General features: G+C 30.8%; 23 protein-coding genes across 26 annotated transcripts; 13 read left to right on the top strand and 10 right to left on the bottom strand.

The window, feature by feature from the left end:
• Positions 1-4,851: 4,851 nt before the first annotated feature.
• On the top strand, positions 4,852-5,616 carry LOC128395137 (uncharacterized protein F54H12.2-like). Its single transcript, XM_053355538.1, has one exon. It carries the CDS (start codon positions 4,852-4,854, stop codon positions 5,614-5,616), a length of 765 nt encoding a protein of 254 aa, XP_053211513.1.
• Positions 5,617-13,464: 7,848 nt separating this feature from the next.
• Positions 13,465-32,117, bottom strand: LOC128395636 (uncharacterized). Its single transcript, XM_053356101.1, has 7 exons — positions 31,662-32,117; positions 23,121-23,241; positions 19,239-19,444; positions 18,537-18,672; positions 18,320-18,453; positions 16,802-17,054; positions 13,465-13,952 (listed from the first exon to the last, which is right to left on the bottom strand). Exons 2-7 carry the CDS (start codon positions 23,167-23,169, stop codon positions 13,828-13,830), a joined length of 903 nt encoding a protein of 300 aa, XP_053212076.1. The 5' UTR covers positions 23,170-23,241; positions 31,662-32,117; the 3' UTR covers positions 13,465-13,827.
• Positions 32,118-38,102: 5,985 nt separating this feature from the next.
• Positions 38,103-39,458, top strand: LOC128395136 (uncharacterized). The gene has a single exon (XM_053355537.1). The coding sequence runs from the start codon at positions 38,103-38,105 to the stop codon at positions 39,456-39,458; it is 1,356 nt and encodes a 451-aa protein (XP_053211512.1).
• Positions 39,459-44,461: 5,003 nt separating this feature from the next.
• LOC128395627 (COP9 signalosome complex subunit 2) lies at positions 44,462-47,301 on the top strand. Of its 3 annotated transcripts, none has more exons than XM_053356090.1 (9): positions 44,462-44,639; positions 44,933-45,127; positions 45,375-45,500; positions 45,681-45,983; positions 46,085-46,154; positions 46,273-46,602; positions 46,687-46,769; positions 46,871-46,929; positions 47,004-47,301. In XM_053356090.1, exons 1-9 carry the CDS (start codon positions 44,586-44,588, stop codon positions 47,146-47,148), a joined length of 1,365 nt encoding a protein of 454 aa, XP_053212065.1. In that variant the 5' UTR covers positions 44,462-44,585; the 3' UTR covers positions 47,149-47,301. The 3 variants fall into 3 exon arrangements, with proteins under 3 accessions (XP_053212065.1, XP_053212067.1, XP_053212066.1); XM_053356092.1 differs by having other exon boundaries at positions 45,375-45,501; positions 45,715-45,983; XM_053356091.1 differs by having other exon boundaries at positions 44,463-44,639; positions 45,711-45,983.
• A 588-nt stretch (positions 47,302-47,889) lies between these two features.
• LOC128395628 (28S ribosomal protein S29, mitochondrial-like) lies at positions 47,890-50,081 on the top strand. Its single transcript, XM_053356093.1, has 5 exons — positions 47,890-48,414; positions 48,479-48,708; positions 48,784-49,083; positions 49,147-49,242; positions 49,357-50,081. The coding sequence occupies exons 1-5, from the start codon at positions 48,060-48,062 to the stop codon at positions 49,555-49,557; spliced, it is 1,182 nt and encodes a 393-aa protein (XP_053212068.1). The 5' UTR covers positions 47,890-48,059; the 3' UTR covers positions 49,558-50,081.
• Positions 50,082-50,543: 462 nt separating this feature from the next.
• Positions 50,544-80,211, top strand: LOC128395618 (uncharacterized). Its single transcript, XM_053356077.1, has 13 exons — positions 50,544-51,590; positions 73,666-73,744; positions 75,162-75,251; positions 75,335-75,361; positions 75,427-75,579; positions 76,761-76,814; positions 77,077-77,130; positions 77,700-77,768; positions 77,851-78,006; positions 78,121-78,249; positions 78,345-78,632; positions 78,785-78,976; positions 79,199-80,211. Exons 1-13 carry the CDS (start codon positions 51,048-51,050, stop codon positions 80,005-80,007), a joined length of 2,643 nt encoding a protein of 880 aa, XP_053212052.1. The 5' UTR covers positions 50,544-51,047; the 3' UTR covers positions 80,008-80,211.
• A 2,670-nt stretch (positions 80,212-82,881) lies between these two features.
• Positions 82,882-84,284, bottom strand: LOC128395141 (uncharacterized). Its single transcript, XM_053355543.1, has 3 exons — positions 84,126-84,284; positions 83,804-83,975; positions 82,882-83,335 (listed from the first exon to the last, which is right to left on the bottom strand). The coding sequence occupies exons 1-3, from the start codon at positions 84,138-84,140 to the stop codon at positions 83,169-83,171; spliced, it is 354 nt and encodes a 117-aa protein (XP_053211518.1). The 5' UTR covers positions 84,141-84,284; the 3' UTR covers positions 82,882-83,168.
• A 5,083-nt stretch (positions 84,285-89,367) lies between these two features.
• LOC128395140 (endoplasmic reticulum resident protein 44-like) lies at positions 89,368-92,027 on the top strand. Its single transcript, XM_053355542.1, has 4 exons — positions 89,368-89,855; positions 90,053-90,800; positions 90,889-91,006; positions 91,119-92,027. The coding sequence occupies exons 1-4, from the start codon at positions 89,582-89,584 to the stop codon at positions 91,203-91,205; spliced, it is 1,227 nt and encodes a 408-aa protein (XP_053211517.1). The 5' UTR covers positions 89,368-89,581; the 3' UTR covers positions 91,206-92,027.
• Positions 92,028-93,941: 1,914 nt separating this feature from the next.
• LOC128395262 (scm-like with four MBT domains protein 1) lies at positions 93,942-98,527 on the top strand. Its single transcript, XM_053355667.1, is given in 6 exon segments — positions 93,942-94,161; positions 94,599-94,708; positions 95,274-96,033; positions 96,036-96,349; positions 96,445-98,052; positions 98,139-98,527. Coding segments are annotated over 6 exon segments (3,045 nt in total). The 5' UTR covers positions 93,942-94,133; the 3' UTR covers positions 98,364-98,527.
• Positions 98,528-98,657: 130 nt separating this feature from the next.
• LOC128395263 (uncharacterized) lies at positions 98,658-113,495 on the top strand. Its single transcript, XM_053355668.1, has 3 exons — positions 98,658-99,264; positions 103,208-104,253; positions 112,468-113,495. Exons 2-3 carry the CDS (start codon positions 103,798-103,800, stop codon positions 112,708-112,710), a joined length of 699 nt encoding a protein of 232 aa, XP_053211643.1. The 5' UTR covers positions 98,658-99,264; positions 103,208-103,797; the 3' UTR covers positions 112,711-113,495.
• A 3,513-nt stretch (positions 113,496-117,008) lies between these two features.
• LOC128395062 (thyrostimulin alpha-2 subunit-like) lies at positions 117,009-120,949 on the bottom strand. Its single transcript, XM_053355443.1, has 3 exons — positions 120,580-120,949; positions 120,309-120,484; positions 117,009-117,970 (listed from the first exon to the last, which is right to left on the bottom strand). The coding sequence occupies exons 1-3, from the start codon at positions 120,719-120,721 to the stop codon at positions 117,878-117,880; spliced, it is 411 nt and encodes a 136-aa protein (XP_053211418.1). The 5' UTR covers positions 120,722-120,949; the 3' UTR covers positions 117,009-117,877.
• A 457-nt stretch (positions 120,950-121,406) lies between these two features.
• Positions 121,407-169,861, top strand: LOC128395810 (IDLSRF-like peptide). The gene is made up of 4 exons (XM_053356294.1): positions 121,407-122,086; positions 160,009-160,149; positions 162,522-162,674; positions 169,432-169,861. Exons 1-4 carry the CDS (start codon positions 121,957-121,959, stop codon positions 169,623-169,625), a joined length of 618 nt encoding a protein of 205 aa, XP_053212269.1. The 5' UTR covers positions 121,407-121,956; the 3' UTR covers positions 169,626-169,861.
• Positions 169,862-171,015: 1,154 nt separating this feature from the next.
• LOC128395809 (RWD domain-containing protein 1-like) lies at positions 171,016-172,543 on the top strand. Its single transcript, XM_053356293.1, has 3 exons — positions 171,016-171,220; positions 171,372-171,440; positions 171,863-172,543. Exons 1-3 carry the CDS (start codon positions 171,151-171,153, stop codon positions 172,423-172,425), a joined length of 702 nt encoding a protein of 233 aa, XP_053212268.1. The 5' UTR covers positions 171,016-171,150; the 3' UTR covers positions 172,426-172,543.
• Positions 172,544-172,744: 201 nt separating this feature from the next.
• LOC128395811 (40S ribosomal protein S18) lies at positions 172,745-173,722 on the bottom strand. The gene is made up of 4 exons (XM_053356295.1): positions 173,566-173,722; positions 173,277-173,462; positions 172,992-173,185; positions 172,745-172,886 (listed from the first exon to the last, which is right to left on the bottom strand). Exons 1-4 carry the CDS (start codon positions 173,566-173,568, stop codon positions 172,808-172,810), a joined length of 462 nt encoding a protein of 153 aa, XP_053212270.1. The 5' UTR covers positions 173,569-173,722; the 3' UTR covers positions 172,745-172,807.
• Positions 173,723-173,942: 220 nt separating this feature from the next.
• Positions 173,943-175,970, bottom strand: LOC128395807 (uncharacterized). Its single transcript, XM_053356291.1, has 2 exons — positions 175,192-175,970; positions 173,943-175,053 (listed from the first exon to the last, which is right to left on the bottom strand). The coding sequence occupies exons 1-2, from the start codon at positions 175,679-175,681 to the stop codon at positions 174,278-174,280; spliced, it is 1,266 nt and encodes a 421-aa protein (XP_053212266.1). The 5' UTR covers positions 175,682-175,970; the 3' UTR covers positions 173,943-174,277.
• A 318-nt stretch (positions 175,971-176,288) lies between these two features.
• On the bottom strand, positions 176,289-177,457 carry LOC128395808 (uncharacterized). The gene is made up of 3 exons (XM_053356292.1): positions 177,321-177,457; positions 177,066-177,250; positions 176,289-176,964 (listed from the first exon to the last, which is right to left on the bottom strand). The coding sequence occupies exons 1-3, from the start codon at positions 177,347-177,349 to the stop codon at positions 176,372-176,374; spliced, it is 807 nt and encodes a 268-aa protein (XP_053212267.1). The 5' UTR covers positions 177,350-177,457; the 3' UTR covers positions 176,289-176,371.
• LOC128395134 (uncharacterized protein DDB_G0271670-like) lies at positions 177,440-181,464 on the bottom strand. The gene is made up of 5 exons (XM_053355535.1): positions 180,902-181,464; positions 179,174-179,400; positions 178,664-179,099; positions 178,342-178,581; positions 177,440-177,832 (listed from the first exon to the last, which is right to left on the bottom strand). The coding sequence occupies exons 1-5, from the start codon at positions 181,462-181,464 to the stop codon at positions 177,643-177,645; spliced, it is 1,656 nt and encodes a 551-aa protein (XP_053211510.1). The 3' UTR covers positions 177,440-177,642.
• A 1,492-nt stretch (positions 181,465-182,956) lies between these two features.
• On the bottom strand, positions 182,957-184,207 carry LOC128395324 (isochorismatase domain-containing protein 2-like). Its single transcript, XM_053355735.1, has 3 exons — positions 183,900-184,207; positions 183,538-183,744; positions 182,957-183,461 (listed from the first exon to the last, which is right to left on the bottom strand). The coding sequence occupies exons 1-3, from the start codon at positions 184,078-184,080 to the stop codon at positions 183,238-183,240; spliced, it is 612 nt and encodes a 203-aa protein (XP_053211710.1). The 5' UTR covers positions 184,081-184,207; the 3' UTR covers positions 182,957-183,237.
• Positions 184,208-184,244: 37 nt separating this feature from the next.
• Positions 184,245-185,145, top strand: LOC128395325 (COP9 signalosome complex subunit 8-like). The gene has a single exon (XM_053355736.1). The coding sequence runs from the start codon at positions 184,394-184,396 to the stop codon at positions 184,976-184,978; it is 585 nt and encodes a 194-aa protein (XP_053211711.1). The 5' UTR covers positions 184,245-184,393; the 3' UTR covers positions 184,979-185,145.
• Positions 185,146-185,313: 168 nt separating this feature from the next.
• LOC128395326 (actin-related protein 2/3 complex subunit 5-B-like) lies at positions 185,314-186,604 on the bottom strand. Of its 2 annotated transcripts, none has more exons than XM_053355737.1 (2): positions 186,447-186,604; positions 185,314-186,259 (listed from the first exon to the last, which is right to left on the bottom strand). In XM_053355737.1, the coding sequence occupies exon 2, from the start codon at positions 186,168-186,170 to the stop codon at positions 185,709-185,711; it is 462 nt and encodes a 153-aa protein (XP_053211712.1). In that variant the 5' UTR covers positions 186,171-186,259; positions 186,447-186,604; the 3' UTR covers positions 185,314-185,708. The 2 variants fall into 2 exon arrangements, with proteins under 2 accessions (XP_053211712.1, XP_053211713.1); XM_053355738.1 differs by having other exon boundaries at positions 186,436-186,460.
• A 6,326-nt stretch (positions 186,605-192,930) lies between these two features.
• LOC128395790 (adhesive plaque matrix protein-like) lies at positions 192,931-195,406 on the top strand. Its single transcript, XM_053356274.1, has 4 exons — positions 192,931-193,081; positions 193,405-193,833; positions 193,914-193,970; positions 194,332-195,406. Exons 1-4 carry the CDS (start codon positions 193,073-193,075, stop codon positions 195,067-195,069), a joined length of 1,233 nt encoding a protein of 410 aa, XP_053212249.1. The 5' UTR covers positions 192,931-193,072; the 3' UTR covers positions 195,070-195,406.
• Positions 195,407-196,129: 723 nt separating this feature from the next.
• On the top strand, positions 196,130-197,224 carry LOC128395791 (uncharacterized). The gene is made up of 4 exons (XM_053356275.1): positions 196,130-196,289; positions 196,404-196,548; positions 196,616-196,807; positions 196,872-197,224. The coding sequence occupies exons 1-4, from the start codon at positions 196,196-196,198 to the stop codon at positions 196,963-196,965; spliced, it is 525 nt and encodes a 174-aa protein (XP_053212250.1). The 5' UTR covers positions 196,130-196,195; the 3' UTR covers positions 196,966-197,224.
• Positions 197,225-198,671: 1,447 nt separating this feature from the next.
• LOC128395789 (ecdysone receptor-like) lies at positions 198,672-205,808 on the bottom strand. The gene is made up of 6 exons (XM_053356273.1): positions 205,115-205,808; positions 201,510-201,686; positions 200,117-200,532; positions 199,797-199,952; positions 199,470-199,692; positions 198,672-199,370 (listed from the first exon to the last, which is right to left on the bottom strand). Exons 1-6 carry the CDS (start codon positions 205,563-205,565, stop codon positions 199,129-199,131), a joined length of 1,665 nt encoding a protein of 554 aa, XP_053212248.1. The 5' UTR covers positions 205,566-205,808; the 3' UTR covers positions 198,672-199,128.
• Positions 205,809-208,427: the final 2,619 nt, after the last annotated feature.

Below are 208,427 nucleotides of genomic sequence, written 5' to 3'. Positions count from 1 at the left end.
TTCAAACAAAAATTCTTTAACTGGGTCATAGTATAAGTACTAAAGGTCAAGAATCAGATGATGAAAAAATTAAAGCAATTGAAAAATTCCTAACTCCAATAACACTAAAAGATGTACGGGCTTTTGTGACACTATGTTCATATTATCAGAAATTCTTCGAGGGTTTTGCTCGAATTGCTAGCTCTTTAACTCAGTTAACTCGTAAAGAACATCCGTTCAAAAGGGAGGAGGAACAAATTCGAGCATTCAATGAGTTAAAAGATAAATTAACTCATTCACCACTCCTGCGTCATTATGATCCATCAAGAGAAACACAACTAAAAACCGATTCATCTGACATGAGATTAGACACAATTTTTTTGCAAAAAGATGAAGGAAAATGGAATCCAATCGCTTATGCTTCCAGGCAAATCAGAGGAGCTTGAATTAACTACCCTAAAAAGAATGCTTGGCAATCATTCACGCAGTAGAAAAATTCAGGCACTATTTAGAAGGCATTGAGGTGGTAACTGACCACTGTGCTTTATGCTTTCTAAAAACAATAGCGAAATTACCTTCGCGCTTGATGCAATTACCATTCAATCATTTGATTTTATCATCACTTACAAATCAGGAAAAACTCATGCTGACGCCGATTGTTTAAGTCGATATCCAACAATTGATCCTGAACTTAATTCATTACAATTAGATGACATAGAACAAAGAGATGATATTTTTACACTATAGGTAACCTAATACAATCAGAGATTAAATGAACCATTAAACCATCAACGAAGCGATCCATTCATTCAATCAACTTTAAGACAAATTGAAAATATAAATAATTTAAATCTCAAACTTAAAAATCAGATTCAACAATTTAACCGAGTTTAGTAAAGAGTTCTTCAACGAAAAGTGATCACTCGTTCGGGCGAAAAATGGGTAGACGTTCTACCTAATTCTTTGATTCAATAGGTTTTGAAAAGTTACCAAGACGATGCCGTTTCCGGTCATTGTGGTCTATTCAAACTTATCAAATCTTGATGCTGAAATCAATGTAATATTCGCCAAGATTGATAAAAGACATAACCAAACATGTGAAAACTTGTATTAAATGTCAAACTAATGAAGCAGGAGAGAGTAATGCAAATCCACCATCGAAATCGAATTATGTTTCTCAACCCTTTGAAAAAATTGGAATTGATATTTTAGTTCCTTTTTCCGATCATCTGGAAATTATGAAATGAAAATGCAATGAAATATATCATTGAGGCAGTGAATACTTTATGCGGTGGGTAGAGTTGAAGGCGATTCGGAAAAGAGATGCTAAAACCACGGCAAAATTTTTAATCGAGAATGTATTAAGTCGGCATGTGAACTAAAGTATTTCTAGCACGCTCTATTGGCTAAAAATCGCAAAAAAATTAGTTACAGCGATCTTGACCAAAATGACCTTGACAATTATTTCGACCTTGAAAAATGGTCAAATTGCAAGTTGATCTGAGCAGTCTGTCATTACATATATACAAATAACAGTTTTGACTATTACTGACCTAGTCTAACAACCTCTATACCATCGGTGATGATTCTTTCTGTAAATTTTCTAAAGAATGATTTCCATGGTCGGAAAAAGTAAACATCAAGTGGTTGTAGAAATGATGTTGTTCCTGGGGGTAATGTACATAAAGAAACATGATGTGATTGTGTTATAAAGATTTTGGGATCTCTTTGAGTCGAGTAAGAATCAAGTATAAGACATGCATTAGAATAAACATTAGGAAACAAACAATTATCTCGCCATTGTATGAGTGTTTCTTTGTCAACCTTTCCGGATTTTGTGCAAGTGATGAAAACTCCTAATACTGTTGGTAAGCTTTCCTTAACACGAGGTCCAAAACTGCCGCTAGGTTCTTGAAGACAAATCAACAGGTTCTTGCATAGCTGCCCTGACATGGAAATAAGAGGTTGTATTATATATGAGTGAGTTACTGCATTAGAAGAGCCAATAGTACAAATTGTTTGATTTTCACCCCTGAAAGAGAGCGTTCGGTTTCCATGCATTTCATAGTTAAATCCACACTGGTCACTATTAAAGATTTGATCCACAGGTGTATTAGGTATTATTTCGTCAGACAATTTGAGATGAAATGCAACCCCGCTATTTTCAATTTCTATCTGATCTGAAGAATAGTTTTTTGTCACAAATTTGGTAACTTTCCTTGATACAATGTTATTCCTTTTTTTAAACGAATGTATCCAAGAACGAGAGGCTTTAAACTGTTCCATACCCAGTTCTCTTGCCTTCTCTAGTGCTCATCTTTTAAGAGTAACATCATGAATACTTGCACCTTTTTCTCGAGTTTCCTTGAACTTCTTGAAGCAATATTCACTTATTGTCCGGTATTTGGTTTTGTTTGTTCCAAACTTGTCCAAGTATTATCGAAAACGGCTAATATAATTGGGATAAAGAACACTCCTATACATATGATGCACAGAAGTGAATGAGTGATTTTTTGCATATTCAACAACTTTTGCCATATATTCCATGGTGAACTAATTTGTAGAAATGTCCAGAGGTTCCTCTGTTGGGACATAAATTTCATCTTCTTCAGAAGAATTGAACACCAATTCCTCAAAGCTTTCAAGCTCACAAGACTTGTTTCCATCCAAATTAACCATTAAATTGACAATGGTGTCGATTAACTCATTATCATCTTGAAAACGATCTTTTCGATTTCGAGGTAGTTTAGCACATACTTTTTGCAGAAAATCTTTAGCTGATATAGTAGTCGTTATAGAAAAGCAAAAACTTAAATTAATTGACAAAAAGAAACTAAAATGTAAGAATAACGCATTAAAAAAATAGAAACTAAAAAATTTTCTCAGAAACGGAAACGGAAGTGGCAGCTAATATATATTTTTTAGTTGTTGATACATCGAGATTTATCGATTACCACTATCGATATATCGATATCGAATTAACAGATCGTGGACATCCCTTGTAAGTACTGTTGCTAATATCGAATTCGGCTAAAAGTTGGTATATAAGATGTTCATAGTCAACTGTATATGCGAAAAATTTTTATCATCTAAGCCCATCCCACTTTCATGCAATTCTAATTTTCGCAAAGTTGAAATGTCCCATAGACTCCTTAAGGATTTTGAGTTTTTAAATGGCTATAACTCCGCCCACAGTAGTTTCCGTAAAAAATTTTTCACACATGCGTAGACCACTATGCAAGCTATACACAGAAAAATTTCGAGATGATTTGAAAGGGGGGTATAGTAAAGTCTTACCATATCACGGACCGGAATATGTAGTGGTAAACAAAACTGGAAAGAGAATTAGTACTATTGATGGAACTAAGATAGCACCGGATATAAAATTATACCCACCACCATTTACTACTTGTGACAAATATAATTTCAGGGGCCATATACATTGGAAGGCATATAACTGTGTTAAACTTTCAAGCTTCATCGCTGGTGATCCACAAATTAAAGTTGTGAATAATAAACTTTATATTTACTGTTTTGGTCATACGATTGAAATGTTCAACATAACCAAATCATGTCCAAATAAGATATTGAAGATACCAAGAGATTCTTAATTTTCAATTAATGGTCATATTTATGTAGCAGCTCAACTAATTCAATCGGATACTTCTTCTACTACTTCTTGAAACCTCAACTGGATGAAAGGTAGATACCCGCTAATAAAGCGATAGGATAGCCAGGCTAATAACAGATAATACCATCAGTATGAGCCAAGAAGCGTATTGGACCACTTTGGATCCATAAGTTTAGATGTATACATGTATAAAAAACCAAAAAAACCAAACTAATTTCGAAAAAACAAAAAATAATAGAATCATCCCATTGTAAATAAGCATATTCATTGTAAATATTCATTTGCCCCAAGAAAAGAATTTACCTTCCCGTGGTTTAGGGTGTTGCTACCGAAAAATTCTTACAATTTCTTGTTAGTCAGTGAACATAAGATCTTACTTGTGTTCTAGTCAATAGTTGATCGATCGTAATTTCAAGGTAATTTGAAAGTCAATCATAATATAAGGTGTTATACACCACTAAAATAATATGTTGAAATGAATCCATCAAATTACACACATATACACATTATTTGAAGTTCATTTGAAGGTCAATCAAATTAAGCGCCCGAAAATATCCTCGAAATATACAGGTTATCACTTTCTATTTTCTCTGTTTTAAGCAAAACTGGCCAGGTTTGGTACTACACACATGTGTGTAGAGTGTTTTTGTCGGTTCTCGCTGTGAGACATTTGATCTGTGCAAGTTTAGATTTAAGGAGTTGCTCGAGACAGGTCATCAGATTTTCTCCATATAAATTATGTATATATCATATGCATATCATCGAACCTCACAGACTATAGCAATTGATTTGATGCATGCTACTAGTCATAAGTTTTCATTTTCCTCCGTATACTAGTCTATCACTTTATCATTAGATTATATCGCAAGGTTTACACAACTCAAAGTGATTATGGCTAATTTCCTATTGAAAACTATCTGAGAACTTTACAGGTAAACAAACAGACCATAAACGATTGGATTCAAGATCAAACAGTTACCGGAATATGTAACAAATATAACTAAATGTCACCTTCAACTCTAAAAAAGTTTCACGGTCATTGAAGTCATTTCACGATAAACCTATCTAGAGGTCATTTGAAGGTTTTTTTTGAAAAGATGAACAAAAAGTTATTCCATGGGTGGATTTCCCTTCCAAAAAGATGACCATTAACCTCCTCAGCAGTTCCGTAACTTTTATTGCAATATCCACAGTCCATTGATTTCTTCCTAGGTACAGTTAATACATCACAAGCAAATAATATGTATCACTACACTTCTTACATTGAAGATCTACTCTTTCGTCATCCTACCAAAGCAGATATTAGTAGATATGATAAATCAGTTTACATAAAAAATAATATTGAGTTATATTTCAGATTACATTTACCAATGTTAACACAAGATAAGTTATTGATCAATGGAATGCCGCTAATGTTCATATTCACTAGAAGTCCCCGTAGTTTCCCAATAATCGCTGAAACTGGTTCATTTAGAATAAAGCTGACTAAACTTGCAACTCATATGAAACGAGTTAAACTTTTCCCTGACGCACAAACTGGAATAATATCAGCTTTGAATAATTCAAATGCAAATTATTTCATCATAAGAAATGAAGTCAAGAGCTTCTCACTAAGTAAAGGTCTCAGTTCAGCAACAATGGAAAATATCTTCACAGGGATTCTACCTCGTCGATTAATTATTGAATTTGTTGAAGAAAGTGCCTATTCTGGAGACATAAAGATGGATCCATATAAATTCAAAAATTTAAAGATAAAAAAAATTTCTCTTAATGTTGATGGAAACACAATACCAAGTATTCCACATCAACCTGATTTTCCTGACAATTGTATGAGGGAGTATGTAAATTTATTTCGTGTTCTAGGACAAGATGAGGGAATTCCTCAGATTGATTTATCTTACGAAGATTACAAAAGTAAAAAAACATTATTTGCCTTTGACATTGGTGGGGCTCTTGGTGGTGAGTCAGGGTCATTATCATTATTAAAAAGAGGTGCAATCAGATAAGCAATTCGATTCACGGCGGAAACAACAAAGCAATATAAGATAATTGTATTTGCTCAGTTTGATAATTTAATTTCGATAATAGAATAATTATCTAGATTACTAATGTTAACAACAATTGATATAACTAGATTACTTAGAAAAATAGCATATTTTGGTGGTGTTTATCCAATCAACCGTTTACCATTAGTTTTAAAAAGACCAAGGTCTCTGATAATTAATCTTGATCCTAGTTACAGACCTGGATCACATTGGGTTTCTGTGCACTTTTATTCTAATGGAACCGCCTTCTATTTTGATTCCTTTGGCAGACAGCCGGAGGGGGAAATTTTAACGTTAATTGAATGGTTTGCACCTCGAGGATATGACTTTTCAAGATTGATCTCCCCGTTCCCCAAGTTCCCCAAGTTAATCTGAATGGCCTCATAGTTGAGCCCATTTCACCGCCATCATCACCGCAGATCGTCACTGACGATTTGAATCATCTTTTTGATGATCAATATTGTGAAGAGGCTCGAAATCTAATGGATTTCGAGCCTTCGTCCAGTGATTTGGACGAGATTCTCATCCTGTTGGATGAGAATCAAAAATTTTTAACCTCATCATCATCACCAAAAAACTTTTCATCATCATCATCTAAATCATTACCATCACCATTATCTCCATCATCTAAATCATCTTCATCTTCATCTTCATCTTCATCTTCATCTTCATCTCCATCTCATGCAACATCATCAAATTCATCATCTTCATCTTCATCGTTTTCTTCATCTTCATCTTCATCTTAATCATCTTCGTCTCCATCATCACTACCATCACCATCGAGATCTTCATCTTCATCATCACCAAGATCATCTAAATCACCTTCATCTTTATCTTCATCTAAATCACCTTCATCTTTGTCTCCATCTTCATCTTCATCTAAATCATCACCATCAAGATCAATAACAAGATCGCAAACAAGATCGTTGTCATCAAAATCACCGCCATCAGAATCATCTCCATCTAAATCATCATCACAATCATCATCACAATCATCACCATCAATTGATGAGGATGAAATTTTAAATTTAAAAATTCATTTGGCTGAGGCCAGAAAGTTTATTGAAAATTTTGTCGACTTTGTCGACAAAATTGAGAAAAAGATTAAACTCCAATAAACCTTAAATTGTTCTGGCGAACTTTTGTTCGGGTTCGGGTTCTGGCTCTGGTTTTGGTTCTTTTTCTTTTTCTCTTTCTTTTCTCATTCTCTTTCTTTTTCTCTTTCTTCTCTTTCTTCTCTTTCTGTGCCAGAGCCTCCATTTTTCAACTACTCAGCCACCCTACACCACGTGGAGATGTTAACTTTGTAGGGCACCTGAAAAGAAACAAAAAATGAAAAATGATGAGTAATAGATAGTCATTTGAGAAGTGCTGTTTAATTTTGTCAATTTCGATAAAATGACCACAATGGTTACAAATTTCTGATGATTACAAATTTTTAATGATTAAAATTTATGCAAGTAAAAAGATAAAAAGTAAAATTATATGTATTACAATGAAAAAGAATGATTTGTATTAATCACCAATTATTTGAGGATTGGTGATTTTGTGATTTTTTGTAAAATACCGATTGAAATCACGCACAATCCTACGTGGTAACGGATCATCAAAACCATATATTGGATTGTTTATGATGATTCTCGCCCATGGTTCTCTGAGAGGAGTATTATGGATATCACGCGCCTCTAACTTGTCGGTTTCGATCCTTTTTGAGCAAACAGTTGCGAATCTATTTGAAGAATTGTTTCTTCCGAAAATGTGACGATCGAGAAGGTCAGCTCTACTTTTAGATGTGAAACAGTAGCCACATTCAAAAGCATAAGGGTATTTTTTTATATAATCATTATGAAATTTCTCCATTTGACTGACAAAAACAAGTTGTTTTTTCTCTTCTTCTGGAAGATCCTCATATTTTCTACGCTTTAACAATACATTGTTCCTCTCATCGTAATCGACTAAATCCTTTTGTTCGAAAAGAGGGTCTTTATAGCGACCTCTCCAATAAGGTTTGCCATCATATTCAATAATTTCAATAAGTTTACTTTCAGCATAGGATAGATTTTTGTACTTTACTATTTGAGTTGTCCGCTCCTAAATGATAAAATTTTCATATTATTGTCGATAAAGTAAGTGGATAGCAGTAAACTTACGTTTTGACCCGTTGGGTATCGCAAAACCAATTCGGCATGACCACCAACTTATTCTTCCTCGTTATTTTCATCTAAATCAGTAGCTGAAGTAGAGGGGGCCGAAGGTGTTGATGGCGGTGAAGATGGAATCGAATTGGTCGTAGCTGAGCGTAAATTATATCTAGTTTGACGGTTATCATTTTGTGTCTCAGTTGGATCACACGTGATGTCTTGTTGCAGAGGATCTGAAACAATGGCAAGAGGACCAGGGCTATCATCAGAGGTAGACGTGTTGTTTTCTTGAAATGAGAGTAAAAAAAATAATGAAATAAACTGAATTTGACATCCATATCATTTGTCGCTGACGACTTGAACATAATCTATTGTCAGTAGCTATTAACATAATGTTAAGTCCCAATAGGTTATAAAATCTAATCCCCGGATTCAAATTGATTGAAACTCATGTCGATTAATACTACTATTACTTCCTATCATTTGACACCTTAATCATTTGTCGCTGACGACTTGAACATAATCCATCGCACTTACCCAACATGAATAGGTAAAGGATAGGAAACCTTATCAATAACATTTTTATCAAGTTCGATTGGGCAAAAATTTAGCAAAAAACAACAAAAATATTTAGAAAATTACTTGAGAAAACTTAAAATGAAATCAAATGTTAAATGTAAACAAAAAATACCGGATCTGTGAAATTCAGATCTCGGATTCGTTTTTTCACCGATTCCGGGAAATTTGAGTTTTTTGTTGGAATATTTAATTCAGGGTAAAATTCTTCCATTTTCTCTTTTTTTCCCCCACTTCCGCTTCTGAGCCACTCAGAAGCGGAGGTTTTATTACTACTGTTCACAATGTCTTCCCAAGGTGGTTAAATCGCTAATCCATTAATGAGAGAATGAGATTATAAGATTTTTGTCTTCAATGAAAATGTATGATTGACAAATCTAATCAGTGAAAATGTTAATCACCAATACAATCGATTGACATGTATGATAGATGAACACATAGCCAATAGAACATTGAACATCCCGACTATTTATAATTCTAACTAAATGATTGTCAAAATGCGTTTTAATAATAATCAAGTTTGATCAATGAAAGAGAGAGGATGATAATGAACCATTTGGTTGCTAATTAACTAAATGTTCACCATAGTTCAGGACTCAAGATATTAACTGTTCAATCAATTAATCTTTAAATTAAACATCATAAGCTTTTAATCTCATTTCTCTTCGATTCTATTACCATTACAAACTCAAAGTCTCAAGAACAACAGAAAAAAACAACATCGGTCAACATGGTAAGTTCATTATTAATTCATTGTCCATAAAACATGAGATATAATGACTTAAGTAAACTTATTCATCTTGCCTGATTGTTGATAATAACAAGGAGGAAAAAAACTTCTATCAGGTACGGACTTTAATTAGCGATGATTAATGATATCAAGCTGAATTATTCATTTGAAACTGAGACATTTAATCAACCATCACTTTGAATATAAATAAATATCATGAGGATATTTAATCTGGGAGAAAAATAATGTAATCTCTTTGTGAATATTATAACAATTTAATCCAATGGATATGGAGATTATTTCAATTGTCACGCAAAAGTTGAATGAATTATCAGTTAATCAAAATGATTAAACATGAAAAAAGACAATAGTAAAAAGGATATCAGAGTTGTAGCATCTTGGGATTCCAAGTAACATCATGAATGATGGAATCGTTGAGTTTTCAGAACTTTTTTACGAAAAATATTCACCCCAAACATAATAACATAATAAGTGATTGCTCAAATTGACCATTCAACTTTTAATGATTTTCTTATAATAGTCAATAGTCATTGAACACTAATGATAAATCTAATATATATTTACCTTTTCACTTTGATTGTTATCATAATATTGACATTGAAACAAAAAGGTTTCTCAATAATTCAAGGGTTAAAGTATCATCATCATCAGCAGTAGCAACTCAAACAACATGAAAGCTAATCCAATTTTAGATGATGATTACCAATCAGATAGATAAATTTACCTTAACTGATCTCTTTTGTCCTCAACAATGTCCAGTTAGATTTGGCCTTTAATGAACCTTTTCGATGTCCATTAACTTATATTTTTCTTTACTGAATAAAGAAACACATACATCCGGAGGCCAGTTTTTCGCTTTTCAAGCTGAAAAGTTTTTCTCTATGGAAAATTTCAAACTCAGAGCTCAAAGAAAGTGTGAACGTCGAACTGTAAACCAAGCTCATCGTCGAAATGATCTCATAATTATGCAAAGTCAGAGCCCGAGTATTAGATGGTTATTTATTGGTTAATCATGTTGATAATCATTGAATATAATAATTATGAGTAAGTAAAATTATGACTAAAACATAAAAGATTTAACTTTAATAATGCTAATTATTGCACATGAGATAGTCTTTATGTTGTTAATCAAATTAATTGTGACAATAATCATCACTATTTAAGGTTTAAAATCTAATGATTGTCAATTCATCCTGTTCTAGTATGTCATCACTGTTTTGGACATTAATTCAATTGTGTACTCAGTAACCATGATGATAAGTCTAAACAGTTATCAAACTTTTTGCTTCCGTTTCCGAAGAAAAAGAGTAAACTTGATTTTAGAACAATGGTCAATGATGGAGAAATGAAAATTCTATTCCAATTATTAGTTCTAAAAAGGAAATGTTAATCACCCAGATGAATAACATTTCCTGAGAGCAAATTAGAATCAAATTGCTGGAACATTGCAATTTCACAATTTCATCCAAACCTAACTTTGGATTCTTTCATATCAGATTAAAGTTATATTCATGGTAACTGTTATCATGTTGATTGTTTTCTTGTCTATTGTTGAGCAGATATCAGTTGATTGCATAGATTATTAATTGGTTTCCATGTTCAGATCGTTATATCTGTGACTCAACAGATTTTATCTCTCTCTCTCTCTCTCTCTCTCTCTCTCTCTCTCTCTCTCTCTCTCTCTCTCTCTCTCTCTGTCCTATTCATATCATTATCATTTTCTGTTGATAGTTAATGATAACAGTGGTGCTGATGATGATATTTTAGAGATGGGTGGCTTTGAGAAGGTGAGGAAAGGTTAGGTGTGCATGTTAGAGCATCATTTCTCAACAGAGGAAAAAGCAAATTCTGAGAGATGAATTTTTCATCCTCATCCACTCCCATTTTTCCGCATCTCTTTCATGTTCATTATCTCGTATTATTTTTTTATATATACGTTTTTTTCTTGGTTCCTCTCTGTTCAAGGTAAAATTTATTTCCCATGAAAATAACATAAAAATGATGAACATTCAAAAAGCATGAGGATAACAAACGATATCAGAGTCATTATGATGTTTTCCTTTTTATTGTATCTTACATTAGAATCAGTTTTCATCCTCTTAGCCATTTTTTAGCCACATTCTCTCATCTTTTTTCTGTCTTAATCTTCATTTTTCTTCTTCTTCTTCTCCATCTTCTTTCATGATATAACATTTTCCTTGTTACGCATAATTCAGATTTAATCACGAATACGAGTTTACAACAAGGTTCACGCAAACATCATTCTCGATGCTGTTGTTGTTGTATCATAATCCGACTGATTAGATGACTTCATGTTTATCATTAAGGTAAAAATGAAAAGTACAACATATTACTGATATTAAGTTGATTCCTTTGTGAATATTATCATTCATGTTGATTGAATTAAGACCAAGATGAAAAACAAACCAAAAAAGGTAAACTGTGATTTCCATGTAATCAAATAAACTTTGATAATAACTTTGAGTAGAAACTGTTGCTTATTTGAATGGAAAGAATATCATTTCATGATTATCTCAATTCCATCTGCATAAAATATTCAGAGAAATATTGATCAATTTAATGAATAAAATGATTCGATAATTTTTCGTGATCTAAGTACAAGATTTTTGCACAGATAGACTATCTATTAAACGATTATCGTATTTAATACAAATCAATAGAATTATTTTTATCTGATTAGTCATGACATAACTTTGATTTAATGTTCTGATTAATTTATTCTATCTTAGAATAATAAATTTCATTAGAACAAAAATGCTTAATGATTATTAATTATAAACAATTAAGTCGTTTTAGTTAAAATTTCTGATCAAATTTTCTATGAGTTTTATGCTAAGAATATAAAACATTGCTCTGTTCAAACTTCGATATTTCATTCGTAAATCATTCGGATAAATTTTCATAAGAACTATGATTTGTCTTACAAATCCAAAGTTAATCGATGATTGGTTCTCAAATCATTCAAATCGTTCTATTTTATTCATACGTTAGTAAAAAAAGATCTCTATTGGTTTATCAAGAAACTCACGAAGTTATCTAAAGTTATGAAATTCTGATAAGCTGATAATTCATTATATGGATTGAACTTTTTTCTCTAGTTATCTTATATAAAAGTAACTAAACAGATCGACTCAAATATAAGTTTTCTCTGTGTTAATTTCTATTCAATTTCATGGGTTTTATCAATTTATGGGTTTTCTTTCAGCCGAGTAATCATTATTATCCACCAATAGAAATATTATTATGGGAACATTTGGAATCGTATTGACATTGGATGAGAGAAACAAGATAATAGTAACATAATTAATTTTCTCATCATTTTTCTATCATCATGAAGATCATCATGAGAGACTCACACAGATGATTAGCTTCAATTCGTGTTGAAAATCATTTTCACCTTCAATGATGAAACCTAAAAGAGAACGAGGAGAAAGAAAAAGAAATCTCTTCTTCTCCTCGAAAACGATAAATAGAATCGAAATCATGAAAGAAGAGAAAAAGTCATCATCCAATAATAGTTATCATCATTATCCTCAAGTTCACTATCAAACTCGAAACTTAGAATCAGAGAGGAAAAGTGATTAAATTTAAATTCCAAATCAATCAAGATGAAATTTTTTCTTCCAAAGAAAAATAATATTTACCTGATTATCTTAATCATCTTGTCCAGGGGAAACATTTTCCATGACAAATTTCAAGTTAAATACGAAAATAAGATATCATTTTTTTATCAATAATTCCATTGGTAGGAGGAGGATAAAGGAGGCAGTCGAAATGCTAGAAAGAAGAAGAAGAAGAAGAAGAAAGTTCTAACCACACCCAAGTATCTACTGTAAAAACGCCTTCGATAATAAGTAACAACAATCATCCAGAACTTCAAGATAGACTTTATCATGATTATTAGGATACAATTAACCTCCCACTTTGTGTTGATCATCATGATGATTAGTCCCAACCCAAAGTCTCATCAAATTACCTGGAAAAAAATGTAATCAACTCCACCCACAGTATTCACCTTGATAATACCTTTTAATTAGATTGTCATACTATCCTGAACATTAGTTTAATCAAGATAAACATGATCATCATTTAATCATCATCATTATCATCAATGATTCCCAATTGCAACCTGAGATTATCATTAACTTATTATCAAATGTATTCACAATCATCACAATTGTTCAGGTTGATTATGATTATCCAATGAGAAAGGTAAACAAATTGTCCTAATCAAGTTGTAATCATGATAAAGTGATTAGTGTTTAAATGATTAGTTAATCAATCAATAACAATTTGAAAGAATTAGAAATGAAAATTGAAACAATTTAATTGCTCTTTTATTATCATTTACATATTATTGCTCATTAATTGTTTGCTTAATTTTTCATCAATAATTTAAATTGTCTTGAAAACGAAACAAAATTTACAAAATGAAAAGTTTTTTTTAATAGTAACTATTGTTTTAATCAGTTTCCTTGATTGTTATTCATTGATTTAGTTGGAAAACAAATTTGTCAACTTTAATTGTTGTCGTTAATTTATTATATACATGTTAGGATAAAATTGATTTCAAGTATTAATAGTTAATCCAGTAATGTTGATGGAAATCGGAAACAATTAAATGATTGATGATGGTGAAAGTTAATTGTAATAAATTATCAAAATCCATTGAGGTGAAACAATTTATGTAACCATTGATAAGATTATATTTAAATTGTTTGTCGTAATTAAATTAATCAATATAAACAGTAATACAATTAGACCGAAATGGTTACTCATGTTAATCCTTGGATTTGAAAAATCACCAACTGTAAATGGGAAAAGAAAAAGTAAATTAGTTAATCACAATTAGTTTAAATTGTTTCAATTTTCAATTCACAATCAATGGCGATGAAAATACAAAAACAACAATCTCAATGAAATCAAATGTAACAATCAACTAAAATCATCATCGTAATCATTTCCATTACGAGAATAATTAGTTTCATTGGATTAACATACAATCATGATGATAATCATCATCATCATGCTAATCATTGTCATTAAAAGGGTAACAATTAAAAAGTATTTAAAAAATACATGATAACTCATCAGGGATTTCAATTGATTTCTTACAAAGAAACAGAAACTGATTGAACTTTTTTTCCCCTGCTACTGATTATCATTAATTTAAATCATTTTTTGGGTTTACAGTTACAAATGTATAACAATTAAGGACAGGATAATAATTATAACATGACAATAAAAGGTAACAGTTTTGATATGTTAATGTAATTGCGTGACAATGAGTAACCATATCATGAATGTCCACTCGAATGTCCAGAAAAATTAACATTCTGTCCCTGAAAATGAGTTGACATCAAGTTGATTCTCAAAAAGTTTTATTCCCTTTATGTTTTCTGATTCAAATTCGTGAATTAATAACAAAGTGAATCAAGAAAAAGTGAAATAAAAATAATAAAAAAACAACTTGAATAATCATTATGTTGATTAACGATTAACATGACGATTAACATGATCACCATGAACACTCACTTATAATTTAAGGTGTAAAAAAAAAGTTCAATCTCTCTGATCTTTGAACGACAACATTGTTAACCTTTCCATTTCCACATTGAAACCTCATGCTGAGTATTCACATGTTATCCATCCCAGTCAATGATATTCCATTCGTGACAATAATCCAGTCGGGATTTCTCATCATCCTGATCCTCTCTCTCAAATTCTCATCATCATCTTCACTTGCCTCATGTCTCTCTGACTATATATCAACTTATATTCTTACGATTTGGATGAGGTTTCATTTGTTTTATTCTTGTCTCATATTCATCTGATTAAGAGTGTAAAGTTAATGCAAATTCTGTGCACACACTTGAAATACCTTCATGAATATCGTGATAGCGGAAAAGATGAAGACAAAAAATTCATAATCTTTTTTCTTGTAGCATCTCTAGTATTTTATCCTCTCTTTATTCAATATGAACCAAAATGATAACAAATAACATTTAGAATTACGTAAAGGAAGCACTTCCAATCTCATGGTATATAATTCAGCAAGATGAGATAACATGGCAACATTTGTAAGTCTTGAATTTTTTATGCAGGAAAACAAAAGTGACTCAAATCTCAAATATGATTCACTTTGAAATTTCAATCAGATTCATTCATGAACTTTACCCTGTTTTGCTAATTAGAGAGGCACATCAATAAGATAATAGATTTTCCAATCATTGATTATCGAAAATGAAACTAATCAGTTGAAATCATTAGTTGATGAAAATTTTCAACATATTGGATAATAAAAAAATAATCTAGAAGAGAGAGAGAAAAGTTTCAACTATTAAATTGTTTGTGTGTGTATCAATTTCATTGTATCATTAATGTTTTATCTTCATTTTGATATTTGTCAACAAATTGCGAAAAAAGGATATTCGAGAATCTATCGAGTTCTTAAGAGAGAAGAAAACTTTCTTCGAGATAAATTGTTAAGAAGAGGAAAACGAGATATTAGTACTATTACATTGTTCTTGTCAGCATTTTTCTCATCTCACTTTCACTTTCTCTCTCAACTATTGTCCACTGAATGTACCTCTGTCCATCTCTTGTTATTTTCTAGATGATATTGTTTGTTGAACAAAAATGTTTCTAGTTCAACAATTTCACATGAATCTGTGGATAGGGGATTGATGATTGTTTTCTCTATGTATTTTTCCCACTGCCCAGTGTCCACCCTGTCTCTCTCTCTCTCTGTCTCTCTCTCTGTCTCTCTCTCTTTCTTTCTTGCTAGTCTTTGGTAGGTAAAAATCCTTCGCTCATTAAATTGGCCTGAAATTGATTGTTTTTATTTTCTCCCTCGTAATATAATCCCTCCCACTTTGTCCCTTATTCCCAATTTCCCTTTAACTGACCATCATCATCATCATCTTCATAATCATCATCATCTTCATCTAAGAAGCAAAAAAGAGAACGAGAGAAGTGTAATTTAGCTTGACCCTCTCTCTCTCTCTCTTTCTCATTCTTACAGCTTAACTAGCCAACTGACCATTCCCTGAAGCCATATCAGGTGAAATCTAGAAATCATTTCAAGCTGACTTTCAATGTTATCATACTAATGATACTGATAACTCAATGAATTCAATTGTGTGATAAAAATTGAGACAAAAAGAAGAAACTGAAAAAAATTCATCATGACAATTGATTCAAAAGATGGGATAAAATTCATGATAAAATAACCTAATGATGATAATGATGATGATACAACAACAGCAATCACACACAACAGGGAGTAAATATAAATTGAATCCATTCACAGGGTGGGAAAAGTAAAGGATGACCATTGAATTCTGGGGACATTAAACAAACTAATCAACCCGCTTCCAGCTTACTCTCCCTCCTCTGTCTCATCATCATTAAATGGACACTACCAATTAACAGGAAAATAACATGACACTAACAACTTATTTCCTGCTAATTTAAATCAACGAGAGAAACAAATCAACTTGTACATTGATCCATAATAATCAATTATTTTCAATCCAATTTTGGTATCATCATCAATAAACAACGATAATATTTCATTCCAATTGCATCCATCAATTATCATCATGAAAGAAAAAGTTCTAATCAGTTATACAAGTTCGATATTTTCGTTTCTTACCTTGGCTTAAATTTTCACTGAGCGAATCTCGTTGAAGATTATCTTGTTTACTCTTTGAACTGGTTGTCCGGTACAAAGTGACCTGAGCTTTACTGGTCTTTTGGACTGCATGTATTTGCGATGTACACTTGAGTATGATAGTATCTTTAATAAAATGTTGCTCTTTTATCACAAAGTTTAAGCTTATAAATGATGATTCTAGGCCATCATTATATAAGGTCGTTGAAAAGCCAACTTTATATTCTGATCCAATCTGTAGGGAAAACAACCGGAAAAGGAAACAGATTAAAACATCACATTGAATAAAGATTAACTGTTTAATTTTATAGTGTTCGTATACTGTTGACAATTAAGTCTGATATTCAGCTAACAATCAAATTATTTACAGAGAAAAGTTAATTTTGATAAAATCATTTGTTAAACAGTTGAAATCATTTTGTTAACCATTAAAGTTACATCATCCTAATTCAATTAGACTATGATAATCTTGATAAGGTCTAAATTAACTAGAGTAAATCAACTTGATAATTACTGCAAAAATAGCGGAAATGGTCAGTTGCTATGAACGAAAGTTTTGTGCTGAACAAAGTTCTTGATTTTTGGAAAGTTAATCAAACGAAATTGAAACAATTAATGGTCAGATAAAATGATCGTCATGAGTGAGCACGAACTTCGTGTCAAGAATTTTTATTTTTCTTCTAGACTTTTGTCCGAGTTTCGAATTGAAATTTTCCAAATCTGAACTCATCATGGAATTTATCTCGATACAAACATCGTTTACTTCATCTACATATAAGTTTATAGTTGTTCATATATATTGACCATTTACTGACCAATAACCTCGAGATACTTGAAACTTAAGATTGAAGGAAAAAGCAAATGATACCTTTTCCTGTTCACCATGGTGAAAGTTCATGATATTCAATGATTATTATTATTTCACGAATCATTAATTTCAATCAAGACGCTATCAGATGATATAAATTTGATCATCAAGATCATGTCTTTTCATGATAATCAAACGATTAATCAAATGGTAAGGAAAAAAAATTAAATATCAGCAATATCATATTGTTACAATTCTGGAAATTGATTTGATTATTGTTATCATAATTTGTTATCCAATTCAAATCATCGATGATAATTATGTTCTAACCCCTTTTCCCATTCTCATGATTATCAAATGATTTATCAGCACTGATTAAAGAGTAATGAATTAGTCAATTAATCAATGAAATGTTGATATAATTTATATTGAATCTTATGCTTATCATGTTACTAATCAATCAGTTGATCAAGCAAAGAAAAGTAAAACTAAATTAAGTTGATGATAATAATCAACTTAATCGGTTATCAATCATTACTGTCAAGAGGAAATTAAAAAAAAACCTGAACCATTCACTCAAATATTGGGAGTGAAAACCAACAATCAACAACATAGTAATTAGATGAGCGGATTCTGATTGTGGTCATGTTTCATTCCAAGGGGGTTAAGGTTCAGTTAGTGGCTGAATTTACCTTGACATTGTTGATAAACCATGTTAACGATGCTGAAGGCTTTGATTTCGGGGAGGTACAATTGGCGATCGCCTCCTCGTTTGGATTATATTTGAATTTTCCTATGCTTATTTGTGGATCTTCAATTGGTAGATCTGTTGATTATGGAGAAAAGAAGCATTAGAAAGTAGAAAATTTAGAAAAATTTTTACTGTTATTATTTGTTGATTGTTCTTACGATAAATTTCCATATCTTTCTCTGCTGCTGCAGTGTTGAATGAAGGAGCTTCGGCTGATATCTCACAACGATATTTACCCGCCGAGTTAAGGTCAACATAACGAAGATAAACTGTGGTACTCGCTGATCTGGATGTCTAAATCGAGAATGTCAAGAGGAAAGTTCAAGAAATTCAATAAAAATCATTAACACAAATGACACTCAACAATAATCCATCATAATAACTCATTAATCCTTTAAGTTTATTGTAATGTATAAAATAAACTCACAAACTTATGATTAGAGGATTAGTTTAAATCCATAGTCTAAACCAGTTAAAACAATTAGCAAACCTAAAGTATTAGTCCATTAATTCATAGTCTACAATTGATATTGAAAGTTGATCCAATAAAATCAATTTCTTCAGTTGAACTAACATTGTTATTGATACAAATGACCGTTAGAAACTTTCAAATTTTTTAATCTAATCCCTTATGGTTATCCTAGCTAATCGACTACAAGATTGTACATCAAGAAGATATTTAATCTAAGGTAATGAGATAATCAAGTTAATGAGAGATAATATCCTTTGAAAGGTGATCATTTAATCCTAATCAGGATTAACTAACACGAGATCCTTTAAGAAGGTGGGAAAAGGATTGACATTAAAAGGATCAATAAGATTAATGAGGATAAGAAAAAAAAGAGAGATAAAAATCTTACATCAACTCTGATACCTTCCATAGGTAATACCTGAGCATGAGGCCAGTCTTTAGGCACGTAACGGTAAAATTCAGATCCATCTTTGTACCATTTAACGGAATACAATTTATCATCTTCTAAATCATAGCTACAGGTTAATTCAACTGATTCACCGGCAATGGTTGGTGAAGGAACTCTTAGATCAACAATACGTAGGCAGTAAAGTCCTTGATAGAAAAAGAAGAAGGAAAAAAAATACAGTAAGTTCAAAGATTTTAGAGAATCCATGAGATGAAGAATAGAATAGAATATAAAAAAAAATTCGAAAAAAAATTTCAAGGTGAATAATCTAAATGTAAACCGATCATCATTATGTATGTGTTTGTGTATGTATTTCCATGTAGTCTATTTGTATAAGGAAAAAGCAATTTGTTAGAGTCGTTTCCTTTTCCTCTCTTCTCATCCTCATCCTCATCTTCCTTTTCCTTGTGATATCATGAAGTTCATGGTGAATGTTCATTTTATAAAAAGAAAATGATAAACATAAAAAGATAAAAGAGAAAATCTTTTCTAATGGTTTTCTTATACTCCCGAACAAAACTACTCTCCATCTTATTGACCATTCAAATGACCATTCAAATAATTCTCTCTCTCTCTCTTTCCAATCATCATCATCACTCTAATCATATTTTTTTCTTCTCTATCTCTCTCTCTCATTCTCTCTACTTTTCATCACACTCCAATTTTATCCTTCTCTTCCTAATCATCATTATCCTCTCCCTTCCCTAACCAGTCATTTGTATATTCATTTATTAAACAACTTGATCCATAGAGTACACAAACTAATGGTATTTGAATTGATAAATATTACATTTCAAATGTTACTCTTTCCCATTGTAATGTACACACACTTCACTTTCTCAACCACCGCCATAACTTTCATCACCCACCATGTACATGGTGATGTCAGGGTAACAATGAGATTGAAATGAAAGTAGACACAAAAAAACCTTGTCATTGAAATTATATGTTTCAAGAAAAAAAAACAAGCAAATTCTGAATGAAATTTATCATAAACATTTATGTTCATTCAAAAGATTAACTAAAATTTGATATTATTCTGTCATTTTCAGCACATTTCACTCATTGTACTTCCGGATGTTTCCAATGACACAAAATTGTCTGTCAATGTCGAAATTATCACTCAGAAAATCAAAGGTGAAAAAAATTGTAAACGAATTGAACTTTTTCTTGTTACATTCAATTAGTGAACATTATTTTTTCATGCCCCATGTATATCTTAATCTCACCTTTACACTTGTACCTCAGGGAGTGAGATTTAGTTCGCAATGTTCAAAAGGTAACCTAAGTAACCTGAAGAGTCTGAACCATCACACGATGAATAATTAATATCATTTGTTTGTCGATCGATTTCATTCATTGGAACAGATTAGTTTCAATGTAACTCTATTTTTCTTTACTTTTCTGCGAACATGATAATTTATCTTTCTCCATCTTCATCCATCTTCAACCTATTATTTCAATTCGTCGATGATGCTGATAATCTTATCATCTTTATCTTCCTCTTCAAATCGAACAATGAACATTTCAAATTGAATGTCGAAGAAGAAGAAAAAACAAGGAAACTCCAATTCTATTAGTCAATACCTCCAACTTTTCATCAACTTCCAGAAAAACAATGACCACAACTGACCCTTCAATCAATCAAAGGCCCAAAATTGAGCAAAAAAAGTTCATCATGAAACAATAGAAACAAAAATATTTACATATTAATACATAGTAGTTAAATGAACCATTCAAGGTAATCAATGATTAGTAATCAAATTAATCATTCATGAAACAAAAAGCTATTAATTGATCAGAAATTGATTTAAAGCTTTCCAATAAACCTATCATGAAAATCAAAAGCTAATCAAAATAAGTGAAAGTTAATAACTAATCTCCCCTGAAAATTATTACTACTCAGACCGAGAGAGAGAGAGAGAGACCTGAAAACTAATCATAATGATACAAGAATTGGTAAAAATTGATATCTACAAAAACCAGGCAATGTAACAGTTTATCAAAGCTTAATCATCCAGAGTCCATGGTTAAATCAGCTTATATACCTATGGACTAATTTCACCCTGTTACATGATGGTCATCTTGTTGTTTCTTTTCAGAGTTTTCTTATTAATAGAATAATGTTTTTTTTTGTTTTTCTCTTTTCCCCTTTCTCTATGTACATGGTATTCATTACAGAAAATCAGATCGATTTCCAATAAAATGACCTCTCTCTCTTTTCTCTCCCTTCCTCAATTCTTTCAATGATTAACTGTATCACTAATAGTAATAAGTAATTACGATTAATACAAAATCCATCAACGCCCCAGGTAACCATAAATAATGCATGTTATTATCAATACTAATGATAACTTTTAATGTATTTTATTTCTGGTTATGGTAAGAAATTAGTTTACTAATCAACAGCCATCAATAATATATTGTGTATAAATATATTATCGATAAGTTGGACATTCGAGGAAAGTTCAAAATTGTGATTTTCTTTTTTCTTCTGTTTCCTCTTCTAATAAAATATATGTTTGGTTAGTTTCTATTTCTTATTAAAATCTCACCACAGTTTAAATGTGTAACCATATTGAAAAAGATTCTCCCTTTAGATTAGTAAAGAAAAACAAAAGTTCTAAGATGATCTGTTTGGTTCTTTCATTTTATCGAATTAAATTTTCATATCATATTGAATTCTATCTGAAAGTAAATAAAGTGGATGAGTATATAATAGAGGGTGGAAAATATAAGATTCACCCTTGAAAAAAGAGATCAACTATTTGTTTTCCATTCTTATGAATCATTTAAAATGCTCTAAGCAAATAGTAGATAAAAAAGTTTACTACAACTTTTTTCAGTTCGATATTTTGTCTGAACTTTTCTCTAACAATCAATATCAATATCTAAAAATTTGATAAAATTATGATAACAATGTGATCGCACTAGAAACATGGGAATATAAGAATTGATGAAGTAAAAGTTTTTTCATTTTCGATTAAATTGAAAGTTCTAGTTTTCCATGATGGTCAATCAGATATGCTATTGAAACTTTCGGGTATATTATTAGCATTAATTAACCTTTTTAATGGACAATCAAAGTAACTTAATTATCCAATGGACCGAATCTAATAATGGTAATCATAAAATTGGAACAATTTAGATTCGTAAGCCTATAACTATGTTCATGTCTGAACTATATTCATGGGGAAAAGATTGAACTTTCTGTGGGAATTTCAAGATTCAGAATAGAAAATTGATATTGTATTGCTTTCCCTGGTGTAATTCAGGGAAAATCAGTAAGTTCATTGAATTCTTTTAATTGTCTAATAATTTGGTTGATTATTTTTAGATTTCTGAAAAGTTCAATACAATTTCTTTCACTTGTGGGTCAGTTTATTTTTGTATGGTCAGTGTTGAGTAAATAATATCTTCATGAATAGGGGAAAGTTAATTTAATCTGTGAGTAATATAAACATTGTATCAATGACAATTACATCAGAATCAAATGTTAACCATTCTCTTCAAACATAATCATGATTCAATTTCAATCTCCAGGTAAATATTGGCTAACATTTTCATGGATCTAAATGAAAAACTAACTAACTGTCCAGAGATTATATGAATCTAGTAGCTGTCAATATTTGCCATCCACAATTCATGACGATAGTCTGTCCATGGTTAACCTAAAGGTCATGAATTTCAACTGAATTGTCTAAACTTTCATCAACTTTTCAGTCAACAATTAACAATCAAAGTTGCAAGGACTAATCACCAACAAGTTACACAATATCGGCAATACACTGATCAGTTAATCTGAAGATTAAGATTACTTACCTTGTATTAGTATTAACAGTAAATTGAGTGTGATAACTTTTGGATACATTTTGAACTGACCACTTGATGTGAAGTGATTGAAGATCAACTTGACCAGTCCAGTTTTGATTGATTATCGAATCTGAGAAAAAGCAAATTTAGAACAGAAAATTTGATTAGTTGAATGTTTTCTTTTGAAACAAATATCGATTAATTTTTCCATAAAACGGATAATCTTGATTCTAGCAAAAAGTTAAATCATGATGATGATATTTCAGAGATAATTATCATGATGATGAGAATGAATTTCAAGGTTAGTTTACTTTTGATTGACAGGTATAAGGTTATCATATGTACTTTTTTTTCATCCCAATGTTGGTCACAAGTCAATAACAGTTAACATTGGGCAAAGAGATGGAGAGGAAAAAAAAAGTTCTGTGTGGATAATGTTATTCATATTCATTGTGTTATTATCATGCTATGAATATGAAGAGATGGAACATTTTTTTTATTATTATTAGACTTTGAATCTTTCTCGTCATCATCATCAGGCCTGTTTTCCTGAAAGGGGAGAAGTGTATAATTCTGATGACAGGATATAATTGAGAAATGAAACACACCGTGAACATTAACAGGAAATTTCATATCATTCGACTCAATTCTCAGGGATAATACATGATGCTTTCTATTCACTGTCATTTCAATTCCATCAAGTTCATGTTACATATGAATAGAGATACGAGAAAAAATATACACTAAACATTTATCATGCTACGATTTTATTACCATGATTATCATTTCAAATCTTTAATTCTGATTGATACAATGTAATTTTAGTCTTATCGCCAATGTTACAAACATTTTAATCTGATTCTTGAAATATATTCAATTCAAATGGGCGATAAAATTATTCACTCCAAGCGATAATACCTGAACTTTTTCCGAATCCACCTCAATATTGTCAATTCATATGTAATATCAATATTAATATAAATGATTTTCTGTTCTAATTGTATCATGATAATCATCAGGTTCACTAATCAAATGCTACAAGTGAAAAGGAAATTCAGTTTGTATTCAGAAGGAAAAAAAGTTCATTATCATGATGAAAATGAATCAGATTCTATTAATATGAATGGTAACTATTAATATAACTCCTTGCGGACATTAGCAAAATATATAAACATTATAAAGAGATTCAAGAATCTTATTTTAATTACAATTAACACTTAGTAACTTGGCTTTAAGTTGTAAATAAAGTGTAAAGGGATGATATGAAGATGTGAAAGATGACCAAAGGAAATCAAAACGATGACCACTTGAGAGGGGAAAAGTGGAAAAGGAAAGTTATGAAAAAGGTAATAAAAAGTAACATTATCATGACTATTATTGGATATTACATCTTAGTGGTCATTTAACGGAATCAGAATGATAACATTTCTGTGTAACATTATCTGTTTGTTATTAATACACAAATAAATATATTTCATGTCCAGTTATTTGGAGGGGGAAAACAATTGTTGACCAAAACCAACAACAACAAACCAAGAAAGCTGATTGAGAATGAATCAATTCAATAGTAATAATAACAATATCAAACATCATTAAATCATGATAAGTGTGATGATAAAAATACCGTTACTTTTGAAAGTAAAAGGTAACAAATATATATATATATGATTGTTATGGTAATTTTATCATCATGTTACAATTTCAACAACTGATTATGTTTATGATAATATCTGATTGAATTAAAGTTATTTTCATCATTAATTTACATACTCAAATCATGAGTTATCTCATTCAGTCATCCATTCAATTTTCATCATGATATTTTCAATTGAAATGATTACATGTTAATAGATTGATAACCAATAATCAGTCAATGATAAATACAGCCACAGGTCATGGTGGATAACAACTGAGTAACCATGAGAAAAGTTATATATATAAATAAGACAAGGGGAAAAACTATTATCATGATTTATATATATACATTACATATCATATATGGTGGTGGATTTTTCATCAATTCATTACTCTTGCCTTGAGGATGTCACCTTAGTCGGTGGGTTGTTATGCGTGTAGCTAAATTGTCTGGTCAAGAGGAAGAGGAATCATCATCATCATCATCGAGATTAGGATTTGGAATCGGGAGAGGAAAACATGAAGCTTGATCTACTCTATACAAAGCTCAAGATATTTACATGATATTGTGTGAGTAAGAAATATTAATATTGACACAAGAGGAGTTGGTTATTAATTATTGGACTATACTGATAGTTGGTCAGCTATTGACAACAAGTGAAAGTCAATTATGATAATCAAGATAATCTCAATGAACAACATTGACACAGAACATTCAAAGTTTCAGTTTTCTTTCATCCTCTCGAAGGTTAATCAATTTGACAATTGAGTATCGCTCAATCTCATACCATTCATTTCTTGAGTGTCTAGAACTTATATTTAACGATTAAATCGCAAAAAAAACATCGGCAATGAACAATATTCATTCATAAATCAGTTAGATTTTGTTTTTTTCTCACTCTCTTTCTCTCATGAAAATGAAAAAATATTGTTCAAGTTACTTCATCTTGTGTATTAGCATCATCATCATGAATTTACTGAATCATCTGAACTTTTATTCCACTTAATCTAAAGTTTAATCTTGCAAGAATAATGGTAACTATTATTGTTCATTATTATTGAATTAGTATGATGAGCGGAAAAATACTGTTGGTGGAGCACGAAAAGTTCAGGTAATTCAATAAGATGGAGAGAAAAAAGTTGTTAAGAATTTTATTTTTTTTTTTTTCGACGACTTCATGATGGTTTTTTTCATCTATGGAAATTTTCTTGTAAAAGAAATTTAGCTTTAATCAAATGCTGAGAACAATTTAAATTAACTCATCGGAATGAGATTCTCTGTAATAAGAACAGACAAAAACAACAACAATGGAATGAGAATCAAGGGAAGCAAAAGAAAAAAAGTTCTAAGGTAAGAAAAGAAAAGAAAAGAAGAAGAAAAAAAATAAAAATTCCATCATGATAATAGGTGTTGAAGCTCATTGGAATGACCATTGAATCCTATGGACTATTATTCACAGTAGGAGGACTGGAGAGGTTAAAGATCATGTAAGAGGGATGAGAAAATTTTCTCTCTGATAAATGGTCATCTCAATGGGATTACAATGATAAATGGTCCATTTAGAGGTCACTTCAATAGCAATTTCCATTGTTTACCAAACATCTTCAATCTTTCATCTTTCATCCCTTTAGCATCCTAATTATCATCAACATTAAAAACATGATAATAACATGATGATGATGATGATGATGATGTAAGATGATTATTTCTCATCTTTAAGATTAACCTTAATTCAAGAGGATTTAATGTAACATTCAATTGGCTGTTGACCATTAACACTAATCATTCAAGATAAAATTATCTCAACATGATGATAATGTTAATCATTTAGCATCCTAAAGATGAAAAGTTAACATCAAATGTAAAGATTAAATCTTGATTAGGTTTAAATCATAATCTTATTGATACATTTATTTTGTCACAATTTAGATTATCAAACTCCCAAATGCTATACTAGTGTGTATAAATTAACTATTAGTGACCATTAGCCAATCCTATTGACCATCATCAGATCAGCAGTACAGTTTTTTTTTACTATTGTTAATCTTATAATTAACTAAATTAGAAAGTTAATCTTTGAATAATCAAAATATCTGAGAGAATGATAATATATTTGATGATTAACAAAATGTCTGGAAAGATAATTAGTTAATTGGTGGAATCTAATACCTTGTGATGGTAATAATAGCCTGTAAACATGGATAAACTCGGAAAGGCATCAATGGTCATTGTCTGGGTGTTTGTGTGTCCAAAGTGTAAAAATAAACATAATCATCAGAATTGAAACTTATATTTGTAGTTACCAGATTTACGATATATTATTGTGACTATTATTAGTTTTTATTATTGCTCGTAAATGGATTTTATTATTATTATTGTGATGCTCATCAGAATCATCATCATCATTTATCCTGAGAAGATAAAGAGAGAGAGAGAGAGATTTTCTATCATCATTTATTGATGGATGAAACCGATATGGTCAAGAACTAAATGGTTACTATCGAGAAGGATAAACATTTATTAGGTTCTAGTCAAGTGGATGATATGTATCAATATTCAGTAATATACATGGGACATGATTCGAGAGATGAAATGATGATAATGTTCTGTGAGCTCGATTTGAACATTAAACTTGGTGCTTAGAACAATTTTCTTTCGACTATTTTTAAGATAAATAAAAAAGTTTTTATCCTTTAGATCTCGATTATGATATCGCTTTCTCTCTGTATGTTTGGATCAATGAGTTTCTCTTGGAACATTTTCGTTTTTCATATTCTACTCTCTGTAAATATCTTTCTTTCTATGGGAGAAAATTTTTCAGCTCAAAAATTTTCCAAATGAATACTAACTTATTCCACTAAGTTTATCCTCTTTCTCTCTTTCTCTCTCTCTCTTTTTCGTAATCCACCAATTCGAGTTTGGACATTCTTCTTTTCGAAATAATAACCTGGATTTTCACGAATTTTCTTTTACTTCTTTTTTTCTCTTGATTTGTTTTGATTCTTCTTCAGAAACTTGAGACTTAGATTATCTGATAAATATCATGGGAAATACTTTTACCCTGACCGATTATCTCACAGATTCATGGTAACATATTCATGGTGAACAGTTTGAATTGAACAATATTATTAGAAAGTTACTGTTTGTATGGGGAAAAAGGTGAAAATAGTTCCATGAAAGTGTTGGTATTACAGTTTCATGTCTCTGGTCAGAATATTTTTTCTTTCATTCTCTTCCCTCAGGGTATTTAGATATTTCGACTTATAAATAAACTCTTCTCGTGTTATCAAGCATCATGAAAGAATCAGAATCAGAAACAGAAAATCAACCTTAAAGTGAAAAGGAAAATCTTTTTCAAGAAAAGTTATCAATCTATTCAATTTGTTAATCGAATAAAAAGTTTCAATTAGATTAGAACGTGAAATTGTCTATTCGATCATTTTCTTCACAATCAAGTTTGACAATTTCGAAAGAGCACAAAATCTGCAAGAAAAGAAAAAATTCTACTCAACAGATTCTCTTTTGAACATTTCGAACAGTTATGAAAAAAGTTCGAAATGTAAAAATATTCTAATGGTAATATTATCATCTCGAACTTTTAATTGTTGGTAAAGTAGGAGTACTAATTACAATTAGAATGGTAATTATATGTAAATATTGTGTTAAACTTTATGATTGTTTGATTTAATTATTGTTGGAGAAAATTGTTTAATCATTTGTTTTGTATTTAAATTCAATAATTAATATAATATAAATTACAATTAATTTAAGCAAAAGATGTGATGAAAAATGTTTAATCAATTAAACGGCAACAAATTAAGTTTAATGATGCTACAAAAATCTAGTTGATTAAATTAGGTTTACATGTTGATTATCAAAATGAAATTAACTGTTGGCTTCCTGGTTTTTAAATTGAATTTAATCAAATGTAAATTCCCAGTAGTTTTTTTTGGTTCATGGGGAATCATCTGAATCTGAATCATGGTGATGATGATGCTTAATGCTTTGCAAGAAAAGGCTTACACATGGATCTCACCTGATGTAATGGTAATAATTTTTTTCCACCGGTGTGTAAGGAGATGAAGGGTTCATTCAGTAGACTGAGTGAGAGAGTGAGAGAGAGAGAGAGAGTTACCTTGATCTGAGGCTCTGATGTTAATGATGATTTATGTCAAGATTAGGATGATAAGGTGGATGATGGAGATCATGTAGAGTGTTTATCATCTCTTTATCTTCCTGATGATATTTTCTGCTAGAAGAGAAAGTATTTTCATTGTATCTCTCTCTCTCTCTCTCTCTCTCTCTCTCGTTCTCCATTTCTATTCATCTCCTTTTGTGGTGCTTTACCTGTTCATATTTTTATCTAAATGTTATCTTATATCATAGAATTGGATCAGAATTGGGGGCACTTTAAATTCTTAAGTATTGAACATGGTGGAAGAAGATGAGGATAAGAGCGAACTAGATGGAACGTGACTTTTTATCAAATATCGATGAATAGAAGAAGATAAAATTCTGAGTTAACATCATGAATAAAAATTCTTTTCTTCTTCATCTTACTCTAACATCTTCATTTTCTTCACCCTGATCATCTTCATCATGATGACTGAGTGAGAGAGTAACAAAGAAATTGAAACTTTTTGAAGAAAAAAAAACAACAATAAAAAAATAGCGAAACGAAAACTTAAAACTGTTCAGAAAAAAAATCTATTCTACCTTTTATTTTCTAACTTCCATAGTATCTTCTATCTTATTAAGTTTCCTATTGAAAAGCTACTTGAAACTCATGTTTTCCATGAAATCATCAGGATAATTTTCATGATATTCATGTTTCTAAATGAGACATTTATTTGCTTCATAGTATTACAGTATATAATACAAAGTATATATCTAAGGATAAAAAGAAAAGTTCATTGAGCTGAAACCAAAGTTTTCGATACAAATAGACTTCATGTTAAGTATCATGAGAAATCATAACTTACAAAGTTCCATGAAAGTTATATTGTCAAAATTTCAAATTCTCAATTCATAACATTGGAAAGATATTAAAAAAAAGCTCAATGATTGAATAAATCAGAATTGAAATGATTTCGAAAATGATTACAACTCTTTCATCCATGATTCTTTCCAGTGTTACCCGAAAATTTGAAACATTAATTGTTAATTGTTTCTCCAAATTATTCAATTTTAATCTTGGTAATTAGTTATTCTAATAGCCATTGGATGATTATATTTATATGCAAATGTATTCGGGATGACTAGGGTATGGGGAGGATTAAAGGTGAAGGGAGAGTTTGATTAATGTAATATTAAATGTTACTGGTCAACATTTTTGTTTTTCCTCTTTGTTGTCCATTTAATTGAATAATTATCTTTAAATGATAATCGCTAATCACTTTGACTCATCTTGTTGGCAAAATCGATACATAATCAATATCGATATCATTATTATTAAACAATAAACGAGAGGTCAACATAATGATAATCACTCTGTTCAATAGGTTCAAGAGGCTTTAACTGTTGAGAGGTTAATCATGGATTAGAATTGAAAATTTTAAGATTTTTTTTTCTGTTATTTTTTTTATCAATTGACTGGACAGGGAGGTTAAAGTTATCCTGATAATTACTATTATTACCTGGGTTCAAGGTGGAGTGAGGTGGAGGTGGAGGTGGAGGAGGGAAAGGTGGGAAACACGTAATTTTAATAGTCGTTAATTAATAATTTAACTGATTATGATTAGGATAAAAGCATCAACATCAACATGACTAAGTTACTTGAATAACAATCAGACAATAATAATAATATTAATGCTAGTACACAATTATGAAGCAAATGAAGATTGAAAACCCAATGGTCAAGTGGTCAGTTAGTGGAAGGTAGGAAGAGTGAGTGGAATCAAAATCATTAGCTAAAAATTTCCACCTCTGGCAACAATTATACACCTTGAATATCACAGGGAAAAGGTTAGATAGTAATCACCATGAACTTTTTTTCGCAATTCAAGAAAAAGTTATAATGAAAAAAAAAAGTTTCAAGTGAAAGAAAAACGATTCACTGTGAGGGTGATAATGATGATGATGGAAAGTTAATTTTAGATGGAGAGATTATCTCTCTCATCTTCATCATCATAATCGCTCATTATTATCATCATTGTGGTGAGAAAAGTTTGTTTCCTTTTCCTCTCTCTCTCTCTCTCTTTCTAGCTCTTTATTGTATCTTCATCTGTTCAACAATTTTCATTTCAAGTTCAGAGAAGTGTAAAAATAAGTAATTTACATGGGGAGAAAAGGGTGAATGGTTGAATGATGATCATGATGAAAAGGTAAAAATATGAATGAAAAAAAAGGTAACAGACAAAAGAGGAAAATAAAGAGAGAGAGAAGATGAAAAATTGATGATTTTCACCTTTGACATGATTCTACCTGTGGTAATATTAATAATAGTTATATTATTAACCTTTTATCACAATTATCTTCCCTCGGTGGTTGAATATTTATCTCACCACCTTCAGAATTGTTCAGGTGAATGAGAATTTTTTTATTCTTTTTAATTAAATCACGTGACTTTCTATTCACTCATTTAATTTTCATTCATCTGAAGAGTGGATACTTTTAATTGTTCACCATTAACTGAATCATTTTTTGCATCATGATAATATCATTAACATCGGTTGATTAGATTTTAAATTTTTCCCTCGCAATCAAAATACTAAAAAACTGTTATTCTAATCAAAAGATAATAACAAATCAACTTTTTTTTGCTCATCCTTTAATTGTTATCCCTTTGAAAGATTAAATTGTTTGTGATTAGATTCGCAATTAAGTTTAATCTTCAAGTGTATATTGATATTGAGACAAGATCACCCTGAAGGGCATACAATTTAAATGATTAAGCTAAAAGCATTTATAATTACCTTTGTTGTTGGGCAATTGTTGATTAGTTAACCAAAATGGTGAAAATGTCTTTAATTGTGTTGAAAATTGAAACTAAACAAAAGTATTACAGTTGATAATATTAACGGAATAACAATAACAGAGGTCAATTGTAGTGACAAATTTCATGATGTTGGTGATAAACAATATGAAACTTTTTCTTATCCATGATTTGAGTCAACAATTAAGATACACCAATGACAATTATAAGTGTCGTGATGAAACAAAAACAAACAATTTAAGGTTAATAACAATTGTAAAGTTGTTGGGTCTCCAAAATCAAAGATCTTATTTGAAGGTTACTATTGGACTTGATTGTCCATTTCTTTTGGTAAAACTTTTACAAAGAGAGAAATGCAAACACAACAATTAACTAGTTACAATTAAATTCAATCCAGTTGATACAATAACTAAATTGAAATGATAATCTAACTTGAATGTAACAAGAGGTGGGAACAATTTAGAGCGGGTATTTAATCATCGCCATCTAGTGTTACATTGATGAAAATTTTTCTTCTCTCTCTCACTTACTCTCTCTCTCTCTCTCAAATATAATACACTCTTCCCATGATTATCATGAAAGAATCATGAAAAAATTTGAATCACATGCGCAACAATTTATTCTTGATCATGATTATTAAGCTTTTCCATCTCGGAGATTACTCAATTTCAATGATAATAATAATAATAATATGATTTAGATTAACATTAATTGAATCATTTTCTATAATCAATTACAATTTAATTTACTTATTAACACAATCAGAGTATTTAACTGCAATCAAATAAGAAAAAAGCAACTATAGCAACAAATTAACTTGATAACTTTTTCTTCACCCTGAAATTGATTGATCAGTAACAATCAACTAGATAAAACTGATCAACAATCAACCAATTAATTGAATATTAAATTGAAATAAATATGATAAATTGATTTTCCAAAAAAAAATCACTTAGATTGATTAACTTTAAAGCTTTAAATTGTTGATCACCCAATCAACATTTTTGACTCAGAAATGACTCAGAAAAGGCACCGGTTGGGCCATTTTGAATCATTTATGAATCATGGACTTTATGAATAGTTTTGAATCAAAAATTTTGGATTCTAATCCAAGTTTCTCCGAAAATAGAAACCAGAGTAAAAAATCTGAGCTGGAAAGCTGAACATTTTCCAAGAGAAAGGAATTCCTTTCTCTTGGATAGATAAATCTATTAATTTAGATAAATATCTAAATTCAAGAAAAATATTGCTCGAAATTCAGAGCTAATCGAAATATATCAACAGAATGTTAGAATGTGTGAACGAATGTGTAGCGTTACTTTTGAATTCGCGAAAATAGAAATTTAGAATTTTATAATTATTCAGAAGTTGAGAATAAGTTTTTATTTCGCAAATAGAACAATTTCAAGCAGAAAAATCAAATGTTTCTGGATCCCAAATATCTACAGAAAAAGATCGAAGTTCTTTATCTTTATCTGTTTTTCTATTTGTCAGCAAATTTGGCGGAATAATATCATTTTCTTCATTTTCTGTTCGAATTTGTTCTTCATCCTGAGACATTTGATCTTCAGTTTCATTTTTCTTTAAGTTTCTTTCAAAAGCATTCATATTACAAAGTTCTTTCTGTATTCGATTTCTCAGTTCTTTTTCCTGAATTTCATTATATTCCATTATTCCGGATTTACGAAAGCAGTGATCTATGAAGAATTAGAAATAAAAATATTAGAAAATCGTTCGGAATTGATGCTTAGAGAAAAAGAAACTAAAGCTTACCGATGAAATCTTGTACTCTGGCAAGCCCAAGATCTAGATGAAGTTTTCCTTGAAGTGGTTCCTCGTATGGATCCTTGAATCCCCAAATAAAAGGTAACACGAATTTGCCTTTGTAATCTTTTCTTTCGATATCCATAGACTCAAGCTCATCAACAGAATAGATTTTTTTACCAAGCGTGACATTCTGATAATAAGATTTCGGGAAACAGTTCTTTATCAGGTTATAAGCAAAAGATAATGGATTCGATGGCTTTGCATTTTTTGAAGCGAATTTATATCTTTCTAGGTCCAAAGCTATAGTACCTTCGATATAGATAAGCTTTTTTTTCGAATCTTTACAAGTATCATCGTTAACTGGAACTTTTCTGATCGATTTTCGGCTTTCAGTTTCAGATTCACAAAGAAAATTATAAATTTCTGAAATTGCCTCGATTAAGTCAGAAATTATCATTTCCTTGACATCGAGTTGAGAAAGTAATAATTTACGTTCATTTAATCTTTCCTTCAAATTGATTAAGTTATCAAAAGCTTTTTCTCTTGATTTTTTTCCTCCTGAGCATGAACAAGAACCATCATCCAAAGAGACATTTTTCTCAGTTTTTTGAAGAAACACTTTTTGTAACCTCTTCTTGTGTCATCGAGTTTGCCACGGAGTTTTCTCAAACGTTTGCTAATTTTAGGCTCTATCGAAGAGTCATCCGAGCATCGTCTATCATCGACGTCTTTTTCATCTGAATCTTTCTCAATTAAAGTATCCAACCTTTTGAGTTTCTTGAAAGTGTTCAAGAAATCTAGAAATTTATTCTTTTCCATGAGATATTGTTCAGGCAAATCATATGAAGACTTCAATGGTTTATGCCTGATCCTACAGTCGAAGTCTAAATTTGTTAGCATCTTATTACAATTTCTCCAGTCTTTATTGTTTATAATATTACTTTTTACTGAGTCATGAAGGGATATCGGGTCAGCTAAAGAGAAGAATAAAAACAATTTCAGCTCTTTTCCTGATAAAATTCAATTCAGAAAATCAACTTACCTCCTGAAGCAATTATTTGTCCACATAAAGAAAATTTGTCTACAGTGATTTGGAAAGAGTTCCGGTAACTGTCAAAATAATCTTTGAACGGAAGATCAAGTCCAAATTGATTAGCTTTGACTCTTTACATTAACCACCAAAGGCTGTTTAATACGATTAAATCTTTCGTCTACCATGTTAGGGAGAAACATGATAAGCAGAGAGCCAGATTTCTTGACAAATTCACACTGAGATGATAAAGAACTTGTTGTTGGAACTTCAGAACTAAATTCTGGATTGTTAGAAAAGATATTTTTCTCAAAAGGAGAGGGCGTGTGGGCTCTTGAAGAAAAAGAGTCAGATTGTTTACTCAAATTAGACTGTGAGTTTTCACTGGAAGATTGTCTAGTCAGATTAGGCAAGCTTTTCCTTTAGAAAATTGTCTAATTAAACGAGGATCACGGTCAGAAAACATTTTTCAAAGCTCGAAAAAGAATTAGAAAATATACAATTCAACACACATTAGAAACACAGAAAACAATCAAACCAGGAAACGGAAATTATTCCAAATAATTTTTTATTGTGAATTGTAATCAAAATACCCAGTGGGAATAGAAAAAATTAACCGGTTTGATTAGAAAATAAATTGATTTCTGTTGTAATTTTTAAAGAGGTTTTGTAACGAGATCATTAGTCGTAGGTTAGTAAATATGGAATTTTTTCCAAGATAGAAAATGAATAAAAACTCTTCAATTTGAAATTTCATGACAAAATTAAAACGGACCAGTTTCTAGTAAATCTTATCAAGTCTGTTTCCACTAAAAGCTTTTGAAGGTTCACTTAAAATTGAATATATTCAATGCTTCACCTTTCGATGGCAATCTATTCATTTTCTACCTTTAGAAGTTTTGAAATATTAGAAAAATATCAATTTCTGGGTGTCAGAAAATCAGAAAATAAGAAAAAATATGAGTAATTTGTAAATATGTAAGAATTTTAACCTTTTCTTGAAGAATATTTTCAACCGATGATTCTTTTCAGAAGAATCTTTTTCTTTGGGTCAGATGCCAGTGCTTCTAATTTAGCAAGAAATTCGTCTGTTCCATCAGAAACATCGCCTTTGTCTTCCTTGTCCAGATTAGAGTCAACTCTTTCAGCAATAGCTGAAGTAGTTTGCAGATTAAGAACTTGCGATGATTGGGGAGAGTCACAATTCAAGCGACCTTCAACAGTTCCGAAGGTAGAAATTGTTTCCACTGGAATGGCTTGATCGTTTTCTTTTGTTCTTTGTTTCTTTGGAAAATAACTCGAAATCGTTCGTCGTGATCTTTTTCCAACAGAAAAACTTCCCGAAGAGCTAGTATCCATTGCAACTCCTGAATCATTTATCGAATCGGGAATATTATCACTGACAATTGTATCAGATCTTTCAAGATCAGTGTCCGCATCTTGTGTTGTTGAATCGTCAGTGGCTTGTTGATCTAGAACTTTCCAACTTGAATTTCTTTTTCTTGTTCAGTAATCAGTTGATTCTGAGGCTCTGAAGGCGGAATAGCTTCCTCATTAGCATCAGATTCGGGACGTATAACATGGGCAACATCATCACTTTTTGATGGCGGATTGCGAGTTGAATTTCCATCCTTATCCTCATCGTCATCCAGAACTATTTCTTTTTGAGAATCATCGTCTTCAGAATTAGGTTCATAAACACAGAAGTTTTTCAAATTAAGGTGAGAACTTTCGAGTGGCTCAGAAACTTTATCATCCACCATATTCTTTTCTACAATTTCATCAGGTACTTCTGATAAAACTTCGCCATCATCATCGTCATCATTGGTTTCATTTCCTGTTTCCACATCTTCAGTGTTGTATTCTTCATGATCTGATTCAGAAGAGGTGTAGATCTTTTTCTTACGTTTCTTTTCCAGAACTGTTTTATGATAATTGATGTATTTTGACATTGCAATAACCAAAGCTTTTTCTATCGATTTATCGTAGCTACACTTTTTACATTTCCTAAGAACATGATCTAATTCAAAGAAGAAATTCAATTAGTTAATTGAAAAAGATTCTTCAAGATTTCTTACCTAATAAAGCCAAAAGTCTTTTTTCACCAAGACCATTTTGGAAAACACCTTTACATGGATCCGATAATGGTTTTTCATAGTTCCAAATTGAGATCAAACATCTTTTTCCTCCAGAACCTCGGATAGTAGTATTTACAAGCCAATGGCGAGGGAAACAGTTCTTGATGATGTTGTTCAACAACATGGTAGGTTCTAGCTCTTCAACAGCACGGCCCATTTTGACTCTTTTAGCAATCGCTTGTTGATAGTTTCGAGATCTAACAGGAAGTATACCTTCGATGTATGTGATCTTATTCTGCTCGAATGTTTTATCTTTTGGAATAATTCTTATATTCTGGAAGCCATCTGAAACATCTAAGGGATATCCAGCCGGAATAGTATCTTCTTCTGGTTGTTGAACAATTGCTTCTAGAACTTTTTGAAGCTCAGCAGCATAGGCTTTCACACTAGTGTGTACAAGCTTCGAAGCAGCTATTGCCAGTGGTTGAAGATCAACTTTCGGTAGCATGGATGGGAAATTTATCTTTTTTCTTTTATTGGAATTTTGTCCACTAGGAATTGAATTTCTTTCTCCTTCCATAGATACAACAGTTACAATATTTTCAGAATGAGATGTTGAAGGCGCCGATTCATCTGTTCTTCCCTCGTAATCAGCAACTTTCCTTAAAGATTTAACCTTTTTCAAAATTTCTGTGAACTCTCCTGATTTTACAACTGGAAACTTTTTCAAAGCTAAAGGTTTTATTTGAACACCCTCAATATTTATCCATTTAGAAAGAGTTTTTTGAAAGTTTTTCAAATTGAAGCTCTTAACATTAGCTAGAAACGTCTTATAGACTTGAAATAAATCTCCAGAATCGTCTGAAAAGAAAAAGAAATTAATCAACTTGTATTAAAAAGACTAGAAAGAGACTTACCTGCTATGATGATTACCATTGCCGGAAACGGTTCACATTCTGGGACATAAACACTTATCAAGCTTTCAAAAGAAACATCTAAAGACTTTAGTGTTGATGGAATTTGATCTCCGTCCACTTTAAAACAAAAAGGAATCGTTTTCTCAACACCAGATTCATCTTTCACACGACAAATAGCAGCGATAATTTTTTCTCCCATTTTTAGGGTTAACATAGATCCAATTAGAGTTGTTTGATTCGTGAGCACTGAGCTTCTAGCACGGGAACTACTATTTTTGGCGATTTTAAAAGTATAACTTTTTCTTATGGGCTTTAAATCCATAAACTAATGCAAATAAAACAAAATTAAAAAAGGAAACGCTTGTAGATAAAAAATTATCTAGCTTTGTACTATCGAAAAAGGAAATTTGATTAAAAAGAACAAATTTCGTTCTCTCGTTTCTGATTGGCTAATGAGCGATTGTTGCTAAGCAACAATCGAATAAATTAAAATTCTCTTTAGAATGTAAACAAACACATGTGGTTTAAACTCTAAATCTATTTAGTGATTTTTTTTGTTTGTCTGTGAGTTTAAATGATTTATTTAATATTCTATTAAATATTTAATTAATTTATATGAAAAATAAACAATGGGTTCAATCAGAAATTTAAATCGTCGTCATCGACAACAACATGAAAATTTTCAATTGTTTTACATCAATAGTTTGCCAGATACTCAGAATCATGAGTTTGGTGTGCCAGATACGGAAAGTGAAGACTCAACAGAAATAATTAATTTTTTTCCTTCGGATTCAAGTGAAACCAGTTCAATGAATTTAGAAGATGATACTGAGAAAATAGTTCCAACAATAAGTGAATACTGTGAAACGCTTTTTGAAACTCTTATTTCTCACATTGGTTTGAATCTTTCTCAAGCAGACAACGTGTTTCAGCTTTTCAAGGATTTGAGTAAAAGATATTTTTCTTCGAATAATCATCTCCCGAGCTTGAGGTATTATTGGGATAAAAAAGCCCTGGAAACCAATATAAATATCTATATTTTATGTGAAAAAGATCATTCTCATGGTCCTTTAATCGGGGAACCTTCTAATTTGCAATCGTATGAATGTGAACAAGAACTTATTCAAGCTGTGCTGAAACCTGGAAAATTTTTTCTACATCTGCCTCTTCGTCAACAAATAGAAAAGTATATCCATAATTTACCAGATTACTTCTGGATAGAAGATGATCAACGGTTCGATGTTTCAAACTGTGCTGAAGCCAAGCGTGTTAAGGAAATGGGAAATCTTTCACAAGATAAACGATATACACTGACTTTACATGCAGACGAAGTGGCCACTGGAAAAAGTTCAAGTGAAAAAATATTTCCAATTTTCATAACAATCAACGAAATCAAACCGGAATTTAGGAAAAAGTTCTTTTTTTTGGTTGGAATATTTGTCGGCAGAAAAAAACCAGCAGTTGAATGTTATCTAGGTCCTGTTTGTGATGAATTACTAGAGTTATCAACATTTCCTACAAGAATAAGTTCTAATTCTAGAGCAACGTTTCATTTGGTTGGGTTAATTGCAGATGCTCCCATGCGTGCTTATCTCCGATGTGTCAGGCAATATAATCATCTAAATGGCTGTGACTGGTGCTTAGTCACAGCCTCGTCTGTTGGTGGAGCAAGAGTCTATCCGAATCTAACCAGCGAGGATCAATTGAATTTGATGAGAAAAAAAGATGATTTTCTTACATTCAGTCGAATCATTGAACAAGATCCAGATTCAGAAGTTCTTCAGAATCCCCGTTTTCGTGGTTTAAATGGAATCTCTCCACTTCTACGTCTAGTTGATTTTGATATTGTTCGAGGAATATGTGTGGAGCCAATGCACTGCATAAGCTTGGGAATATTTCGCAATCTTATAAGCAAAGGTCTAGTTGGAGCAGATTCCTTGAGACATTTAGAACGAGGATTTGATAGAAACTCTATGAGAAATTAAGTTCCGTTTAATCTCAATTGCAGTTCCATCAGAATTTACAAGGATTCAAGAGATTTGGACCAGTTAAAATTCTGGAAAAGTTGTGAATATGATGCTTTTTAAGTTACTTTTCCATTCGACAACTGTTGGTTTGTTTAAGCCTAAGTTTTACGCTACTTTAGTTGCCTTTCAAGGATCTATTACCTTTCCCATACAGGAAAAGCTGAATTTGTAACCGTGACTGAAATACAGAATTTAGTTAAAGAGTTTCAATTGGGATGTTCAGAAATATTTGGATCTTCTTTTCTAACATACAACCTTCATTTTATCTCATCTATCAGACTCTCTTCTGAATTTAGGACCAAATTCAATATGTCTTCTTACCCTTTAGAAGATTACATGGGGATCATAAAGGATAAAGTTCATCGATACTCAAACATCGGCCCATCACTTGTCAGATTTTTTATGAGTGATTTTCGCTATAAAGATTACAAGATCAATAGATTGGAAAAGTGGAATTTATCCCAATCAGAGAAAAAGAACTTTGGTTGTATTTCGGAAAAAGATAAATGTATTTTCATCAAAGAAAAAGGTACACGTCTTACTGAAATTGGAATCGCTGTAATTGCTCTGAAAGAACATCTTAATTTTCATCAAGTTTCGGAACAAGATATTGTTTTTTTCAAAACAATCAAAGTGCTTGGAAAAAGATATTCATGAAAGTTATTGTAGAAACAAAAGAAGAGACGATTCGAAAATATTGGATAAAAATAAGAATTTCTATCTGGTCAAATATATCGTTCAATATCAATCAAATCTATTTCTACTCTGTAATAATTATCGAGTTAAAGAAGTTGCTGTTTCATTTCAAGGAATCACTGGTTTTATTTCTTTCAATTTGGAAAATATTCAGGAGGTTATAACATTGCTCGATAAAATTATTTGTCTACCCATTGAAAGTGTTGCTGATAAATTCATCTACATCAAAACGTCAACTTTTCACTTCAAAAGCAAAAGAGATCATATCATTGAGCAATATTTATGGAACAAGTAGTTATTCCAAGAGGACAAGGTTTAAATTGAGAAAATTCAATTCAAAAACCAAAACATATGGTCGAATGATCTAAAGAGAAAAGAACTTTCTCAATTTAGCTTTTTCTTTTTAGAAAACAATCCAATCAGTCTTGTTCTGTGTTTATGTGACAACTTTCAGTTTTAATTTCATCTTAATCAATTTTTTTAGAATTTTGTTTATTTCTAATTGTGCTCCAACTGATTGTGTTTAAATTTCTTCTATTTCAAGTGATTCTAAAACAAAGAATAAAAATCAGGTAAGAAAAAAATCTAAGTCAATCTTTTTAGTTTTTGCGTTAGCTTTTTTCTAATTTTCTGTTTTTCTTTAAGCTTTATTTTCATATATGATTATGGGTAATTTTGTTCCAAAATCCATTGAAAAGGTTCCAATTCCCATGAATTACTATTGTCCAGAATCACCAATGGATGTGGACCAGAAAGAGAATTTTCAATATTTCCAAAGAAACAGTTCCATGGAGGAAAATAGCACTGAATTTGATAAATTTCCAACCCTCATGGATTATTCTCAAGAGCTTAAAGAAATGGAAATAGATTCTTTTTCACAAGAATCAGTGATGAACTATTCATTAGAAATTCCTCCAATGGATTTTGAACTCGAAGATGAGAATATTTACTAATTCTACATTCAAACCTTTTATTCAGAAATTGTTATTTTTCTAATATTCTATTTAGAAGTTACCTGAAAATTTTCTTTTTCCAATCACATATATTGTAGTACAAATTGTAAAAAATCATTGAATTTTATCTATTACCTCGTTGAATTTCTCACAATAACAAAATTCTTATGCTCAATTGAAATTAAAACACAGTTCAGTAGAAAACCATTTGTGTTTGTTTACATTTTGAAAAATTTTCTCGCGGAAAAATAACTAAATCATTTTAATCAACATTTTCGGCGCTCAAATCAAAAATGAAAAAAATTTTTTTTTCTAATTCTAATTTTTTTGAAAGAAAATGAATCCCAAAAAAGCTCTGATTCATGATAAATTCATAAGCTGATTCATAAATGATTCAAAAAAATTTCAATTTCATTCACAAAATTCTTGTATGTTGATTGGGCAAGGTGAAGACAATTTTGTTTTACAATAGTTTAGTAATGTTTCAATTATCGTTGATTGTTAAACTTTAATTATTCCAATGTAATATTTAGTTGATTGTTATTATTTATTGCGATTACGTGTTCAATGATATGATATATTTACCACAGGTATTCATGGCCTGGAACTCTGGAAATTAACTGAACTGAAAACAAAAACATATTATATTACAATTGAAACAAATTGAATCAACTAATGATAATCATGGTAATCATGTTAAGGTGACTTGTAATTGTGATTAATATACAATTTATATGACATTAAATTACAATAGCAAATTAATAATGAATATTATTCCAAGTTAATATGATAAGATTCAAATGTTCAAATTGGTACGAGCGTCGAATTTGTTATTTTATAAAAGTTCGAAGTGATCTTTAGAACTTTTTCTTTTTTTTCACTCGAAATTACAGAGGAAAGAGCAAAGTTAACAAGATTAACTGATTATCTCTCAGGTAAAAGTTTCAATTTAATCTCATGATTACTAAACAAATGATTTGGATGTGAAAAACTCTGAAAGTTGAGAAGCAAAAATTATTATTATTAATCATGAAATAAGAAAATGAACAATTTGAATGAATTAATCAATGGAAGGAAAAAAAACCTTAATAACATTTTCATCTTATATTTTGTTGATTAAATTCTGAAAGATCTGGGAATAACTCTGAAATGCTATAGGAGGGATCATGGTGATCATGAAGATGATGATGATGAAGTAAACAATCTTGATGTTGAAAATATGATGATAAATAAAAGGAATGAAACATTTTTCTAACTCTAATTATAAATCATGTCATAAACAGGAATTATTGGTTCGTTGACTTTCATTCTGTGACAATCAATTGTATCTGACCCTTGACCACAACAATCAAATATCATATCCAACAACAACAACATCATCATCATCATCATCACCATTATCATTGACATTACTTTCAACAATTCATTTTTTTTCTGTTCATCTTCTTGTTATTGTTACTTTTTGGTTTCATGATGAAGATGAAGATGAAGATGATAATTTTAATGGATTACAAATCATCTGATATCAAGGGGATAACCTTGTTATCCAATTTTTGTTTTACTCTTAATCTTCTTGATTATCTATCTAATCATCTTGATAATATTCAACCTTGAAACGTGTCAAAGGTGATAAAATGATGACCTAAAGATGATTATGATGATAAACTGGTAACAAATATATTAATAGGCTTAAGAGGTTGGTGAAGATGAGGAAATTTTTTTTTTCTTGGTGAAAATAATGCAACTTCAATACTTTTTAAGCCAAGTTATTAACCATTGATTCCTAATCTATGATCAATATGATGATGATAAAGATGAAGATGAAGATGATGATGATGATGATTATCAATATGGCTTCATTATTATCATCATCATCACGATGTTATTATGATGAAAAATATTTTTACTCTTCAACTTTCAATGAAAACTTTGTTTCGATAAACTTTTCTGTCTATTAGTTTGTTTCTCATTGATATTACATCAACAATTAAGATGATGATCAATATTTATTTGTGTATGTAGAAATGATTAAAATCAATTTGATTTAACTGTTGCTTGTTGATTGTTGTTGATTGAAGCCATTTGAGTTAATCATGATGATATTACTCAATGACAATAGTTATGATTTGATTAAATTCACATTATTCATGAAGTAATAAATTCAATGTTTAATCATTATGGTTAAATTGTTATCACATCAGATTAATCAGTTGACAAAATTTAATGATTAATAAATTGGCAGGGTAAAAGTTAATTGTAAAGGAAATAATTCAAATTAGATTATCAATTGAAATTTAATTCGACAACTTTTTTTCTCTATTGAATTAGATATACAGGGAAACCTTATCATGGATAATTATTCATTGGGAGTTAAAGGTGAATGAATTTTCTGATGGGTCAAAGGGCAATTAGGATGAAAAAGATTCCCTTGAGGGGTCACTCAGGTCACGAAAAAAAAACTGAATCAATTTCCGAGAAAAACTTGGATATTTTGATCTAAATGTAAATTGTATCATCATCATGATGGTCAACGGATGAACAATTTAACTATTATGATGATCAACTGATTGGTCAGTTTGATTATCTTTGAATTTTCAAACTGATTAACATTCGTGGACTATTTATTTTATTATTAAGTAGCGATTAATGTTAATCATTGACGATTAATTAACTAATTTTTTTTTCTGTATCTTCTCATGTTGGGGTTTAATTATAATCACAATTTGAATAAATTGTTTCATATTCTCATCTTCTCCTTTTTTTCATTATGAATTATATTTAATCACATCAACATTTCTGTCGAAACAATTTGCGTGCCAATCATCAATTAATCATTACAATTATCATCCTAATCTATTGTTTCCATTTGGTAGAACAAAAAGTATATATACAAAGTTAATTTCATAGTTTTCTCCACAATTAACATTAATTTCTCTTCATCAATTATCAGATCAAATTATCTTCAGATTGTCTTGATAATCAGGGAAGAAAAAATTTCCATTCATGATAATTCATTTTCAAGAATTAACTTTAATCACGTTTAGAACAACATTCGATTAATAGACGATCTATTATTATCTCTCTCACATTGGATCGAGAATCAATTTTCTAATTTAGTTTTAATTGTTACAATTTATTCTCTTGTAATTTTCTAATTAGTTAATTCAATTAATGGAACAGCAAAAAGTTGGAATTTTTTTTTCTTACGAATTTGAATTGCAAATTGAATTAACCGCTTTTCTTTTTGTTCGTTTCCTCTGCCATCTGGTGGTCACTTTCGAATTTCTTTTTGTTTGATTTATTTGTTTCTCTTTTTCTTATATTTTGAATAAGGATTAGAATCGGTTAATTGTTAATCTTTGATTGTGATCATTTTAATCGTTAATTTGTTGAATTAGTTTAATTAAACAATTGATTATAATCTTAACTTTGCAAAATGAGTGATGCCGATGATGATTTTATGGTTGATGATGATGAAGATTATGATTTGGTAAGTTAACTTGTGATGAGGTTTCTTTTTTTTCCCTTTCACTTTTGCCTTTATTTTTAAATTCATCTTTTAAATTACCTAATTGTTGTATCTTTAATATGGTAACTTGTGGTTACAATAATCAGCAATTAGTTTAATTAAGACTTGTCCATCATTCTGATTGCGATGATGTTACTATTTCTCTACTAACCAATGTTGTCTTTTTTTCTTCTATTCTCTTTCTCTCTCTCTCTTTCTTTCTTCCTCTTTCTTTCTCTCTTTCTCTCTTTGTATTTCTTTTTTTTCTCTTTTAGGAATATTCTGAGGACAGTAATTCAGAGCCTGATGTTGATCTAGAGAATCAATATTACAATTCCAAAGCTCTTAAGGAAGATGATCCTAAAGCGGCATTACAAAGTTTCCAAAAAGTTCTGGACCTTGAAAGTGATGAGAAAAATGAATGGGGATTTAAGGCTCTCAAACAGATGATTAAAATCAATTTTAGATTGGTAAACTTTCTCTCTCTCTCTCTCACCTAATCCCTATTACCTTTGACTCCAACATACACTCACATGTTGAATATAAGCTTCATCAAAGCAATGATATTTCAATTAATTCCTCTTCATAGCCACTAATCAACAATTTCTTTCATCAATCATCACATTTATGTTCCCAACCATCATCATGCACAGTTGACTAATTCTAATCCATATAATTTTCTTTTTTACTTTCTTCTTCTCCAAAATTCTAACTTAGGGTCAATATGAAGAGATGATGGCCAGATACAAACAATTATTAACTTATATTAAAAGTGCTGTCACAAGAAATTATTCAGAAAAATCTATCAACTCCATTCTAGATTATATTTCCACCAGCAAACAGGTAACTATTATGATCATTTTCTAGAAACAAAAAAAGGGTTAGACAATTTATCCATCAATTGATAGAGAAGAGGTTTTCCTTGTGTTAATCTTTTCCTTAACCAATTGGATTGTTAAATTGCTTGTTAATCCACATGTTAAGTATTTTATACTGTTAATCATACTTCTATTTGTTTATATGAATCAACCGAAAATCAAACCTTTGTCCAAGATGGAATTACTTCAAGAATTTTATGAGACCACTTTGGAAGCATTGAAAGATGCTAAAAATGATCGTCTTTGGTTTAAGACCAACACTAAATTGGGTAAATTGTATTATGATAGAGGTGAATTTAATAAATTAGCCAAGATATTAAAGCAGCTTCATCAATCTTGCCAAAATGATGATGGATCCGATGATTTGAAAAAAGGAACCCAATTATTAGAGATTTATGCATTAGAAATTCAAATGTATACAGCTCAAAAGAATAACAAAAAACTAAAGGTAATTCTAATCATTATCCATTCTAATTATTATCCATAGAAAAATTGTTAATCATTTTTTTTTCTAATATTTTTCTCTTATATTTTGTCTCCATCCTCTAGAAACTCTATGAACAATCCTTATGCATCAAATCCGCTATCCCTCATCCGTTAATCATGGGAGTGATTAGAGGTAACAATCAATTTCTTTAATTATATTGTACCATCCTGTAGTTTTCTAAATCAATTTGTTTCAATTTCAATATTAATGATTCGGTTTTTGTTTTGTCTTCTCTTCATCTTTCATCAAGAGTGTGGTGGTAAAATGCATCTACGTGAAGGTGAATATGAAAAGTCACATACCGATTTTTTTGAAGCCTTTAAAAATTACGACGAATCAGGAAGTCCAAGGCGAACAACTTGTCTCAAATATTTAGTTCTTGCCAATATGCTCATGAAATCGGGTATTAATCCGTTTGACTCTCAAGAAGCTAAACCTTACAAAAATGATCCGGAAATACTTGCAATGACCAACCTTGTCAGCGCTTATCAGAATAATGATATCCATGAATTTGAGAAGATTTTGAAAAACAATAGAAGAACCATTATGGATGATCCTTTCATCAAAGAACATATTGAAGGTATTCAATCGCTAATCTATTTATATAATTGAGCATAACCACAATTTAATCCATTTTTAATCGTAATTTATTTTCTTCCTCTAGATCTATTGAGAAACATACGAACTCAAGTTTTAATCAAACTTATTAAACCTTATACTAGAATACACATTCCTTTTATATCTCAGGTAAGTCTCACGAGAAAATTAACTCATTGTCTCTCTCTCTCTTTCTCTGCAATTAAAAATTTCTAATTGTTAATCAACTTGATTCTCTTTCCCATAATTAGGAGTTAAACATAGATGCATCGGAAGTTGAAAATCTACTTGTATCATGTATCCTGGATAAGTATGTTTCCTAATTTGATTGATTGTTGGTCTTATTGTTATTAATTATTGTTTCTTTTTTAATTGTTTATTTAGTACAATTCAAGGACGAATTGATCAAGTCAATCAAAATTTAGAATTAACTAAAAGTACTTTAACGGGTGCCAGGTATCGATCATTGGAAAAATGGACAAGTCAATTAACATCTTTACACTCAACAATAGTTAACAAAATGGCCTAAAAAACACTCGTATACACACACACACAAAGAATTGTTATTATCATGCTTGATCTTTTTTTTCTAGTTGTCTGAGCGAAGCGAAAATTTTACATGGAAATTTCCCAAATTCTGTGACTCGATAACTCGAGAAATAAAATTCTGATTTACACCAAATTTTCAGAATTGGTTCAAACGGTTACAATGATTTTCTGAGTGAATTCTTTTAGGAAGATTGGCCCACTGACTAAATTAGTTATTCCTCTTCACGCTAGAAAAGCGACTTTAATTGTTACCAACGACTTGCCGCTTCTTTTTAATTTGCGTGTTTCTTTTTCTCTCCTTAATCATGTATAATATTCTTATAATTTGAAGCAATTGAATCTTGAAAAAGAATGAGAGAAAGCAAAACGTTACCGAGAATTCATTATTCTCTAATTGTGAAACTATTAATCTCTCTCTCTCTCTCTCCTTAATCAAACAATTGAAACTTAAATCGTCCTTCATCAACAACAAATTGTAAATCAATGTAACTCGTTCAACTAATTTTGTTTAATACTTTCTTCAAGTTTGTAATTCATACCAAAACACGAGATTTGTCAGGTTTATTTCTTAAATAACATTCACATAAAGAAACTAAATCAACTTAATTTCTTAATCATTCATAAAGATTTCAAATCGAATTCAAAATAATTTTAATTTCCACCAAGTGGCGACATCTCTTGGAGACTTTTTCTATTCTCTCCACATGTTTCTACAAAATCAACAATTCCAATTGTTACAAACAATTAACTTTCCTTGTGATTTTTTTCTAATTGTTCAATCATGACTCTTAATGGTTTAATGATCAATCGTTAATTGTAGCTTTTCCTTTTCCACTGCCATTTGTTACCTGTGTTTGTATTAATTTAGCTGCTTAGTTAATCTGGATTAATATGTTACCCACAATCCGATTGTTTTCAAATCGGTCTTGTTTATTGAGACGATTTTTATGTTCATCGGGTCAATCATTAACTTCCGACAATCAAAAAATTGACCAACAAACAGCATCACCACCATCACCACCTCCTCCTCCCTCTTACCCTGAAAAAGCAATTGTTGGTACATTTCAACCGATACCAAGGGATGTCTATGAAAGATTATTTTCTGTCAATGGATTTGAACCATTTTCAAGTGATCTATTTGAGGTTCTTGATGATAAAAGTATTATGGTTCGTCAACCTTATTTACAAATATTAGATTATATTGAGAGAACTGATTTCAATCGTCCAGTTAATCGTTATGTCATCTGTAAGTATCTATGAATATGATTGAAAAGAATATGATGATTTTCATTGATTGTTATCGTTTTCAGGGGGACGTCATGGAGCTGGAAAGACTTTCACTCTCAACCATTTAGCTTTATGGGGTTATCTTAATGGCTACTGTTTGGTTCACTTTACTTCACCGAAAGATTGGATAGATGAACCTGCGGAAATTGAAGTGTCCGAATCTAGACCAGGTCGCCTTGATTTCCCACTGAACGCTGCTCTTGCCCTGAAACATTTTAAAAACCAAAACAGTGCGATTCTTGCAAAGTCAAATGTAAACAATTAACCCAAATTACTCCTCATCTTAAAGAACTAACTTAATCCTTGTCTATGTGTTTGCTTTTTTCAGTTAACTGTTAGTAAAAAATATATATGGAGTATGAGAGAATCAACTGAAAAAGGAGAACCATTAGTAAATGTTATCGATCATGGTTTAAGTAGGATGAAACATGCATCCGATTGTTACGCAGTTTTATTGAAAGAATTGAAAATCGCCGCGAACTCTGGTCAATTACGTCTTATGGTTTTGGTCAATGATGTTAACATTTTCTATGGTAAACCAAAGGTAAAACACCCGGACGGACAAGTAGCCAGTGTAGAGGATTTAACTCTGGTTCGAGCTTTGATGAAATTTTTCAAAACTGATTGGGTAAGAATCAGAAATTTCATACCTCATACAATTAAACTAATGAGAAATTTTCACTTTTTCTAGAAAAATGGTCTTGTAATCACGAGCACTTATGTTAAACAAACTGATTGGCAGAATCGGTTGACTCCTTATTATCCTAAATCACTACTAGGAGATAGGGTAAGTTAAATAATCGCTTTGAAAATTTGAATAGACATTGACAATTACGATTTGTCGATCAACAAAGAATTGAGAATTTTAATTTTCCACTTTTCCATTTCTCATAACTTTTAGGGTTGGGAAGAGTTTGATCCTTTCATACCAATTAAGGTCGATAACTATTCTGACATGGAAGCCGATAGTTGCCTGGACTATTATACGGATAGACAATTTATCCAAAGGCCACAAGCAAAGACACCCGAAGGTCGTTACGAGATCAAAATCATTAATGCACGGAATCCATTTGAGATGTACAAATTTTGTTCTAGTTTATAGTTAATCATCAATGAAGATCACTCTAGAAATCTCATTAAATTGTATACTAAAATATAGAGAAATTAATTGATTGTTCTCAGTTCATCTTCTACTACTAAAAGATTGACATGATGCTTCAAGAAAATGAGGTGATTATTTTGAGAAAAGAAAAGCCAATCAAAAGAATGGAAATTCATATATATATAAGTGGACATCATATTCCAATCAATCAAACCTCTGAACATCAGAAAGATACAGAACGAAAGATAAAGAGGAAGAGAATGATAAATCATCATGGTGGAAAAAAAAACTTTCCCAATAACTTATACACATAAAGAAAATATTTGTAGCCTGAATAATTGATTAACTATTGGAAACAAATCAAATTTACCAGAAAATAAGGCCCATTGGTAAAACCAGAGACAATTATGATTAAAGGGATAACCATTATCTTGTCGAGAATGATTTTCACTTGAAATATCATGATAACAACAAACCAACATGTTTAATAAGCAACATTAATAATAACTAATCAAAATCAATGATTCCAAGTCACGTGATGTTTATTAATGTAATAATAACTGTTAACATTGATAAATATAATGCTATCATTTTTGGTTATGCATTTCATGGTTAACTATAAATACAATAATGTTAATGATATAAATAATATTCAATTCGTGTTTAGAATAACCTAAACATGAAGAAAAATGGGAGAGAGAGAGAGAGAGATGATGAAGATGAGAAAGATGAGGAAGAGAAAAGGAAAACAAGGAAAAGATGAGGATGGAGAAGAAGATGTTGAAAGAGTTTCTCAAATTGTGGAGCAATTTATCTTCTCATTGGGTTTACATGTGATAAAATGTACATATGAGAGAAAGATGCTGATTCTTATGGTGAGATGATGATGAAGATGATGAGGGATGAGAAATCATCGTTGTCTCTCTCTATCTCATTACCTTTGCTCAATTGTTGGCTGAGTTTTGAGTCGAATCGAGAGAGAAGAGAAAATTTTTTTTCTTTTTCTTTCATTCTGTTGATTCTGATGAATTTGGATTAACCATTGAAAGGTTTCTCATGTTATAAACACTCTCACTCTTTTATCTTCATCATCATTGTCAGTTATCATCAATACTTGAAGGTTAGTTAAAGTTTCCTCATCTCCATGATTCTTGAATAATGTCCGCCGGTTAACATATGAATTATAAACAATTTTAAACCCTCCGAGTTGATTAACTTATGAGTTTTCACTCATCACTTTATCATTGACGTTAATCATGATGATGATTAAGATTAAGAAAAAAAAGTTTCCTTGAAAAAAAAAGTTGAAAGTTATTATCACAACTTCATCTTAATCTTTAGTTAACTTTCACCAACTAATCTGTTAAGATTACCAATCAACTAATTCAATTTCATCTAATCATGTTATTTAAATTGTGATTTGAAAGCTAATTTTAAGGTTAAACTGTCATTTTGATTTGTCTGTGTTAGTTTTTTAACCTTCAATCACAATGAACAAGTCAAATCATCAAAGTTGTTCATCTAATTGTCTTGGACGTTGGTTACAATTAACTTTATTTATCCTTCTTTATTGTGGATTAAGTTATAACTTTTATTTAACTTACAATTTAAGGAATCAAGTTAATTCACTTGGATCTAAATTGTTGACCATTACTCCAACAGAATCATCTGAATCACCAAAAATTGTTTCTGCAAATAATCAACATCATCTTGATAATAATAATGATAAAGTGAAACCTAATTTGTTAATCAAACATCAATACAAACGTAATGTTTATCCAAGTGATCAAAATTTCAATGATAACTTTCAATTCATCTCATCGATAAATGTTTCAAATGAATCATCATATCATGTTAAACATCAACATCAACATCGTCACCATCATAAGCACCGAGGTAAAAGGCGACCTGACCAAGGATCAGCTGATACAATTAAATCTGATTCAGGACCAGGGGTTGAGTTTTACCCAGAACCGCAAACACAGAAACCAAGTTCAGATTTCATTTGGTTAACATCCCACTCAAGGATCTCAGTAAGTTCCGATTCTCAATTCAGTTGAACTTTATCAGAATTTTCAAATGAAAATCACATGTTTGATTATCTCTCATGATGTTTGATCATAAATGTCAATTTGTTATTCACCATAAAAACGACAATTTCCCTGAAAGATAAGCATGATAAGCTTTACCTCTGAGATTGAAAACTCAAGTTTCTGAACTTTGAGAGAAAAAATTCCATTCTCTTTATAATATATTCCATTGATGATATTTTCTTCCCTGTTATCAATATAATATTTCACCTGGAGGAAAATTATCATAAGTAATAATATCAATGTAAATATCTTTCTCGTTCCAAATTTATTGGCCTGTTAATCTCACATAAACTCAGTGATTTCGTTCAATATCCGAATCGATGATTGAATTTTCAAGTGAAAAGTTATTCAAATTGTTGGAAAAACAATTTTGATATTATCTAATCAAATAATGAGATAATTTGAGATGATTGTATGGTTGTAATTCATTGCCAATTCCGTTGATATTTTATTATCTGATATTGAGAAATCACATGAACCATGAAATATGAAGCAAAAAGTTTTTGTTTCCTAATCATGAACACGATTCATTGATTCATTCATTGAAAGTTTCTTGTCGATTCAATTAAAAACTTCAAATATTTTATACTTGCTATCTTTTCCTCATGAAGAATACCCTGAAAATTGAATATTGATTTTCTTATGAAATCCTAACCAATTGATATTAAATATCAATGAAATGTTATTTTCTTGATTTAAATTGAAAAATTAAATGAACCATTTGAATGTAATTTGCATTTACACCGAGATTTAATTCAGTTGAACAAACAGAGATCACACAATTTAGAACCCTCATCATTATCATGTTATCTTCATCACTGAGTTCCGAGATGATGACGAAGACAATGTCATTCTAATAAGTGTCTAGATGATGTTTTCTTGAAAATTCTGATCATGCTTCATGGAAACATTGAATTCTTATAGCTTCCAATTCATTTTACAGATCAACAATTGATTCTCACAAAATCACATGATCAATGGTTGAATTTCTCATCTCTCTCTCTCTCTCTCTTCGATCACTTCATCTGTGTCATGGGATGAAAACGATTTAAAAAATCAAGAATTTTTCAAGAAAATTATGAAATTTTTTAGAAACTTCATGATTATTATCTTACATCGTTATCTTCATGATAGAATTGAAAGTAAATATAAAAAAGAGGCAAACGATTGAAAAGTAAATAAAGATTATATATCTTACTCTCTTTCTCTGAATGGATGAATATAAAAAGTGATGAGGATGAAGAAACAGAATCAGATCATAACAATATTTTCTTTTCGACTTTCCCCCTTTTTTTGAATACAACATAAAAAATAATTCTTTTTCGAAAATTTCAGAGAAAAAAAAGAATATAAAACTTTTTTCTATTATTATTATTATTCGCAACCATTATTATTGAAACCATTTTGATCCTTTCTTCAGAATAAGATAATATCAAGGGTGATAGCCATGAGTTCATAATTTTTATCATGAAAAGTTGAGTATATAACTTTACTTTTCTCATTCCTTGTTTCAATTTCCCAGAAGAAACTGTGAGGTGTGAAGAGAAAATGGCCTGAGGCATTTAAACATAGTTCTTGATGGTTAGTAAACAGGGAAACTTTTGAAATGAATTGCATTCTCATTACTATACTGATGTTTTTCATGATTCTCCATGAAATAAAATCAACCGGACAGTCAAAATTTGAGGAAATTTCTCTTCTCTCTCTATTGAATTATTCATAAAATTGAATTTAATCGTTTCCCATGTAATAATTTTCATCATGCTAGAAAAAACTAATCATGAGAATGAATTAAAGTGAAGGATGAATGTTAATTATAACAATTAAACCGTTGAAATAATAAGTTAATCCAATGAGTTGGAAAAAAATCTGATCCCTTTAAATAACTCTGATTAAATTTTGTTTCTAATTAACATTGAATAATGATAAAATTTACTTCATCTTCCGATTCCAACAAATCGAAGAAAAATTCCCAAGGAATACCCGGAACTTCATCATCTAAACAAAGCTCACCAAATAACAATCGTATCGATAACGAAACCCTGAAGAAGTATCTTCATCAAAGTGCTAGGGACTGAAGGGTAGAAAATCCTGAAATCATCAGTCTTCCGTTTCGATCACTATAGTGATTTGATGAACTTGTTTAGAATTTAATTCTATTTAATTTTCATTTAATTTTCTATTTAAATCCAATTTCCCTTCGTGACAATTAGTTAATTGCGCCCTTAAGCAATTGCTTTCCTTTTCTTTTCCTTTCTTTTCTAATTTTCTATTTTCTATTTAACAATTGAAATTTTCCTACAACTATAATTGTCATTTACCATTGTTACAATTAACCAATTGAATTGATTAATATCCTTAATCAAATTAATTTAATTGTTAACAAAATATATTATCCCAACTATTTAACCAATCATGTTAATCAATCTATATCTAAAGATATAATCATTTTAATTTTCTCAATGATTAATTTTGTTTAAAACAATTAACTAATTACCTGTAATTGTAACCCAAATCTCTCATCTTTAAGTTAACCTAAAAGTTGACCAAATAGTAAGAGACCCGATTTTCTCTTTCTTTCCCTCTTTCTTTTCTCTTTCTTTCATTTTTTAGATTTTGTATTGTAAAAGCCTAGAAGCTTAACCCCTTATCTTATCTTCATTTTGTTCAAGTTAACCATAAGTAACATTTGGTTTTCTTTTCTTTTGTTCATCTTTAACTTGTAACTCATCATTACTCTTATCACTATGATGATTTAGCTTAATTTGTTTTCCCCCTATTTAATCATCCAAATTTCTTTCCCCAGATTAATTTGTTTTTCCCCTCAAGTTAACCGTTCCTAAGGAACATCAATTCAAATTAATCTTCAGTTCTATTTCAACATTAGAATAGTGCTCATCTTAATTTTAATTGTTCCTAAAATTCAATTAATCAATCAATCCATCCATCCATCTTTAATCTCAATTTCAATTTAATAAAATTTCTCAGCAAAGTAAAATTGCTTCTCTCTCTTTAATTCAATTCATTAGAATTTGTGAGAACTCTTAGAGTTAAAACACAAAGTGAAGCAAGTGAAGTGTAGTGGTAATACTGTAAGAGGTGATCCTTACGAATCTTGTTCTTCGGTATTGTGGACCGAAAATCTTCTTTTCGAATTCAAATCCTTTCCAAGTCAATAGACTTTTCGAGTTACGGCAACTCAAAATTCATCTTTATTAAGATATCTTCCTCAATCTAAAAATCTACCCCACAAATTGGCGACCCAGGCAGGATCGTCTCTTTCTCAGTGTTACCTTGCTTTCTCTTTTTGTGAAATTTTGTGCTCTCTCTTTTCCCTCTCTCTCTCTCTTGTGAATTCTATTGAATTATTACCATGCCTCCTAAAAAATCCCGTGTTGCCGCGCTTACACGTGTAGCTAATGCTCGCGCTGCAAGAGCTGCTAAAGCCTCTCGTCGTCTTTTACCTACTCCTGATGAACTATCAGAGGACGACACCATTGTCCCTCCTTCTCAACCCGAGTTTACCACACCGGTCAACCCCCGACCACCCACCCGTGCATCTACTCTTATTGATCATGTTCGATCACCTAAATCTCTTAGAGATATTTCTTATGAAGAGATTCTCTCTTTGTTCGAGCTTTGGAATGCTCCTCTCCCTCTTCGATCTTTGGCTAATAAAAAGCTACTCGATATTGCATCAACCCATTTATTACTTCTTGGAGAAGTTGTAACTCATGACGATTTACAGAATGTCCGCATAGAAGAATTAAAACAACAAAAACTTCCTAATTGGCTGTTAGATTTCCGTGCACAAAAAGTTTCGGAATCTGAGATTCAATCGTTCATCAAAAATATTGGACGTGATGATGAGACAATTTTCAATTTGTCTCATTCAGAACTTTATTCTCTCCCTCTTTCTCTTGGCGTTTTGAATAAAATGAAAAACATTCTCAACTCCTATGGTGCCAACATAGTTGAACCATCTCCTCCATCTACCACTCCATCTAATTTCTCTGGTGACAATTTCTCTCCCTCAAATTTCTTAGAAATTGTTAAGCAATTAAAAGCTGATCCCCATGTCCCAGAATTCCGTTCAGGCGAAGATCAATATTCTTGGCTTGTTAAAACTCGTGATCGACTCGCAAAAGAAAATGTCGATGACCCAACCCGCCTCCGACTTTTACAGAAGTCAATGGCACATGAAATAAAAAATAGTGCTGCTGATCTTGATCATATTCAAGATTATCATGAGTATGTTTCTGCTCTTTTTGAAAATTTAAAAACTCCCGAATCACAATATAGTGCTGATTTTGAACTAAGGAATTGCCGATTCAATCCTGAGTTTCATCCTGAAAAATTTTTCGCTGACATGAAGCGATTGACCAACAAGGCGTATGGTCCAACTCCTGATAATATTTTTCTCTCTCGTTCTTCAACATATTCCTCGTTACATTCGTGATGACATCTATACCCTAGGTATCAATGATGATCGCACTCGCATCTATAATTTCCTCACTCGTAAACACTTCGATTATAAAACAATCAAGGTAAACCAAAAGAAAAAACTTTTTCATCTAAAAATAATAATGAAAAATCCTCAGACAAATCATCATTGTCGAAATTAATGAAATCAAATCATCCTCATTCAAATGATTACAGAAAGAAATCTGAATCATCCTCATCATCAACATCTAAAGATGTAAAATTTTGCAATTATTGCAAAGGTAATGATCATTCAATGGAAACTTGTGCAAAACTCGCATATCGAAAAGCACAAGAAGCTGCAGGAATTGTCCCTCCATATAAAAAGCCAGGTTATGTTAATAAATCATACCCTCAACCTCTTCAAACTAATTATGCAAATTTAGTTAACCCCGAGACTCAAACCCAACAGGTCAATCAAGTTAATACAATTGTCCCTGTTCCTCAAATTAATCCAATTCCGACAATAGTTAGACCCCCTACTCCTCCCGAACCAATTCAAGATGCTTACCGAAACAAAAATTTTGCTTTCGCGATATCTCAAGATATGAAACAAATATCTCAACTCGGTAATTGTGGAATTAAACACATGCCCCAAGTCAACTTTACCCTTTGTACTCCTGATAAAGTTAGGGTTAAAGAAGGAAAAGTTTTGGTTGACACTGGTGCTTCTGCTTGTGTCATTGATGCTAAATTAGCTTCTCAACTTCAAGCTCAGGTAACTAAGGTCAATCGAGCTCTCAAAGGTATTGCTTCCGGAATCTATGTAGATACCCTTGGATTTGCTTATGCTCTTGTCAAGCATAAAAGCATGGACGAAATTCGCATCCTTAAGTTTAGAATCTGTGAAGATTTTGAACCAGTTATTCTTCTTGGTAATGCTTTTGCTCATGTTTATTACATGAATATTAATTCGAATGGTAGTGAATATGATATTACTGTGAAAGAAAACCTTAATTCTCCAGAATTGTCCAATCCCGATTTTTACTTCAGATTTTGTACCCCTGAAGAACATGAATATATTCTTGAAACTTTTATTAAAGTAACTGGCGATGCTAATTCCGACTACATCTTGGACTCTGATTCTGTTTCCAACAATAATTCCAATCACAATCCCAATCTTGCAACAATTCCTAATTCCAAAGAATTCCCTCATACCGCCTTAATTGCTCGTTGCGAATTAGTTAGTGAAAACGAACTTCGTGAAATCAAAATACAACCTTTTATCGAAAAGATAAAATCGAGAATCAATCCAAACTTAACTGATTCTCAACAACAACAACTTCTTGAACTTTTTGAAAGTTATCAAGATATTTTCTCATCTCATAAACACGATCTTGGATTCGTGTCATCATCAATCTGTCCTGTCAAAATCGATCTTGAAGATCAACTCATCCCTTATCAAAAACCATACAATTGTAACATACATCGTCGTGGTGTTTTTAAAGAAATAATCAATGATATGATAAATCATGATTTAATTGAACCCTCAGATGCACTTGGAGGTGCACCTTCTCTCTTAGTTCCCCGCTCCGATGGAACTTATCGGATGGTTACCGATTACCGTCTACTCAATCGCCTCACTAAAATTCCGAGACACCCAATGCCTCGAATTGACGACTGTTTGGAAGTTGTCCGTGGAGGAAAATTCTTCAATCTTTTCGACTTAGCCCAAGGCTATCATCAAATCGAACTTCCACCATCTGAAAGGGAAAAAACCGCTTTCGTCACTCCCGATGGTAAGTACCAATACAAGCGGCTCCCTATGGGACTTGCTGGTGCTCCTTTTATCTTTCAGAGATTCATGAACAAAGTTCTGGAAGGACTTCAATATACTCATTGTATCGGATATTTCGACGATATCCCGGTCGTTGGTCAAACTTTTCACGATCTAATTACTAATACTCGACAAGTAATGGATCGACTCCGTCAATATAATTTAAAGGTTAAGCCCGAGAAATGCCACTTTGGTCAAACCGAAATTCTTCTTTTAGGTCACTTAGTTTCAGGCGACGGAATTCGTCCTGATCCTAAAAAGGTTCAAGCCTTAATCAACCTCCGTTATCCGAAAACGGTTCGAGAACTTCAATCCTTATTGGGATGTTATAATTATTTCTCCCGATACATAAAAAATTATTCAACGATAGCTGTCCCCCTGTATCGTTTAATTTCTAAAGAAAGAAAATTTAAAATTCTTCAAGCCGATAAAGATGCTCTCGATTCTCTAAAATCATCCCTAATCAATACAACATTATTGGTTCATTTTAATCCTAATCTCCGCCGAAAAATTTCTGTCGACGCATCTGATGTTGCTGTTGGTGGAATTCTCTTACAAGAAGATGATAAATCTGAAGATTTTAACCCTGAAACCCCAATTGAAAACGTAAGAGATTGGCTTCCCATTTCATTCTTTTCACAAAAACTCCTCAAGCACCAATTACATTATTCAGTTTCCGAGAAAGAATTACTTGCTATTCTCGTTGGTGTGTATAAATATAATCATTATCTCGATGGAGAACATTTTCTAATTGAGACAGATCATCACGCTCTCTGTCAACTAACCAAAATTAATTTCAAGAATTCACGACTTCAAAGATGGTCGATAATGCTTTCAGCATATAATTTCACCGTTATCTACAAAAAAGGTGTAACTCATCCTCCTGATTGTTTCTCCCGTTATCAATCAGAATGGGATCATCGAAAAACAATTGATCCTGAGGAAGAATTTTTAGACAAAATCTTTCTAACTGATTACGTTGAAGACATCACCCCTCATCGCTATAACGATATTGGCCTCAATCTAATCAACATCTCATTTGAATCACCTCTCTTTGATTACAATCAACTCAAAGATCCTCCATTAATTTTATTTTCCATCTCCACGGAAAATGCTCACATCAATCCAAATCCAAATTCATCCATCAAAGAGCTTTCTCTATGGAAGGAAAAAGTTCGAAAAAGTCAAGAAAACAATCCAGAAATTCAATCAATCATCACCCAGTTAAAAGATCAAAATTCGATCGCTGCTAAAAGATACACTCTCAAAGATAATCTTTTATACAGAAAAGATTCTCGTACTCCATTTGGAACTAGACTTGTCATCGATCCTGATATCTTGCTAGAGATTTTCGAACTTGAACATTCGTCAACTCTAGGTGGTCATTTTGCAACCGAAAAAACTTATTTAAATATTGCAAAGCGATTTTGGTGCAAATATCTTTATGAAGAAATCAAAAAATTGTGCGACAATTGCATGATTTGTAATCTTGCTAAACCTTCAAATGTCATCTATGCTGACCCCTCATGCAAACCAATCCCTCAAGAGATATTTCAACGCTTCGAATTGGACGTCCAAGGTCCGATTACAATTGGAACTTCAAAGAAGTACATTTTGGTCATTGTCGATGTACTTTCCCGCTTCGTATATGCAAAGCTCACTCTCAATCAAACTGCATCCACAGTTATTAATTTCCTCTCTACATTTTTTCATCTCTTTGGTTTTCCCTCTCACATTCAAACCGACTTAGGTACGAATTTCACCTCCGATGAATTTGCAAAATTCATGGAAAAACATGGTATCATTCATGAAACTAGTACCTCCTATCATCCTCAATCTCAAGGCATCGTCGAAAGATGTAATCGTACTATAGCCGAACGTCTCCGTACTTACGTTTGTGCCAAAGGTACTAAAAATCTCATTCCCGCTCTACAAGCTTCTCTCTATGCTATTAATGCTTCCGTGCATAAAATTACGAGATTCAGTCCCTACTTCCTTGTTTTTGGTCGCGAGCCAAACAAACCCCTTGATAATTACTTATCTATAAAGCCCAATTCCCCAGTGAATGTTAATGAAGCTCGTAAAATTGCTTACGCGCGACTCAATGCACAACAACTCTATCAGATCAACAGAACTAAATCCCTTCATCCATCATCTCCATACATCATTGGTGATTTTCTCTTAGTTAAAAATGAATCTATCGACTCTTCAGTTTCAAAGAAACTTCGAAATAAGTATAATGGTCCTTATTTAGTTTGTGGTTTGAAGAAAGGAGCTTTACTCCTTTTAGACCCTAATACGATTAACCTATTTACCTGTAATGTGTCCAACACAAAAAAGTTTTCAGGTAAACCTAATTCCCAAATGACATCTCTTAGAGATCAATTTTTTAACCCTGATTCCTACTTAGAAGTAGAAGATTTTAATTCCCCAGACATTGAGTTAATTACTGACCAACATTTTTCCTCTCTTAGCGATAATTATAATTATCAAAATCAAGATTCATTTTCAACTCAAGATCAAAATGATCCAAATTCATTAAATCAAGATGAAAATCTAATTGATTTAATTCAAAATTTCCCTCAATCAATTAGCTCTGATTCGACTAATCAACTAATTAACAATCACTCTAATGATATACAAATGTCTAAATCTCCAAAAAATAAGCGAAAATATCGAACATCTGATCAACAGATAATCAATCAAGAAAATTTAATTCTCAACAATCAACCAAAAATCTTAACAAGACAACAATTAAGAAACAAACATGTTTATGTCTTATACTCATTTTCATTGTTAGAAGACAATAATGAAAATATTTCCTTAATTAACAATTTATATCAATCTAATTGTTACAATTATTTGTTTAAATCTATTGATTTAAAAATTTTCGAAATTAATTATTATCATTATAATGATTTGGAAAAGAAATTCAATTTTTCTAAAGTCAAAAAGTCTGTGAATTATTATGTTAATTATAACACTTGTCATGATTTTTTACTTTCCCACGTTAACGTCGCTACTTTCGCTCTCCATCTTTTCCCACCTTCTACCTTTGTTCTAGTTCAGTTAACCCCTTGCGCTCTTACTTGTTACATCTTAGATGTTACACTTGATCAAATTTTCCAAAATTTTTCAAAGTCATTTAAGTTTCTAATTCTATCAAATTGTCAATCAAATCAATCAACCATTTTGATTTTAATCAAATCATCTCAACAATTAATCATCTTAATTAACAATTTTGTTAATTTAAAATTAGTCATCAACTATAACTCTAGTTATCTCTCTGGTTGTGACTCTTCATTCATCATAAGTGCTTTTGTCTTCACTTCCGTTTCGCTCATAAGTGCTTTTAAAAGCGTTAATCATCTTGTTTGTCATCTCATTCATCATCTTCTTAATCATCCTTTTCGAGAGAAAAAGCTAATTTTGATCATCATCAAAATGGATAAAAGTGAAAATCAACCACCCACACCTAACAGTGTCTCTCCTCTCATTTCCGTGCTACTCAACATTTTCTCCGCTCTCTAGTTGAAAGTGAAAGTGACTCTGAACCCGAAGAAATTTCTTATTATCCCGGAAGACCAGGTACTCCACCGCCTCATCGTAATTATCCTTGTTACGAAATTGAAAATTCACCTTCACCGAACTCTCTGAAAAACTCTGGTAACCTAAAAACTGTTAAGTTCAACTCTCCCCTTGTTCATCATCCACCTTCATCATTAAAAAGAGCCATTTCAATTGAATCTTTAGATTCGATTTCATCATCTCACCCAAAACAATTAAAGAAAATTACTCTCCGAACCATGGATGATAAAGGTAAGGTCGATATTCGTCCGAGTACTTCAAATTTCATGCCATCTTCTCATTACCCTGAAAGGTATCCTAAACCTCATCAATATCCTCGTTTTTATAAAAGAGAATTTCCTGCTCCTCTTCCAAGTATTGAACTACCCAAACATCTTTCAATTGAAAAATTTAAAGAAGTTCAATCAATTGTTAAATTAAAGAATGAAAATTTCAAAAATATCCGTTCCAAATATGAACGAATGATCCGAGAGAAAATTTTTCTGAATCTTTATCAAGACGATTCTATTTACTCAATCCCTCTCCCGAAGATACCTAAAGGTATATCTAAAGCTTCGGTTTCTCATGATGAACTTCATTCTTTCATTGACAAAATCCGTTGTTCATTATGCGAACAAATTTCATTACTCCCCTTAGAATGTGATTTTTGCAAAAATTGGTATTGCACTGATTGCATTGTCTTCATCCAAAATTTAATTGCTACTCTGCAATTAACTCCACCATCAAAACCAAATAAATTCATCTGTATCATCCCATCATGTTTAAAAAGATTTGCATCGATAGATGATTACCCCACTTTCAGTAAAATTTCGTACTCCAGCACTTACATCAATTATCGTAATTGCAAATTTAATTGTAGATATACGATGTGCTCAAAATTAATCAGTCCCAATCTCCTCCATCAACACGAGTCTGAATGTAGACTTGGACTTTTTAGGGAAGAAGTCGATTTAGAATCGAACCCAAAATTTCATTATGGTTCTTCAGTTAAAGAACTTGTCTCTCTTCTCCCAAAAAGATTAATCAATTTCATCCCTGCTCATATTCGCTCAGCACCCAAACCATTAATCTCTTATTCCTCTCATGAGTTTGACTTCGAACAAAAATTCGAATTATATGCTTGTCTGCTCATCAATAAGGAAGAACATCCTGATGACCCTCGTCTCTCCGCTACAGCTATTCGATCTCATGCTAATCTAAGATTAGGTTTTTGGACAAATTTTCATAAGTCCCGAGATCCCACTCTTCCTCTCTCAGAAGAAGAAGAATTCACCAGACAAATAGGTTTTCCCTCAACTGTCCCTTACGATCCCGCTCCATCTCGACCTCCTACTATCCGACATTACAGTAAAAATAATCCTGTTCCTCATTATCTCATCAATGATTCCGAGGAATGGCTGAAACTAACTGAAGGAAAGTTCGAATACGATCTTCCTTGTTCTCCCCTTAGATTATCCGCTGACGCTGGTGAACCCATAAACCCCTACACCGCTATCAATCCACTTCTTCGATTAAGTGAAGAAGAAAAAGAAAATGTAACTAAAAATATTTCAAAGTGGTTCCCTGTTTCACTTCGAGAATTAGTTACTCTCGATAATTTCAATACAACTTCGAACCCTCAACGAGTTGAATATCGTGAGAACCGCCGAAATAAAGCAACTGCAATTTTTAATCATTTGGTTTCTCAACAACTCGAAGAGTTAACAGATTATCAACAAAAGTTCTTAGCCGATTCAATTAACGAACATCCTGAACCAATGAACGTTTATTCCGTTCATGCCGCTTATGTTCGGATTGAAAAAACAAATTCTAATTATGAAACTATTCTTGTCCCTCATCCCGTTTGGATTGTCATCGTGGATGGAAATTGTGAAATTGTCTATGAGACTCTAATCAATTATAAAAACATCGACAGAATGGACTCAAGGTTCCATGGACTTAATAAATCCGATCTCAAGTTTGGTAAACACCTTCACTCAGTTCGAGATCAAGTCCTTTGTTTCATGGCCTGCGCTAAACAAATTGTTGGTGCTAATCTACTTCTTTTCTTTCAAGGCCTTCAACTCACTCCGTCCGAAATTGATGGTTTAAGACCCAAATTTCGAGACATGACAATCTATTTTTCCCCATATAGAACTTCTCCCGCTTCCTTATCACTCATCTCATTTCTCATCTTCTCTGGTTATACGATTCGTGCCAAGCCTCATTCCCCTTCAATCGAAGCTACAACTTCGATGCGACTTTACATGTCATTTTGGAATGAAATCGAAGATAAAGTCATCGAAACTGGTCATGGAATCCATAACCAATCCATCAAACATTATGTTCGAAACAATAAAGTTTCGTACCTTCATCAAAAATTCACTCAATTAGTCGAGTCCAATAAGACTCAATGGCCTACCGATTGGTCTTATCATTATCATCATCAATCAAACCCAGAATATAACTCGTTTTCGTGCGCCTCTCCCGTTATATTCTCATCATCTTCATCCGATTCATCATCATCGTCAAGGAAAAGCTCAACTCAAGCCCTTGAACCACAAGAAAATTCCAATATTCCACTTTCCACCTCGCTCAACAAGGAAAATATAAAGGAATGAAACATCATCAACATCATCAACCTCATCAACACCATCACCCCTTGGAAATTCACAAAAGTTTCTTGGTGAAATTGCGCGAAGCATAGTCGCTAATCTACCTGATCCTGAATTTACTTCATCTTCCGATTCCAACAAATCGAAGAAAAATTCCCAAGGAATACCCGGAACTTCATCATCTAAACAAAGCTCACCAAATAACAATCGTATCGATAACGAAACCCTGAAGAAGTATCTTCATCAAAGTGCTAGGGACTGAAGGGTAGAAAATCCTGAAATCATCAGTCTTCCGTTTCGATCACTATAGTGATTTGATGAACTTGTTTAGAATTTAATTCTATTTAATTTTCATTTAATTTTCTATTTAAATCCAATTTTCCCTTCGTGACAATTAGTTAATTGCGCGCCCTTAAGCTTAATTGCTTTCCTTTTCTTTTCCTTTCTTTTCTAATTTTCTATTTTCTATTTAACAATTGAAATTTTCCTACAACTATAATTGTATCTCCCCATTGTTACAATTAACCAATTGAATTGATTAATATCCTTAATCAAGTTAATTTAATTGTTAACAAAATATATTATCCCAACTATTTAACCAATCATGTTAACCAATCTATATCTAAAGATATAATCATTTTAATTTTCTCAATGATTAATTTTGTTTAAAACAATTAACTAATTACCTGTAATTGTAACCCAAATCTCTCATCTTTAAGTTAACCTAAAAGTTGACCAAATAGTAAGAGACCCGATTTTCTCTTTCTTTCCCTCTTTCTTTTCTCTTTCTTTCATTTTTTAGATTTTGTATTGTAAAAGCCTAGAAGCTTAACCCCTTATCTTATCTTCATTTTGTTCAAGTTAACCATAAGTAACATTTGGTTTTCTTTTCTTTTGTTCATCTTTAACTTGTAACTCATCATTACTCTTATCACTATGATGATTTAGCTTAATTTGTTTTCCCCCTATTTAATCATCCAAATTTCTTTCCCCAGATTAATTTGTTTTCCCTCAAGTTAACCGTTCCTAAGGAACATCAATTCAAATTAATCTTCAGTTCTATTTCAACATTAGAATAGTGCTCATCTTAATTTTAATTGTTCCTAAAATTCAATTAATCAATCAATCCATCCATCCATCTTTAATCTCAATTTCAATTTAATAAAATTTCTCAGCAAAGTAAAATTGCTTCTCTCTCTTTAATTCAATTCATTAGAATTTGTGAGAACTCTTAGAGTTAAAACACAAAGTGAAGCAAGTGAAGTGTAGTGGTAATACTGTAAGAGGTGATCCTTACGAATCTTGTTCTTCGGTATTGTGGACCGAAAATCTTCTTTTCGAATTCAAATCCTTTCCAAGTCAATAGACTTTTCGAGTTACGGCAACTCAAAATTCATCTTTATTAAGATATCTTCCTCAATCTAAAAATCTACCCCACATAAATCATAATCATAATCATTGTAATTGTATTTCATTAAATTGCTCATGAAAACATTTGATATCATGATAATGTTTCGTTATAATTTAATGATTGTTTCAGTTATTCTGATTAAGATGAGAGTAAAACAAAAACTACTCTAAGGCTCATGATAAGTAAACAGTAATAATTGTTATCATTATGGAAACTGTAACACTAATCATGATTTCATGAGAAAGAAAATGAAACATTCAGATACAGACTCAGGGAGGTAGAAATTGTTAGAGAGAAAGTTAGAGAGAAGGAGAAAGTTTTATTACATTTATTTTCTTTCATGAGATTTTTTGTTTTCTTTCCACCAAGAAGTTCAGTTGAAATGAAAGATCATAAATAAAACTCTGAATTCTGGTTGAATGAGTGTTCAATTATCATCATCGATTATTACATTTCCCTGTTAACACCCATGAATCTTGATATTAGTAAACATTTACATCATCTCATGATGACCATAAATATATATTTATTATCTTTATTGAATGTCCACTACTTTGTTTTCATCATTTTATCTTCATGGATAAAAAGTGAAAAAATGAATGACCATTTATTTTGTTGACCTTTTTTATGTTATTCTTTTCTTATATTAACTTATACTCTCTCAACAAGTTACGTAAATGATGTTGAATTATCACGCTGACCACTGTCCACTAGATGGTTAACTAATATGATTGGAACAAATTTTTCAATATAAATGCAGATTCAATTGATTACCAGTCTCTCTCTCTCTAGCGATAATCACTGTTCTAATTATTGATAATAATGAAACAGCTCGAGAATATATATTATGCTGACCACTGGTCATTTTGGTTTACCTTTACAACAAAGATTTTGCTATTGATTGGATTGCTGACAAAAGTTTTATCATGTAAGGAAAAAAAATCTCAATGATATTCATTCAGATTTCCTTAATCACATGTTCATGGTAATGTTCATCTGAATCTTTATCTACTGACCACTAGTAAAGGTCAGTTTCTATATCTTGTATTGAAAGTTGTTATTTCAGTTTTTCCCATCATGTTTACCATGAAAAAAAAAGCAAATTAATGATTTTCATGAGAGATTTGAAAAGCGTTAGACTTTGCATTAAAAGTGAAAACAAAGTTAAACCATAACATTGAAAATTGCTGAGATTACTACTAAGATTAAGATTAATGGATTAACCTGTTGGAGATTTTTTTAACAGCAAATTGAAAAGTTTATCTTCATGATGATTCCAATTTTTCTTGTCAATTCAAGTTCAATCAGATGAACTCATGAACCTTTTCCCAATTGAATGAATTACTTTTAAATGTTTGTAAGGGCTGAGTGGCTGATGAAAGTATTGGAAAGTGAATAAAAAATGAATACAATCTCAAGAGGATTTCACCCTGTTTCCGGTAAGAGCTTCTCGAAAACCGGATATTGAATGGATGAGCAAAAAAATAAACCTCAAAGGTAAAATTTACTTGATGTTTACTTATGGAAACTTTTACACTGGACTTTGTTATTTTCAGGGAAAATTTTCAATCATTTTCAGTATGGACATGATTTAAGAATCAGCTCATAACATGATAGAGTCTAACTGATGGAAATGTGAAACGAATCAAATCTACAGAACTTTTCAATCAACAGATGAAAATTTTCATGGTGAAAGTGAAAATTCAAGATGAATCATAATTTATGGTAATTATCCTCATTAACTTTTTGATGATTTAAGTTCAGCTAAAGATTTCAGTCTCCTGATTATCATGGAAATGGTTCAGTAGATGTTACAATGTGTTCATATATCATTATGGTGATGATATTTAATCATCATCATGGTGTTGATGAGAAAAAGAGGAGAAATGCAGAAATGTCTTAAGATAATCTAAATTAATAAGTTACCAAAAATGTCAGAATTTAAAGTTAACAATAATAATATCTAATCATGAATTCACCTCCCACTGAACAAGAGGGTTGGAACTTTTTTTTTATTCATTAAGATGTAATAACTTTTAATCAAGTTTCTTGACATGGGAAATGATCCAACATTTCAACTGAATAAATATCATCATGATTATTTATTAATCAATTTCATTATCTATTCAACCTGATGATAGACCATGAAGATAATATTGTGTTTCAAGAAACATCATCATCATGGTTATGATAAGAAAATATAGAAAAAGAAGTTGAGTCAATAATTAAGATGATAATTATTCAGATAATTTTGGTTATTATTCTGATGATACATAGTCAATTCTGAATAGAGAATTGTTATCATTATTAGCATTTAAACAATAAGCGAAAATATAATGAAAGATAAAACAGTTTTCGCCCAGAATTCCGAATTGATCTTTTCTATTAATTTTCAATCAACTTGAAATCAACTTTTTTTTCAAGAGAATTTGCTTCAAAAACTTTATGAATTTTTTTGATATTTTGGTCGAGTGATATAAAACTGACCTTTCGGTAGACCGAAAGTCCTTCCGAATCTCACTTCGTGAACGAAAAGTGTTTTTTTCTTCATTAAAAGAGCATAAATATCTCACAAAATTTTACTAAATGATTTTGGCCCTAGTGACTTACGGAATTTTGGCCGAAAGGTCAGTTTTCATCTTTATGTCAAAATTTTCCATGGTTTCCCAAGTTCATAGATGTGATCTGGTCTTGTAAACGGCTCTCCAATCACAAGTTATTTAGAAAACAAATCTGCTAATTTAACGTAATCGCCCTGTATATTGTTTGCTCAGAGAATCAGTTGATAAAGATGAAATTTTGTCATTCATTTAATGGATTACATTTCGTTTTTTATCACTACATGTAAGTTGACTTAATTCAGCTCGTTATAAAATTGAGCTGCTTTAGTGCCGTCAAATGCTGTTTGCTGTCAAATTACTCAAATCATGTATGTCAAATATGTCAAATCAACAAACCAGTACACCGTGGTAAGAAAGTTCGTGTGAAAGGGGATGGGGGTCGAACCGAATTTAGAAATGTAAATGTTTCTCTGCGCATCTCTAACCCCCATTTCCCCTCACACGAACTTTCTTACCACCCTGTACATACCTTTAATCTAAACAGCTGACCAAGTGTAATTAAGGTTCAAATTTGAGTTAAATTCATCTTACCTTTGGAGTTTCACTCCTAAGAATCTCTCTCTCTCTCTCTCTCTCTCTTGTTGTTTCTATTGTAATTTATGCCATTTATGGGATTCAACCTTGAACCTTGAAAATTTTCCTGCTATCTCACATGGGAGGTATAATATCATTTCATCGAGTCAAGAATCTGAATTCGCATTAAGGTGAGTTCGGTATCAGAATCTCAAAGGACTTTTCTTTCATCATTATCATCTCTTGTGATGGAGTAAGGGATAATCTTGTTACATTGATAATAAAAATGTTTGGTAACCTTTTAGTTGAAAAGATGCAAAGTTTTCAAATCTCATCATAGAGATTCAGTAAAAATCTGAATACCCTTCAGGTTATACTTCGTAATTTGATACAGATAAGTGCTGCTTTCTTTCCTTGATACTTTTCTTATTTAATTTTACTTTGATTCTAACTAAATCCTTCTAAAAAGGTTCAACAGGTTAAAACAAATTCATTTACTCAACTTACAGAATTAATGGATAACTTCTCAAGAAATTTATCCAACTAGTTACTAACAAAATCAGCTCGAATTACATGTTACACTTTTTACCTCAAAGTGAGAAAAAGATAAAATATTTCAGGATCAGTTTCATTGATCTTTTTTTTTCATGATCTCTTCATGGAAAATCATCTGAGGAGGTGAAAGGAAGATGAAAAAAAAGAGAAACTCCTTCTGTAAACAATCTTGATGATAGTTGATGATAAAAGTGATGATGAACTCGGATCACATAGAAATTAATCAGAGAAAGATGATGAAATTCATGAAAGAAAAAGTTCGAAACTTGGAAGGAGAGAAAAAAGTTTATTCTTTCAGAAAAATATTCGATCTTTTTTTTCACCACATGGAGAATGAAAAATGAACATGAAGCTCTCAAGATAAACAAAGTTCGAGAAATAAAAACTCATAGTGATGATGGAGATGATGATGATGATAAGGCCAAGGAAGGTGAACATGAAGATAACATAATCATCAGAGTCTTTGAGATAATCAACCAACTGTAAATTGAAACTGAACGAAAAAAAAAGTTCTGAACAAAATCATGGATCTTATTAGAAACTTATCTTCACTCAGAAACCAATCGAATAATATTAAAAAAGATTTACACAATTAATCACCTTGATCAATGTTGTGATTAGTTTAATCAGTTTCACTTAATCATTTAAGACTCATTTACAACTAATATATTGATAAATAAGCTTAAAGAAACCTAAGCAATTGCAATTAGTGTGATTAGTTTGTCTGTACAGTTTTTAGATTGTCAATTATCATTACCATCGTCGTGGATGAACACTTAATTATCATCTTAATTATTTCAGCTAATTGTCTCTTCCTATTTTAAACTGAAAGTCTAATCATTTAATTCATCAACATCATTAGGATTTCATCAAAGGAAATTGTGTTAGTCCAAAAAGAGAAAACTTTTTTCGTAAAATAATTAAAGTTCAAAGAAAAACAGTAACGAAAACATTGATCATCATTACAAATTGTTAACAATTAGCTAACTACTTAGATGGAACTAGTAATTACAGAAATGTAATTATCGATTAAACTGAAAGAAAAGAAAAAGATGAAATCTCATCTTATCATAGTTTCATCATACTCTCCATCTTCTCCTCTTCTCCATCCATTTCCTTATCCTTTTTTTCATCATAATTCTCCTTCAACTCTAATCTATCTTCATTAGAAAATCTTTTCATCAGCCAACAGAATTACTCTCTCACTTTTTCTTCAATTTCACCATCATCTTTTCATCTAAACATATCCACATCTTTCACTCTCCATCCTCATCTTTTACCCACAAATTTTCATCTTCATTATGATGGAAAAGAAAACAAAATTTCTTATAAAATTTTGAGCATCAATTCATAACAATTTCTCATCAATTTACATCATGTAAGTAGATGAACAATTGAATTTCATGTGATGGAAAAGCAAATATGTTGTATAATGGATTTTTTAGTCTCAAGTATCAATAGTTATTGTTTCTCTGTTTAAAGTTTTAATATTCAAATTTTCAATCGTAGTATTAGTAAGACAATTTCAAGATCAAATTTATTGGAATCTTCGTCATATGAAATTTAAATCATGGTTCTAGTTTTTTCCTCGGATTAATTCATGAATCTACTCTGAGTCTAGGGCACCAAAAAGTATTCAGGGCGATTTTGGTTCTGATTCATTTGGCGTGTGTCATTAATTGGAAACATGAAGGTTGATACAGAATTAATTTCTGATTTAGCATAGTCATAATTAACTTAGATGAAAGTTCAACATTTGAATCAAAGGTTAACTGTAATTTTAAGTTTGTGCAAATGCTGATTAGACATTTAAAATCTATTGATTGAGACTTTTTCTCTGGAACAAAAAGAATGGAAAAAGAGTTTAAAATTCTTAGAAAGATAAATATTAACATGAAATAAGAAAATTGATTCATTTGTGAGAGAAAATATTCTGTTTGGTGATCTTGATTGATTTTTTCGAACATTAAACTTTCCTGAATCTTGAATCATCTCGCACCAATCGATTGATTGATCTACAGGAAGAGAGAGTTTAAATTTTCTACTGTTTTCATGAAGAACAAGGAAAAATCCCCTGAGGATATTGACAGAATTATTGAAGATGCAAGAGAAAAAGATGATTTATTCAATTGAATTTTACTTATACTTTTATCATAAAGAGAAACAATCACAATGATTAAGACAATCAACAAGCTAATGAATCAATTTAAATGTTACTATTAACTAGCAAATACTCAAAGTGTCACATTAAGATGATAACTTTGATTCTGTATTTGATTTACTCATGAAATTCAGAATAAACAATTACCATTGTCACAAGTGAGATAAAACTTCAATTGATTCTATTAAAATACTTGAGTTTATTCATAACACTGATGATAAATCCGATTCTGATGAACCAAAAATAAGATAAAATCTATTGAAAATATTATTAATACATTGTTACTATTGTAAAAATTTTTCCTCTAAATTCATGATAAAAATAATATTATTTTTCTACTTATTCCATCATTACTTTCATGATAATATCTTAAGTTGAGCTGTTCAATCATAGATTCTGAATGAACTGAATGCATAAGTGAATAAGAAAAATAAACAAAAACAAACACTGAATATGATTCAGAATATTCTGAAAATATCGAATCTGTATTAATAAATACATGATAATTTCCATTTCCATTGGGCCCAATAAACTTTTGAAATGTTTCAATTCAACTGAATATCAATAATTCAAATAGCTCATCTCAAAAACACCATGGTAATGATTATAATAACAATAATCCTAAGGCATCAACTGAATCCGTGATGAATGTTCATTATTATTATCATGAAATATGACAAAGATAAATTGATAAGCATAAAGAATTGATGATAAAATTTTCACCCTCTATTTGATCAGCCAACTCTCTCTCTCTCTCTCCTGCTCAATGTAAAAGGTAAACAGCATCATTTCCGTGTCCGGTTCATAACGATAGACATCATGATAAAGTGTACAAAAAGCTTTAGTGACATTTTTTGATCATACGATTCAGTTGATGCTCATGATAATAATAATGATCTAGTATATGAATCTACTAGATCATTATGTGTATGTATTACTTTAATGATAACCTTTCAAACAAACAAGCAAAAAAAACACAGGTAACATGATGTTGTTCAGGGAGAAATATTTGTTTTCTCAATGTATTCATAACATGAGTAAAAAGTTACATGGTTCATGGATCACTGAAAAGGTATTTATTTCCAGAGGAAGCAAAAGCAAATATCAGCCATTCCTTTAGATGTATTTTACATACAGATAAGTATGAATTTCGATAAGACAAAAAAAATGAAAATTCTGTCATTCTAATCATCTGATAAAAGTTATCATCAAATTGAATGTAAATATATTCCAAAGAAATCAAAAGGTAACAAAGCTACAGGTATAATCGTGAAAAATGGGGCAACATTACAATTCTCAGAACTTATTTTTTTCACTACTCAATTTTTTCCCCTGTTAATGTGATCTCTTTCATAGAGATGAATATTGATAAAATAAGAATCAAAATATAAGTTCAAGTTTTGGAAAAACATTTCAATTCCATTATCTTTATATTCAATTGATTAGTTGTAGCATTTTCCTTGATACAATCCGAGTTTCAATGTTTACTTTATGGTTCTAGAACTATACACCAAGATGAATGCCTCGAAATTGTAATAGTTTCTTATTATTATTATTACTATTTTCACTCCATGGTTTAGGTTCATAGTGGATATCATTATGATTCTCTTTTTCTTTTACTGAACAAATTCATTGAATAACATTTTTCTCATCTACTCAAGGGAATTGTACTTAGGTCACACTATTTGATCATCTTCTAATTTTAACACAGGTAACTTTATTATCCTTTCCAAGTTTAACCTTACTTAAAGTTGGAGTATTAATTTAATACACATTACCTTGTATGGAATCAAAAATAACACCTTTGGTTAGCATGATAACAAATTGACATTATGGTTCGCCTTTTAATCTTGAGAAACCATCATCATCATCATCATCATGATTATCATTGATGAGCAGGAAAAAAAATCCATTGATGTTAATACCTTGTTTTCATCTTCATCATTATCATTATTATCGCATTATCATCAGTTTTCATCATCATCATCATCCTGATAATACTCTAGATAAACCTGATGTCAAACTTATTAGGATAAGTTATTAGGATGAAAGTAAAAAGTTCAGTGTTTCAGGAAGAAAGCTTGATATGAAAGACATGGAAATTATCAATAAGTTTCATGGTGTTATTTCTGATGATTTTTTTTTATCACTCACAGTAATTGTATTTATTTTATTCCAAAGTGAATGTTGATCATGTCTAGAAAATAAAAAAAAAAGTTGAAAACAAAAGACAGAACGGAAATAACATTCATAGATATTTAATTTTGCTTCCTTTTTTTTTCCTTCTCGTTTCAACATTTTCCATGGGAACAGCTTCCGGTTCTAGAAGAGTATTGCCTTTCAGCTAAACAGTATTGTAAACCAGGTAATCCAGGTCCACCAGGGGAACAGGGTAAGTGAATATATATTAAGAATCGTTGGGGAAAAAATCAATAGAAATGTTATCGAGACTCGAAAAAAAAACTCCATCTCAGTTTATTATCATTCCAACATTGAATCAATGCAAATAAACCCAAGAGCTTATTATTTACTGATAGAATGATATATTATATGAACACATCATTCATGATCTTATCATGAAACTCAGAGTGAAATTCTCAATCAGCTTGAGATTTGAGGTTCAATATTGAAATGGATAAGTAGACCAAATATTTTCAATATTTCACCGACATTCAAATGTAATTCTGGTTGATAATGACCAATGGAAAGAGTCAAATCAATTTTACCATGAAAATAACTCGAAACTTTGTCAATTTACTTTCATACGATTGAATTTATATCATGTAAAAGTTATCAATAGATTTTACTCAATGAAGATGAATAAAAAAAGGATTATATTTACATGTTAAGAGGAAAGTTGCAAGGAAAAGGATAAACTGATAAACCTTCAATTGGAAATAGGAATCTATCGAGATTATATTTAGAATCTATCAGAATTATCTTCCATTGAGAGTTGCTCGATTGAAGTTCATTTGAAAATCAAATTTTCTGTTCAAGAATAATAATAATAATCTAAATCAGCTTAACATGAGGGTAATTGTCATGAATTGTAATTGTTTTTCATTGATTATCCAAGTAACTATTACATGTAGAGAGTGAAAAAAAGCAATCAAATTGTGATTTACAAAAAAACAATCTCAAACTAGATTATCATTTTCACATAGGAATTACATTTAATATCTAATTGTTTCTGATCACAATTGTTGAATGTTTCACTTTGCAAATGATGAAAAGGTTTTCAGAACTCTGAGTACACAGAAACAACAATGGATATCTTTTTAATACTCTCATGAAATTTTACCTTTTTATTCAGTTTTCATCATAGATCTGAATTATTTTCATCAGCAACATTTCAATATAAATTGTTAGACTAATAATCAGCTCTAAAATCATGAGAATTGAACTTTTCCTTGGAGTTTTTTTGACATAGTTTTCCATTTTACTATATTTTCAGATATAAATACAAATGTAATTTCATTATGATTTATTTTTCCATGTGATTATCATGGTGATGAAATTCACTGATGAATTCATATTGGCAAACATTTGAATTATTTTTTTCATCAGCATTAGAATAGAGTTTTTTTTTGGTATTTTCCTCATTCTGTTGAGTAATTGAATTTATTATGAACGAAGGTGAAACAATTTAATCAACTTTCATCAATGTTTTCTTAAAGATTATTATGTAATGTGTACACTGAATGGAAATGATTAACTGGCTAATTTGTGATAATGTTCATGTTAATAATTAATCAATTTGAGGTGAAAATTAAGATTGATTAGCTTTTTGGTGGTCATTTTTTTTCCAGGATTTGCCGGTGAAAAAGGTGAAAGAGGAGACAAAGGTGAGAGAGGTCACCAAGGGCCAAAAGGACCTGTTGGATCACAAGGACTTCAAGGTTTGATTAATTCAATTGATTCAAAGCCAAACAATTAAATTCAATTTAATTCAATTCTCTTTCATGAACAAAACAACTCATAGGTGCAACTGGACCAAAAGGTGAACCAGGTAAGTCAATATATATGATTGGAAAGCTTTGATATTCAACTAATTGTTTGTTGATTTGATTGAAGGTGAGGCTGGTCTTGACGGACGTGAAGGTTTACCTGGTGAACCAGGACTCGATGGTGTACCCGGTAGAGATGGTGAAGACGGTAAGAATGGTAAAGATGGACAGGATGGTATTCCAGGTCAACCAGGAACTAATGGAACCAATGGAATCAATGGTAATTATCGTAGTATAATTTGACATTTTATCGAGAAACAATTGAAAGATTAATTCTTTTCTTATTGAAGAAAATAAGAATAATAAATGATAGAGAATAAAAATCCTTCTCAAAGTTACATTAAGAGTATTAACTTTTTTGATAACAAGTGAATATCATATTTTCCCTCAGAACTTTGAACTCTCATGTCAACTTGGAATCTGAGTTTACCCTGTAAATGAAAGTTCTAAAAGATAATATCAGCAGGTAATATTCAGGATTATTCAATTGTCTAAATAAGTTTTTCTCTTCTTTTCTCTTCTTGAGTGAGAATTTTTCTTCCTTATTTCCTATTCCATGATAACTCTCACCATGAATCCTCATGAATTTAACTTTCTCTTTTCTCCATCTTCATCCGGATTAACTTGTATCATAATTATCTTTAACTTTTGGCCTCTTTATTTATAATACTCAGTTAATTAGTGTCTCTCATTTTCGAGCTGTCTTCGAGTTTTCAGATTTAGACATTTTTCCCTTCGAACATAAAATCAATGATAATCTGAGACGAAAGGAAATAGAAACGCAAATCTTTCCCATTACCTTTTATATTACAATTCTAATTACAGTTCTTCATCCTTTTTCTTTCTCTTCTCATCATTATTATTATCATCTTTATCTTTATCTTCATCTTCATCATTCCAATGTCTCATTCATAGTAACTTCATATTCACTAAGAAGATTTATCTTCTATTCCTCTATTATTATTATTATTATCTTCATCATCTTATCCTTACAGATTGAATATTTTTTTGATATATTCATTATCATGAACTTTAGGGTATTAATCAAAAAGATTTACATGAAGAAACAACGAATCGAATACAATAAGTTCACAGAAATCAGAGAGAGAGAGAGAGAGAGAGAGAAAGAGAGAGAGAGATGAGATAGATGAAGATAATCAATAATTCATCAGATTCAAGAGTAAACCTGATTCTTATTCCTATGGAATTGAAATATTTGCCTGGAGCAATAGACAATTCACTGAATTTCATTGAGAAGAAAATTTCATTTTTTTCTCATGGAAATTCAAACGAATGAGATGTTTAAAGAAACGTTTTCAAACACATATCGATCATTGTATCTCTTCAATGATCAACTAAATGTCCATTTGATATTTGATCAAATTAAATTCATTTCCACAGGTTTACCTGGTACTCCTGGTGAGAAAGGACCTTCAGGCCCTCCTGGTACACCGGGTGAGTTTATTTGTAATATTCACAGTTACATTCCTTTCGTCTGAATCATAATGAACTTTTTTATTCATCATGTGAAAAACTATCATCTTCAAAATAAGATAGATATCATTTATAGCCTTAGGCTATTAATACGATTCAATTATATTTTGTCCCTTCCATATCCTCCTATTGTCATTAACGATTTCAATTCATCATCATGATTAATATTAACTATTATCTGTGTAATCATGGGACTAATTAATTGTTTCATAATCGTTATTAGGACAACGAGGACCCGCAGGTAAAAAAGGTGTGGCTGGTAAACCTGGTGAACCAGGTAAGTTGATTGTTTACTTTAAAAATAAACTAATTCAATTAGTAAATTGAAAACTTTGATTTGTTTGATTGTTTTTGATTCAAGTGATAATTAAACATTGACTGACAGTTAATTCATTTGAATGTAAAAAACTGTCAACTTTTGATTAGTTAATTTTGTTTACATTTTAAACCTTTTTTATTTGCCATTGATAAGATGAAATTTACTGATTGATCTTGATTGTTGTTAACAATTGATTAGGTTAGTTGAAGGATGGATTGATTAATTATATTACAATGATGGTGTTTAATTGTTACGATTAATCAAAGTGTTAATCAACATCATTAACGATGATCAACTTACTTAATTGTAAACATTTAGAAGTAAAGAAAAACAAATAATCAGATAGATGATCAATCTTGTTGAATTGAAACAAAAACTCAATGACAGAGAGAGAGAGAAAAGTAATCATCAAAACAATACAATTAATCAAATAATTAAATTACTCGCTAATTATCCTTGATTACAGTTTTAATCACAATCTAAAAGGTTGATTAATTAATGATAATCATATCAATTCTGATTCTCAGGTCGTCCTGGTATTTCAGCTTGGAAAACGGTGACAGCAAATAATATAACGGATACTTCAACAATCTTGAGTAAGTTTTACCACTTAATTAGTTGATTAATTACATATACTGGTTTGGATTAGTATCTAAATTAATTAATTGAATTGTTCAGTTGCACCAATAATGAATGATGAAGAATCTAATCCCTCATATCGGGTTCGCGAAGGCGATAACGTTGTAATTGAATGTACGGCCAGTGGTCAACCTCGACCAATATACTCTTGGTACAAGAAAGACGGTAAACCAATACGATTAAAAAATAATACATGTAAGTAGTTAACTAATTGCATTGATTTCTTCGAGTGGATCATCAATTGTTTGGGAAAAATAATCAGCTGATTGGGAATTTGTCTCTTTCTCTCTCTTTCTTTCTTGTATTCAGATGTTGAAGTTTGTGGAGGTAAATTAAACTTGACCAGAATAAGACGTGACCATTCAGGGACTTATATTTGCTATGCTAACAATGGGATTCCACCTCAAGTGTCCAAACAATATCACCTAACGGTTGCTTGTAAGTGGTCATTTTGATCATTTTCACATGAGAGGGAAAATTTGAAATTCTCTTGACCTTTTGATAGCTAATTATTAATACTATTTTAATTTCAGATCAACCTTTAATTACTGTTACCAAAGATGCCGTTGCCGCTGATAATGGGTCTTCAGTGGTTCTCGAGTGCCTTGTTGATGCTTATCCAACAGCTATTCATTATTGGACCTTTAAAGGTGACAAAATATTGACTGATTGGAAAAGGAAAATGTATCAAATTGACAAATCAGATAATTTAACTCAATTATTATTTAATATTTCGCACATTGAACCAAGTGACCTTGGTGTTTATAAGTGTATCTCAAAAAATGAGGTCAACACAACCTATGGAATCATTGAACTCTATGGTAATTATCAACAAATGATTATTACTTGTCGTTTCCTCATCTATTAAATTGTTAATCATTTTTTAATTATATGAGCTCATTTTTGCTCGAAATCTATTATTTTATCAATACTTTGACATCGAATATCAATTCTCTCTCTCTCTCATTATCAGCCAATGATTCAAGTCGACACAAGGGCCATGATCCCCATGAAAAAGTATTTGGAATACCTGAGATTCCACCTGAGGATCCTGAATGTGAATTATGCCAAGAATGTAATTGTCGTCGAAATGAAACCATCAAAGCAGAAGAAGTTCATGGATTTGATAAGACCAAATGGATCGGATTAAAACCGCGAAGTCAAGGTGAGAGATAGAAAAACAATTGATCAGAAAGATTAACTAATCCAATTGATTGAATTCGAAATTTATAACAAAAAGATTTGGAAACTTTTCTCTAGCTTTCACATTCTTGATAAATTATCGAGAATTTTTCTGTTCTCTGCTGCCATCTTTTGATCACAGAGATGAAAATATAACGAACTTGAATGTCTGAATGATTTAATCTGATGAATTGTCTGTTTTCAGATTGTATTCGAGGTGGAACTGTGATGAAATTACTACGAGTGGGTAAACCTTTATTCAACTCTGAGCGTAATGAGACCTGGGGATGTTGGATGCAAGATCCCGTTGCTACCGATGAAAAGGAACGGGAAAAATATTGGTTGACCATTGATCACGAGGATAAACGAGGTGTACTCTACGAATATCCAAATAAAGTGGCCTTACGTAACGATGTACAAAGTTCAATTCATAAACTTCGTTACAATTTTACCGGAAATTCTCAGATTATTTACAATTCATCGTTTTATTATTACTCTGATCAAATGAAGAAATTGGTTAAATTTGACCTTCGAACCAAAGAGTTTGCCTACCTTGAACATAGTTTTACCCATTCATTTAAGCAACTTTACTCTTTGGCACATAATCATCTTGACCTGATGTCAGATGAAAATGGCCTCTGGGTAATTTGGCCTAATCCGGAAAATAACAATACGATGGTGATGAAATTTGATGGGTCAACTTTGAATATACCTCAAGCCTCGTCCATTGAAACCATTTGGAATATTAAACTTGACCACACCTCGAGAGGTGAAATGTTTATTATCTGTGGTGTTTTATATTCGGTGGCCAGTATATCGGAAACATATACGACCATTGATGTGGCCTTTGATTTGTACAACAATATAAATCTGATCGATTATCAGGAACCAATTAAATTTATCAATCCATTTAAGAATAATATTATGCTAAGTTACAATTCGAGGTCTCGAAAAATTCATGGCTGGGACACTGGAAATCTGATTGAATATCCAATCATGCTTTCTGATCAATAATAATTGAGAGACTCAAAGATGAACCAAAATAAATGAGATAATTAATTTAACTCTTTTTCTATTAACCAAAGACAATTAATCTTTTGTTTTGTTTTCCATTGATAATCTTTGTACTCAAATTAAAGGTAATCTGAATGAATATTAATCCGAATCATTGATTTTTCTTGTATACGTTTTTTATTCACTAATTAAATTTAATTCAACTTAAATCATTGATTGATTGTCCAATTGATTTGTTGATTATTTTTTTCTCATTGCCTCAAGTCATCTGATCCTCTGTTGTCAGTAATTAACTAAAGTTTGATTGATCATCTTGACAATCACATTGAATTTTTAAAGTTCAAGTTTAATTATCAATCAAAGTGAACACAATTTAATCAGGATCATCATTTAATTTAATTGTGGGTAATGTAAAAAAGTAATTCACAATTGATTGTTTTATTAGTTAATCATTATGTTGTCACTTTTGTTTAGTGTTGATCACTTTTGATTATAATCAATTGAATTGGAAACTAATTACTCTTGATTGTCAACGATTAGTGCTAATTGTTGACTCAATTGATACATTAAATGTTTACCTTTATTATTATTATAAATCAAAGTCTAATTGATTATAAATAAATAGTGAACTTTAATTACCATTTGCTTAATTGTTCACAATCAAAGGGAATGTAGTCATTTAAACAATTTGAATTGTTAATTCATTCAGTAAACAATTAATAGATTGGAGGTAAAAAAAGCACCAAAGTTAACAATTGAAATCAGAATCAAGATTTAACAACAATTAAGATTTTACGAAAAGAAACAATTTTCTCACAATTTGATTAATCAAACCACTAATTCAATTGAAACAATTAACAAATTGTTGTTTCTGTTGTTGGTGAAATAAAAGTGACAACTTAATGAGCAACTAATCAATTGTTGTTGATTAAATTGTGAATTATTTTTTTCTCCTTGCTCACAATTGGATTAAGATGATTATGATATTGGACTAATTTAATTTAATCCAATTTGATTAGTTAACTTTGATGATAATCAAACTTGAACCTTAAAAATTCAATGCGATTGTTTTTCACAATTAGAACAAATTTCGAGCGAGAAAAGAAAAAAAAATCGTTAGAACTTTTTTTTCATCTCTTCGTCGAATTGGACTTTTGCGTTTTCACGAACTCACCTTCACCAATTGTTGAACAATTTAGAAAACAATTGTTAATTGTTGTTGTAATTTTCTCAATGAATTAGCAAACACAACAATTAACTCAATGGTTAAACTGACAAGGAATTCAAAGGATTAACTTGATTAGTAAATACTATGTTAACACCAAGTGATTAACTTGTTACCTTTCATCATTTATATCAAATGATTAACTGTTAATTGTATATTTTTATCAACTTTCTAACTAACAATTAGTTAAATCACTTGTGATTTACTTTCCTTGTTTAGTTACATTATTTTTGTGACTACTATTTAGCCATTAAATTGTTACCAATTAAAGTCTTAATTGTGATTCTAATTGAGTTTGTTAATCACATTTGACCTCATGGATTATTAAGTTAACTTTTTTTTCTCATATTAACAATTGATTAGTTTACTATTAGTGTTAATTAAAAGTCTAATTTAAAACACTAATCAAATTTTCCTCAATTTGAATTGTTACCTTTTCTTTAAAGTTGATTATCTTGTGATCAGAATACTAAATGATTATAATGACTATAATGATTAATCAAGTTAATTGTTAGTATTTAGTTTAATTGTCACTCTGTGATTTGTACATACGAAAATTTTTTGGCGGAAAAGTGAATAATTTTTACAATTATGAGAATCAAATTAATCAATGATGACACTACAATCAAATTCATTGATTGTAGTAAGTGTTACAATTATGACTCGATGTGAAAATACAATCTAATTGTTACACAAAATAATAATTAAATCCAATACAATTAACCAATTGTAAAGTTAATTATGATCTAGTTGTGAATCAATTACTTTACATCAACTGTAATTAAATTATTCAATGTCAACAATTAGATAAATTAAACTAAATTTAGTTAATTTTTCTGTTAATCAAATTATAATCGTTTACCAGTTGATTAAACTTTGATGATTACCTGATTGGTTAATTATATGCAATTAGGAAACAATTAACTTGACACATAAATAGTAACAATTTAAAATTAGTGACAATCAACTAAATCGTCATAATTTGTTGATAAAATATTTAATAAAGGAAGACAATTAAAGTTAATTGTTGTTAACAATAACAACTCAATACCAGGTATATGATTGTCAATTGATAATGATAATTAATTTTGATTTGGTTCCTTTTTTTGGTTAATCATGAAAAAGAAATGATTAGAAAGCAATTTAAAACAATAAGATCCTCAATGTTTTTAACCAACAACAATTCATTCAATTATATACCAACAATTAACGGAAGATAGAGTTAATTTTTTTTCCTAATTGTCGTTAATCAGTTAACAACATTAAGAAGATATAAAAAAACATGATAAACCTTGTTAAACATTTAATTGTTGATTGTCATTTTCAATTATATCTCTTGGAGTGAATTAAATTTTAATCGTCAGGAAATTGTAAGTTTTGCAATCAATTTGTTAATTGTTGATAATCAAGGAAACGCGAAAAGCTGAAAATTAATACATAAATTGACCAACAAATAACCGTAACGATTAGTCCAACAATTAAATGATAAAAATATCTATTACAATTGGCATTGAGAATCACTGATCATAATTAAAAAGAAGTCCAGAAAAAAATTAAAGGCCAAACAATTAACTTTGTCATTCGCTCTCTCTATTGTTTAAATTCACAATCAAATCAACCGTATTGATTGTAAGGTCAGTTTCAAATGATTTAGTTGATTTAGTTACAGTTGCTGAGTTAATTTATTTTGATTGTGGTTGGTGATTGTTATGAATATGTTACAATATATATTAAATTTTGTGTGAAAAGAACAAAAAATTTTACAATTTAAATGATGATTAATTAACGAGGCACAATTAGGAAAAAGAGGAAACAATTAAAACTGATCAGTTCGATTGAAAATAATCGGATTGGGAATAAATTATTTTGTATTCGCTGTGTTGGTTTACCATGAGTATCCAGAGTTGAACAATTTAGTTAATTGTTGGACTGCAATTTAATGCCATCCCCATCCACCCCATTTCTTTGGGACATCGTGGTGAACCTTGACACCGTAGACGAAGTGGTCATTACCTCCCCACTTGGGCTCTGACCAGCCCCATTTGTCACCGTGACCCCAACCATGACCCCACTTATCATTGCCCCATCCCCAGCTTGGAGTTCCTGCAGAAAAGCAATTAAAAAAAAACCAGAGGCAAATTAAATTAGTTAATTGATATAATCCAAGTGATTAATTTCTCATTGATGGAAAACTAAATGATTATTGTAAATCACAATTACGGAGTAAGATTAAAGTAAATTAATGTTTCATCAGTCACTTAATCACTTGTACGATTCAGTTGTTTTATCATTTCAACCACTAAATTGTTGTTGTTGTTGTTGTTGATTGTTACCTAAATAGCACTTATACAGACAATTAAGTTAATCATGATTAGATTTGATTATGAAACAAAAAAAAAGAGAGAAACTGATTACTCCAATTTTCAATGATTAGTTATGGTCAAGAGATTTTGTAATTAACCACTAATCACACAAATGATTAAACCAAAGTAAATAGAGGAAGAGGCACAGAAACAATTTAAGATTGTTGATTAGCAATTAGCAAATTGTTCGGACAATTAATTAACATGCCTTTTCGGTGATGATAAACTGAGGCCTTTTTGTTTGTCCACTTGTATCCATAATCGTTACTCCAAGGCTCTGGTCCATAAGAATGAGACCAACCACCCCAATGGTTTTTACCCCAATTGTCCCACCCGTTGGCCATCACGGTGGCAGCAAAGAGAACACAGAGTAAAGTTAACTAATCAAGGAAAATATCAACAATTTAAAGAGAGAAATAAATTAAAACAAACAATCAATAATCATAATCAATGATTGGGAGTGAAAAGAGAATCAAAAGAACCGTTATCTTTGATTTCTATGGAGAGAAAGTTTGAATTTACTAAATTACCTTTACGATGAACATGATTTGTTTGGACTTTGATTGTTGTTGGTGAATTAGAAACAATTTAAAATAATCAAAAGCTGATTGTTGTTACTGTTAAGAGGATTGAAACACTTCTGCTTGATTTGATTGCGAATCAAATCACTTTTATACTCGAAAAAATTTCAGTGTCAATCAGTTAATTTACTTAATCAACTCAACTCCTTTTCCATAACAATAGTTGATACTTCGAGTTTTTTTTTCGTCCTTTTCTCTTTCTTTTTTTCCCTTTCTTTCCTTTCTTTTTTTGTCAACCTTTACTTACTTTATCTTCATCCTCCTCCTCCTCCATCATCACCACCACAATCACCTTCTTCTCCCTCCGCCTTCAATTTCCTCCCAACTCTGAACATTAATCTGTTAATCCATAAACACCAACCGTCCAACTACAGTTACTTAAGGTTAACCCTTGATTCTTGTACTTTCCTTATAATTATTGTATTTAGATTGTTAATTATATCAGATGAAAGATTAACGAGACAGTTAACCAATTCCAGGTAGATTATTGTACTATTATCATTTTTAGATTATCTGTTTATGTAATATACTTATAACAAGCTCTCATTGTTTACTCAATTATATTAATTCACTTTCTTTTTTTGTTCGCCAACAGGTAAATCAATTCAAGTTGATTCAGTTGATTAAACAATCTAATACATGTATTTCTCGGTGAAGGTTGAATTAATTATCATCCGGTAAATCACGATTACTATTGATTGGAGTCCATTCTTGATACCTTATTACACTATCGTAGAGATCAAATTAACTTTAAATTGGTTTAGACTTTAATTGTACCTTTTTTAATTTCTCTCACCAATTCGGCTAATATACTAATTAGTCTACACTCGTTAATTGTTGATAGTATATCAACTTGTTAAAACGTTAATCACTATTATTAGGATTTAGACATTGGTTTTAATCTGAATTACTACTAAATTGTTAATAATAATTAACAGTTTTTAATGTGCTTTTTGTTATCCGTCGTTAATGAAAAACTTTGATTTCTTAAATTGTTGATTAACACAAAACTTTGACTCTCTCTCACTCTCTTATTTTTATTGGATAACAATTTAAATTGCAAAGTTAACAATCAATTTTAATCAATATGATTGGTAACGTATCACTAATCACTAATATCTCACCATAAAAGTTATCAATTTACTCGTTGGATAATTTAATCCGGAAAATCATAATTTACTAAGAGGAAAAGTCCAAGGTAATTGTTGAGATTAGCTAATTGTTGAAGAAAAGTCTATTAACCAAGTTAGAACTTTCTAAACTGTTTGGCTTTAAACTTCGACCCCAAGGTCATAGATCGAAGGGCATAAAAAGATCCAAAAGTAAACAAGAGTAATTAAAATTCAAACTTCAAAATCAAGTTCGAGGTGAAAACAAAGTTAATCAAGAGTTGGTCGAGTAACAAAAATTAATCCAACAATCAACTAATTACATTTCGATTGTCCAAATAACATGAATACAATTAAAGTTTTTGTTTTTGTTTTGTTTTCTTTGTATTTGTATCAAGTTAATTTACCGTTACAAATAATAAAGTGATGGAAAAGGATAATCATTTAAATTGTTTTACTTTCAAGGATAAAATATTTCTTAATTATCTTAACATATAATATATATTGTTGTTTGTTTTTTGATTTATTTATGGTATCCCTGACCATCAGCAACATTGAGAGATTTAAATTTTACGGACCTTTAAATTGTTTCTATTAAATTAAATCAACAGAATAAGGGAAAAAATTGTGTTTGTTTTGAAAAGAAAAATTTGCTGATTATGATAAAGGGACGTTCACAACGCTTAACATTTATAGTGAAAAAAAAGATGGACGAAGCTTCTTGTCAATGATACACATCATCATAATGTAGGTCAATTAAGTGAGGTCATTTTTACTCGTTTTTTTCGTTGATTATATATAGTAACTATTAATATGTGATGTTGACGAGGATGATGTTGGTGTCGATGATAGAGATATTTGTGTTTAAATGGAGAGAGAGAGAGAGAGAAAAATTCGGCAATGATGATGAAGACAACAGCGACTATGTGGTTTATGTGATTATGTTATGATGGAAACGGTTTTGTTTAAAAAAACATTTTGGTTTAAGCTTTTGGGGAGATTGAATTTTGTACATTTTCTGATTGATCATCATTATCATCATTTGTTGTTGATGTTTGCTCGTTATTATCATCATCTTTATCTTCCCTATCGAATCCGGGAATCGGGAAACCAGCGGATAATGGATCGATACCAAGTCGAGTCATCTCATTAAGGAAATAACTTTTACGTTTACGACCCTTTCTCCTTGGATGTGAGGTTACTCCTGGTTGAGATGATTTAACTTCACTTGATGTTGTTTTTGTTTTGTTGTTGTTGTTGTTGTTGTTGGGGTGGAGATGAAGTTGTTGAAGATGAACTGTTTGTTGTTTCCCTATAGGGAGATGAAGATGGCGGCGGTGATGATGTTGATGAAGATGGTTGTTTAGGACAAGAATCTTTAATATCTTCTGATTCCTCATCTTGGTTTTTACTTTGATTTTTATCTGATTTTTTTGATGCTGATGATGAATTTTCATCATCTTCCTCTGTGTTTGAAACTTTTGTGACATCATCATCTCCATTGTTATTATTATCCTCGTTGTTTTGATCATCGTCGTCATCATCATCATCATCCTGACTGGTTTCATTAATTGCACCAATGGCGGTTAAAAATTTACAAACTCTTGAGAAACTGACAACATTACCAATTCCTTTGTGAATTCGAATCATTTCACGAAAATTAACACCATTTGGTTTACGTTTTTCCCATTCATCAAGAAATATATTGCGTATTTGTAGATATTGACTTGGATGGAAATGTGTACGATCAAATTTACCGGCAAAAAATTCTGGTAATGAGGTTTTCTCATATTCTGATACAATGATTCGATCAAATGATAAATTGTCTGGTTTAATCCAATCACATGGTAAAACCTCTTTGATTTTTTTCTCTTTTACTTGTACTTGTACTCTATTTCGGGTTCGTAATGAATCACCTGAATCTGGAACCTCTTCCAAGTTTGTTTCTTCAGATTGCACTCGTAATCTCAACCTTGGTGATCGGAATTTAATTGGTTTGGGCGGTGAATAATCATATTTGCGCGGTCGTCCTAATTTCTTCTTGAGAACACTCCGTTGATTAAGCTCAGGTTTCACTTCATTGGATTTGACATTTAGCCTCTGATATTTACGTTTGACAACAATTTGCTGTTGTGTTTTTGATGGTGGTGTTGGTGATTGTATTGGTTGAGTTTTCTGACGTTGTTGGACTTTTGGTGTTTTCTGTGTTTTCTGAATTTGTGGAGACTTTTGTGCTTTTGCAGGTTTCGGAGGTTTTACAGGTTTTTGTCCTTGTATAGGTGATTGAGGTTGATGTTGTGGTTGTTGATGTTGTGGATGATGTTGCTGTTGATGAGGTTGGTGTTTTTGTTTCTGTTTGATTGGACTTGATGTTGATTTTTCATAGAGATTGAGACGACGACGGTGTGTATTGTGGCGCTGAAATGGCGGTTGTCCTTTCTTTTGTGGCAGATAATGATGTAAAGGTGTTGTTGGCTGTTGATTGTGATTGTGGTGATGATGATTTTGGTAAATTTGATGAGGTGTTAAATTGTGTACATGGTATACATGATGATTAGGATGATCATAGTGTTGACTGTGATAACCATTTGAATAGAGAGACTGATTACCATTGTAATAGATTTTTTCACTGTCAACAAATGGCGTATGATTTGAAAAATCAGCTCTCATACTATAGATATCATTAGTCTGACTGTTATCATAATAATAATCAGTTGTTTCAGTTGGAGATGGTATTTCAGAGGCGGGCGGCAGTGAATTAATAATCACATGGTTATTTGGTGTTAAATTAGTGGAATTATAATTTCCATTAGTGGAAGAATATATTGAACTTTTATCCAGACCATTGAAACCCAGATCAACAGGTAAACGTTTACTTGAAATATCTAAAAGGTCAACATTATCATCGCAAGGAGGATTAACCCAATTAGTACTCTCATCAGAACCATCTACGTGGACACAGATTGGCTGTAAGGCTGAACGAACAGGATAATCGAGGCCAATAGAAGTATCACAATTAAAGAAATCCTTTGATTCTGAGGTAAGTAATTTACCAAAATGAAATGACATCGATTCACTTTCCTCAGCAACAGGAATCAGGCCAAGCATGTCATTAGAATTGTAAACCTCCTTATCCATATCCATTTGTGAAGAAAAGGGAAAAAAACAATTGAAAAGTAAATAGAATTTGGAACCAAAGATATTCAGTTCCCTGGTCAACTATTTACAATGAAACAAATACTCCTTAGGCAACTAATGAAATCATCTTATAAATAAAACTAATAATTAACTAGAAATTTATAAAAAAAAATCCAAAGAAATGAAATGAAAACAAAAATTTTTTTTTCTCTTCTACCAAAAAACTTAACAATCATGTGCGAAAATCAAGCGCCACCTGTTGATTAGAAAATCAACTAAATTCAAGTTCTGTTTTTTTCAAACACGAGAAGAATAATTTTCTTAACAATTAATGTTAATTGTCAATGTTTACACTTGTGATTACATTTTCTTAATCACAATATCAACACATTAACACAATGTAACAATTAATTTCTTTTAATATTTATTGACTTGTAAATCTCATGTTAACTCAAAGTTGTAAAAGTTAATCAATTAATTGGTCAGTTAATGTTTTCTATTTACTTTTGAAAGAGATTAGTGATTTAAATGTTTACACAGAGAAAGGAAAATCCAACAATCAAATAATTTAAGAAATTGATTATTGGCAATCCAGTGTTCCAAACTAATCAATTGATAAAGTAAATTAATTATATTTTGTAACTTGAAACTCAAACAGCAACAAAAACAAAAACAAAAACAAAAGATTAAAGTTAAAGTTATCAAATAACAATCAAGGAAAGAGAGAGAGAGAAAATTTTCCTTAACAAAATCAAATTGATTGTTACATCAAAATGGAAACTTCAAGCAATTTAGCAATCAATTTGTGGAATTTACATTTTTCTCAATTAATTTGGAGAAGAAAAATTTAAACTATTAACTTGAAATTCGCGCGAAAATTGAGAGTAACCATGGTAACGATTCAGCGGCTGTTCATTTGTATTCATTTGTTTTCTGCTCTTCATATGTGTCATACTCTTGCTACTCTTTACCTTTTTTAGAATAAGATTTAAATTGGTTTTTTTTTGTTTTCTCTGAGAAAATTAAACTCGAGTCTCATTTGTTTTTTGTTTTCTTCTACTTTTTTACGTTCATTTACTTTGTCGTTTAGGTTCTAGTTAATTTGGTTGGAAAGAGTAGTAAAAAAAGTATCTAGTAAACAACAAAAATTAGGATAACATGGTTCAGTTTTATACTTTAGTGACAACTTCGTTAATTTTGTCTTTTTTGTGCCTTAAAAATTTTTGCTCTGCTGAGGTTTTCCAGTTAAATTCACAAAATTTTGACTCTATGACATCTAAATATGAATTAGTTTTTGTTAATTTTTATGCTGATTGGTGTAGATTTAGTCAAATATTGTCACCAGTATTTGAAGAAGCCGAATCAAATATATTGAAAGAATTTCCTGAGCCTAATCGTGTTCTCTTTGGTAAAGTTGATTGTGAAAATCAAGGTAAGTTAAATAGAATTAAATCACAAGAGAATATAATTTATAACTAACCAACAACAGAAAAGAAAATTCTATTCTCTAATTTAATTTTCCTTTCACCTGTTCAATATACCGAAATTAATCATCTCTTTTTCTCTCTCTCTCTCTCTCTCTCTCTCTCTCTCTCTCTCTCTGTATCTATGTCTCTTTCTCTACCATAGGTACACTTGCATCTAGATTTCACATAAGCAAATATCCAACATTAAAAGTGTTTATTAACAACAAAGTTGCTAAACGAGAGTACAGAGGCCAACGGAGCGTTGAGGCAATAACTAATCATATCCGTGATCTTTTGAAAGATCCAGTCAAGCCAATCACTACACACGAAGATCATAATAATATTGAGGAAAAGAAAGGTGCCATAATCGGTTATTTCAATGTTCCTCCTGCTTCTACCCCTGAATACAGTACTTTCCGTAAAGTGGCAACAGATTTAAAGGGAGACTGTAATTTCTTCTGGGTAACTGGAGAACCCTCAATATCACACCTTCAATCTGGTAAACAGAATTTCATCGTTTTCAAACCATCAAGATCTCGTCCAGGTGAACAAGATATAACATATCCTGGAACATTACAAAGTTACGATGAATTTAGTACCTGGTCAACAGATAAATGTATACCATTGGTTCGTGAGATTACCTTTGAAAATGCTGAAGAATTAACCGAAGAGGGTTTACCTTTCCTGATATTATTCCATGCACCGGATGATCGGCAATCGGTTGACACTTATACCAATATTGTCCATAAAGAATTGTATAGTGAATCACCAAGCATCAATTTTCTTACCGCTGATGGGCAGAAATTTGCTCATCCTCTCCACCATCTTGGTAAATCCCTTAAAGACTTACCTTTAATTGCAATCGATAGTTTTAGGCATATGTATCTTTTTCCTAATTTTAATGACATCAAGTAAGTTTGCAATTAACTCAGTCGCTTGTGTGTGTGTTACCATTGGTAAATTATGCTCACTCTCTTTGTCTCTCTCTCTCTCTTCCAGATTTCCTGGTAAATTAAAGCAATTTATTCAAGATTTACACAGTGGTAAACTTCATAGGGAATTTCATTTCGGTCCGGATCCTGCCAACGATGACAAAGATAATTCCAATGATAATCAAGTATGTTCACAATTGATAAAAATACATTTTATTTTTCTCTCTCTATTGTTTTCATTAAGATACAATTAATACTAATTACTCTTTTTCTTTTATTAATTAATTGTCTTTGTAGATAATAACATCACCACCTGAGTCAACATTTAAAAAATTAGCACCATCAAGGAATAGGTACACTTTATTAATGCGAGATGAATTGTGATTTCGATGTTGATTATAAATATAATCAACTTTTGAAAAAGAAAGGAGCAAAATTGAGAAAAACAAATCAAATCAGAGATATTTTTTAATTTAATTTCATTACCATGTTTACAATCAAGTCATCATCAAGTTAATCCTAGTGTTTGTGTTAGCCTTTTGCTGCTCCTAATCCACAACGGTCACCTTGCCACCGGTCACTCTTATCCTCTTCCGCTTCCGCAACCCTCTCTCTCTCTCTCTATCTCTCTCATACACAAACATTCACATATTCCTTTGTGGGTACAGAATATATAACAATTAACTAATCAGGAACAAAACTCCAACTTCATGGGTCCCTCCAAGATATTTCCAAGTGTAATATTAAATTACCACAATCGCTGAATTTGAATTGGATATTCGGCTCTATTATTTGGACTATCAAATTTCGGGATCTGGTATTTACCTCAAGGAAAACTATACATATACGATTGTACCTGGAAATTGGAATTAGATTAATTACACCAATCGAAAGCAGAATCCGCCGTGGAAAATTTTCTCCGACAACCTCTCAAATCCTTTTTGCGAACTCAAAATCCATTCATTTAGCGCTCAAAACTTTTTCCTCTCCATTTTTCGTGGTGTTTTTTTTTCTGTGTCATTTCTCATTGCGAGTAAAAACAAATCCGAATGAGAAAAGGAAACTGCTAACAATAATTGATTATTATTGTTCGTATTGTTTAATTTAATCAAACAATAAATTGCGATTTCATGATGGATCAAGTCAATATATTGAATATTCATTCAATCGGCTTCGTATCGATCTGATTTCCATTCCTCATACCAAGACTAATTGTCTAATCCAAATCATTTTCTAATTGTCCAACAAATTGTTCTCTCTCTCTCTCTCTCTCTCTAATTAGTCATTAATTAATTTCATTCCATTGAAAAGTAAATTAATTCTCTCGATGATAAGTAATTTTCTTCTTTTAGTAATTAACTGTGATTTCTAAATGATGTAATATTATTTATAACAATTTCTAAATGATTTAACAGTTAAATCATCACTGATCAAATCTTTGCCAATATACAATCAAATTAATCATGGAAATGTAACAAAATTGAAACCTTGATCCATCAATGTAATTATATTGATTGTTGATTGATTTTTACTCGTACAAATTAACGGTTAAAGATGTAATCAGTTATCAAGTAATTGTAATAATATGAAAACATTGATTATTTAGACTAAATCACAATTAGTAAGAAATAAAATGAAAATAAAGCCAAAACCTTGAAAACCAATGGAAATGATGATCAGCTTGATGAAAAGATAATCAAAGTTAATTGTTAGAATGATCAACTTTCAATTCAATTAAAGTGATACATTTGATTGGATTAAATTAAAACTTGAAAATGAAAACAATTGTTCAATTGTTTTCTCGTGTAAAACTTTAATTAGTTGATCAAGTTATTGATAAACAATTAAAGTGATTTAATTGTGAATAAGTTTTCATTTGGTTGAGAAATAAGTTAATTGTGTTAATTGGTAATCAAATTTAATTGTTACTCTTGAATTTATCAAAACATAAACAAAAAGTTAAAACAAAATTAAACATCAATTTAAATGTTTCACTAATTAGCAAGATATTATAAATAAAGTAGAAAATGATTAAATCATAATATCCATTAATTGTTTTCAGATTAAAATAAAACAATCAAAACAATTAAAGAGACAACAATTAATTAAAAACAAAGGAGGTTAACATGAGATATAATATACAACCCATAGGCTGATTAACAATCAAAGACAATGGAGACTTAATTAACTGAGAGACAATTAGATTTTAATTATCAATATAATTTCACCCAATTGCAGTTAATCACCAACACTTATGGTAACAATTAAGGTTTCGATAGGAAATCAAATCAATTGATACTCAGGGAAATACTATAAATTAACAGCTGATTTTAAGATCGCAACAATTAGTATTAATAATCTGTTTTCTTTGTGGGATAATAATCAAATTATTCAGATTAATTAGCGATAACTTTGATTGGGTTTCTCGATAATCGGTAAAATGATTAAGTAAATTGTTCAATTCTTAGAATTGTTGAAATTGGGTCAATGAGTTCAAACCGAGAGACAGAATTTCAAATTCTGAATAATTGAAACAATAGAATCTCATTGGAAAATGAATTGATTGTTTTCCATCAACTATACTAATTGTTTCAATTAATTACTAATGTTGATTGTTAGTTAATCGTTGATTGTTTGGATCATTTAAAAGGCGATTTTGGTTTTTGGGTTTTTCAGATTTTCTGGTTCTTTGGGTTACCAGTTTCTTCATAATCTCTTTTCCTCTGGTAATTAGAAAACAAAATTAGTTTTAATTGTTGAATTTTGATTAGCTCATGAAACTGGAACTCATTTGGTTCAATGGTCAATCGAAGGGGGGAGGAAAAGGTCAATTCGAAAATGAGAAAAGGGGGAAAAGTTCAAGTTACGATTTGGCGGTAAAAAAGGGCCAAAGGTGAAGAGGAAGATGGATGAAAATGAGAGAAGTTAATAAAGAGGAAGATGAAGAGAGAGAGAGAGAGAGATTGTCGACTGAAAGTCTTAATAGAAATAGACAGAGGAAAGCGAAAGAGCAGATGAGAAAATGAGTGAGTCTTTAAAGAGAAAGGGAGAGAGACAGAGGAAGAGGAAGATGAGAGAGACAAACTCCAATTTCTTTTCCATTTGCGTTCAATTTTTTTTCTGTTTTTGTTTCTGTTGTTTTCACTTTTCACCAACAATTTAAACTCATCATTTAAAAGAAATCAATTAATCAGTGATTCTCCCAATAAATATTAATCAAATTGTCAAAGTGTTTCTACTCTCCAAAGGAAAAATAAATTCTCCCAAAATTTAATTTCACCTTCGCTCTTAATCAATTGTCTCTCTGTTATTATGGATTCTCAAGAAAATAACAATTCAAGTAAGAAGAGTTTTTAATTCATTTTTTTCTCTTTTCTCTCTTTCATCATCCATCTTCCATTTTTTTCTCTCTCTCTCAATCTCTTTCTTTCCTTCCATTTACAAGCTTATGTTTTTAAGAAGAGCATCAAAAGCGTAACCAGTTAAAACCTTTTCTCTCTCTCTCTCTCTTTCTCTCTGTCTTTTGGCTCTAATTTTCCAGTTAAACTTTACCATGTTTTCCAAATTTTGTTGATTTTATTTCCATTCGATTGTATTTGTTTCTTTTTTTCATTTAAATTCTATATTCTTTTTATACTTGATTCTCTTACATTTTACACTTTTCTTCAATTCTCTTTTATAATTAACTATTCTCTTGTCTAACCTTTTGTTTGTTTTTTTTTAAAAAATTAATTCCTATCAACACTTGATTGTTTCTCTCTGTGATGGTTACTCTAGATATGGCCAATGATAGTGATGAAGCTGAAAAGGAGACCATGGAGGAGATAGAGGAAGAGGAGGATGAAGAGATGGAGGAAGATTTAGTTTCCGATGATGCATTTTGGCATGTAAGTAACAATTTAATTGTAATTACCACTTTAGAATCAATCACTTTCAACTATAAAATGGCGATCAAACCCATTTCCCATTCGTTAAGCCTAATTTCTTGTGTTTGTTTGTTTTATTTAGAGAAATAGCTTAGGTCTTTTCTCTTTCTTTTCTCTTTCTTTCTTATTTTCTCTCTTTCTCTTATTTTTTTTTCTTTAAACATGAGAATAGAATTTATGTTAATTTCTAAATTATCATTAAATTCTATTAATTTTTTCGCTTCATTTTCTATGTTCTCTTCCTGCTATGATTCCTTAATTCACTCTCACTCTGTTACCTTGTTCCATTATCAAGGCTAAATCGTATTCTCATTTTCTCTGCTACCTTTTGGCTTATTGTATATTCTCAATGTTGAAACAACTCAAACTCTTGTCAACTTGATTATTGGGTTAATCTTACTGATGAATAAAAGTACAAAAGCTTTGGGTCTTTTCTTCTATTCTTTTTTCTGGGATAATCAATGAGAAAAATTCTTATTTTCTATTTTCTCCACACTTTTCTCTCTCTCTCTCTCTCTCTCAAAAGGTTGAAGCAAGTTGGCTCAATGGATTTGAGCCTGGAATGAATATTGAGATTGTACATGACGAGAAAAAGTATTGGGTCGCTAAAATAATCAACGTTTTCTCCAACCTTTTATCCATCAAATGGGCTGGCTGTTCATCCGATTCCTGGATTGATGTTAAAGCTAATAAATGTTTCCCTTATGGTTACCTGAAACATGACCATGAATTTACCTTCGAGGCTCCCGATAAGGTACCAATTAGTTATGAAGCCGCTTGTGATTATGAAGTTGAATATACCGATGATGGAGAGCCGGTTGATAAAAGTAAACCGTTGAGTTTATATCTTTCTGGTGGACTCAATCCGGCTCATGTTTTCAAGGTTGGAATTATACTGGAAATATCTCATCGACTTGATCCAGATAAACACTGGTTCGCTGAGGTTAAACGTAATGTTGGCGGTAGATTATTTGTTAAATGGGTTCACTCATGTGATAAAGAACCCGATTCAGAGCCAAATACTCCGGTTGAATTTTGGATCTTCTATAGTCACCCTCGAATTTATCATTTGGGTTATGCTAAAGAGGAAGGTGACATCTCTTATGAGCCCGTTTTCCTTTACAATTCTTGGGTCTCCGATATAGCTAAAATTTTATCCGCTCAAGACGCTGAGACAACTCAAACCGCTAAATATTTACTTAATTTGGCTAAATCAAAGAGACCACCATTACTTGATCCATCATCCATAAAGAATAGTAATCTAAGTGATTTAGCATTAACCTTTCCACCTCTATGGGTAAATTGGTTCCTGTTATCATTCAAAATAAAGGAGATGATCATATTATCGTGTCCAGTCAAACCGGAAAAATGGTCAGCTGTTATCCAAATGATGACAATGTTATCCTTTTACCAAGTTCATGGGCAGAAGAGCATGATTTTAGTTTATACAATTTTGAAGATGCTACAAATGATTTACGTAATTATCTTAACAAGCACAAGGCCAACGAAGCTCCAATTAAATTGATTGATGATGATGATAGAATACAAAAATTCAAAGTCAATCATAAACTTCAAGTTGTTCACCCTCACGATCCTACAATGGTAATTTCAATTCTGTCCCTCGATTACCACTTTTCCCAATTTATGGTTATTTTTTTTTAATCTCTTTCTCTTCCTCTCTCTCTCATTTAATACAGATATGTGAAGGTATTGTCACTAGATTGACACCACCTTTGGTTTGGGTCGAAATCTCAGCTGACCTGGTTACTGTGCTGCCTTATAATTCAACCGATTTGTATCCCTCTGGTTTCTGTGAGGATAATTCATATACTCTGACAAAACTGTTGACCTCTTCAACCACTTCCAGTACAACTAAAAAACTCGTCAAGCGTCGTGATGAGTCAAATGTTGGTGAAAATTCAACTGAAAAATCATCTGAAACCAAGGCAGCAGCCACAATACCACCAGAACCTTCAACATCTCGTTCTCATGTTTGTCCTAGAATTTATTTTAACCATAAATGTTTTACTGGCCCTTTATTGAGTAAAACAAAGATTCGAGAGTTACCTCGATTTGTTGGTCCAGGACCCGTTTTATTAGTTATGCAAGAAGTTATCGCAAAAATTATTTCCGTTGCCTATGTACCACCAAGAGTTCTTAATGAGATGAGTTCACGATCTTTTGTTGAACTTTTATCGAAAAACAAACTCAAATCTGCTCGCACAACAAATTTCAAAGCCAAATACAACAAGAAAGCATTCCGAGATGAGATAATTGTTATTTCTGATACTAAAGATGTAGCTGAATATTGTAAACTGGTTTGTGGTCATCTTAAGTGTTGCTATCATCTTTTTGGTCCTGATCTTTATGATGGTGATGATTGTCCATCTCATTGTAGAGGTTTACGAAAAACCAACAAAGTTCTCAAACGTGCAATATATTATCGTCAAAAAGCAGCTAAAACAAAAACCCCCGCTGATTCTGTAGGTAAACAGGTTGATTCACCTGCAGGATCATCTTCGGGTGCCAAAGAGTTGGAATCATCTGAAAACATTGAACCAGAGGTTGAAACCAAGGGAAGAGGTAGACGAACAAGAGAAGCCAAAGAAACACTGAAACAGGGTAAAGTGTCACCAATAAACGCTAACCCAACTACAGCCACGAACACAACTAATCAACCGATTCAATTAATGACTCGTAAATTATCAGCGGCTTTAAGAAAAGGTGGAGATGATGAAAATTCCCAAGAAAACTGTCCATCTGATAAATCGGGCGATTTTCGTGAAGAATCACCAAGTGATACAAATTTCCGTGAATCAACCAATCTTAGCCGTAGTAAACGTAATGATAAAACGTACGAAAGGTCAATTCCTAAATCATCCAGCAACAATACCAATAATAATACCAATAATAATACCAATAACACTAATAATAATACTAATAGTAATAACAATAGTAATAATAATAATAATAATAATAATAATAAGCGTAAATATGAGGAAATCATGGAAACTGTTTCAAGTAATGGTTCAGAAAATTCACTTGACCATCATCTTGTTTCTCAACCAAATCGTCACCAACAAAATCGTCGCCGTCAACATATATCACATCTTGAAAAGAAAATGGTCCGGCGACTTCCACCTCCACCACCACCGCCTCGAAAATCTCACAAACCTGAAGCTTCAACTGCTTATAAATTTGATCCAAATGATCGTCTTCATCCGGTCAACTGGTCAACTCGAGATGTTAGCAATTATTTCCGAGACAATAGATGTTACACTCTCTCTGATACCCTTTTTGAACATGTAAGTTATTTCCACAATTAATCACAATCAATCTATCATTTGAACAATTGTAATTAATAAAAACCTCTCTTGCTCTCTTTAATTAGGAAATTGATGGCTTGGCTCTCCTTCTTTTGGACAATAAATCACAATGGATGAATCTAATGTTAGGATTTTCTCGGAGCAATAATCTCGACGATGTGAATAAATTATCTCAAATAATTCGTAAACTTAAATCACGCTTTTTCCCTGGAGCGAGTCAAAATTATATCCAATTAGTTATCAACAAAGTAGCTCTTCAAAGACAAACAAGACAACCTTTAAATTGTTAACCAACAATTTATTTATATTCCCACAATTTAAAACAAAAACAAATCTCTTTCCTTATTTAGTTTTACACATGCATATCTCATACATATATTTATCTCTCTCTCTCTTTCTTTCTCTATTCACAATTAATTAAAAACGACAAAAAATCATCAATAATAATAAGAAATTAATTGTTATCCTTTTCTAATTTTTTGCTCGATAATTTTGTTAACCGAATATTTTTCCTCGCCAATAGATGGAACCAGTTGATTGGTTAATTTTGTTTCGAAAATGAAAAAAAAGTTTCTCTATTGATAAAATTGTTTCGTCTTCGATTGAAGTAGAGACGAAAAAGTTTTTCCATTGAGTAATCGCCTTAACGAAAGTGTTTACTAATCATGATCAACGAAAGTTAAATTGCTGCGCATGTGATTAACTAACAACGATTTTAACAGTTACAAACTAAACATTAGATGACAATGAATATCATGGTAATATTAATATTCAGTTACGGAAGAAAAGTTTTTTTTTAAAATTCTAATTGGAAACAACAAATTTAAGTTAATTAAACGAGTCAACAATTAGTAGAAAATTTTCCAAATGAAAAGAAAAAGTTTCATCATCACAATTAAGAGTATCAACTTTATCTTGATTAACTTTCCATGTTATGTTTCTGTGTAATTATCAACACTTGGAACAATTAACTAATTGTTATCACTATTTTCACCTTTCACTTTTTTCATCGAGTGGACAATTAAATTTAATCTATTGACCAATTAAAGGATAAAAAGAAAAGTTTTTCCTTTTTAATTTCATTTAACTTGTTTAATTCAATTTCTTTTCGTTGGTTAATTGTTGTGTTTTGGACTTGGACAACAATTTAATTGATTATTCATCATTGAAATTAATAATCTCAATCGAAAGGTAATTATTATTATTATCGTTTAATAAACAATTAATATTGATTGTTATTTTTTTCTTGTCTCTCCTGTTCAACAATATGAATAACAATCAATTAAATTACAATTAATTTTTCATTAACCTCAAATTATCATGTAGTCAATTTAATCAACTGATTTAGTTAATTGTTGGTCCATATTAATCTAGATCTATATTGATCATTATCGTCCATGAATATTATCAACTGATCAGAATCAATCCTATAAAAAAGTTAATCAGTAAATTCATCGATTGATTTTCCATTTGTCTTAATTGTGATTAACCATCAACATAACCAATCAATTGTTTCTTTGATACATTTAAATTGTTACAATAATATGATTAACCACTTTAATCTAAATCCTCAGGATTTATATTGTGATTTGTTCATTGTCAACAATTAATCCAACTCATGTTTTCCCTCAAGAGTAACAATTAATTAACTGTGACAATTTAGTTGATCAATTTGTTTCAATAATTAGTAACAATAACTAATATTTACCTTGGAGTCTTTAATTGTTAATAATTAATTGTCAAAACATGAACCGACTTTTATTGACTTTGAATGATTAACTTTTGTTTTCTTGTCTCTCAATATTTATTAGGTAAACAACTAAGTAATGGCCAAAATTTTTTCGAGCTTACATTTGGCTTGATTGTTAGAAAACTTTAGATTTTTGATTAATAAATTTAGTATAATTAGAGAGGTTAGATAATAAGCTTTAACATGATACATAAATGATCATTTTAGGATGATTAGTTTAATTACAATTTAATTTTATCTAAGTGATAGAATTTTGTTTTCGATCTTTTTATTCGGAGGTCATTTTTCGATGAATATTGAACTTTCGAATTAAAATTAAAACAAAATATTCTTTGATTTTGAGCTACTATTGATAATTTGAACAATTAAAACGATCAAGTTCAAATTTTATTTAAATTTAATCAAAAAATCATTTACCATTGAAGAGACATTGTCTATGGAGATTTTTACATGAAAATTGATTCTAAATCAAGAACTTCATGAAAATCGGCTCTTTATGGAAAATCAATGGTAAATGATTTTTTGATTAAATTTAAATAAAATTTGAACTTGATCGTTTTAATTGTTCAAATTTATCCAATAGTAGCTCAAAAATCCAAAGAATATTTTGTTTTAATTTTAATCTTCGAAAGTTCAATATTCATCGAAAAAATGACCTCCGAATAAAAAAGATCGAAAACAAAATTTATCACTTTAGATAAAATTAAATTGTAATTAAACTAATCATCCTAAAATGATCATTTATGTATCATGTTAAAGCTTATTATCTAACCTCTCTAATTATACTAAATTTATTAATCAAAAATCTAAAGTTTTCTAACAATCAAGCCAAATGTAAGCTCGAAAAAATTTTGGCCATTACTTAGTTGTTTACCTAATATAATAGTTGATTAACTTTCAAGTATTACAATAATTAAACTAATCATAATCTATACAATAATTAACAAGCTGATTACTCTTGTCAGGTTTAATATGTAAATTGCCAATGAAACTAATTAATTAATCAAGAATAGAAAGTCACTACCAATTAAAGACAATTTTGCTTGATTGAGAAATTAGAATTGTGGAAAAGTTAAACTAATCAATTGTAACAATTTCTGCCTTACAGATTATAATTAAAGTGACACTTAAATGTATCATCCTAATCAACGATTAGCAATTTGATTATTGAGACAATTTAATCTCCATTAGCAATATTAACCAATACAAAACTAAAGTAATCAAGTTAAGTGTTGAAGTTTTTTTTTGTTTCAACGGTGACAATTAATCAACAAGTTTTACCGTTATAACAAAAAAACTACAAATTCAATTGTTATATTGATAGTAATTGTCTTGGAGTGATTGATTGTTTCAATAGATTGTTATTTCATGATTAAAATGAACCACTAAGAAAATATTAAAGAGCCACAATTAACTAAATTGTTACAGGTAAAAGTTAAATTTATCCATCATCACCATTTAGATGGCAAAGAATAGATGAAAAAAAAAACAAAACAAATCAATCAACTAAAATTGATAAGGTTTAATTGTGATTAACAATTGTGATACTTTTTCACCTCAATAGTTTCATTCATAAATCTCATGGTTGAAACTCAATAAAAAAAAATACTATGATTTCAACAGGTATATTTATATATATCATCCAGGTAACAATATTGAATATGAATGATTATCATCATGGTGATGAAAAGATGATGATGAAACCCATCAAATTTAATATCAAATAAGGTCAATGGTTGTCAAGCTTACAAATAATTGGTAAGGATTCATTGATTGTCCAGTAAATTGTGTTGGGCAAAAGTCACGTTAAACTGACCAACAATTAATATCTAATAATTTTGATGATCCAGAACTTTATTATCATTTTCCTTATCACCTTCATTAGTATATGTTTGTAATATTTAGTTTCCTCATACTGATTGAACAATTTAACAAATTTTACTCTTCACAAGCTTAACAATTAAACTTGACCTTTACGCAAATTTGATTGCTGATTGTTGATTAAACACTCATAGAAAATTGTACTTTGATTGGTAAATAATAATATACATAAAAAGAAAAGCAGAAAAATAAAAACTTTACCCTGTAAACACCATCAACTTGATTATTATTCATTGTTCAGGTAACATTCATGATAATTAGGTGGTTGATGTTTGTACATTTATTTAACTTGTTAGTTGATTGTTTTGATTGTTCATGTTGTAATTTTTTTGTATATTTGGATTGGCAATCCTTTCAGGCATGAGAATTCATTTGAATTGATAAACATGATGATTCTGCAGTTATACTACAAGAAAATATATCAAAAGCCTTAAAGGTGAATTTTGTATATTATCATAAAATACGAAATTCATTGAATTCATGTTTATCATGGTAAATGAATGAATACCAAAATTTTCAGCCCACTTCCTACTGGAATTGAACTTTTCCTTAGTAACATTTGGTTTTCTGTGATATTTCAAATCAGAAAGTTATGACTAGATTGATGAAGAAGTAGAAAATTGCTTTTATAGTCAATTGAATATTAAACTAGTCCAACTCCAGAATTAATCAAAATTTTCATTGATCAACAAGTCGCATGGTTAATCATGATTATCCTGGTTGATTATCAGAACGTTTTTTTTTGTTCCCTGTTCTTATCTTACCCAATGACCTGATTGGGTTGAGCTCAATCAACATGGTAAATAATAATAATATCAACATCTTTTGATATTAATCGTATTTATATAAAGATACATTTGATTCATGTATGAATATACATGATAATGTTTTCGGAATCATGTTCATCTTATTCTGAGTAATTATTTGGCCATTGAAATCGTTTCCATAAACTGATAACTTATCAGTCACAGTCACTTTTACCTACCAAAGGGATTTCGACAGGAAAACATGAATTATCAGCAAATATCAATATCATGAAAATGAATGAAATTAAGGATAAATTCTGAACAGATAAAGACAGAAAAAAATCAACGTTATTATCAATATCTTTGGTAGATTGACTTTAACTCTTATTATCATGATACTTTCATTGAGATAGATTGAAATTCTCAGAGTTAATGTTTGAGAAGTTCTGATCAACTAATATACTCACACACATACAATTTAGATTAATTCGTTTGAATTTTTCTCTTCAAAACTAACAATTCTGGTCAGTATCTTCAATAGTAAATAACAATCAATAATTAGCATTGAGATTTCGTAAGAAATTAACTTGTTCATCTACATGGCGAATATATTTAAATATAAACCTTGTTAATCATATTTGAATCTATTTTTAGAATTGTTTTGATTCTGTATGTGAAGAAAATTGTTAATTTCGATGAAGTAATTTAATTACTTTTTCTTGTTTTTATTTTATTTTTCATTTGTTTCCTTAATTAGTCACAATAAAACTGGAAACATTGATTTAATCATTATCCAAGGAGCAACAATAAGTGTATATGTTTAATTACTTCCTACGGTAAAATAATAAATATCATCACCAGCATCCTAATCATCTTCAAGTGATCTAACTAATTAGTTAACTAGATTGAAAGGTTTTCAAGGAGGAGCAAAAATTTACCTTCAATTTAATAGGAAATTCCCATTGAAACGATAACCTCTCAGAATTTTTCTAAGAAAATAGAGAAAGAGGCTGAGAGAGAGTGGGAGTTGGGGGTGAGAGGAAGATACAAGATACAATAAATTCATCATCATCATCATCTAAATCTTCATAAGTTTCCACCAGTTTAAGTGTATTAACGAGAAGAAAAAAAAAGACCCCGAAAGACAATAAAATCTCAGGTAACATCATAATCTTCATTCTGGAAAACGTAATCACCAAATAAAAGACACAGAGAGAGAAACAAATTAACAATTAACGGTGAATACCTTGAGGAATATCATCCGTAGGAAGATAAGAGGAACAAGATTATCATCATTGACACAATTTCCCATTGAAAAGATACTCAAACAATCAAAGGAAGGAGAAAATGTTACTCTCATCACTTTTACCGTTATTATTGATAGTGTTTCAATTATTTGGACCATCTTCATCATCTTCATCATCTTTGTATCCTGTATCATCCAAATCATCATCATCATCATCATCGCCAGAGAGATTATCATCTTTATCATCTTATAAATCAGTTTTATCTTCTCCATCTGAATTAGAAACAATCTCATCAGAATCTGAGCCATCAGCATCAGCATCATCATCATATGCATCACCTTCATCATCAACATCAGTGACCCATGATAACAATCAGGTTAATTATTTAACAAAAACCAATAGACTACAAAAGACAAAAAATGTTGACTTAAGTTCAACTCTTGAGTGTCATAGACGAGAGTTCACCTTTAATGCCTCTAGAAGCGATAGCCTTGGTCGTAAATGCTGGGGACTGGTCACTGCAATGTCCTGTTGGGGACGATGCGATTCAAGTGAGGTAAGAAATTGAAACTGTTCAATAGACTGGAGAGAAAAATTTTCTACAGAAAAAAAAAGATTCATCCTGAAATCTCTAGTTGATTTTTATCTTCATATTATCGTTACTCAGCTTTCGGAACTTTATTTTTTTCAACTTTACACTTACAACTAAAAATAAATTAAACTCCCAAACCCTTAATCGCTTATTAGATTGTGATTAATGTCAATCATTAATATTGATAACTTTTCGTTAGTATTTTCAATTCTCAATATGTAAAGCTGAAGTTTCATCATGAATACAGATTAATAAATTCACTTTCGTCACCCTGATGAGTGAAAAATGATAAATTATTTATTTCATTTTTTGCATATTCTCAATCATAAGGAGCAAATATTAAAATTTATCAGAATTTATTAGAATTTATATTCACCATGAATAAACAGGGCAACAGAATTGATCAGTAATCAGTAACCTGGTTATTTCATTCCCAACTACCGATCAAATAATTGATCACAATCAGTGGTTAAATTCAATCTCCTGATTGATCATGTTCATCTTTTTTTTACCATCATTCAAAAACTCAATCACAATCGTAAACCTTTGACTTGATTTTCATTGATTTACTTTCATATTATTTAATTAACTGATTATAATCTGAACTTCATGAGATAATCATAATCAAAAGGATGAATGGATAAAAAATCCTCTCGATTACAGTTATCATTTTCATGGTATTCATCATGAAAACTTGAGATTCAAATTACCTGTTTACTTATCATGATTTTTATTTCCTTTAATTTCATCATTACGATTCCATGATAATAATCACAATTAAATTGAATCACATGAAATGATTAGGAGAGAAGATAAATTGTGGAAATTTTTTTCTCCATCTCATCACAATTACTATTGAATTTAAAGTAGATTATTATTGTTAGCGGAAAAAAAAGTTTCCATCAAGAAGATGATCAAATAATAGATGATGAATCTATTCAGTGTTCATGATAAACTTTTGAATGAACTTTTCCACTGAAAAAAATAAATAAATAACAATTACCAATTTCTGGTTGATAGACAGAGACAATTAATTGGAGTCATTAAATTGACCCAATTTGTCAACTTTAATCAAGATAATGATAGAGAATTAGATTTGATTGTATTATTATCACATTTCAATCTTTTCCCATGTAAAAGTTTACCTCAGAATTTGAGTTTTATCAGGTGATGTAAAACTCTGTAGACAGAAAAATATTATCTCTGAATAAACATCATGTTAATCAGACTCAGAGTTTTCTTAATAGTTTCATGGTGATAAAAGTAAACCTATTGGAAGGTTAATCATGAACACAAAGGAAGAAGGAAAAAACTTTCAACAGAAAAAGAAGAATGAAAAATGAGATTATCAGAACTTTCATCCTGAACAAATGATTATTTACATGGTGAAAATATCAAACATATTCAGAATCTTTCAACACGCTGATTAAGTGTCAATCAATCAGTTCAATATTCAATTTATTAATCAACTGTAAATGAATTTACAAGGAAAAGGAATTAGCATACAATGACATTTAACAATGAATTCTCACCTTTGCCTGCAAAAATTTTCACCCTGAACTCACCAAGAGATAAGATAACATTGAGAAAACTTTTGAGAAAGTTTTGTTAATCATTTACTAAATGCTAATAAATATATTTACTTTTGATTAATATACTTATCCTTTTATTAAACAGTGTTACATGATAATCAGCACAATCATTTATTCAATTAACTTGAATAAGATTTTTCTGGTGATTTTAATCCAATTACTTTAAGACAGTAAATTAACAATAATGATAATAATTTTTACCGTTACCTTTTAATGATTACCTTTTATCATCAGGTTTACATACTGTTAACATTATTCATTCAATTTTTGTTACCTGAGCTTTAACAAATACAGGTAATCATGATAATGATAGCTATTTTCATCTTTGATTTGATTCCGAAAATGGTATGATTAAGGTTGTAATTTGGCTTAATGGTTGATTAATATCACTAAATCTGTTGAATTGCACTACTGTGCTCATTACCACTGGCTAGGTAACAATAAGTGACCATTATTTGGTCAGTTTGAGTTTAGGAATAGGTACATTATGATGAGACTTTCGATTAAAAAAAGATTTGAATTGAACTAATTTCAGCAATTTCGGTTTTTATTTTGAATATAACTCATGCAGTTAAGATAATTCGAGAGCAACAATGTTATAAAACTACAACTTTGGGAGCTTATAACTTCTGAATCATTGGATCGTCCAAATTGGATCATTATAATACTTCTGCTTACAAGCACTATAAAATATCGAGAGATGAAAAGTAGACTCCTTTGAAACTAAGTACTTAACTTTCCGTTTCCACACTCGAACTGGGGCGAAATTCATGTTAAGATTGCACAACTTTGATCTCGATTTCTCGAGAACCTTACAGTAGTTAAGTAAAGGCCTATTCCAGCACGAAACTCACACTCCAGCATATAAAACTCTAGCACAAAAAACACTGCAGATCAGTTTAAGAGTGAAATTTTTTAATGAATTTTTTAATGAATTTTTTTGGCGGCAAATTTGTTAGTTTTAAAAAGTTTAATTTAATGAAATTAATGAATTTTAATGAATTTTAAAATAGAAATCAATATGTTTAAAGCCCTTTAGGGTTTTCCTAAAATTTCTCAGGGTTAATGGAAAATTCTTTTTTCATCTTTTCCATCACCCAGCTTAAGAAGCTCATCTCTTCTTTACCTTCATCACCTTCCTTTAATTTTATCGTAAACACAAAAAAAATTTTCTTTTCTCTGTATCAATTTTGTGACAACCATACACAGTGTTTTCACACCGTGAATACTTCCAGTTATTAATTTCCCATAGATGGCACTGAAGTCACTTTCACATCGCATACGCGAATCGTACACGATTATCAAAAATCTTTACACGGTGTAAACACCGTGTATGCTTGCCAATTAGACTTCTTAATCTTTTTTCACATATTTACTATTTCTTTCCATTAATTATAATTCCTAACTCTAAATCCATATTTACTCTTGCCTTGACCTTGAGGCTACTTCTAAATCCTTTCTCAAATCTCATTCTAAGTTCTCATGCCAATCTTAATCCTAATCTCTGACTTTTCTCCAGATTAGTTATAATTAACTTTTCTCCTATTTAAAGCAAAGGTCCAAGTGGAAAAGGAGAGTTGAAATATTCTCTTCGATAGAAGAACTTATTCTTTCTCATATTTGAATTTACAATAAAACTAATTGAAAATCAACCTTCGTTGTGGTATCACTATTCTTCTACTTTGAAATTCTTATTTTTAAATTGTGATTACTACAAATTTTAACATTGATCTTAATTGATCATTTTCTCTGTGGAGAGCCTCATTTTTTGTGCCTCTTCATTGAACAATTTATCTATTTGTGTTACTTGTTCCAACAATTGGTCCATAGAATTTTTGAGTGTTCGATACTTTTCGCTTCAACGACGACAATTGATACAGTATGGAAGTACATGGTTGTGAGTCCATTTAGTTTTGTATATATTGGTGGGAATAATTCAGGTTCGTAACTTGTATCTTTTTTCAATAAGACTGTTTCAGTTTTTCAGTATTGAACCTTACTGAATTATAACTTGATGCTGTTATATTAGATATACTGATGGATGTTATTTCGTGATCAGAAACGTTTCCATTAATGTCAGAATTGTCATAGGTAGACTTTTGAATCATGTAGCTGTGATTTTTCCTGATGCAAAAACTAGCAGCACACCATTTTCAGTTCGTATAACTTGAGCATTGAACTTTTTCTTTCGTTGAGCATTGGACTTTTTCTTTTGATTTGCATTATCGACTTTGATGTCTATTGGTCATATTGACCATATTGAAACTATATTATCAATACAATAATTAGGCCAGATTTATTTGGTCAGACTTGATATTTGTAATGCTATTAGATGAATAAATAGATAACTGTTACCAAAGTTTGTAGAGACAAAGCAACAAAGTACTTAGAATTATCGGTTATCATATCGAACAATTATCTTCATGTAATTGACTTCAATTATACAAAATTAAAGATCAGTAACGGTGTTACCGAAATCTAAATAAGATTAAATTGAGTTTTTATTTTGCCTGTAGCAAATTTGTAATAATTGTGAAACGACCTGAAAGTTAACCAGCATTTGGTGGCCCAACATATTATCAAAAAATATTGCACGTAATACTAGTAGTAAAATGACTGTTATAATTATGAAAATGATGATTCGTAAAATCATGTTATCTTTTGTGAGCGACATCGTATCAAATGAGCTGACTACTGTACAGCTCATCCTCTTTTATACTTATTTTATGAAATTTAAATTTGCCACCGAAAAGTTGACCCTGAAATATTCGAATATATGGTCAACGAATGTTGGTATTGTTTCCTGAATTGGTGAGAAAACTTTAATCTGGAGTGTTAATTTGTTCCAGAGTTTGATGTGCTGGAGTGTGTGTATGTGCTGGAAGAGGCTTTTTCTTAACAGCTCCTTACGTCTTAGAAAAAAAGCTAAGTTTTTTTGGACTCATCTCTATATTTACTTTCTTATAACTTTTACAAATTTGTGTCTAAAACTTAAGGTTTGTGAGATATTCACCCATTTTTGGTCTCCGATATCTGGTTCAAAAATTATAAGCGACCAAAGTTAAACGCATAGAATCAAATCACTCGCTGTAGAAGGTCAAGCAAAATAGTTATCAAAAAACAGCTCAAGTTTAGCTATAGAACTATTGCTATGTGCTAGAGTCAGTTTAGTTTACTTAAATAAATTCTTGACTGTGACCTGACAAGACGAGAACTTTTCGAAAGAAAAATGGCCTCAATTTCATATTCTAAGATAGAAAAGTTTATAATACGAAAGCTGTCGTCAGTCAATAGATCATAATAAGAAATAGTACCATCAAGGTTAATTTGATTCAGATCTGTGATAAAATTTATTGTTTATTACCGGAAAAAGAAATAATTAGTTGTTTTTTCCAACTTTGGGTTTTTTCTGAGGAAACAATTAAAATTAAATTGATGATGATGAGATTATCTCATCAAAACAAAACAACAAAACTCGACAAAATAACTATAAACGCAACCAGATTAGAGTTCAGCGTAACGCCAACTGGCAAAAAAAAGGAAAATGGAGGATGAAGATGAGGACAAAGAGATGAATGAGTGAGGAAGAAGGGAGAGAGAGAGGGGGAAAAGTGGTCTGGTAATAATGATGATGACGGTACCAGGTGGATAAACAAGTTTATCCACCTGGTCGAGTTTATCAAGACACTCCTTCTCTTTCTTTTCTACTCCTTCCTTCTCTTTCTCCATTTGATATAAAAGAAATTGATGAAAAAATAAAAATTCATTAAGTCTTAAAATCTTGAATAGAAAAGGATAACTTCAGTGAAGAAGTTTACTTTTCTCTCTCTCTTTCTCTCTTTCTCTTTTTCTTTCTTTTCCCCCCAATTGTACAATTTAAATGTAATCTACAATTAAAAGTTATATAAAAGTTAACCAATAATAAAAGTTTTGTTCAAAGTTTAAATATAAGTTAAATTGTTCATTAAATTGTTCATCTCTAAATCGAACCTGTTACAAGATCAATCATCAGTCTTAATCTTGCACAGAAACTGAATCTCACATTGATTGCACATCAAGTTCTAACCTTTGACCTGTGTTGAAACACAAGACAATCTCATTTTCACTACAAAGGAGGACATCAAAAAGAATAGGAAAATTGCCCATCGCCAAAATTGGACAAAGTAAAACTTTCTGAACTAAACTTGACACGCTGCGTTTAAAGCATGGATTTTTATTAATGCGTAGCATATTTACTGCTAGGACTATTCTATCTACTTAACTGACTTTGCGGGTTTTTTAACCAGCTGTCATGATAGATTCTTAATCAGCAAAAAAAACTGAATCGATTTCTTATCTTATCTCACTGCTTTAAGACCTTCTTCATAGCAGCTAGTTATCAAGAATATGCAAACATTAAGTCGGTCCATTTCGTGGTCTAATCAGCTCAGGTTTTCAATTTATTCATGATAAGAAAATAAATCTGAGTCAACTTGACATCTTATGCGGCTACCATTAAGGCCTGAAACACTTTCAATCGCACTTGCAGCAGTTCTATGAAAAAATGGAAATATCTTAAAAAGTAAAAGCGATAGCGAAAATTCGATGTCATTTTTGAATTTAGCATAAAAAGTTGAGTCAGAAAAAATCACCAAAAACTTTTTTTGTGCACGGGCAGATTTTGATATGCCCCTTTGTTTTGATTTTTTCATCTTCATCTTTATCTCTCTTATAAGTGTCTCCATAATCATCTTCACTATCTAAATTAAGATATACTATCTCTCAATGTAACATTGATTAAAAATTTGTGAATTATAATCAGTATGATAATTTGTTAATCATTTGTGTGTTTCATCAGCATTAACACACAACCGAATAGTTAATCATCATGTTTGTATAAAAAGTTCATCAATAAATTGTATTACATTATTACCACGATGAAATACATGATAGTAACTTTTTTTAACCTCATCATGCATATTTACCACATGGAACTATCATGTAAACTATTATCATATTATTATCCAATATTCTAGATGATAGTAAATATATACTTTGATAACAACAAACAAAGTAGAGATGAAAAAATGATGATGAAATTGAGAGAGAATCATTCTTTATTTTGATACTTGAACTCAGAGAATACGAGAAAAGAATTGAATAACTGGGATATTATCCAGAATGCCAAAGAAAATAATGAAGAACGGTTGTTTGAATAGTCTCGGAACTTTTTTTCCATTTTATTATAAGATTATCAATGTGATAATAAATTTGTGAGAAATGTTGGTGGACCAGGAGATAGTTTTGGGTGTTCATGGGACTGAATAAGTATTAATAGTTAAGTAATTTGTACATGTTTCATAACTTTTGGTGCTGGTTGCTTGATGTGAATATAAGTTAAATAACTTTCAAAATCACCATGGAAATCAAGTCAATCTTAAATATGATCAATTCTGTGCTTTGGTTTAAATAACTAGAAAGTATTCAGTTATTGAATGGATAGAGTAAAGTGAGACAGGTAAAAGTTTATTTACACATTTGAAATGAATCATAAATGTAACTGTAATCATGATGGAAGGAGATAAATATTATCATGATGAATTCCTAAAGAGAAAACAATGAAACATTAATCTGATAAGATTTTGATGAATTTTGATAAATTTATGGTATTCAGTTTATCATAAGAATCATGAATGATTCATGCAAGTAAATTTTTCAAATTCTGATGAGAAACAGATATTATTCAGTGTATCTTTTTTATGTCAGGGTATGAATACTTTTGTAGTGATTCAAATTTCAGGCCCTGCAATTCAGAGTGTGAAACAATTTCGACTCAATTATCTCCACGAATCAATTGTAATCAACAAATTGTACACCTTCATGTAATATTAGTTGCTATGGATTTAATAAGAAATATGAATCTTCGAGGAAAGGAAGATGAAATTTTGAATGATAGATGAACTTTGATGACACTTTTCTCAGGGAAAGAAAATGAGTTTATTGTAAACCTCTGAGTTACTCCTGAATTCAGCTTCAGATCAATCATTTAATGAATTTAAACACCTACGAGATTATCAAATTGCTCATGAATCCGTGTTTATATTTTCTGGAATAAGATTATGGACTGATAATAACAGGTGAATAATTAACTTCATAAATTCATCAGCAATCATCAGTTTATCGTAAGGAAAATATCAACAAAATACTATCATTAAGATGCAATTGATGAGGAAAATTCTTAGACAGGAAAAGGAAATGACTTGCAATCTTTTACTTTGTTTACAAACAAATTTGATTCCTTTTGATTTGTTGGGACAATTTATTATCACGTTGAAATAGATATTAAATGTTCAAATGGTGAAACATGATGAATGCTGAGAGAGAGAGAGAGAAGTAGTAAAAATGAATAAGTAAGGGAATAAATTATTCATTGGTTATTCATTCAAGAGAAAAATGAATTGAACAGAACTTTTGATCATTAAGTATTCGATAAGAAGAGAAAAATTTTATGTAACATTTTATTCATTTTCTCTCCATGTTATTACCTGTTCGAAAAGGTTCAAAATAATCGTTCTTTTTCTCTTTTTTTCTTTTTTCACCAACACAGATTGCAGATTATAAATTCCCTTATAAATTATCCTGGCATCCACTTTGTATTCATAATCGACGACAGGTTCGAAGCGCATTATTACTCAATTGTGATAGAGGAGTTCATCATTCCTTAAAGGTTTACAAATACGTAGATGCAGTTAGTTGTAGTTGCCAACGTTGTGATTCATCAATCGCTAGTTGTGAAGGTGTTGATGCCATCGGAAGGTATTTGATAAGATCATCAATCAATGAGATGTAATTGAAAAGACACTTTTTTTGCTTCGCTTGTTTCCAAACAACGGTAAATAATCAACAGATAGAGAAACAATTATTCACTTGAACATCTTTTATCAAACCATCATCACAATTATTGAAATCATAATCATCATCATAGTCTCCATCAGTATATGAAAGTAAAGGTAAATCTCAAGATGAAGATGAAATTGGAAATTTGGAAGATTTTCAATTCTGCTTTCGAGAGCTCAAACTTTCAGAATTAACTTGAAACAATTGAGAAAAAAAACTTCATCACCTTATCATCAATCTCACCATCAGACTGAGTAATTCTGGTCACTTGTGAAATACAAAATGAGAATACATTGTAACAAAACATTGATAACATTGAATACGATTGTAATTGACTGAACCACAAATGAAAATACAAATGAAAATAATAAAGCAATTGAATAGTAAAAATATTGAAATTATGAGCACCAATTGATTATCATCATGAACAATAAATAATAAATTTTTCCCTCTGCTAATCAACTGTAACGATGCTCATGATACTTAAACATTGTATTTAAATTTTGTGCAATTATCGTTATAGTTTTTAACACCAATCGAGATTATAAATATAATATATTAATTTCCTCTTCTTATTGTATCTTGTTTGTTTCTCCTCCCTGTTTACTTTCATCATGCTAAACCTTTGTAACCTTTATCATCATGATATTCATCCATTAAACTTGAGCATCTTCATCTTAAATACTAAAATTATCAATATATAAATACACACAAATCGCAATAAAGTGAATCATTTGCAGAAAAAAAAAATCTTTTCTCATATTTTTTGCTCAGAACTTTCATCTTAAACTAATCATAAGCATGTCAACTTTATCGACGAACTACTTTTCTTGTAGCTCATTCACCAATCAGAAATTCGGGAAACTTTACAATCGGTTTCGTATCTTGAACATCAACTTCATGAATATTATTTGAGACTAATTAACATCATTAAGAAAATCGTGATATTAATTATCTCAATACTAATTGAAATTCTGATTCACATGTAAAAGATTAGTGACCACACCTTAAAAAGAAAAGTTAACTCAATGAGATCTCAATTAACATAGATAATTATTATCATTCGATATAATAACCTACTCGATAATTAATACATATTAATTATCAACTAAACGTGATTAAAGTAATAATTAAGCTCAATTAATTGGTTTCATGTGATCTCAAATCATTCCAAGTATCAAATGAGAAACAATCAAAAATTATCAATAAGATTATGAATCATTATTAGATCATTAATACTTTGGCATTATAATAATAAAATTAAGAGACTTGGTTTATTTAAATTGATAACTTTTTATTGGAAAATATTAGAATTTCCGAAATTTCAGAATTTGATAAGGATGATTAGAGAATTTAAATTGTGTCCATTGGACCAATTTGATCTTCTTTTTATATTTATTATGTAATTATTTATATTTTAAGCACAGGTTAGTAATTAGCTGATGCTGATTGATTGATTAAGAATCGGTAAGTTTGAATTATCAATGAATTTCTGAATACTTTTGAAAAGCCATTGAAATGATATTGAAAATGTTGCAGTTTAAATATCTGGAATGTTTAAATTAACTAAACACAATTAAAGTCTTGTATTGATAATAATAATGTTGATGATTAACCTTTAGCTATTATCATTAATAATAATCGACATAATAATATTTACTAAACCATGAAACCATAAAACCATGAAAATTTCAATCAAGTTAGAAACGTAATCAAACTAAATTGTAAAGTTTAATTCAATTTAAAATCTCACGTTGGAATCAAATTTAACCTTATATAAACTAAATGATTGTGGGATCAAGTGGGTGGTAATGAGATAACTATTTTATCATCATCATCATCATCCTCATCATTATTATCATCAAAGCTACACTGTATCATCGTAATTGATAAAATCTCTGTAATAATTAGGATCAAATTAATAGGACAAATATTTGATACGATTGAAAATGAATTACTATTAACTTTTTCTGAATCAACTTGCAAAATGATAACAATATTTTCAATGTAAACTAACATTATGACAATTAAACTAATTATCTATTACAATTTAAAGAGTTAATCGTTGTATATTAAATTCAAACAGTAAATTGAGTCTATAACCTTAATAAACTTATAATGATAATAATAATAATAATAAGTGTCAATAGTATCATTAAAACTGAATACAGGAAATGAGATAATTAAATTTCCGTTTCCATTAATAAACTGCAAGTTCAACTAATAGAAAACTTTATTCTTATTATATGTGATCAGGAGATAGAATGATAATTAATAAATAAATTCAGTTGGAAACTTATCTCAGTCAAAGTCACCAAACATTTGAAGGACAATTTGGTGGCAACGATATTGAGCTGAACAAATTGTTTGATTGTAGTGGACAGAAAAACTTAAGATTGAAAATCAGTTAATTAATTTATCAACGAATCTTCTAATTGCTAATAATTTGATGGTTACTATTAATTAATGAGCAAAGAACCATGAGCAATAATGATAATCGTATTTAGATAATTTATTTATATGAAAATATGCATCAGGAATAATAAGTTAATCATTGAACAATTAACATTTCCACCGGTATATTAATCGTTACTTGTAATTCATTGTTAATTAAATCATTTTGCTCTATTTTTGATTCTGTATCATAATTAGAATCATGATAATAAAGATTATCCCAATCATTACGATATAACAGTTACAAGAAGAGTTTTGATTTTATCTCAATCAGAGAGTAAACTAATTATTAATAGTTGTTATTTTGAGAATCAATCTAATTAATATTCATAATTAAAGTTACATTGCTATTATTGTTATGAAAGATAGATAATTTCTTGTTTGGTAATCAATAGTCTTATTTATGTATTAATATACCAATATTATTACTATATTGTGAGATACTTACTATGGTTAGCAGTTGATAGTAAAAGAAAACTTATTCTGTAGCATTCATTTCATAGGAATCATTAGTATTACATTCATGTTATTCATGTATTTCACTGAAATTTCTGAATACTCTTTTAGAATTGTATCCAGAAAACGAAACACTAATGGTAAATGTGATTCTCGATGTAACAGACATCCATCTTAGATGATACTTTAATAATATCAGCATATACAGGGCGTAACAACCAACCAGTTCCACTTTTGAGAGCCGATTTCTTGAAAACTGTTCGTTCAATTTTCGATCGTCGGAAATCGGAACATCGGAAATTTACTAGGGCTTGATTTTATGACGATCAAAAAAGTCAAAACTTTTTGCATGGGAGGCAATGAATCAAGTTCGCATCTTTGAATAATAATTACTCCTGAACGACATGTCAGATCAAAAAGCAAATTAGCAAGATCTACACAATAAAATCTGAACTTTTGAATGGCCGGAAAAATTTACCGCGAAATTCTTTGCATCCAAATGTACCACATTTCCGACTTTGAAAGGCCATCGTTGAAATTTGAGTTTTGTGGTCATATTTTTAATCATGCCAAACAAAATTTACACATTTTGTCTACCGATTGGCGTCATTAGATTCAAAATTGAACGGACAGTTTTCGAGGAATCGAATAACTGCCTTTCTTGTGGCTTATTTTGAATAAGGAAACTTTAAAATCGGGTTTGTATCTTGCCCATATACCAAGTGAATATTGTTTGAGACTGAATATCATCGTAAAAAGATGAGGAAAAGACAGAAGGGGAGAGGAAGAGAGAAATTGTTTTTCAATGGCTGTTTCGGCCGTCGGGGCTTCCCTACTAGTTGGGGAGCTCGGCTTCTTCCACGCTTTCGCGTATTCACCTACCCGACTATTTTAGCCGACGTACTCAATCGGCTGTATATAGTTTAAACTACAGGTCCCGGGGGTAGGGGTGAGAGGCTATTCTTAGGGGCCTAATCCCACGCCAGAGGCTTCTCTCCCCAATGCTGGATCATAGCATCAGTACTCGCCTCTGTCAGAAGTCAAACGCGGAGCCACAGAGTTAGTAAGGCCAATGTAAAGGCTTACCCTCGTTGCTAACCACTGGACTACAGCAGAGAGAGAGAGAGAGAGAGAGAGAGAGAGAGAGAGAGAGAGAGAGAGAGAGAGAGAGAGAGAGAGAGAGAGAGAGAGATGATTTTTAGAGAAATCGAAGAAAAGAAAGTGACACTGTGACACTGAAGGTGAACTAAAACAATTAACCAGAAACTCACTGTATTGTCTTTTACTTATTTCATTCATTTGATATTTTCTAAATCAAAAGACGATATAAAAAAATGAGACAACTTTAATTAGTGATAAAACTTTTATTATTATTAATACATGTATTTCCAGCGAAAAACATTTTCCTCAGATTGAAGGTTCAAAAAGATCCAACATTTAATAAATACTATTGAAATGTAGATGCTCATCATCTTTTTAATTACATTCATGATACATAGTTAAGATGAAGTTATTTTTAGCATGTTTAACATGATGATATAATTATTCATTGTGTTGATATGTATATATGAGTTGGGATGGAAAAATAAAAGTCATACAAATGCAATCATTTGAATTGTAATGTTTTCATCATGATTATCATGATAAATGAATGTTAAGTGTTGATGATGGAAAAGTGTGAATAAGAAAATTGAAAGAGAAAACAAAAAGTATATATAATGAATAGACGAGTTGATAAAATGTAAACTTGGTTAATATGATATAACGTGAAGTACATGAATATTACAATAACATGATTACTTTAATACTAACAATGAAGTTTTTCATGGTGATTGTGATAATAGGTTTCAGGATAGAATGAATAAAAATGATAAACATCACTGGAAAAATCAGCTCATTGAAACGATTTAGACACGAAAGATGACGATGATGATGATGATGATGATGAATAGAATCGGAAACAATAAAATTCATTCTCATGATGATGATGATGAATTTATGTTGATTATATTTTTCTTATTCTAATCTTACAATCCAATGGTTTCGATGAGAAGGTTAAGTTGAAAGGTGAAAAGTGATATACAAGAGTTAACACAGAACAATGAACATTGAACAAAGGGAAAATACTCTTGATGATGAAGATGCAGATGAAGATTTGATTAAATTCTTTGATGATGATGATGATGAGACAATTTAATTATACATTAGATTCACTCTTTCTTACAATGGAAACACCCACAGCTCTTAGCTGATTTAAAGGTGAACGTTTTCATACCATCTCGACACCAAACTCGAGCCACAACCTATTGAAGAAAAGAGGGCAAAATCAATACGATCAGAAAATTATACTTATTGGATTTTTAACTGATTGTTTATTCAGTTAATCCATTGAACTAATAGTTTGCTGGTTATGTTCAAAATTGATCGGTTCGATATTTAATTTATCGTTGCTGTTAACTGATAATACGTATCAACAGTTGTGCATTTTATTTCTTGTTCAATATGATTGATTAACAGAATGTTCAACAGAGTGTAAGATTTGATTTCTTTTGTCAAATTTTCATCATCACCTTCTCATCTTTTCCTTCCTGTTGAATTTACACTTTCAACGATTGAACAAAATGATTAAACTTCAGGTAGCATGCGATCAATTCAATTATGTTTTTTTTTTATACTTTTGATAGAAAACAAAAGCAAAGTTGGAAAGATTTTACAACAGAATTTTTTGTTCGATTCACAGTTAGAACAAAAAATTCGACAACAATAAGTGAACCCAAAAAGTTTCAACATTTTGACTGAGAAGAAGATGAAGATGAGAGAGAAAGAAAATTGAAACAATATATCAAGGCACTAGGGGAAATGTTATGAAACATTTACCATGGGAGAGAAACGCAATTCTCTATATTTTGATGAATCGATGAGTTGAATTATGGGGAAAATTATTCCAGCGGAAACATGAAGCTCCTTTTATCTAGGTTAGTGTAGTTATTATTTCATCATTCAACCTGTAGCTTTAAGTGTTTCGACTCACGAACTTAGCATTTGGAAATTTTTTTATTCGTTTTCAGCCTGTGCTCGATAATTGTTTCTCAATATAATCGAACAAACATCGACTCTATGTTAATATCTTCTATTCAGTCTAAAGAACCATTAGAAGTTCTAATTTAGAGCTTCTTTCGAGTTATGACCCAAATTGGCTTTTAACTCTTCGATAACTTCATCTTATTCTGCTCGTTTGTATCCACCTCGAAGTATTAATACTAATTAGCTTTTGATCAACTAAAACTTTCAAACTTCTATTCGGTTGTTTATCTTCCCGTTAATTAGATTTTCTTATGAAGTTTTTGATAATTTCAACTGAATCAACAATTTAGTAAAAAAAACTAGGTAAAGTTTACACATTTTCGATCTAGTTTATCAGTTTAATCTAATTAAATTTATTCTCTATTCTTTACATAATAAAATGCTGACTTTGGATGAGAAAAATGTTTCATCAAAATTTGTTAGAATTTCATTTGATTGTTAAACTTTAGACAATTCTGATTGTATATACGATAAAGCTTTAAGTCTTATAGGAATAGGAATGTTCTAACATCAAATGCTGATACATAATGGAAACTTTTTCTTTAGGAAAAAGGAAGTGACAAATTATTACCTTCGAGTCTTCTGTTCATTTGTGATAATACTAATTTCCAATTTCAAGGGAAAATTTTATTCGATACAAACATCATGGGAAAAGAATAGAATTTCAAATGCAAATATTAGCTGGAAAGATTTATCATCATGACGTTTGTTGTACCGAAAAAATGTTCTAACAACTTTTCACTCGAACCTGTCAACTCGCTTTGACAAGATTATAATAATGACGATAATTATCCTGGTCTATCATTAGCTTGATATTATCGATATGATTATTTTTAAATTTCTCAGAATCAGAACAGTTAATGAACTTTACCTGTAAATTCATCACCTTGAAATCTTAAATTTTTTGTTGAATTTCGGCAAATTTTAAACAATCAGAATAATTTTGGAAATTTTTCTTCTCTCTTCTAAATAATGTTAAGATATTTCCATGGTGATAAATGTGATGAAAATCTCATTGAATCTTTTTCACTCATGATGGTGATTTATGTAAATTGAATTTCAGAGCAGAAAAAAGTTCTAATGGTGAATAATAAAAACTTTTAACAGAACAAAACTGGGCTAATAACGGAACTTGTTGATTCCCTGGATGGAAATGTAATAAAAAAACTAAATGAACAGAATAAAGTTCATCACTTGAATATTTGATAAATCATCATGTTCATTACCACTGAAAAATGGTAACTGGTCAGTATATTATTAGGTAAATGGTCAGTTGACAGTTGAGATGATATATTGTGATAATGTTCATGGAAAGTTTTTCTCAGTTGAACATTTATTTTTCTGTTCAGATTTATTCATTTATGGAAATGATTCCTTTCAAAAGGAAACCATTTCTTCATCTCTCACCTACTTCACACTCAATTTTATCGGAGAAAATTTAATTTAAATATATTGAACTTTCATCTTCTTTTGATGTCTTTTTTTACTCAATTGAACAAGATAATTTCAAAGTATGAATCGATAAATTGAAGAGATGAATAAAAATACTTTGCTTACATCTTCCGTTTCCATGATGTTGCAACATTCACCTATCGAAGTGATCACCTGATGACGATTAATTAAAAGTGAGTCTTCCGTTGATGGAATCGAAAATGAAGTACAATAACCTCGACATGCATTCGTGGTTATGTCAAGTGCAACGCAACCATGAACAGTCACTCGTCTCGTGTGACCTTATAGACGATGAGAAAAAAAAAGTTTCGACAAAAAGATTGACATGATAATCTTTTAGATAATCAAAGGTCTTGAAATGAAACGAAACACTCACCTAATCGATGACATCCCGGTCTCCTCCATGCATAAGCATCGACGACACCTTTTGATAAAATCGAAGTTCCTATCCAAACAATTAAGAAAATGAGCCAACAATTAGTTTCCAGCGTTGATTTTTTCTGTCGAAATGTTATCATGACTTTTGGAACAACAGAATAAAAATAAAACTTTTCGTTTAAAAGAGTAGATAGTCTCTGGCGACTCGACGATTTATAACTTTTTTTCTTTTCTCTTCTTCTATTCAAATGATTTTCTATATATATTATTCACTAAAACAACTCAAGTTTCAATTCTGAGAAAAATCTTGATATATTATTCAAGGTATATTCTGATAACCTGTACGATAAATATACATTTCATCAGTTCTCTTTCTTCATCATCGTTAGAATGTAGCATTTTCATGCGCAACGAATTATTCACCAATGGATTCGGCGACTTTTACCTTATCACATTTACCTTAGAAGCTTAATTCTAATCATGGTGACATCTTTATTCATTAAAGATAATTAAATTATGATTCTCATTGACATCATGATTCCTTCTGAATAAAAATATTCCAATGATTAATAATTGACAATCAATGACCAGGAGAAGCACCAAACACAATCAATCATGAACCAATGATAATCTATTTTAAATACTAATTCGGAGAAAAAGTTATTGATCTTCTAATATTTACGATAATCTAATAGCATTCTTTAGATGTAGATGTCACTATCCGTTGGTGGAAATGAAGGAGATGGTTGAATCTTCCCATGTAACCAGAACAGATGAGAAACTGATGCAACTCCAAGAATTGAGTATTCGTTGCGCATGTTGAATAGCATTATATCCGGTTACAAGTTGATAACTCAATCCATAACTGAAGGTAAATCCAAATTTGTAAGGAGTTTTATCATAATCTAAATCTACAGTTCGAAACTTTTGTTTTTTGTTCGTTTTCTCGATTGTTTTTGTCCTGATCAACTTTTCGTCTCGCTCGTCTCTCCTAACAAAATCGAGAAAGAAAAGGTCACAAAAAAAGATCAGAATCCTCAGTGCTTCTTCCCATTACCAGGTAACCAACCATCATCTTCATCCTCATCATCGTTATCACCTAATTAACTTGTGGATTAAATTGAAACTGGATAAACTAGATAATCATTTTCTGTGCCCAAAGAAATTATTGTGTCAGTTGAAATTTTTAAATACAAATTGAAACTTTAATTTGCTAATTGAACCTGAAAGAAGAAATAAAAAGTTAATCACTCAATCAATTATCATCGATATTATTTCCATATCTCCCTCTCACACTCTCATCGATATTACAATCAACTCCAACGAAATTGATTCTGATACAATCGATTCGATATTCATATTAAGTTAAAAAGAGATGAAAATGCTTCTTAGAGCCTCGCATATCAATGTTATCGTTTTCGTTTTGTTCGGATTGGCCCGTGGCGCTTATCTTATCGATTTTTCTCACGTTTTCCATCGAAACTTGGCAAACGTTAAACGCGAAGGTGAGTCTTGACCTTTAACCTCATATTCTACCCACTCTTATGATGTTCATCTTCTTAATTGCAAAAATAACCGAACATACCCTCAAGGAACTTTGATAATTGTCTCTTTCCCCTGACTTACAGATTCAATTAACTTTTCTCCACGATAAAAACCAGGTAACATGAATTAAATGCTATTTCTTGGTGAATGTTAAAGTTGAAGTTTAATTGTTGAACAAGTTTATCAATTTGATTACCAAGAAATTCAGTTTCTTCATTTGAATGAAGAGGGAAAAAAATTTCTCTTCAAATATGAGATTCAATTGGTTTTGTTGATGGTGATCAACTGTCAGTAAACTAAAACATTGAAGATCATGATGAAAGTTGATTTAATCATGAATTCTGATGAGCATGTAGTTTCAATTCTGTCTAGAACTTAGTTTATATCCATTATCATCATTAAATGTTGTTGTCATTTTGTTTCTCTCTCATAAGTTTTATCATCATCATCATCATCATTTGTTTTACTCACTAACTTTACATGAAATGATTTCTCATGATAATTATCATGTTAACAACCATTAAACAAACGTAAATGTTATCAATGTTTTCCAGTGAGTTGAAGCAAATTAATCATTGAAATTATCATGTAGTCATCATAACTATGTTATCAAACTAAAATTTCAACCACACTGTGAGTATACATTCAGTTTTCGTGTATTCAAATGAGATAATGAGTAAACTTGGTTATTCATTTCCATATTCGGATGCTTAAAATCGTTAATGGATGAAGTTTTCTCAGCAATTTCAGAATATTACTCTTGCTTTACATGATTTTCAATAGAATAGTATTAATAATAGATCCGATTTTCTGGCTTTTGGTTACCGATCTTTGGTCTTACCGTTTACCACAAAATCTATTTTCCATTACGACCTAGAGTTGGATTAATGACCGTTTGAAAAAGAGGCTTGTAATTGCACCAAAGTATCATGATTTGAATTTTACTCAGAATTAACTCAATTTACTTGGATGATTATCACGTAGATGAAAATCTTTGTGTAATCAATTTTACTTTTAACGTTTGTCTTATTCTGTCGGAATTGGAATACAAATTTATTGTGGGGGAAAATTTGAGATGATGAGGTTTAGATGATCACTTAGATCGATGGATTAAGATTGAGACGAAACTCAGATTGATTGAGATGAAACTCGGATGGATTGAGATGAAACTCAGATTAAGTCTTTAGGCTTGGAAGGGAAACAGAAGATTTTCGGTCCCACAAAATTTACCGAATACAAGATTCTTTTAGGATTGTCACTTCACTTACTTACTGATCTATTGATCTCAATGTAAGCACTTGCATTTAAACTCGATAATTCTTTAGAATTCAAGGTAACAATTAAACATTAACTGTTAAGAGTTGAATGGAACTTAATTGAAATTTTAATTAGAGTACGTTGTAGAAAATAAGATCAACTTGAATAGTTGGGAAAATCACAACGACTAAAGAACAAAGGGAAAAATTAGTTCTTTTTAGAATAAAGAACAAGGGGGTAACAATTTAAAGGGGAATCAATTAATGATGAGGAAGGGGTAACAATTAAATTGGGGGAACACAATTAAATCAAATTAACCAAATTAATCACATTAGTGATGAGGTTAAACAATTGTTACAAAGTAACTTTTTGTCTTATGTCTCGACAATGATGAAAAATATGGTTAACCGAAATGGTTAAGATAAAGATGAACTAAAGATAAACATGTAGCAACAATACATCTTCCTAAAAACAAAAGAAAGTAAAAGAAAGATAGAGAAAGAAAATCAGGTCTCTTACTTTTGTAACCAATTTTGGTCATCTTAAGATGAAGATTTAGGTTAATATAATTAAGAAAATTAGTTAATTGTGTTAATTCCATCTATAATTATATCTTGAGATATAGATTAAGATTTTGATTAATTATTATTGGTTAATTAAGTTGGGATATTATAATCTCTTAATTATTTAGATCAATTAATTAGGATTCTAATCAATTTGATTTGTTGAGGTTAACAATTAAGGAAATTATAACTATAGTTATGGGAGTGGGTTAACCAATTTAACAATAGAAATTTTAAATGAAAAGATTAAGAAAGCACAACAATTAACTAATTGTTGAGTGAAATTAAAATTAGAAAAGTTTTAAATTGTTTCCAAATCATAATAGTGATGAAAAGGAAAGACTGAGGTTTCATGTTTTTCTACCCTTCAGTCCCCAGCACTTTGATGAAGATACTTCTTCAGGGTTTCCTTTGGAATCCTATTTTGATTTGGTGGTGATGGATTCGGGGACGGAGGTAATGAACCGGTGGGTGTGTAATGGAAGAAGTCGGAGTAGTCGGGCTTGGTGGGATTTTTCCTTGGATCTTGTGAGCTGTTGAGAGAACCAAGGTTGAAGGTGGATCAGAAATGAGAACTAATATAAAGTTCTTGTCCAGGGCTGAATTAGGTGGAGATGTTGGTGACGATGAAGATGAGGGAATTTTGGGTGAAGGGCTTTTCATTTCCTTGGTTGAAACCAATGAATAAATTTTCTTATCATTTCCGAGCTGATAGGCTACGGGGTGATTGTTTTCTTTTCTTGGTTGATTCGGAGGGTCTACGATTTTGAATAAGGTGAAATGAGATTTTGGTTCATCGATTGATGAAGTTGATGATGAAGATGATGATGATGATGATGGAAGAGGTGATGGAGCGGGAGAGACGCAAGTGAATTCTGAGTACTCAGGGGATTCTCGGTGATGTTGGAAATAACTCCAATCGATTGGCCAACGGGCTTTCCGAGCTTTGACTAGATCACTTAGTTTTCGGTGGAGATATGAAACTTTATCGTTTCTCACATAATGTTGAATGGATTCATTATGAATTCCACGTCCAGTCTCCAGAACTTTTTCTTCAATGTCTTGCCAGAAAAACATATACATTCTCATGGCGGTGAGAGCTTCGATGGCGGGTGAATGAGGTTGAGCTCTAATGGTGTAGCCTGAAAAGAGAATGAAGGCTAGGAGAGATAATGAAGCGGGTGAAGTTCTGTGGGAGAGAGTAAATAGTGACATCTCGCATCTTTGGTCGAAGAATGTCAATTTCGTCGGGGGTAAGGTTAAGACTTTTGAAGAGGGTTATAAGACCAGCACCAATAATTCTTCGGGCACAGGCGAGATAACAGAGAACTTGATCTCTAACTGAGGAAAGATGCTTAGCAAATTTCAAGTCTTCCTTTTTGAGTCCATGATAATAAGTATCCATGGAATGAACGTCTTTATAATGGACGAAGGTCTCATAAACGGTTTCACAATTTCCGTCAATTATTGTGATCCATACTGGCTGATGAACGAGTTTTCGAACTCCTTCTGGACTGAATCTGTAGATTCTTGTAGGCAGCATTAATGGAATAGACGTTGGATGGATCAGGGTGGTCACGAATTTGTTTGGTCAAAGTTCTTGTTGACCAGGGTTAAGGTCTTCAACTTGTTGTTCCACTAGGAATTGAAGATCACGCCTTTATTTTTCCTGTTGACTCTGTACTCGAGTCGGAGCGGGTTGGATGTATTAGAGTCTTGGGTGAAGGTGACCAATTCTCGAAGAGATGGAAACCATTCTTTGATTTTATTTTTAATTTCTTTTTGCTCTTCCTGGGTTAATCTAGAAAGAGGGTCAATTGTGGTGTAGGGAGTGATTGGATGACCAGCATCAGGGGAAGTTCTGATGGGTGAACAAGGCAGATCGCGTTTTGCCTTTCCTTCTCGTAACTTTAACCATTCTTCTGAGTCGGTGAGAAGGTAATGAGGGATTGGATTTTTCTTGGTTGACCAAGTAGTTCGAGGTCGGGATGCAGCGGGTGCATAAGAGAGAACGGGAGGGAAGCCTACTGAACGGACGAATTCTTCATTTTCGGATAGGGGAAGAGTGGGGTCTTTTCTTTTATTAAAAGTTTCCCAAAAACCTAATCTAAGATTCGCATGAGAACGAATGTTAGTGTCCGATAAGAGAGGGTCATTTGGATTTTCTTCCTTGTTTACTAGTAAACAAGCGTACAACTCGAATTTCTTTTCGAAATCAAACTCATGAGTTGAGTACGAGATTTTAGGCTGAGGGGCTAGTTTAACATGTGGCGGAATGAAACTAATTAGACGCTTGGGAGTGATGGAGGAAAGTTCTTGGACTGAGTTGCCTTGATGAAAAAGAGGGATTGCGTTGAGGTCTACTTCCTCTCTGAATAATCCTAACCTGCATCGGGATTCATGGGCTTCGAATAAGTTTGGACTGAGCTGGCTAGTACAGAGAGTGTAACGACAATTGAATTTGCAACTTCGATAATTAACATAAGTTTGAGAATAACAAACGAATCCATAAGTAGGGTAATCATCTAATGATGCGAAATTCTTAAGACAATTGGGGAATAGACAGATGAATTTGGTTGGATGATTTGGAGGTGATAGTTTAAGGGTTGCAATTAAATTTTGGATGAACATGATACATCTAGTGCAATACCAATGATTGCAGAAATTGCATTCGAGGGGAGTGAGAGCGATTTGTTCGCAAAAGTAGCAACGAACTTCATCGATGAAGGTGTCTAAATTCTCATGGGTGATTGAATTTCTTGAAATACCTTTAGGTATCTTTGGTAGAGGAATAGAATAAATTGATTCATCTTGATAAAGATTCAAATAAATCTTTTCACGAATCATTCCTTCGAACTTTTCTTTAATTGTTTTAAAAGTTTCATTTTTCATTTGAACCGAGGCTTTAATTTTCATGAATTTTTCAATCGAAGCATGAGAGGGAAGTTCTAACGGAAGAGGAGCAGGAATTTCATTACTGTAAGTTATTGGGTATTCAAAGGGTTTCGGATATTTATTAGGAAAATCAGAAGAAGAAGAAGAAGGTTCAGCATGAGAAGTACTTGGCAAAGAAACGACCTTACCTTTATTTTCTTCCTCCATTGGATTCCTGAGTGATTTTCTTTAATTGTTTGGGGTGAGATGAGGCGATTGAATCCAAGATTCTACGGAAATCGAACGTTTTAATTGGGGTCGATGATGAACAAGTGGAGAACGGAAGGAAACAACTTTGAGATCGATCTTTTTCTGGGTGGAGAGTCAAGGTTAACAAGAGAAATTCTGGTTGAGGTGTATTGTCTATTGGGCCTGGAACATACCAACAATCTGGATCACTTTCGTAACCACAATTAGAATCACTGATCTAAGGAGATGAGAGTTGGCACGTTGATTGTTGAAGGAAGCGGATACACTAGAAGGTGTGGGTGGTGAATTAGAATTGTTGTCCATTTTTATCACGAGATTAATTAGCGTTTTAAAGCTAAGATGAGATGGATGATTAATTAGAGTTTGATGGAGATGATTAAGTTGGATAAAGTGGAGAAAAGCACTTTGAGTCAATTGACCGGAAACACTTAACTTAACACTGATGAAGAGGGCGATTGATTGTTTTTGGTAGATGAAGAGATGAAACTTTTGATGGAAACAATTAACTGAACTAATTAATTTTTTACAATTAAGGAAATTTAGGTGAGATGAAGAGATGAGAAAACTAAATAAATCTAAAGATTTGATCAAATCAGACGATGAACAATTTTCAATGTTGAAAAGAAAAATGAAATCAAGTGAAGAGATGTTAACTCGATGTGACCAATGGGTTGACTGAGATAAGAACAAAGAGGAAGGCGGGTAAAGGTAATTAGCGAAACTAACGCCTTCGGTGGAGATGGTTAACAAAAAGAAAAGATTTTCTTTCCACAGATGTTGATCTAATTTCAATTTCGAAAATTAAAATCATTAAAGTGATTGGGTTGATCAAAATTAATTTTCTGAGAAAATTTTTGATTTTTATCATTATAATGATTAGATTGGGAACAACAATTAAGATTAATTAGAAAAATATTTTCATTATCTTCTTCTAACAATGACAATTTAAACAATACAAAAACTTTTTTGTTTTTCAATTGTTGTCGAGTTAAGATTTTTTCTTGATTGTTAACAATTAACTTTGGCTGATCAATAATCTGTTGATCAGATGTTCGGTACTTTCTTTTTGGTTTCTTGAAATTATCGATTAATATATCACCAGAGTGATCATTAATCAACTGATTGTTACAATTTGAATTGTTAATTAGGGAAAATTGGTCATTTGGTTGAGGAGAGTTTTGGATTAGTTCATTTAGATTTTCATCTTCATTAGGGTTAATTGAGTTGTTTAAATCTTCATTTGAAAGAAAATCTGGTTCTTGATTTTCATCTTGATCATAATTATTATCACTGAGTGATTGAAATTGGTTATTGGTAATTAACTCAATTTCTGGGGAACTGAAATTTTCATTTTCTAAAATGAGTCAGGATTAAAGAAATTATCTCTGAGGTTAATCATTGCTGTGGTTAGTTTACCTGAATATTTCTTAGTGTTAGAAACATTAGCAATGAAGAGATTAAAGCTTAAGGTATCTAAGAGCATTAGTGCACTTTCTTTAGACCACAAACTAAGTATGGGCCATGATAGCGATTACGGAGGTTTTGAAACTGATGAATCCTGAGATTCATTTTTACTAACAGATAATCTCCAATAGCATAAGGAGTGAGGATGAAGGTTTAGTTCTGTTAACTTGGTAGAGTTGTTGAAATTAAGCCGTGTAAGCAATTTTCGAGCTTCATTTACGGTCACTGGGGTTGTGGTTGATGGATAAGTAATTGTCAAGGGGTTTGTTTGGCTCGCGACCAAAAACAAGAAAATAGGGGCTGAAGCGAGTGATTTTGTGGATGGATGAGTTAATTGCATATAAAGATGCTTGGAGAGCGGAAATTAAATTTTTTGTTCCTTGGGTACAAACATATGTACGAAGTCTTTCGGCAATAGTCCTATTACTCCTTTCGACTATTCCTTGGGATTGAGGGTGGTACGGGGTACTTGTATCATGAATGATTCCGTGTTTATCCATGAACTTTTTGAATTCATCTGAGGTGAAATTAGTACCTAAGTCGGTTTGTATGTGAGTTGGAAAACCGAAGAGATGAAAGAAGGGAGAGAGAAAGTTAATTACAGTTGAAGCTGTTTGATTGGTGGTTAATTTCGCGTATACGAATCGCGATAAAACATCGACAATGACGAGGATGTATTTCTTTTGATTTCCAATGGTGATTGGCCCTTGAACGTCGAGTTCAAAGCGGGTGAAAATTTGTTGAGGGATTGGTTTGATGGAGGGATCAACATATATGATGTTGGAGGGTTTCGATAGATTGCAGACTAAACAATTTTCGCATAACTTTTTAACTTCATCATATAAGAATTTACACCAGAATCTTCGGGCTATATTCAAATATGTTTTCTCGGTGGCGAAATGTCCACCTAATGTTGATTCATGCTCTAATTTAAATATCTCTTTTAAGATCTCGGGGTCGATTACAAGTCGAGTACCAAAGGGTGTTCGAGAGTCTTTTCGATAGAGAAGATTGTCTTTAAGGACATATCGTTTAGAGACGATTGAATTTGGATTGGAGAGCTGAGAGATGATTGATTGAATATCAGGATTATTTTTCTGAGAAGTTCTAACTTTTTCCTTCCATAAGGAAAATTCTTGAGGAGATGATTTTGATTGAGGTTGGAGATGAGCGATTTCTGAAGAGATGGAGTAAAGAATGAGAGGAGGTTCTTTGATTTGTTCGTAATCAAGGAGAGGTGATTCGAATGATAGATTGATGAGATTTAATCCAATATCATGATAGTGATGATCGGATGGGTCTTCGATGTACTCGTTGAGAAAAACTTTGTCTAAAAATTCTTCCTCGGGGTCAATTGTTTTTCTGTGGTCCCATTCGGACTGATAACGGGAGAAACAGTCAGGGGGATGGGTTAGACCTTTTTTGTAGATCACCTTAAAATTATAAGATGAGAGCATAATAGACCATCTTTGGAGACGAGAGTTTTGAAGTTAATTTTGGGAGCTGACACAGGGCATGGTGGTCAGTCTCAATGAAAATTTTCACCATCAAGATAGTGACTGTACTTGTACACACCGACAAGAATTGCTAACAGTTCCTTTTCGGAAACACTGTAATGAAGCTGATGCTTAAGTAATTTTTTAGAAAAGAATGAAATTGGGAGCCAATGGCTTACGGTTTCGATGGGATTTTCCGGGTTGAAGTCTTCGGAATTTTCGTCTTCCTGTAATAGGATTCCACCAACAGCAACATCAGATGCGTCAACGGAGATTTTTCGACGGAGTTTGGGATTGAAATGTACCAAGAGAGTGGTATTGATGAGAGATGATTTGAGAGAATCGAGTGCTTGTTTATCAGCAGGGAGAATTTTGAATTTTCTTTCTTTGGAGATTAGACGATAGAGAGGGCAGCGATTGATGAGTAATTTTGATGTACCTGGAAGTAGTTATAACATCCTAAGAGGATTGGGTTCACGAACAGTTTTAGGGTAGCGGAGATTCACTAAGGCTTGAACCTTTTCGGGTCAGGACGAATTCCTTCGCCTGAGACGAGATGACCTAATAATAAGATTTCGGTTTCACCGAAGTGGCACTTTTCTGGTTTAACCTTTAGGTTATATTTTCTTAATCGATCTAATACCAATTTAGTATTATTGATGAGATCGTAAAAGTTACACCAACAACAGGGATATCGTCAAAGTATCCAATACAATTGACGTACTGAAGTCCTTCAGAACTTTGTTCATAAAACGTTGGAAGATAAAGGAGCACCAGCAAGTCCCATAGGGGTCGCATATTGGTACTTACCATCGGGTGTTACAAAAGCAGTTTTCTCTCGTTCGGAGGGAGGAAGCTCAATTTGATGGTAACCTTGTGCCAGGTCAAAAAGGTTGAAAAATTTACCACCGCGGACGACTTCAAGACAATCGTCTATTCGGGGCATCGGGTACCTTGGGATTTTAGTGAGTCTGTTGAGTAACCGGTAGTCGGTCACCATTCGATGGGTACCATCTGATCGAGGAACCAATAATGAAGGGGCACCTCCGAGAGCATCAGAGGGTTCGATCAGATCATGTTCGATCATGTCATTAATGATCTCACGGAAAACTCCACGACGATGGATATTACAGTTGTACGGTTTTTGGTACGGGATGATTTGATCTTCGAGATCAATTTTAACTGGGCAAACAGTTGAAGAGACAAATCCAAGATCATTTTTATGTTGAGAGAAAATGTCTTGATAACTTTCGAAAAGTTTTAAAAGTTCATCTTGTTGAGAGGGATTGAGATTTGGATTGATTCTCGACTTAATTTTGTCAAGAAGAGGTTGAATTTTAGATTCGTTAAGTTCAGATTCACTAGTTAGCATACACCGCGCAATTAGTGATTGTTGAGGAAAGTTTTTGAATTTTTGATTATCAGGGTGAATGTTAATTGTTGTTAGATTTGGATGATGATTGGAGGGAGGATTAATTGTTGAAGCCGAATGAGATGAGGGAACTGGATTAGAATCCAAGATGTAATCAGAAGCAGCATTACCAGTAACTTTAATAGAAGTTTCGATGATGAAATCAGTTTCATCGGGAGTACAGAATCGGAAGTAAAAATCGGGATTGGTTAATTCGGGAGAATTGGGGTTTTCTTTCACTGAAATGTTATATTCATTTCCATCTGAATTCAGTGTCATATAAAAACATGACATTTCCTAATAAGAAGACAGGCTCAAATTTGTCACAAATTTGGAACTTGATGATTCTTGATTCATCCATTCCGTCATGCTTAAAGATAGCGTAAGAGAAACCAAAAGAGTCTACATAAACTCCGGATGCAATTCCTTTTAGAGTTCGATTTACTCGAATAATATGAGCTTGAAGGTAAGAAGCTAAACCAGCATCAATCACGCAAGCAGAAGCGCCAGTATCAACTAGAACTTTTCCTTCTTGAACTCGGGATTTATCGGGGAGACAGAGAGTAAGGTTAACTTGGGGCATGTGGGCGATTGCGGTATTACCGAGTTGCGAGATTTGCTTGATATCCTTAGATATGGCAAATCCAACATTACCACGGAGTCCACTTTGCATTGGTTCGGGAGGAGAGGGAGGACGGTAATCAAACTGAATTGGGTTAGTAAGATTTTGGGGAACGGTAACTATTGTATTAATCGGTTGAGGAGGAAGTTGTACCTGAGGAGTTGGTTGATCTTGACCTACTAAGGTAGCGAGATTAGTTTGAGTAACGGTGGGATTGAATTGTTGACGAGGGTAATTCTGATCTTTTCTTTGGTAAGGGGGTTTAATTCCTGCGGCTTCTTGAGCTTTTCGGTAGGCTAATTTAGAGCAAACATCAATAGTGTGGTCATCACCTTTACAATAGTTGCAAAACTTTGCATCTTTAGGTGCGGATGATGAACTGTTTTGGGCTCTTTTATAATTAGAGTTAGAGTTAGAGTAATGGGGATTGTTAGATTTTAACATTCGAGCAACTGAAGATTTTTCATTCGATTGATTTGAGTTGGGATTTTTCGAGGGGATTGATTTCTGAACTTTTTGGCGATTTTGATTATTCTTGTAATCAAAATGGATGCGAGTTAAATGATTATAAATTCTTGTTTTATCATCATTTATGCCGAGAGTATAAATATCATCTCTGATATTTCGAGGGATGTGTTGGAGAACAAGATTGAGAAAGAGGGAATCGTTGGTTGGACCAAACGCTTTGGTTACCAACCTTCGCATGTCTGAGAAGAATTTTTCAGGGTGAAATTCTGGATTGTAGCGACAATTTCTTAATTCGAAGTCCGCTGAATATTGGCTTTCAGGGGTCTTTAGCTTTTCGAAGAGGGCATCAACGTATTCTTGGTAATTGGTAATATCGTCTAAACCAGTGGCACTTGTTTTTATCTCATGGGCCATAGACTTTTGGAGAAGTCGTAATCGGGTTTCGTCATCCACGTTTTCTTTGGATAAACGATCTTTAGTTTTGACCAACCATGAATAGGGGTCTTCACCAGAACGGAATTCGGGTACATGAGGATCCGTTTTCAACTGCTTCATTAACTCGAAGAAAGTTGAAGGTGTTAGATTGTCATTTGAATTGACAGATGGAGAGATTGATGGAGGTGATGGATCGGTAATTTGCACCGAGAGAATTTAAGATGTTCTTTATTTTAAGAGAACACCAAGAGAGGAGAGCATAAAGTTCTGAGTGGGAGATTGAAAATAATTTCGTTTTCTCTTCCAATGTTTTTTATGAAATTTTGGATCTCTGGCTCAGAGAGATTTTGAATACGGAATTCAGTTAACCAATTTGGGAGGTTTTGGCTTTTTATTTCCTCAATAGGAAGAGATTGAATTTCTTCGGAAGTGAGATTTTCTCCAAGAAGAAGAAAATTAGTTGACACAATGTCAGTAAGTCGTTTCATGGCAAGAGAACGAATTGGAATTGGAACATTCCAAAGACGGAAAAGTTCGAGAATCTCGTTGAATGTGAGATCTCTGAGAGATTTGGGTTTGGAAATTATCGTAGAAACACGAGTGGGTGGTCGAGGGTTGACCGGGGTTTGAATATCATTAAAAGATGGAGGTGATGGGATGAGAGTTTCATCCTCAGAAAGTTCAGGTTCGGGTGTAGTAGTAACACGACGAGTAGCTTTCGCAGCTTTAGCAGCACGAGCAGCAGCAACACGAGTAATAGCAGCGATTCTTGAACGCTTAGGAGGCATTTTGATTGAAAGATGGATGGATGGATTGATTGAAGTTAATTCAATAGAATTTTTTGGTTAAGAGTTAGATGGAGAGATGGATGGATGGATGGAGATAATTCAGTAGAATTTTATTTGAAATTTAGATGGATGGATTTGTTGAAATTTAGATGGATGGATTGATTTTAATTCCGTAGAATTTTTGATTGAGAGTTAGATGGATGGATGGATGGAGATAATTCAAAAGAATTTTGGATGAGCAGAAAAACACAAACACAAAACACTGGAAACAACGTTTTCACGCTGAGTAAATCAAGAGAATAAGCAAAGGGGAGAAATGAACACAATCCTGCCTGGGTCGCCAATTTGTGGGGGAAAATTTGAGATGATGAGGTTTAGATGATCACTTAGATCGATGGATTAAGATTGAGACGAAACTCAGATTGATTGAGATGAAACTCGGATGGATTGAGATGAAACTCAGATTAAGTCTTTAGGCTTGGAAGGGAAACAGAAGATTTTCGGTCCCACAAAATTTACCGAATACAAGATTCTTTTAGGATTGTGTCACTTCACTTTACTTACTGATCTATTGATCTCAATGTAAGCACTTGCATTTAAACTCGATAATTCTTTAGAATTCAAGGTAACAATTAAACATTAACTGTTAAGAGAGTTGAATTGGAACTTAATTGAAATTTTAATTAGAGTACGTTGTAGAGAAAATAAGATCAACTTGAATAGTTGGGAAAATCACAACGACTAAAGAACAAAGGGAAAAATTAGTTCTTTTTAGAATAAAGAACAAGGGGGTAACAATTTAAAGGGGAATCAATTAATGATGAGGAAGGGGTAACAATTAAATTGGGGGAACACAATTAAATCAAATTAACCAAATTAATCACATTAGTGATGAGGTTAAACAATTGTTACAAAGTAACTTTTTGTCTTATGTCTCGACAATGATGAAAAATATGGTTAACCGAAATGGTTAAGATAAAGATGAACTAAAGATAAGCTTGTAGGCTTAACAATACATCTTCCTAAAAACAAAAGAAAAAGAAAGATAGAGAGAAAGAGAAAATCGGGTCTCTTACTTTTGTAACCAATTTTTGGTCATCTTAAGATGAAGAGATTTAGGTTAATATAATTAAGAAAATTAGTTAATTGTGTTAAACTAATTCCATCTATAATTATATCTTGAGATATAGATTAAGATTTTTGATTAATTATTATTGGTTAATTAAGTTGGGATATTATAATCTCTTAATTATTTAGATCAATTAATTAGGATTCTAATCAATTTGATTTGTTGAGGTTAACAATTAAGGAAATTATAACTATAGTTATGGGAGTGGGTTAACCAATTTAACAATAGAAATTTTTAAATGAAAAGAAATTAAGAAAGCACAACAATTAACTAATTGTTGAGAGTGAGAATTAAAATTAGAAAAGTTTTTAAATTGTTTCCAAATCATAATAGTGATGAAAAGGAAAGACTGAGGATTTCATGTTTTTCTACCCTTCATTATCATGGCAATGAATAGTTGAAAATATTAAATCTTGTTAAAGATGATGATTATTATATCAAATTCTGTTGATAGAAGTGGATAACTTTTCATCATCTCTCTCATCAACCTAAGGAAAGTAAGTAAGTTATGAATACTTTTTGCATCGTGAATAAGATTTTCTTTCATGGTAACATTACTCTTCATGAGGATACATACATTTACTTGTAATACACTGAACTGAAATGAGAGAAAATTGTTGATATTTTTGAACAAAAAGACGGTTGGAAAAAAGTTCTAAGCCTTGGAGACCAATAAGATTTACCTTTTGCAAATAGGGTTTCGAGTTTAAAAATGATAAGAATCGCAAGTAAATTGTATTATCAAAAGATGAATAACAATTGGGGATATGGATCAAATATCTTATTTCATGATAAACCTCATGAACTTTTTTCATGAATCTTTTTTTCTTTCTTTGTACAATCTTTTTCCCCCTCTCAGAGAAAAACATGATAACTTTTCTGTTTCTTATATCTTGTTGTTCACTCAATGATTGAAAGTGAAACTCAAGCTTAGTTTCTATTATCTTATTCAATTCAACTCTTATTGGGAACTTTTTTTTTTCCTTCTCCTTTTCTAAAATGATTCTCATCATTTTCACAATCTAACATGATAACGATAAACACACAGAATATCAACAGGCAATGAACACACAATAGACTTGAATTGATGGTGAACTAACAATGATCACATAGGAACAACAAATGATACAAAGGAACAGTTTTCATCCAATGATTTGTGTCAACAGAATGTTGATTTTTAATTCTTTACCAAGCAATTTACCTTTCGACAATTTGATAAAGAACTTTTCTCTCGTCCCCTTTGTAGATAACGAGAAGATAAAAAAAAATATTCTGTTCTTTTCTATTGAAAAACAACAACAACAACATTATCACAAATGTAAACAGGAAACAATTATAACTCATCATCTTTTCAACTTCCTCTGAGGACATTTAAATAATATGATAACTCGATGATAAAGTTTATCTTTTCTGTTGTACAATTAGAATCAGGATTATCTTATTATGTGATTGTTTCACTTTTTGTTGCTCAACTCATAAGATAATCAGTCTTGTTGATATTCATTGGTATTGATAACATTAAGATTAACTGTAAATTCAATAACAAGAACAAACAAAAAACAATCAAAAATGTAATCAACTCAATCTTATGAGTCAAAACTAATGTTATCATTTGTTGATTTGCTTTTATTACCTGTTATTGTTTCTCAATGTTGATTGTATTATGTTTATTTGATTAGATTCAATGACGATCTACATTAAGAGTAACAATGATAATGATTATCGTAAAGAAAAAAAAACGAAAGTTCTGAATACAGTTAATAGTAAATTGTCACTCTGTCTGTCTCCCCTAGTGTATTATTTGCACAATGGTCAAGGTAAAAATGATGACCATCATTGAGAAGAGGAAGAGACCGAAAATAAATTAAGTATTAGATTGAAAATGAAGCTGATTCTTTTGACTCAATCGAAAATTTCAAGTACCGAAAAAAAAAATAAGGGAAAAAACTCATTCATGGTGAACTTTTCTTCAGTCAAGTTACATCGAACTTTTTTTTTCTTTTCTTCTTCTTCTTCTTCGTAGTGACCCCACCTTTTCCATTACAGGTAATGGAAACTTGTGAGAATATTGTATCTTGTCAATATTTTTCTTCTTCTTCGTTTTTTTCTTTTTCCATCACCTTGACCATCAGGTAAAAATGATTCAAGTGAAAATGCTGTATAATAGAGTTAAATGACCATGGAATAAATTTCCTTCCAATAGGTAAAAGGAATGACCATGAAGAGAAAATAATATTATCATGATCATCAAAGGAATAGTCAAGAATATTCTATTCTGTTATAAATATTATGGACACTCAGATAATTCCCTTGAAAATTAGTGAAAAAGCCCAATTTTAACTTATTAGTCTTACCTGTTATCTCTTGTTATCATCATTCTCCTTATGGAAGTTATCGTTTCTTATCAGAACTTTATCTTCACCATTCACTATCTATTTTTCTACTCATCCTCTAGTATTTCATTATTTTCTCTTTCATTATCATCATCAATTGTCATCATGTATCTCGAGGCTCTCTAACTTTACCCTTTTGCTTATTATCTTCATCCACCTCTTCTTTTACCTCTATTATCTCTCTCTCTCTCTCTCTCTCGCTCTTTGACATGGTCATCCTTATCATCAGGATGACCACCATGTTATCTCTTGATTCATGAATGAAAAAAATGCCAGAAGTAAATTAAATTATGATAAACCATCAAGTCCACTCTAAATGTCAACCTTGTCCAGGAAAATGATGAACCACATGAAGAAGTTACATTTGTTACCTTGATAATTTATCCACTTTTGTTTTCATCATTAATTGTGGTCAGTATATTCACCATTAGGTAATAGTAATGATAATTATCCAATTTATAATTAACAGTGTACTGTCAAAGTGATTAAGGTTTAGATGGTCAGAAAAAAAGACACAGAAATCAACAAAAATTGACCATTACAAAAGTGAAGACCCAAAATTTGCTCATCACAATTAGACAACTTTTTGATAACAAGAATGATGAAATACTGATCGATATCTTAATCAGATTAAGTAATTATCTGGAACAATTCTCTTAGTTTAATCTAATCATTAATGAGCTAGTCTTTGCTAATTAGTTAAACAATATTTTCTCTTATTCTTTCATCACCTTTACCCAATCCCAATGATCCTTTTATTGGCATGATTGAAATTTGAACTAAGATTTCAATTGAATATCATGAAAAAAAGGGTAATCATTAATAATGATTATCGTCATAAACAATAACATCATTACCATGATAATGATTAAATTATAATCTGTTCAGTGAAGTAATTAAACGGAAATAATAACTGTCAGGGATCTAGTTAATTTATCGTTTCTCTTGTCAGGGTGGGAATTTGAATAATCTAAGCACCATGATGACGATGATGATGATGATGAACAATAACCTGATGATCTGTAAGAGAAGATGAAAAAAGAAAGAGAAAATAGTTTCTTATTTTAGAGAATAGACTCTGAAGATTCTGAGTTGAGATAATTTTACTTTCGTAAACAAACTGAAAGTGGAAAGTTGAAATATCTTTGAGGTGGAAATAATATCAAAAGGTTAACCCGGAAGGTTATTCAGAAGATGATTGAGATAATGTCATTTTAGATAATGAAGTTAAATGATATACATTTCAATGTAGAATTGAAAGTTATCAAGAAAATCAAAACTTTTCAAACTCGAAACTTTTTTTCTCTCATTCAATTTATAGAGAGGAATATTTTCTCCCTCCAATAGTTGGTTATCTTTTATATCATTATTATTAATATCTCTCTCTCTCTCTCTCTCTCTCTCTCTCTCTCTCTCTCATTCCAAGTTTCATTTCTTTTTTCACTTCCCATGCTCAGATTCATGTTCTCAAGTAAGATGAATGTTTCCGGTTCGAAAGAAGAGAAAGTTCAGTTAGATGAGAAGTAGCTTCCATGAAGATGAAAACAATATTACATTAGGTGTGATTATCTTTCGAAATGTATAAATGTTAATTTCGACTACTATCATTATCTTTCTGTTCATTGTTCTAAATTCTTCAACTTTTTTTACTCTCTCACTCTTTCGCTTTCACTTTCACTTATTATTCATCTTTCTCTATATTTTTTCCTCATGATTTTAATGTTTTCTGAATATGGAGATTCATTTTTTGCTTTCTCTCTTCCTCATCGAGTTCTGGATTTAAATAACCAAACAGAAATGAACAAACTCAAGAAAATGTTGATAAAAAACGAACAAAAAAAACAAATATTATGGTAATGTCTTATTCTTGTTAACAATGATGATGATGATGATGATAAAGATGAGACACTTGCATCTTCATTTTGATAATAATAATTGTGAATCAGCTCAAGATATTAGCATTAATGAATTAGATTGAAAATATTACCAAACCATGAAGTTATTATTGAAAATTAAACCTCAAAATATGAATTTTTATCTGTTCAGTTATCATGATGAAAATACAAGAATAACTCATTACACTGATTTCATCGAAATCACAATTAAATGAGATTTGTAGATATGACGAAAAACATGATTCGCCAATTAAAAGGAAAGAGACACAATCAGTTAATTGTGTGTCTCTGTAATATAAATTGACAACAATTAATCAACAATTACATGAAAATGATACACAGATAGCTAATAATAGTTATGTGAGTTAATTGATTTGATGAGAAAATTTGAGAATTGTGATGAAAAAAGTGCACATCAAGAGTTTTAATCTCATACAATAATTAATTGATTACCTAAATTATCACTAATTATATTAACAAAATGATTTATACATTTGCCTTACAGGTAAACACACAAGTTAAGTTACTATTTACCTTTACAATTTTGAGATATAAAACTAAATTGAGTGAATCAGTTGAGACATGAAAACGTTTACCTGAGCTTTTACATGATAATAATAATCTACTTAAAGGCAAATGTACAGGTAACATCAGAGTAAATCAATATAACTCAGGTGAATGAGTTTTAATCCTTCCAAAATTTCATCTCTAGTGATATCATATTTGCACGAGCACGAGGTAATTAGGGTTCATTACGAAAATGAAGATTAATTAAATTCCCCATCATTTATTACCATTTTGTTTCCATTTATGTAATATTAATATTTATCACTCTGAGTATCACCATGAAAGCTAATCATTTCCAGTTTAATCTCTAACTTTCATGATAACTGAGTATTATCATTAACTAGCAAATGATAATCACTTTCAACAAAATTGGTCTCTATCATCGAGTTTTCCTAGAATTAAATTTATCATAAGCTAGGTTATTAAATCAATATGCAGTCGTGATAGTTTGAGCTATACTCCATTGTCATATTTAATATAAAGGTCATTCTGTTAGGCTATGGTTTCAAGGTCATTTGATGGCCAGAATCAAGTTAAAACTCAATGATTAATTTTCTTGTAACAAGAAGAGTGAATGTAAAAACCTTTCTGTTTTGAATATATGTTCGTTTTGTAAATTTGAATTGATTCTGACCATCAAATGACCTTGAACCCGTAGCCTAACAGAATGACGAGCATGACCTTGCTATTAAAAAAAACATTCCCAGCATTCAGCTTCCTATCTTTTTCATATTTTCATGTTTACTTGCTACGTCAAGCAATCAGGATGTTAGCAGATTTGATACTGACATTTTATATAGATAACCAGAGATAACCATATCAGCATGTCCTTGATGAAGGTCATTATATTTGAAAACCAATTATTGTGACTCGGGTTGATTGAGAAATTTCCTTTGAAATTTATTGTCGTGTTGTTGAGGTTGTTGTTGTGAATGTGGCTGAATATTGAGCCATCATTAGGATTTGTCGGAGCACTGAAAATCTGCACAAAAACAATGAAAAATGATACAAATAAAATTATTAATCATGATGATATTGTACGATAAAATTAGCGTTAGGATCTATAAGATTCTATGTAACGTTAACCTTGAGTACAAACAAGTACACTGTGGAAATCAATTGGTTGATTTCCCCTCGTTGTCGTCAAGGTGAACTTACCTAAGACACCTCGACCAAGGTAACCTTTACCTTGTATATAAAGTCTTTTGTAGACAAGATACAACTAACTCACTTGCAACAGTAACAATCAGTTTACCAAGTTAAGTTCACATCAAAGTTATACCCTCACCCTTTATATTACCGTTTGCTACCATTTATATTTACTTTTAATAAAGTTATTTCCAAATACTAGAAAGATCCGTTCTTCAGTTCTAACAATTAGAATGACATTGAAGAAGAAAATGTTGATTTAAAGGGTATCTGGAATAAGAGTTCAAAAAGCTAAACATTGATGAGCACAATTGATAAGTGATGAACAAGAAATGATAATATTGCGACGCAATGACCACTGGATTTTGTTGATTTAATCTTATCAATTTTTTCCCGTCGATAGATGACAAAGTCCCTGTCGCAATATCATCATTTCTTGTATCAATTAACACATCAGTTAATAACATCGTAAATGAATAGTTGAAACTTCATTGAAAAGTTCATATCAATCAGTCATCTTTGCTATTATCACCATCAAAGGATTAGTTTTCAGTGGTTATCATGAACTTCATGAATATCAGGTTTATATTGTAGTTTTTGTTTTTTATTCTCCCATGAAACCCGATATTTAATAAGTTTCATATCTGTGAGTGGGAGGAAAGGGCGATGATTTTGTTGATATTAAGGTGCTAACAAATTGAATGTGATATTATTTCCAAGAGTCGACAAAGTTTGACAGTCACGAATCTTGAATGTCGATTATCATGATAATAAAGATCAGAACTTTCTTCTTTCTTAGCTCTGTCATGTTTATTATCTTTTATCGTTAATTCAATAAGTAATAAACTGAATAACCATGAATTATGGGTATGAATACTTACCTTTTCTCTATTATTATTATTTTCGATTACAATTTATTTACATCTCATGAACTATCAACATATTGAAAAGTTCATTTTCTTTTTTTGGATGTGTTCAAATTCATTGGAATGAAAATTTATCTTCATACAAATCAATCAAATATTTCACAATGTTGATAATCTTCACCATGATTATCAACATATGACAATTTTACTCGTTATGTTATCCTATTTCAGGTTCAATGTTCACTATAAATTCATGAATATCATGAATGATTAACAGGTGAGATACTCGCTTTTTTATATAACAAGTTCATCATTTCTCATGATGGTACATTCAACTGATTCATTTGACTGTCAGGGAACGAAAATATTATCATGGTGAAGATATTATACTTTTGTGTTGATTGGTGAGGAAAACTAATCCATAATCTTTAGATTCGTTCATTTTTTCCCTGAGATTATTCAGAACCAGAACTTTTCCCTTGACAGAAGTTTTTTTTATACTCTTATCGTCTACAAATATAAACTAATAACTTTGATCTTTTAAATGGTCTCAACAAATTCAATTTTCTCACAATTTTCATTGATTAATTTTTTATTCTCTCAATAGTAAACCGTAATTAACTTATCAATGATAAACATCAGAACTTTTTGTTATAACAATATTCTTCATTATTGAAAAGAACTTGATTCTGTCACATCTAATCGATATACTAATGAAGTTGATATTCTTCCTGGGAGTTAATTAGTATCGACAGAGTTTCCAATTAAAGAGAGTCTCTTTTTCGAGGATAAAAACATGTAAATTATTTGGATCAACAATTTTCTCTTCTTATTCTTATTATCAGAGTATTAAAGTTTCTTTTGGAAATTGATAACTGGTAAAGTTTTTTGTTTACTCTTATTACTGGAAGTTAAAATTCTGCATTGAAACTCTCGGTGTAAAATATTAATAAAATTGATCCATGGGAAAAGATTGAAGATTTTCATACGTTCAATCAATTAGATTAAAACACTTTTTTTGTTTTGATTTTCTACAGTTACAGTGTCTAGAATACAAGGTGTCTCATCATAGGGTAAACTCACTGAATATGAACTTTCACCATGATCACATTTCCAATAATTTGTATTGAGTTTTTCACCAAGGAATCTATATATATAATTCTGAGCTCATCATCAGCAGATTCTAAACTTTCAAGGTATCTCATTTTTCAATAATCTATTTGTGATCTTTTCGAGTTTAAATTTCATCTAATCGTTTGGTATTTATTATATTCTTGGAATACATGATTTCTCTGTATCTATTCATTTGGAATTAGCTTCATTCCATTTAATCAAATTGTTATCACTTTACATGTGAAATTGAACATTTAAACTTTTTTTTCCATTAGATTCTGATTATTCGTAATCATGAATGTGAGACTTTTTTGTTTTTTTTCATCTTTTAACAATTTAATGTGATAAACATTTGATCAGTGAAAATATATCACGTAACTTTGATATTTCTGTTGATTATATGGGAACTTCATGAAATGAATTGATAACAACTTTAAAATACAATTATTTCCTTAACAATTCAAGATTTTACATCTAAATTTAAGCAATAACAATAATACATCATAATCAATGAATGAAAAATCAGAGGGATGGAAAGAGAAAGATAAAAAAACTATTCAATCATTTGAATTGCGATAAAATTATGAACCATTGACATTATCATGAAAGAAAACATGATATGAAAAGAGAAAATTATCGACAATCAAAGTTCCAATGAATATGAGTTCTCTCAAATGTATGAACTGTTAACACGATTCAATGTATGGTTTAAATGGAGAAACTGAAATTTTAACTCTGAACTCACAAATATTCAATGTGACCAGAATTTTAATCGAACCTTGAAATGATCGTTCTTGAGACTTTTTCTCATTCATATATTTGTATAAGTGCAATTGGAATTTTCTTTCAAGATAATACCACAAAATTGGAACATTCAAATTCATTTGAATGAATAAAGTTCAGTTGAAGATAAATTCTTTCCTCGTGATTGCCATGTAAAATTATCCAATCAGAACAGAGAGGAAATTCAGTTAAAAAATTTCAGGGAATCAGAATGAAACATTTAACTGTCAGAACTTTTTCCATCTACAGGTATTGATGAATTGATAGGAATTGAGAGAAATTTAAATAATCGTCATGATAGTTAATTAGATACAAATAACAAAAAGATCAACAACTCGTTGAATTTTCATCACATGATAATTATATCATGTAAATGTTATGTGATTAATTGATTTGGTTAACCATGATATTTGAAATAAAAGTTTCTACTATGAAATTAATCAGCTTAGTTGGTGATAAATTGTGATCCATTTCATTAGGAATTTAATTATTTTGTTTTTTCCTCTTTAAGAAAATTAAATCTAACCAAACATTTGAATTAAATTGAATTTTTCCAGGAATCGTATCATTCATCATTTGTAGCTACACTTTTCTCTCACCTTATATTTCATGATTCTCAGTGTTGAACCTGGAATTTTACTCATGAAATTGAAAATGATACACTTATAAGAGAGCAAATTAAATTATCTTTGTATCAATAAGTATTTATATTGTTATGAACTTCATGAGACATTTTTTCATGGGAGAGAGAGAGAGAAATCGAAGATGAAATCATGTATCAGAAATAATTTTCTACCATGATGATTACGATTATTTTCCTGAACTTTAGGTCAGAAAAGAAAAGAAAGTTGAGAGAAAAATAAAGTTGCTCTAATTAGGAAGATTGTTCATCGAATGAGCTTTAGCAGAATAACCTTGACATTATTCTCATCCTGGTGAATTAAGATTCTGACCACAGACAAAGTTTTTCGTAAGGGAATTCATTTAGTTGAAATGTTAGTTGTTCACTTGTAAAGCTAATTGAATCATCATGTTAACTCATTTAAATTATTTTCCAAATCGAAACAATACCTTTAGACTTATCTAGAACTTTACCCAAACAGTATCAATATTAGACACTCAATATTACCCGAGGGGAAATACTTCCAATTACCATGAATATTAGATTACTCTCTGAACATCAAACATTATCATTCATTGGGAAAAGTTCACTTTGAATTGGAAAGGATTATCAATAATAATCAGCGATCAGGTTATCATATAAAGCTCACACTGAGTATCATCGTCTCTCTCACGGTTCATCAATATTGATTTGATCAATCAATTGTTCACCTTTCTATTAATATCTTTGTGTTGATCATTAAATTCAATTCTTGATGACAATTGATCAATTGTCATCAAAATTTATCTCGAGATAGATTCTGATTCTGAAAAGTTCTCATGTTTTAATATTCTATCCCTGATTCAAGTCATTGATCATCATCATTTATCATTATAAGGTGACCAAAGGTTATTGAGCATTTGGGTTGATGATAAGCACAATAATCAAAATTGATTATCATCTAACTAGTTCATCAATTTTACTTTGAGTGTAATAGAAAAATTTTACATATTAAGATTGAACATAATGGTTGTCAGAATACAAAGAAGAAGGAGAAAAAAATGTATAAATTCATCATAATTTACATTCAGGGTCAGAAATATTGAAGAAAACTGAAATTCTCCATTGGTGAAAGTTTACGATAAAAAAGGGTAATAATCATACGATTGTTCATGTGAATCAATGATCAATCATGCTGATGGTCACCATGATGACCATCTTCACTGACCACTGATTCTAGTTCATTTATTTTCATTCACTTGGAATACTAAAATCAGCACAGAATCAGAGTGACCATCATGATTCATAAGCTTACAAATCATTTATCTTCATACTTGTTGGTCAACATCATGTTTTCATGTTCATTATTTCAATCAATGGATTCCAATTCAATAGAGTGAAACTAAGAAGAGAGAGAGAGAGAGAGAGAGAGCAAAGAAAGTTAATCAACTATCATAATAACATGTTATTATATTGCAGGATAATAACAGCAATCAACAAGTTTCTAGGATTCGAATCGATAACAATTAAAACTCAAAATTTGAACGTCAATCTAATGTACAAACTATTGATTCGTGAGAGATGAAAACTATCTTAATAAAGTGATATTTAATTGAATTACTGTTCATGACGATAATGAGAATTAATGAAAGTAATAAACTTTCCATAGGTAATGTAAGTTTGATTCATTTTTTAATTCGATAAAAAATCAATCAATATGAATACTAATCAAGTTAAAACAACAAAAAAGTAAAGGTAAAAAATCATTAAAGAATAATCAATATTATCTGAAAATAGAAGTTCATTCAAAGTTACCTGAATTTAAAATTCATCATGAATAATGGATTCAGGGATGAATGTTCATGAACTTGAGTGTAAGCCAATTAATTGTCTTAGAGACCTTAATCATTTAGACTATTGTGAGTGTCTTGATTGTCCTGGATTGTAAGTTCCATGGGAATTAATGTAAATTAAATCTTTTCGACTTCAGTCAAAATTAATCAGATATTTTTCGTGGCGATTTTAATTCAACCTCTCAGACCATTGTCATAGTCTAACTTATGATGATGGTGATAAAGATGAATTTATAATCTGATAACATATATTTTCATTTGCAAATGATTATCAAAAGTTAATGATTGTTGAAATTTGTGTCATGTTGAGAAAACAATAAATATTGACAATTTACGAGAAAAAAATATTATCATTGCCATGGGAGGTTTTTAAGTATTATTTTTAAATCGAATGAAGAAAAAATGAAAGAAAATGAAGAGAGAACGAGAAAGAAAAAGAGAAAGAGAGAAAGAGAGAGAAAATGGAAGAATTTTATGATGCACATCGAGACGAACAAAAAATTATTCTAAATATATAAAAAAGTTCTGAGGTTTTACCACCATGTTCTCATCTCTCTCAGAAATTTTCTCCCTGTAAATTTTCAGCGAATTGAAATTTTGTATCTCATGAAATATTTTCTATCGATTTTGTATCGGTTAATAAATTGATTCTTCATTAATCCAAATACCTTGATATTGATTTCTAATGAATTGTCAACTTATCACGTGATTATCTCTATGAAATTGTGAATTTTACTCTCATGAGTTTGTTCATTATTATTCTTGTGGGTGTTTTGATTGGTGAAAAGAGGAAATTTTTTCTCTTTTTGATTGATTACTTGATGAGAGGAAACTCAATGTTACCTTTATCACCAAAAGCTCATTTTCAACTCTTGTTTCGTTATTTCTTTCCGGAAGTTACTTTGAAACATGATGATGATGATGATGAACATGATAAGCATGATAAGAAAAGGTAAAGTTTCCGGTTTTCACAATGACTTTCAGTGATTTATACAATATATTTGGTTAACACTTAGTTAGTTATTGCACTGAACCACTCTGAACTTATCTTTAACCTTTCTCTCTCTCTCCCCTCTTGATGGACAGTGGGCAGAACTTAACTTTTTTCATCTGTGTATCATTGTTGTTATGGTGACATTTAATGGGTTAATGGGAACAAGAAGAAGTTCAAGAATCAGATAATTCATTTTACCAGAACGTGAGAGAACAATGAAACAGGAAGAAAGGGAAAATTCAATATCCGGTCACTATCGTTGAAAATGTTACAGATAATCATTGGTGACTATTAATATAATTGTATCAGTTTTTGATTGCTAATCAATTATTTATTCCTGGTTATCATTGAAACTTTATTCTCTTTTCTCAATTCCCTGAAATTTATCTTCTCATGAACTCAAATTTTTGTTTGCATCCTGATGATGGAATGATGAACAAAAAAAGATGAACTTTTTTGTCGGGAAAAAGTTCTGATAAAACAAATGCAACCCATGGGTCCATGAAGATGGATATATAAAGTATTCCAAGTTTCCAGCCTGGTGAAACTCTGAATTCCAATGAAGGTGGAAAAATAAGATTAATGATAGTCTAAATATATTATCATAGAATGAAAATGAATTAAATGGAGGCGAAAAAAATTCCTGATTACAATGAATTTACATGATGGTGATTCTCATGTGGAGATAAAAGTTTATTTTCTCAGAGAAAAAATAATAATAATGAAAAGATTTACCAACAAATGATTCAATTAACTTAACTAAAAGAGACAGAATATCAAAAAGTTGATCATTTAACCTAATCAGGTAATCAAGTTATTAATTGTTACTACTTTTGATTACTGTCAATCAAACGTTTCAGATAATTAAATCAACTTAAATCATGATAAATTCATTTATTGAGATGATATAATGAAGATAATTGTGAAAGGGAAGGAAAAAAAAAGTTCAATGAGACGATAATTAATTATGAACAAAATGGTTGAGATTCTTGTACATTGTATCTTGATTGCTATTTAGCTAATTAAGTAGGAAGATAATTAGTCACAATCAATTCATTCGTAATTACCATGAAACATCATGAGTCTATTAGATTTATGAAATAGAAAAAAAGTTTGATCTTGATATTCTTGTGATATTTTGATTGACAGGAACATGGATTGTGACTTTATGATAACTTTAAGATTCATGGAATTTCAGAATATTATTTATACCATTGTTCTGTGGTATATATGATCATATAAATTTGTACTTGAGACAAATAAACTCGATAGGCATTTAGAGTTTTCCTTTTTCATGATGGTTCTATTCTCAATAGTTTTGGATAAGTGAAAATAAACCTGAGGCTAGAAAAGTTGGAAAATAATTGTATCGTTACAACGAAAGGCAAGTTCATAGTAGTGAAATTTTTTCAGTTCTGAATACATTTGTTTACCATTTCCATTGAATATCACCATGAATTTTATCACAATCAATACTTATCTCCACCTACACAAAGCCAATGAGATTTATAAAAATGACAATGGAAAAGTTAAATCAAAAAGTTCATAACAATTTCATGAAAAATCATTGATTACCGTTGGTTTACCTCACTAAATGATAAATAAGAGTAATATTAACAATAATGCGCTCTTATTGATGATAGAACTTTGGTAAGTCCAATTTAACCTGTGGAAACTTCAATCTATCGAAAAAATCCCAGTTCGACAAACTTAAAAATCGAATTATTTTGAATTAATTGTTTAAGCTGTCGGTTTAAGCTTCGAGACTGTTTTATAAGCTCAAACCATCTTGAAATTCATAATTCTTAAGATCTAGCACATATTGCTATGGTTTATGCACTTTTTTTGGGTCAATAAATAAGTCAAGATCTATCCAATGTGTTTTCAGCAATCAATTATCTACAAAAAAACAATTAAATTAAATTCAAATACTCAATCACTTAATTCCCCACAAATACAGCAAATTTCCCTCAAGTTTTGGATAGCCAATTTGTCAGGTTTCATTCATGTCCTGAAGCTCAATCTGTTCAACTACTAATCAGAAATTTATGTGAATGATATGAAACATGTATTTTATGTTAACTGGTAATTCTGATTGCCTGTTAACTGGTAATTATCATCCATTTGTAATAAGATTGGCTACAATCAATTCTAATTGTTACATTGTTAGATTATTTTATCCTCCTTCTCATGATTATAGCTTTTTTACCAGTATTCTCATTTATATCTAATTTAATTTGCGTCCTGAATGTCAACAAATAAATGGAAACGACAAGGAAAATCGTGATCAACTCCTACAATAGTAACTAAATCTGAATAGGAATTAAATTAGAGTTAATTGTTGCCATTGTTGCTCAACTAATTCAGTTTCACTTATAATTTAGAAAATTTTACTAACAGTGTTTTAAACAATAAATTTCAAGGCTCTAGTGGCGACAAAAAACGTCAAATTTTGATTAGTAAGTCTGTGGCTAAAAGAAATGAAAGAAAGATCGATTAAATTGATCTATTCTATTGTGACTAAATAAAAAATAAACGAAATACTCAAAAGAATTTATATAAGTTGAAATTTAGATTTCGTTCCAACGAAATACACCATTTGAATCGAAACTTGCAAATTGATATGCAAATAATTGGATTCATTCATAATGCCTTAAGTTTAAATTGGGAAAAAAAGATTTGTAATTTGATTTGTAATTTAATTGTATCTTGGTTTGTATGCAAGAAGGAAGCTACAGTGCTAAAATAGCTCTAATCAACTCGATGGTCAGAGTTTTTCGACTTATAAAAATGAAGATACTTCTTTATTCACTGTCATTGATATTATGTAAACATAACTCCCTGTTGGGAGTAGATGTTTTTTCTATATCGATGAAAATTCTGATCGATATTCATGGATACTCATGAATGAGAATTGCAGGAGAAAACGTAAGTCAGATAAAAAGATGATAAAGATTACAAACAGTTATTATCTTATAAGATTATCATCATGATCATGACATCATGGGAATTGCATGAAAATATAAGAATAAGAAAATATTTATGTAACTTAAGCAAATTAGTAACATTTAATCAGCATTAATATTATTATATTTATACATTTTGTATTGTGGTTAATTATGTTAACAATCATTACGATGAATATACATGTATATTTTTTATCATGTAAGTTCACTTAATCTGATAATCCATTCAACTGAATAAATTTTCTGAACACTTTAGTTTTGTTTGAGATGAGAAAGAAATTTTCTCTCATTTTTAAGAACCATACTCAGAATTCATTAATACTTTCATCAGGTATTAATCACTTTTCATCCAAATTACTAAGCCATCGATAGATTCATTGATTTTTGTTCATTGATTATCTTTACCACTGGTCAAAAGGATCAACAGTTTCTGTGAAGGTATAAATATATAATTAATTTAAGTTGAATGTCATCTTAATTAGAAATGGCTGACCAGTGGATCTATAACATTGATGGTCAATAAGATGTCCTTTAATCTGTCTCATTAATTTAGTCTCACCTCAAACAACTCAACTGATTTATCGATTGTAGTTAAGCAGTTTTTTACTCTGATAATATTGAAATTAGATTTTGATAAATTATTAACGTTGTGAAGGGGAAAAAATTGTCTAGCTCGATAATCTTGAGACAGTTTTATGATGAAGATCACCCTGTAAAAGATAATCCATAAAAGTCTTAAGGCTAATTGTTAATCTCTTGATAATTTTGAAATTAAAGTTGACAGTTGACTGGTGATGATTGTCAGTGGACAGAATATAATCCTTATCATTATGTCCAATGTTTTCTACTTTAATTTTTATGTTTTCACTCTGCGAATTTCCAACTCAAATGTAATATTATCTCTGGATAAAAGATAATATTTACTGAAACTTTACTCGGAAAGTTCAAGGTTTACTCCAATTAACTGGAAAACTACATCATGAATCGTTTTAAGAAGCAAAAGATGAAAACATTTTCTTTCCATTTCCACCATGAGCTTCAGCTCAGATTTTCTCAATGAGAAAGTCATGGTTTCCTGTTGAACGAAAGTGATGATGATGTAAAAAGGATATAAAAAATATCTTCAACTCTACTTTTCTTTTTCTCATCTGAGAAATTTTTCTTTCATCCAAAAGGAAACCAATAACCTGAACTTTCACTTATCTTCATCTTATTATCAGTTACCATCATGTTATCATGTTCACTATTTATTTCAAAGTAACCAATGAAAATGTGAACACCTACAAGTTTCAGAACAACTTATTGTTAGTACTCACTGAGGGATTAGCATCATCAGCATCTTAGATCATGATTCATTCAACTTTCGTTTCTATTTTAATTTATTAGTTTCAGGACTATGGGAATCGAGTAAATATATTTAATATGATAAAAAAAAAGTATTCAAGGTTATTTTCTTTTTCTGAATACTATTTATCCAATTCAAGCGATTCTAGAAAATTTCAATGAAAATTGCATAAACCAAATAAGATTTTAGTACATACTAATCGACTTTTCCGTCTATACCTGTCCACGCCCTCACAAACTCTGATGCTAGTTGGATCGGCAACTCTTTCAAATGGGCATTAACTAACGCTTCCCACGATAAATTGATGTTGTAGTTTTGGTATCTCGAAAGTTCCAGTTTAATGTCTTCGATTTTAAGAAAAAGTCAACCAACAGCATTGTGGTCGGATCCAAACGCATTAAACGGATTAAAAGCACGTATACATTGTAGGTTGCGAGAATACAAATATAGTCGATAAACTTATATTCTCTAGTCGGAAGTTCCGAATGAGGTAACAATTGAATGCTAGAAAAATGGCCAACAAATGTTTTTCTTTCGCAGTGGCCACATGAGCGAATTTATTAAAAATGTTTTGAAGGTCGAAATCGCCCTCAACTACCAGACTATAAACTGGATAGTAATAAAAATGATTGTTGTCCAAACCGCCGAAATAAGTACTTAAATTGACCTGAAAAAATAAAATAGAACTTTAGTGAGTCTTGGAAATCGAGTAGCACAGTTTGAGATGTAAACAAACCTAATTTGTTGAATGGACCTGAGGTGGCATTGGCCGTCTCTTAGATTCTTTGTGTCTATGGTCTGAAACTTCTTACATTTTCATAAACCTTGACCTGGTCATAAACATTCAATTTGGCTCCAGTACTATAGCTAGGAACTATATTTAGATGATCACTAATTGTGGGTAATTTCACTAACTGAGAAGATGAATTATTCTCAACACTTGATTGCCCTGGGCCCTGGCTTTTATCATTGATCAATTTTTCTAAATTGTTGATCTTCATCCTCAATACGTCGTACATGTTGTTTACAATTGTGATCAACATCTTTAACAGTATCACAATTTGAACACCAGCAATTGGGATGGAAACGACAATTCATCTCATGTGATTCAAATGTAGAGAAAAAGATTTGCTCATCACAATCATCATGAGGACGATCAATCAAGAGATTGTTTAAACGTCGAAGAGTATCAACTGGTGGATCGACGAGATTGGGTACACGATTGACATTGGCAATGTTACCTCCACAATTTGAGGACAAGGAATTGGACCCCAATCATTTCGGCTCAACCCAACGTATCGATTGACACACGGATCACAAAACAGGAGTATACATTGGTGATAAGGTTGACCCCATCGATATAATTGGCCATGTGACTTTCAGAGGAAATAATGATTCCTGCTCTGAGCATTTTGTCCATGTGATCGTTAAATAAATCTCGTCTTTTCACATTAACTTTATAAGGTTTCTGATAAATTGGAGGATGATCACCAGTATTGATGTCATGCATAATACCTTTAATTAGTCCAACATCAGTTTGTGAATCAGCAAACCTATCATTAAATTCATCAATGATACCAATGGTTTGTTCAGGTTTTGACTTTGGTTCCACCTTGGGATCACGTGTAGCTTTAAGGAACTTAATTGTTTTCTTACCATAATCTAACTGTAGATTATGAGCTTCGTTGAAGTCATTGCCAAGCAATGCTTGATTTTTACCAGGTAATATACAAATTTCGAGTAATTCACAAATATCACCTATTTTCATTTCTACTTTGGCCTTTCCAACTAGATTCAACATTTTTACATCTGATAAAAACACAGATGAGCCATCTCATGTATCAATTTTTATACCAAAGTCTTCACATTAACTTTCACTCATCACAGTTGTGAAAGCACCAGAGTCAATTTTAAACTCAACTGGGTTTTTATTAATTAAACATTTTATTACTGGATTAAAGGGTTTATCACGTGGTTCATCACCCTTGACAACGGAAACGGAAGTTTCATCTTTTCGTTTCGATTTTAAATCATTGATGTTCTTTCTTATTCGTACAGGATCTTTTGCTTCATTACAATTACGTACTGTATGTCCTTTTCCCATACAATTGTAACAAACAACATCTATCGAACAAGTTCTTCCAATGATTACCTTTTGTCTGTTGAACGAAGGTTGTTGTCCTCGACCTTCGTTTCTGACTCCTGGAGTCCTTGTGGTCCTACTACGAGAGGCGTATCTTTCGCTACTCAAGTTCTTGACAATCTCTTCCAATGTATCAAGCGTTTTACCATTGGTAATTAAATAAGAGATTACTGTAAACTTGTAAATTTCTCTCATACCTTGAGTAATGTAGTTGATTACGTTAGATTCTTCCATTGAAGAATCATATTCACTACACATTGACAACATTGAGTATACGTAACAACTCAATGACTCATCTGGTTTTTGTATTTTCGTACAAATTGAATTTAACAAGCGTGATTTTTCTTCGTCATTGATGAAGATCGAATGGAATTTAGCACGAAACTCAACCCATGTTAGAGTTCTATTCTGGTTAACGATCCTTCCCCAAAACCAATCTGAGGCCATGCCATCCAAACACCGACCCACTCCATGTAACAATTCATCGCCAGTTAGACCATTAAGTACACATGTCTGTTCATATTTTCTCAGCCAGGCTGCAGCTTCACTTTGTTTTCCAGAGAATTTCGGAGTACTACCACGACTGAATAGTTTTCTTCTAACTGGATTAGGAGCAGCTTGAGTTGTATCAGGTATGAAACTTGTATTAATGAGACTACCATTAGCCATTGATGGTTGCTGTTGAGTTGTATTTGTTTCTCCTGACCTTGACTGCAACGTTGGAAGAACTGTTGTTGTAAACTCTGAGAGGAGATCTTTAATCATCTAACCTACTTCTTTTCTGCCCTGTTTATATAACACAAATGAACCTTGTCCTTTACTAGTTCTAGACGTTGATCGAGTAGTAGCAATTTTGAAACACTAGATGAAGAAGTTGAACAAACACCAGGTGAACAATTAACTAACCAAGGGCTCACAATGTTATAAGAGGTGAACACTACAAATCTCAGTTGCGAGAGGTACCGAGATATGTTACGAAAGTAACGGTTTATTAATCAGAATATAACTATTTTAGTTGAGGTGTGTGGATAAGAAAAGGAAGGGGTCACAATTAAGTGAATTGATGGATTGGTAATTAACGACAATTAACTCAATGTATTTATACATTGGTCATCAATGATAAACAAAGGTGAAGAGGGGAAGATAAAGAGGGAAACCAAGGGGTGGTCATTAAATCTCTAACACCTTTAATTACATGTATAAAAATTATTGATTATGTTGAAAAAAGTTAGCAAATCTGGATGAAAAGTTTAACATGTAATGTTTTGCATTATAAATGTAAATAAATGAGATGTTCACATAATTTTAATTATTTGGGTGTACAGCTAGTCTTGCCAATTCTGTGATAAAATAATCTTTGGCCCGATCAAAACAGCGACAAAACTCTCTGAGATTCTTGATTGTGTTGACATCAACTTTTTACCTCTCAAAAGCATCCAGTCGGTATATGAACTGCTGAACAAAACGAAGCAAAAAAATCCATAACCCGAAGATTTAAATGCTTTTAAACCCAGGGCATATCTTCGGCTTCATCCAATGCTGGCTCACATATATCACTATTATCCCGAATGCGTGACTCAATTGTATCGAGTCGTTGATGAATGGTTTTATTGTCTTGGACCATTACACCCAAGGTGGTGTTGATTGAATTCAAAGCTTTAATGATGTTAGCAAGTTTATCATTGGATGATGAATTGGAAAATAGGGATAGATCACCGAGGGCAGAAGAGGAAGAGAGTACAGGTGATGATGGTTGAATTAAGTCAATTTCCATATCATCCGTATCTTGGATAACCCTGGAAACCTTATTGAGGAAGATTCTGAAGAAAGTTCTGTTTTCCGAACTTAATTCACATTCATTCAAAATTGAACGAGCTGCAACGAGATCATATATCATAGTGAACTTATGACGAGTCTAAAATACTGCTTTGTTGATGATGGTCAGTTTGACAGGGATTTTTTCATTTAAAGAAGGAGAAATTGGAAAACAATAAATTTGGTTGAAATCTTTTCCTTTTCCGACTCAGGATACATTAACCTTCATCACCGACTAGTTTTGGCTATTGTTTAATGCAAAGTGTAATCATACAGGTTTTACCTTTAAGCTTATTAGCATCCGATCATGATAATATTACCATCTCTCAAAGTATATTGCGAGAGCCGAAAAATTTATTGATTATCAGTTGATGAAAAAGATGAGACGGAAATGATTGAAATTGAATGACTTTATTTGGATCTCAATCTAATGGGTAGCGATGAAAATAAACCAATATAAGATTAACGTGAATTGGAAACAAGATTCATTCCGGTAATGAGGGTTTTCCGTGTTAACAGGTTATCTTCATGATGATGATGATGAAAAATTATTATTTTACCTTTTTCTTTCCTTTATATACTCATCATCCTCATCATCTATTTTTTTACCTGAGCATCATGGGCAATCATGATAACCATTATCTTACAGATTCTTTATTGTTCATTATTATTAGTAGAAATCCGGAGAAAAATATTGCATTTAATTTAATTTACTTTCGTTCTTTGTGTTTTCATTTTCACTCCCAGTCTCTCAGGGATATGATTATAACTATTGATTAACTGAATCAACTATTTGATTAGATTAAATTGAATAGAGAATTTCCCATCTCTCTTATTTCAATTCATGATGATTTTAGTAACTGTAAACTCAGTGAACCTCACGATTAAAATTCTGATGATAATACATGTACATTTATTAAGTGAATTTTTAGTTACCTTTTTTTTCTTGTTCATTCAATTTTTTTCACCGATGTTTTTTTCTACATCATGATGATGTTTCAATGTTATTTTTCATGGTCTTTGTTCATTGAAATTCAGTAAGAAAAAAATATGAATAAAATGAATACTTGAAAATCTGAATGACGAAACTAACGATATTTATTCTTATATGTAATCAATTATTCATTTATATATAAGAGAGACTTTATTAAGAGACAACGAGCTTGAGTCATGAGAAAAAAAGTTCATGAGATGAACCTGAACAAATAGTTCTGTGTCTATTTCTGTTTCTATTTTGAATTTTCTTCTTCTAATAGAATCGTCAAGATGATCTCATGATGATGATAAGGGAGAAAAATTTCTTCCATGGAGAATCTCTTGAGAAACTTATCAATAGATTATCTCATCTTTTTCAATACCTATTCTTTTGTGACAAAAGACTCAAAATGATGACGATCATGTTACAATTTCTTTCACCAAAAACTAATTCTCCAAACCTCTAATCCTCATAATCAGTTATCAAAATTATCAGAGATAAATTTGAAAACTCCCCAAGAGTCCTAAACATTTTGTTTTATATCATTGGAATCAGAAAATTCTGATCTACTCTGATCATTCCTTGCGACTTCAAGATTCAACAATCAAGTATGAGAAGAACATTTTAATTAAGGGTAGATCATGATGATGATTAAATTACAACTTAATCAGTTAATCAGATTGGTTGGTTCACTCATTTAGACTGAATAAATAGCCTGCACATCATTAACAAATCAGAGTGTCAATGATTATAATCATTTGTAAGATAATTAAATACAACTAAAGCCTGTTAATCATTTAAGATAATTTATGCAAATGTCTTGTCTTTAATCACTAATTACAAATATCGATTAGACTTATTGTCCCTCTGATAATGTTGATAATCAGGTCAAATTGTTGATTCTCTCAATTTGAATTGAATAAAATCAATTAAAATTATCACATCAATACGAACTATAACAATAATATCGGAACTTATTTTATATCAAAGTGATAGTAATATATTAATACTTAATCTGCCATTTAATTGTGTCATTTGGCAATAAATCAACGTGTAACAATTGCTTTTAACCAATCAAGTTATTTAATCACGATTATCATGATAGTGTGACAATCAAATGATTTAATAGTTTCACTAGTTTAATTAATAATTGATTGTTTAAAGGTCAACATGATTGTTGGATTAAGATGGATTTTTTTTAAAAAAAAACCCAATACAATCAAAATCAATTAGATTTGAATGATAACAATCAATTGTTTGGTATAAAAATAATCATCAACAATCAACAATAACAACAACAACAATCAACTTTGAACTTAATTAAACTAAAGTATTAATCAAACACTTGATAGATATCAAAGTGAAACTATTTCTAGACTCAATCAATTGTCCGATTAATTTTTCATTACTAATCATTTTGATTCAATTATTTAATCTTCAGTCGTTTTCAATGATTAGATTTAACTGTTGATAATATTATGGGAGATAAACTGACGAGTTATTAATTATCGACCACCATGAATTAGAGTATGAATGGTGTAAATTTTAGATTCGACAAGAAATGTTCCGATCCATTCATATTCGTTAAAATTGATTTTGTTGTTATTCCAATGAATTTGGTTCTGAATTTATTCCCAGCATTCAAATGTTTATCTACACAATCCATTGAGAATATACAAAAATAAAAGACAAGGGGAAAGGTGGAAAGTTCTGAGCAAGTTCTGAATAGATTTTCAGCTTAGAATACATTCTTTGCAGTCTTTATATCTATTACCATGGTGTTTTCCATGAAAAACAGGATGCAATGAAACAGGAACTTGTTCAGTTTGAATAAATGATAACAGGTAAATCTATTCAAGTGTCAGGGTCTTGAAGATAACCAGAAAATGTTATCTCTCTCTCTCCCCCGTCTATTTAGTTTCCAGAGTCAATTTATCATCAAGTTCATTTATGAAAAGTTTCATGGAGAAACATTATCATCAATATCAATATTCATTGACCTGGTCAGTTTGATTTCATCATATTTTTCACATGACAATAATTGGTTTAAATGAACAAAAATCAGTTTGATCTAAATTGATTCTGATAAGTATTGAAGGGGAAAAAGAGATTGACCATCATGAATTGACCAAAACAAACAATTTCCCATTCCTATGGTGATTTTTTTTCATTAGAATATTTTCCCATCATCATGTTACATCATGAAAGTTTCTACAATCGATCTAATTACCACGATAATAATTCAAAATTTCAACAATTATCGATTAAATAATCTTCCTGTCATCATCCTGATGATGTTTTCGGATCAAAATTCTGTCCATCATTTAGTAGTAGTTTTATCATTAAATATCTATATCCATTTCTTCATTCGGTCATCTTGTTGGTCATTCCTATCACGAAATATAATCGCTAGACCATCGTAATAATTATTATCGTTATATATTTTTATTTCTTTCCATGGAAAAACTCCCAGGGGAAAAAGTAAAAGTTCACAACTGAATTGTAGATTAATAGTAATATTGTTGGAACAAGAAGAGAGAAAAGTTTTCGAAACTTTTTCTTTCTTTTTCTCTTTCCATTCTGTAATATCATGATACTACTGTTGTAACAATAGTTATTCCCTCTCCTCATGAAATTATCTTCATAACTTTGTGATACAATATTCGTAAGAGTCAAAAGATTTTATCTGTAGATTTCAAGATTATTCAGTTAATTATAACTTAACTTTTCATGGAAAGTTCAAAAATAGATTGAGAGTCAGAAAACAAAAAAACAAGCTCTTTTTGATAAAGATAATTCATTATTTCATGATAATCTACTTGATCACTAATGATAATTGACTTTTGTTGTTATATCAACGATTTAATTACTCAGGTAACTAATCATGTTACTAAAATTAACCATTAACCTAATCTAATCAAGAAGCTTAATGGTCAAAATTTCAACCAATCATCTGAAAAATATCCAAATGTCATGATGATCAAAGTTTTGTAATTCTAATGATCATGTTGAAAATTTAGTAAAACAAAAATGATACAAGTTAATCATTCACTCAAAATCATATACTTGAAACTATTAGTTGGATAAATCATCCAGTATTTACCTATCACCCTGTAATTCATCAGTCTCTGAATACAAACAATTGGCATCATTATTTCAATATAATTTATGATGATATTTATTGTTACCTGAATGAAATAAATATATTATTTTATATTATGTAACAATTTCAAAGGTAAAATGAGCAAGACAACAAAACACAATGATAAATAAATTTGATGAAATTGTAATGATGTTTTTACCTGAGTCTTTTTTTACCTTTGAAATATAATATTAAATATTTACTCTCGTTACCTTGATGTAATGTATAATGTAAATTGTTGTCGTGTTGGATTGACAAATGAAAATCAAGGTTACCTGGTATAAATTGATATTAGTTGAGAAAATGATAATTTCTTTTAGTGATGAGAGCCCAGAGTTTCTTGGTGGACTTTGGGTTACCTGGTTAACGAGTTTAGGTTTAACTTTATTTCATAATTGAATCTGTACCTGGGAAAAGTTTTTCTTGTGACTGTTTTTTTGTTTGCTCTTTTGCTATTGGAATTTTGGGAAAATTTGAAATATTCTTTTCTTTTCTTGTGTCCAGTTGATACAGAGCGATGTCGACCAACCGAGCCATTCCGTTGTCCGGGTAAAGAAAATGTATGCATATCTATACAATATCTATGTGATGGGGCACCCGATTGTAAGGATAATTACGATGAAGATCCGAGACTTTGTACGGCGGGTAAGTTGTTATTGATTTTTTTCTTTCTTCTTTTCTTTTCTTTATGAATGAAAATTCAGTTTGAGATTCATGACGATGAACATTTCTTTCTGCTTATCGTGAGCATCAATATAATCAAGTTTATATTGACTTGTTATGTATCTGCATAGTCAAAGTGAATGAAGGTTTAATAAGTTATGAAACTGGTAAAGTAAATGACACAATCTCTGTGTCATATTATCATGGAAAAGTTCAGTTGAAGATGAGCTTCTCTTTTCGTCTCACCTGTAAGTTTGTATCTCATGAAGCTTTCTTGCCACAGTCATTGTAATGGTTACATTGGATAAGTTGATGCTCATGAATAAAGAATTTATTGTTCTCCATGGCAAAGAGAAAAGTATATCATGAAAAGTCAACATGAATGTTCAGTTGAGAGAGAGAGAGGAAGAAGCAAGAATAAGATGGAGATGAAAAAATTGTTGCATTGGTTTTATTTCTGATTCCATTGAATTCTGTGTGAGAAAGAAAAAGGAAAAATTGAAACTCAGTCAGGTTGAAATTCAGGATTGGAAGGGATTTATTATAATAGCTGAAATCTTCACAAGTATCATGATTTTCAATTGATTTATCCACTTTGTCTATCCATCTTGAACGATTCCCTGTCAGAACATACTGATTCCAGTAATGTTCAGTTTCGATGATATTTATCACCAAATAACAGGAAGAGTAAAGATAAAGTTACCATGATGATGATCATGGTGCTTACGATTTATTATTATTCAGAATTACTGAAAACTCAGCAGGTAGAAGGATTTTCTCCCTTCCAGTTATCATACCAAGTTATCTAAAGGACTAAAGGTGAAGGCTTAAGGTCAGCTTAGGATTATCACGATCATCTGATAGATAAAAGAGTTTAAAAAAATTCCATTGACGGGAAACTGATCTAAATCAATTTCGAATTCAATAAAAAGGATAAAGACAATTATCTTTTAAAACTCACATTGTAAATCTTGATAATATTCTTAATTTCATCTGAAGAATCGATTTCAATAATCTTATTATTATCCTATTTTCGAACTCGAATCCGAAACTTTGTTACCATTTATTTGATAGGAAATTATTTCAAATTGTCTGTTCAGTTTTTTCTTCACTATTTTACTATTTTTATCATGATTTACGAGAAGAAAACTATTGTCAGAACAATTTAATCAAATCAACTGAACCTTGAAATGATTAGTAATCCAATTGTTGAAGAGAGAATCTTAATTTACTTAATAGTATTTATTTATTTTCAATTGACAGTCAAAGTTTAGATTAACTTTAATCATGATGAGCAAAGGTAAATAGTTATCGGGAAAATTAGGATTTTCAGGATTACAAGTTGAATGCTAATCATGAATAATCATAAATGTAAACATTTAGAGCATGATAATGATAATAATTCAAGATTAGTGGATAATAGTTATCCATGTTTTTTTGTGCCTCCAAATCTTGAACATTAAAACCGCCATGAAAATAATAATATTATTGAATCTGTTGAATTACCATCATGGTAACTTGTTGAGATCTGATCAATAAGTCAGTCTGATTATATAATAGTATTTGGGATAAGAAAGTACTTGAATATTTGCCATGAATATATATATGAATGGATACTCAGTTATTCAGATAATGGATCAGTTTCATGCTTTTTACATGATGAAATTGTTGAGATTATTTATTGAATTATCCTCATTATTTTCAGTTCCAATAAATGTGAAAGTATGTCAATGGTATATGAGTTAATCAAGATCTCTAAGATTATCAATGATGAAGGATAAACTTATTCCAATTGTATTGATATATCAATTTTAGAATGAAAAATAAAAATATTTTCTTCCATCAGCATGAATTATGATTTAATTGTTTTGATTATAAAATGAAAGTAGAAAAACAAAAACAAAATCTTTCCCCATGAAATTGATTCTACATTCATTTATATATGTAATCAGGTTAGATTATAATGTTGTTCATTTAGATTCTCATGTTTTTATTAATATAAAATCATGAAAATGTATTGGAATCAGTTGATTGAAAAAAAGGAACTGTGGAAATAAAAACAATCCCAATGATTAACATTAACCAGAAGAAGATAGTTAAATGTTTTATTGAAAATTCATCGGAAATAATAGTTCCCCTGGTAAACATTTCCAATGAACATATCATGATATCTGTTCAGTTTGAAATAATATATACAAGAAATTTTCAATAGGAAAAATTAACGTTAACCATAAACCATTTGATTCCCAGATCATTATCATGATCGTTTCCATGATGAAATAATTATTTTCTCTCTCTCTCTCTCTCTCTCTCTCTCTCTCTCTTACCTGTAAATTATTGACATTAATTATCAGCTAAAAGACCTCCAATCGATGAGACTGCTAATTTCCTACAAACACTATTAACTCAACATGGACCAAATTACTTGGAAAAATTGTTTGGTCGTAAAGCCAGAGATGCACTCGAACCACTCGGTGGTGTTCAAAAAGTTGCCGAAGCTTTATCAGGTAAATGAACTGAACTTTCGTTACCAATTTTCATGTAAATAATTTCATTCCATTTACGATATTACTTTTTAAAGAAAGAAAAAAGTAATAACAATATTATTATCATGAAATTAAAGTTTCATGAACATCAGGATTACAATGGTGTTCACGTTTAATGTAATCAATGTATTTAAATTTTTTTTTCTTTCGGTGAAAATTTCATGATATTCTGAATGAGTAATCAATTTCTTAATACATTAATACTTTATTCATCATATAAACTTTACCATTACGATGTTTCCAATTACGAAGTGAATTTTATAATCTACAATTATCACAATCGATTTGATTTACATCCTGATTCTCTCCTTAATTGTAAACTCATTCCTTTAATTATCACCTTCAATATATAATCACTGAGAGACAATTAATTCAGTTTGTTTACCTTTAATTTTATGCTGATTATCATGTAACTTTTTAATTTTAGTAATTTTCTTGTTCTTGTTGTTGTTTCTAATACTTAATTGTTGCTACTGTTGATGCTTTAAATTGATTTAATTACCTTCTAAGGATTAATTACAATAATTTACCTCGATTTGTATTGTAACAATTAACGAGAAAAACCGATGAAATTGTTTACAATGGAAATCAATAGTCTAACCTTTTAATTTGATTCTTTCTTATTCAACCCACTCACTCAATCTCTCTGAATTTATATTAATAATACCAATTCCCAGTTCCAACATTTCCAGAGTTTTAACTTTGTGCTAAATCATCATGATTGTTAAATGAACATTAAACATTCAGCTAATGAATCTCATGGAATAAGGAAAGTCGGAAGTAGCTTAGATTTGTTGTTAGATTGATATCAGAGTTTTCTTGGAACTTTTTTCTTCCTCCTTTGTTTTTATATACTCAGTTCAAACATTCATCTATTACATGATAAGATTTTGACATGAACCAGATAAGTATCATGGTTAAGATTTTGTACCTCCAGTGATTCATTATATTTGTTATTCAGGTAAATTACTTATCCCCTTGTACTTTTTACCATGTTAATAGTTGTTATCATGAATGTACAACATGATAATTAACTGTTATTAGTTTAATATCATGATCATGTTTTAAACAATTTGTTGATTGTAAAAGTTTGTTTTTAATGCAATAATATTGCATCATATCATTAGATTTGAACAAATCTAAATTAATCAACTTGAGATAACAGTCATCATCATAATCATGATCAATTCCAAGTTATTTCATGATGATGTAAACGAGTAAAGAACTGAACTTGTTTACTTTAAGTATTTGGGTTATTTTTTTTTCTCTTAAAAAATTAACTTACTGATCAACTCTTATGATGAATATTATTATGAATTTTCAGAATCATTTTCTGCTTTGTTTTTCTCACCAGGGAGAAGGAAAAAAAATTCTCATGAAAGAATTGAAATTATCATGAGATAACCTTGAGTTGTTGACCTACTTTTACCTTTTCATAGACAGAGAGAGATGATTCTTATGATGATATAACCACAAGATTTGATTTAGTCTGTTGATTGTATCGAGTTTATAATAATTCTGATCATTGAATCTCATTTAGAGTCAAGTTTGTTATCTTTAATTCAGTTATCTATCAATAATTGTTAGCGCGGAATAATATTCAATTGAATTTGTTAAATTTTCTCATTGATAATAATTAGAGAGATTTGAAAAAAGGATAAGATCTAATGTTAATTATATCACCTTCAAGTAAATTAATCAAATCGAGATCTACAATATTCGGCGGAGAATTTTCGTACTCTAAAGGACAAACTGCAAAAAATTATTCTTTTAGTTAAGAGTTGAGACTTTGTGTAATTTTAGGGCCAAAAATATAAAGTCTAAATGGTTGTGGAGGTGGTACACTTTTGGATGAGGGTGTTGGTGGTCGAGTTGGCAGCGGCACAATGTAAGAATAACAAGGCTGGTTTCTGGTCTCTTTCGAAGGCCTAGCTTTTATTCGTGGATCCAATGGTAAAGACCTCTACCTCTATTATGTGCATTTAGAAATCATGATAATGAAAGGATGGAGTAGATGATTGTTTTAGTACGAATTCTTTTGGCACTGATCATTTTTAAAACAGACCGCTTAGATTAATTAGGCCATTCTACACTTATATCAGGCAAAAAGAAAAATACACCGCAGAAACAGATCATGGCGGAGATAAGAGGTCTGAGAATCTCTAAGTTCATTTTGATGATTTTATTATCAACTTTGATACCTATTGACAAGGTTCCAAGGACTGTTGTGGTGTATTCAGCTGTTGCTGCTTTGCATGCGGCTCTCTAGAGTAAATACTCTGACCATAATCAGGCTTCAAAGTTTTTTTCGAAAAACTGGTTTAGCGCTAAAAGTATTAAACCTAGAAAAAAAACTATTTTCAGCCTAACTTTTGCATTTCCGCCGATCTATTTTTATATAAATTTGTAAGAAAATCGGTGAGGTGGTACAAATAGCTTTGATTTGATTTTTTTCGCAACAATTAGATTAGCTAAGATTCGATTGAAAGCTTAAACTACCCCAGCATGATGATTGTAAAAGTGATTAGTTAATCAAGCAAGTGAGTAGTATGCAATTGTTATATTTAATTGGGACATGTTTTTAAGGGTCTAAGCAATCAATTAATCAATGATTACATTCAATGGTGATAATAACAAGAGGACAATTGTTGGTTCAATTGTTGTGTCTCAACTCACTTGAGATAATCATCTGTGATAGTGGTCAGTTAGAGAAGAGAGAGAGATAAGGTCAGTTGTATGTGTGGGAGAAATGTATGATACAAAGATAATGTAAGATATTTCAAAGAAAAATGGCTACTAGGATTTGGAAGCTTTGATCAATCTCCAAATGATCATATCCTATTCTTGACCATTCTCTCTCTCTCTCTCTCTCTCTCTCTCTCTCTTTATGATCATTTTAAGATGAAAGTGAAGATGAATTCATGTTCAGAATCGATTGAACAGTCTTCTTCCATCACACTGACCATCCATATGATGGTCAGTAAAATTTTCATTCATTTTCCTTAAACGAGAGTATTTTTTTATCTCAATTGACCAAAAAATTAGCTGTTTAATTGAAAGTTTAATCATCAATCGTCCAAAAGTTTTTTATTTGTATTCCTGTTAATTGGTATCATTTGAAACCGTAAATTTATAATCTAATTTAAACCAATTAAGCTAATTTTGATTAAACTTTACGAATTGATTATGAATAAGAAATCAGTACTGATCATGGTTTAACCATTCATCAGAATAGCTCAACAATTAAATTAAAGTTAATTACAATCTCTCATTGTGGATGGGAAATAAAGCCTCTCTGATTATTAACAATCAGCTCAACCTTTGATAATAGACAATGACACAATCAAGTGATTAAATTAATTGAATTGGATAAAACAAAAAGATAACCTCAACAATTAAACTTGAAATAAAAGTTATCATGACTTTGATCAGGTTAAAATAATCTGATAACAGGTAACATTAAATCAACAAATGTACAATTAACTTTTTGATTAAATTACCGGTTGTTTTGAAAGGTTAATCAATAATTATAATTAATCATAGCTTTGAGAGTGTCATAATTATATGGATGAAAATATCTGATCAACGTAACAATTAACGTTTCCAAAGGTGAAAGATTAACAAAAAATTAACTGACAGCTAAAGATTTGTAACTTTTAATCTAGTAAATTGTTCAGTTTTCATGCAATCAGAACTTTTTTTCATCATCATAAACTTTTTCATGATGATGGTGATTCGTTACATGAATCTAGCCCATGGCAAATGAATGGTCAAAACAAAAAGTTCTGATTATGGCTCTGGATAAACCTTAAGGTGACCAGTGAAAAACATGATGAATTTCACTGAACTTTACTCGTTTTTATATATTAATCATGATAACATGATATTGATCATGATGAAACCATTTTTTGTTCCTGAGATGAAAAAAAAAATATTCCATCTCTGAGAATTTAATCAAACAAAAGGTATCTACGATTTTCTCCTTGTTACTCTTCATCATGATCTGAAATATTGTACATAATATAAAGAAGATAAATTCATCTGAGAATAACCAGTAACATCATGAAAGAGATAAAGTTCTGGTAAAAGTTGAGTTGGAACTTTTTTCTTTTCAATTGCTGCACTTTTAGTTCCATTTTTGTTTCTTATCCATTGAAAGAAAATGGAGAAAAAGTTTCTTTTTTTATTCGTTTTCATGACAACAAACATCATCGTCTTCACCATGATACTTTAGCATCTTCTTCATCCTTTTGTTACTTTACAAGTTCTTATCCTCGAATCAACAAATTTCCTCCTACTACTTTTACTATTACTTGATTCACTTATTAACAATCAATTATAATTAATAGAATATTTTTCTTACTTGAAACTTTTCCTTCTCTATTTCTTTAAATTCTGCCAAGTAACCATGGTAACCACATGGTTCTTCCTTAAGGATAATAAATTATTCATATAATTATTATTATTCATAGAACTCACAAAGTTGTAATGATGATTTTGGAGAGAAAAAAAAAATTTTCTTCTTTCTTTTCAAGTATTAAAACAAAAAAGTTCTGTGACTCTGGAACTTAAAATACTCATGATAAGTATAATCATCATCGTTCACCTTGAGGCAAAATTTTAGGTTAATATTCAGGGTAATCACCTTGATTAACTTTCAAGAGGTTTTCTTAATCATGAATTAAATGTAACTATTAGCTGATAATGGATCTTGATTATGTTTCCATGAATATAATATTTTCAATGACTCAACTAAAGTATCAGAAATAATATTATTCTGATATTCAGAGTAACTTCATGAGTAAATGTTGTGATATTTATTTATAACTTTTTTATTCCAGAATCAACCGGAAGTTATTATTTCAATAATGATGATAATATCCCTTGGTATAATTAAGTTAATTGTAATAATAATAATTTATTTGCCTACGATTTTAATGGTTGAAGTAAATGAAAAACAAAGTTAATTAATTGGTTGAGCTTAATGTAAGTCTAACAATCAATTAATTTGCTTTGAAATTTTGAGAGGGAAAAATTTGTTTAATTTTCTTAATTGTTGCTCAAGTTTATATATATAATTTTAATTGTGATTAATAATAATTACATACATATAACCCAGCAAATCAGCATAAATTGTGTTAACAAGTTTAATTGTTGACACCAATTGATTAGCCAGGGAGAGATGATGAAAAAATTGTCCAATATCAATTAAGTTGATTAAATAACAATTGTTAACACGCAATCGTTGCATGATTAACTTAATTGCTCTTTAATCATTGTAATTATCAACAACTTTCTTTGTTTGGTGTTTAATTGTGATTCAACAATAACAACAGGAAAATACAAAAGGTTAACAAAGTGTTCAAATATGATTAATTAATCGTTCCGAAAACATTTAACGATAATTAACTCAACCTTTTAATTTATTAATCACAATTTAGTTTTGTAAACAACTCATTTATCTTTTATTAATCATGATTAGATAATTAATTTCAAACCAGAAAACAACAACAACAACAATCAGTTTGAACAATTTGAACAATTTGAAGTAATCATTGAATTTGAATTTATATCAAGTTTCAAGTTAATTTGATTAACAAAATGATCATTTTTCACCAATAATTGTAAAGTTTAATTGTTTCAAAATCCTTGGGATTATTTTGATGATTTAGAGAGAAATCAGAATTCGGGAATTGGTTATTATTATTATTTTCATTCCCTGGGTTCATGGTCAGTTTCAGAATCAATTTTATATCATGAATTTTGGGTCAAATGAATCGTGACTCTCATAAATATTAATTACTTTTGGGTAGCAATTTAATCAGAATTAAATAATAATAAATGTAAATGATTAACGATTAGGTTAACATGCTAACCAACGATTAGCATAATTATTATTATTTAGCCAAAGTAATTGTTGCTTTTCAATTAGATTTGTTTTTATCATTTCTTTGAATTGAAATCTAAACTCAATTAACTTTAATTTTCTCAATATTGTCAAACAATTAAAATCGATTGGATTAAAAAAGGTTAAATATCATGCGTTTGATTATTATGAGAATAAGGAAATCGAAAGGTCAATAAAGATTAGAATCTAGAAATTGACCTTTAAGCTAAAAACGGAAAATTTGAATTCGTAATTGGAATTTACTCTTTTTTCTTGATATTTTGTTTTTTCATCATGAAACTCAGTTTCTAAGAGATAATCAAGTTTCCTGGTGAGTTTTTCATCTTATTTTCTTGGACTAGAAGAGAAAGAAATAGATAATGATCAGAATTGTTGGAACTTTTATTCACTGAGCTTAAGAAAATTGAGAACATGTTTCAAGATCTGATGATGAACATTATTATTATCATGGAAACGAATGAAGATAATGTAAGATGATTTTTCTTTATAAGTATCACTACAACCGAGAAGTTTCAAGATTTGAAGATTTTTCTTCATCAGGATCAACATGAAGATCATTTAGATGATGATGATGATTAAGATGATAAAAGAAAAGGATTTAAAACTGAGACCAAGAAGAGAGAAAGAGAAAGAGAGAATTGTAATCCAAGACTAATCTCATTTATCATGATGATCTAATCTGTCGCATTGAACATTTTCTTTGGTTAATCAATGGAATGATTTAGTTTACATGTAATTAATTTACTTCCGAAATTGGATTGTTTTTAATTCCAAGTGTTTTTTTTTCTCGTTCCTCTTATATTTCCATAGAAAGTGAAACATTGATGGACTTTGGTAAAGCTTTACATCTAATGCGAAGCGATTTGGATCATCTTCGAGATGTATTCGTCGCAGTCGAATCTGGTGATCTGAGTTTACTTAAATCGCTCGGGATTAAAGACACCGAATTAGCTGATCTCAAGTTTTTCTTAGATAAACTCGTTAGCACTGGATTTTTAGATTAACGCCAATATCCCTAATCCGTTATAACCTTTAATCCAAAGAATCAGATCCAATCAACAGCATGAAAAAGCATCACCATTAACAACCAGTTATCAACAATCAACTAAACCGATAACAGAGTGAAAAGGAATAAAATAATAATAATCAACAACAACAATCAAATTAACAATCAAAGAGACAAGACAATGAAATCGATTGATAATTAAATTAAACACGAAAGAAATTAAAGAAAAAAAAACCACAAAAAAAGTTACCAATTGATTATTTGATTAATTTGCATTCTACGTTTAATTATCCTCTCTAACTATCAACAATTAACTCTATTGTAATCACAGTTTGAACATTGATTTACCACTTTTCGTTAAAACAATCAACATCATCATCATCATTCATTAATCCTAATTGAATTTATATCTTTTTATCACTAATCTATGTTTCCTTAATCTCTTCAATTGATATTGATCAATTTTCATCGCAAATAATTGTTAATTGTTAATCAATTAATTGTTCCCTCTCTCTCTCTCTCTCTACTAATCAACTTTTACCACCTTCCTCCTAAATCTTAATTGCCATCGATTCGTGTTTTCCAAATGTACAACAATTAACTCCGTCTTTTGAACAATTTTAATCATCAATTGATCCTTTTAATTTGATTATCTTATTGCTTCTTAATTGTTAAAATTTTAATTATTGTAAATCAAAAACGAAACTTTAATTTCTCTTGATTTGATTTTTTCCATTTTCTCCCAATCAATTATTGGAATTAGTAAATTGTTTAATCATCTTCTCCATTCAATTGTACTCCATTAATTGGAGAAACTTATTTTCCATTTAAAGTTATTCTTTTAGATTCGGAATGCTAATCATTAACAATTAACTAATCATCTTGCTGTTTTAATTAGATTCTATTTTCTTCCCCTTTTCAAGAAACAACAATTCATCAATTACAATCAATTGGAATCCTAATATTGATATCATATCATAATTATCATTACAATCAAATGATTCTAATCATCAAATCAGTGATAACAATCAATCAATTCTCTGTATAGTTTCCTCTTCATCTTTAATCATTTCATGACAATTAACAAAACAAACAAAATTTTCTTTCTTTATAAAGAATCCTCAATGTGTCCAAATTAATTCAATCATCAATTGATTACAATTAATCATCGATTATGTTGACAATTTAAGTTAAGAGAAAATCATCAAAGATCAATAATCAATTGCGAGTTGGTTTTTTAATCATTTCCAAACCATTTGAATCTAATAAAACAATCTAATTGCCAGTTAATCATCGATACAATCAAATTAATTTACTAATCATTTCATAATTACAATTATGATCGCGCTTAAATCATTTGAACGCCAATCAGCTGATCAGCTACTCACGTGTTACTTATGTTTGATTGGGAAAAAAAAAATTCTTGTTTATTTTGTTAATTAGATTTGAGTTTTTCTTTTTGTTAATTTATTGTTTATCTTATAATTACTGAATTCTATTGTTTAATTTAATTATCATCTAACATGAGCTATCGTGATGATCAAATTGATGAGCTTCAAGCATTGGAAGCAATTTATCCAAATGAATTAGAAGGTAAGTTAAATGGTTGAATTGAAGCCACGAAGACAATCAACTTTAATTGATTTCTTTTAATCTGGTTGGTCATTTTGTTTTTTAATTGTTAATAATTTAAATTCTTCTTGTTCTTATGTACATTTGGTGAATATCAATTGTCGATCATTAGTAATTTCCAGTGAGCCTCCAATTAAATTCAGTATTTCTATCGATGTTGAATCAGAGGATCATGAAGAATGTGAGTATTGGAGTTTACATGTTTTCTTTTCATTTTCAATCTCATTTCTTTGATTTAATTGTTGGTGATTTAATAATATTCACTAATTGTCGTGGTTGTTGCATCCATTTTCAATGTTTTGTCTATTCGTTGAATCTTCAAGTTGAAACTCTCATGAGAACTTTTGGTTTGAAGAGACTGATTTGATTGTTTATCATTCGCTTGTTTCTCTAGAAATTATATTCTAATTCTTTGATTGTTTCTGGTTTAATGAGAAAATTCTAAGAGAATATTGTTCATCATTTCCATGAATTTTTCGCATGCTCTCCGTTTCAATATTACGATTCTCTGTCATTTTTGTCCTTTCTATTTCTTTGGTCACGCCGATGGGAAATAGTGGAAGACTAATTGTCATCTTTTTCTTGTGGAACATTTTTATACAGATCAAGTTAAACTAATTTTCGAATTTAATGACAATTATCCAGAAGAAGGACCGAGTATCGAGGTTGATGAATTTGGTGGAAGCTTTGAAGAGCAGGATAAAGATGAACTTTTAGACATGTTACAAGCCGAAGTTTCCAACAATTTGGGAATGGTCATGGTGTTCACCTTGGTTTCGGCTGCTAATGAATGGTTACAACAACGATGTGATTCATTGACGAAAAGAAGACTCGAAGAAGCGGAAAGAAAAAAATTAGAAGCGGAAGCTGAAGAGATGAGAAGATTTGAAGGAACCAAAGTGACAGTTGAATCTTTTCTCGCCTGGAAACGAGAATTTGACATTGAAATGGCCTCGTTGGAGAAGACAAAGGCCAAAGTTGAAGGATCGAACAAAAAGTTGACCGGTCGAGAGCTTTTCGAAAAGGATAAGAGTCTAATTGAATCTGATCTTAAATTCTTGGAGGAAGAAGGTGGGGAAGCGGCAGTTGCATCTTCGGTCGATGTTGATGAATCTTTGTTCCAAGATGTTGAAGATTTAGACATTGATGATCTGGACGATGAATAATTGTTACTATAAAAGCGGCTCATTAATTTTGTATATTACTTTAAAAGAAAAACTTTCTCATGAAAAAAAGCGAAAATCTCCAGTTGATTGAAATCGCGAAAATTGTTCAAGTAAACAATTGAAATTAGAAATTGATTAGAATAATTTAAAGATGATTTGAATGAAAAGAATAAGAAAATTTAAAGACTACCAAAAGCTTTCTGATTCTCAAATGTTGGAGATGATCATTTATCCGAATGAGTTGGACTTGATTGGTTACACAACCATTTAGAGAAATTTCACCGAACGCGATCAATAAAGTAGAATATATAAATTCATATTATCGTGATTAAATCATGTTTAATCAAGTACACAGAAATAATAAATGTATAAGTGTGTAAGGTTAACCCTTCTTTTTAGATACACCAACGGTTCGTCCTCTTCTACCAGTAGTTTTGGTATGTTGACCACGAACTCTCAGACTAAAGGATTGAAAATAAACAAAAACAAATTGTAATTAGTCAATTGAAAAATAAACAATAGAGATGACAATAAGTATTTAAGGGAGAAAATAAAAGAATACTAACCCCCAGTAATGACGAAGACCTCTGTGAGCCTTGATCTTCTTCAATCTTTCCAAATCGTCACGAATCTTAGTTTCCAAAGAGTTAGATGTTACTTGACTGAATTTACCATCCTTAATATCTCTTTGCCTATTCAAGAACCATTGTGGAATCTTGTATTGTCTAGGGTTAGACATGATGGTAACTAACTTCTCAACCTAAATAAAGAGCAAAAGAAAAGAAAATGAATGAAATCAAAAGGCTAAACCATAAGCCATAAAACAAAGACTAAAAACACCATTAACTTACCTCTTCTTCTGAAAGTTCACCAGCACGTTTGTTAAGGTCAACATCAGCCTTTTTACAGACAATGTTAGAGAATCGTCTACCAACACCCTTGATTGAGGTTAAGGCAAACATAACCTTTCGCCGACCATCAATATTGGTATTCATGATACGCAAAATGTGTTGAAACTTAGCAGGAATAATAAGAGACTAAAAAGAAAAGGAAAAGGGAAACAATTAGAAACCGACCAACACATTTAGACGATCCAACACTGGCTAATCATCTTTTAGATAATTAAATTAATTAACTCACCATTTTGTTAAATTAAATTAAATTAATCAAAACACCAAAAAAACAATCTCTAAATAAATTCAACAGCATCAAAAAGTAAACTGTTTCCGCTTTCCGGACCGGAAAGAGCGACACCTGATGATCTCTGAAGAAGAAAAATTTTGCGCGAAATTTAACTTTAGAAATTTGAATGAATTTTAATTTTAAGAAAAAATAATTTCTTTCTAAATTGTTGATTAGTTTTTCTTTGTAATATAATTAACAGTTTAATTTTCTTGGAATTTTTTTCATTTGTAAAGATACGATTGGAAAAAAATCATGTTGTTTTGTAAGTTTCTTTTTACTGATATTGAAAATTTAGTTTCTATGTGATTGTGAAAATTAAAATTAGAAGTAAATTTAGATTTTAACAATTTTCAACATTTAATTATCATTAAAAATGATTGGTAAATTGTATGAATTTATGAACAATGGATCAGTTTTCATAATCTCAAGGGTAATATAAGAGAGAGACAGAGAAAGAGAGAGTGAGTGAGAGAGAGATACAAGAGATTGTAGTTTGAAATAATATAAATCTTTGGTGATGAAAATTTAAATTCTCATTCAATTTGTTTTTCTTGTTTTTGTAGATATGAAGAGGATGCATGATGATGATGATGATGATGATGATGATGGAAGATAAAATCTCATGGAGTTGGTGGTAATTAAAATAATGTTTTTTTTTGTGTTTCTACTAAAATACATTATCACGTAGAGTTTTGGCTTTAGCAAGTAATCGTTGGTGTAAAGCTGTATCAATATTACATGAAGGCATCTCGGGTGTTCCTGTTATCGGTTTTTTAATTGCTATAATTTCTGAAGGTGATTTAGGCTCTTCTGGCGTTAATTTCTCGAAAGAACGTAGGTTTGCCCTAGGTTCGGGACTAATTCGGTAGGTGTTGTTACTATTTTTGATTTTATTTGCTGCAGCAGACCAGGGGAAACCAGGAGATTCAGGAGTTCGAGCTTTTTTCAAGAAAGTTCTATTATTATGATTGTTTGGTGTTGTATTTGAATCACTTCTTGAATCTTCACTACTACTACGTAAATTGCCAAATTTTCCAGGTCGATAATCTAATGGTGGCCTTAAATTGGCTCCATTAAGTCTTGATTTAACCTTAGGTCGAGTTGTCATTAAACCAGGAGTAAATTCAACTAAAACCTCAGAAGCATCATACTTATTATTTGAAATTGTTGAATCGGTCATACTACTATTATTTGTGAAGCTATTGTTTGTTGAATCTCCAATTCCTGTTGATGATAATTTACAACCAGTAATATATTTAATAGAAACACCATCTTGAGAATCGTCTTTATCGTTAGGTGAGGCAAGAAATGAAGAAGGCATCACTGGATATCTTTTCCCATCATGAGATGACACATTTGATGGTAAATTCATGTGGGCGGTCGGGATTTTAGCTGCTTCAATGATACTTTTCCGTTTATTATCAATATTTTTACGGCCAGTAACTAAAAGAGCAAGAAAGAAAACATAAAAATCTCATTAGAATAATAATCATTACAAGAAAGAAGAAAGAAACAAAAAACCTACAGAAAAAAATGGTAACCAAAGAATCAAAAAAGAACATGAATAAAAAATGAAATTACCTTTAAAAGTTGACCTTAACAATTTAGATTTATCAACCTCTTTGTCTTTTAATAAATTGGCAAGGGTTGGCTTAATTGTTTCATCTTGATTATCACCATTACTATTACCATTAACCACTGGTGAAGGTGAGGGTTTCTTTTTATCGGGTGTAGTATAAACAAAAGGTTTGTAACCAAATTCTTTGAAACCAGAATTATTTTCATATTGAATCAGCTTGTTTTTCAATTGTTCAATGTTTTTATCTAAATCATCCAAATTGAAAGGATGTTTCATCAATAGATTAAATAGGGTAGACACATCAGCAAACGTTTCTTTAACCGAATCATCAAATTGGTTTATTCTAACAATCTCTTGGTCACTTAACGGTTCATTTAAAGATGGAAATCCATTCTCTGATTCTTGTTTCAATGATCGAACAGTTGTTTCTATATAATCAACACCTTCCTTTAGATTATCAAAAAATGGTTTATCCAAATCAAGCTTCATCATCAATCAAATTTTTAGTTGTTTTATATAAAAAACAAAAGGATAGAAAAATAAAATGACCAAAAACCAAGAGGGTTAACAACTAAGATCATACTAGTTGGATGATCAAACAACAAATTATATTTATAAGGACAGTTAATAGGTCACTTTGGTTTTCCGTCAAGTGTCAACACAAGTGTAACAGTTAAACATTGATTAAAAGATAGAAATAAATCACAGATGATGAAAATTAACTGAACCGATAAACCGAAACAATGAATTTAATGAAACTTTTAGAAGCACAAATTTAAAAGAGAAAAGTTGAAAAAGAAAAGAAAATATCGAAAAGGATCCGATACATGGATTCGAATCCACGACTTTAACCGCCAAAAGAATAGAATTGAAAATTTAAATTCTCTTTGTTTTCATTTTAATTATCGAATTGAAATTAACTCCATTTGTATTAATTAATTGTTTTTTCTCTCTTTTTCTAAAACTTTTTCATCTCTTCTTCTTGTCTACAGTTACTGTGTTCATGGTGGTTTGGTAGTTTCATGAGAATCATTTAAAATGAAGTGTTGACTCTGTTGATTGGAAATGATTTCCAATTGTTTTGTTTTTTTTTCAGTTCTCTAAGCTAAATGATTATTTAATTTTGTACAATTTGAAATTGGAATTTGTAATTTATGGTTGGAGGTGTTGAATTGTGTCCATCTAAAAGCAGAATTTGGTGTCATTTCTATTTCGACACTTTTGTCTGGCAATTCCATCCTGGATGATTGAGTAAACTCCCCAAACAATTATACTCATAATTATGGTAAATCCAATGATGAAGAAACTGTTCCGATAACACCAATTGGATTTTCTTTTTCTATCTCTCATCCTTCTGAAAAAATTTCTACGTCTCAATGGAACCTCTTGATCAAAATCTTCAATCATCTTTGTAATCTTCGATATGTCGGCTTGTAGTTCCTTTAAACTATCGGATTTTCTGGGCTCTAATCTGGTCAAACTGTTGACCCTCTTTGGTCCCAATTTGGTTAAACTCTTTGATTTTTTCGCTTTAATTCTGGTTAAACTTGACGATTTTCTTGCTTGCATTCTGGTCAAGCTTTTGGATTTTCTCGGCTGTAATTGGGTTGAATTATCTATTGCTTCAAGTCGAGTTAAACTGTTGGATCTTCTCACTTTTGGTAAACTTTTCGATCTTCTTGGTTTAACTGATTCCAAATCATGATTATCTTTGGACTTTGGGTTAAGAATCACATCACTTATCAGTTGCAATAGATCATTGGATTTCTGTTTCACTGTAGATTCAGAAAATTATCATTCGATGAAACATTTCACGAATTAGAATACGATTAATCAAGAGAAACTAAGATGTCATATTCTATTCCGAGGCTTTTACCTGGTTGATCTTCTTTCTCTCGAGCTTCTTTCTGTTTATCAGTTACAATTGATAATTTTCGATTTAATTGCTCAAGAAAATTAACTAATTGTAATTCTTCTTTCGATGGTTTTTTGGTCACCTCCACTGGTCGTTGTCTTCTCCTCCTTCGGTGGTTTCCCTCATCATCTTCATCTTCATCAAACCTGAAACATTGAAGAGAAAATTAACTATTCGAAACAAGGAGAAATGGATTAACTTTAAATATCAACATACTTTGAATAATTGTCTTCCTCGTCTTCCATGTTAATCAATTTGGATTACTGAATTGCTTCCAGCTGATCAATTGTCAATCAAAACATTTTTAAAGCGATGAAAAAAAAAATGACACACAATTAAGTTGATTGTGAAGGTTTATTTTGTTTTGTGGGGATATTGATAATTGTTACATTCATCTTGATTGTTGATATTTCTTTGCACATAATTTAAGGGATGAACATAAAATTAACTTGAAGAGAAACAAAAATTGCAATCATAATACAATTGGAATGGTTTAAATTAAATGCAATTAAGTAATAAAATAGAGTTAATTGTGCGACTAGATTGAAGGTGAACGAGATTTTCTTATGTAATAATAACATGGGGATGAGGATGAAGATGAGGAAGAGGAAGAAGATGATGAACAAGATCTTGAGTGAGTTCGTCTCCGTTTAATTGTAGATGATGAGGAAGTTGAACTGTCCGAAGATGGAGATTCCCGATGATAAGGTGTTGGCCTTTTTCGAGCGCTAAAAAGATAATACAGAGAAAGAAAATGAAAATCAACTGATTAATAGAAAAATCAATGAGCAATTAACTTGCATCCATTCAATTGGGGAAAAGGAAGAAAACAATTAAACATTGGAAATTGATGTTAAGACTTAATTGGGACAATTAACATTATATTTTCACTTAAATCTGCACCTTTTTGTTTTAAATTGTTCATTTAAATGTCCAAACTGATTTAATTTGAAGTTCAACAGTAAGCATGAGATGAGAAGATAAGTAAATTAAGTTAGCAATTTAGAAGAGTGTCAATTATTGATTAGTAAATTTGATTTTAGTGATAACAATTAAAAAATAAAATTCTTACCAAAAATAATAATAGAAAATAGAAAAGTAAATCAAATCAAATTATATTCTATGAATTGGTAAAGAAAATAAAAGAAAATCAATTTAAGTTGATTGAGAGAAGAAATTAATTCGATTGGTTAATAAGATTTTCGATATTGAACATATTCGATTGATCAGAACATACCTTGTGATACGACGTCGCTCGAGGAAATTGGGTGAACCACCGCGACGTCGAATTGATGGACTTCGGGATTTAGATCGGGACTTCGAGCCTCGCGAACTTCGTGACATTAGATTAAAGCGAGAAGATGACGAAGATGAAGATGATCTGGAAGATTTCGATGAAGATGAGGCCGATGAGGAGTTAGATGGTGACGAGTAGATTGACGAAGATCGACTTGAGGTCGGTCGATGTCGATGATTTCTGAGGAAAGGGAGAATAAGTAAGAAATGGATTAGAAATTTTTTCGAACTGATTGTTTTTCGAATATGTTGAGTGGACTTACTTTGAACTTTTGTAAGTTCGATGATGAGATCGTCCGTTTGAAGATTTAGCATCGTTCTGACAAAGATCGTTTCTCTCGTTGACACTTTTACTTCGACTTCTACTTCGAGAGTTCATCTTTTCTTTTATTCTTTCCTTGTTCTTATTTCTATCATGATAACTACGAGATCGATATGAACTTGAACTTTTACGATATTTTCGACTACTTTGTGACCCATCTCTACTCTTACTGTAGTGGCCACTTCGACTTTTACTACGATTTCTACTATAACTTCGACTTCTTTCACGAGTTCGATCTCTGCTTCTACTCCGACCATTTCTACCTCGATATCGATCTTTCTCATCACTTCGTCCATTGTATCTTCGATCTTTTCGACTTTTACTAAGTGACCTAGAACTTTGAGAAGTTCTAGAACGACTCCGTTTTCTTCGACCATCTAACCAGAGAAAAAGACATAAACAAATTAACACTCGAAATGTGACAAAGAAAAGTCAATTCTAAAGTAATTACCATTAGATTTATCTCTTTCTCGATGATCCTCATGATCACTTTCAGATGAATTGTCATCAATTGAAGCTTCATGATTATCAGAACTTGGAGATCTTTTCGATGATCTTTTCGTCGATTTAGTCTCACCCTCGAGTGATTTACTTATGATCCTTTTTGTACCATCAATAGACTGGTTACAATTATCATCGTTTTGGATTCTTTCACATCTGATTGTCCAGAGTGACCATCACTTTTGCATCTCTATGGTAAATATAAAGCAATAAATCAGCGAAAGGTCATTATGATTAATATGCTTCGCTTAATTGATTGTTATGAACTAACCTCATTTGGGTGATTATATTTTTCCTCATCTAAAAAACTACTTGAATGATCAAGACTAGAGGAAGACGATGATTTAAATAGAGTTGATTGTAATTCACTACTGGACTTTAAATGTGATTTAAAACTTTTCAATGGACTAGATTTTACTCTATTGTGATTAAGTTTACTATCTTTTCTCAATTTTCTATCATTTTTATCTTCTTTTTGTTCATTTTCATCACCCTGATGATGGTTACACTCATCATCAGATGAGAATCTCCTTTTAGTGGTTAATTTTGATCCCGAATTGTGATAATTTTCATCTTTAAATTTTGCACTTGATTTGATTTCCTTTCCATTATCATTATTGCCATTGTCAGAATTTATATTAGCACTAATGTTGGTATCATCGATTGATGATGATTGTGGTTGTTGAGGTAATTGAATCTCGGTGATACAATCAGAAATTTTCATGGTACCATGAGCATTTGAATCACTATTCAGATAACTGATTCCAATTGAACATTGATTGTTGAGTAAATTGTTATTTAAATTGCTGTTATTCCCTTGATTTTCTTGAGACATTTCATGAGTTTCCTTGACACTGTAAAGGTAATAAGGGATAAAAGAAGGAGAGAAAAATAAAGAATCAGATTAAATCATGAATAATGAATGAAATCTGATAGAGAAATAAGATATTCTCATATAAATGGATCATAATGCCTCTTGGATAATTTAGTTATTCGTACATGTGATTGTTAAAATTTGGTCAACTAGAAGGAACCATAAAGATACACAAAGAAATTCATTTGGAAACATAGATTTCGAGTAGAAAACATAATCGAGGAAAAGGTTCACTGTTTATCTTTTTCTTTACATGTAAATGATGTGGAAGTTTTGTTCCATTGAACTTTCAGAATTTCACTCCGAGATCACAGTTTAAATTGTACTTTGGTCAACTGATTAAGGGAATTGTTAGATTAATAAAAAAGGAAACCTGATGATTTATTTTTAATTCTTGTTTGATGGTCAATGGTTTTGGAGAAAATGGTGTTGGTAAGGAAACATGAGAATGTTATCCCATCGATCGAAGTCTAAACATAGACAAAAAAAGATCGAAAGAGAAAATGAAAGACAGGGAAGGGAGAGAAAGAGAATGTTTTATAATGAGAGAGTGAAAGAGAGAGAGGGAGGGAAGATGGAGAGTGGAAAACTAAAGAGAGGAGATGGTGGGCCAAGGTGGGAATAAAGCGATTGCGTGAAGAGAACTAACAAAAAGGTCTATTGATTATCGTGAATGAAAAATTGATATGACATTTTATTTGGCTAATTTCATGTTGATTTCATTGAGAAATGTAAATCGAGTGATTTAGAAATTGATTGGTTGATTTTGGGGAATTTCGAGAGATTTTCTTAAAGCGACTTTACCTGAGGACACTTTGAACTCTAAGTTGACCATCATCAGTGGAACCCCAGATACTTTGTTGAAGGAAACGCTGTTGACGCTGAGCGAGTGAACATCTTTTTCGTCTACGTTTCCTTTTAACTTTAATTGTCGTCGTTGGTTTTGGTTGATTTAATTGTTGTTGTTGTTGTTTTTGTTGTTGATTCGATTTGACCATTGAAAGATTTGAAATAATATCACTAAGAAGTGAAGCTGTCATTTCAACTACAGGAGATAAAGAAGATGAAGTTGGCAAGTTAATTGTTGGAGAAGGTGAATTAATTGCTAAAGGTGAGGGCGAATCACCAGTGACCACTGGTGATTCACTTTGAACTGGACCTTTGACCATACAATTGCAACCAGCGGATGACAGGGATGATGATGTCGGTGATGATATTACATGTTGAGATGTTGATTGTGGCCGATTGTCGCTATCAAAAGATGAACAATTACCATGAGATTGTGCAGATAATGCAGCAATTAACAAGGATCGAATTGAATCTTTCCAGAATTTTTCCATCTCCTGAAGACAGGCTTGAGAACACATGATGATTTCGATAGCGAAAAGAGTTACTATTAATATAATTATTTGATTTTTTCGAAATTGGAAGACTTGATATGTAATAATTATACGAAATTTGAAAGACTTATGTTGCTAATCTATTAGATTAATTAGATTAAATGGTGAACAATACTTTCATCGAGAAGGTGAAAGTAAAGTAATTATGTAAATTACGATTGGAAGACTTGATGATTTGTCGAGTAATTTAGCTTGAAATTTGTTTGGAAGACTTTTGGGTAATGAGTTGATTATATTTGTTATGTTTTGTTCATAAAGGCACCAAAGATGGTTGTTAATTAGTTAATTGTTACATCGATGAGAATGTAATAATTATTGGAAAGACTTGGTTACCATTTCTGGTTAAAGGTTCGGGTTATTTGGTGGGTTACATGGTTGGGAAAGTTAAGGTAACCCGAAGATTACAGACACTGAATTGGAGCATCGAGAGAAATTGAGAATTGAAATGATTCAGATTGGAATCAATTTGAAGCACAGAAATTAAATTAAATTATGGAGAACAATCATTTCCAAAGGTAAACAAAAAAAATCTCGAGAAAGATGTTCACATATTCTTGGTGTTGGTAGCAATTAATGGACTGGAAGATGATGGTTTAGGTGAAATTAGTAAATTAAAAGGTGAAAGTGAAATAAAAACATAGAAAAATGAAAAGGTTAAGGTTAAAAGGCTAATCGAATAGGAAAAGGTGAGTGCAGACAAAACAAATCAAAATCTATCAAAGCATTTATGTTACATCTTTTACCTCTCCCTGTGTCACTTTCTAAGCATCACTGATACTGTTCCTCATCTTTTCCACATCCTCTGAGAGAGAAAAAAGAAAATTGAAATTCACTTCGATTGATCAATCCAAGAATTCGAGGTGAAAACAGTAAAGATGAAACAAGAAGAAAATTGAACTGCGCATAGAGAGAGAAACTCCATTGATTGTTGGAAGGAAACACAATTTTCTTCAGTTTATTGATGAGATTCACAATTTAGAATTCAAGATCTTAATTGCTAATAAGTTGATCAATCGTTGGCTAATTAAGAATACGATTAAGTGCATGTTGATTGTTTCGAAAACAAATTTTCTAACTCGATTTTTTAGTGCGTGGCGACATCTCTTAGTCTTCATCATTTCTGTCATTTCAATTCGAGATTTTCGCCTTGCAATTTACCGTTAATTGATCTACTGATGGTAACAATTGACTCCATTTCGTGCTAATTAGTCTTCCAATAACTTAAATTTTCATGAACGAGTCTTCAAACTTTTGAAAATCAGCTAAGTTTGTTTCTAATTTCTCGAGTCTCCTTGTTATGTTGAGAATGAGCTGGAGATCTGAATCAAAAACAAATCTACAATGGAAATGTTGATTGAACAAATTTCACTCCCAGTAGATCTTAGAATCCTTTTATTTGAAAGATAAAGTCTTCTGTTGCTAAATGGTTAATCTAATGATTATAAACAATCAAACAATCAAAGAGAGTTGACCTTTTTATTTGATAAAATATAACTAATTATAACAAAAATTTAAACCCCATTAATTTTAAACTACAGATAATAATTAACAAAAGTTGTAATTGTTTTTCTGTAAAACAGTGTAAACAATTACAAATATACTTAAATTCTTGATTAGATAACAATTAAGATGGAGAAATAGTTTTCTTGTTTCTATTGAATGGCAATCTGGATGATTTGATTTGTTTTCCAAGTTTAATTGACATCAATTGATGAGATGTCAAATTTGTGACTTGTAACTTTAAACTCTCGATGAGAACAAACTACTTAATCCAGTGTCTGGTGGTTGATTAAGGATTAATTTCTGACATTGTTTGAAATTTGGGTGAGATGCATCACCGACAAGTCCTAGAATTGCTGATTCACTGGTGGTCAGCCAAGCTCCAGCTGATTTCATTCGGTCCAAGGCAAACATCCGATCAACATTTGATCTTGAAGAAACTCCATCAACAACGACATGAACATCTATGGTTAACAAAAGAAAAACCAATAATTAGCCTTTTACATTTAATCTCAATTATCGTTAATATCTAATCCTTACCTAATCCTTTCTCCAAAAGATTAAGACAAGTTCCTTGAACACAAACATGAGCCTCAATACCAACAAGAATAACAGATTTAACATTTGAATGCTGTTTGGTTAGCAAATCAACAACTTCAGGAACCATCATGGAAAATTGAGTTTTAGTGATTGGCCTGATATCCGGATAATCAGCTAGACCAATTTCCGAGACAGTGTTTCCCAAACCTAAGAGGCAAAATAATAAAAAAAAGCATTAATTATGATACCAAATTAATACCAAGCAATTGTTCATCGAGGTAAGAAAAACAATCATTGAATTTTAGTTTATTTTTGTTTCTCTAATCAACAGCCGATGAAAAGGTAAAATTCACACAAATTACCTTTAGGATATTGTTCAGTCACAACGACAGGTAAATCTAATATTTTAGCAGCTTTTAATAGTCGAGATGAAACCTCAACAATTCCAGGGAAAAATTGAATCATGTTTCGGAACTTTTCTTGAATATCACAGATAAACAGAGCAGTATCTTTACTGACCAAACGACCAACCTTACAAGCCATGGTGAGGGATAATTCAACTGTTTACAATCAACTGAATGTACAAAGAGTAAAAAATTTAGAAAAATTCACCGAGAAATTGAAACAATCACCATGAGCAAAAAAGATAAACAAACTTGAAACTCAATCAGCTGAGAATAAATAGTTACCCTGGTGATCGCCTGGCGGCGCTTCAATCGAATTCTAATTAAACTCATGTTTTGAATTTGAGAGAAAATAAATTGTTTGATTCTCTTTAATTGTTTACCTTTAATTTTGTGTTTTAATTAAATTCCAAGTTGTTGTTTCATAAATTGTTACTTTGCGATCAATTAGAATGGCTGATATTTCGATGACATTTACTGTTAACCTTGAAAGTGAGATGGAACAATTGGAACAGAAAGAATTGGAAATGAAAGAAATTGAATCAGCTGATTATGAGAAATTACTTGTTATTTATTTGGCACAAAATGATTTAATTAATGCCAAATTTTTATGGAAAAGGATACCGGTCACAATTAAGGAGAAATCTGATTGTTTAAAGTTAATCTGGGAAGTTGGTAAATGTTTGATGACCAATGATTTCGCTGGTGTTTATGGTAAAATAGATGGACAAACATGGCCAATTCATGTGTCTCCAATCATGGAACAATTAAGAAAAGATCATCAATCGAGATTAATTCAGTTGATTGGCAAAGGTTATACGAAGATCAGTTTGGAAGATGTGATTAAAACTACTGGTTGTTCTTCTCAAGAAGAGATGATCAAATTGGGCCAATCGGTTGGTTGGAAGACTGATGTTCCTTTCGGATTTACCATCGATAAAAATGTTACCATTGATGAAGAGAATAGTTTCTCATCTAATCAAGAACAATTGGAAAAACTTACTGATTATGTTTCTTTTCTTGAGAATCATTACTGAGAATTTCATTCCAATATTCTTTGTATTTATGTAAAAAAGAAACAAAAAACATTATCCCAACTTGAGGAAAGAGAAGCAAAAAATTGAGAAAATAATTTCTATTCTCTCTTGCCCTTAATTGCTACAGCAATTAAATTGGATTATGGTCCAATTTTAATCCATAAAAACCTTGATTGTTCTGATAATTTATTCTTCCCATTGATAAGTTTCCGTTCACTTTTGATTCCAAATGAAAGTGAAACCAGATTAACAAGTTAATCGACAATCAGATGAACCATTTAAGGTTAATCATTGATGTGGAATCGATTTCATGATTCAAAGTCACTAATTGTTAATCATTTGTAGACCTTTTCGTTTATTAGAATATTATGTAAATATTTCAACAATTAGATAGACTTTTGATTTAGGAGAAAGAGAGAGATGTAAAAAAATGATTACGAGGGAAAACAATTACGAAAATGATTGTTCAAACTGAGTAATTGGCTTTGAACATGATAATCAAAAAAAAAATTATTCATTTCTTGCATTAACTTAACTTTCCCAATTCCCTTTCCCAACAATTAGTAAATTGTTACCAATGAAGAAAATGAATAGATCACTGGAAGTGTATTAACGGTTGTAATAATTGTTATAAAGAAAAACTGATATTCCAATGATTGGTGATTTGAATACGAATAATTAAAAAAAATGGAAGATGAGAAAGTCTCCTAATTGTAACGTTAATCACAATTTAAACTTTCTTTTTATCCGTTAACACCCTGACGATTGAACCATGGCCACTTTTACGGAAAATTTTATCATGCCAAACAAGTAGATTAGATGATGATCCTTCTTGAGGATTTTCAAATCCTTTGTAAACATATTTCATGAGAAGATCAATCTGATCAGTGTCAAGTTTATCGACAATCTTATCAATGTCTCCCGTTTTAACTGCAAGAAAAACTTGCATAATCAAATTGAAGGCCAAATCCTTGGTCAATGGATCACCAGAGGTTTGCGGTTGAAGATCAAATATCGATCTAATTGCTTCATAATGTTTACCAGAAGAACATAATTGTAAAATCTCTTTATCATCTAATGAGGTTGCTGATGATTGTGACAAAATTTGATCGTCATCCTTAAACACATCATCATTGTAGGAATCAATGTCAATCTTTCGGAAACCAGAGGAAACATTGTTTTTATTAGACATGTTGAGCTAATACTTTTACCACCACCAAACAGCAAACAGGAATGAAGATGATCAACTTGAGGTGAGATAGAGATGACAGTATATAGAATCTAAACAATATCAAAGAAAAATATGAAAGAAAATGAATCAAAACAAAGAAAATTAATTAGTGAAGAGAAAAAAAAATCTACAAAAACAATGAGAAAAAGGAACCAAAGATTCAGAGACACAAACACATTCACAGAGAAAGAGGAAAATCAAAGTCAATCAAAAGAAATCATCATACTATTTACTCACCAGAGATCCCAAATGAAATCAATTGTAATAAAACACCTTAGGTCAACAATCAGAGATTTTAATTAATTAAAATTGAGAATGAAATTAATCATCAAGAAACATAGACAAAAAATTGACAGAATTTCAATGGGTGTTTCTGCGCATGCGCAGTAGACTCGGGGTGTTGTCATTACGTTTCCATTTCCTTAATTGTCGATTTTGTAGTTAATTGTTCAGGTTAATTAGTCATTTTCAATTTGGCTTGTTGATTGGTCAACTTTTACAATTAGTCGATGGTTTCGAAATTGAGTTTGCTTGATTTAATCAGTATGTTTACTGTTGATTGGGCTTTGATTTTCTGATGATCTTCATTTTGATTAATCAAATTTTCATCTTGATAATTTAGTCAAAAAATTAAAAACCTTTTGTTATTGTAACATTAAACCGGATTAAGATAGTGATCAATTAATACAATCGGTTATCATTAATTGTCATCAAATTGTAATTAAGTTAACAAAAAAAAAATTCCAATTCAAATGAAAGTAAATCAAGTTAACAAGCTTATTAAAAACTCTCGATAAATGATATTATTCATTTTAATTGCAATCGAAATTAAAACTTTTTCAATTTAATTTATTATCTCACAATTAAATTGGACTTTTTTTTGTTCGAGTGACAATAATAACAACATTAATAATAATATTCTTAATTCTTAATATTGGTGAACAATTAAAATCTCTCAATTGGATTAATTGACATTTTATCGATACAATTGAATTTAATGATTAGTGATTAACTTTCAATCGCCACCAATTAATAACAATAGGTGAAGATTTAATCTTTATAAGGAAAATAAATTAATCAGTACAAACTATTGAAAAACAATTTAACTTTCTAATCAATTGACGATCAACAACAATTAACTAATATGTGACAATCCGATAGTTGAATTGATTAACCCTTTTCAACTAATCAACTAATCAACTAATCAACTGCTAGTTACTGTTAATATTATATAAATCAAAATCTGCTCTCAACAAATTGAAATGACATTTAAAGTGAACAATTAATTGGACAATTAATAAAATCCATGTCAAGTACAATTGAATATTAAACCATTTAAATTGTAACAATTTAACCTAGAAATGATAATGTAGTCTCGAGATATTTAATTTTAAATCAATCAACAATCAAGGAAGAGGTTTTCAAATTAGTTAATCCGTTTCGATTAAGATTTTAACCTAAATCAATACGTTAATCCAGTTACATAGTAAGACAATTAACTAATGATAAATTTACAACAACAAAATTACCAGAAAGTTGATTAAAATCCTTCAATCAGATTAAATCAAGAGCATTGATTATTTTTGACAATCAATGATAATATAAAACAATTAAGAATCACAATTAAGGTTGAGAGACGAAACCAATAGTAATCAGTTTACAATCAAGGCCTCATTGCAAACAATTAAGACAATCAAGTTAATTAAATCAACAAGGCCTAAGTAATTTATTATTATTGATCCTTAGTAATCAAGGTGTGTACATTGTGTATAATTAAAATTAATTAATTACAATTTAAGTAACAAATTAAGAAGTGAAAATTGTTCAACTTTCGACCCAGAAAAAAAAATTAAGCAAAAGTTAAACACTATTAACAAATTGTTTGTTTAATTTACTGTTAATTTCTTATTGATGATGATCAAGTTTTCAAGCAATTTCTTAATTGTAAGAGAGAAAAATGATTTTTAATTAACCTTAAGGATAATTGGACTGATTTTTTGATATAAATTGTTGATTATGATTACGAAAACAAAACTAATCTAACACTCAATGTCCTAAACAATTAAACCTTGATAAATATCATAGCCATTAACTAATCACAATCAATCTTGTTGATTATAATCAACGATAAATATCATTGATTGTAATCAACTGATTGATGAATGAAAGACAAACAATTTAAAGCCAAAACTAACAACTTTTTAATTGTAGTTTGATTGTATCATGTTGATTGTTGCTAATTGTCTAGTTATTCATTATTATGTTATCACTACAATTATTAAATTGTTAATCAACAGGAAAAGGTTAATTGTAAATGTTAACAGAAAACAACAATTTCAAATACAAATTGTTACTCCAATCAAATTAACCATAATATTATTATTACCTTAATTGTGTATCATTATGATTAACTGATTGTTGAGATTAACCTGATCACTTTTCTCAAGTTAATCAAGAGATTAATTTTTTTTCATCTTAATATTAATCACACGGGAAAATTAAAGTTAAATACTAATCAAGATTTAATCATATTGTATTGCAACAATTTAAACTAATATTGATTAGATAATACAATTAGTGACCATTAATTGTAATAGTTAGTGTATTCAAATTTGATTAACTTAATTATCGTTTATGAGGAAGGTTAAATTATCATTATATTGATTGTGATCATTTATATTTAGTTTAATTATTGTATGAGGTTAATTGTTAGCAGACAAATTTAATCCAAATCAAAGTTAATTGTTAGTTAATCAGCCAATTGAACTTTTGTTTTTCTTTGTTTTTTTCCCAATAATTTGGCTCTAAGATAATTTAATTGTTAATTAACAATCATATACATGTATGAGCTTAATTAGTTGACATTGATTAATGAACAATCAACTTAAATTGTTAAGCAAATGAAATTAAAATCAACTCTAATCAAGTAAATTAAGTGACTACAAAGTGTTAACATGTTTTGTTTGCCTTAAATTAAATTTAATTTGATTATGATTGAATTAAATTTCTCATTTCTCATATAAGTTAATTGTTAATTAGTATTCAGATCACAATTTAAATAGTTTGGCAATTTAATTAATCAAACAGAGAGATACAATTTACTTATTGATTGAAATTCAATCAACATCCCTGTGGTTACACTGATTGTTGATCAATATAAGAAATTAATTGCTCTCATTGAATTTATGGTTAATTGTAATTCTAGTATTACAATTACAATTTGATGATTGATGATAATCAATTGATCAATAAATGTATTTAAAAAAGCGGAAGCAAGTGATTAACATTTAACTTTTGATCGCAATTTAATCAACCAACAATCAAGGACACCTACAGATTATCAATAAACTGATATTCAAATGATTTCAGTGATAATTAATTGTGAAAAGAGCCCAAGTAATAGTTAATACATTAATTGTATAGTATTGAAAAGGAAATTGATTAATTAATCATCAGCAAGAAAAATAGTAATAATTCACAATCAATCAAAGTTAAATGAGTAAATTACCAATTCACAATTTGATTTGTAATAGTAAATCAATTTCACTAATAAAGTAAAGGATAAGTTAAAATGTGATTAGTGAAACAATCAACAACTGATCAGTTGAGAATTAAAATCAAGATCAATAATTGAAAAAGTAAATTAGATTTAGTGATTTATTGGAAAATTAGAGAAATAAATTAATTTGATTAGGAAGCTAAGAGAAGAAAAAAAATTAACACCAATCGTTAATTAAGAAGAAGAAGCAAAAAAAAAATTAGTAAATGATGAGCATACACACAGTATGGATTCGTAATCAACTTAATCAATTCAAATTGTTACAATTAACGATCACAGTATTTAACCTGATTCTTGTCTGATATTGGTGATGATCAAGAATCGCAATTACATATTAATATGATTGTTGAAAAGTCCAACTTAAGTTTGGATAAACAAACATTTCGAAGACAAAGTTTTCTAATCCAAGGAGAATCCAAGTTGATTAAGAAAACGATTAATTCTGATCATCATCATCATCATCATCATCTTTATCTTCATCTTAAGCCTTAAGTTAATCATGTTGATCATCTTCATTAATTTAACTGATCATCAACTGGAATGACAACAACGACAATCATGATAATGTTGATGACGAGAAGCAGAAAAAAAAAATCAAATTTTAAGTTCGAAATTAAATTTTAATTATCATGTGAGTTTGATGGTTAATCGAATCAACAATCAACCATTAAATGATCATCTTCCAATAATAATAATACAATAATTTGCTGTTTTTCTGGCGCAATTATTAATATGAACACGTTAGCACCTTAACTTTGTTTTCAGCTTGATCGTGTTTCTTAATTGTTGTTATTACAATTAACTGTTGGGCCTGAAGCTTTTGGCCTTAAATGTGAATGTAAACTTTTCAATATTTAACCAAAAAAAAATGGAAGAACCAAATTAACTCAGCTGAATGATTTAAGATCAACATCATGATCAGTTTTTGAATTAATTTTTTGCTCTCTTCTTGTATTAATTGGACTGGTCAGTTGGCGGAAAATTTTTATCATCAATGATGATGATGAATTAATGAAGATGATAATAATTATAATTAGGTGAACGTGATGATGAGAAAGAAAGTAAAAGGAAGATGATGAAGGAAAATTAATTCGATTATCTTGATGATTAGTGGTTAGTGATTAAGTTATTGCCTAATTAACGGAACTGGTCAACTTCCCATTTAGATTGGCGATTGTTTGAAACTTTTCCATTTCAATTTCTATTTCCTAAATCATCCTCTATGTTAATCTAATCTGTCTGACCAGGTAGAGAGATTAACCCCCTCAAGGCTTGACCTCAATATGTAAGGATAGTTAAAGGTCAACTAATCGCCATCCGCTTACGGTAAAGGTCAGTGGATGGGCGAGTCATTCATAATCATCACTGGTCAAGAAATTTTATTAATCTGATTGTACCAAACATATAAATAAAAAAGGTCATGGTTAATATTTGAAATTAGCTAATTGTTGTTGTTGTTGTTACAGTTAAATATTATTATGATAATCGTGAGGGCAAATCAGCTAATTACAGAGTACAATCAATGATTTACAATCAATTGATAATGATAATAATTTAATACTGACCATTAAGTTGTTATTGAGAAGGAAAAAAAAATTGTCTCAATTGATTGTTAATTGTTTGATATTTAATTGTGATTGTTGTCGATGATATATTTTAATATGTAATTATTATGATTATTAATCTTACCTTGGGTCACTTTGTATCGGGAAAAAAACACAATTTAATATCAACAAATCAATTAATAATCAAATATAGCAATCAACTAATTGTTACCCTTAATTATCGGTAAGTTTGTTAATTATTATTATCGATTTGTTTTTTTAATCTCCAATTCATTTGCTGGGAAAATCAATCTCATTTTTTAATTACAATCAATTTTTTTGGTCACAATTAAAATTAATCAATAAATTTTAATTTATTTACTTTTTTTTGTCTTAATCCATTTCCAATAATTTTGATTGTTGTTGTTAATTGTTACTCCTTGAGGGTTACAATCACGATTATAGCCTGGATCCATTGGTATTGATTATTATCATCATCTTAATTAATCCAGTTGATTAATGATAATCAAAGGTAACTGATTGTCGGAGGGGAAAAAAAGTTAAACAATCGGGTTAAAAATGATTAAGATAATCAAGAACCAATATCAATATTAATATACAATTAATTTAAATTGATTGGCTCTTACAATCAAGGTAAATCATTTTTAATAGAGGACAAAAGTTTCTAATTATTCAAGGTTAAAATTAATTACAGTTAATTTGCAATATTGTACATTAATTGATTGTTGTCAAAATTTAGAGTGAAAAAATTAACAAATCACCATTACAATTAGTCTACAATTAAATTAACTGTACAATTGAAAAGTTTTTCAGAACTTTTTTAATCATCGAATGTAAAATTTTTCCCTCCCACAATTAGATGAGGAAATTATCAACACTGTAATCAAATCTAATTGTCATCTCGTGTAAACTGTAACAACTAAATTAACACTGTAAATAATTGCTACAGATTAACGGTTGTTACTTGATTGTTTCTCGATATGATTACTTTTTAATCTGTCATCTAATTGTGATTTCATTTGTCTAAATATTGTAATAATAAACACACACAATTAAAGTACAATTAGTAACAAAAGTTTCGGTAGCAAGGTCAAAGTATAAGGGATAATACATTTACTGGACTGATATCGACTTCGGGTCAGTTTGAAGCCTCCGCTTAACGGTTATTAAGATGGACTTAGTATCGCAATTAAGGTGTGACGGCTTGATGATGATAAGAAAGTAAAAAGTGAAAGTGAAATCGAAAGGAAAAAAAGAAAGAGAGAGAGAGAGAGAGAGAGAGAGAGAGAGAGAGATGATGAATTCGATATTATTTCGTAAGGAGGAGAGCGATAGGAGGAGGTAGTGGACTGAGATGACCAATACTAATAAGAAAAAGAAAGAAAAAGAAAAAGAAAAGAAAAAAATTAAACTAATTAGCATTAAATTTAAGTTCGAAAATATTGTTCCTTGTTTTCGGCCTGAACAGTTGATTATGAGAATGATAATCGCGCCCACTTTTCTCGAGTATCGATTGGTCAGCCCAGTTTTCAATTTTACTCCAACTTAAACTGTACCTTTATGATAATAAGATAAACTGGACAATTGAATAAACAAATGGACACATGATGACGATGGTCAATACATAAGATCGACCTTCTTTTCTGCTTGTATATAAAAAAGGACGAAGCAACTTCGAGATTCAAGTCATTAGTTGATTGTTTATCAAAGTGAAAGTGTTTAATAAAAAATTGTTCATCATGTTTAAGGTAAGTAATCAATTGAATCAATAATTTAATCCACAAAGGTGATTGAAGTTGAAAAAGTTAATTGTGATTAAAATAAAGTGATTTCAATAATAATAATCAACAATCGGAATACCATGGATTGTGTTTAATTGTTAATTATTTATGGATTTCCTCATTATTCAGATAATCTTTGTGATTTAAATGATTTAATTAACGATAATCATCAATAGTTTGTTAATAATTGTGTCTTATTATTATTATTATTACTTTTTCCCCTTCTCTTTTTCTTGTCATATCACTCACCTACTCACCTGTTCAATTGTTCAACATGAAACACCCGATAGATATTATTGCTTTTACCTTTATTGGGTATGACATTAGCTGATTATGGTCCACCACCAGCACCATACCATCCACCACAACGTACTTACGATCCACCTCCACCACCATCATACCATCCAACCAAATATGAGCCATCATACCCACGATCATCTGATCCCTACCGACCATCAACATACAAACCATACAAAGCTCATCAACCTGAACCTTATGGATATTCACATGGTGAATACTCACATGAAGCTTATCCTAAACCAACATACGCACCAAAGTATAGTCCAGACTATAAACCAGATTATAAGCCAGATTATAAGCCCGAATACAAGCCAGAATACAAACCCGAGTACAAACCATCGTACAAACCTGAATACAAACCCGAATACAAGCCCGAATATAAAACAGACCACAAACCAGAATATGAACAAAAGCACAAGGTAAGAATCGGAGCCAGTTGATTGTTATTCGAGGTTCTCAGTAAATCGTTTGAATAAAAATGAATCCACTTTTCTTTTAGATTCCATACAACTATGGATACGCTGTTGATGATGGATATGGAAACACTCAACATCAAGTAAGTTTCCAATAATTTGATAATTTATTCGCAAAATTTTCACACGATTAGTTAATCTTCGAACACGATTCAGTCAGAGATTAGTGATTAGTGAGATCAATTAATCATAATGGAAACTGTTTCAGTTCAATTTCTCTTCTCATTTGATTTGAATCATTTTCTCACTTTAACCAGATATTAATAATATTTTTTGATCAGAACAAGTTTCGATATCCCATTAGAATCGAAAGTTTTTAAACTTCCTGAAAACTTTTTTCACGAGTTTTTGGTTTTTCAAATTAGTATTAGATTGTATCGATTTCATAAAGATTTGATTCTTCAGAAAGTTAATTATTTACACAATCTATTATTTTATCAACAGGAAGAGAAAGGAGATGACTATGGAAACAAGAAAGGTTCATATGGATACACTGATGCCCATGGTGTTTACCGAGTAGTTGACTACGTCGCTGATGAATATGGTTTCAGAGCAACAATCCGTACAAATGAACCTGGTGTAATTAAAAGTAAATCACCCGCCGGTGTAAACTTGGAAGTCAGTGAACCACCAAAGGGTTTACCATCAGCCGATTATAAACCAAATCACAAGGCCGAATATGGTGCAAGCTACAAACCCGAATACAAACCCGAGTATAAACCCGAATACAAACCAGAATACAAGCCAGAATACAAACCAGAATATAAGCCAGAATACAAACCTGAGCATAAGCCTGAATACAAGCACGAACATTACCCTGAACCAGCCTACAAACCCGCTCACAAGCCTTACCACAGTGAATACAAATCACCCTCTTACCGACCAAGCTACGAACCAAAGTCCCATGAATATGCTGTTCAACACTACAAACAAGTGAGCCATCCAAAGCCCCACTACTACCCAACAAACGATTACACCGGCACCTACGGTCCATCTTATGCTACTCCACAATACCGACCAAGTGCCCACTACAAGGCCGAACCCTACGTCAAAGAGCCTTATACTCCAGCATACAACTACAAAATCGCTCAACCTTACCAACCACTTCCACCTTACAAGGAGCAATCATACGAGCCCACTTACCGACCAGCTAAGGTTCACTACGCTGAAGACCATTATTAGAATTTAAATTTAAATTTAAATCAATAATTTAAATGGAAACACAACATCAACCATTTAAATCATTAGATTATTATTAGTATCATTTCATCATTTATATCGCTGAAAAGAAAAACAAAATCACCGATAAAATTTTCATGTGAAAATTAATTGAACAAAATGATAATCATACTATCACAATTTCAGAATCTATTTCATCAATGTTAATTGTAAATCAGTTTACCAAATTTTTTAATCAACAATCAACTCATTTTAAATAATCAATCATCAAACAAACAACAAAAAAAAAGTAAATTAAAAATGACCACTTACCCAACCCTTTAATTTAAAAAATCAACAATTAAGTTTACAAATCAATTATTTCGTGTTAATTGGTTAATCTCAATCAAACCTAATCACTGATTGACTTTAATTAACTCAATATTATCAAAGTAATTTGTTTATTGAGTTCGTTCAGTACATGTACTTATAATCAATTCTAACAATAAAAATCAAAGAGTTACAATTAACTAGAAACGAATGAGAAGTAATTAAATTGTGATTTATGATCAAAATTTTAGCGCAATTCTTTCAACTTAATTAACTGATTTGTGTGTTTAATGGTAACGATTAAATTGCTAATTAAATAACCAAGTAAACTAATAAGGAATCAAGAGTGATAATTAGGGTTACAATTTATATACAAGGAAAAGTAATCAAGTGATAAAGATAATTAATCAACCTTCAGTTCAGTTTTTGATTATTGGAACAATTAATTACAATTAACAGACTAACTCGAAACTTTTGATCACGAAAAAGTTTTGACCTCTCGAAAATGAATCGAGATCCAATTCTCCAATTAAAGTGATAAATTAACTTTAATTTTAAATTTCGTTACGAAATCGAAACTCCATCTGGCGGAATATTATTATTATCATAATAATAATATAATTCTTGAATTAATGATAACATCCCAATAATTGCAGAGCAATTAACTGATTGTCTATTGTATAGATCAATCAATCAGACTGATAATTTCTAAGAGTAACTAATCATAAGCAATTAAAATCATAAAAGTTAAACGATAACAAATGATTTATAAATTGTAACAGATTCTCGATAGTTAATTGTTTGTTTCAATTGATCAATCATGTTGTTCACAATTAAAACCATTTCAATGTTAATTGTTGTCATCACATTCACCTGGTTAAATGTAATTGTTACAACTGAAGCTTTCGCTCAATGTAAGTTGTTAATTGTTGTTAATTACTGTTGAATCCTTGAATTGAAAAAAAGGTGAAAGTTGTTTTTAACCTTAATCATTAATAATTATTTGATTCTCTCCCTCTCTGATTAAGATTACTCTTACAATGTAACAATTAAAACATCGTCAGCAATTAAATTCAGTGAACACAAAGGTAAAATTAAAATTGACATTAATTACACAAATTCAGCAATTAAAAGTATCAGCACTGGTAAAGAGCATTTCACTCTCACTCCAAAGTAAGTTAAACACCAATATTGACTCGCTAATTGTTGACAATTAACCTTTAATTGTGCTTTTATACAGCGATGTAAAGATTGCCATGAATCGTAATTACACCTCGCAAATCTATTCGTTTGTACCATTGGCCAACATTTCATCGATTGACCTTCGATGGACATTGAAATCACCTTACAATCCGATTTACTTAATGTCAACCCCGATAATTTATTTTGATCCAATTCTAATTTCTCACAATTACAATGATCCCAATTCTCAGTGAGTATCAAACTAAATGAAACAATGAAACAATTTACTAAATCAATTTAATATTTTCCACCAGTTTAATTGTTACACTGGTCAGTAAATATTGTCCAATTACCACACCGATCGGAATCAAGCATAAAAGTAAATCAACTTTCTATCCATGTAAATAAATTTCACTAATCAAACAATTAACTAAATCAAAACAATCCAACGAGAGACAATTAAATGTCAAAGTTAAATAACCATGATCCAAGTTTGTTGTATGAGTGAAATTTATGGGAAACAATCAAATTAAACTGTTCAATCAATCATGATTCCCTCTAATTGGTAAGAAAAGTGATTATTGTAACTAAATAGCATCTAAATTGCCAATAAATTAATTGGCAATCAACAATAAGAAAATAAATTGATTTAAATGAGCAAAGAAAATGAGTTTTTTTGTTATTCTTTTTTTTTAACTTTGTTAAATTATTAAATTTAATTTGTTTTCTTTTTTTTATTTCGTAAATTTAACAAATGAATTAATGAATATCGAATCTCTCCAACTTTTAATTGTTGTATTTCAATAATTTTCTTTTAGCAATTAACCTCATATAACTTGAGAAAAATACTCATCAATACATTTCCATGGTTGTATTTTCAATAGTTTCAAAAAAAGATTTTTCTTCAATTTCTTCCATCGGTTTAAATATGTATATAAGAAGAGAGGGAGAGAGCAATAGAAAGGGAGAGAGAGCAATTCAGAGGAGACGAGGTTGTTGTAGTTCATTTTATCATCAGGTGAGAGGATGAGAGGATGTTGATCCTGATGATGATAATGCTGAAGATGAAAAAAACAAGAAGAGAGAGAGAGAGAGAGAGAAGATTGTAACAGGGAGGGGCAATGAAGAAGATTTAACAAACTCAAGGTGGAAAGAAAGAGATAAAATTGAAGAAATGAAGTTTTCAAAGGTTTACATAAGTGGACAATGGATTTGAATGAAAAAAGAAAGAGAGAGAGAGAGAGATGAGTTTAAATGGTCAAGGGGATGAAGAGATGGTTGTATTTGTGTGGTTGTTACAATAACATATTACAGCTTTTTGTTTATCTTTTGTTAATTATTTCCAATTAATAAATTGATGATGATATTCGTCTAGTTGCACTTGATTTCGATGAGTTTCCATGAGAATTCGGCAAAGGCAGGAGATGATACATGATGATGATGATGATGATGAATTAATGAACATGATGAAGAAAAAAGAAATGAATATGAACATGAACGTGAACGTGAAAAGATAGAGAGAGAGAGAAATGATGATGATGAGAACAAAGGAGATTTGTAGATGCTCATTAAGCAACTAAATAGTAGTAGTATTTTCACTTAATTGTTAATAATTTGTTATTATTTAAAATGGTCAACAATTTAATTGGTGGTATAATTGATGGTCCACAGTTAAATTGTTGACCAAATGAAAAGAAGAAAAACTTTTCCATTGGAAGAAAAAAGATTCAAGGATAAAAGAGATGAGGATAATTAGAAAGCTATAAAATCAACATGATTTCCAATATTTGACAATATTTTCTGTCATTTTGTATTTAGATAACGAAGTGTTTTTTTGTTGTCACAAACAAAATGTCATCTCATGTCCCAGCCGAAGTCGTTATGTGAAACCCGAAGTGTTTATAAGGGAGTTAATAGTTTGCTTTTTCTTTAACCATTAATTAGATATTTATAATTAAATTGTTGCTAATTGAGGTTGAACTTCATTCTGTTGGCATTTTATTTTTGTCTTTTTTTCGGTGCCAAAAATTTTAAGGCTTTTGTGTGTGTGTGAGTTTTTTGTATCTAAAACAATGAGTAAACTTAATGTTAATGTTAATCACGTTTACGCAAAGTTTTTTTGTTTTATCGATCAAGTTAATTTATTATGACCATTAAGGACTCAATTGATGAGTGAAAATCCACCTCAATTAGTAACAATTTGTTTTTACAATGAAAAGATGACTGAAAAAAACAAACCAACGTGAATATCAGCAAGCTGTAGGTTTTTAGTTTGATTTGATTTTGATGGTGATATTCAAGAGTGGACAAGGGGCAGAGAGAGAAAGAGAGAGAGAGAGAGAGTGTGTGTAGTTAAAGGGGTGAAATGAGAAAGTAATTTGAAGATGATTGTTTTTGAGGTGAGAGAGAGAGAGAGAGAGAGATGAAGATTTACATCATCATCAATAGCAAGTAAAATAAATTCAATTATTATTATATTATAATAGAGATGATGATGTGGGGAATTTTTTGTTTGATGGGAAGTGAAAGTTTATAATGCGAAGGGGAAGGTTGTAAGGGAGGATTTGGTGCCTATTCTTGAATGTCCCAGATCTCGGCGAGGAAGGGAGGTAACTTCCTATTCTGGACTTTAAGTGAGAAGCATATTTCCGAATTCATGCTTCCAAGAGTTCTGAGCTCGACTAAAGTTGCCAACAGTTTGGCGAAATAGCACTTCGATGGAGGCCTGCGGTTTTCAATATAACACTTAAGTGTATCAATATAAAAATCTTGAATTTTTTCCACTTTTTTGGGTTCAATTAATTGTGGCCTCTCTGTGATTGATAAAATAAAAGAAAACAAGTTAAATCATTAGTAAACTATAAAAATAAAATTTCATGTCAAATATAAGAGAGAATCAATTCTTAACGTACCACTGAAGATCACAATAGCGTTGAGAAGTGCGTATTCAGCGTTATCCACTTTGAGTAGACACATGTGACGACAAAAGCCGAAAATTTGATTGGTTGCGACACCGACACTTGCACTGAAGTAGTTTTCTCTTGTGTATGGTTGATTGTTGGCATACACAATCGAATCTGTCTTAATATCATATTTTCTCGAAGATCTCAACATCATAACTTCACTTGAGCAAGACTGTTTGAAAGAGAAAGAGAAGAAAACAAAAAATTAGATAATCTTGTATAGATTTAATTCTGGTGAATTGAGGATAAACATGATCATGGTGAAATATAACTTACTTTCAATAAGGTAATTTGATCTTCCCTTAATAATGTATCGAAACCAGGAACCCTTTTAGAAAACTCGACAATCAATTGGACAGTTAAGATGGTCATCTCAGCCATGTGTTGAAACCTTTTAATATTGTCATCTTCAGTTTCACCCAGAGGGAAAGGCTATTCAGATTAATCAAATAAATGACCAATAGAGAGAGAGAGAGAAAAATGATAAGAAGAAAAGAAAAAGGTAAATTGATTGTTAATTTTGTAAGAATTTCATTTAGATTGTTGATATTATTTTGGGTGTTGATACACATCTAATTACTATTGATGATACTTACCGTTACACTTTTAACATCAGCCTCGGAGGGAGACTCGTGTATGTCTTGATAATAGACTAGTTGTTTGATTATTTCCTCTTGTTGAGGGGTTAATTTTTTAATCTCATTTGGTGCCAGGGTCGGCGATGTGGTCGGTGTTTTGGTTCCACTTAGAACCAGAGTTTTATCTTCTTTATCGGGTGATGCGTCTTTCGTAGTACTATTGGGCTTATCTTTTTCTTTTTGGGCTCTTTTGGATTCCCGTTTGATGGCACATTGGTACTCCGGGACAACACATTCTGGTCTCATACCGACATTAAGACATTTCTTTAAGCGACATTCTTGACATTTACGCCTCATGTACATGTCGATGTCACAATTGTTTCCATATTTGCACTGATAAACCGCGTTTTTTGTTATACTTCGACGGAAAAAACCTATCCGAAAAATAATTGACAAGAAAATAAAAATATAGAGGTAAATATATATTGACCACCCATTAGTTTGATTATAATTTATGATTAGATGCCATAGAAAATGACCAATTTAATTAGTGTGTAAATGATATTTTGTTTTTCCATTAAGGGATTCAAAAGATGAAAATCAATAATAACAATCGTCAATGGTGGTTATGGTTATAATTAAATCAACTAAAATAATATAATCAACAATTAAAGAGGAAAGAGTGAGTGAGAAAGATCACCATGGTGAGTATAACAGGAATAAGGAGAGAGAGAGAGAAAGTAAAACAAATAGAAGATGAAAAACAAAAGCATTAGTAACCATTTATTGATATGATTTATCATGAGAGAGATATGAACGAATATAAAATTTTGCTGAATTTCGTTGAGGTGAAATGATTTGACAAAATATACTAATAAGTTAATTCACTTTCTATCTGTAATAGTTGATGTTTAATACTGTAAGAGTATTTTCTTGCAAAGACTCAACAGGCGGTCAAGGGGGGAGAGAGAGAGAGGAGTGTTTCTGGGTGGTATTGGCGATTGTCTATATTCATTGCAATGGATAAGGTAAACTAGCCTAAGGTGAATCACATTGACCGATGGGGGGCTAGTTGTAAATGTACAATAGCAAATGGCTCAAGTTGCTCAGGTGAATTTTTCACAATTCATCACGGTAAATTTTAGATACATTTTTTTTTACTTCTTATACATGTAATATATAAATTGTATTGTACATTCACCGCTGGTCACAAGGGAGAAAAGTAAAAAATAGTGAGTGTGTGTGTGAGAGAGAGAGAGAGGAGAAAGGAGAGCTAAAGAGGAGTAGGAGGGGTTATCAAGTATTTTGTTGTTGTCGTCGAACCCAGAGTAAGAAAATAAAAGAATATTCATCTTGTAGAGAGAGAAAAAAAGAAAAATAGTCAAAAGGAAATAAGAAAAAGTATATTTACCTTTACATCCTTCACAGGTAAGAGCATTATAATGGTAACCAGAGGCTCTATCACCGCAGACAAGGCACAGCTCTTCTTGTTGTCGAGGAGCTGGACCTTTCTTTTTCTTCGGATCGCCAAAACTATCTGCACTATTATAGCCGTTGACACTATTTGGCGGACTCATGTCTTCTTTACCTGGAGAAGATAAAACATATGACAAGAGAATGACATATTAGTTGAGAGAAAAGCAAAATATTGGAATAAATTTTACTTCGAAAACGGTATATACATGTAGAACCGTTTTGGTCAGTGTCACACAACTGACCTTTTCTCATTTTCTAACAATAAAGAAGGTAGGGCAAACCTTCATTTTTGCATATTATTCAATATCAACCAATTTAGATCGATTGGCTTTTAAATCGACAATTTGGTCAAATAACTTTTTGTACCAACGTTCTTATTGTTGTTTTCTTTTCTATTCTATTTGCAGATTAAATTCAAGATACAGTGAATCACATTAATCTCAGATTGACCTGCAAAAACAAATAGAAAACACTCCTCAAACTGACCGGTGTAACTCGCTGATGATACTTTTTTTTTGTTACTTGGTTGTTACGATTAAATCTTTATTAGATCGATTACTTTTTAATTACAGAGAATGTAACTTTAGATTAAATTAGATTTATATAAGATTTCAAGTTCTAATTGATCTTTCCACGTGATGGATGACCGTTCCTGTTTGTTTACCAGATTATGACCTGGAAAACGTTGAAATAAGTTTTCAACGCTATTTTCTCGTTTACTTAAAATCTCTTACACTTGTAAGATATTTTTCTATATAATAAATATTACATCAAAGACGAAAACAAGTTATGGTCAAAGTTTTTTTTTCTTTCTACGTAAAACAAACACAAAAGGCCAAGAGAGTGACCATCATGAGAAAAGGCCAAACTTTCCCAACCTGCCGTTCTAATAGTGGTGCTATTACATATAAATATAAATTTTCTTTTCGAAAAGCTTATCATGATGAGAATATAATTGATTTCTGGTCTCTCTCTCTCTCTCTCTCTCTCAATACTCTTCCTAATTCTGCTCACTCTCTTTTACTAACAAGGTACAAATCGATTGCCAAGATTATTATTAGAGTAAAATCTTGAGGGTAAAACGAAAAATGGACATCAATTATCGTATATGTCTAACAAGATAATTAAAATCTTGACATTGACCAAAGGTATGTAAGTACACACTGGACTCTTGCTGCATCTTCTTTTCTTCTGTACAGTAAATAAGATGATGACCAAACCCACAATGAGTGTTGTTTGTGCAAGTTATTTTTATTAGAATAAATTCTTGCGCTAGTGGCCACTAGCACTAAAAACGTTTTCCTTGCTATTTACAAGTGGAATCTTCCCTAGAGGTCAAGTTGTCTGGCTGACACTTGTAACGCAAAAATGGCAGAGGCAAAAAAGGAAGTGAAAACCCAGAAAAATAAGAAGAGCCAAGAAATAGAGAGAATCGTAAGATGATAATGTTGTTGATTTGAGAGAGAGAGAGCATATAAGATGAGAATCTAAGTTTTCTCAGTTCATAGAAAAAAAGTATGCAAAAAGTAAATTGGTTTGATCAATAATAATAAGCTAGAGAGCTGAAACTGGAATTGAATGAGCTGAACAAGCTGAATTAGCTGAAGCTGATGGAAAAGTAGAAAAAAAAAGTGATGATGAAAAATGATGATAAAGTTTTGAGATTGTTTTTCTCTTTCTTTTCCTCTCTCTTTCATGGTTGAAAAAGAAAGAAGATTGGATTCACCCTTGACGTGCCCTTGGAAACCAAATGAGTGCAATGCCCTAACAGGTTTCCATGGAGACTGTCCTAATTCAAGGACAGCAGAGTGAGCAAGGCAAGAGAAGAAGAAGATAAAATAAAATAGAAAGAGAAAAAGAGAGAGCTGATTTAGAAAAAAAGAAAGAGTCAAAAGAAAAAGGGGAGAAAAATAAAGAAAGAGAAGCAAAGAGAGAAAGAGAGAGAGAGAGAGAGAGAGAGAGAGATGGTAAGATGATTTGATGATGAAGAAGAAGAAAAAAAGAAGATGATGATAGATGATTATTTAATTCCCTCTCATTGGCTAACCTTGAAAATAGCAACGTCAATCAACTTGACTCAATGCTGAGTTTCATTGCTTTTCTCTGGTAACAATGGACAACCGACTCTTTACTTCAGGGTTGTTGACATGTTTTTTGTGTTGTTATGTAAAGGTAGAGAGAGAGAGAGAGTAAGTGGGGAGAGTAAAAAATAGCAAGAGAGAGAGAGAGAGAGAGAGTTTGAAGAAAGGTAGAAAAGAGTAACATGAAAGGTAAAAACTTGCAACGTGGTGAAAAAAAGTAACAGAGAGTAAAGAAAAGAGAGTGAGTGAGTGAGAGAGAGAGTGAAGATGAAGATTGAATCTGAAAAAATGAAGACAAAAGATGAACACTAACAAAGGCTAAACAACAAACAAGTTGCAATGTGAATGACAGAGGTTTTTTCTACTTGTTGTTGTTGTTGTTGTTGTTGCTATTAATGTTAATTGCAGTTTTGAAAATGAATTTGTGTCAATGAACGCAGGGAATGGTGAGAAAGAGAGAGATAAAGAAAGAGAAAAAGTTTTACCTTTTTCCCTTTTTTTTATTATCCTTATTACATGATGATGATGAAGAAGGCTGAATGAATTGATGCAGACTGATGGTGACCTGACCGTGAAAATGTGTTTTTCATTTTTCTTTCTCTTTCTACATGTTCATCCTTTTATTTTAGACTTATTTTCAATTTCAACGACAAAATCAAGTTTATCATGAACAACAACAACAAGTGAATGAGTGAGTGAATGAGTGCGAAACGTCATATAACTTGAATTCGTTTCTTTCTTTTTTTTTCGAGTAAAAAGTTTTTGGGTAACAACAAGATGCTCCAGTTAAATCATCTTTCTCTTTCTCTTTCCCACTTTTTCTTCTTTTCGCCCTTTTCCCCATTTACATCCTTCTTTTTCACATCATTATCATCATCATCATCATCATCATCATTTATACTGAAGTCATTATTATTATCATCATCTTCTTTCTTTCTTTCTCCGATAATTGCACGCTAATTTAAGTCATGATTCAGTGAAATGAGAACACGATGAAAAACAAAACATGAAGAGTGTAGAAGAGAGTGAACGATAAGAGAGAAAGAGAAAGAGTAAAAAGAAGACAGAGAAAATGGAAATAGAAAGAGCTGAATGATGATCTGTAGTGGGTGGTAGTTAAAATGCTGGGAATGAGATGAGCTTATCGTTAATAGAAAGATGCGAAAAACAAACTTTAAGCTGTGATAAATTATTCATGTTGATTCATTGAACAAAAATGATATAAATAAATATAAACATGATAAACAATGAATCTCCAATGTTATTAGAGTTTGAAACTTCAAGAAAAGTGTATGGGTGATGTAATAAAAACCAATTAATGAATGAACATCAAAAGAGAGAGAGAGAGAGAGAGAGAGAGAAAGAGTTTCAACAAGAAAAACTCATGAAACCTTATCAACTGTGTTTGAATTTATGTGTGTGAGTGTATAAGTGTTGGTGTATGTAGATGATTTGTTACCTGAAGAGTGGGAGATCGAGGAGCTCTCATTTATATCGAGATCCCAAAAGTCAAGATCAACTTCACCAATCTCAGATGAATTGAGACTGGGCACAGGGGAAATGCCAGTTCCAGTTTGACTGGAACTAACTTCCGGTGAACTTTCAACGATAGAACCACAATTTAACGTGCTTGAACCTGGTGTTACTTGGAGAGCTGAACGTTTACGAACAATTGGTTGCAATGAGCACGGTGACATATTATTACTGTTTAAAATCATTGTAGTGTTATTATTATGAGTACTGTTACTGATAACGTGATGATTGTTGTTGTTGTTGTTGTTACTGTTTGTATTATTATTGTTATTGTTATGAATTAAAGGTGAATGACGATTTGATGATGAAGATTCGGCTTCTCTTTTTATCCTTGGTATATTACATGGACCTAATTTACTTAATAAATCTTCGGTCATAAAATCATCTGGAAAAGTTGGATGGACTTTTTTACTCCCATTTCCAAGGTCAGTTGAATTGGGTGATGAATTGGGAGAGGAAAAGGAACCATCAAGAAACTCTTCCACTACCCTATCAGCCCGGGTTTGGCTTAACCAGAATAAAACTAATGGATCCAGTTTTGATTAATTAATATGTTTCCGTTTTGTTGATTGTCAAACAGTTGATTGTTGCCTACCAATTTTGTTATCAAAATTGATCAGCTTGATAACAGATAAAAACGTATTTATATAGTTTTTCCTGAGGTTGTAATGTTTTTCAGTTGAACAACAATAATAACGATCAGCAAAATTGTTCACTATTTTAACTTTGTTTCTGTCTAATGATAATTAACTAAAAAATATAACAATTAAGTTTTAATTGTCATTTATATGGGTTTATATAAATTTAACATATAAGCAAAGGCCACCACTGACAATTGACACAATAAAATAAAATTTATATATATAATTTAATTGGATTTAGGTATTCATATGATAAGGTTTGATGATAATGGTGATGATGATGTTGACCTTTATCCTGATGATCCTGATGATGATATTGATGATCAACTTTGATTGTGATAATAATAATAAATGTTGAAATGCGCAACAACAAAAATCCTCATTCACATATACACATTAAAGGGCTTAGGGCTTGGAAAATTTTACAATAAATACTTTATCAATTAATAATCATTGTAGTAATTACAATAATCATAATATTTATCAATAATATTGATGTTGTTGTTGATGATGATGATGATGATTATTATAATGGTAGCAATAAGTTAACATGAAAACGAAAATATGTTGACTGTCAATTTAAAGCTTAATTTGTTTATACTGTTTTCTTTTTTTTTTGCTATAATCAATCAATAAAAATAAACACTTATTGATTGTTGATTAGCAAAAAGAAGAAATCAAATCTAGTTTCACATAGACATAAAATCAAAACAATGATAATGAGTGTTTGTATTTTAATTAGTTAAAACTGAATTAAAGGCAAATATTAATCAGAGGGAAAAAAAAGGAGTTGAACTGATTGTCGTTGATTGTTGGTGGAAAAATGAAAATGTAGTGACGATAGTAAATCTTGTTTGTTGTTGTCAATGTACTTGGATGATAATGATGATGATGGTGGACACAGAGAGTGAGTAAAAGGGGGAGAAGGGGGTGGTGTGTAAATGAGAGAGAAAGTTGTAATAATGATGAAAGGGCAATGGAACAAGGAGAGAAAGTAATGAAATTTTATAAGCGAAAGCTACAAAAAGACTGTTTCACCAGGTTTCTGAGTTTAAGTCTCTTTTCGTATACAAACTGCACACATAGTACAAACATCATCTCTAATCTCATCTCACTTTGCTCTCTCTCTTTATCTTCTCTTTCTTTTTTTCTTTCTTTCATCTCCCTTATCTTCTTTGCCCCTCTCACTCACTAACCACATTCCCTTTATACTCTCTCATCAACTTGCTTCTTCTCTTTCTTCTTCTCTTTCTAATACATCTTATCATCTCTTTTTTTGGTTGTTTTTTGCTCACTCATTTCTCTCTCTCTCTCTCTCTCTCTTCGTTTTCAGCTTATCTCAAATGAAACAAACTCTCTCTTCTCTCTTTCTTCTCTTACCTCACCCCTCTTTCTCTCTTTCTCTTTCTCTCTCTCTATTTTACCATTTCTCATCTATTACTTCTCATCGTCATCATCTTTTCCCTTTTCTCTTTTGCTTGATATTCTTTTACCTGCTTCTGCTCCAATCGTCATCGTCATCATCATTTTCTTCTTTTCATGATTCTTTTCTTGATTCATTCTCTCTCTCTCTCTCTCTTTCGTTTTCAGCTTATCTCAAATGAAACAAACTCTCTCTTCTCTCTTTCTTCTCTTACCTCACCCCTCTTTCTCTCTTTCTCTCTCTATTTTACCATTTCTCATCTATTACTTCTCATCGTCATCATCTTTTCCCTTTTCTCTTTTGCTTGATATTCTTTTACCTGCTTCTGCTCCAATCGTCATCGTCATCATCATTTTCTTCTTTTCATGATTCTTTTCTTGATTCATTTCTCTCTCTCTCTCTCTCTCTCTCTCTCTCTCTCTCTAACTCCCTCCTTTTTCTTATAGTTCTCTTTTTCGTTCTGTGCAAGCGTTATTTTTTTCTTCTTCTGAATAAGTTCTGGAATAGAATGGAAAAAGAGGGTGGGTGGGAGGAGGAGGAATACGTAGATACGTAAGCAAAAAAGAAAGTTCAGTTCAGCCTAAGATGATGTTCATTCAGGCAAAAGGTCATTTTAATAATAATATCAAAAAATTACCAAGATTTTCAAGCAAACTAAACTTCTTCACATTCAAACAGATCAAATATTAATCTACTCGTTTATAAGATTATCTAAAAATAATCTTATCCCGTCAATGATTTTGAAAACAAAAAATATAATTGACAGCAAATGATGGTGATGATTATGATAATCATAATTACCAGTCTTAATTACACTGACATATTATTATTAGTATAAAAAAGCAATGGAGAGGTTGATCTTGTGCCTATTAATGTATAAATATAAAGTGATTATACATAAAGAAAGACTAACAATCAACACCCAATAAGTAAAAACAATCAACTGATTGGTAAACTTCAATTAAGATACAAAACCAACAAAATCGCAAGTACTCAAATAGTAAATAATCATCAAGGTATCTTGTTCAATATTTTCAAGAGAAAAAAAGATCATCACAATTAACTGTCAACACTTTTCGTCTCTCATATCAAATATCAAGAAAAAAATTGACGAAGATAAGTAATGAAGGTGATCTATGATAAGAGTTAATTAACTTAATTAACTCTCTCTCTCT

Source organism: Panonychus citri, unplaced genomic scaffold, assembly GCF_014898815.1.
Source record: "Panonychus citri isolate SS breed McGregor unplaced genomic scaffold, ASM1489881v1 Contig00141, whole genome shotgun sequence".
NCBI lineage: Eukaryota > Metazoa > Arthropoda > Arachnida > Trombidiformes > Tetranychidae > Panonychus > Panonychus citri.
Note: the sequence above shows the minus strand (reverse complement) of the source record. Positions and strands in the feature narration are given on the sequence as shown.

Coding starts and splice junctions, on each gene's coding strand:
- LOC128395791 (XM_053356275.1), top strand. CDS start 196,196: ATGTTGTTCACAATTAAAACCATTTCAATGTTAATTGTTGTCATCACA. Junction 196,549..196,615: donor CATTTCACTCTCACTCCAAA/GTAAGTTAAACA, acceptor GCTTTTATACAG/CGATGTAAAGATTGCCATGA. Junction 196,808..196,871: donor TACAATGATCCCAATTCTCA/GTGAGTATCAAA, acceptor ATTTTCCACCAG/TTTAATTGTTACACTGGTCA.
- LOC128395618 (XM_053356077.1), top strand. CDS start 51,048: ATGAACAAGTCAAATCATCAAAGTTGTTCATCTAATTGTCTTGGACGT. Junction 75,580..76,760: donor TGGAACCAATGGAATCAATG/GTAATTATCGTA, acceptor TCATTTCCACAG/GTTTACCTGGTACTCCTGGT. Junction 76,815..77,076: donor AGGCCCTCCTGGTACACCGG/GTGAGTTTATTT, acceptor AATCGTTATTAG/GACAACGAGGACCCGCAGGT.
- LOC128395140 (XM_053355542.1), top strand. CDS start 89,582: ATGGTTCAGTTTTATACTTTAGTGACAACTTCGTTAATTTTGTCTTTT. Junction 90,801..90,888: donor CCTAATTTTAATGACATCAA/GTAAGTTTGCAA, acceptor TCTCTCTTCCAG/ATTTCCTGGTAAATTAAAGC. Junction 91,007..91,118: donor ATAATTCCAATGATAATCAA/GTATGTTCACAA, acceptor TTGTCTTTGTAG/ATAATAACATCACCACCTGA.
- LOC128395134 (XM_053355535.1), bottom strand. CDS start 181,464: ATGTGTTCTCAAGCCTGTCTTCAGGAGATGGAAAAATTCTGGAAAGAT. Junction 178,582..178,663: donor CGAACTTACAAAAGTTCAAA/GTAAGTCCACTC, acceptor CCCTTTCCTCAG/AAATCATCGACATCGACCGA. Junction 177,833..178,341: donor GAGCGACGTCGTATCACAAG/GTATGTTCTGAT, acceptor TTATCTTTTTAG/CGCTCGAAAAAGGCCAACAC.
- LOC128395628 (XM_053356093.1), top strand. CDS start 48,060: ATGTTACCCACAATCCGATTGTTTTCAAATCGGTCTTGTTTATTGAGA. Junction 48,709..48,783: donor CGATTCTTGCAAAGTCAAAT/GTAAACAATTAA, acceptor TGCTTTTTTCAG/TTAACTGTTAGTAAAAAATA. Junction 49,243..49,356: donor AATCACTACTAGGAGATAGG/GTAAGTTAAATA, acceptor CATAACTTTTAG/GGTTGGGAAGAGTTTGATCC.
- LOC128395263 (XM_053355668.1), top strand. CDS start 103,798: ATGTTACTCTCATCACTTTTACCGTTATTATTGATAGTGTTTCAATTA. Junction 104,254..112,467: donor GACGATGCGATTCAAGTGAG/GTAAGAAATTGA, acceptor TCACCAACACAG/ATTGCAGATTATAAATTCCC.
- LOC128395636 (XM_053356101.1), bottom strand. CDS start 23,169: ATGTATCCAAAAGTTATCACACTCAATTTACTGTTAATACTAATACAA. Junction 17,055..18,319: donor GGTTTATCAACAATGTCAAG/GTAAATTCAGCC, acceptor TTTTCCCTACAG/ATTGGATCAGAATATAAAGT. Junction 13,953..16,801: donor CAGTGAAAATTTAAGCCAAG/GTAAGAAACGAA, acceptor TCCCATTTACAG/TTGGTGATTTTTCAAATCCA.
- LOC128395790 (XM_053356274.1), top strand. Junction 193,834..193,913: donor AATATGAACAAAAGCACAAG/GTAAGAATCGGA, acceptor CTTTTCTTTTAG/ATTCCATACAACTATGGATA. Junction 193,971..194,331: donor ATGGAAACACTCAACATCAA/GTAAGTTTCCAA, acceptor TTTTATCAACAG/GAAGAGAAAGGAGATGACTA.
- LOC128395324 (XM_053355735.1), bottom strand. CDS start 184,080: ATGGCTTGTAAGGTTGGTCGTTTGGTCAGTAAAGATACTGCTCTGTTT. Junction 183,745..183,899: donor GACTGAACAATATCCTAAAG/GTAATTTGTGTG, acceptor TTTGCCTCTTAG/GTTTGGGAAACACTGTCTCG. Junction 183,462..183,537: donor TCTTTTGGAGAAAGGATTAG/GTAAGGATTAGA, acceptor TGTTAACCATAG/ATGTTCATGTCGTTGTTGAT.
- LOC128395137 (XM_053355538.1), top strand. CDS start 4,852: ATGTATCACTACACTTCTTACATTGAAGATCTACTCTTTCGTCATCCT.
- LOC128395808 (XM_053356292.1), bottom strand. CDS start 177,349: ATGGAAGACGAGGAAGACAATTATTCAAA. Junction 177,251..177,320: donor GAGGAAGACAATTATTCAAA/GTATGTTGATAT, acceptor TCAATGTTTCAG/GTTTGATGAAGATGAAGATG. Junction 176,965..177,065: donor AGAGAAAGAAGATCAACCAG/GTAAAAGCCTCG, acceptor CTGAATCTACAG/TGAAACAGAAATCCAATGAT.
- LOC128395136 (XM_053355537.1), top strand. CDS start 38,103: ATGGGTTCAATCAGAAATTTAAATCGTCGTCATCGACAACAACATGAA.
- LOC128395326 (XM_053355737.1), bottom strand. CDS start 186,170: ATGTCTAATAAAAACAATGTTTCCTCTGGTTTCCGAAAGATTGACATT.
- LOC128395789 (XM_053356273.1), bottom strand. CDS start 205,565: ATGACCGAAGATTTATTAAGTAAATTAGGTCCATGTAATATACCAAGG. Junction 199,953..200,116: donor CTGATGTTAAAAGTGTAACG/GTAAGTATCATC, acceptor TAATCTGAATAG/CCTTTCCCTCTGGGTGAAAC. Junction 199,371..199,469: donor CGCTATTGTGATCTTCAGTG/GTACGTTAAGAA, acceptor TATCAATCACAG/AGAGGCCACAATTAATTGAA.
- LOC128395809 (XM_053356293.1), top strand. CDS start 171,151: ATGAGCTATCGTGATGATCAAATTGATGAGCTTCAAGCATTGGAAGCA. Junction 171,221..171,371: donor TTATCCAAATGAATTAGAAG/GTAAGTTAAATG, acceptor GTCGATCATTAG/TAATTTCCAGTGAGCCTCCA. Junction 171,441..171,862: donor ATCAGAGGATCATGAAGAAT/GTGAGTATTGGA, acceptor ATTTTTATACAG/ATCAAGTTAAACTAATTTTC.
- LOC128395062 (XM_053355443.1), bottom strand. CDS start 120,721: ATGATAACATTTCGACAGAAAAAATCAACGCTGGAAACTAATTGTTGG. Junction 120,485..120,579: donor ACCGGGATGTCATCGATTAG/GTGAGTGTTTCG, acceptor ATCGTCTATAAG/GTCACACGAGACGAGTGACT. Junction 117,971..120,308: donor ACATCATGGAAACGGAAGAT/GTAAGCAAAGTA, acceptor TTTCTTCAATAG/GTTGTGGCTCGAGTTTGGTG.
- LOC128395807 (XM_053356291.1), bottom strand. CDS start 175,681: ATGATGAAGCTTGATTTGGATAAACCATTTTTTGATAATCTAAAGGAA. Junction 175,054..175,191: donor GTTAAGGTCAACTTTTAAAG/GTAATTTCATTT, acceptor TTGCTCTTTTAG/TTACTGGCCGTAAAAATATT.
- LOC128395627 (XM_053356090.1), top strand. CDS start 44,586: ATGAGTGATGCCGATGATGATTTTATGGTTGATGATGATGAAGATTAT. Junction 45,984..46,084: donor AGAATAACAAAAAACTAAAG/GTAATTCTAATC, acceptor TCCATCCTCTAG/AAACTCTATGAACAATCCTT. Junction 46,930..47,003: donor GTATCATGTATCCTGGATAA/GTATGTTTCCTA, acceptor TTGTTTATTTAG/TACAATTCAAGGACGAATTG.
- LOC128395325 (XM_053355736.1), top strand. CDS start 184,394: ATGGCTGATATTTCGATGACATTTACTGTTAACCTTGAAAGTGAGATG.
- LOC128395141 (XM_053355543.1), bottom strand. Junction 83,336..83,803: donor AGTTTATCATCACCGAAAAG/GCATGTTAATTA, acceptor GCTTTTCTGCAG/GAACTCCAAGCTGGGGATGG.
- LOC128395811 (XM_053356295.1), bottom strand. Junction 173,186..173,276: donor GTGAACTTTCAGAAGAAGAG/GTAAGTTAATGG, acceptor CTCTTTATTTAG/GTTGAGAAGTTAGTTACCAT. Junction 172,887..172,991: donor GGTCTTCGTCATTACTGGGG/GTTAGTATTCTT, acceptor TCAATCCTTTAG/TCTGAGAGTTCGTGGTCAAC.
- LOC128395810 (XM_053356294.1), top strand. CDS start 121,957: ATGAAAATGCTTCTTAGAGCCTCGCATATCAATGTTATCGTTTTCGTT. Junction 122,087..160,008: donor GGCAAACGTTAAACGCGAAG/GTGAGTCTTGAC, acceptor TCTTGTGTCCAG/TTGATACAGAGCGATGTCGA. Junction 160,150..162,521: donor TCCGAGACTTTGTACGGCGG/GTAAGTTGTTAT, acceptor ATTAATTATCAG/CTAAAAGACCTCCAATCGAT.